The sequence below is a fragment of the Barbus barbus genome, assembly GCF_936440315.1.
Source record: "Barbus barbus genome assembly, chromosome: 35".
In the NCBI taxonomy this organism is placed as follows: Eukaryota; Metazoa; Chordata; class Actinopteri; order Cypriniformes; family Cyprinidae; genus Barbus; species Barbus barbus.
The window spans coordinates 2294269-2582626 of NC_136763.1; the positions used below are offsets into that span (position 1 = coordinate 2294269).

Consider the following 288358-nt stretch of genomic DNA (forward strand, 5'->3'; position numbering starts at 1 on the left):
GACCTAAGGAGACACACCTGGGATCAAATTAACAATTAACATGAGGGAGAAACTGGGTCACAGAACACATGGGGAGCAAAACACAACAAAAACAGATCCAAGATCCTGACAGTATGCACACACATACATGCATATAAAATAAATATAATATTTAAAAATGTTATTGAATAATATATTTAAAAAAATATACATCTAAATTTATAAATAAAACATATTTCAATTAAATGAAACAATACAATGCATTAAGTTGATCAAAAGTGACCGTAAAAACATCACTTCCTGTGCTGCCTGTCTCAGCTTCTTCACATAAATCTATACCGTCACATTTCTGCATCAGCTGTGTTCCTGTGAGCAATAAGTCAGATCCATGTGTTCATTTAGTCGGGTTTTACTCCCTATATCCGTCTGTGACTGAGGTCCAGCATTAACATTTTGGCCTTTTGTTGTTGGCTGCGGTGGGACTCTGCGGGTGGCTCACCCAGCCCGTGCCTGTCAGACCCCATTCATGTGAGCATGACTGAACCCGACTTAAACCCCTCCCAGCCACAAAAGAAACTGCAATACACCAGAGTTCAGTTGCACCATTTGGATTCAAATCTTCACGGTTTGTGATTGATCAGAATGGATTTGGTTTTCTCGCAGTGGGTTTTGCATTCATCACCAGGTCAGAGTCTTTCATTCTGGCCTCGCGGTTTAAGATAAACTGTTGTCCTTTTAATCATAGTGATTTGTCACACATGAGCTGCTGGACCTCGATGCAGATGCTGTGGAAGCTCCAGCGTTCCCAGCTCCGTCCAGCGTCCCGCAGCATTATTGCTGTTTTTTTAACCCCTTCACCCCCGTTACGGGCTCTTCGTTACCCTGATTAGTTCACAAGTTGTCAAGCACATCAGGAGGGTCCGGACTCGGAGAGACGCTGTTTAGAGATGAACACAGAATTCTGTTTCAGTGGGACTCAAATGCATTTTCACTCTTAATTCTACAAATGCATCATTTTAGATTTTGTGTTGGAAGTTTCTAGTTCATTCAATGAGAATGTTCAGAGCTACATAACAAACACTAACACTTTAAGGCCATGCACAGTGGGAATCTTTGAGCTTTTTGGTCATATAAAATGTATTTATTTTGTCCATGCACAATTAGTAGCTATAATATCACAATAATAGAGAAGTGTAATGAAATACATTTCAAAATTCATAACTAATTAGTGATGCCATTGCTTGTTTGTATACTTATTTTTGGACTATATTTGATCTTTTAACATCTACAGTATATAAAATTATATTTTTTTAAACATATTTTTATTTATTATTTAAAATGAAATATTTATATTTGAAGTTTAAATTAAACCCTGATTTTCTGCCCTTGTGTCTGTGTCTTTATAAACTTCACTGATGTAATTATTATAAATGTATGTAATGTTTAACAGTGTGTATTATATGAAAACACATATTGTAAAATGTAACTTGGAAGTTAATGTTTATGCAGCAGGTGTACTTAATGTGCAAATCTGATGCTTAAAAAAAAAATCCATCTTTACTTTAAATGACAAAGTAAAGCACTTTTATTGAGGATTTCTCAAAATTTGACAAATAGAAAATACCAGGCAATTAAATAAATAAAATGATGATATTTATAAATATTTAATGACTTTGGAGCATGAATAATTAATTTTTGATGATGTAGAGTTTGATGAGCATTTATGTTGGAGCAAATGGAAAAAAAATATTACTGAAGTTTTGTCACAAGTTGGTTCACTGGCTTCCTCGCTTGAATTAATTTATATTTATGGAGAAAATACACACAGATGCTTCTGAGAAAAGTTCACAAGATATTTAATGCTGACCTGAATGAGTGCAAATATTTACAATGTGTTTAAACATGTTTCCTTACTCAGAAATTCTTCATTTTAATATTTTTTATTTTTATTCATTTATTTCTAAGGGAAAAATAAAATAAAATTCAAATAAAATCACAAATAGCCACCTGCATGTTCAATTGATTTAAAACCAGATCTTTAACATCAGCAGTGTTGACGTGAATACTGAAGGTTTATCCTGAAAACTTGCTTCAGAAACTAAATCTATCCATAATATAACAGATTAGTGATGAAAGTTGGATGTTTGAAAATCACAGTTTGGTAAATTATAATTTACTGGTTATTTTACCATAATTTATACAAATAAAGAATCATAATTCAGAAAATTTGAATATTCCAATTAAATAAAATCAATTACCGCTTCATTATCCAAGTTGCATTTTTGATGAAAAAAATAAATAATATATATATATTTATATATTTAAAAATTCATGACAAAGTTGAATGGAATTATTTAAAATTATTTGTACCTTCTCGTGAGTTTGGTCATCAGCGGTCAGTCCAGCGTGGGTTAATTCTCAGCTAATAATGGCTCTTTTCAGTGTCTGTAGGTTTGAGGGGTTTCATATTTCGGAAACACACTTCATTCCCATCTGGCACAATCCCAGGACGGATATAGAGAACAGTATATAAAATATCATTAATGACGTGCTTTTGTGTGTGTTTGTGTGTTTCAGCCAGATATATTTAATTGTCTGAAGAGTTTGCTGCTCCTGTGAATAACAAATGAAAGATTACACACTTGGGAAGATGTTTTTCAACCTATGTTTAAGTTCTCACCGCTTACAGGGGGTAAGTTACACCTTTAAACCATTTGATGGACATATACAGTATGTTAGCTAGATTTGGTTTAAACAAACCATCAAAAAAGTGTTTAATTTGCTTTCCTGTAGCTCAAATAGTAGAGCATGGCGCTAGCAATGCCAAGATCATGGGTTCGATTCCCAGGGAAAGCAAGAGCTGATCAAATGTAAAAACTGTAACTTGAATGCAATGTGGATAAAAATTTAAAGCTTGAATGCTTTGGATAAAAGCGTCTGCTAAATGCATAAATGTAAATGTAATTTCTGCATGTAACACTTGAAGCCTTTATGTTTCATGCATTATAAAGCTATTCATTATACTGTATATTGTAATGCATTATATATATTCATAAATAATCATAACCTGTGTTAAACTGCCTCATTTGAAGGTTTGTTTGTCATGTGTTTTAAAACAATATACTTTTCAAAGGTGTAACAAAATATTAATAAGTAGTTATTCATGAGCTCAAACAGGACATTACATGCAGTGTTGTAATTAATTAATGTAATTGAATTACTTTCCCTTAAAAAAGTAAAGTAAGGGATTACTCTTAATTTACTCTTAAATTACTTCTAATGTAATTACAATAAATACTGTGCATAGAACAATTTTTATATAAAATAATAGTGGATTTAACATCAAAAGTTAAAATTTAATGTTAAAATATATGTTTTCAATGTAACCTTCTCCCTTTAAATACTTTAGTCAGTTCAAGAATAATGTATGCAATTTTATATGATTTATATGTCTGCTGTTGTATTATTCAATGGTTGATATGGAATTTAGAAAGCCATTAATGCAATACTTTTTAGAGGGAGTAATTAACAGTCTAATTACAATGTTGAAGATATAATTAGCTAGTAATTAATTACGTTTTATATTTTTAACACTGATTACAAGGCATAATTAATGCATTAGAAAAGACTTTTATAATGCATTATGTATAAATACTTTAAGTAAATAGTTACCAAATGTCCTTTTAATTCAGATTGGCATGGTTAGGTGCTGAATATATTGAATAAACTTCACTTTGTATAAGTGTCAATGAATGAAAACCAAAATAAAAATAGATAAATAAAAAAAAAAAAAAATGTAATTAAAAATACAACATGAAAAAAAATCTCATAAAACGCAAAGTACACTCATAAAATCTGTGTAAATAATCAGGGCACAATTTGAATGCATGATCTACTTGACATATCGTATGTGTTTAGCCTGGAAGGGTCTTATTTATTTTTTAAAAAGCATAAATGTAGTATATTTTTGCAAGAGTAATTGTTGGTGTTGTTTTCCTGAAGAACTGTGACCTGCGGTTGGGTAAAGGCTATAAATGAAGTGCTACCAAAATATCTCACACACTCATCAAAACCATGAGTTCTGTAAATCATGAGTGCTCAATCAATACTGAGTTCATAGTGTACTTCATAGCTGGACTGTTTAACCTGGAAGGGTCTGAAACTTCTTACAGAACTGTAACAGAGGAAGTGTTGGCGTGTGGAGGGAGTCGAGTAGTTCAGTTTCAGTGGATGGGTAACAGAGCATGGCCTGGACGTGTTGAAATTAAATAAACTGACATCCAGAAAGCCAAGATCTTGGTCCTTTTCACCCGAGTCTCCACACGTCATGCGTGAATGACACACAAAATGGCTTCTGCCAGCAATGGAGGTGCTCTCTAGTAAATGGCGTCTGTTTACGGTGCGGATTGTACTGTATACGTCACGTCATAATGCTGCATGGAGCTCTCTGGAAATATGTTTAATAATGTGAACGTTATGCCTCATTGCTTTGCCAAAAAAGAGAAATCGCTCAATTTTGCAAAAATAATTGCATGCTTTCAAGCTGAGGTAAAATTCTAATCATCTATGATGTTTTATATTGATGTTTTCCTCATTAAAACTTGACAGTTTTATTGTTTTGTAGTAACTTTTAGGGTTTTTTAATTTTTTTGCAAAGATATATTTTGCATGTTCCCTATGTTGTTTTCGTTGAAAAATTCTATGCACTTTTTTCAGCTGTAGTGGAAGGAAAAATCAATCTAGTCTGTAAATGTAAAATGTTTGATCTGCGTGTCATTCTATTGAAAACACAAGCCATTATACATAGGAATATAAATTATTATTGAAGCACCAATTTTTAAATAAGAGAATATTTTAGTGTTTTTTTAGCATCACATTTTTAATTCACTTTTATTTTACTTATTTTTTTATTTATTTTTTTGTCCAAATGCTGTTTTCAGTAGCAAATATATATACAGTATCTGCTAATGGTATCTTTGTGACAAACATTTTTAAATAAAACATACATTGTATAAGAGATAAACCCTGTAGCTCTATAACATTTTATCTGCATGTTGTTCCACTAAAAATAAAGTACATTTTACACACACATATTCTTTTTACTATAACATGCCATTTTGTCCTTGATTTGAAACAAATAGTTTTGAGTGTTGTATTTTCACTTTTCATTTATTGCATACAGTTTATTTAGAAATGTTCGTCTTTTATGTCAAATACTGTAAATGTAAGATTTTTACTATAGATTTTTTTTATAAATTTAATTATACTTACGGTTCCTAGTGAATCTTTTTTCTTTTGTCTTGCTTGTATTATACAGTGATGCCAATAAATGTGTTTTTGAAGTGAATAAACTGAGATAATCAAAGATGATGTGGATGTATTCTGTGAGACATGTGAATATCATCCCTGTCTTCGGTTCTGTAACGGGGCGAACGAGATGTGAGAAGTGCGGATCCAAGTGCAAGCTTTTATTCATAAACATAGTCAATAAACAGGCAGGGTCAAACAACGGCAAACAGGTATGGTACGGGACAGACACAGAGCAATCTTAGGGCTAGCGAGAGTCGACGATCAGCGAACAATATCCAACAGGGCAAGGCAGAGAGATAATCCAGGTATACGAGCAGTAGTCCAAGAGAGGTGCAAACAGAGTCCAAACGGCAAGGCAAAGGGTAAATCCAGGAAACACAGGCAAGAATCAAAACACTAGAAAAACACACAAGGCAAGACTATGACAAAAAAGTGGGTTCCGTATCGCAGCTAAAACTAGGAGAGTTATAAATGCAGAACAATACTGGAACTAAACATAAAAACACAGAATGGCTCGGTAAGGCAGCAAACACTAGGGGAGTGATAAACGCAATACAATACTCGGCAGACAGGAAGAGGAAGTCCATGGTTTATGTAGGGTGTGTGATCAGTGCAATCAGCTGTGTGTGTCGTCAGTGCAATGGATGATGGGAATTGTAGTCTGAGGTGGCGTGCAACAGTTAGTGTGGTGCAAGAGTCCATGTGGTGAGCGAGTGACCTCTGGTGGTGAGTTAACGGAAGTTCATAGACCAGATTCATGACAGGTTCATTCTGAGAGGAATATGAGTGAAACTTCACCTTATAGTGCATGATCATGATGTGTTTATTTCCACACTGCAATTATTCTGATGACCAATTATCATTAGTTCAGGTCTCTGTGTCACATTGTTGTAGATTTTTTTATCATTATGCTCATCTGACAGAGTTTAAGGCATTCGGCAGGTGTGTTGATCCCTAAACGACCCATAATTCCCTTTTCTGTGCTTAGAGGAAAGCGCTTTGCAAATTAAGAGCGGTTTTGTCTCCAGTGACCTGAAAATGATCCCTTAAGACCCTTCTTCTGTCAAAGGAGGGTCTTACCTTCACTTTATACCAAGAGTGACACTTTATACCTCACATCAAAGACCATCCTAGACTTCCTGTGATCAAATAATTATTTGAACTGGGTTGCAAATGACAAATGTGGCAGAATTGAAGATTTAGATGTTTCACAAAGACCCAATAAACGCATATAGGCCCAGATTTACATCTTTTTTTATTCTTTATCAAACATCTTTTCTTCAAGACGAAGCAAATGTTGTAGTTGAGCTGAATCTTGTGTTAAGTGTTACTGCATCGCTAAACTGTGGCTGTTCTAACGCGTTTTGTGCAACTTTGAGTTAAAACTGAGCGCACGCGGAGAATCTGACTGTTGTGTGTGGGGGGGGGGGGGTGAAATATTGAAATATGAGTTTAAAATATGTAGCAGCACAAAAAAATCTAATTAGTAAACTTATTTATTTATTTTAGAGTAGGTCTACTTTGATTCTCCATAAACGAACTGAATCTTGTAGCTTAAAAGAAAAGAAAAAAGTGCTGCATGCTATTTTTAATTTACAGTCCTATTTATGTATTTATATTACAGTGCTATTTTACGGTTTGTATTTGAAAATCAAGGCCATGTTGCATTTAAGACCTATATGCCTAAATGCATAAAACAGGGTTTTTCGTTGTTGTTGTTTCTGTGTGTGTGTGTGTGTGTGTGTGTGTGTGTGTGTGTGCGCATGTTTAAGTGGTTTATGAGGACACAAATTTGTATAATGACATGGGTATGACAGAGGTATTACAATATGAAGGTGGTTTATGAGGACACTGCCTATGTCCCCGTAATGCACAAAGTCTCCTGTGAGGGCTAAGTTTAGGTGTAGGGTTGGTGTAGGGCAATAGCACACACAGTTTGTTCAGAATAAAAACCATTACGCCTATGGAGAGTCCCCATAAACCACAAAAACCAACATGTGTGTGTGTGTGTGTGTGTGTGTGTGTGCGTAACGGCCGTCTTTTTTTTTTTTTTTAATCTGTTTGTGTATTTGTTGTTTTGAGGAGGTAAAACTAATGAATTAGCTAAGATGTTACGTCCTTTGATGGTCAGCTGTTTAATTTATTAGCCTGCTTATGCTTCAGATTAATGTAAAATAAATAAACACACACGGGCCTTGTTTGAATCTGAACAGTAAAAACTTAAAAAAACAACAACTCGTATTTGCTATTGGCGAAGCCTCATTTGGATATAAATCAGAAAATTCGTAAAACTTTTAATGATTCGATGTTTTATGACGTGGTAAAATTGATGAGTTAACATGTTTCTTCCTTTGGTCAGCTGTTATAGGTTATTAGCTTCTTAATGCCTCGGGTTAATGTAAAACAAATTAATGAATGGCCTAGTAAACTTAGTAAAAAGACAGAAATAAATGGTCGTATCGGTATCAAGATCACTGGAAAATTCGTAAAACTTTCAACAAATAAATGATTTAAATATATAAACCATTAAAATGACAGAAAAAGTTGTAGTAGGCGATCAAAACTTTAAGTAAATACATTTTTCATTATAATTATTTTTACTTATTGGCTACACACTAATTTATATAGCATATATAAAATATAAAGAAGTGTTAGTGGATGGCAAAATACGTACGAACCTATTACCTGTTAATTAAAATAAAGTATTTCCTGTTTTTAATAACAGACTGTTTCTAGAACTAGCAATGGCTTTATTTTTGGTCATGTATTATGTAATATTCGAGTCTCTATAGTAAATAAAGTGCAGGAATTGTTTTAGAAAGTAACAGAGCTGTGAATTGAGCATCTTTGTCCGTGAGTCCCTCCCTCTGAACGTCTGTCCGAGCACATTAATGTCGCTCCTGCTCCTCTGAAGGTGTCTTGAGTTTTTTAAACTTCATATTGTCTGTGCCTCACTGAGAGTTTCACTTCTGCTTGATCCGGGACACGTGGAGCTGAAGTTTCAGGAACATCTGGACAGTAAGTTTAGCATTATTTCTATTGGAAATGGGTCAGAATGACTCAGGTGAACCGATGTAGCTGAATATTTGGGTAAAGGCTCAGTTATATCTCAACTTTATTATTTTTATTATCATTATGGGCACGTGAAAACAACGCGTTAGTTTGTGAATATTGTGCTTTCGTCATTTGTCTGGATTGACTCGACGGCGCAATATAGCCTTTACGCAGATTATAATTGGTGGCACTTTAAAGAAATTATGAATATATTTGTATTATATATATATATATGCGTGTATGTGTGTGTGTGTGTGTGTGTGTGTGTGCATGAACTATATCAGTGACGCAATAAAAAATAATTATTATTGCATAATATTTTGTACGATTGAAATATCCATATTTAACTCTTTTAGCATGCATAACTTAAATGCATAGCATGCTGGTGAATGCATTGAGATTAATCTGCATGCGTGAAGCTAAATTCATTAAATCCCTCGAACTAGTGAGTCTTTGTTCACAAAAAGCGGATTTGTGTTGCATGCCTAGAAAGGACGCGTTTGCCTTCATACAGAAATATTCCAATACTTTATTTCTTTGTTCTGAACGGACGTTCAGGAATATACAAGAAAAAAGACAAACTAGTACAAATCTTCACATTAAAAGACTATGACAACTAAAGGTGCAGAACTATAAATCACATGTTGGTTAAAAGGGAAATAAACAGCTCTAGAAATCACATTTTCTGATTTGCACAGAGAGTTGAAATAATGGCTTCAGAATATCATAATAGCAAATGAATGTGCAGGGATGCTATATTTCAAAAAAAGCATTAATGATCTGTCTTTGGTGCTGAATCACCTCTACGCGTAAAAACTGTATCAAAATACTGTTATGTGTGTAAACAAAACCTCGTGTCGTCACAAAACAGCATTTTACGCGACAGTTATGTACATATATAAACTCATCTCACACAGAGTTCATTTAAACCAGTGCTTTAATTCAGTATCTTAGCTTTACTATAGTAAGTCATCACATGACCTCTCTGAACACAGGCCCACATTATCCGATAGGCAAATTCATAAAACATTGCATATAGATTTATATGTTACCATATTTCAGGTTTACACAGCTAATAATAATAGTAATAATAATAATGTTTAATTGTCAGAACGCACACCTGAGACGGTCCGAACGCTCAACCCTGATTTAAGATATTAAGGCACATTCACAGTTTGAGACATAAAAAAAGGAATTATAATAAAGGAATAATATGTGCCAAACATCTAATAATAACGGTATCCCACAGTAACAAGGGATAAAAAACATTTCGAATAAATACAAAAACATCATTCACAAAGAAATACTATAAATAATCATAAAAAAAAAAAAAGAAAGAAAAAAAAACACGCACGGTTATTGCCTTTGGCATAACATCACACTACATCTACAAAATGAACTTAAATAGACAAAAAAAATTAAATCCAGACGCACAGTCCTCAGACAAAAGGACAGCTTGCACATTTCATGGCGAGGTTTTCTAGGAATGTTTGGATGTTCCCATTGGAGAGGGCGCACAACGCTCAGTTTAGGAACGAATTGGGCGCGACGCGTTTGTGTTGAGACAGAAGTCCGCTAGAAAGTGGTGCTGTGAAGGACGGTAAGCTAGTTCTTAGGGAATCCGTCAGCAGCGGGGACGGAGAGCTGGAGATGCCGTATCCCGGCGCGCACGGGAGCGGCTGCGGCTGCTGCGCACCCGGTACGAAGTATCCATTGTGCCCTGAAAGTAATCCGGCGGCGGACGGCGGAGACACACCGTACCCGTTGATACTCCCGCTAGAGGCTCCCAGAATGGGGCGAGACATGTCCCCGTTCCCGAGCTGCTCCACGCCGGGGAATAACGATCCGTAAGCGTGTCCCTGGTTTAGAAATCCGTGCGTGGAGCCGTTATAGTGCGAATGGTGGAGTGGTAAAAACGGAGACAGCTGCCAATAAAGCGGGTTGCTCGGGCGTTCGCCAAGTCCGAGTCCGAGGGGTGCGAAGCGGAGGCCCCTTTTCATCACCAACTTGCCCCGCGAGGTCGCCGAGCGCCGGCGGAGCTTGCCGGTGGTCCCGCCGATGAATACATCATCGCTGGAGGGATCCAACATCCAGTAGTTCCCTTTCCCAGGATCGTCATAATGCCGCGGGACCTTCACGAAACACTTATTGAGGCTCAGATTGTGCCGAATGGAGTTCTGCCAACCCTGCTTGTGCTCCCGGTAATACGGGAAGTTCTTCGTGATGAACTCGTAGATGCTGTTGAGCGTGAGCCGCTTCTCGGGACTCTGTCTGATGGCCATCATGATGAGCGCGTTGTAGCTGAACGGAGGTTTGTCGAATTTCTTTCCCTTTTTAGGCGGCTGTTCCTCCGCGTCTCGCTGCGCGGAGTCCATCTCGGACGCTTCCGGGGGGTTGTCCAAGTCCGGTGCCACCGGGCTGCCGCTGCGCTTCGCGCCCTCATCGTCAAACTTCGATGGGAGTAACAAGCTCTTGATGCTGAACGATGTCGACTTCTGCACCATGGTCGGCTCACTCTGATCTCCCATGCCGGGCGATGGACAAACAAAAGCCGTGGTTGAAAACGCAGGTCAGGCGCGCAACTGAGGTGACGCTGCATGCATGATAGAACTTTCAAGACGGAGGACGCAACGCGACGCGAGAAATTGGTGATTAACCAGCGCTCGGTCTTACCAACTACCTCATTTCAGGGGAGGGAGGAGGAGCTCTTCTCTCGCTGGAAGCTGGACAGTACAGTCTCGGCTCACTCCATCATAATGCGCGGAGAGCCCCGTGCGCTCTGGAGTCTGGAGAGTCTCCTGTGCGTCACCGATCACGTAGCCTGAATAGGAGGGACGAAAATTGTGCACACATTACCTGAAACGCACTGAAATAAAGTTTAAATGATCCAGAACTAAAGCTTTCGTGATGTTGAATCAAAGTGGCATTCTCAAAGTGTCTTAATAATACATCGAAGGGATTCGGATTAGTTGTGTTTTAAATAATAGGGCCCTAAAGCGTGCATAATATCCTGTCTGATCCAAAACAGTGTTGTGTAGTACAACCAGTCCGGATCTATTGATTAGAAGGCTTTCCAAGAATAATAATGTGTAATATAATTCTGTGCGTAAAAGCGCGCAGGCTGAGCCAAGGGCGCCTCTAGTGTCAGAGCGGGTCACAAAGACACTGAGATCCTGTTAGAAGAGTGCAGACGTTATGTTGACACTTTGAAGATCATATTTATGTCGTTTTTAGTCATTGAAATATACTATAAAGCAGTGTGATTCCAGTGCGCTGCGTTCATTCGTCTCAAACAGCATGTTTGTGCGGTGGGAGGTGACCGGTGACCATCATAACAGTCTAGCCGCACTGTTGTTTACTTGTGTTTTGTATCAATCAGTTAGTATGAAATTTTGCTCAAATTGCATCAGAATAATCTTAATTATGCGTTTAATCTACAATAGCTTTTTTATTTTTAAATGACGCCTTTTGCATTCTGAATTTTTTTTTTTTTTCAATTCACACTTTATTTTTTTAGAATAAACGAATATCTTTGTTAAATATCATAAATATATTTGTTAAACAAATGCATGATTTCGGAAACAAGAAAAATATTTATTGTCGTGTTCTTGTTTGAAGGCTGTTCGCATCTGTTGCTGTGTTGTAGCATTGCCGACTGTGAAATGATTTGACTTTATAATGCATAAACTGTGTATTTTAGTGATGTACAGACCAATACGCCACTTTATTTTATATTATTAAAGAAACATCGAATGTGTATAAAACAAAAGGATAAAATAAATAATGAATCCTTTTTTAAGATATTGTGAAATGGCTAAAATATGCAAAGTAAAAGAATACAATTTTAAATGTATTTTTATTCAACAACAACAGTTTATGTTACAATAATTAATGCTTTTTTATGTGTACATACAATTGTATTTTCTAAATAATGAATATCATCACTACTGCGTCAGACGACAGTGTTCTCGCATTACCGTAACAATATTAAAATTAATGAATAATATACATTTGTTGAATTTATGAAAACTGTTTTGCAGCCCAAACAATAAATCATGTTGTGTTTTTGTATAAGTAGCTACTTACGGCCCACTTTTCAATTGACTTCTTAATAATCAAGCTTTAGCCTATCGAGTTATAAACAGCTATATATTCACGTAAATTAGTGTCTTGCTGTTTATAATAAATTATTATTATTATAAAAACGGCGGGTTGTTTCAGTAATATTGTTTTATAAAATTATAGTTTATTTTGATTCCCTCTGATATTTTCAACATAATTAAAGCATCATTATGAGCCTAAATGATTTCCAGCTATTTGTCGAGCTGTTTACAATTTATATTGTATTTTTCTATCTTTTTATTAATCAAACCCTTTCCTTTCCAATATACACAGAACATGCTAAGAAAAATAAAGACATGTTATGAGTAAGAAAACATAATAGTAGCTATACGAGCTTGTTTTCATTCTCCAGTCTCTTGGTCTGTTTTTCAAGCGCTTTTTACACCTTAAATCTAATCGTGTGTGTGTGTGTGTGTGTGTGTGTGTGTGTGTTATTTTTAACATTCAAGCAGCAGGAACATGTTTTGAAGAAGTATGACAGAAAATAAAAATGTAAGAACATTATTCAAAAAAATACAAAAAATAAATACATACAAGTACTGTAATGCAAGTGAACTTACTTTTTTTTTTTTATTTATTCATTATCATTTGAGGTCATAAATAGGTCAGTCTGCCAAAATGAGTAATTTGCAGTGACCCTTAATCGTTTCAGAGGGTTATGACCGAAATTGTTTACATACATGAAGAACCCCCCCAGACACAGACAAGCACACACACACACACACACACACACACACACACACTGTATGTACAGTACATTTGTCTACATCCATACAAGCGCTGCGTGGCTTGTAGCATGGCCTCAAGGCTTCTTTTGAAACTATTTGCCAAAACATTTAATACCAAACCTACAGCAAACACACACACACACACACACACACAGGAGCACATGAAAATGACGTGCAAGGTTCAATAAAAGGTCAGACTACACTTAAAGCATGGTGATGATGGGGTTTGTCTTCAGGGTGAAGGGCCTCTACGGGCCTGTCCTGGATTTGAGTCGTTTGGTGAACCAGCATCCACCAACAGGAGCTTCATGATGAAACGTGTACAAAAACACATGACATCTCTAACCTGAGACTGACCTTACGTTTAAACTGGCATGTGTATCTCTTTTTTTCTAAACCTTCCTCCTTATAAACACCAGACTGAACCTGCTACGTGAGAAATGTAAATTACGCTGCTAAAAGTGCATGTTCTGTATATAGGCACAAAATGTATGGCTTTTAAAATTTGAATTTAACATTCGTGAAGATTCAAAACCTTTGTGAATCTTTTGTTTTGAATCAATTATTCGGAATCAACCTGCCAAAATCCTGTGATTTCAGTAAATAAAGCATCGTAAGGTTTCAAATTTAGGTTGTTCGCACTGATCGGGTAAATGTCAATGTAATAAAAAAAGAAGACCAGAAGAAGTTTGCACAAAACAAATCCTATATTAGTAACAAAACATCGGCTGGGATACATTACACACGTGCTTGATGATGCCATAGAAGAACCTTGTGGTCTAAATGGTTCCATAAAGAACCTTTAACATCTGAAGAACCTTTCTGTTTCACACAGTGTTGGGGTAGTTACTCAAAGAATGTAATATATTACTCAACACTAGTAACTCCTTTCAAAATGAATATTTATTAGAATAGAATAGAATAAACTTTATTTATCCCCAATAATAATCAAACAAATTAAATAAAACAATTAAGAACATACATTAAAATACAGCAGTGTATATGTGTAAAATATAAAATATGTACAATGCAAAACACGATAAAGTGCTAATACTATAGGTACATTGTTCTTGGTAGAATTCAGCAGTTTTATCGAGGCAGGAACAAATGAAAGCTTCAGTCTATTAATTTTACTCAGTCTCTTTCCCGATGGCAGCGGCTGATATTCGCTGGAAGAGGATGTTCTGAATCAGTAAACACCTTCTATAAGGGTCAAAATAGACCTTTAATAAAATGTAAAAGTAAGTGAATAAATAAATAGTCATTAAATTGTATTATTTACAGTTACCTGTGGCTATTATTTTATTATTATTATTTAATTGTTTGACCAAAATGATTGGTATATGGACAATTTAGTAGTTGCTGGATATTGCTAGGGACACGTCATAGCATCCCTAAATTCTACACCGTTGAAGATTTAAGATTTGTTTGAATTGCAACATTCACATGACAATTTGCCTCAATTTGACTGGTTTAGTGAAACACAGACAGACCACAACAATGGCAGCAATAAACAAATACATAACGAGGCATAAATCTCCCTGTAAACACCAATGACACATAACAATAATGACAGAATCAACAGCAGTAGCCTGAATAAAGCTTGTAAACAATGATTGCTGCAGTGCATTCTGGGAATTCACAAACCCTCAACAATCAGCAACATTGTTCAATATGAAGCTCTTTGTTCAGACAAATCTGTGATCATTTGGGGGAATATTGTTTGTTCTAATTCACTTCTCTTTGTAACTTTGGATAAAAGCGTCTGCTAAATGACTAAAAGTAACTACGCTGAATTATTGAATGATCTTCTGCTGTACAACATTACATCTCTGTACTCATTTCATCTCTCTCTCTGTCTGTGTGTTGCTGTTCTCCCTAATATAACAGTTTGCAGTTGCTGTTGAGAACCAGGCAAATGCAGCTGATTTGTGTTTCACCATGTGACCAAAAGAGACAATCAGATCAACTGTGTTTGAGACTGTAGTTTGCAAGAGTAAAAATAATTGTAGCATTTTTTAACGTTTCTTACAAATCCACCGGCCAAGTTTCAAATTTAACAAATGCCTCTTTTAACACTGGGGGAGGGGGGGGGGGGGGTGCTTTACATGTTCTGGTTTAAATGAGACAAGAGATATCATCACTCATAAGTTCATGCATACTCAATAATTATGAGAGAATGAACAAAATGCTATTTCAAATAATTGAAAATAATACAGTTATTAAAACAATGACTGTTTCAAATAACCGTACCATCAAAAATACCGTAAAAATCTCGTACCGTAGGATTTTTCATTCATGTTAAATTCAAATGAAGTAGATAAATTCAAAGGCATCAAAACTCCAGACAGCATAAGAAAAATAATGGACATACAAAAATGTAGTTTTTGGTAACACTTTATTTTAAGGTGTCATAATACAAAGTTATTACCTAATTAAGTACTTAGTAGTAGCCGTTGTACTTACATGAAACAAAATGTACTTATCATGTAACTAAGTTATGTAACAGCCTGTACTTATAGTTTGTAACTATATATATGTAATAGACAGCTACTGTTACACATATGTTACAGACCGAGTCTGATACACAGCAACTTATGTAACCAAAAATTGTTACATGTGTTGCAGACTTTATACAACGTAATTCTAAATGTACACAGACATAGAGCTACTTAAAATAAAGTGTATCAAAATTGCACTTAAGTGTACTTCAAGTGTATCTATACTGTACATCTTATCCAGCTGCACCTTGGTTTGATTTAACCCACCAAAACACAGCTTAAATACATGTAATACCTTTCTAATTACATTCAAATGACAGAATATTACACAGCCATAAGCTACTTAAAATAAAGTGTATATTACTTAAGTGTACTAGTAGTGGTGTAACAGACTCGGTTTGTTACATATGTGTAACAGTAGCTGTCTATTACATCTATATAATTACAAACTGTAAGTACAGGCTGCTCCATACTTAGTTACATGATAAGTACATTGTGTTTCATGTAAGTACAACGGCTACTACTAAGTACTTAATTAGCTAATTACTCTGTATTTTGACAACTTAAAATAAAGTGTTACCTAGTTTTTATATCAAATATTCAAATCTGAGTTGTTTCTGTTTTTTCTTTCTTTCTTCCTTCTTAAATTTTTCTTAAAGTGGAGAGAATATTACTATGTTTACACCCTGGGCTAAGTCGTATACTACAGTCATATAGAGCTGTAGTTTATTGTTCTTTTAAACATTATATTTTCATGACATCATGAGTGCTTTGCTTTGATATTTCGTTATCTAACACAATGATATTTTAGTGTGAGTTAAGTGTCTAAATACTGTTGTTGGTGCAGCTGTATCTTATGTAAGAGCTAAACGTTGCTAAAATGAAACGGTCCTGATGGAGTTTGATGCTCAGCACCCCTCAATAAAACCCGGCGAGGCACTTTAGCAGCGGATTTCATAAAGCCTTTTAAATCACAGAGAGATTCAACCACAACAATTAGAGAGGCAAAACAACAAAACAGTCACAAACAATGATATAAATCCATTCATATCATCAGAATCATCACAGTTTATTTGCATTTGCTGTTATGAATGAGAAAGTGTTTTAATTTTTTTATTTGTGATTTAAGGACACAGAAAATTGTCCCTAGAATTTCACTAAATCTGATTATACCTCACTTTAAAAACATCCAAGGATGTCTATAGGTGGAAAAAGGATTCATTCATACAACAAATGTATATATATATATTTTTAAATTCTAAAAATGCAAAACATTTTCTTTAATGGTTTAGGACAGATTTTGATTTGTCTGTTGTTGTTGTTGTTATAATAATAAGCTTTATATGAAAACAATAGAATATATACACTGATTTAGACAGCTAAGTGTGTGTGTGTGTGTGTGTGTGTGTGTGTGTGTGTGTGTGTGTGTGTTGATGTGCCGTACTGTTGTCAGTCTGAGCTCTAGGATTATGGGTTTTCTCTGTTGGGCATTAGTGGCTCAGAACAAATCAACAAATGATGTGTGTGTGTGTGTGCGTGTGTGTGTGTGTGTGTGTGTGTGTGTGTGTGTGTGTGTGTGTGTGTGTGTGTGTCACAGTTACTCCTCAATCAGTCAGCACAGCTGTGATATTGACAATCCAAAGATGAGCACACTGTTGTGGAATCTGTAAACGTGCCTGTTTTGTGCTTGTTTTGGCCGTAGCTTACAGATCAAGATGGTTCTTTATGATTAGCAAAAGACCCTCGTCTCATCAAGAACTGTATGATCTGGTTTTGGATTGCTTTATGCATCTTTGCAGACTGAAAAAGTTATTAATGTTCTTCAGTGTTTTTGAGCTGAAATACAAGGTTCCCCTTTAACATCAGACCATCAATCTTCTTTTACATTTTTATTTCAGCATTTTTATACTTGTTATACTATACTTATATAAGAAACTGAAAGTCATAATTTAGAATTTTGTTTGACATTTTTTAAATGTAAAATCAGAGCATTTTTTAGTTATTTCCTGGTTTAAATGAGAAGAAGTGGAAATACCATGTAGCTCTAATAAAACTATACATAATATAATAGCCACCCTTATATTTATTGCAAAGCTTTTTTCTGACATTTAATTTTAGAATCAGTATATATATAAAAAAAACATTTCCATATAATGCTAAAACATTTTCAAAATTTATAATACTAAAACTTTTTATTTATTTCCTTGTTTAAATGAAAGGAAGAGGAAATATCAGAAATCTTTCTTGCTCTAAACATTTACATATCTTTAGCATGCCCACAAATACACTTATTTATCTTTATATTTATTGGATTGCTTTTTACTGACATTTTACTTTATTTTTAGATTTAGTATAAATAAAACATTCTGATTTAATGCTAAAAAAAACTCTCAAAGTATCAGTGTTGACCTTTGAGGCTGACATTTGTCAAATTAAATTAATTTTTCATAGTGTAAATGAAAATAAGAGGAAATATTAGCCATCTTTATTTGCTCTAATAAGACCATAGAAATAAGTTTACAAAAAAAATCAATAAGACCAAAAATCCTTATATTGCATTTATTTTTTACATTTAACTTGATGATTTTACTCTAGTACGTATTTCAGTAAATGTGGTTCAGTAAATGAAACATTTATTAATGCTAAAAACTCTCCAGCATCAATGTTGACCTTTGAGATTTTTAAAGGCACAGAAAGACTAATCCCATCTTTCTGTGATCATCAGACATGTTAAAACACTTTAAAAACATTTAACCTGTCGTGTGCCGGGTCTAAGGTCTCTGTCAAATCCAAATGTGATTTGTTTTTTTGAAAGGATTTGTCTTTAAAAGAAACCTAAACCCTTGTATGTAAATTACATCTCTAATAAAATGTTTGTGCATTCACAAATGGAAATGTTTTTGAACACACACTGTAACTCTCTAATCTCTGATGTTTCAATCATAAACATACTAGATTACAGAGAAAAACTGTGGCCGGGAATATTAAAATCTCATCAGAGGAAAACTGTGTTATCTGTGTGTGTTGGCACATTTCTGAAGCTCATTATGTGTGGTTAGTGTTGTTTTCTGCTCAGTTTTGTTTTTTTTAATTCAATCATTCTGGAAAGAGACAAAATAATTTGATGTTTTTACATACAAAAAGTATATTGGACTAATTGTTTATTCATATGGTTATTATTCATAATTCTTGCATTTATGTATAGTCATATATTATAATTGCTGCATCATTTTATTATAACCATTGCACTGTAGATCCAGTTTAGAAAACTCTGGTTTTATCCTCTAGAGGGCGCTAGTTAGCTTCTCAGGGATGTTTTTGTCTTTTTTTTTTATCTTTTATATTTCATACTTTTAAGGATTGGAGTCTAACATATAATAGAAACCCAATCCAAACAATCTCTATAAAAAATGTGTTAAAAACTCATCAGTGTGTAACCACAGCGACTGTAATTGGTCCGTTGTGTCAAGCGTTGAGAAAAGTAACACTGTTCACGTGACACCAGTCTGCGCTGTAACAGTGTTGGGTCGCGTCGCGTTTATTTATGATTATCTGTCATTTAAACGTCTCCTGGACTTCTCTTTTGGTCCTAACCCTTGTTATATTGTTTGCAATGTCTTCAGACGCCGGTGATAAATATGTTTCTGTAGATTTTGAGGTGTTCGGGAATGTTCAGGGTGCGTATTTGAAACTTGGTGACATTTCTGCACGCCACGCCTCCAAAAATAGACGCGTTTATTTATATTACAGCACCAAAAAGCTTTTACACCATTGTGCATTCTTATGTATTAACTTAGTATGTCAATTATTCTTATTATACAGACGAATAACATTTGAATGAACTGTTGCACTTATTCAGTTTGTCTTTTTTTCAGGTGTTTGCTTCAGAATGGTGAGAAATCTGTGGATAACTTGTTTTACAGAGCTTTTTGCTTCCATAACTAAGAAAGGAGGGCGGAACCTACTAACACTAGCAAAATTGTATTATTATGTAGACTTTTAGACATGTTATCATGGAAAAGCTATGTTTTTTTTAAGCTATCTGCTGTAAAAGGAGTGATTCCTATGCAATTGCAAGCACATAGCTACTTAAGTTTAGCCTAAGTAGCTGAAATCGGTTTGATATCGGAGTGCATTTTAGTAGATGGTTGCACTAGCATTGTAAAAGTGCCAGGTTTGATTCCTAGAGAATGCATGAACTGATCAAATGAAAGTTGCTTTTCTAAATGCATGCATGTAAATGTAACCACAAACCCCTATTTTCATCAGTCATAAGTCATGCATACATATATCTCTCTGAATCTCATTTTCATCTGTTTTACCGCAGTATACAGAGGCAGAGGCGAAGAAACTGGGCGTGACGGGCTGGGTGAAGAACACTAGGCAGGGCACTGTGGTGGGACAGGTGCAGGGACATCCTGAAAAAGTTCAAGAAATGTGAGTATGCATCTGTGTTTTAATTGCTTGTGCAATCACTTTTAAATTATTTATAGGTCTTTATTAGGATATCCAAATGTTTGCATACTGCTCTATTATGTAAAATGTGAACAGTATTTATTGCATGTAAAACCTAAATGAAATACATGAATTATTGTTAATTAAAACTAAAACAGTTGAAACTATTCTGTTAGATTTTTAAAACAAAATCTAAATCTAAATAAACTATATAATATATAAAGATAACTAAAATCTAAAAATAAATAAATAGAATCGAATAAACATTAAATAAATATATAATAAAATACACAAAATAGAAATATTAAATGAAAACTAAAACGAGAAATGTTACTTTGGCAAATAACTGAGATACTTTTAAGTTGAAGCGTTAAAATTACTGCCTGGAAATAAATAAATAACTTAAAACTGAACTAAAACTAAAGCTGAAATTAAATTAAATAAACAGACATTTTTAAATATTAATTAATAATAATAATATATATATATATATATATATATATATAAGCACAAAAAAAATTTCAGACTTTTATAATGTTTCCTGAAAATGTTGAACAAATGTGACCATTAAAGATAATCTTTTAAATTGTATTTTTTATATAAATGAAATATAAAATAAAATAATTTATTTCATTCCTTTCCATTGACATAAATAAATAGAAGTAGTAAATAGTAAATAAATAGAAGCCATCATAATACATATAAAAATAAATAACAAATATTAGAAATCTTAACATAATAAAAATAAAATAATTTATAAATATTTACATGAAAACTAATTAAAATGAGAAATGTTGCTTTGGCAAATAACTGATAGCCTACACGTTTAAGCTGAAGGACTAAAATTACAACCTGGAAATAAAAAATAAAATAAAACAATTAAAACTAATACAAAATAAATAGCAAATATTACATTTTTAATCTAATTTTAATTATAATATTAACTATTAATTTGGAAAAATAAAGATTTTATGACAAAAGCCTCCTGAAGAAGTTAAAGAAATGTGAGTAGGCAACTGTTTTTGAGGCTTCAATGGCTTTTTATTTCCATACCAGCTTTGATCCACTAGACCTGTCGCATGTGCAGCGTCTCTTGTAAGCAGCAGATGGCATCAGTGCTTCAGTGTTGGTGTCATGGAACAGTCTAGAAAGGCTGAACACGGTCACAGTGCGAGCGTGAACATGGAAACTCACAATTCCCTTTGAGAGCATTGTGCTGTGGCCTGTAATCAGATAACAGCAGGAGCTCCAGCCGAGCAGAGTAAAGCTCTGGTTGTGTTGCTGGTGTGTGTGTGTGTGTGTGTGTTTTTGTGACATATGAGGACACAAATTTGTATAATGACATATGACATGGGTATTACAAGAAGAAGGTGACTTATGAGGACCTGACACCATGTCCCCATATTTCAAAAGCTTATAAATCATACAGAATGAGATTTTTGAGAAAGTAAAAATGCCTGTAGTTTCCTGTGAGGGGTAGGTTTAGGTGTAGGGTTGGTGTAGGACGATAGAAAATACGGTTTGTACTGTATAAAACCATTACGCCTATGGGATGAACCCACAATTCACAAAAACAAACGTGTGTGAGTGTGTTTGTTTGTGTGTGTGCTGTCCCTTGGGTGGGGCGGGTCGAGGAGCGATGATGTCATGATGTCAGTCGGGCGGGGCGGCGCTCAGGGGCGAGGGCCGTATGACATCACAGTCTCAAATGTGAACCAGACATTCATTTGTGTGAGAGCTTATGTACTGTATTTCTGCAGCATGAATACTGTGTGCCGTATGCAGATCTTTAGTATGCATAACAAATACAAATGTTTGCATACTACTTTGTTATGTAGACTGTGCATAACAGTATGCTGTGGTAATCGTTAACAAACACTAAAAAGGTCAAAATGTTTTTGTTAACTGGAAGCTGGAATAAAGTATAAATATTACAAAAACTTGGCACCTAACTGAAATAAGTTTAACTGGAAACAAATGAAAACTAAAACTGAAATAAAATTAAATGAAAAACAAATAGTAATATAAAAATATATATTTTATATTTTTTACTTAAACTAATTTAATATTATATTTTATATTATTTTATTAATATTATCTCTTATTTGTACATTTTCATTTAATTTTTTTTTAAATAAAATTAAATTAAATAAAAACTAAAATTGAACTAAAACTAAAAACTGATATAAAAGTAAATTAAAACCAAATAGTAAAATAAGAAAAAAAAACTTAATAAAATTAAAATGAAAATTTAAAATATACAAATGAAAGCCAGTATTGATAAAAATAATTAATAATAAATATGAATACAAATATTAATGAATTATATTATATTAAAAGTTATTAACAAAATAGTAAAAAAAAATAATACAAATATTAGATGTAAAACTTAAAACATTACTTAAAATGCTGTTAAAGTTAAAATAAGTTTAAGTTAAATAATTACTAACTGGAAGTAGTGCCGTCAAGCGATTAATCGCAATTAATCGTATCCAAAATAAAAGTTTTTGTTTACATAATATATGTGTGTGTACTGTGTATATTTATTATGTATATATATATAAATGCACACACATTCATGTATATATTTCAGAAAAATATGTTATGTTTACATATTAAATAGATTTATGTATAATATAAATTATATTAATATATATATATGTAAATACATGTAAATATTTTAAAAATGTATACTGTATGTGTTTGTATTTATATATACATAATAAATATACACAGAACACAAACAAAAATGTATATTTTGGATGCGATTAATCGGGATTAATCGCTTAACAGCACTAACTGGAAGAAATCTAAAAATGAAAATAAAATGAAAATGGAACTGAATATTAGACTAATATTAAAATAAATATAAATTAATTGAAAACTAACTAATATTAAAAGATATTTAAATTAATTACATTTCAAGATATAAAACCTGATAAGTGCAAATGTGAAACTTGCCACAAACTAACCTTTTGATTTAGATTTTCCATAATTATATAGATTATTAGATCATTATAAGATTGAAGTCAATATCTAATGACATTCCTAAAACAATTTACTTTTGTATTGTGCCGTATTTAAAAAAGAATGTTCAATGAGAAAAACACTGGAAAGTACTTGATTTTATTGCATTGCATTTTTAAAGTAACAAAATCACTGCATGTGACAACTAGCCCCGGTCTCCTTTAACAGGTCAGTTTTTCATGTGAAGGTTATTATCTGTGGCTGCTGTCCTGTAAGACATTTTTAGCTGTAATTCTCTGGTGAAATCGTGTCCTATTTACTTACAGCCCAGAAACTCATGTAGCTGTACATGCGATTGCCTGGATACAGTGACGAAGAGCTCTTCCTCCTCTTCCTCATTCCAGCTGCTGAACACGAGATGCGAGTGAACACAAATGTGTTTGCTCATTAAATATTTAAACAGCGTTTGGCAGGCCTCCAGGCTCCGCCCCCTTTACTTGTTTTCCTTTCATTCCTTTCCATTGACATCTCTCAGTCTGTTTGCAGTGTAATTGTTTCGTTTGGCTCTCTGCAGTTGTTTGTTAGTCGTGGGCTTGGTTTGGTGAATCTCTGGGGTTGCGGGTGACGTTGATGAGACTGTAGATCCCAGAGGATCGTCCCCAGACGGCCTCCACCCTCCCGGACACTCCACCCGTGCTTGAATTACAGCTGGATGAGCTCTGAAGTCTGGAAATACTGCCAGAGAGCCTTTCAGCTCACACAGAATCACTTTATCCACTGTTGACAAGACGCCGTTGACAGCAGTCTCATCTGATGTGGCATAATTCATTTATTTTAGAGCATTTTGCAGCAGCATTTTTATAATTATTGTGGATTGCTTGCATCACTGTGACTATTGCTCATATTTAAAAACACATAATTCTAATACAATTATATAAATATAATTGTATTAGATTTTTTAGTTTTTATTCATTGATATTCTAACACAGTGGCAGTCACAGGTTGTGTTTTGATATCAAACTATCTTGGTGTTCCTGGTGCTGTACTAGAGCGAGTGAGAGCGTCCGGCAGATTGTTAGACGGAGGTTGGTGTAAATGGCAATCCATATGAGGAAGTTCCTTCCAATCACAGCGTATCAATGATATCTGACTTCCTCACCAGGGGCAGATGGGAAACTCCTTTCCTTCACAACACAATGAACACTACAAAGTGTTCAAGTGTTTATATATTGTGAATACAGCTGTGCGGTGTTATTTCAGAGAGAGTGAGAGTGTTTAAGAAGAGCGGATAAGTCACTCAGAGCGTGAGAATAATGGAAAGTTTACTGTCATCTGTGTTTAATGCAGTCTGTATCACCTATATGAAACACAGAAGAGGCCATGTTTTTCTTTCCGTTGTTTCCCTATGGATCGTACCTTCTGGGAGGGGACGTTATGTCAGGATTATGGACAGTTTTTGTTGTGTTTTTTGCTCTCCGTGTATTCCGTGACCCAGTTTCTCCCTTGTCTGATTAGTCTGATTATTAGTTGATTCCCCTAGTTTAGGTTAGTATATAATGTGTAGTCCTATGTTTCCTTGTCGGTTCTTAGATGTCTTCCTTGTGAGTCTACCCCCTGTTCCTTGCCTGTTGAGTCATTAAAGACTGTTATATTTTTTTCAAAGCCATTTTACTAGCAATTTGTGACGGCAAATGGTTTAAAAGCCATTTTTACTAGCAATTTTTGACTGAAAATAGTTTCAGAGGCATTTTTCAGTGTAGTTTCTCTACCATATAGTTCTCTCTAAACTAATCAAAGTGGGATTTGTGCTTTTAAAACGGTAACGTGACGCCTGTTCATGAGAAGTGTCTTTTCCTCTGTCAGGGTTGGATTTCCTCAGTATTGAGTGAACCGCACCCTGATAAAACTTGAAGCTTTCACGTCCAAAACAAACCTCTTGATTTTGCCGTAACGGCTGATAACCCCAGAATAACCTGGATCCGTCTGTAATCCGTCATTCCCAGCGCTCAAAACACAGTCCGTGCCAGTTTCTTTATCACGGGCCGTTCCTGCGCTGTTGCTGTAGAGATTGTGGCTGCTCTCTTTGACACGGGCTCCTCCTCTTCCTGGCAGGCCCATTATGAGCTGAATATTGGGCAACCATGCAGATGGTCTGAGCGCTCTCTCTCTTATCCAATATGAGATCAGCCCCTGCCGCGGCCCACAGGGAGAATAATGCATTTACAGCCTCTGAGGAAAACTGCATGTCTGTCCGGCTTCAGTCGGAGAGAGAGTGTGTGTGTGTGTGTGTGTGTGTGTGTGTGTGTTTGTGTGCCGCACCCTTGTTTTTGAAAAAGAGAAAGAAAATGGAGGTTGTTTGTCCTCCTGATGGAGTTTCTTTAGCATTTCATATGCTGTTCTTTCTTTTATGGCAGACAGAGTTTTCTTAAATTGAAAGAGGATGGAGATCCAAAATTGATATAAAAGTATGATAAAAGTATCTTAAATGTTTTTAATTTAAATTTTTAAATGCGTGCGTTCTTCCTTTCATGAAACTCTTGAACACCTTTTCACCTCTACATTTTGGATGGATGTTTTTAATTGGCTTCTGATGAAAATAATAAAAAAAAATAATTCTTTAGTTTTAGAAGATGTCATGTTTAAAGACTAATTTAAACGTCCATGTTTCTGACCTTGTGTGGTAATTTTGGTGGGTGAATATCATAATCACACATGTAAATGTAAGAAATGTAAAAAAGTTTCAAATACAAAAAAAAAAAAAACAAAGTGGAAAGATAGAAAACACTAAATAGACAACTTTTTACTGTTTAAAACTGCCCTGATTAGCATTTTTGTTAAAGTGAGTCTATTCCACTTAAATCTTGTATTGTTTAGTTTTTTTAATTAATGAATACATTTTTTTAAGTATTCATGGTATGCTAAAATTAAAATAACTTTTAAAAAAATTATATAGTTTATTAAAAAAAATTATAGTAATATACAAAACAATATAGTTTCCAATGCAACATTTCTCATTTAAGTTGATGTACTGATGTTTACACACATACTAAAAAACTAATAAAAATGGCAAAAACACACAACAAAACTACTAAAATTTTAACTGAAATTAAAATGCAAAAATAAAAACTAATTCAAAATATTAAACAAAAACGATAATATCTAAATGGTAAAACAACACTGTTTCCCTGTCTTACATTGTAAATGAGCAAAATGTGTAAGAAAAAATAGTATCCATTTGACGTTATATTTGATATTGCTGACCGTGTTTTGTCTGTCTGCGTGTGATCTACAGGAAGTACTGGCTCAGTAAAGTGGGCAGTCCCAGCTCTCGAATCGACCGCACTCAGTTCACCAATGAGAAACCAATCACTAAACTGGAGATTCATGGATTTGGCACTCGCTACAGAAACCCAGCCAGACCGATCGGCACCGGCAAACAACAAACACAGATACTGGGTAGATCGTTTACAAGAACACTTTATAAGAAAAACAAAACCTTTACCCCATAATTATAATGTTTTATTTATATTTATCAGCATAGGGTTGTTAATATGAATAATTTGTTTGATGCTATGTAACTTTCTCAAAGCAAAACACAAATTTAAGAGTTGTCAATACGATTTTATCTGATTCATCAATTCAAAGTCAACATGAAAGATAATAAAATATAAAGCATTGTATTGGATTTGTATCTTAGACTTTTTTATGTTTTTGAAAGAAGTCTTTTCTGCTCACCAAGGCTGCTTTTATTTGATGAAAAATACAGTAAAATCAGTAGTACTGTGAAATATTTTTACAATTTAAAATAAGTGTTTTCTGTGTGAATATATAAATGTAATTTATTTCTGTGATCAAAGCTGTATTTTCAGCATCATTACGCCAGTCTTCAGTGTCACATGATCTTCAGAAATCATTCTAATATGCTGATCCCTTATGATTATCAAAAAGAAATTAATAGTTTTATTCATCAAGCACACATTAGATTCTGAGTGTATCAAATCAAAAGTGACCGTAAAGACATTTATAATGTTACAAAAGATTTCTGTTTCAAATAAATGCTGTTCTTTTGCACCTCCTTTATATCAAAGAATTCTGAAAAATAAAATGTATCACGGTTTCCACAAAAATATTAGGTGTTTTGAATACTAATAATAATAATAATAATTGAGCAGCAAATATTAGAATGATTTCTGAAGGATCATGTGACACTGAAGACTAGAGTAATGATGCTGAAAATACAGTTTTGATCACATTTTAACAGATATTTACATAGAAAATAGTTATTTTGAATTGTAAAAATATTTCACAATTTTTGCTGTATTTTAGATCAAATAAATGCATGCTTTGTGAGCAGAAGAGACTTCTATATGTCCACAACTGCTATTTTGATATAATAAACCTCTATTAAACCACTGAACCCATTGTTTTATTGCAAATTATACATTTTAAGTGGTAATTCAATGAGTATGGCTGTAGTATGAATATTAGCATCCTCTGTGATCTACAGCATGATCCTCTTTCAGATGTTCACTTTACGCATAATCGACCAATCACAGCCTGTGTTACACTCATCACAGTTCTGTTTCCATGGAGAACCTGGCTGCCCTCACAGAGCCCTGTTAAGGTGGCGTCTGTATCAGACATCGGTGTGTTTCGCTTTTGTGCAACATCAGCGTCTGCGTCCATTAAACCTGCATTTGGAGTGATTGTTTAATAATAATGTCTTTAGAAATGAGCTCAAATCTCCCAGATTGTCCGTGTTGACCCAGAGACACACATACAGCGTCCCCAGGGTGTCCTTTTTCTCCCAGCATGCATCACTTCAGCAAATCTGCATGTGCTGGTTCGGGAGGCTGGAATCCTCTTAGCTGACAGTTGCAAGATTAGATCAGAGGCTTATCGAGGGTTAGTGTGTCTCTGAATAGATGGACGGCTTTCAGACTGAACTGGGAACAGTTTGCTGTGAGCAAGTCTGAGTCTTTGATATTTAAAGAGAGCAGGGGAAGTTGATCTGGAAGCAGTATAAAATCACAGTATCTATTAGATAAAGAGCCCAGATCTGGGCCTCTGATGGAATGTGACGCTCTCTTTGTTTGGGATCCTTCTGTTTCCCACAACCTAAATTAGAAACTCTTTCACACGGACTAACAAGACTTTGGAAACTTAAAGGAATAGTTCAGCTGAACATGAAAATTAGCTGACAATTTACTCACCCTCACGCTATCCAAGAAGTAGATGAGTTTGTTTCTTCATCCGATTTCTTCATCGTGTTTTTTTGTATTTGTCAACCTTTCTTATCAAAATGCTTGTTACGGATATGAAAACGCAGAAAATCGAACCTGATCCGAATTTTTTTATGACGGACGAAAGTTTCGGAGGCAGTGTGTAAATGTGATATTTTTTAACTTGTGAAAAATTCAGATTCAGTGTGCAATGACCTTTACTCAGCAATGGATGCTCTGCAGTGAATGGGTGCCGTCAGAATGAGAGTCCAAACAGCTGATAAAAACATCACAATAATCCACACCACTCCAGTCCATCAGTTAACATCTGGAGAAGACAAAAGCTGAAACAAATCCATCATTAAGATGTTTTTAACTTCAAACTGTTGCTTCTGTTCAAAATACAAGTCCATAATCCATAATAACGTTTCCTCCAGTGAAAAAAATCCATCTCTCTCTGTTGTCTCTCACATCAAAATCCAGCCATATATTTGTTTAGAGTTGTTTTGGCTTGTAAATTGTGTTTGATCTGTGCAGATTTCTCTCCTGATTCAGGAAGCGTTATTATGGATTATAGACTCGTATTTTAGTTAAAAACATCTTAATGATGGATGTGTTTCAGCTTTTGGCTTCTTAAGATGTTAACTGATGGACTGGAGTGGTGTGGATTATTGTGATGTTTTTATCAGCTGTTTGGACTCTCATTCTGACGGCACCCATTCACTGCAGAGCATCCATTGCTGAGACACTGATGCAATGCTATATTTCTCCAAACCTGATGAAGATACAAACTCATCTACATCTCAGATGGCCTGAGGGTGAGTAAAGTTTCTGCAAATTTTCATTATAAGTGACACTAAAAGTATCTGAATGTCATTGCTTTAGTTATTGAACCTTTAGTGGAGCGTTCGATTGTGATGGTCACTCAGTGCTCTAATGGACTCAGGGTTTGATTGATTGGATCAGGATTTCCTGATGGTCCTGGTCTGTAATCGTGTTTATCTGAGGTCTTTTAACATATTTCAAGTTAACCTGCTAAACGTTTAATCTGACTTTCCCTTTAACTTTAAGAAAATCCCCACATTGCTTCTGTGTTGTGTGTATGTTTACATGCATATAATATATATATATATATATATAAATATTCATTTAAGTCATGGATAAATGTGCCTGTGTTTTTGTTTCTATTTATGTCTCCATTTAATGAGTGTTTAACCACATTACATGTCAGATTGAAGCAGGGAGCCAATAACAGACAGGAAGCAGTGAACGAACACAGGAAACCGGTTTGTTTTCAGTTTTCCACTGACATTTATTTCTTGGAAAAATAGTGATTCTGGAACACACATGTTCTGACTTCAGGTCTAGTCATGCAAACATGGTCTTTCAAACAGATCTGCTTAATAGATGCTTTTTTTCTGCATAAGAAGATCTGTAATGATTTTTATTTCAAAGATTCAATAAGATTTTTTTTAAGAAATATATTTTACAAAGGATGCATTTAATTGATCCGAAGTGACAGTAAAGACATTTATAATGTTACAGTAGATTTCTATTTCAAATAAATTCTGTTCTTTTGAACTTTCTATTCATCTGTGAATCCTGAAAAATAAAATGTATCATGATTTCCGCAAAATATTGTGCAGCACAACTGTTTTCAACATTGATAATAATCAGAAATGTGTTTTGAGCAGTAAATCAGTATATTATTATGATTTCTGAAGATCATGTGACACTGAAGACTGCAGTAATGATGCTGAAAATACAGCTGCGCATCACAGAAATAAATTACAGTTTAACACATATTCACATAGAAATACGTTATTCTATATTGTAATAATATTTCATATTTTTTGCTGCATTTTTGATCAAATAAATGCAGCATTTTCGTTTTTGAGAAATATATGTTTTTTTAGAAAAATGTAATGCAACACTTCTAAACAAATATGACATGCAATGATACTTTTATGTTACCAAGAAGTTCACCACAGACTTTGTTTCTTAAATGAATGTCTTAGATAATTTCTATTGTGTTGTGCTGTTTTCATTATGCATTATTGTGTTTTATAGCAGCAGCTCTCTTGAGTGGGTGTCAGATTTCATATCGTCACTGTTGCATGGCAACCTTTAAAAACTCAAGCTTCACCAACAGCACTGAAGCCTCTTCATTCACTATTCAATGCAAAAGCAAATGTACCATTATGCAGAAATATGTTTGCCTCGAAAAAAGAAGGTTTGGGAGTCTTTCCAGTGAGTATTTGTTCAAATGTGCCCTGCTTTCCTCAATAATCTCATTACAGACCTTCAGTTTTGCATATTTAACTGTCTCTATCTTCTGTATCTGCAGTTCAAACACCTTCAGGATCTTTGATGAGACGTTGCCAGAGCGTCTCGATCCGGTCTGGATCTATCAGAAGCATAAAAATCCTGCTAGAGACCCGCGAGAGTCTGAGACCCGCAACGTCCCACATCCTCACAACGCCAGATTCATCAGGACTAATGTCAGATTCCTTAATGAGCCCATCGCTCACATGAAGACGAGACATACTGACACAGAACAGGTGCTAATGCTATTTATATAGGCATATTAATGGGAAATATTAAGATTAGGGGAGATCAGAGTCCAGTTATACCAATAAATTCACTTTATGTTTGCCATGTAACATAATATGTTTGAATGTAACATTTTCCTTTATGTAAGGTATTTTATTGAAGTTTTTAAATTGTATTATTATTTAAATTTAGCTAAAAAGACAATAATTATGGAGGACTAGGAGTGACCCTTTTATTCCTTCAATTTAACAATTAAAATGTAAAAATAATAAATAAATATACTAAAATGATAAATGGACAATTTTATATATATTTTAAACTGTTTAATTCATGATTTAAAATGTAGTTAAATAAAACAAATTAATAAATAACTTTTAAATTTAAAAAACAGTAGACAAATAATTATAGTGGCATATTTTAAATTGCTTTTCTTTGTAAAATGTACATTTAAACTGATGAAAATTTGTCTGTTTAAATTTAAAAATGATATATTAATTTATTGTTAATTTTATTTATCGACATTTAAAATGTGATTTAAATAATCATTGATTTATGTAAATTTATTACATTTAATAATAAATTAATTAAATTATTACTATAATTAGAATAACTACTTTTTATAAATGTATATATTTACATTTTTATTGTATTTTTGCATTAAATGTAAATTAGTTAATATAAAATGTATTATATATATAAATAAGTGCGATCAAACAATTAATCTCGATTAATCATAATCCAAAATAAACATTTTTGTTTACATAATATACATGTGTATACTGTGTATATTTATTAAGTATATATAAATACAAACACGTGCATATATATATATTTAAGAAAAATGTTATGTTTATATATTAAATATATTTACATATAAAAATATAAGAATATGACTATATAAATCTATAAATGTAAATATTTTCAAAATACATACTGTGTAAACAAAAACTTTTATTTTGGATGAGATTAATCGTTTGACAGCACTAATATAAATATATAATATATATAATATTAAAAAAAATAAAAGTTAATTTAGGTGTTAAACAATATCTTTTCATTTCCTGGGAAAACAATGGAAATGTTTTTGTTTAGTTTTTTTTTTTTTGCAATCAAGACTATATATAATTATACATAAATGGAAATTTTAATTTACAAATGTAATTAAGTAAAATGTAATCTACAGGAGATATCATTGGATCATTTATTGAACTAAGGTGACTTTACACTGTGTATACTGTACATACAGTTCTACAATAATTATCACATACATTTGGGTCATTTTGTGTCTTTTGCCAGTTCAGCTGGTGGTCAAACAGTCCTGAAGAAGATCGACCCGTGAAAGCGCCGTACAGTAAAGCCAGCACTGAGAGAAGTGATTTCCAGCCGGTCAGAGAACGAGACAGCAGCAGAGCCACAGCCACTGGAATCAGTGCGTTTGTGTGTTTGTTGGCTGATCTATATGATATGACATCAGTTTCTTTTATAATGAAACGTGGATTTTTAATTGTCTGCAGTTCCTGCTCTAAGCTCCCTTGATCAGAAAAACTCCAGGATTTTCAGAGATGAATGAGTGTTGAAGATTACATGATCAGCCCTCCTAAAGAAGGTGAGACTTTGTTTATTGTAAAAGAAAAAAAATCTAAAATCAACAGTCTGTCATCATTTACTTACTCTCATGCCGTTTCTGTCTGCTGTAAAACACCAAAGTAAAATGACTGAAGAATATCTCTTTTCCATACAATGAAAACCCACAATGACCAGTTCCAGAAACACTATTAAAGCACCACAAGTATCATAAAAATAATCCATAACCCATATGTGCTTAAATTATTGGATAGTGAGCAACATATTTTTACGGTTTATATGATATTAATCAATAAAAACTGCCAGTGTTGTTATTGTTAACTAAAAATAAAACTGTTAAAAATCTTTTTTGGTAATTGAAATAAATAACTTGTAAATATTATATTAAATCTTAATATAAAACTTTAACTAAAAATAAGTACTAAAACTACTAAACTTACTAAAAATAAATAAATAAACGGAAATTAATTAAAATAAATTAAGGCTAAATAGAAATATTGAAACATTAATACAATTACAAAATCACAATTACTTTTAAATTATATTAAACTATGCTTTCTATGATATTAACCAAGAAAAACATGCAAGTGTTGTTATTGGTAACTAAAGCTAAAACTATTAAAAATTATTTGAAATATAAATATAAAATATCAATATTAGAAGTAAAACTTTGACGGAAATGAGAAATGATGCCTTGGCAACTAACTAAAATAGTTAAAGTGTTAAAATTAAAAGTTGAAGTGCTAAAATTACTAAACGTACTACAATATATATATATATATAAAACTAAGACTGAAATAAAAATAAATAAAGGCTAAATAGAAATTTTAAAAAACTAATGCAATTAAATCGCAAAGAAAACTACTAAAACTTTGAAAATTAAAATGTTAAACTAAAATATAATAATAAAAGCTAATCCAAAATTTCAATATATATACATTATATATATATATATACTATAATAGTATATAAATAATACTAAAATAGTAATAACTCATATCTGAAAAGTGCAGATATGAATATATGAAAAACGCTTTTGTACATAATATCTAACTTTAGAGCCACAGGCATTAAACAGGATTGTTGGATTCTGTTCATCTTTTGTATTGTGCTGCACATTGTTTACTCATGTGGTCAGCTTTCCATGTCTTTTAGTTTTATTCATGTCTTCAGTAATGATAAACCTGAAAGCAAACACATGCACCTCATGCTGCTCCGGCTGATTGATCTATTCATTTTGTCAGATGTTGTAGATGCATAAATCAAGTTCCAAAACCCTTTTGAAAGTGACAGTACTGTTAAAGTTATTCACACATAGCTTTAGCCGTAGTGTTTTACAGCTAACATACTCTCGCAAATGAAGCTTCACTGATTTGTGAAATGACTTCATGCTGTAAAGGAACGAATCATTTCAGTGAACAGTCCGTCAGGACGCTGCATCTGCTAACTTTCACAGATCTACACACCCCTCTTTTCTCTCACTGCGAGTCTGAACTGACTCTTGGCTGGCCTTGAACTGTATGTGGAAGCGTTTGCTACAGCTGCGTTCCTTCCTCAACACAATCAAAAATACAAATGTGCTGAAAATGTGCTCACCCTCAGGCCATCATCATTCTTCATCAGATTTGGAGAAATATAGCATTGCATCAGTGTCTCAGCAATATATCCTCTGCAGTGAATGGGTGCCAAACAGCTGATAAAAACATCACAATAATCCACATCACTCCAGTCCATCAACAAATGCCTTGAAAAGCCAAAAGATGTATGTTTGTAAGAAACAAATCTTTCATTAAGAAGCTTTTAACTGCAAACTAGCTAAAATACAGTTCTATAATCCATAATAACGCTTCTTCCAGTGAAAAATGTGGTCTGGTCGGAATCAGGAGAGAAATCTGCCCAAATCAAGCACCATTTACAAGCCAAAACAGCTCTAAACAAATAGAAAATAACATCACAAGATGTTAACTGATGGACTGGAGAGGTGTGGATTACTTGTGGATTATTGTGATGTTTTTATCAGTTGTTTGGACTCTCATTCTGACGGCACCCATTCACTGCAGAGCATCCATTGCTGAGCAAGTGATGCAATGCTACATTTCTCCAAATCTGATGAAGAAACAACCTCATCTACATCTTGAATGGCCTGAGGGTGAGAATATATTCAGCACATTTTAATGTTTGGCTGAACAGGAGTTCTGATCTCATTGCCAGTCCAAACCCTAGTGAATGTGGTACTGCAGTTCTGTTTGGTGCACTATTGCTTTAAATCTTTTCCCCTGCTCTCTCTCTCTCTCTCTCTCTCTCTCTCTCTCTCTCTCTTTCTCTCTCTCTCTCAGCGTCGCAGAGGGTTCATGTGGAGAGATGGGAGGGGTCACAGAGGGGTGGCGTTTGCCCTCGGCAGGGACGGCAGACCTGTTGAACTGCTCTCAGCTGGCCTCGCATTCAGCTCAACAGATGTGAGAGCGAAAAGAGGCCCGTCCCAGCAGAGAGACCCCAGAGATCAGCGTTCCCAGAGACGGAGGGGAATCCCTTTCGTTCGGCTGGGACAGCGAACTGAACTCATAAGAACATGTCCAGATCATATTTCACCTTAAAATCAAAAGAACAAAATTTGTATAACGAAAGAAGATTATTTCCATGAAGCATGTATAGTCTACCCCAAATTCTCATTACAGTAATGGAAAAAATAATTGATACATGTTATTTGTAATAGTAGATATTATTGATATATTATATATAGAATACACAAACTGAGGGATGAGTCAGAATTATTGTCTGTCATAATCAGTTGAGCTTAACTTGTATGTTACTGTATGATCAGAAAGTTTCATATTTGCTCTTTTCAGAGTTATTTAGTGTTATTTATTACATACTAATAACTATTAGTATGTATTCATATTTTGAATTTTTCATATTTTATATTTTCAGTCTCCATTTAAATTTTAGTTAATTTTTTTTAAGTAATTTTGTTGTGATTTTATGATTTTATTTTTAGTTTTTTTTTTTTTTCTATTGAGATTTGGTTTATTTTATTTCATTTTTCGTAATTTTATTTAGTTTTTTCTCATTTTATTATTATTTATTTAATATTTCTATTAAACTTTGGATTATTTTATTTTAGTTTTAATAATTGTGTTGCGATTTTCTCATTTTATTAAATCCTATTATAGTATTAATATTTACCCCTTCCCTTTTATAGTTTTAATCAAGATTTGGCATATGATTGTCATATTAAAGTTAATATTAATATTTTAAATTAGGCTTTTATTTTTATATTTTCAGTTTCCGTTTAAATTTTTGTTTAATTTTTAGTAATTATATTGTGATTTTTTCATTTTATTTTATTTTGTTTATTATATTTAGTTTATTTTAGTTTTAGAGTTTTGTTGTGATTTTCTCATTTTATTAGTTTTTTATTTATATTGTCTTTATTTCATTTAAGTTTTAGTAATTTTGTTGTGATTTTCTCATTTTTTTATATATATATTTATATTTAGCTTTATTTTATTTCAGTTTTAGTTTGAGTAATTTTAGTAATTTCATCTTATTTTAGTTTAGATATTTCCCAAGACATTTCTCATTTTAATTTTAATTTAATTTAATTTAAAGTTAAGGTTAAGTTTTCCATCTAAGATTTATATTTAATTGACATATTATTTATAATTGTACACGTTATTTATATATGCATATGCTCCATGGTAGTTGCATTGCAGTAATTACAGAATAAAAGGAATTAATAGCAATTAATAGCAAAAAATCTGCCATGAAAATAATGTCACAAAGCAAACAATCTTGATGGTTCTACAAACAGTCTTAATTTTCTTTATGACAAAAATATAATTTATTTGTGCGGTGAAATATGACCCGGACAGCCATTAACTGAGGTGTGTGCTTGTATCCAGATGAACTGTCTCTGTTTTGGTACAAACACATTCTGCAGTGTCTCATGTGTCCCGTCTCACAGCTGCCGTTCCTTTAGGGTTGGATCATGTCGTTTGTATCTCCAGTTGTTGATACTGTAGCTAAATGTTCTGTTGAATAAAAAAAAAAATAATTTAAAGAATTAAAGTAGTATGAATCAATGAAATCTCATACATACATGCATATAATTCATAACCAGGACGACGTGAACGTAAAACAAGAAATGAAAACAGTTGCTGTGGATGAGCTTGTTGTCTTTGGACAGATGATTTCCAGACCCACCCAAGAGGAAGTCATTCCAGTTCTTTACGTATGAAAGGCCTTCTCTTTGAATTATGAATGTGGCTGAAGCCATGTGTATAACACTGCATGTTCTTCATCTGATTGGAGAAGAAACATGTGCTGATGTAAATACTCTGCATACTTACTGATCACTTTATGGACAGTACAGTTTATGCTTTACAAGGTTTATTATTTGATTCAGGAAGAACCTAAATAATAAAAACAATTGCTCACAGCATAGTTGACTTTATCTGATAGCCTGTGTACATTATACAGCTGCGTGGATGTTTTTACTGAAGCATGAGGTAACAAAGAAACATAACGTCTAGCACAATCTTGGTAGGTATTTTATCTGCCATAAAACATCGCGATAAACAACGTTATATGTAACGACATCAAAAGTAGGTCTACGTGCCAAAAGAAACGCGTAAGAGCGCAGTGGAACATGTTTCAGATTAACGCACCTGCTCTCATCGGATGTAAACATCTGTAACGCCATTTGACAACTATTTTTTTCCCGAGGAATACAGAGCATTTTTTTTTATTCAATTAATAGAAAACAGAATTAAACCGCATTTATTTGACAGCGCCAAAAAAAGCCGCTATCACGCTAAACTTATGTGAATCAGTGAGACGGTTCACTAAAAACATAGAATTGATTAACTAAAAAGAATCAAACTATTCCACGCTATGATGGAGGCACTTTCAAAACAAATAGAAAAGTTGGCATCTGAACGCAAGAAATGAATCAGTGAGTCGGTTCGTACAAACGAGCGACTCGATTCACTAAACGAATCAATCTTCTCCTCGCTACTATGACAAAGGCTTCGCTTTCTCGCTGTAGTAGGGCGAGCAGATTCCCCGCCCCTCGTCCCAGTGCAGCAGCTGACGGAGAGGGAGGCAGTGCGCATCGGTCACTCCCAGCGCAGTGTGTCCAGCCTCTCTCTCGCTCATTGCGCGCTGCGGACTCCAAAGGCGGTGAAGTTTATCACGTATTCTTTTATCGGTAAGTACAAACAAACCTTTTATTTTACCCTCAGTTGTTTTATTAAGAACATACAGGCTGAAATGCGCTCGCCTAGACCCGTTTGCCGCAATAATAACAGTGATTTTCTCATAAATACGTGGGTGGTGATGGAGTCCAAATCAGAGGAGTTTGCGTCAATGATATAAATCCAGGTGTATGTAAACGCTGATCCAGATTTAGAGTCCTTAATGCATTCAAATAATCATTATTAGTTAGTGTATGTTATATACAAACAAAGATTGAGGTTCGATGTGGTTATATGATAGTGGGGATCATAGCCGTGAGTTGTGGGATAACGGTACAGTAGAATATGGATGCAAACAGGCGTGGTCAGATCCTGAGGCTGGAGTTTTGCCTTATTCAAAGCGCAGACATGCATTTGCATAACCAGAGGTTACTGTAATCAGTAATCTCACTGTATGGACGTGATTTAGCAGTTTGTGATGCGGTAACTCATCATCTAATGGTATAAATGTGTAAATCTGGCGCGTTACTCTCAGTGACCTGAAATGGATGTTGATCCGGTGCCCATCATCTCACTGCGGTACTCCAAAGAGAAATCATCATTTCACACGTTACTGTTGCGCGACAGAACCGCTGCAGGTTACTAACATCCTTCAATCGGGTTTGTGTTTTCACACTTCAGGCGTCGCGTCGCGTCCGTTTGCGAATGTTAATCGGAGGCTATTCGTAACATTTCCAGCAGTTGTGGATTTAAATTGTGGTAATCGCTTGAGAGGTTGTTTAATAAGGACACAGAGAGTGTTTGTTTGTCATGCTGCAGCACTAATGCGGCCTTGCGTGCTTATTCTGGGCAAGTGCGCAAAAATCGCTCTAAATAAATAACGCACATTTGCGCGTTTACGCACTCGCCACATTAGCGCTTAATGGAAACCATGAGACTAGTGCATCAAAACAGTCGGACATGATGTCATGATAGCACGCATGTAACGCACCGCGAGTGTTTGTGATGTCATAAAGCCACGCGCATGACGCATAACACTGGAATGCAATACTGTGCAGCTGCTCTTTAATAGTATGCACAACGACAGCCAAAATGTTTAAATGCGTTGTTGCATGACCTCATTGCATTGCATGACTCAACAAGTGGCATCCAGTTGTCATTGCAAATATTAAAATGACTATTTTACACTGTAATCCAATTTCAATCTCTTCTTAGCATAAAGGTTGAGTCAAGAAAACGTTAAAAGGCACAGAAAATGGATAGTTAGGAATAGTGCATTCAATTGCGGCTCTATTTTGATGAGTTCTGACTTTCACATGCTGTTTGCATTTATGCATTTAGCTGATGCAATTTGTCAAAGAGCCCAACATTTTCAGCGGTTTTATTAGACAACTAGAAAAGGAAACAAGCTATAGAAATGCAGAGAAAAAAAAGTATTTTTAGTATAAAATGAAGTAGTATGATTTGCTATTGCAAACACAGCCTGAATGCCCTGCCGAGCGCCACGCAGTCCCCATAGTGATTCTGTCTCTCCCAGCAATGTTCACCAGAGATGGCGAGGAGTGCATTGTGTGTTCTGACAGCAGGATATTTCATTGGCTTAATGGTGGGAGGCGTGAGGGGATTTAGAGGTGCTAAAGAAGACCTGAAACTTGCAAATTCGCAGGAATTTAAAGCAGCTCCAGATGGTTTTGTTGGACACCCTGGAGTGACGCTGCTCACATATTACATTTGTTTTTACACTAGAGCCACACCTACTATACATTATGGCCACATTTAGTCTGGATTCACCTGGATATCAAATCTTGAGGACTTTCTGAACTGTTTTTATGCATATGCAAAAATTTAAAATAAAGGTTTCATGGGTGGTTTCAGAGTAATGTCATGGAAAAACCATTTTTGGTTCCCCAAAGAACCTTCCAGTAAAAGAGCCATTTTGAAAACCTTTTTCCACTGTAAAGAACCGTTTATGGTTCCAGGGATGTTAAAGATTATTCATGGAACCATCAATGCCAATAAAAACCATTATTTTTAAGAGTGTAGGCATATGCATTATTCTAGAAAGGCTTCCTCATAAAATGAGCATACTGTTTCTTTAAATGACCTTTTGTCTTTGGATGCATAGAATCATTGGTGTCAATGAGATCTGGTGTGAAACTATTTCTCACTGCAGTCTGAGAACTCATGAAGCATTCTTCGCATTGGTGTGAAATGGCCTTTCATTTGATGCTTCAGTCAGCACCATGTTGCTTTTTGCTCTTTGGAAGACAAATTTGTTTTTCATTTCTTCTCTAATTAATATTTACCCCTTCCCTTTTATAGTTTTAATCAAGATTTGGCATATGATTGAATCAGTTTTATTAGGAAAAGCTTTGGTTCTGGTTGGGCTCTTGGCAGGTTTTCCGAGTGTAGTGGCATTTAAGAGCTTGGCACAGAAAATGCACTCTGCATTCGTTTTTTTTTTTCTCTTGATGTATCAGCTTTATGCACAGACCTATTTGCTCAAGAAGACGTTTTAAGCTTGCTTTACAACTATAGCGTATATATGGCCTTAATCAAACTCTACACAAATGCAAGTGCTTTGGATCTTAATTTTATGCATTGCTTTTCTGAAATGTGTTCATAATGCAACACAAATATGCATCGCCTCAAGAAGCGTTGTTGTAGGCGTCTTCATCTGCAATCAGTTTTCTTGGCTACTTTTCTCTCAGCATGGCACAGCAACAGCTATTAGTTTAAAATAAATTGTTAAAATAGAACTGTTGACATGTTTATAGTTACCGACTTGATTTCTGGAGGTTTATACTGCCAGAACAATGCAAGAATGCATGTTAATGAATTCACCCAAAAAGGAACATTCACTGAATATATTCTCACCCTCAGGTCATACAACATGTAGATGAGTTAGTTTCTTCATCAGATTTGGAGAAATGTAGCATTGCATCACTTGCTCAGTAATGGATGCTCTGCAGTGAATGGGTGCCGTCAGAATGAGAGTCCAAAAAGCTGATAAAAACATCACAATAATTCACACCACTCCAGTCCATCAGTTAACATTTTAAGAAGCCAAAAGCTGTTTGTTTGTAAGAAACAAATCCATCATTAAGACATTTTTAACCGCAAACCTTTGGTTCCAGCTAAAATAGTGAAATAGTGGTCTGATCTGAATCAGAGAGAAATCTGCACAGATCAAGCAGCGTTTACAAGCCAAAACAGCCCCAAAACCGCTCTAAACAAATATGTGGCTGGATTTTGATGTGAGAGACAACAGGAGATGGACTTTTTATCACTGGAGGGAGTGTTATTATGGATTATGAACTCGTATTTTGGCTGAAAACAACTGATTAAAGTTAAAACATCTTAATGATGGATTTGTTTCAGCTTTTAGCTTCACAAGATGTTAACTGATGGACTGGAGTGGTGTGGATTATTGTGATGTTTTTATCAGCTGTTTGGACTCTCATTCTGACGGCACCCATTCACTGCAGAGCATCCATTGGTGAGCAAGGGATGCAAAGCTACATTTCTCCAAATCTGATGAAGAAACAAACTCATCTGCATCTTGGATGACCTGAGAGTTAGTGCATTTTCATAAAATATTCATTTCTGGCTGAACTATTCCTTTAACGTTTGCATGAATGTTAATGCTTCTGACCTATTTGAGTAATGTAACCTTGTTTTGCATGCCATGAAACTGGTTTAAATTGTTTCCAGCTTATTTTAGTTATAGTGCATTGAAGTTTGATTGTTTAGCATCAGTAGGATTCTTGCATTAATCAAAACCCAAGCTCTTTCCTGCACTTCAGTGAATCTCTTGATTCTCTTCAGCGCAGCCAAAATAAGCAGTAGAATTCACAGACTCTCCTGTCGATATTTCCATCATGTGAATGGCTTTCAGTGCGCCAGTCCAATAACAACATCATAGTTTCCCTCCGACACTTCCCAACAAAATGGAGCTTCCACTCAAGAGCAGCGAAGCGTGCAACGACACAATATCCCATGGCTTTTTTTTATAAAAGGATACCTGTTGTATGGTGAGGCTGAGTTCATGTCACAGCACAGACCGTGTTACAGTAGGACAGGTGGAGGGGGTTCAGAGTTTACCATCAGGGGCGTTCTGTGTGCTAAAGAGGGGAGGAGCACTCGAGGTTTGGAGGCTGTAAGTGACTGGGGACCAGCTGTCATGACGGTGGACAACAGGTGAGGGACACATGGTCCCTATGGGTGGCCCCTAGACAGAGAGTACTGTTTGTGTTAGGACTGGGTGATAAAGCTGGAAATTACCATTTTTCTTTAGAAATTAAATTCAGCCTTTTTTGAGACTATTTGATGTAGATTTTAGATTTTGTATTTGCTCTTTTTTTCTTTTCTTTTTTGCAATATAAAATCATAATGTTAAATGCAAAAAGTAAAACAGAAAAATAAACTTAATTAGAAATAATCAAAGCATGATTTTTCCATGCTGTTTATTTTTATTTTTTATTATTATTTTTACAAATCGGACATATGGAAAACATAAATTAGATATTTTTATTAAAAAAGCATTTTAAAATCATTGTAGAATTCCCTGTTCATTTTGTTTAAGCTAAATAATATATTGTAATTTTTTCATATGAACATATTTAAATGCATTTAAGCGATGATTTAAAACAACCAGTAAATCTAGTTTTTGAACCAGTTTGAACATGAATCAGACTTTTTAATGCTATGTAAAAATCATAACACACGAAAAGTTTGAATTTTCTTTTCTTTTTTTCATTCGAATAATCATAACTGATACAAAATAAATTCTAAATTTTAAATGCAAAAGTAAAACAGAAAAAAAAAGGAAATATTCAGTGCATGATTTCCCATGCTGTTTTTCACAAATTGAACACAAGGAAAATTTTAATTATATATTTTTATTAAAAAAGCACTTTAAAATTATTGTGGCATTCACCATGTTGATTCATTATAATAAATAATGTGTGTATATATAGTAACTTTCTCAATCTTTTTCAATGCAGGGCATGTTTTGACATTTTTAACGTCATCTTGAAATTGTAATAGCGACAGATCTTTTCTTTTATCGAAAATGTTGGGCGGGGACTTGCTTCTTTGCATCATTTGCTGATTGGATGTTGAGATGTAGGCGTGGCACTCAAAAATGAGGCGGGTCTAAATGCGAGCTTAAAGGGTGGTGTTTAAACTCACTAAATAATTGTAGAAGTCTCTCATTTCACCGGAAAATCCAGTTTGATTGAACATTGCGAGGCCAAATCGACAACATGCATATAGAAAACAGATAGGGTGAATTGTCATTTCATTCTGAACGAGCACATGCCTGAAACACCCCCTCCTTCGGGAACGGCTCACGTTTTCTCTGTGTTTCTACAGCTGCCGCTCCTCGGGCTGCCTGGAATTTAATTTACGCTCTTATTTTTGGGTCTGAGAGCATCTAACCCAATGGAGGCAGAGGAACTGAAAGCCATTTGTCTGCCCGGCTGCTTTGATATTAACTGCTTTGAGCCCCTTTGCGACCTCAAAGGAAGCAAAACTAATTGCAACGTCCAGTTGTGTCTTTGAGTCCGGGCTGAATGTTGCATTATTGCAGATTGAACATCATTTTCAGAAGTGTTTTGTAGTTTTGAACACACGCCCTGCAGAGTTTAACAAAGGCGTGTGTCAGAACATTCTGTACAGGCTTAGATCACATCTTTATTTGGGATCATTTCCGTAATATTCTGTTTAATGTTCAGATTTCGCTTGAACCAGATGTCCACGGCTCTAACAATTCAAACAAAGCAGTTGCATCAGATCAATGGAGCAAATAAAAGCCATTGGCTGAGGAACTGTTTCCTGTATGAGCGTATGTGTTGGTGTGGATCTCGGGCGATGGCTGATGTGCTTGGAGAAAACAGAGATTGAATTAGAGGAAATGAGGAAAGTCCTGAGGGACTGGGTGAGGTCTGCAGTGCTGGACGTCTCCTCTTTTCTCCTGCTTTCTGCTCCTCCTCTCCTCTCCTCTCCTGGTCATTTGATCCCTTCGCTCTCTGCATCTGAAGTGTGTCGGCTGATGTGTTGCAGGATCATGAGATGATTAGAGAAGTATGAAGCATCGCCATCTCAAAGCTTTTAGAAGCCATTAGAAGTAGCCTCTTGAAAGTACTTCTTCCCAGTGGAAAAATTTATTTTTTCATTAAGAATTATGTTTTAAATGTTTTATTTTATATTTACCATGTTATAGTACATTTATTTAAATTTTATGTTTTTTGCTGGCAAAGTAAAAGTATATACAATTAATTTTAATTGTATATATGGATTTTGGGAAAAATTTAACAAGAAAAATTTGAATTTGCTCGGAGACACAAAACAGTTCTGCTGTGGCTTTGATTGAACTATTTTCGTCAGCTAAATTGAGCAGAAACAGTCAATATTTTGTCTAAAATGTAAGTCACTTAATTTTAACTTCTTGTTTATTGAACTACTATTGAATAAACCACATTGCAATCGTGTTGAAACATTTTGTTCTTGCAGTGTTGTGTACCTAAATCATATATTATAAATGTATTTTCTTTCTTTTTTTACTACTGCAGTATGCATCTATAACCTCCTGTGTGTTCTGTTGCGCTCATTTTTAATTTTTTTTCTGCACGAGTCTCTCACACACACTCGCTCAGGCATCATGAGCCTCATCTGGCACGATATAGATACATTATCAGTTGCCGTAAGTGTGACGTCACAACAGACCGGCTCGGAATCGGCGCATCTCTAATACACAATACACACACGTAAACAAAAACTTTTATTTTAGATGCGATTAATCACGATTAATTGTTGCCGAGCACTAATTTTCAGGGAAAACAGAAACAAAAACAAAAAAAGTAATCTTCACTGAAATTTATATAATGATTTTTTTTTTTTTATTATTATTATGCACAACTCTATTTATTGGCTAAATATTGATAGTGGATAAAGTAAAACCAGCACCCTCTCATGGCAATTCTTAAGTATTTTACATTTTGGTGAATTGGTGGCGAATTTATACACTCTTAATTTTTCTCTAAAAATCATATGTCTCGTTGAATCAAATCATACAAATACATACAAAATTAGCAACTCGTAAAATAGTTTTCTTATGAGATTGGATTGGTGAAACTTACAATGTCTAATTTGTGCGTGAATCATTATTTTGATTCAGCAACACTGATGAATCAGTTCAAGAGTCGATTGGTTCATGAGTCAGCTGGTCTGAATTTGAATAATTCACAAATTAAAAACAACAAGAAATGGGCATTCAGAAGTTTAGTGATGAACCTTAATGCTTAGTTTTTCTCTAAAAACCATCTTTTCATACAAATCGAATCATACAAACAGTTATATTTATTCTGGCCAAGAATCATTCATTTGATTCGATGAAACTGTTGAATCAGTTCATGAGTCAATTGGTCTGAATTTGAATCCTTCAGCAATCAAAAACAAGAAGAGTCAACCAGAGTTGGTACCTTAATGAATGATGTTTGCAAACGCTAATTATCAAGCCCACTATGAAACACTATGTTTCCTGTAGACTCTCTGGCCGAAGCATGCACTGATTTGTCTGGCAGTTTCCAGCTGCACAGTTTAGGCCAGCGTCCAGTTATTGATCTGTCCGCTGTTTTTCCAAGATCCGTTCTCCCATCCGGCCTCACGTTCAAGCTCAAGGTTGAACAGCTGTGCCGTTGCGGGTCACGACCCGACCTGCACCTTAATCAAATCCCGATCCTGAGCCTGGAGCTCCTGAGGGATAAAGCGAGGCTGGAGAGAAGTACTGTGAGACTCCAGTACAGCGTGTCCCTGATTTAGCCAAGGCTGTGTTGTAATCCATATGGCATAGAGCTGTTGGTCAGGTTTGTGAAATAGGCTGGTCGATAGATGCCGATGGGAGTGTTTATATGCCAGGAACTCGCATATGTTTGTATGTTATCTTGAGTTGTCCTTGATGCTTTTAAATGCACTTTCAGCTCTTTGCCAAAGTGCCAAATGCAATTATTAATGCAGTTTAGCTTCTGAAAAGCTTGACAAGTTTACTTGATTCTAAAATACGTCATGTTGGATGCAGTATGCTGGTATCTTTGGGTTTTGCCATTATCAGTTTTGAGATATTAAGCACATACTTTAGGGAGATTTCATATAGTGATGCCATAGAAGAAACATTTTTGTTTCCCACGAGAACCTTTCAGTCATCAGTTCTGACAAGAAAGGTTTTTTTCTTAGTCTGAAGAACATAGTTCTTCATGGAACCGTCAATAAAAAACCTTTATTTTTAAGAGTGTAAAGAGACGCTAAAATTCAGTGGTTTATCAATATTTATTTACTATTAATGCAGAAGGCAATGTATGCCACATGTTTGTTAGACATTGAGAATGAATACACACAACCTGTTTGCTCACAAATAAACTCCACAGAGTAGCTATACCTTTTATTTTAGGGCCCATGGATCAGTTTTGTTTTTCTCTAAATTCATTGCTGTTCATTTGATTTTTTTCAGTATTCTGTGTTTTATGATTTAATACAAATTTACAAAATTGTTCTTGTTGATCTGAATGAAGTCTATAGAATGCAAAGCAATTATGCATTTTTCTAACTGCCTCCGTTTGGAGGTTTTCATCCTTCAAAATGAGGCGTGAAGGAACCGACAGCGCCGAGCATTAGACGGAGGCTTTCAAGGTCACGATGCTAATGTGTAATACAGATTCTCTCTCTCTCTCCCTTTCTCCACTGCTTTTCTCATCTTCTCTGCAGCTCAGCGTTTCAGTTGTATTTTCACAGCTGAGTATCGCAGCAGAATATGTTCGACCGTGAATGAGTTAGAAAAGGAAAAGGGGAAAGGGAAGTGGTGTGTGGCCAAGTACGGTGACCCATACTCAGAATTTGTGCTCTGCATTTAACCCATCCAAGTGTACACTCAGTAGTGAACACACACCCGGAGCAGTGGGCAGCCAATGCTGCAGCACCCGGGGAGCAGTTGGGGGTCCGGTGTCTTGCTCAAGGGTCTCACCTCAGTCGTGGTATTGAGGGTGGAGAGAGTGCTGGTTATTCACTCCCCCACCTACAATCCCTGAGACTCGAACCCATGACCTTCAGGTTACAATTACAGTTACAGGTGTTTATTCCAGCATGAATGATTCCTCAAATCATGTTCAGACACCTAGCGATGACCTAGCAACCAAAACTCCCTGGCAGCTTGCTAAAACTCTTGAGATGTGCTGTACTATATCTTCACATCTGTCTGAGTCGAGGGCCTGGAAAACATGAGGTCATCTGAAACACTGGACACTCACTGGCCGCGCTCCATTGATCTCATGCTTTTCCCATAGTCCCCGTGCATGACTGAAACAGGAAGTGCTAATGCGTGTGTGTCTCTGAATGCTGTTGATTAAAGTGTCCTGTACATTTCCATTACTGCTTGCACTGATTTTTAAAAAGAATCAGCAGGATAGTGAGTTACAGTTGTTGCATAATACATCATATTTTGGCCTAAATTAAAGATTTATGTATGAATTGCATGCATTTGGGTTAAACTTATTGTGACAGTCATACAATTATGCACCAAAAAAAAGAAAAATAATAATAATAATAATAAAAAAATAAAAATCATGGCATAGTTTATTATGAATTATTTCCATCCATTTGATTTTGTTTAAAACATATTTGCAAAATGCATTTACAAATGTTATATTATAATATGAAATTCTATTAATTGTACAAAATGTATAATGTTTGATATTGATAGTATTTTTTACAAAAAATAAAACATATTAGTTTAGTTAGCGATATAATAATAAAAAATATATATATATATATTTTAAATATTTTTCATAATTCGTCTATAAATATTAAACATTTTCAAAAAAGTGTAATGTTTTATATACCGTGTAATTCATATTTATATCTAAATATATAAATCACAAATTTACACCTAAATATTTTTTCCAGTGCACATTGTTGGACTGTGTCTTGTCTAGAGTTTCTGAAGGAATCTCAACAATGTCTGAATCTGAAGGGATTTTCTCATCAAACTGTCCTGTAGTTGAAGTGAATCTCTTGAGTCACGGCTGTGATCATTCACTATTGATTCTGAAGCCGGATCAGATGGCCGGGTCACGTTGTTCTAGAAATGCGAGAAACAAATCAATATGATTTAAAATCTTAATGTAATCTCAGAGTCATTGTGTCGTCAGATAGTTCCTCCTTACCTGAAAGTACTGCAGCATCATCATCATCATCATTCGTCAGCGCAGAAACTCTCTGTCTCTGGTTCTCATTTTACCGGTAAGTGTTTTATTGGCATGATCCAGTATGCATTCATTTTACTAAAGCATTGGCAGGTGTGCTGCGTACAATGAGAAACTAATAGAAAATAATAGAAAGCAACAATGGGATAAATGGGTAATATAAACACGTAAAATATCTATAAATCATTTGTTTGATATTTAATGTGATGATTATTGAATATAAATATAATAGTTTAGCTAGTAATGTAATAATTCTTTTAAATTTGTATTTGAAAAATATTTTATTATATTAAAAAAATATATTTCTATTATATATTTTTAGAATTTCTGGTAATATAAAAACAATATACTACTTTTGTAAATTTAGTGATGTAAAGAGTTTAAATAATATGTTTAAAATATGCTTAGTTTCCGTTTTCATAAACTGATTCAAACACATTAAATTGCATCTTCGTTCAAAAATTTTCACAATTAAATATTGCTCCTTATATAGAAAACTTTTTTTTAATTACTTTCATTAATAATCTAATCATATAAATGACAATAACAAATGTTTGATAATTAAGTTTTATGATTATTATTGTATAATATTGCTTTAATTTATATTAATTATAATAACAATATGTTAGTTATTTTTATTTATTTGTAAATATAGATTTACTTTTTTTTGTTTTATAATTTTCAAAAAAAAAAAGTTCAAACATTTTCTAAAATATTATAAATCCCAAAAATGTATATGGTATTTTATGATTATATTTTCCTAATATATACTTATATAAAATTAGGTTAGTTTTTATAGTTTAGTGATTTAATTCTTAATTTATATATATATATATATATATATAAAAACATGTTTATAATTCATTATATTTTTTTATAATTCAAAATACTATAAATTAGAAATGTGTTTGATATTTTATTAATAATACTGATATTTCATTTTATTATTAACATTTATATTATAATAGTTTCTGTAATGTATATTAATATCTTAATGTGTTAATTTATTTCTAAATGAATATATATTCATATATTTCAGATATATAAATTGGGAACACAGCTGTTGGGTTGAAACGATGGTTCGTGTCAGATTGATATGGAGCTATGGTTAAAAAGCTGAAATATTGCTGTATCACCAGCATATGAATATAACTCAGAGATCTATGTCTTTATGTTTAACGAAGCGCTTTGAGGCGTCAGAGCGAGTGGAAGCACTTTGGTATTTCATATAAACATCTGGCACTTCACTCTGACACTCTGACTGTAAATGTTTAGACGTTTGCTGTTAATGGTTGGTTCCAGTGAAGGTGGAGATCGTGCTCAGCTGCCCTCAGTGAAAGTCAGATTGGAAATGCATGTGTGAGTTTGGAAAAGCCAAGTTAATAGGAGTGTGCCGGGATTCAGTCGTCTGCTTTTAAAAGCATTTGCTTTGTCTTTACGAGTCTGGTCTGGAGATCAACTTTTGGAGATGCGCTGAAGGTTACAGTTGTTAAAAAGTGATTGAAATCTTTGCTTTGTTGACTTTTTTCCTATTAGAAAAACCAAGGTGGTCTAAAACACCAGTATTTTTCCATGTAGTTCTATATTGTATTTCTGTATATTACAGAAAATGTTAATGGAGGAAAATGCCTTTTGCCAACAGAATAGTGTAATATTTTACATCTCGATCAGTTAAAAGCTGATTTTGTCAGGGTTGTGGTTACAGTAGCATATGGATGAGCTCAGATATTGATTTGAAAGGCTACTAAAGGCACACTAAAGAGGTCTGTAGTGTGCCTGAAGAAGGTCTTTTTGTCAGTATCTGGTCTCTTGTATCTGGTTTATCTGAAGGTTCAGAGAGAGCTGGATATTTCCACACTCACAGGGTCAGACCTGAAGAGACTCAGGTCACAGTGCATTCCAGAGCTGGACTCTACATCAGTCTGTTTACAGAGTCTCAACAGATTTAACCCCACACTCAAGAGAAAGAAGGAAGTTCCTTATATTTGTACATTTTAATACTCACAAATTTGTATAGATCCAAAGCAAGCAAGCAATATAATCTAAAAAATAAAATGCATGCAAAAATATGTATGTGCTTATTTAAATAAATAAATAAATAATAATAATAAATAAAAAAAAAAAAAAAAAAATATATATATATATATATATATGAAGTAAATATTTATATTTCGTTTTTTTTTTTATGAATTTCTTGTGCAAAATAGAAGTGTGAAATATAATTTCTTTCTTTTAATTTAGGCATGAAATTTACCTTAATAAATTAATAAACTAAATGAAAAAAATGTAAGAATTTTATAATATAAAAATAGTAAAGTGTAAATTTAAATAACATTTCAGAAATGAAGATGAATGCATGTATTTCATTTCTTAAATGCTATTTTTATTTATTAAATGTCATCACAAATATATAATTTGTCAATACAATTATTAAATTATGCAAATAAACAAATATTTATATTTAAGTTTATTTGTGTTAATTTCTTATAATTTTCTTTTTATATATGTGCAAAATATAAATATATGTAACTATATATAAATTAATGCAAAGTATAATTTCTTTCTTTTAATTTTGGCATGAAAATTGCCTTAATAAAAAAATAAAATAAAACATTTTATAATATATAAAATAGTAAAGTTTAAATTCAAATAACATTTCAGAAATAAGGCCAAAATGTGCATATATTTAATTTCTTGAATGCTATTTTTATTTCTTAAATGTCAATGAAAATATATAATTTTTCAATAAAATGTATAAATGATGCAAATAAATAAATAAATATATTTAATTTGTTTAATGAATTTCTTATCATTTTATTTCTTTTGATATATGTCCAAAGTATATGCAAAAATGCACAAATAAATGCAATATATTTCTTTCTTTCAATTTTAGTCTTTGCTTAGTTTGGCCAAAGCATGTTCTCGAAGGGTTTTGTGAGATTTGCCCCATGCAGAAGCACAATTCATAGAGCTATTTTAGGTTTGCCGGGAAACCTTTGGTCTCTGGTTTAGATTGAAGTAACAACGAGCTCCTATTCTAGCTTGACATTCTGTCCAGCAGAGCGGCTCTCACTCAGACACTGTCCAGAGTCGATGGGCCTCAGGAAGTGATGTCATAATGGAGCTCATTCTCCGGCTGGAGGGACATTCAGAGCTGATGGCGTCTCCAGAGATCTGACAAAAGACAGACGAGCGTGTGGATCTCACTGTCCCTGTGTGTCCGACACACCCAAACACCCGCTGCTGCTCAATATGAGCCCAGTGAAAATAATACAATACTAATCAATCAATATACAGCACATAGTCACTAGGTGACATGCAGTAAGAGTATGAACGTGGAAATGTTCACCTTACAGGAATTTGACATCTATATATCTATTTTCTAAAATATATATATATTTATTTATTTATTTTTTCTTTGTTTTTTTATTATTTTTATTTATTTTTTTAATGAATTAATTAATTTATGTATTATATATGTATGTTTGTTTAATTTTTATTTATTTCCGTTTTAATTATTTATATTTTTAATTTAGTTATTTGAATTTATTTATTATTTTTATATTTTTATATTTATATTAATTAATGTATTTATTCAATTTTTATTAATTTTATTTATTCATTTATTTATTATTTTTCATTTATTTATTAAGTTTTTTCATTTAATTAAAGAATTTGAATTATGATGGAAATGTTTGAGTTCTTATTGAACATCTGAGCTCAGTTTGAGACATTTTTGACATCTCTTCTGGAGAAACATCTTGAGAAGCTTGAGATATTAGTTGTCTGTTTAGTCTCTTTATCCTCTTATAGGAACAGTTGTGCTTTTGCAGAGATCTCACTAGTGATTTGTGCTTCCTGTGAGAGTCCTGAGTGAACTCTTCCTGTGCTCGTTAGCGTCTGTCTCTGCTTAAATTGGCCGATTTGCTTATCTTATGGCCTGGATGGAGAGCGGGGGATTTCTTCACTTTCTCCTGATGCCTCACATCTGTTTGCCATATATCATGCTAGCTACATGCGTTTCACAGAGAACTAAACAATACGTAATAATAAGATCTTTTGGCCCGGTGCCTCTGTAAACTGAATTCTGGCAAAGCTGCGAGTGAATTTGTCCTGAAACTCAAGCAGGACCACATCTGATCTGCTGAGTGTTTGAATTAACATGATTTATGTTTTATTAGTTAAATGAACATTTATTTATGAGAGATGCATGTGAGATACAGTCTGCTTGTGAAAAAAACAACAAAAACAACTGGCTACCATCAAAATAAGAGAATTAAAACAACTTTCTTCATTCTAGTATTTCTAGTTTTCTTATGGTTAAAATTTGGTAAATTTATATACATTTAAATATTAATATTTCATTCATTCAATCATGCATTCTTTCACTTTATAGCAAATGTTGTTCTAGATAGAATATAAACTGTAACAACTTCAAAGTTACAATCTGTACATATTTATTGTAAATATTTATTATATATTTAAATTATATTGTCCGCATTTTAATAACATCAAAAACATAAATAAATAAAAAGTGTGTGTGATGGAAAAAATATATAATTCTTAAAAATAATTATATTCAAAAATATAAAAAAAGATCATATTAAATATCACTTTTCATTTTTATTACTTTTTATTTTTTGATATTACATAATATTAAAAATGTATAAAAAAAGTAAAAAAAATATATATATAATAATGACAATTTCATAACTGGAAAATAATTACAGTAAGTACAAAATAATTATTACAAAATCAGTTTTTAAAGATAATTTTCATGGCTATGTGGCAGATAGATAGATAGATAGATAGATAGATAGATAGATAGATAGATAGATAGATAGATAGATAGATAGATAGATAGATAGATAGATAGAAAAAAATTATATCTCTATAAATAAGAAACATACTTTTTATTTGTTTTTTAAAATAATATTAAAATAATTACAAAATACTTATTATAAAAATAATCTTCTAGAGAGATAATTATCATTGTTATAATAATAGATAGTTTTGCACTGATATAGTGCTGTGCATGCATATTTGAAAATGCTTCTTTTTAATGCAAACGTGCAAATAATAAATAAATAATAAATTCTTAGTAAATTGGTCAGATGTTCAGATTTACATTTCAGCTAAACCTTGCTAATGCAGCTCTAAAATCTTTCCTCTGAATGTTTAACTCTACACACAAACTCTAGATATGTTTTCCCAGAAGCGGTAAGAGTCTGGTCTAGCGTGTCAGTCATGGGAACTTACTAACCCTCTCCAAAGTGCCCAGCTTCCTCTTGATCTTCAGGGACGCGTCCTTATTTTCCTCCAGCTGGCCTCCATAGGGAAAGACAAGGCCTGTACTCCCGTAATCTCACAAGAATAATACTCACATTTATTTTTGTCTCATAAATCCTGAAAAATACCTGGTTTCTCCTCATGTGATCAGTGTGGGAACGTCTCTGTCTGGCAGAGCGATGGCATAACGCTACAAACACTTCAGGCTCAGGATTTAGTTGTGTCTTTTTTAGCAGTTGGTGAAAGCTTTAACATCTGTTGTATGCTCCTCGTGTTGACTTCACACATTCAGGTAATGGATTGAGGTTTTGCACGTGTGTGATGTGTTTCCTGACTGTCGAGGTGATGGGTTTGATCTGCCGCTGTGATCTTTCTGATGGCTTGTGTTCTTCATAATGCAATTATACACAGCTGAGCTTTGGTTTAATGCCACCTAAGTGCTGCTCTAAAGAGATGTTCATGACTCTATGCTTAAGTGGCACCAAAGTACTTCTTTACCAGTTTGAGTGTTTTTTTTTTGTTGTTGTTTCTTTTTAAAAAAGGACTATCAACCAGACTTACATTTTCTATTTGCTGTTTTAATTTTTTTTATTTAATTAATAATTTTTTTTTAATATATATTATAATTTAGGTTCGTCAAATACAAATATATATATAAAAAAATATAAAAAATAATATATATATATATATATATATATATATATATATATATATAAGTACTATTAAAATATAAAAAATAATTACAATGATTGAAAAAAAAATCAATTTTTAAAGCGATAACATTTTATTGCTATAATGCAAAATAATAACAAATTAAAAACATAAATAATCATTATCAAGTCTATCATGCCAGACTTACATTTCCCAATTGCTGTTTTTTTGTAATTTTATATAATTCAATAATTTAAACTTTTCAAATAAAAATATTAGTAATAAATATGTGCGTAAAATATATATATAATATTTATATGTAACTTTTAAAGTGATCCAAAATTATAATTATTAAAAAGATTATATATTTTAAAGAGATAAAACTTTCATTGCTATAAAGTAAATTAGTAAATAATAAAAATAAAAAAATGAATAAATAAATAAAACATTATGTATTTTTTATATAAATAAATAAATAAATAATTTATTATTCATATTTTAGAATGGTGGATAGATGGATAGATAGATGTTTCTATAAAATAGTTCTAATTGATATTAACTGCTGTGGTGTCAGAATTGGTGTGGAAACTGATCTAATGGAGTATGTTGTACAGTGTCACTGGTGTTAATATGAACTGATGAGGTTTTGGTGTCATAATAACCTGTTGTGTGGTTCTGGCTGCTGATCAGACCCAGTTTCTTCTGTTTGATAGCCAGAATCAGATACAGACCAGATGGAGCTTCACATTCGCTCTCGGCGCTTTCTGTTCAGCGTAGGCTGCGTTGTTACTTAGCAACCTTATAATCTACAGAAGAAGCATAGCCTCAGGATTTAACTACAGTATGATCACTGAGATGCTGCTAGTTTTATTTTTATATTCGTTTTTATTTTCTAATTTTATTTTAATTTGTTATAGTAATTTTATTAGTTTCATTGTGTTTTTTTTAAATATGTCCTAATATATAGTTTGTCATATTCAATAGTTTAATATATAGTAATAGATGTAATAGGTATAGTTTAAATATGTAAAAGATATAGTTAAATTTTTATATTTTTAAAACTAAAATTAGTTTTAGTTTTTTTATTTTTATACATCGTTAAATAAAAAAATGCCTTGTCAACTGCCAGAAATAAAATAGGTTTAAGTTTTTTATATATATATATATATATATTATTTCACGTAATATAATTTGTATTACTCTTTTTGGAAATGAATTTTATTTTAATTTGGATGTAAATAATGTCACAAATCCCCAAATAGTTAAGGTCCTAAATTTTATTTTTGTCACAAATCTGGTCTATGAACTTCCGTTCACTCACCACCAGGTCATTCGCTCACCACATTGACTCTTGCACTACACTAACTGTTGCACGTCACCCCCGGACTACAATTCCCATCATCCATTGCACTGACGACACACAGCTGATTGCACTGATCACACAGCTGATTCCCATCACACACCTTACTTAAACCTTGGACTCCCTCAATCAGATCGCAGAGTATCGTCTAGTGTGTATCACTCTTCTAGGGATAGCTACTCTACAGAGTCCACGTCGTTCTCATAGTCTTGCCTTGTCTGTTTTCTAGTGTTTTGATTCTTGCCCGTGGTTCCTGGATGTACCCTTTGCCTTGCCGTTAGGACTCTGTTTGCACCTCGCTTGGACTATTGCTCGTGTATCTGGATTATCTCTCTGCCTTGCTCTGTTGGCTAGTGTTTGCCGATCGTAGACCCACGCTTGCCCTAGGAATACTCTTTGTCTTGCCTGTGTTGTACCTTTTTGCCATTGCATGAACCTTGCTTGTTCTGTGACCACTTCCCTGAATAAAAACCTTGCAAATGGATCGCCTCTCATCTCGTCGGTTCCGTAACTATATATATTTTTTTTAATTCTATTTTAATGAAAATGTCACAATCCAAAAAACGTTTAAGGTCCTAAAAATGTATTTTGTTTTATTTTACAAACTGGATTTTATTTTACATGCAATCTCATTGATATTAATGCAAAATCATAATGAAAGAATACAGGATGTTTTTTAGACATTTATTTAGTGTATGTTTTGGAAAGGCATTCTGATCATCCGGTCAGTCAGGCATCTGAGCACACCCAGACTCTCACAGCTGACCGGTGCTACAGAAGCACAGATATTTCAGCTACACCAGCGCCAGGCTGCATGCCACACATAGCAGCATATCAGCCGTTTGATGAGCGTTCTGCTCCTGGCGCTTCTGCAGTGAGATGTGTGTGTGTGTGTGTGTTAGGGATGCAACAATACAGTTAGCCTATGGTTCAATACATACCTCGGTTTTTTAACCACGGTTTTCGGTTCCGTTCCAAAGGACTGGCACATCAGAGTGTTTTTTGCAACAAATTAACAAAAAAAATCCTGTAAACTTCTGTACACTGGAAAAAGCGTGGATTGTTTTGTCTTATTTCTTTTGAGGTATTTTTTCGGATTTTTACCCAAAACAGGATAGATTGGCCATTGAGCGCTATAAACACATGTAATGTGTTTCATTCATACTGGTAGCCAGAGGGTGCCCTCGCGCAGAATATCCACATATGCATCATGGAAGTAACAGAACTGATGACACTCCAGGAAAGCGCATGGTTTGCACAGTTAATGTACTACTGAAGCCGTTGCTCTAATTTATGCTGTCTAAACCACAGAAAAAAGTGTGTGTGTGTGGAGTGTGCATGCGTGGGCTGTATCAGGGTGGAGTGTGTGTGTGTGTGTGCGTGCGTGGGCTGTATTGGGGTGGAGGGCTTCAGCAGAATGCAGGATTCTTCCCACTCGTCCATCAGCGGGGCAGCGTAATGTCAGCGTAACCTAGGCAACGCAGATCTCAGTACTGTCCCACGCACTCGGGCCTGCATTCTGTGAGAGCAGCTCCTGTACAAATATCTCCATGGCAACCACACTTTCTGCCAAAATACCATAGTTACTATAATTATTACTGCTTTAGACGAAGAAAGCATCAGTGTTACTGTTGCTCATGCTAATGTTTTCCTCAGAACATGTACAAATCTGATTGTTATTCATGTCAAATCATCATAAATGAACATGGGGTCTTTTAATACACATTTTTCTGTTTCCCCCCTTCATTTTTCATGTTTCTTAAATGTGTAATAAGCTGTAAGAATAACAATTGTGTCAGATTGGCAGTATCATGGGAACCAGAGTTTCCTCCAAAATAACACATACTCATATTGTCAGGGTTGTGGGGAGAAGGGATGAGGCGAGGACTCAGTACTGCAGAGAATGGGCTTTATTAATAAAAAATAAACAAAACCAACCAAAACTACCCCGTAGGGGAAAAAAAGGACAGCTGGCAGGCTTGGCAAGGCAGGACAGGACAGGACAGGGCACGACAAGGCAAGGCAGGATCAGCACACGGGAAATTACGACGACGAACTGGCGCAGGACTGCAAACACAAGGAGATTATAAAGGGAGCAAATGAGGGTAATGAGGTAAACAGGTGGGGAAAATTAACCAATAATTAGGAAACAAGGTGGGTGGGGTCAAGACAATTGACATGAGCACATGGCACATAGAACCAAACAAGACAAGCCATGTGCTCACACAAAACAAAAACACAAGCACATGGCCAGCAAAACAAATCACTAGCCATGTGCAAGACAGGACACGAACACGCAGCTAACGAGGAGACTCATAAGCTGCATGTTCACAAAACATGACAAACATGAAAGCACAGATCAAAACAAAACAAGAAAAACACAAACAAAACACACACACAGACAGAGGACAGGGGAGCGCACGACCCGAGCAAACTCGAAATCGCACGCTCCCCAGCAAGAACAAACCTGGAGCGTGAGTGTCCGAACCCCGACACGTAAACCAGAACAGAGTCTGAACAAGACAGGAGTGCCGGGATCCGAACACCACGCCCCAACATGAAACAGAGCACGCAGACAAGAGAGTGCGCAGCTCGAGCACACTCGAAGCCACGCGCTCACCAGAAAACAAGACAAGAAGGGAGTGTCAGGGCTCCGTCACAAAACCATGAATAAACTAGACCGAAGTGACAGAACCCTGACACTACCCCTCCCCAAAGGGACGCCACCTGGCGTCCCTAAGGAGGACATCAAAAACAAGACAGAAACATGACAAAAGACAAGACTAGTACAAACCTGAGAACACAAGACAGACAGGGGTCAACACACAGAGACAAGGTAGGGTGGGAGGGGGGGAAGCCAAGCCAGTGCCAGAAACTAAGCCCAGGAAGTCTTTAGGATGGTCCAGGGTGGGACGGGAGGGTTGAGCCAGGGAGGCTCCAACAGTTCTGGAGTCCTGGCTGAGGGCCAGGGTGGAGCTGGAGGGACGGACCAGGGGGGCTCCAGCCTTTCAGGAGTCCTGGCTGCGGGCCAGGGTGGAGCAGGAGGGACGGACCAGGCGGGCTCCAGCAGTCCAGGAGTCCTGGCTGAGGGCCAGGGTGGAGCTGGAGGGACAGACCAGACGGGCTCCAGCAGTCCAGGAGTCCTGGCTGAGGGCCAGGGTGGAGCTGGAGGGACGGACCAGGCGGGCTCCAGCAGTCCAGGAGTCCTGGGTGAGGGCCAGGGAGGAGCTGGAGGGACGGACCAGACGGGCTCCAGCAGTCCAGGAGTCCTGGCTGGGGACCAGGGTGGAGCTGGAGGGACGGACCAGGCGGGCTCTTGCGCCTCTGGAACCCCGGCAGGAGGCCAGAGCAGGACCAGCAACTTGGCAGCCGACAAGGCCATCAGAGAAAGGAGCTTGGCCGGCGCTGGCAGGCCAAGGAGGTTGAGCGGAGCCGGCAGGGCAAGGAGCTTGAGTCTGGGCAGAGACTGCAGGGCAAGGGGCTTGGGCGGCACCGGCAGGGCAAGGGGCTTGAGTCTGGGCAGAGACTGCAGGGAAAGGAGCTTGGGCGGCGCCGGCAGGGCAAGGAGCTCGGGCGGCGCTGGCATCAGGGCAAGCCGCTCGGGTGGGGCCGGCAGGGCAAGAAGTTCTGGTGGGGCCGGCAGGGCAAGAAGCTTGGGTGGGGCCGGCAGGGCAAGGGGCTTGAGTCTGGGCAGAGACTGCAGGGCAAGGAGCTTGGGCGGCGCCGGCATCAGGGCAAGCCGCTCGGGTGGGGCCGGCAGGGCAAGCCGCTCGGGCGGGGCCGGCAGGGCAAGCCGCTCGGGCGGGGCCGGCAGGGCAAGCAGCTCGGGCGGGGCCGGCAGGGCAAGCAGCTCGGGCGGGGCCGGCAGGGCAAGCAGCTTGGGTGACTCAGAGATGGCCTCCTGGCCAGCAGAGGGCTCTGGAACGGCCTCCAGGCCTTGAAGGGTGGAAGAAGCCTTCCTCCTGTTCCTCCTCCTCCTCCTCCGTCTCTGAGAGTGGGGAACTGCTGCATCGCCGTCGGGCGATGCTGGGGGCTCTGCAGCTTCATCAGCCGCCGCTGGGGGCGCTGCAGCTCCGTCGGTCGCCCCTGGGGACGCTGCAGCTTCATCAGCCGCCACTGGGGAAGCTGCAGCTTCGTTGACCACCACCTGAGGTACACCAGCCTCCTTAGCTTGGGAACGGGCCAGGAACTCCACCCATTCCCAAAAAGTCAGGTGGTCCAGCCCCCTCATCCTCCACCAGTTGAGGGGCTCGTCAAGGGCACTGTTGAAAAGATCCTTGAGGGCCGGATCATTGAACCCCAACCCCTCTGCAGCACCACTGAACTCCAGGGCGAACCTCCTGACATCAGTGCCCTGTTGACGGAGGGAGCTCAGGGCCTTGAACTGGAGGATGCGTTGGTAGAGGGGGCTGGAGAGAGTGGAGGGTGGTGGATGGCGCAAGCCCTTCCTCCGCTGAGTCCTCATCTGGCTGGTTCGTTCTGTCAGGGTTGGGTGCAGGGATAGAGCGAGGACTCAAATGCAGGAGGAAAATCGGGCTTTATTAATTATAAAATAAAATAAATAAACAAACAAAAACTACCCCGTAGGGGAAAACACACTGGCAAGGCTTGGCAAGGCAGGACAGGACAGGACAGGGCACGACAAGGCAAGGCAGGATCAGCACACGGGAAATTACGACGACGAACTGGCGCAGGACTGCAAACACAAGGAGATTATAAAGGGAGCAAATGAGGAGGGTAATGAGGTAAACAGGTGGGGAAAATTAACCAATAATTAGGAAACAAGGTGGGTGGGGTCAAGACAATTGACATGAGCACATGGCACATAGAACCAAACAAGACAAGCCATGTGCTCACACAAAACAAAAACACAAGCACATGGCCAGCAAAACAAATCACTAGCCATGTGCAAGACAGGACACGAACACGCAGCTAACGAGGAGACTCATAAGCTGCATGTTCACAAAACATGACAAACATGAAAGCACAGATCAAAACAAAACAAGAGAAACACAAACAAAACACACACACACAGACAGAGGACAGGGGAGCGCACGACCCGAGCAAACTCGAAATCGCACGCTCCCCAGCAAGAACAAACCTGGAGCGTGAGTGTCCGAACCCCGACACGTAAACCAGAACAGAGTCTGAACAAGACAGGAGTGCCGGGATCCGAACACCACGCCCCAACATGAAACAGAGCACGCAGACAAGAGAGCGCGCAGCTCGAGCACACTCGAAGCCACGCGCTCACCAGAAAACAAGACAAGAAGGGAGTGTCAGGGCTCCGTCACAAAACCATGAATAAACTAGACCGAAGTGACAGAACCCTGACACATATACTCATCAATTATTTATTTTGATTAAGAAAGCACTACTTTTGCTATTGCTCTTACTAATATTTTCTGTAAAAATCTAAAATAGTGACAAGCAAAAGTCTAATTGTTAGTCATGTAACAAATGTGTTTTTTTTTATTTTGTTAATTTAATTTGAATGAAAATGTCACAGTCCAACATATGTAAAAATATCAATTTTTATTTTATTTTATAAAAATGTAAAAATCTAATTATTCATGTAAAATCATATATTACCATGGGATCTTTTTCAAACACACGTTTCTCATGTTTTCTCTACTGCTTAAAAAGCTGCAAAAATCATAATGTTTTAGATGGTAATATCATAATCTATTTCAAAGTACCATAGCATTCCCAGCTGATACCACAGTATTGTTTTTTACCAAGTACTGCAGTAAAATTGTGATACATTTGTATTTACCACTATTGTAATCAAAGAAAGGTACTAAAATGACAAACATTGTGGAAGCTTCTATGAGAGATTAATTTACAGTGAATCACATCTCAATGTGGTAAATATGGTATTTTGGTGGAAACTATTGACTTAGAACAACAAATGATGTGTTATCATGGCTTTATGGACATTTATGTTTATAATACAGTGGCAGAAACTGTGATAGTGTGAAAGCTGAAGTATTATTGTGAAAGAGTTTCCCTTCTCGTACAGTAAATAATGCATGTGGATTTAAAATATTCACATTCTGTGACATTCAGAGAGGACAAACTCACAGAACTGAGCTGTTATGAAACAGAGAAACACATTAACATGGTCCAGACAGCTTTATGTGACAATGAGAAAAAGCAGCATTGTGCCAGTTTGGTGGGTTTCCACACAATAAGGCTCTTTCACTCATTTGGAAACACTGAGGTTTCCAAGGACGCTGGCTGCCATGGAGATTCACACATCAACGTTTAGAAATGAAGCTCTGCTCATGTGAAGAAATCAAAGGAAACACGCCTGGCTCGCAGTTCAGCCCAAAATCAAAGAAAAATGATATTTTGCATTATTTATATTTTTTATATAAATTTTTATTTTTTGCATTGTGCATTATTTTTTTGTGCATTGCATTACTTTTGATCACAATTAATGATTTTATTCTGCAAATTATACATCATGGTAGAGTTTGTAGTACTCTATTTTCATTACTGTTATATAAATTGGAATGATATCACAATCCAAAAAAGGTTAAGGTCCTAAAATATGCATAAATGTATTTTATTTTATTCAAAATCCCCCCCAAAAAATAATGCAAAAAAAGTGTTCAGGTCCTAAAAATGTATGCAATATTATGCATTTTATATTATTTTTATTTTATTTTAATGGGAATGCCGCAATCCAATCAAAAAGGTTAAGGTTGTAAAATATTCAAAGATTATCAGATACTCGTGTTTTTATAGCTGCCATCTGAGTCACACAAGCTAAAGCCCTTCATGACATCTCTTCAGACATTCACCCTGCAGATCCGGTCTGTTGAAATCTCTATGCAACACACATTCATTAGTTTGAGGCCAGTCTTTGTTTTCGTGTGCCGCTGCCCCCTGCTGGAGGTCACATGCGTCGGCCTCCTGCAACCAACAGGCCTCAGTTTCTCAACGCATCTCAATCCGATGAGCAGCGCAAGCTTTTATGCGTCTCCCGTCATGATTCTTGGCTCGAGCCGGTCACTAAAACACAAAGCTGTCATATCGAAGCCCCGCTTATTCCTGAGAAGCATTTACATGAAACCCTCTGGCCCGAGTTGAAGTTTCCGGATTCATACTCGTTCATAATAGCTGCTTTACTGTGTTTCTCAGAGGGGTTTTGGTCGTTTCCACCTCATGGGGAGCGAGAGGGGGGCAAAAAACAAATGAAAGCGCAACAGAGGGCATTTGTGAAGGCCGCAGTGTTGATCCGCATCCCAGCGCTCATTTCCTGCAGATGATAGGGTGGGCGGAAACACTGACGGCTAAATGGAGCAGGAGAGAGCCGTAACTAATGAGTTCACTGCTGATCGTCACAATCGCTCTGATGGCATCCATTTCTGTTTTAACAAGCAATCGATCCGGGATGTGAATCTCAGGGCCGACTTCTTGAAAAGCTTTTAAAGCTTTTCTAAATATGTATACAAAACTCATCCGTTAATAGGCAAGAACAAGGTGTGTGACCTTGAACATGACATGGACCAGAAAAATGTCAAGGATTGATCTGGATCAAATTACACATCTAACAAAATCAATTTAAGCTTTAACCCTTACAACAATTTACTTTTCTAAAAAAAATATATAATAATAATCTATATTATATAGCATTATCTATAATTATTATTTTATAATAAATATTTTATAATTAATTATAATCAAAATAATTGTTGTAATTATAAAAATAATAATTATAGATAAAATAATTTGATCTATTTATTAATCACTAGATGAATGTTATTCTACTGATTATAAATTTTGGTTAGAATTGTTAGTTAGAATTGTATTATTTGAACTTAATATGCATATATATATATATATATATTTTTTTTTTTTTTAAGAAATTGACCTTTTATTCAGCAAGGATGCATTAAATTGATCAAAAAGTGACAGTAAATACAATGTTACAAAATATTTTTGTCAAATAAATAGTTATTTTTGAGCTTTCTATTCATCAAAATAATCCTGAAAACAATAATCATGGTTTCCACAAAAAAATATAAAGCAGCACAACTGTTTTCAACATTGATAATAATCAGAAATGTTTCTTAAGCAGTAAATCAGTATATTATAATGATTTCTGAAGATCATGTGACACTGAAGACTGCAGTAATGATGCTGAAAATACAGATTTGATCACAGAAATAAATTACATTTGAACAATTATTCACATAGAAAACTGTCATTTTGAATTGTAATAATATTTCACAATTGTAACTGTATTTTTGGTCAAATAAATGCAGCCTTGGTGAGCAGAAGAGGCTTTTATCAAAAACATAAAAAATCCAGTCGACTCCAAACTTCTTGAGAATAGGTCATGTGACATTACAACCAATCAGCTTTAGATGGAAGTAAAACAGTTATGCTTTTTAAAACGATTGCATCTGATCTCATTTAGCTCAGCAGATTGTGAAGATTGTTCAGCTGTGTAACATCGAAGCAGTCTGATATAAGATCCTCATGTTGTTTACCAGCTAATTGAATCTGTGGGGAGAAATAGACTGTGATGGTCTTTCAGAGGAAGAGAGGACCGCTGTGAAAACATCAGAAAGATAATGATTATGACTTGATAATGTTCTAAAACCTAGTAAAGCTGCCTTCGAAGGGAACATGTTAACTGAAATGGAGCTAACCTCGTAATAAAGCTGTGGAGATTACAGTGAAATGAATGAAAAGTGTCGATTGTGACATTAGATTTACAGTAGTTTGCGTAACATTTCTTTTCCAGCGGTTTGCAGCGTTGAGCGCTATAACCAATCACACGCGTTTATGTTGAGCTTATGAACACAATGACCAATCAGAGGCGTTCTATTCGTCACCACAGAAAAAAAATTCATTGTGCACACACACTCGCTTTGTTTCCATCCAAAGTTACGAATTAAACTTATGCGCAAAATTAAACTATCGCATAAAACATTTGCAAGTAAAGCACCGTTTCTATCCAGTGGGTTAAAGACAAAATCGCCACTTCCTGATTAACTTGCGCTAAATATCACAATGAATTTGCTGCAGTAGGAAAAGGCACTGTATATAATAATTTTTGTATACAATAAATTACGAGAGCGCTCAGACCAAACGCTGCCATGTTATATTATTTTCGGAGTCTGCTGTTTAGGAACGCAGTTCTGGGAGTTAATTATAATGAAGCACTTTAACGAGATTCGCTCAAGCATTTTAGAATGCTTATACTTTTTTAGAATTCATGCGCATCTTGGTATTTACATCCAGCGTTTTTTTGTTTTGTTTTTTATGCGATATCCCAAAATGTGCATAAAAATAGGTGGATAGAAACATACTGGATTCTGACTGAAACTCGTAAATTCTCTCATCATCATCAACGAAAAATGCAGAAAAGGTGTTAAATTCATTTTATGTAGAACGCTTTAGGGTTTTTTTTAGATCGCTAATAAGTCGCTAATCACATAAGTTTTGTTTTTCATGCTATATGGAAATAGCTAAATTCAAGTCTTGATTTATATCTAAGAAAATGATTCTTAGCTTGTTTTGTCTGAATATGCCATGGGTTTTCCCAACTAAAATTATGAATCAATATTAATAATCATTATTACAATATCAAGAGCTATAATCAACAATAATGATTTTGTCATGATATTGCAGCTTCACCCTTTAATGTGTTCCTGTGTTTTAATTTATAGGCTATTTACATTATGCATTTTTTGTGTAATTACATGTATATGAGCATAATGTGTAAATAACCATAAATGAGATATTAGATGCAGCTTCTGTTGCACTTTTGATGGCTTTTGTTGATGTTGAAAAAAACAAATTGTAACAGTATCTGCTTAAATGTAAGTATTTGACATAAAAACAACACATTTTAATGAGGTAATTATAAAAATGACCCTTAAAAAGTTAAAAATGCCCCGGAAATCAGTTCCAGGGGGCAAAATTGCCCCTTAATTTAAAAGTACATTTCTGACCCTGATTAGCACGTTTATTTTGTATGATCTGAAATGCTACCTGTATGGTTTTGGGCCAGATCTGATCTCTTTCTCTCTCAGTCCATCTCTGCTGTGCTTTAATGCAGTTTGTCCCAGCAGCCTCTGGGTCTGTGCCAGTGCCGCTGCTATAAAAAGCTCTGCAGACAAGACTAGCACGGCTCTGCGTACATGCTAGCGCTAGCTTTGACCTCAGCAGTATGGGTGGAAACAAACACACACGATGCTGACTCTCACATAAACGTGTGTTAGCGTTAGCCCGATCATAAAGCCTGGTCTTAGCTGTCACCTGGATCAGCTTTCAGACAAATATCCTGTTCAGATCCTCAGGATGATTTCAACCTTGAGTCATGTACCTACAAACCTTGACGTGGTACAATGATTTAGAAAGGGTGTCAAATTATATTTTAATAAATGTATTCACATGCTGGATATCATAGGTACTATGGTATTTTCCAAAAAAAGTATTAACATTATTTAAAATGTAAAAATTGCATAAATTTTCAATAAATAAACAAAAAAAGTTTACTAAAAAAGTATTAGATGACTTAAACACATTTTGCCTTGACGAGTTGAACTACTAAAACTGAAACTGAAATAAAAAGTGTTATAGAAATATTTGTTAAAAAAAATGACAAAACAAACTAAAACTACTAAAACAACAACAAACTACAGAAATAAAAAATAAATTAAAGCTAAACTAAAACTGATAATAAAATAAAAATTAATGCTGTACAGAAATTTTTTACAAAGCAAAAACTAAAAAATGACAAAAGCACATATTAAAACTAAAATAGAAATTAATACAAAATTAAAATTAAGCTATGAAGAAATATAAAAATGACAAAAATACATACTAAAACTGAAATAAAAAAATTATAAAAAATTAATTGAAGCTATACAGAAAACTAATAAAACATGCAAAAGCACATAACAAAATGAATAAAACTTAATCTAAAATTTAAAAATATTAAAATAAAAGTTAATACAAAATATTAAACATATAGATAATACTAAAATAACACTGAAAAATAATATAATGTTATTTATTTTAGAGTGGTAATGCCATTTTGTAATATACCATGTCACTGGATGATTAGCATATTTAAATTGTATTTAATTGAAAAACGTGGTATTGCAGCAGCATCATGTCAAGAAAAAAATATATATGCACATGGAAATGGTTTAATAATTATGTTCATATGATATACCATGATATGAAGTACTTTCATGGTGTGTTTTTCAACGCTATATCTTTATGCAAATTCCACCGTTCTTTTTGTAAGATGAACCTTTCATATCAGCGAGAAGTTGCAGAGACAGGTTGCGTGGGTTTTTCTGTTGTGCAAACACGTAGAGTCAGAGAGGACGGTGATGATGGGCCGCTGAGTCGATGCATCAGTGCACTTGGCCGAGGCTTTTACTGCAGAGGAAAGACGCTTGCCTGACTTAGAAAATCAATAAGATGTGTGCGTCTTGTGTTTGAGCCAGACAAAGCCATCCGTCCAGCTGACATATTGACATGAGAACGTCTCCAGTGGCTCCACCTGCCGTCTTTACCGTCTTTACTCCATATTTCTGCATTTACCCAAGTTAGTCACTCCTTACTTAATATAATGTGCATTTAGAAACTGATTGTAGTGTGAAATTTTAATGGTGTTCTTTTTATTTGGTGTAATTTTTATTTATTTATTTTGCAATATTTCTCCAAAAGTCTCACCTTGGCTGCATTTATTTGTTAATACATACAGTAAAAACTAAAATTGTGAAATATTTTTACAATTTAAAGTTATTTTATATTTGAGTATATGTTCGAATGCTATTTACTCCTGTGATGCAAAGCTGAGTTTTCTGTCATTACTCCAGTCTCACGTGATCCTGCAGAAATCCCCCATTATCACTGACTTATGTCTGACCTTTGACAGCACATATTTCCCACCAATATGGGATATTTTGCATGTGATACCATGGTAATATCATATTTCTTTTAAATAAATAACATTGTACCCAATCATTGTAATTCATAAGTACCATAGCATTACCATCTGATACCGTCATTAAACCGCATGAGCTATAGTGGAACGAAATGTCGTGTCTCGCAGGACCACGGTGCTACATACTAGTTAAACATAAGATAAACCTACAACAATGCAAGTATAAGAGAACAACAAAAAAGAGCATCTGACTATACATATACTATAACTACTATACCTAGTTGCCTAGACATACACAAACTGAGACTGTACAAGAACTTGTGCAAAAAGATAGAAATAAAAAGAAAAATTGTATATATATTTCGTACATTAAATTGTTGTGCAGATTAAAGATAGATTTTGTGGGAAGCAGCACATAGTGCAAACAGATTTGTAGTGTGACATATATCAGTGTGACATTGTTTTGAATCCAGATCTCTTTGTCCTTGCTTTCTGTGTCATCTCGGCTGTCGTTCTGCTGGAGTACTCACTCCGAAGCCGAATCTCTGAGCTCTTCAGAAGTTAAAAAGCCCATCCCAGCGGTGCTGTTATATTTAGCAGACCGCCACCAGCAGTTTCTGGGACACGGGTGTTACTCTCACGATGAAAATGCCCTGGAAACTCTGCGTTTGGTTGAGAAGCTCTCGTACCGTGAGGTTTTAGCACCGCGTCGCTCCTGCGCCGCTCAAAGATGGTTATGTGGGAGGTATTTGAAGAAAAACATCTCACAGGAGCACAACCGCACACTTGATTTTCTACAGCCGAAGCCTTATGGTAGCAATTAGAAAGAAAAACACCACCCCTCGTTTTCACACCGGAAGTTTTTTTGTGCATCATAACTTGCTGATCTTTTACATAATATTCATATATCGTTAATATTTAACCCAAAGTACCATGGTATTTTTTCCAAAAAACATGGTATTACCATCTTGAATATCTAATGTATATAATATAATATATAACACATATATATGCATATACATAGGTCTAATATGTATGTATGATATGCATTAAACTTATGCTAATGACAAAAGCACAATAAATTAATATTTTCAAAAAGCAAAAACATGCTTTATTATTTTGTACAACCGAATCCACAATAGATAGAAAGATAAATGTTGCATGCAGGAACGCCGCCCTGCATTTTCACACTGAAAAGCAATTCTTTTTAGTTTTGCATGGGTGTGTTTGCATATTTTGTGTATCATAACCTGCTGATTTTTTAGGACAAATCATGCACATGTGAAAGAAAGTATTGGCTGATGTGATCATGCTGAGATGCACTCATGCATTTGAGAACAGGCTGCTGATTTCAATTAGGAGCGCAGAGCTGAATGCAGTGAAGCGGGCAGGAGAAACTCTTGGCGGGGAAAAGTACGTTTTTGTAGTTCTGGCAGTAGCTTGACTGTCCTGTCACGGATATCAGTTATCTCACGGCTGAGGAACGCCACATGATTGTGCTTGTCTGTGGATCGTAGGACGTTACAGGGGCAGTTCTGGGGTCGTCCAACAGGTGGCAGCAGGTGCTTAAAGCACAAAGATAAAGCAGACTTGAGATTTTTTTCTTGATGGATGGATGGATGGATGGATGAATGAATGTTGAAGCAGCTGTCTTAAGATGGAGAGGGAGGATGGGTTGATGGGAAATAAGTGCTGTCTCTTTGCAAAGGTCAGCAGTGCAGAGCGAACAATTAAAGACTCGTTTAGACACTCTTTCCCAGATCGCCAGTGTGTTACACTGATAATGGGGAGAAAAACATTTATATATTTATTTTTTATTTAATTGTTTTATTATATATTTTTTTATTATATATATTTTTTTTACTTAAGTTCGATATTTATATTTACCTTCATGATACACTTCCCTGGTCTTATTGTGAACTTTATCAGAGCATGTTAATCCAAATTAATAATAAATAAATTAAAGAAACCAAATAAAAAAAAAATTGCAATTAGATAATTGTTGCCCTCTTTTATCTCTTACATATCTAAAGAAATATTATTTAGAAAAATATAGAAATATTACATATATTTATAGCGTATTTTATATATATTATTATAGTATTTGGTATAATTAAAACTTAAAAGGAGGCAATAGTTTCCTTTTTAACTATTATTTTGCTAAAAAAACAACAACATAACAATTTTTATATATAATGTGCTCATTTTTAACCATTTAATTTTGTGCAAAATGTGTTAAAATAATAGTTAAAATTAGCCTCCCTTTAATTTGTAAATATATATATATATATATATATAATTATTATTATTTCTTTATTTCAAGTTCAAGTTTATTTGTATAGCGCTTTTTTCAAAACAAATCGTTGCAAAGCAGCTCTACGGGAAATTAAGTTTCCATAATATATTTATATATTGCAGAACCTTGATATATTTAACTTATGGCAAAATTTGTTAATTCTGTATGTTGTCTGAGCGTTGGCATCCTCTGAGGTCCTCTGAGGGGTTGGCATTATCTTTTCTCAGGTGTTCGGTCATCTCAGATCATTTAAGGGTTGGATCCAGACTGAAGCTTCTGTAATTCCTAGTTACCACGGGATGTTAATCAACAGAGGAACAAATAGAGACATAATTAGCGTAGCTGCTGTTCCATCTAAGCAAAAATTATTTGTTCAACCCAAGCTAAAGAATAATAATAATGTACATTTGATCAGATATAACTGCAGTACAAGATTATAAGATGCATTATGTGAATGCTTGGCTAAAGAGATGTGTCTTCAATCTATATTTAAACAGAGAGAGTGTGTCTGAACCCCGAATGTTATCAGGAAGGCTATTCCAGAGTTTGGGAGCCAAATGTGAAAAAGCTCTACCTCCTTTAGTGGACTTTGCTATCCTAGGAACTACCAAAAGTCCAGAGTTTTGCGACCTTAGGGAGCGGGTTGGATTGTAGCGTGGTAGAAGACGAGTTAGATACGCAGGAGCTAAACCATTTAGGGCCTTATAGGCAAGTAATAATAATTTGTAAATGATACAGAACTTAATAGGTAGCCAGTGCAGAGACTGTAAAATTGGGGTAATTTGATCATATTTTCTTGACCTGGTAAGAACTCTAGCCGCTGCATTTTGGACTATCTGTAGCTTGTTTATTGAAGATGCAGGACAACCAGCTAGCAGTGCATTACAGTAGTCCAGTCTAGAGGTCATGAATGCATGAACTAGCTTTTCTGCATCAGAAACAGGTAGCATGCTTCGAAGCTTGGCAATGTTTCTAAGATGGAAGAATGCTGTTTTTGTAACATGGGAAATATGATTTTCAAAGGACAAGTTGCTGTCTAATATAACACCCAGATTTTTGACTTTAGAGGACGTAACAGTACATCCGTCTAGTTGCAAATTGTAATCCAAGAGATTCTGTGTACTGTTTTTTGGTCCAATAAGTAATATATCTGTCTTATCTGAATTTAATAGGAGGAAATTATTGGTCATCCAATCTTTTACACTTTTTACACAATCTATTAGCTTAGATAGTTGAGAAGTTTCATCTGGTCTTGTTGAGATATATAGCGGAGTATCATCAGCATAACAATGAAAACTAATCCCGTATTTTCTAATAATATTACCAAGAGGTAACATATATATTGAAAATAGCAGAGGACCTAGGACAGATCCTTGTGGTACTCCATACTTTACTGGTGATAATTGAGATGACTCCCCATTTAAATGAACAAAGTGGTAGCGATCGGACAGGTAGGATCTAAACCATCTTAAAGCCTGCCCTTGAATACCAGTATAGTTTTGTAATCGATCTATGAGTATATTATGGTCTATAGTGTCGAACGCAGCACTAAGATCAAGTAATACTAGCAATGAGATGCAGCCTTGATCTGAAGCAAGCAAGTCATTTGTAATTTTAACAAGTGCAGTTTCTGTACTATGGTGAGGCCTGAAACCTGACTGAAATTCTTCATAGAGATAATTTTTTTGCAAGAAGGAGCACAATTGAGCAGACACAAATTTTCTAAAATTTTAGACATAAACGGAAGATTTGAAATGGGTCTGTAATTTGCCAGTTCATTAGAATCTAGTTGTGGTTTCTTAATAAGAGGCTTAATAACCGCCAGCTTGAATGGTTTTGGGACGTGACCTAAAGATAACGATGAGTTAATAATATTGAGAAGCGGTTCTTCTGCTACAGGTAACAACTCTTTCAGTGGTTTAGTGGGCACAGGATCTAATAAACAAGTTGTTGATTTAGATGCTCTGATAAGTTTATTTAGCTCTTCCTGTCCTATAGTTGTAAAGCACTGCAGTTTTTCTTTGGGTGCGATGAATGAAGCTGAAATACTAGACGCAGTAGAATATACATTTGTTATTGTATTTCTGATGTTATCTATTTTATCAGTAAAGAAATTCATAAAGTCATTACTATTAAACTGTGAGGGAATATTTAGATCGGGTGGCGTCTGTTTATTTGTTAGTCTAGCCACTGTGCTAAATAAAAACCTTGGATTGTTTTGGTTATTATCTATGAGTTTGTGGATATGCTCTACCCTGGCAGCTTTTAGAGCCTGTCTATAGCTGGACATACTGTTTTTCCACGCAATTCTAAAAACTTCTAAGTTAGTTTTTCTCCATTTGCGCTCAAGATTGCGAGTTTCTTTCTTGAGAGAATGGGTATAACTGTTGTGCACAGTAGCCAGAGCAAGAGATAGGAGAGATTTATCTAACAGTGTAACATTAAGCAGAAGTAGTTCGAATGCGTTAAACCTCCTGTATCCTGTTTTCTGAGTAACATTGAGAATATCACTATATATTGTTGCAACACCGCCGCCACGACCAGTCTGACGGGGCTCATGTTTATAACAGTAGTTTGGTGTAGTAGACTCATTCAGACCAAAATATTCATTTGGTTTCAGCCAGGTTTCAGTCAGGCAGAGTACATCAAAATTATTATCTGTGATCATTTCATTTACAATAACTGCTTTGGGTGCGAGTGATCTAATGTTTAGGAGCCCAAGCTTTAAAAATAGTTTTTGTTCATTTATTTTGCGTTTTTCTGGTTTAATCACGATCAGATTTTTTCTAGATCCTGCATTAAATTTATATTTTGACCTCGCTATTCGCCTATTAGCCAAAAATAAACATAAATATAAAGTTTAAACTAGGGATGCACGATATTATCAGACTGATATCAGAATCAACCGATAATGACTTTAAATGTAAATATTGGCATCTGCCCGATATGAAAAATTATGCCGATGTGTCTTGCCGATAAGAGGAATAGGTTAATTGATGTGCTCAGGGTGTGCTAGTGATTAGATCACGTCAGCAGTGTGGCTCATTCTTGAAGCAGAATTTTGTCTGAATGATGATTAGATTCACTCTTTTTAGATTCACTCTTATATTTTCTAATCAATTTTAGCTTTGTCAAATTATGCTAACGTTACATAAAACATCGGCACTAGACAGAAACAGCAGACGGGCTGAGTGAGACTCAAGTTCACTCTCTGACAGCAGGTGGCGCTCATGGAACAGTGATACAGCATTTCCTTGGTTACCACTGTAAACACAGCAGCTCAATTTAATATGCATTATACAGAGACAAGATGAAACTGAAAACAGTCAGTTCCCCTCAGAAACACGTTCATATAAAATTCAATATTTGGATTTTTTCCCTATATTTCACGCATGGTGAACAGAGATCTTGTTCTGCCTTCTAGTGCTACAGTATTTTCTCCTTTTTGTGTCTGCATCCATTGTCTTTGGCCTCTGTTGACGGTCGTTTACAGATTAATTATAAAGATAACGTAATATTTCCACACGAATGACATTTGGGAAAATGATTGAAGTGCAGTTTGTGTGCAAGCACAGAACAGAAGATGCTCTAAAATGAAACAAAAAATGTCCGGTTGATCGGTGCATCTGTACTCCAGTGTAAAGTGTTAAAGTTACTTTGCAAGAGGGGTATTTTGACATACTTTTGTATGTATTTGCCCGTTCAGTGCTTTTTAATCGCTTGAATTTTAAATTAACATCGGCCTTTGGGCAGTCCTTATTGTCGAACCCTGATATATATAAATATATATATTCTTGCAATATTTTAACCACAAAAAAGAGGAACACTTGACTTGAGTATTTGGCTAATTTAGTCTAATTCCACGTTCAATTTAATCCCATTTCCTGCAGATTATCTTCCAATTTCAGTGCAGAAAATATGGTCTAAAAATAATTAAAGATTCATTGTAGGTTTAAGTAGTCGTCTCTGTAATGCTTCCTATCCATAATGACCTTTGTTCCCTCCGTCTCTTCCAGCAGGGCTTCAGAGGAAGCCGCCCATGAGGAAGTGTGTACGGTGAAAAGGCGAAAGGTCAGAGGTCAGGATGACGACAGTAGCCGCAGAATTCGACCACATGGACATCCAGCAGCAATACCCGGACAGTGTCAACAACCGCTGGGAGGATGAATGGGACAATGAGAACAGCTCGGCCCGATTATTCGAGCGCTCGCGCATCAAGGCTCTGGCAGGTGAGTAGACATCACAAAGTCCATCTCTGATGACGCTAGTTGATAAATCAGGTTTTAATGGATGCACATGACCTTCTTTTGGAGCTCGAAAGCTGTAGTTAAAAACAAAAAGAGGTAATTATTATCAGCAGAAGTGTATTGTTACTAGCTGTGTTTTTGGCTTTGAATAGCTGTAACTAGTGCTTGATAATATGACGCCCACTCGCACATGACATGCGGTGATTTGCTGTGTGGGAGAGCAGAAAGAACGTGGGCGTAAGTTCACACTTTCTCTGCTCCTTCTGAAGCTCCCACACCATTTCTGATTGACAGCGAACCCACAGACCAACTCAGGAGGCATACAGGAACTGAACACGTTATATGAAATCAATATGGAAATGGACGATGAGTGGAATTTTTAATGCAGTTCCTATAGATGCTGATGTAGGAAGAGTTTCTTAAATGAACAACATACCTGTGATGAAATAAATGCACCTTTTGTAGGGTGTTTGCACACTAGAGAAACGTGTTACGGAGAACTTGATGAATAGTAATGTATACGATCCATTTTGTGGGTGTTTTTGAGGCATTTCAACTTTTATTTTATATTTATTTAAAAAAAGTTTTTTTTTTTTTTTTTTACTTTTTTATATATATTTTTTTATTTTATTTCCCTGGTTTTATTGTGAATTTTTTATCAGAGGATCCAATTCCAGAATAAAATAATAAAAATAAATAAATGAATAAATATAAAAACATTAAATATATAATAATAATCTTTGTCATTTTAAAATGTGATAATTGTTTTCTCTGTATATATATATATATTTATTTATTTTTTACACATAATATATATGCACTGCCATTCAAAAAATTGTGGTTGGACTTTCTGAAAAGCCTCTTCTACTCACCAAGGCTGTATTTATTTGATCAAAAATATTGTAAAAATACTGTACAATTAGTAATATTGTGAAATAATATTACAGTTTAAAATAACTGTTTTCTATATGAATAAATTGTAAAGTGTAATTTATTTCTGTGATCAAAGCTGAATTTTCAGCATCATTACTGTAATCTTCAGTCACATGATCCTTCAGAATTCATTTTAATATGCTGATTGCTGCTCAAGAATAATTTCTGATTATTATCAGTGTTGGTTTTTTTTTGAGGAAACCATGCTAAATGTTATTTTTCATGATTCCTTGATTAGAATGTTGAAAAGAACATCATTTATTTGAAATAGAAATCCTTTGCAACATTCTAAATGTCTTTACTGACACTTTTGATCAATTTAATGCGTCCTTGCTGAATAAAAGTATTAATTTCTTTCATTTTGCCTTCCTCGGGAGGGGTTCGGGCTTTAATTAGGACATTTAGACCACAACCACCTCTCCATAATTCTCACCGTGGGGTTTCGCTGTATTTCTTTCTTCACATGATTTATTCCCTTAATATCTTGGATGACAGTAGCATATTTCCCTCTTCTGTTTTCCATCATGTTCTCCAAGCGTCATGCGTTTGAGTTGCTGTGTTTACAGAGATGTGATGTTGTTTATGAGCGCTTGCCGCTGCCGAGAAGAGCCGAGCATTAACGTGTGGCTGTTATTCTCTCATTTTAAACAGACCGACTTTAATGAACGAGCAGGCCTGTCCGCTCTCTGTGAGACTCACCCCGATACTTCAGGACTGAGGAAGATGGAACATAAAACAGAAATATAAAATCTCTTCCTTTCTCTCTTGTTGCCAAAAACCACAAACCGTTTCTGGAGTTGTAAAAAGCCCCCAGCATTCCAGTAAGCATCCTACGTTTCACGTGATTGTGTTTTCCTGCATTCCTGGGCAGCAGAGCATAAGCTGCCCTCGCTCTCCCTCTCATTCTGTATCATGGAAGCAGGATAACGCTCAAGAAAGAGATCCAAAACAAGTGTAAGGTGAAGAGAGTGATTATTAAATAAAATTATCTTCCTGTGTAGTATGCTAAAGTCACTAAATGTAACTAAAATAGGTTGATTTCCTCAATGTTTTGAAATGCTGTGACTCCTTCTCAATGCTATGACTCTGTCCATATCAAAGCATTGATCTAATCGTATGAACAAGTCTGATGCAGGCAACATTAGGTCAACCAATGATGTGATCTGTGGGCGGGGCTATCTGCCCATTCAACCAATGGCAGTGCATTCTGTTTATTGCTTTTAGTGTTGCATCAGTGCATTTTAGTATTATTTATATACTATTGTAGATTTTATTAATATTTTGAATTAGCTTTTTATTTTTATATTTTCAGCTTTCATATTAATTCTAGTTTTTTGCATTTTTAGTGGTTCTTTTATTAAAACATTAATGTTTAGGTTTCATTTATTTCATTTTTATATTTAGTTATAGTTATAGTTGAGCTAGTTTTTATTTATTTCCATTTAGTAATTTTATTGTTTCAACTTAAATTTATTACTTAAATTATTTATATTTTTATAAATATAAAAAATATATTTATAATTTATAAGAAAATTCTATAATTATTATTTATAATATTTATTATTTATACGTTTTTTTACCTAATATTTATGTTTTATTTTATTTCAGCTTTTTTTTTTTTTTAGGTTTAGTTAACATTAATTTTGCTCTGAAAACAATTTTTTTTGTTACCAAAACTACACTGAAAATAAAGTTTCGGTAATAAAATGAGTGTAATTGGGTAGTTTAACCTTGTTGTAGTTTATGTATCTAAATAGACATTGACACAATCAAAATGTTATCGAAGAAGTGTTAATTAAATGTCAATGTTTTCGGCCATCCAAAACTATGCAGCCGAAACTGAAAATGTTTATATTTTAGAGTTTCAATCAAACATTTTCTGTTGCTGAAATGTCAGTGCATTTCTTATTGCCACTAGAGATAGAAATTACACACTACACCGTTAAACTAGTCACATCTGTGCCATTTAATTTGAGATCAAGACTTTCAGGAGGAATTATTTAGATGGGGTTTGTTTAATAAAATAGTTTGGCAAGCATTATTTTGCACAATTTTTATTCTCATGTTTGCTTTGCTTCTGACTCGGCCAGTACCTACTGCAGCATTATTTTTCATTAGTAAGCAAAACTCATATTTTCCTCAGACGGTGTAGTTTACATTTACATTTAATTATTTAGCAGCAGAAAATCTCTTTGAATAGAATAAGAGTTGTGTTTGCTCTCGCGCTGCTCTTTGCTGTCTCATCAGACTGTCATTGGCTCAGATGGGAAGTCAGATATCACACCGGCACGATTCACTCCCAGAGGTCTGATAAGTCAGGAATCCCCCCGGCAGCAGTCGGCATACCACACTAATGTGGACCATGTGCTGGAGCATGAGAGGGGCCCGCGCTCCAACATACGGCCCTTCCCGACAGCCCACGGCCCCCGGGGCGCCAGATTGAGGCAAAACCACCCGTTTAATTGTGTTAGGAGAAGAAACCTAGTCTGTTCACGCCAAACACGAGCGTGTTGGGGAATTATCACAGATAGATTCTGATTCTTTGTTTCATCCGTTTGCTTTTTTGTGAAGGTTTGTGTCAAATCAATGACCTCTGCAGACATCTGCTATAGTCGTAAGATAGATAGATAGATAGATAGATAGATAGATAGATAGATAGATAGATAGATAGATAGATATAATGCACGTTTAAAAATCAAAACGAGGCGTGAGTGTTTTTACATCACTGTATTTCTGAAGGAAGACTGTCTTTATCAATGTCATTTTAATTTCGTCTTGCATGTTATATGCCTGATAAAGCAGCATTTGTAAGCTCAGGACTAGGGCTGGGCGATAAAACGATAACGATATGTATCGCGATAGACACGTGAACGATATCAATAAAAAATGTGTTCGATAAAACGTTCGATATTTTTTATTCTTCGTCGGAAGAAAACAAAGGCTGCGAAGCAAGTTTGGTTGCATTAACAAAGGCACTCGCTCTCTGGTAACCTAGCAACGTAGGGAGTGACACGCTAACAGCCAATCATGTAACAGTATCAACTGTTTGGTTGCGCCATATCGTTGTCTCGTGTCTAAGTGCGCACGCGCAAAAAAAAAAAAAAAAAAAAAGTGCGCACGCGCGGCTGAGAGTGCACGTCTGCAGCCAGACCCTATTGGTTGGTCTGCTGGATTCCTCTTCATAAGCAGAAAATGAGTGCCGCAGCGAGCGAGGAAATTGTAAATAAAAGAGAAAGTCAGCTCCCAGTATGGCAGTTTTTGGATATTATAAGTCTGACCGTAGTCAGACCAAATGTCGTCTGCAAATTATGCAAGACCGTCGTCCCCGCCAAGACTGGTAATACCACGAACTTGATGTACCACCTTAAAAAAAATATCAATAATTATCGATATCGACCGATATGAAACACTGATATCGTGATACAGTTTTCAGCCATATCGCCCAGCCCTACTCAGGACTGCTTTGTGTACAGCCGTTTCCGGGTAAACCTCTAGTTCTCCTGCTTTAAAGCGCCTCCTGCTGGCAGAGAATGAATTTGCATTTTCAAGAAGCCCGTCTGATTTAAGCAGCAAACATATTTTGCTTGTTATCAAAAATAATCTACTCCAGAATGCCTTAGCTGTTGTTATAGAGTCTATTTGGGAGTCTACTGGAAGTTAAGTTAGGGCCACAAAAGCGCGCATGCGCAGTAACGTTTGTTTATGTTGTTGCCGTTGAAACCGTCTATAGATAAAGTCGTGTATCTTTATTGTGTAACATATTGGGCTTCAGGTACAGAATTAATGCTGTCATCATGAATATTTCATTAAGGCCCTTCGGTTGCTTAGTTTCTCACACACACTCAGGGTTTTTTCAGTATTGCTTTGTGGGGCAGCGTGCTAGTATTCCACCAATGAAACGCGAGCATCTAAATTATTGACAGGTGTCGTGAAAAATAAATGAGCTGGATGTCGGTCTGCTCGAGTGACTGCTGCTCCGTCGAGCAAAACTCACTTCAGCCACGCTGCAATATCCTCCTCGTCCTTACGCATTAATTATGACTGTCTTCTCAGTTGTGTCTTTATTTAGGGTTCAGATACTTCTCCTAAAAACGTGGAGATCATTTGCTGAGTAAAGTTTGAGTTCATACTGCGACTTTTGAGTTCAGTCTTATTGGGATTTTTATTTTTAGAGATCACATTGCTTTTTGCCGCCAGACTGATAGCTCATATACTGAGCAAAATATCTGTATTTCCCAGAGCAGCAGAGAGCGGTTCATTCAATGTAATTGTAGGATGAAGTCTAAGGAATGTCCTGGGTTGCGTGTTTGTATGGTTGTTCATCTCATAATACAAAGGAAACACCCACAGACCCCCGTGTCCTTCCTCTTTCCTTCCTTCGCCGAGTTTGTCGGCCAGATGTCTGTGAAATCACCCCACTTTATGAACGCATTAGATCACTGTCATACTTAGAAACACTGTATCCAGACATTATCGGCTGTTAAATGGATTCGCTCTGCTGAAATCAGCACATTCAAGTTCGCTGTCAAATGAGAGCAGTTGTGTTGCGTTACAACAGGCTCCCACTGGAATTGTGGGATTGTGCAAGTACATGTTTATAAGATCACAGCGAAGCATCATGTGAAGTTTCGCAGAAAATTGTGCCTTCATTGACTTTCCAAAGAAGCGATTGTCTCAGTGCCAACAGAAACACGCACTTACATACATTTATCCCGCTATGAGTGAAAAACAACACATCTGAAATGCATTTGTGGGAACTGCATTCGTGCTGCTCACCCTTCATAGTCAGTTTGCACATAGTGCATGTATTCATGTAGAAATACTGGTACTGATTAGAAGAAAAAAAAACATATGATATGAATCCACTGGTGTAACAGCGTTCCTTTTATAGGTTTGATATGGATTAACAAGACTAGGCCTACTAGACTAGATCATTACAGAAGCTCTGTTTAATGCTGTTTGGTAAGGATAAGGATAAGGATTTGACCATTTTATCCATAAATCCATAAAAATTTAAACCGTATATAAAGATTTTGACTTAAATGACATACAGCACTGTAGCATTATGGTGACGTCTTTTGCAGGCAAGCATTACATTTAGATTTACGAAATTGTACAAATTTAGTTTTAAATATGCTTTTATCTTTAAATAAAATAATATATATATTTTTAAATAATTTTATCATTGTATAATTGCATTTTATAAATTTGAACAATTTATCTTTTTTTCTTTACTTTTTATTTCATTACCACATTTTCTTAAAAAAAAAAGTAAAAAAAAAAAAAATACAGTTTTACAAAGTTTTAAAACCTATTTATCATTATTCATCATATTGATGTAATAATATAATCTTATAAAAATATAATCTTATAACCTCTCTATATGCACACGCACACACATATGCTCTTATCTTTAACAATTATTTTTTTAAATAATTTTATACATTACATTTTGCACATTTATAAAAAATTATTAATTTCCCCCATTTTAACATCGCATTTACTTCAGAAAATGTAAATGGAATTATATACATATATATGCTTTATCTTTAAAATATTTTTTATCATTTTATTAATATTACATTTTATACATTTATTTAAAAATCTGTTTATTTTGACATCACATTTTCTTCAGAAAGTCACAAAAAACTTTTATTGGTAAAAAATTTATCAGTGGGAATTTTGCAGGCAAGCATCACATTTAAAAAAAAAAAAATCAGAAATTGTAAAATTTTTGTGTTACATACACTATGTATTTATTTATTTATTTATTTATATTATTATTTTTAAAAATATTTTTTTGTCATTGTATACCCAGGCCTTACTGGTGGATTCATTACATTTTATATATTTGTCAAATTTATAAATAATTTTTTCCCTGCATTTCAACATCACATTGTTTTCAGAAAGTGAAAAAAAAATGTTTTACCAATAAAAAGTATAATTTATAACATCAAAATTGTATATTTATATATTTAAATTTCCCTTTATTTTGTTGATTCTTTATGGCTACTCCTTCCTTCATGGCTCTAATTTCCCATCATTTGCTGATATGTTAATCCATTTATTTTGAGATTATTACGCTCCTCTGCAGAGAATGACTAAACGTCTTCCAGGAAGCGTCTCCTCCCTCGTCTCTTCGCAGCAGTGAGGGGAGGAGAGCCCAGATCTGTGGGCCGTTTATCACAGCGCGAGGGATGATTTCAGCTCAGATTCACTTGTGACAGAGAACAGAAGTGCAGACGGAGGTGAATTAAGAGCACTGATGGACACGTGGACGTCTTGTGACTTCACAATGACACCACTGACTGTGTTTCTGCACAAACAGCCCTCTCACTGCAGGCCCAGATCAACCAAACCAGCCTCAGGCCTCAATCCCACGCTAGACGCACTGAGGAAGAATTAAACATTTGTTTATTTTGGAAATGCAGGATCATGGGACACATTTGGTCACATTATAGCTCATCTCATGGTTCCTTGAGGATGCGGTCTTGTGTGTCTTGCTCTTAAAAGAAAGGAAACAAGACGCTACGTTCTTGGTTTTAGTCGGGTGTTAGAGGTGGTTGCTAGGGTGTTCTGGGTGGTTGCTAAGGTGTTCTAGTTGGTTGTTAGGGTGTGGTGGGTTGTTTCTTGGTGGTGAGCAGTAACAGTAGCCAATACATCTGAATATTGTAACAAAATATTTGTTACTATTGTTATTGTTAACTAGAACTAAGACTAAACTTTTTTTTTATTATTAATCTGAAATAAAATAGAATATATAAAAAAGATGAAAAAATTAAACTTGAAAAAAAAAACTAAACGTAAAATTATAAATGTTGCCTGAAATAAAATATGATTACGCTGAAGTACTAAAATGAATAAAAATCTAAATAAATGAAAGCTAAAAATATTTTAAGTTTAATATTTAAATATTTTTAAGCACAAAATTACTTAACTACTTCAGCTTCATTTAAGATTAAATTGAACTACTAAAATTGCTAAAACTATAACTGAAATAAAAATGTATGAAAGCTAAACACAAATATGAAAAAAACTAATATAAAATTGGCAGAAGCTCTTAAGTAAAATAGCTAAAATTAATAAACTGCAGAAGAAAGTGTATAATAAGTGCTTTTGATTTCTAGCAACAATTTACATTTATTACTAAAAGTAAAATAAAATAATAATAATAATTATATAAAAATTAAGAAAAAATGTCCATAGCATATAACCATGTTACGAAAACTAATTTTAAAAACATTTAAATTCTAATTAAATTTAAATTAAAATGCAGTGTGAAAGCCTGTTATTTATTTTTATTTTAAAATGTTAATAAACTAATTTTGTTGGAATCAGATCAGAATATAAACCCGAATATAAAAATTGCTGCAGTAAACAAGAACAAATGATTTAGTTTTGCCAGCAAAACTGTTGCTGACAGAAAACAAAACAGCATTTTATTGCTTGATTTACTGCATCTCATGCAGCGTTTCATATCTGCGCTGTACTCTCATAAAACACTCCTTAAATGCCTGTAAATATCCAGTGTGGCTTTTAATTCACCTTTGCGGGGCTTGAAGTAATCCTGCTTTTTATCATGTTTAAGACACGGAAAGATAAGCAGAAGGGGGCTGTTTGCTGTCAGGAAAGTTTGAGTTGGATCTGCTGGATGTTTACTACTCCTGACACAGCCGTGTGAGATTCCTGAGTGGGAATTAGCAGATATTTGTTTTGCAGCCGAGTGCAATTCAATAGCCAAACTCTGTGAAGTAGTTCAAAGTCTGCATTCATGGCAGAACGTCTCCTCACCTTGCAAACAGATGGACGGCAGGGGAAAACAAACAGGAGGAGGAGGGGAGAACAAATAAACTTTAGGGGTTGCAAACGGGATTTTAGGCAGGATGCATTTAGTCCGACATTCCAAGAAGGCCGTTCTACATTTCTTATGCAACTTTGCTTCTATTGCATGACCTAAAAAACAATGCATGGAAATGGGCCGACTTCCTGCTCAACCTCCACCCCCGATCTTCTCCGGAGACTTGGTTTGCTCCGTCTCCTCCTCTTCTTTCATTGTAATGAGGTGGTGACATCATCTGCGAACACACTGGCTGGGCCGCTGATGAAATTACAACCCCTTTGCCCTCCTCTTCTGCTCCGTTAAAGGTGTCTCGCAGAACCCTTCCATTGACTCCTGCAGATTCAGAGCGGGTCTCGAGCTAGAAGGCCTCCCCTCCCTTGTATGACAGGAGGAGGGGCGTCTGTGTGCTTGAGGTTGGGGGGAGACGCTGCTTTTGAATGGACAGAGTGGGAAGACGAACAATCAGAGAGACAGCAGCATGCTTGTCTCCTCTAAAACAGACCGGTTGAGAACATCAGGCTGGGACGAAAACCTTTGGCATTTTGGATAACTCCCATCGCGAGAAGGAGCTGTTGGTTTTCTTTCCCGCCGTCGTTCCTTCCCATTCCGTGGTTTCCTGGGAGGTTGCGAGGAATTTGGAAATAGTTTCCCTCTCGGTCAGGGATCATGGATTTGGAGTGGGCGTCCGGGGGCCCCGAGGGCTTCTACCAGGAGCCCAGCTTCCCCGTGCAAATGCCCTTCAACTACAACCAGCTCGAGGGGCGTTTCAAGCAGCTGCAAGGTAAGATGCGTCCGGAGGTGTGGATGCATTGTTCACAGCACCGTTAGGATGGAGATTCATAGGTTTCCTACAGCTCAGCAGCTGCGATTTGTGAGAAACACACGCTTACAAAAAAAGCTTTATTGGTGTCTATGGTTCCTTGAAGAACCTTTAACATCCATGAAATTTAAAGGATTCTTTGGGGAATCAAAACTGGTTCTACAAAAACCTTCCTTTGGAACACTTATTTTGGAAGCTTTTTCATCCATAGAAAAGCTTCTTTATAGTGGAAAAGGTGTTTGTACTGAGAAAAAATGGTTCCTACAGGGTTCTTTGGGAAACCAAAAATGGTTCTTCTATGAAAACCTCCTTTTGGAACGCTTATTTTGGAATCTTTAATGTTCATGGAATCTTTCCATTACATAAAGACTCTTTAGATTTATAAAATGTTTTTCAAACTAAGTATAAATTGTTCTTTGGGGAGCCAAAAAGAGTTCTTGTACAAAAACCTCCCTTTGGAACCCTTATTTTGGAACCTTTAATATCCGTGAAATCTTTCCATTTTTTTTTTTTTTTTAAATGTTTCTTTTAAGATCGGTTCACTGAAAGATACTTTTAGGAACCAAAAATGGTTCTATAGAATCACTATAAAACCCCCATTGGGAACCTTTATTTTAAAGAGTGTAGATGCCTAGAAAGCAGCTACAGAGTGTTTTGTGTTTTACTCTCGTCCATAATCCTCTCAATGGAATTGGGAGTTTTAAACTGGATTAGTGGAATGGATTTTAGACATTTCCCTCCAAAACAGTCAACTACATGCTTTTCATGCAAACGTTCTACCTTTACGCTTGGCTTCCCTTCCCCAAAATCACCCGGGAGTCAATAAGGGGGCAGCTCGCCCTGAATGGGCCGTCATAGACAACAATGGAAAACCCGGGAAGGTGGGAGTGGTTGTTTTGTTCTGCTGACTATGTGAGTGATAGTGGCATGTTTCTAAATGCTGCCGCTTCATATGCATTTAAAATGCGATTTCTAATGAGTGCAGCCATTTGAGTTTGCTTTTTAAAATAAGGTGCTTGTAGGGCTTTGTTGTTACTCATTGCTTAAATAGTTGGACAAAGCAGTTGCATTGTTCCATGCATGACGGTTATGGACCGTGCAACACATTACATTCACCAAACTGGTTTTACAGTCAAGAAATTGCGTTTTAGATCAGATCTGGTCGATTAATAGATGTGCGCTAGGCATTTGGCACTTCACACACTCAGCAATTTCACACGTTTACGCCATTGCTCTCGTTTGCTGTTACTGTAGTGCAGATGTTTCCCCAGAGCTCTGCTGTTGTGTTTGAGTGGTAGTTCAAGCATTTACATATCATGTCTCATAACCCAAGCATGCATTTCAAGAGTCACATGTGCATGATGAGATCGCACAAGAATGATTAATATGAAATAACTATTTAATGAGCAACTCTGATATCAGTTTATAACTAGTTGTTAATGAATCACAGCCCAGTTTGAGGTCAGTAATGCTGGGGAGATAGGATGAGAGAGATGGACTTCAACAGAAATTCACTTGCAGAAATTCAGCTTTTGTAACTTAGGAGTCTGTTTACATTACATTCATGCATTAAGCAGACACTTTTATCCCAAAAATTAGTTTGCGTGTGGCTAATTATTAACTTAGAGTGGCCCTGCCTTTCCTTTAGGTAGTTTAGTGACGAAACCTTACAGTGAAAATCTGTGATATGACGGATTTGAGTGATTCAGCTTCAGTGAGCTCAGGCTTGTAAATAACTTAATGTGGTCGCTTTGTGATAAACCGTATTGCCATCACCTCCCTTCGTATTTTAAATACTTTAAACTTTATCATGCGCACGGTAAAAAGACTGATTATTTTAGTCTTTCAACTTCAATATTTCACGTTTACACTGTATAAAGTCAGTTTCTTACTTCAGATTTTTCTGTCTTGTTTTTCATTACAAAATTGAAAAATTCTTAAATCAAAATACATTTACTTGTCTTTCTTTAGAAGAAAAATTTAAGATTTTAAGTCTGAAAAATACATCAAAATTAAAGGAATTTATGACTTAAAAAAATATCGGTCAATATGGTCTAAAAAATATCTTGCTTTCCCTTTGAATTAAGTAGATTTCATCTTGATTTAAGCGTGAACTAACTTCATTTTTATTAGTGCTGTCAAACGATTAATCGCGATTAATCGCATCCAAAGTAAAAGTTTTTTGTTATAATATATGTGTGTACTGTGTATATTTATTATGCATATATAAATACACACACATACAGTATATATTTAGAAAATATTTACATGTATTTACATGAACAAAATGTAATTAATATAATTCATATTATATATAAATATATTTAATCTATAAACAAAACATTTTTCTTAAATTTATACATGCATGTGTGTGTATTTAAATATACATCATAAATATACACAGTACACACATATATTATAACAAAAAACTTTTACTTTGGATGCGATTAATCATGATTAATCATTTCACAGCACAAATCTTTCAGAAAACAAGACTTAACATCTTCAGTCTTTTTGCATCTTAAGTAAACGTGTCTTGACTAAAGAGTGTTTAGATATTTGTGACAGAAATACTGCACTTTTTGCAGTGTAGATTGCATTTGCGTTCATACTGACATGTAGCATCTTGTTCCTCAGGTGAGATGGTTTGATATTAAATCAGAAGTTGCAAACATTCGGCCATGTTTTACGATGCATCTTAAAAACCAATGCTCACTGCACAAGAGCATTCTTCAAACCCCTAGATGCTAGAGATTTGCCAAGATAAATGACAGATTCTTGGATTTGTGCTTGTGCTATTGTGGATGGACTTCAATAGTCTAAACACATGATCCTGGCAGCGTCTGTTCCACAGATAGTTTAGTGACGGTAAGGGTGCGTCCAGCTGATCTTGGAGCTTTTTTGGCTCGGCGGACAGCACTGTAAGCTGTTTTGCTCATAGGCTTGCGTGCTGAATCAGATCTATTGTCCTGCGCGTGTCTTCCTGCCAAGCCGCCTGTCTCTCAGTCTGGATTTCTCAATGACCTTCTGTTGGGCTGTTGGCAGAGAAGCGGCCGGCGAAAGCGAGACGGAGGGAGACGCTGGGTTCTGAATGGCCCGGGTGGATCGGGTCCGTGTGAGTATGCGAGTCGTCGGATCTTGATTCACTCAATGGCCTGTCGATGACTGGAGGCTCTCAGAAGGGCTGTAAGCGTCACCACCCTCGGCGTGAGAGGAAGTGGATTCAAGAGCTCTGAAGCAATGAAGGACGCGTTGAGATGGCAACTCAGCTGGGCGCTAAAGATGCACAAAACCACCCAGAATCACAGTCTAGAGTCAACGTTCACTTAAATGTCATTGTGCATCACCCTAAAACATGAAATAGAAATAGAAATGTTTCACAAAGCGCATTTAATTAAATATCCTGTATTTTAGTATTATTTCTATACTATTCTAGTATTTATTTTGAATTAGCTATTTTTTTTATTTTTTATGGTTAAGTCATTTTATGTGCTTTTGTTTTATTATTATTTTTTAAATTATTAATGTTTCCCGTGTGATAATTATATTTTTATCTTATTTCAGCTTTATTTCAATTAATGAAAAAGATTATTAATAGTATCAGTTTTATTTAATATATATATATATATATATATATATATTTTAGTCCAAATTTTAGATTTTTAAGTGTATGTTTTTCAGATAATATTCATATTTTGTTTTATTTTATTGCAGCTTTATTTGAATCCATATAAATTATATATAGTTTTTCATTTATGTTTTATTTTATTTCAGCTTTATTTAGAGTAACTGGAAATGGTAAAACCGGTGCTTTTATGTCAACATGATTTTTTATTTAAATAATGTGAAATATTTCTTAGTAAAAAAAGAAAAGCTGATTTGGACTTGGCAATTGATTGGATAGTAAAAAATGTCTATATGGCACATGAATAAATATTAAGTGGCATCAATGACATCAGCTGTAAATTGCTGGGAAACTCTGGGAACAGTTGTTTTAAAAAACACTCAGTTATAAGCACAAATTCAGATGAAGTGTTTTGGTGGCGTTTGAGTGTCAGGACATCTGCAGTGATGCACTAGTGCACATCCTCGTATCTGTTTGGCATGTCACTTTGAAACTAAGGGTGGGGTTTAAACCAGTCAACCTGAAACAACAGGACAGTTTGAGTTCATGTTAGAAACTTACACCTGTGATCACTTCACAAATAACTGTCTTATTCCTCATTTGATTCTTTATCAATGGCTCTGTTCCAAAACCTAGCAAGCTTTATAGGCAGCTCCCTTCTAAGGCAGCATCCTAAACTGAATGTAAGCTTGTCATTGGCTAATTTGGAGTGATTTCTGGCCATGAGCAGTATCACGGATAGTGAATCTGGATTCTGTTCCCTCGTGAGACGCGATGTTCCTGCTGAAGCGTGGCATTGATCATTGTGTCTCTGTAACACTGGAGGAACTGTGAGTTTTCCTGGTTGCCACAACAGGAATGTCATCGCTTAAAATGTAATCCGCTACAATCAAGCCCCGCCCTACAATATTTGCCACTCAACATTCCGTTCACTCAAAAATACATCACAATATTATCCTTACGAGATCCCTGTTTTATGCCGCATGTGTTTTTCATCAACTGGCAACTTTCAACATCTTTATTATTTTTGCCCTCGGTTCAAATACTCAGACCCAGTGTTGTGGTTTTAAGCAGAAGTGTTGAAATTGTAGGTTTATTTTCGAGCCGCATGCTGAGGCCAGAGCTGAACGCGATACTGTGACCTCAGAGACCTGTCCACTCCGCAGCGCTCAGGAAGTCTTAGGAATTCCTTTCTGCTGACGCTCACGCCACAGGAAGCAGATAAATCAGACGGGAAGAGGAAGCCACCCATGGACTACCTCTCTTGGTCCTTCCAAGGCAGCGTTTCTCATTGGTGTTTTGTGTTTCAGGATGTCTTTTATCATCTGCTGCGGAGTAGAAAAGCTTTCATATGAAAAGCTGATCTCGCTTATCTCTGACCCCACATCTGACCTTCTCGCGTTTCCGTATTGAAATGTTTCACTCGTGTTGCGCAACGCTGAATCCCAGAGAACAGAAGTGATGGTAAGAGTGCTGTGCTCTGGACTTTTTCCATTTCATTGGAATTCACATTCAGACACTGCTGTACTCAATCCAAGTCATATTTTATAATAATTACTTTTGTGTGCTTTCAGGGTTGGATGAACATAGATGGGCGCTTTTTCTGACATGTAATTAAAAAATGGATATATACTACTGTTCAAAAGTTTAAAACTGATACATTTATTCAGCTAGGACATATTAAATTAAACAAATTGCTGATAATAATACAAAGGATTTCTAATTCAAATAAATGCGTTTTTTGTAACTTTTTCATCAAAGAATCCTGAATAAAAATGTATCACGGTTTTCACAAAAAAAAAAATTGTTTCTTGAGCAGCAAATCAGCATATTAGAATGATTTCTGAAGGATCACGTGACACTGAAGACTGGCGTAATGATGCTGAAAATACAGCTATGATCACAGGAATAAATTACATTTTAAAATATATTCACATAGGAAATGGTTATTTTAAATTGCAATAATATTTCAAATTTTTACTGTATTTTTGATCAAATAAATGCAGAAATGGTATGCAAAATACATTAAAATATCAAAAACATCAGTAGTGTGCATGTAAATTCCTCAAATCCATGCACTAAATGTGTGATTTTGCTAAAAAAATAAAAATCCTCTGCAAATACAGACAATGCTATCTGCGCGTTGCAGGACAGGGTGGGGTTTGTTTTGAGGTCAGCAAACAAAGATTTTGAGGATGCAGGAAATGCCAATAAATAAACCATGCCTGAACTCCCACAACCCTTCAGCTCTGATTTGCCAAATCAAGCATCAGTATTACTGTTCTAATCAATCTGAGCAGAATTTACAGGCTTTACATTGGACTTTTCAAACCCCCTAGATGAATATAATAGTGGGGTTTGCTCTTCAGAAATGGTAAAACTCTTAGTTTGTCAGCAGAACATCATCATCGCCAGATTGCAACCTACTTAAGAACATCTCAGTGATTTATTTTCTATTCAGTAACATGATGGTTTCCAATGTTCTCGTTATGGGAATGTACTGCTATGATCCTTATACTTATCCTATACCTTAACCTATCCTTATATATCCTTATATGCCGTCACAATGCTAGTGACTAATGTGACCTCGTGACCCGATCAGCCATCCAGACTGCAGTATTGATTTATCTGAACAGCTAAACCGCATGCAAATTCACTCTCAATGTCAGCTGTCATTCAGTTGACTTTGCCATTGCCCTCAAAATGTATTAAATCACATTTTACGGTTCATTTCTTAACTAAGGACAGTAGTACACACTGTTATCAGCAGCGTAGTATTAAACTGCCATTTATATTCAAGCTTGCAGGTATTTAAGAGGGCATAAACACTGCTAGATGAGCTACGGTTTATGAATTTATAAATACATTTATAATAAATGACAATGTTGAGAATCGCCATTTGAGAAATCTTTTAAAATTATATCACAGTAATGGGAGTAAAAATGTCTTTATCATGAAAATAATGTCAATGTGCAAAAATACTTAATGCTCATAAAAATGTATAAATTTTATTTAATTAAAATTAGTATTTTTTGTCATGCAGAATGGTTTTAGTTTTTTAATTAAAATAATGTATATTTGATTTGATTTTTGTTTTTCATTATTTTACATTATTTTCATAATAGTTAAGCACATTCATCCTAAAAAATCATTTGACTACTAATTTATTTAATTAAAACTTGTTTATTTTATATAAAATATATAGTATTATATAGCAAATTATATTCAAGCTACTAGGTATTTATAGCGCATAAATAGTATAAATTACAATAGTGATAATCCATAACAAAATTGATGATTGATTGATAAAAAATGATTTTATGAAAGCATATTCAGGACCTAGCATGTTTGAATTGTTTTCATTATTTTACATAATTTTTTTATAACAATTAACCTCAGTAAAAATGACAGTATTGAGAATTATTTAAAAATAAAAGCAATATAAAAGTAAGATGGTATACAGTAATAGGCACCTGCAAAAGGTTCTTAATTATCATGAAAATAATTTCACAGTCCAAAAATTTTAATGGTCCTAAAAATTTTCTTATTTACTAATTTTGTCATTTTATTATTTATTTTATCATTTTTAATATATACATTTTATTTTCAGCCCGGTATAATATGGCGATTTATACCGAAGCTACCCGGTCTTTAAGAGGGCATGAACAGTCTGGATACGTGAGATGAGCTGCGTTTGATGAGTTTATAACACGTCCATTAGTTTAAAACCAAATGTAGCCGCTCTGCTCAGTGTTTTGGACCGCAGGTCATGTTTACCCAACGCTACGTCCAGATGCTGCTGCATTCCTGGAGCCTTCCCCGCGGTTTCTGCCAGCCCGAGGGGAGGAACACTGCTGCCATTGTTTGCCCTACCCACAGTCCTCTGGGAGGATCCGCAGGCCGGCTAATATGTAGCGTTCGGTGACATTGGTTGCGATGATATCGGCTCACAATGCAGCCACAGTTCAGCAAAGGAGGGAGCTTGTAAAGTCAGACACAGGTCGTAACCAGGTCATGTGAAAGAGAAAGTACAGATCTTTTTAAGATACAGGTCTTGATTGTTTCTCCTAGACATTTGGACACTCAGTTGAAGATCTTGAGATGCTCAGATATTCAAATCAGACGATCAAACAAAGAAATTGCTATTTTTTTTCAATGAAAGTAATGTCAGTAATTTGTGAATAATTAAAAGGCATTTAGATTTAATTATTTTGTCATAATGCAAGCATTCTTAATGGTCCTAAAAAATTAATTAAAGAAAATAATTAAAAATGCATATTTGTTATACAAAATATTATTATTTTATTTTATATTAACATCAGAGTAATTATATAGCATTCATTTTTAAATGATTTATTATATTAAAATGCATTATCGTTATACAAAATATTTTTTTATTTTATTTGACTAATTTTGTCGCAGTGCAAACATTCCAAAAAATATATATAATTAATATAAAATATTTGTATTTTTCTTATGAGTTCTAAAAAAATAACACATTTTATTTTAATTATAATGCATTTCCAGTCTACAAAATATATTCAAATCAGATGTTCAAGCAGAGAAAGGAACAAAAGTGATCTGTTTTTCCTGCTGACTGTGTTGAAATATGTCCCTGTCCAGGAAAAACATGCATTCTGAAATGTTGTGGTTTGGATGGAGGTTATAAATGTGATCTGCATGTGTATCTGAACCCAGAGGAAAAGTGTGTTATTCAGAGTTTGATCTTTAACAGTTCAGAAGATTTAATGAATCGTTCAGGTATCTTTGTCTCAGATGTTTTTACAGATGCAAATGAATCACTAGTTGTCATCCAGAAAGAGTTTAGATCTCAGTTTGCTGTCTGTGAGAAACGATTAAGATATAAAGTAGATCTCATTTGAGGTCTTTCTTTGTTTAACATGTGGACCATATAGCAGAAGGAAGAAATCCCTCAGACGTCTGGTCTGCACTTTTCTGTGTTTATGTATAGGAATGTGTATGAAGCTTGAGAGTTCGATGTATGATTTGCTTTCATAGCTGTTCTGTCGCCTTTGGAAAAATCAATCATCAGCCCTGCACATGCTGTTCAAGTGTGTTTCTGATTGTCTGTAATGCACTCATACATATACACTCTCCGCATGAGCTTCAGAACATGGACTCAGTCCAGCATGACGATTCTCACATGAGAACGCGGCCTGGTCATATTTCACCCTCCGATCAGAAGAAAGGAATGAGAAATAATTCATAGATATAAATAAGAAATGTTTTGCATGAAGAAAATGAGGTATATTAGCACCCAACATGCTTTATGTTGTTTTCATCATTTTTAATTTAAGCACATTTACCCCGGTAAAAATCGCAGTATTGCCAATAATTCCTTTGAGAATGATTCAAAAATAAAAGCTCTAAAGTAATATTACATTTTTTTATCTGGGAGAGAAAAATTGCTTAATTGTCATTAAAAAATTAACATTAGAGTGCAAACATTCTTAATACTCCTAAAAAATGTTTTTATTTAATAAAAAAAAAATTCACTATACAAAATGTATTTTATTTTATTATTAATAATAATAATAATAAATAATAATAAAAAAATTAATTAAATATATATATATATATATATGTATAACAATTAATTTTCACCAGTAAAAATTACACTATTGAGAATTATTAAAAAATAAAAGCTCTAAAGTAATATTACATTTTTGTATCTGGGAGAGAAAAATTGCTTAATTGTCATTAAAAAATTTACATTAGAGTGCAAACATTCTTAATACTCCTAAAAAAAAAATTTATTTGATAAAAATGTATTTTATTTTATAATAATAATAAAAATGTATATATATATATATATATATGTATATATAATAATTAATTTTCACCAGTAAAAATTACACTATTGAGAATTATTAAAATACAAAAGCTCAAAATTAAAATTATATTACAGTATCAAGCAGCTGGGAGTGAGAAAGTTCTTAATTATCATGAATATAATTTCACAATGCAAATATTTTCAATCATCCTAAATAAAAAAAAAAAAAAAAAAACATTCTAATTTTATTTTCATTATACAAAATGTTTTTGTTTTGTTTTGTTTTGTTTTACAGCCTGACATGTTTTGCATTGTTTTTATTATTTTCATAAGGTAAGCACAGTCACCCTGGTAAAAATGACAATATTGTGAATCAAATTCATAATTATTCAAAAATAAAAGCTTGAAAGTAAAATGACATCACAGTAATCATCAGAGGGGGATGGAAAGTGCTTAATTATCATGAAAATAAAGTCACAGGGCACAAAAATCTTAATGGTCCTAAACAAATGATTAATTTCAATTAATTGAATCATCTTTTTTTAAATCAATTTCATTATACAATTTTTTTTTCTTTTGTTGTTTTTTTTTTATATTTATTTTATTTCATTTTATTGTCCTAAACAATTTATTAATTTCAATTAATTGAATCATCTTTTTAAATCAGTTTCATTATACATATTTCATTTAATTTTAGGGTCAGACGCAGGTCTTTAAACGGTCCCAGCTGAGGATGCGTTTGGCCTCTGTCCTGCTTGATGGGCAGATGTTGCTCTTCCTCTGTTTGTTGTGTTTGGGGTCAGGCTGTCACACACGACCTCTCCCTCCATTCTCTCTCGCCTCATTCTTGTCCTTCCTCCTCCTCCTCCCTCATATTCTGTCCAGCGGTCCGCTCTCAGACAGACCCTCGCTCATCCTGTCGTCTTTAGGGGTCGACCAGGATAAAACGCTGTCATCTCGCCACAACAATTGAATCGGATGCTTACGTCTGCGTGAAGACCAGGAATGCAATAACAGGAAAATTGGGAGGATTATAAATAAATAGCTGCATTTGAACTGCTCACCCGTGGGCGGGGCATAAATAAACACACCGCCGCCCCTTTGTCTAACTCAAATTGTTCGCTGCGCTTGATTGGTGGGGAAATCGTCTGCTCGCACATGGTTTAAAAGGCCAAACGAAGACTTGGCAGGGAGAAGGACTGGTTTTGGGGTTGCGACACGGTTGAATGTGTGGCTTCACACAGACCATTTTAAACTCTTTCATAGAAAAACAGTCATTAGTATTTGGGAAGGTTTTTTGGGGAAATGTTGCAATGTTTGTGGATCATTACAACAGCCTCATTTCTTTTTAAATATAAATATAGCACCTATACAGCACAACATAATTCAGCTGTGAGATCTGTGCAATCTGTTGGCAAACAATTTATGACTTTTATTATGGCAAATCATGATTCTGAGGATTTTATTTATTTATTTATTTTTGGTTACATTGATTGGTAACCATACATAACGTACAGCTGAATAACTATATTACTTGAAAAATGATTTAAAAAAATTATGAAAATCATGGAATATTATTATTATTTTTGCATGATTGATTTGAGAATAGTTTTATATAAATTATAATTTAAATTGTTTTTATATGAAATCCTTTGTAAAATCAAAATACATTTTAGATAAGTGTTCTTCTTATTATTTTAATATATTACAAATCTTATTTTATTTAAGTTTCTATCAAAATTATATTTTTATATTAAATAGTTTTGAATCAAAATTAATTCAAATGAATTTTAGAAAAGTGTATTATTATTATTATTATCATCCATCATTGTAGAAGTATTTAAAAATATTTTATTTAAATTGTTACTGAAATTCTATTTTGTTAGATAATTTTGTATTAAAGAACAAAATTTTAGATAATTTTATTGCTATTATAAAAGTATTAAAGTAGTATTTTATTTAAATTCTTATTAACTTTATTAAAATATTTTTTTTATTAAATAAATGGTTTTAGATAGGCCTATATTGAATTTATTATTATTCAAATGTTTTATTAAAATTTCGATAATTGTATTATTTTTATTATTATAAAAATAGTATTTATGATGCTATTAATTCACTTTTGATCATTGTTGTAGTTTATAATATTGCCATTGCTGCAGTTCACTCCAGGTCGTGTGTTAGGAGTGATTTTCCCACACTTAAGTGCACAGCGCTTAATTACCGTTATTAAGCGTGGTAGAAAGCATTGTTATTCTGAGTTAATTTGGGAGCGTTAAGCGTCTTTACTGTCGTCCTGCAGACGAGCGAGAGGCGGTGCAGAAGAAGACCTTCACTAAATGGGTGAACTCACACCTGGCGCGCGTGTCCTGTCGGATCACCGATCTCTACATGGACCTGCGGGACGGACGGATGCTCATCAAGCTGCTGGAGGTTCTGTCCGGAGAGAGACTGGTGAGTTTGACTGATGATGTCATCGGCAGGGGGCGGGGCTTAAACGACAGTTCCATATTAGGTCGTGTGTTATTATGCTGTCAGTCATCTGTTTGGTGTGACTTGTGCTGAGCCAAATCCGTCACTCAGATAACTGTGTCTGGTTTCACGATCCCAGTGGCTTTGCTTTCACTCAGGCAATTAAGCACGTGCGTCATCTAATTGCCTGAAACTGCTCTTTCCTGTCCAGCAAGCGCAGACTTTGGAGAAAATAGGCTGTTAAAACTCCAGCCTGAGGAGTGCATTATTCTTATCATCTGCTTACAGAAACACAGATGGAAACCGCGTGGAATCTGTGATCCGATCAAAACAAACAAACATAAAGATAATGAGTGAGAGCGTTTAGAAGAATGAAGCTGTCAAGAACATGTCCAGCTCATATTTCACAACAAAATACAAATACTAAATTAGATTTTGCATGAAGAAAAGTATGCCTTTTTAGAACCAATGCTGACAATGGCAAAAATCATAATGTAATTCTCCATTAAGTGAAAATAATGTTTGAATTCTATCATTTCAAATATTGTAATATAATTGAATTGTGAAAATGCTTATTTTTTTGCTCCCAGTTTTTAATTTTGGACACTATTATTGTCTCTTTGTCATTTACATATAGCAAAAAAAATATTATTTAAAGTATATAAATATCCAGTGTTGTTTTAGAATTATTTATATACTATTATATGAATATTTTGAATGCACTTTTGTTTTTATCTGTGTTTTAATTTTTATTTTAGTAATTTTTAGCAATTTATTAAATTTTTTTAAATTAAATTTATTCCTTTTTTTAATTTAACTAACATGTATTAATTTTTGTTTTTATTAATTTTAATACTTCGACTTATTTAATTTAGTTACCAAGGCAACATTTCTAATTTTCATTAGTTTTTAATCTAATATTTATATTTTATTTCAGCTTTGTTTGAGAATCTAATGAGAGATTATTTGCTTATATTTTTTTAAATATTAAAAAGTGTTTAAATAAGTCCTTTTGGACCCAGGTTTGTATGAAATACATACAATTATTGACAATTAGGTGTCAAAAGTACTTTTAGTAAAATATCTATGAAGTTATATTAGTGTCAGAAAACCTTTGTAAAATATATTTAGCCTTTTCCCAATATTTGACTCAATTTTGTTTGATAAATATGAATATGTACGCCTATTGACAAACAGTTGCAGCATGAAAAATTATTCTGAAAGTAAACGTTTATGTAAATAAAATGTATTTAGTTGAAAACAAGTAATATTTATGCTTTTTTGATGTTTTTTGTTAGAAGTAAATATGCAGGTTTATAAATTTGGTCTGTTTTTGAGCAAACATGAGTTTTGGGATTAATTCTGGTATTTCTCAAATTATAGCTTCTTATAAATTTAATACAATGCTGTATTCTAAAAAAATAATTCTCATAAATATTGAAAAAATATATAAATATTTTGCATCAGTGTAGTTCAGATATAATGTGAAATTTCAAAGAATTTCTCTGCTTTTTTAATGAATAAATAAGGGATAAGAATGATAATAACATGGTAACATTCAAAACTTTGACAATTTTACATATTCAGAAGTTGCTGATCAGATACAATATGGTTTTAATTGAAAAGAAATGTTGTTATGACTTTAATAAAACGATTCCTACCCTAAAGTAGTTACAGATTTTGAATGCATTGTGAAGGTTGATTAATGTTTACTAGATCATTAACAACAGCCTCCGCACATGACTCTACAGGAAATCTGAAATATCAGGACTGAGTGTGTGTGTGTGTGTGTGTGTGTGTGTGTGTGTGAAGGAGCCATGTGTAAGCGCAGTGTTTAAGTTCACACATGCTTTCACTATCTCTCAAGGTTCATGATAAGATAACTCGTCAGTGTGCCAACAGAGGAAACGCCTTCCTTTGAAATGTCCTGCCTTCTTCACCAAGGCCACGAGTCACATCCTAAACTGAGACGTTTCAGTGATCTATCATTCCTGCTTCCTCTGTCTTTTCCTGAAGCCGAGCTCTTACACTGACACAGTACGCTCTCGGCCGAAGACACTGAAACTCAGCACTGTTCTGGCGAGCAGTCGAAGTGGAGCTTGTGTTTCAAACCCTGTCAAGTGGCCCGTCTAGATTGGTTTACACAAGCGTATCGGGCAAGTCCAGAGGAAGAAACCTTTACCCAGAATGCATTGATACCAGCAGTGAATGTGATCTGTGTTTGTGCTCCATTTCACTTACTATAGCAACCATTTTTAATGAAGAAACACGCTCATAAATGTCCTTCAAGTGTCAGTACTTCCCCTTTATCTGTTTAATCAAACCATAATTCATGGCCGACAGTGAATCTGACTCCAGCAGAGCGGCTGTCCATGGGCTTGAATGGCTGTTTTGTCAGGACTTGTCTTCACAGATACAGCAAGTTCAAGCATCCAAACAAAACACTTATTCAGCGCAAACATATGCTCGATAACGAACAAAAGAGCCATAAGCTTTACATAAAGCATGTTAGCAGCACCTTTTTTAGTTCAGTCAATTGATTTGTTGTTTTTTTTAGGTTATGTTAATATTATGATATAATACAATTTCAGTTTAGTGTACAGACATTTGTCTCATACAAAAAAAAAAAACTGAATTGTATATAGATTTTAAATATATATTATAATTAGACAAGTTTATTTAAAAAAAAATATATATATATATTAAACGATTTTATAAAAAATATAGCATTTTACAATTTTACATATTTTACTAAAATGTGTGTGTGTGTGTGTGTATAAATTACAATTAGACATTGTTAGTTATTTAAAAAATATAATTATATATATTTATTTATTAAATACAAATTGCGTAAAATATTACGTATAAAGCATTTTATAAAAATGTATTTAATAAATTATATATATTATAATTACTTAATTATAATTAGAGAATTTTATGTACACATATAATTAGAAAATGCAATTGATTAAATAAATATTGTGTAAAATGCAAATTGTGTAAATATGCATTGTGTTGTGCAAAATATTAAATTAAAAAAATTCTTTATATTATATTACCGGTATAATAATATATTATAGAATTTCTTTTTCTAAATAATTTATATATAAATTCTAAAAAATATAGTTTCTATACATAGATAGATAGATAGATAGATAGACAGACAGACAGACAGACAGACAGACAGACAGACAGACAGACAGATAGATAGATAGATATAATAAATTATAATAATTATATTATAAATCCAAATTTAGAGTAGTAAAAATTTTGCTTATTAATTCTTTGTCACACTTTTCTGCTGTTTCAAGGGTTTTGTCTGGATATTGAGTAAGGCTTTGTCCTCAGCGAACAGAAATGATTGTAATTTGGATTTTATCAGACGCCTCTGAGTCTGGGCTTTCATCTGTGATCTGATCGTGTGATTGGCTAATAGAACAATCACTCTTGCGTTTACAGAAATGAAAGGCAGAGCAGCTTTACAGATGCAGCTGCTCAATAGAAAACTGCTGATGTCATGCCTTGCACTGCAGTCTCTGCTGTGTGCGTGTGTGTGTGTGTGTGTGTGTGTGTGTGTGTGTGTGTGTGTGTGGTCCTCTTACCTGCTCTGGAGGAATGTACCACCTCCACGTCTCAGAGGGAGGATGGATATCCGCCCCTCGTTGTGCCCCGCTGCCCTGCAGCTCATTAGTGAAATGCTGTCACTTCACCTAAAGCGCGTCCGCTGAGGATCAGCTGCTGATTGAGCCGTCTCTCTAAGCATGATGGGATAGCCAATCCTCCAGAGACACGGGCCGCTCGACCCCTGCTCTCAAGTTCATCCATTTTATCACACAGCAGCTTCCTCCAGATTATAAATAATGTATTGTATGTATATTTAGAAATAAAAAATATTGTGAAAAGTTATGTATGTATAAAACAATTTATTATCAAATAGTTAGGTTAGGGTCAGCGATATTTTTATGTTATTTCCATTACTCAAGATTTGGACTCATTGCGGTTTATTTCTGAGGAGAACTGTCTTCAGAAAAGTTTTGATGGCATTTTCTTTTCCTCTTACCTCTGTAAAATACATACAGTATTAAATGAGTGTTTATAAGCTGTGTACAGCAGTGGAAAAGCTATATTGCTGTTGCTGTTCTATAAGCGCCACCTGCTGTCAGAAAGTGAATTTGTCTTTTCATCAGAATCAGAAAGAGCTTTATTGTCAAGTGTGTTTACACACACACACACACACACACACACACACACACACACACACAAACACACACACACACACACACAATGAATTTGTCGTGGTGTCAGGAGCTTCAGTACAGAAAGTACAGACATAGTGCAAACATACATATAATTAAGGTAATAAAACACTAATAATAAAGTAATAATCAAATATTTATTCAGCTTGTCTGATGTTTTAGTTTCATGCCGTTGCTTCATGTTGCAGATATTTTTGTTTGTTTAAGGTTAATTTGACCAGTAACAGAGCAAAATCAACTTTAAAGGTGCAGGTGATTGTCTTCAGAAACATTTTTTGTTATTCTGGTTGAAAGTCTCTTCACATCCTGATAGCAATCATTAAGTGAAGTGGTCTAAATGTATTTATCTGTATTTATATATTATGTGGAAGGTGTTGGACCAAGAAATGTTCGGCCAATCAAAATTCTTGGTCCGAGCGTTTTAATTGGCTTTCCTACCTGCCTGTCAACATATGTATTTTCATACCTCTGCGCAACCTGTTCGCGCAGACAGGATTCGTCATCAGCGCGTTCACGCACGCTATGCAGACAGCTAGAATAGCAGGCAAACATTGACATGCTCCCTACACAGTGTTCATTGCTCCCTACTCCCTGAGCAGGGAAAATCCGTTGAAGTTTACTTCGCTGCGCAGCGTCTTCACACACAGATGAAACTTCCTAGAGAAGTGTGAAGTGTGACATAATATACCTCTGTAAATAAATACTATTTAAATTCATGCCTCGCACACTTAAATGCCCTTTGTATGGTACGCTCGCTTTGATCTGGAATCATGGCGGAATATCTGGCGATGTCCACTTCGCAGGGCACTTATGACTTACGGTCGAACAGAACAACCGTCGGACGTGATAAGATATGAAATGTGCGGGGAGGGCACGAGGACTGTAATTGGAAACTGCTGATGTAGCCTATTGTAGTAATTTAATGTTGTCTCTGGTATTCTGCTCTTTGAGAGTATGTGCGTTCAGGGGGCGTGGCTTTGGACGGCGATTGCTGGGAGGGTGGGACATTCGCTTTCAGTGCTATCAGGCTAAAGTTAGCATTTTCCGAGATCTCCTATTGCACCTTTAATAAATGAAAATAAATAAATAAATAGGCAACGAGTATGAGAATCGGCCCATTTTAATTAAAACAAATCTCCAATTGGATTTGGTCACGAAAAATCTTGATCAGTGCATCCTTTGTGCATAGATCTGTAGAACAAGTGGGTTACATAACAATATTTTAAAATTAAGATAAATAAAAAAAAAATACTTGAAAAGAAAACAGGATGACTTTGAATAGCATAGTTGTGTTAGGATGAGCTGAGCAAGTCTGCACATGTAATTCATGGTCTGAGAGTGACTTCCTACTTAAACAGGAAGTAATGGATACCAAAGAAAGTTATAAATGTATGTATGTGAGAGGACCAGAATGAATTATGGCTTGTACGGCCCCTCATATGTTATATATATATATATATATATATTCAATGCAATTTTCTAAATATTTTATATATTTGTTTTGTTTCTTTAAATAGAAAATACATTACAACACTTTTTTCCCTACTCACTATAGTACGCTACTGGTAGATGTTTTATTTAAATATGTATGTTTTTCAATTAATTCAAATTTATGATTCATTTTAATATATTTTGTAAGATTAATTTTAATACACACTGATATACATTTATTAATGTACATTTTTATTTAGTTAGTTATTTTTATAATTATTATTACTATTATAAATAATTTTGTTACAATATTTTTCTGTAAAGTCTCTAAAATATCCATCCATCCATCCGTATATATATGTAAAAAAAAATCCCCAACTCACTATAGTACTGTACTGTTTTATGTTTTATTTATGTTTACATATTTGTTAATTTAACATATATTTTAATACACATTAATATAGATTTTTTTTAAAACACTAATATTTTTTGTTGTATTCTTATTATTATTCTTATTGCTACTACAGTTTTTCTGTTGTGAATTTTACAAAATAGAAAAAAAATTATTTTTCTAAATATTATAATACTGTATACCATATGCAGTGTTAGAGCAGCTTTCTCCAGACACACCTCAGTTCAGAGTCTCCTCATAAACATCACCTGAAGCACTGCGCTGTTTTACAACCCGGTTACTCATTTACCCATTTCTACATGACCTAAAAACATAAGAGCTCCAGGAAACTTCATGCATATCCCTGCGTGCAAAGTTTTAAAGAGTTTTGAAGAACTGTGGTCACTCTGGTCTTCTTCACTCGGCCTTAATGTAAAAAATAGGACGTTCTCTCCTGAGGTGTTTAATATATCATATCATTTGACATGTAGCTTTTCCTGTGAGACCTTCTTTCCTTCCCAAATGTGTCAGAAAGAAAAATAGCCGCTGAACCTGTCTGCAGGAGCGACGGGAACAAAAGCCACTGCATCATTAACTCAGTCTGACGGGTCGAGTTACTCCTTTCTGCATGCAATGAATATCCCTGTTAACCCTTAGCGCGCTCAGATACAGATGCATTATGAAATGAGCATGCATGCTTGTTATAAAGCAGTATAATCCATGCACACATGTTCTGATCTCTACGCAGCCCAAGCCGACCAAGGGCCGCATGCGAATCCACTGCCTGGAGAACGTGGACAAGGCCCTGCAGTTCCTCAAGGAGCAGCGCGTGCATCTGGAGAACATGGGGTCACATGACATCGTGGACGGAAACCACCGACTCACGCTCGGACTCATCTGGACCATCATCCTCCGCTTCCAGGTACAGCATCTTCTGGATGCTACAGACCCACAAATGTGATCATAAGCATGCGAGGGATGTCCAGCCTAAAATTTCAAAGGCAGCTGCATATTTTCATGTATAAAGACAGTTTATACTGTGAAAAATTGATATTGTAAATACATATAAAATATTATTTGGAAATGTTTCTTTTACTTTATAACACATTTTCCCCTCTATTAACTGTACTAGTGCACTCTAGGATGTTATTTATTTTTTATTTCATTTTTTAAAATTAATTTGAATTACATTTTTATTAATTAGAAAATAGAAAATAATGTAAATATTTGCTTTCTATTACTTTACAATTGAACACTTTTTCCTACTCAATATAATGCTGTACTGAAAGTAAAAAGTGAAAGTACTGTATTATTCATTTATATTTATGTTTATTTAAACCAACTTTTAATTTTTTAATCAACATATTATTCTTTTGAAAATATTTTATTCATATTACTTTGCATTCTTAGTACTGTACTGGTAGATATATTATTTTTATATTTATATATGTATTTGTTTAAATTATTTTATTTGTATTTTTTTATTATAACAAATATTCAGTGTACTGTGTTTATTTATTATGAATATATAAATACACACACATACAGTATATATTTTGAAAATATTTACATGTATATATTTATATTCATATAATTTGTATTATATATAAATATATTTAAAATATAAACAAAACATATTTTTCTTAAATATTTACATGCATGTGTGTGTATTTATATATACATAATAAATATACACAGTACACACACATTATGTAAACAAAAACTTTTATTTTGGATGCGATTAATCATGTGACAGCAGTAATTATAACACTTTCATACTCACTATAGTACTGTACTGTTATATTTTTTATGCATATATGTATTTATTTTAATCCATTTTTATTCTTTTTTTTCTATAATTGTTTTTCCTACTCACTGCAGTACTGTACTGTTAGATGTATTATTTATTTACATATATTTATTTAAGACAAATTTGAATTAATTTATTTTAAAAAATGTTTAATCCTGTTATTATTGTTGTTGTTTGAAAACCTCTGCCCTAATAGCATCACATTATGGTCAAAGAAATGCACAAAAAGTCCATTATGTTGTGTTCTGGTGTGTGTAACAGATCCAAGACATCAGCGTAGAGACAGAAGACAATAAAGAGAAACGCTCAGCCAAGGACGCGCTGCTTCTGTGGTGCCAGATGAAGACCGCAGGGTGGGTGGACGTCCAGAATAAAAACACAAACGTGCTCCAGTCCTTGATGTCTGACAGCTCTGGTTTGTGTTTCACAGCTATCCCAACGTCAACATCCACAACTTCACCACCAGCTGGCGCGATGGAATGGCTTTCAACGCCCTCATCCACAAACACAGGTAACAGCTCCACTGCACCTGCATCAAAAGCTCTGCTTTGTAAACTTCATATCCCTCATTCCTAATGCCTGCAATATTACCAGGCCAGACCTGATTGATTTCGACAAACTGAAGAAGTCCAACGCTCACTACAACCTGCAGAACGCCTTCAACCTGGCGGAGCAGCACCTGGGGCTCACCAAACTCCTGGACCCAGAAGGTAAGAGCCGTCCTGCTCTCACAGCTTCTGCATCACCGTACCTCCTCATGAAATATGATAACTCGCTGTCTTTTCTGCAGATATCAGCGTAGACCATCCCGATGAGAAGTCTGTCATCACTTATGTCGTCACATACTACCATTATTTCTCCAAGATGAAGGCGCTGAAGGTGGAGGGCAAACGTATCGGAAAGGTCTGAGTCTGCAAAACACCTGCATGACTAGAAAGTTCTGTGTTTTCTATGAAAGAGCGTTTTAGAGACTGATTATTTCAGTCTTGTGAGTGCTATTTATTTATCACTTATGTAAGATTGTAAGTTTAAATGAAAATTCAAATATTACTATTAAAATAAAATAAATCATTATTAAATAACAAAAAAAAAATACATCAATGAGTAAATTAATTCCTATTTAAATGTAACTTAGTAATGGAGTCATCTAAATATTTACATAATTTCAATTGGTCTTCTGAATTTAATCTGTTTATTGACGTCTTATTTCAGTCTTATGTGTCCTTATTTATTTATTTATTTATCAGTTTTGTAAGAAACGCATGTTTAAATATTCCTATTCCTAAATAAATAAATAAATTGTATTTAATTAAATTAATACATTTAATTTTAAATAAAAATTAAAACAAATAAATTAATTCCTATCTGATATGTAACTATTAGAAATGGCCTCATCTTAATATTTACATACTGGAATTGCAATTGGTCTTAAATCTTAAAATATTAAACCTGTTTATGCATGCAATTTTTGATCAGTTTTGTAAGAAATGTAGGATTGTAAGTTCAAATATTACTATTAAAATTAAATAATTTTTAAATGACACATTAAATATATATACATATTTTTTAAATAAATAAAAATGCATCAATAAGTAAATTAATTAATTATTATTTGAAATGTTAATATTTCTTAATATTTATTTACTTAATTGTAATTTTTTTCTACCTTAGATTTCTTTATTGACTGATAATTTCAGTCTTGCATGTGCTAGATATTATTATTTTAATAGGAATATTTTATTTATTTAACCAAACATTATTTTTTTTATTTTAAATATTCCTATAAAATATTAATTCATTATGAATGTTAATTATAAATAAATCTTCTCTCTTACATCTGTTGGTTTAGTCTTGGTTGCATATTTTTAACCACTTTTATACCATGTTATGTGGTGATTCTTGTGCACCGTCAATAGAAGATGCAGTAAAATATCAGTAAATGACTCTGATGTGGCACAAATGACTTAAAGCTTGATCTTTAACTGCTGTTTAGCTGCCTTGCAACTTGTGTTTCCTTCAGCAAATGCAAACCTAAATCTGTTGGTCTTCACTAGGTGCTCGACAACGCCATCGAGACCGAGAAGATGATCGAGAAATATGAATCTCTGGCGTCTGATCTGCTGGAGTGGATTGAGCAAACCATCATCATCCTCAACAACCGCAAGTTTGCAAACTCTCTGGTTGGAGTCCAGCAGCAGCTTCAGGCCTTCAACACTTACCGGACAGTAGAGAAACCGCCCAAGTGAGTGTCTGCCGGAAACACACAACACATTACAATACACCTGAAATCAACTCAATTACACTTTCAACTCTTTCTCCACAGATTCACTGAGAAGGGCAACCTGGAAGTGCTTCTGTTCACTATCCAGAGCAAGATGAGGGCCAATAACCAGAAAGTGTACATGCCACGAGAGGGCAAACTCATCTCAGACATCAACAAGGTGACAATTACCTTGTTTTCTCCACCGTAGATTTTCATTTCGGAGCTGCACGTGGTGTTTTCTGTGTTGTGTAGGATTGATTATTTATCCACTTACAAATAAATGTGCTTCCTTTGACGTATATTGCAAGGGCACTATGCTACAACCACAGTATTTACTGTAATAAATAATTACGCTCTTTTATATGTATACATTTACTTCATTAATTCATGTTTACTTACATTTGATTATTTATTGTAAATTTAGCTACAAGTTGTGTTTGAACTGGCTTGGATTCATTATTTATTTACATACAAATAAATACCATGGTATTACCTTGGTATTTTGCTTATTTTGGTGTGTTTTTTGAGAGAGTAAAAATATGGTACAATCACATTTTTGGATTAAAACGGTTTATTTCCTTTTTATAACTTAATTATTATTTTTATTGATATGTTATTATTTATTATAAATGTATTGATTAGACTAGCTGTGGTACAAGCACAGTATTGTAGCATCAGTTTTTCCAGGTATTATCTAGTGTTGTCAGTGAAATGTGTTGGATGTGAAGCTGAAGCTGAAGCTGTGGTGTGGTGTGGTGTTGTGGCAGGCGTGGGAGCGTCTGGAGAAGGCTGAGCACGAGCGTGAGCTGGCGCTGAGGACCGAGCTCATTCGACAGGAGAAGCTGGAGCAGCTCGCCAGACGCTTCGACCGCAAGGCCGCCATGAGAGAGACCTGGCTGAGCGAGAACCAGCGCCTCGTTTCCCAGGTTCATTTCACTGCTTTAGCCGTATAAACAAACACACATGTGCTGCATTGTGTAACACATCTCAGCCATGGGTTTATGCTCTTTTCTGACCCCTGGTGGTCAAAGATTCAAACGACACAAAACACATTTTCTTCTGCACTATTTATATTTTATACTTTCTCAGTTCCTTTACAATATATTTTAAAAACAGTTTATTCATATTTTTATATTTATTATGAAATATGAATTTATTATTGTTATTTGTTCATTATTCTTTTTATTAAACCAAACCTCTAAATTAGTATTTTTCATAAATTTGCCACACACATCTATCTATCTATCTATCGATCTATCGATCTATCGATCTATCGATCTATCTATCGTTCTATCGTTCTATCTATCGTTCTATCTATCGTTCTATCTATCCATCCATCCATCCATAATTTTTTCTTATTTATATTTTTTTAGTGATGACAAAATTAGATGAGCGTGTTTTTGTACTAGTAATAGAATTTTTCAAAAATAAATATTATTTTAAATAATATTTAAATAATAAATATTCAATATTAAAAATATTCGAGACATTTTCCATCTCTGAAAATCTCATAAAATTCAATGAATTCACACACACATAAAAAAAAAACAAATATACAGAAATGAATTGCAGGTCAAACCTAGTAACATTCCCATTTCTTTTCTGCAGGACAATTTCGGATTCGACCTCCAGGCGGTCGAGGCAGCTACCAAAAAACACGAAGCCATCGAGACGGACATCGCGGCGTACGAGGAGCGCGTGCTGGCGGTGGTGGCTGTGGCCAGAGAGCTGGAGACGGAGAACTACCACGACATCAAGCGCATCACCGCGCGCAAAGACAACGTGCTGCGTCTGTGGGAGTATCTGCTGGAGCTGCTCAAAGCACGCAGACAGCGGCTGGAGATGAACTTCGGCCTGCAGCGCGTCTTCCAGGAGATGCTCTACATCATGGACTGGATGGACGAGATGAAGGTGAGCGAGGAAGACGAGGATGGAGGAAGGAGAGGGAGGACAAAGGTTTAGATGAAAGCCAGAGAGATGCAGTGCTCATAGAGAAATTAACTTTAAAAATAGATTCTAGCAATAGAAGTAGGTAAAATAAATTCAGCTACATTTCATTTTATTTAGTTTATCTTGACATACTAAAATAACTAAAGCTGAAATAAAAATGAACAAAAACTATATAGACATATAAAAAATTACAAAAACACAACACAATTACTAAAATTTGAACTAAAAATTACAATGAAAATATAAGAATACAAAACTAATTCAAAATATGAATAAATACTATGAGTATCTCAATTATACAAAAATAACACCAACAAACTCTCAAATTTATATGACCTATTAAAATCCCAGTAGACCCATATTACTGAAGCATTAACCCATTTTATTGCATATTTTGTGATGTTTAGAATATAACACGATGGTTAAGCTTTTTCATGTCACATTTATTAATTTAGCAGATGTTTTTAACTTGACAATCAATGTATCATTAGAGCCGACAGAATTTGCGGCAGTATAAACTAGATGAATAGATTAGCTTCGAAGCAAAGTGAATGCTGATCTAAACGATGTAGTTGTAAGTTTGATGTCGTGATATGGTCTCCTGTCCTCCACAGATGCTGCTGCTGTCTCAGGATTACGGGAAGCATTTGCTGGGAGTGGAGGATCTGCTGCAGAAGCACGCTCTGGTGGAGGCCGACATCGGCATACAGGCCGACCGCGTCAAAGCCGTCAACGCCAACGCACAGAGGTTTGCCGTGGATGATGAGGGTAAGAAGAGCTCCTTAGTCTTTATTGCTTCAGAAACTGACTCTAGTTATTTCTGGATAAAGAATCCATTCTTTCAGAATGACAGTGAAAATATAAAGTAAGGAGACCAGGTTCAGTCTATTAGAGTAGAATCAAACTAGTTCCTGATTCAGTTTTAGAGGTGTTTTTATTCAGAGCAAGCGTGCAGAGCTGGTCCAGGTTGGGTTTTGCGAGGTTCCCACGTTCAGGAAGAACCTGGAAATAACAGGGAGTTTTAAAACTCTGATTTGCCGGCCAGGAAAAGTCAAGGAAATGTAATAAATTTTAACAGTCGTGGAAAAGTCATAAACATTTTTAAAGTGAATATAAATTTCTCTGGTTCTGCTATAAATGAAGTCCAAACCTCATTTGAACTGCAGGACATGTTTTTATTTGTGTGCACACATATATAAAATATAATTGTTTAAATGTATGTGTTACAAGACTTGTACCTGACATCAGTTTGATTTTAGTATACTATTATAGCATTTATCAGTATTTCAAATTAGCTTTTATTTTTTATATTTATTTATTTAGTTTGTTTATATTTTAATATTATTATGAATTACTATGTTATTACATATACATTTATATTAATATTTATACTATTTTGCCTTTGTTATTATTATTTTTTTTCAATTTAGCTTTAATTTATTTGATTTTACTACTTCAACATAATTTTATTTTATTTCAGTTAGTTAATGTCTAATTTTCATTCAGTTTTCATATTTAATATTTATATTTTATTTAAGCTGTATTTCAATTAACAAAAACTATTTTAGTAGTATTAGTTAACAATAAAGACACTGCCTTACATCCCATACAGAAATGATTTTTTATTCATTATATTGTGTCATAACCATATATTGTTACGGGGCTGACGAGACGTGAGACGTGCGGATCCATGTGCAAAGCTTTATTAAGAAACATGGTCAGAAACAGGCAGGGTCAGACATCGGCAAACAGGTATGGCAAGGGCAAGACAGAGCAATCCGTGGAGCAAGCGTGGGTCAACGATCGGCGAACAGTATCCAAAGGGGCAAGGCAGAGAGATAATCCAGAGACGAGAGCAATAATCCAAACGGGGAGCAAACAGAGTCCAAACGGCAAGGCGAAGGGTTAATCCAGGAAACACGGGCAGGGTCAGACACGGCAGGAAAACAAGGCAAGACTAGGACTAGAATTATGGCTCTGTAGAGTTGCTATCGCTAGAAGAGTGATAAACGCTAACAATACTCGGCCCTGAGCAAGAGCAAGTCCCAGGCTTATATGGTGTGTGGTGGTGATTGTGAAATGAGCATCAGGTGTGTGATGTGTGAATGGTGACAGCTGTGATCTGTGCAATGCATTGTGGGAAATGGAGTCCAGTGTGTTGTGAGTGAAAGTCAATATGGTGAGCGGGTGACCTCTGGTGGTGGTTAACCGGGAGAGCATGGACCAGATTCGTGACATATATGCTAACAATGTATTTTTTTTTCTTTTGTATATGTGATTTTATTAAAGCAACATATTATTTTGTTTTAATAAAGGCACATACAGTATATAAATAAAAGACATATGATTTGTATTTAATATCAACATGTCCAAAAATGCATTACAGTACACATACATAAACGTACATATTTGTATGGACTAGATATACAGGTGCTGGTCATAAAATTAGAATATCATGAAAAAGTTTATTTATTTCAGTAATACCATTCAAAAAGTGAAACTTGTATATTAGATTCATTCATTACACACAGACTGATATATTTCAAATGTTTATTTCCTTTAATTTTGATGATTATAACTGACAACTAATGAAAGTCCCAAATTCAGTATCTCAGAAAATTAGAATATCAATTAAGACCAATGCAAAAAAAAATATTTTTAGAAATGTTGGCCAACTGAAAAGTATGAACATGAAAAGTATGAGCATGTACAGCACTCAATATTTAGTTGGGGCTCCTTTGGCCTGGATTACTGCAGCAATGCGGCGTGGCATGGAGTCGATCAGTCTGTGGCACTGCTCAGGTGTTATGAGAGCCCATGTTGCTCTGATAGTGGCCTTCAGCTCTTCTGAATTGTTGGGTCTGGCGTATTGCATCTTCCTCTTCACAATACGCCATAGGTTTTCTATGGGGTTAAGGTCAGGCGAGTTTGCTGGCCAATCAAGAACAGGGAGACCATGGTCCTTAAACCAGGTACTGGTAGCTTTGGCAGTGTGTGCAGGTGCCAAGTCCTGTTGGAAAATTAAATCTGCATCTCCATAAAGTTGGTCAGCAGCAGGAAGCATGAAGTGCTCTAAAACTTCCTGGTAGACGGCTGCGTTGACCTTGGACCTCAGAAAACACAATGGACCAACACCAGCAGATGACATGGCACCCCAAACCATCAATGACTGTGGAAACTTTACACTGGACCTCAAGCAACGTGGATTCTGTGCCTCTCCTCTCTTCCTCCAGACTCTGGGACCTTGATTTCCAAAGGAAATGCAAAATTTACTTTCATCAGAGAACATAACTTTGGACCACTCAGCAGCAGTCCAGTCCTTTTTGTCTTTAGCCCAGGCAAGACGCTTCTGACGCTGTCTCTTGTTCAAGAGTGGCTTGACACAAGGAATGCGACAGCTGAAACCCATGTCTTGCATACGTCTGTGCGTGGTGGTTCTTGAAGCACTGACTCCAGCTGCAGTCCAATCTTTGTGAATCTCCCCCACATTTTTGAATGGGTTTTGTTTCACAATCCTCTCCAGGGTGCGGTTATCCTTATTGCTTGTACACTTTTTTTCTACCACATCTTGTCCTTCCCTTCGCCTCTCTATTAATGTGCTTGGACACAGAACTCTGTGAACAGCCAGCCTCTTTAGCAATGACCTTTTGTGTCTTGCCCTCCTTGTGCAAGATGTCAATGGTCGTCTTTTGGACAACTGTCAAGTCAGCAGTCTTCCCCATGATTGTGTAGCCTACAGAACTAGCCTGAGAGACCATTTAAAGGCTTTTGCAGGTGTTTTGAGTTAATTAGCTGATTAGAGTGTGGCACCAGGGGTCTTCAATATTGAACATTTTCACAATATTCAAATTTTCTGAGATACTGAATTTAGGACTTTCATTAGTTGTCAGTTATAATCATCAAAATTAAAGGAAATAAACATTTGAAATATATCAGTCTGTGTGTAATGAATGAATCTAATATACAAGTTTCACTTTTTGAATGGTATTACTGAAATAAATCAACTTTTTCATGATATTCTAATTTTATGACCAGCACCTGTATATGCTAATATAATAACTTTCATACATGTTTTTACTTCATATGGCAATATATTTAATGTATGGAAATGTAGTATATATATTAGTATATGAGATGAAATCATCCCCATCGAACTTAAAAAATAATAAAATAATTTTACTCACAATCACTAGAGTAGCCATGGAAATGTACTGGTCAAAAAGGGCAATCCTTTTTCAAACAGCATATGGAATTGTTATTCAACAAAGTCACTTTACATAATAATAGTGAGCCAGCTTGTGAAGAATAAAAACTTCAGGTCAAGAGTGGCTAAAAGTGTCTTTAACCAACTGTCCTCTCCATCTGTTATCCTTCTCTCTCAACAAAACCCGGTGTAGAAACAATTTTTACCCAGAAATTTCACAAAGAAACAGCATTAAATTGTGAAATTCTAGAAAGCCTGAAAGAGTATTTTCATGCAACATACTCCAGTGTTCTGTTTTATTCACAAGTTCAAAAAAGGTATTTTTACAGTTTATTTATCTATTTTTTCTTGTAGGTCTGGGCGATAAATCGATAACGATAATTATTCCTATATAATTTTTAAACGATAAAATGATATGAAGAGTTAGATAAATGCTCGATAATGTTTATATGCCAAAAGCGGAACGAAACAGCATTAACGATGCCACATGGATCATTTATCTGCTCGGATCAAAGTTTAACAGCTCCCTAGAGCAGACGAGTCTCGGTCTCGCGACACTAAACAGCGCTGTGAGATCCAGTGTGAAGTGCTTGAATTCAGCGAACAACACAAATGACTCAGTGATTTTAAACAGCCAGATGAAAAAGTGCTGACAGACAGCAGAAACACTGCACAACGAGACAGTCAGAAGGTTTTTCTATCTACAAATCACCATCATTTACCATGGATTTACTTTAGAAACACTAACTGCACCATGGTATTGCGGCATAAATGTGGGATATTCATGTTGAATTTTATTATTAATTTAGACATGCACTAAAGGAGTAATGGAATAATAATTACTTTTTTATGATTAAGCTATAGCACGTGTGCATTTATACTAAATGTCTTCAGAATACTGTTTTTTTTATACAAATACCTAAAAACCATAGTTAAATAGTTAAATTTTTACTATGGTATTGAGGTACTATGTGTGGTTTTAACTGTGATTATCATCATTTAAATGTATTCTACTATGGAAGACCAATGACCAATAAATAATAATCAGTCGGAATAATTAAATTTCACCTTATAAAAATGAGGTTGCTACAATTTTTTGACAATGACCAAAAATTTGCATCTGCATGCTGGCTCAAGCTTCTACTACTATCAAATGTGCATTTCTAAGAGAGAAAAAAAGTTATATTATTATTAATATTATCAGGCAACACTAACCTGCTTCTTGATATGAAACAATATCAGTCATTATGCAGAAACAAAATTTTCTATTAAGATATTTATTTTGTTAAGGAAAATTAAGTCTACTTTCACCTTGGAGCAAAAATCTGGCTTTAAACTTGAAAGAAATAAAGATTTGACATTTATTGTGATAATTATCAATATTGACTGATATGAAAAAAATGATGGTGATAATTTTTTTTTTGGCCATATCGCCCAGCCCTAGTTTCTTGCTTCTTTAATCGTTTCTATCTTCTCCCCATCTGATACAGGCTACAAACCCTGTGACCCTCAGGTCATCCGTGACCGCGTGGCCCACATGGAGTTCTGCTATCAAGAGCTGACCCAGCTGGCAGCCGAGCGCCGCGCCCGTCTGGAAGAGTCCCGCCGCCTGTGGAAGTTCTTCTGGGAGATGGCAGAGGAGGAGGGCTGGATTCGCGAGAAAGAGCAGATCCTTTCCTCGGACGACTGCGGTAAGGATCTGACGGGCGCCGTGCGTCTGCTGAGTCAACACCGCGCTCTGGAAGACGAAATGAGCGGCCGCGCCGGTCACCTCCAGCACACGGTGCGCGAAGGTCAAGCCATGGCCGACGCTGGGCACTTCGGCGAAGATAAGATTCGCGAACGCATCGCCGACGTTCAAGCGCAATGGGCCGCTCTGGAACAGCTGGCTGCAGTGAGGAAAAAACGATTGGAAGAGGCTTGCAACCTTCACCAGTTCCAAGTTGACGCGGACGACGTCGACACCTGGACTTTGGACGCGCTTCGAATCGTCTCCACCGCTGACGTCGGCCACGATGAATTCTCCACTCAAGCTTTGGTGAAGAAACACAAAGATGCCTCAGCCGAGGTTGCTAGTTATCGCTCGGTCATCGACGCTCTTCACGAACAGGCCCAGTCCTTGCCTCCCGAACAGGTGCAGGCGGCCAACATCAACGAGCGGCTGGCGGGCATCGAGGAGCGCTATAAGGAGGTCTCGGAGCTCACCAGGCTGAGGAAACAGGCCCTGCAGGACGCCTTGGCGCTCTATAAGATGTTCAGCGAGGCAAACGCATGTGAGCTCTGGATCGACGAGAAGGAGCTGTGGCTCAACAGCATGGAGATCCCAGAGAAACTGGAGGACCTGGAGGTCATTCAGCACAGGTGAGAGGTCAAGTCTGTATTTTTGTGGTCACACTTATCATCCCAATTAGCATAGTTGAGATTTGTGGCTTGCAAATTTCACAAATTTTGCAGGTGTGTTTTGAGCCATTCATTTGCGTAATTTTTAAATGTTTGATGTTGGCTTGAGAAAACCTAGCCAGACAGTTTCGAGGTAGTTTTAAATTTTAAGTATCTTTAAAAACAGTTTTAATTTTGAGGTAGTTTTAGAAGCTTGAAGCAGTTTTCAGTTTGATATAGATTAAAAATGTTACATTTTGAAGCAGTTTTAAGTTTGGAGCCGTTTTTAAAAGTTCAAGGTTTGAGTTTTACGTATGAAGTATTTTATAAAGCTTGAATTGACGTTCGCAAAGAGCTTGATTGACAGGCGTTCTGACCAATCATAACGATGAATCGGCCATCTTGCCTGACAAACAAATCAAGCAGGAGAGTAGTTTAACTTCGGTGGACTTAAACTTAAAAAAAATTGTGTATTGAAGTCTTTCCTCAGTTGAAATAAAATACCTTCTGATGTTCATTCATGTTTATTCCGTGCTTTAAGTAAATATGAAAAGACGATCGTTTCATGTGCCGCTTGAACTGAGGAGCTACAGCGATCTGTCAAGACACATTAAAGAGCCACAAAACGGTATTTATTGTTTGAATTTCTAGATAAATGACCAAATTTGAAAGCTGAGACCTTGTTTCATACCAGAAGTAACCTGCTCTGTCTTGTCTGTCAGTGTGTTGTCAGTTTCCACTTTGCTTTGCGATGTATTTTTCACTGCTTGAGAACGTGATGTGTAGTGCGAGAGAGACCTGGCTTGTCGGATATAACAACAGTAACTAAGGAGGGCGGGTTTTTGCGAAGGGTCAATTTTGAAGCAGTTTTAAATTTGAAGTATTTAAAAAAAATACTTTTAAAGCAGTTTGAAGTATTTTAAAGTCTGAAATAGTTTTAAAAGGTTACATTTTGAAAAGGTTTCAAGTTTGAAGCAGTTTATAAAACTTGAAATTTGAATTAGTTTTTAAAAATTCAAGGTTTAAAGGTGTTTTAAGTTTGACGTAGTTTTAAAAGTTTAAAGCCGTTTTAAATTTGAAGTATTTGTAAAAACTTTAATTTTAATGCAGTTTTAAATTTGAATTAGTTTCAAAGTTTGAAGGTGTTTGACAGTTTTAAGTTTATAGCTGTTTTGAATTTTAAAGCAGTTTTAAGTTTAAAGTAGTTTTAAAACCTTGAAGTAATTTTAAGTTTGATTTAGCTTAAGAAGCTGGAAGTTTGAAGCTGTTTTAAGTTTAAAGGAGGCTATTTTTAAATTTGAAGTATATTTAAAAAATTCGAGATTTGAAGGCATTGATTGACAGTTTTAAAAGTGTAAAGCTGTTTTGAATTTTAAGTATTTTTTAAAACTTCGATTTAAAGCAGTTTTTTTATTAAAAGTAGTTTTGAAACAGTTTTAAGTTTTGTGCATTTTGAACCAATTTTACATTTGAAGTAGCTTAAAAATTACATATTGAAACAGTTTTAAGTTTGAATCAGTTTTAAAAATCAAGGTTTGAAGGAGTTTTAAGTTTTGAATTTGAAGCCGTTTTAAAAGTTTGAAGCAGTTTTGAGTTTGAAAGTTTAAATTTATGCATTCTGAACCAATTTTAAGTTTGAAATAGCTTAAAAAGTTTTGAAGCAGTTTTTAGTTTAAAGCATTTTTAAGTTTGTGGTAGTTTAGAAAGCGTTAAAAGGTAGTTTCAAAAGTGTGAAGCAGTTTTAAGTTTAATGTAGGAAGTTTACAAGGAATTTGACAAGTTTGAAGTTTTTAATTCCATGCAGCCACTAGGGCAGATAAACAGATTGCTGTCCGGTTGCTAGGCTGTTCTGTGTGGTTGCTAGGCTGTTGCTGTGGTGTTCTGGGTTCTTGCAAGGATGTTGCAAGAATATTATTAGGGTGTCCTGTGTTGCTGTTAGAAGGTTTCTATATGGTTTCTAGGGTGAAGTCTGAAGGTTTGAGACGAGTTTGGTGGATGTAGCTAAAAAGCTCTAGGAATATTTGTCTAAGAAAAAAATAATGACTAATAAGGTTAAGTAGAACTTTGGCTTTCTCAAGCCAACATATTTAGCAGCGTTTACAGCCACAGCTGTTAATGCTGAGTCCCGCCGCTGGAGAACAGCAGTGCAAACGTCTGAATGTTCTCTGTGGTCGATAACAGATTGAACTCACTCTGGTGTGGCTCCATTTGTCAAGGACAAATTATTGTAAAACATGATTCTTCAGGACTGCTGTTCTTGATGATTGTGTGATTAAAAATGTTTTTATTACCCTCCAGGTTTGAGAGTCTGGAGCCTGAAATGAATAACCAGGCCTCACGCGTAGCCGTTGTCAATCAGATCGCCAGGCAGCTCATACACAACGGACATCCGAGCGAGAAAGACATCAAAGCCCAACAAGACAAACTCAACACCAGGCAAGTCATAGCATTCTATGCTGGTGACAAATGTATTTTTGTGTTCTGTGTAGAAAGTACAAACACCTGCTGAAAGTACTAGCATAGCTGGTCACCAGAACATGTTGCTGGATACTGGTAGGGCTGCACGATTTGGTGGAAAAATCTCATTGTGATTTGTATGATAAAAATTATGGTTGTGATTTAAAATGCTAAAATTGGCAAAAATGTCTATATATAATGGGTTTGTGTGTGCGTGTGTGTGTGTGTATATATGTATGTATACTGTATATATATATATATATTTATATGTATATATAGAGAGAGAGAGAGTTTAAGAAAAATAATATAGTAATATTATTTTATTTTTAAATATTTTTTATTTTCATCCAACTTTCTGATAATTGCACTAAGCCAGTTTACTAAATAAAAATATTAAACAAATATAGTTCACTGTAAAATTAAAAAATAGAGTATTAAAGAGAAATAATAGTAATTTTATTTTAAATTACAATACAGATTTTTGTTGTTGTTGTTTTGTGTGTTTTTTTTTGGGGGGGGGGGGGGGGGGGGGGGGGTCTTAATTTCTTTATTTTCAGTCCACCTGTTCATTTTGATAATTGCACCAAGCCATATTGCGATTTTGGTATAATAAATACAAATTTAAATTATAAATATTACTATTGTAATATTTCACTGTTATAAAAATTATTTTATTTTTGAATATTTTTGACTGTCTTTATTTATTTTCAAACCATATTTTTGATAATATCACTGAGATATTGTAATTAGTTTTTTTTTTTTAAATAAATAAAAATAATTATATAAATAAAAACAAAATAAGAAATACTACTATTGTAATAAATATTGAATAAAAAATAAAGTATTTAAGAAAAATATAATAATAATAATAATAATAATTTTAAATGTCAATACTAATACTTTTTGGCAGTCTTCATTTCTTCATTTTCCCAAAAAAATTTATGAAAAAAAAAAGAAAAAGCACTAAGCCATATTGCGATTTCCATTTTATTTCAATTATTCATGCAGCCCTACATATTGGTTCGCCCACTGGGCTTCTTATATAAAATATATTCCAATCAAAAAGTACTCTCAAAATATAATTATTTTTTCAGTTGTCTGTGTTTTCTGGAAGTTGACTCAATAACCTTAGGATTACTAGCTCCTTTCTCTACTCATTGAACACAATTTAACTAGCTTAACCATCTGAGATTTCCTTGGTCAAGCTGGTCAGCTTCCTTCAACTAGCACTTAACCAGCCTGGTCCAGCTGTAGGTAAGTAACACGTGTTAAACTGCAACCTGATGCTCATCTGCAGGTGGAGTCAGTTCCGTGACCTGGTGGACCAGAAGAAAGAGTCCCTCCACTCGGCTTTGGGCGTGCAGAACTACCACCTGGACTGTAACGAGACCAAATCCTGGATCCGTGAGAAGACCAAAGTCATTGAGTCCACCCAGGAGCTGGGCAACGACCTGACGGGTGTAATGGCCCTCCAGCGCAAGCTCACCGGCATGGAGCGCGATCTGGCCGCCATCGAAGCCAAACTGGGCGACCTCCGCGGTGAGGCGGAGCGCTTGGCCGGCGAACACCCCGACCAGGCCAAAGCCATTACGGGACGGCTGGCCGAGATCACTGCCGTTTGGGAGGAGATGAAGGAAACCCTACGGAATCGTGAGGCATCTCTTGGGGAAGCCAGCAAGCTGCAGCAGTTCCTCCGAGAGCTGGACGATTTCCAGTCCTGGCTTTCCCGCACGCAGACGGCCATCGCGTCTGAGGACATGCCCAACACGCTGGCCGAGGCCGAGAAGCTTCTGGCCCAACATGAAGGAATCAAGAACGAGATCAACAACTACGAAGAGGACTACCAGAAGATGAGGGACATGGGCGAGATGGTGACGCAGGGGCAAACGGACGCTCAGTACATGTTCCTGAGACAGAGGCTCCAGGCTCTGGATACTGGATGGAACGAGCTTCATAAGATGTGGGAGAACCGGCAGAACCTTCTATCGCAGTCTCATGCCTATCAGATCTTCCTCAGAGACACCAAACAAGCCGAGGCCTTCCTCAACAACCAGGTGAGTTGGTTGAACACCAGTATACTCTTGAAAATAAAGGGTTTTTTAATGACATTGATGGTTCCATGAAAAACCTTTAACATCCAAGATTCTAAGGTTCTTTAGATTATTAATATGTTCTTCACACTAAGAAAAAAAAAAAAGGTTCTTTTCAGAACGGTTCTATGGGAAACCCCAAAATGGTTCTTCTATGCCATGGCATCACTGCAAACAAAATAAGAAATTTTACTTTTGAAATTAAAATTTTAAATAGTTTTAAATGACAATAATAATAATAATAATTATTATTATTATTATTATTAGTCATTTTAAATTTTAATTATAATTATAATTTTAATTCATTTTTCATTTTAATTATAATTGCACTAAGCCATATTGCGAAATCTTTTACTAAATAAACTTTCAAAAAGTTTACTAAATAAAAATATTAAACAAAATAAGAAATTTTACTATTGTAATATTTTTCAATAAACTGAGGGTTTTTAAAAAAACGTTTTCTAACAGTAAAATAAAAAATTAAGTAATTGAGAAAAATAGTAATAAAAATAATTTTATTTTAAATTACAATACTAATATTTTTCCCTATTTTTTGTTAAACAAAATTAGACATTTTATTATGGTAAAATTTCACTGTAAAATAAAAAAAATCAAGTATATAATCATCATCATCATTTTATTTTAAATTAAAATAATACAAATATTTTTCACACTAAGAAAAAATGGTTCTTTTAAGAACTGTTCACTGAAGTTCTTTGAGGAACCAAATATGGTTCTCTCATGGCTCTTTCATATGAAATCCTTTTGGACCCTTTATTTTTTAGAGTTGAAACATCCTGTTTGAGCTTCATCTGAGTGATTTATTCTCTATCTTTCTGTAGGAGTATGTTCTGGCTCATACCGAGATGCCCACCACCCTTGAAGGAGCAGAAGCTGCCATTAAGAAACAGGAGGACTTCATGACCACCATGGACGCCAATGAGGACAAGATCAACGGAGTGGTGGAGGCTGGAAGGAGACTGGCCAGTGACGGAAACATCAATGCTGACCGCATCCAGGAGAGAGCAGCCTCCATCGATGACCGGTAACAAAACACATGCAATTAAACAAGTCAAACTCAATAGATAAAAACAGATAAAAGAGTCGGAATGACCTTCAAGCTTTAACCTGCAGGCACAAGAAGAACCGTGAGGCGGCCGTGGAGCTGCTCATGAGGCTGAAGGACAACAGAGACCTGCAGAAGTTCCTGCAGGACTGCCAGGAGGTGAGCTGACCCTGGTGCTATTATAGTTTGTATTCATATTTTGAACAAGTGTTTATTTTTTTTTGTTTTTAGTTATTTTAGTACATCAAGTGAAACTAAATTAAAATGAGAAATGTTGCTGAAAACTACCTGAAACTTAAAAAAAAAATTTTTTTTCAAGTATCGAAAATGTATTTGTATAGTTTCAGTTTCAGCTTAAAAATGAGGCAGCTCCAATAGAAACACATCTTAACCTGATGTTTTGTGTCCTCTGCTCAGCTGTCCCTGTGGATCAATGAGAAGATGTTGACAGCACAGGACATGTCCTACGATGAAGCTCGCAACCTGCACAGCAAATGGCTCAAACACCAGGCCTTCATGGCCGAACTGCAGTCCAACAAAGAATGGCTGGACAAAATCGAGAAGGTCAGTTATCAGTGCATTTAATTTAATAGCATTCAATTTACATCTTAAATTATACTCCTTTTGTTTTGTGCAATAGTACCAGTTTGAAATCAAATAAGTAAATAAGTGTTATACTGGACAGAATCCATAATCCTGCCTTGAAAACATCATGCATTCAGTAATTCCTTAAAGTATCATGTGTTATAGCATTAATATTTAGACAATATTCCTCATAAGGCACAATTTAATCAGAAAGAGAATTGCATTGTTGTTTTGTGAGATATTGATTATACTTGACTTAATATGTCAGTGTGCATCTCAAGCAAATATATCTTGATATATAATAAAATAAACCGTTCTAGATAAAAACATCTGCTAAATGCATGAATGTAAATGTAATTTGGTTCCAGTGAATGTAATGTAATCTCTGTGTGTGTGCAGGAAGGGAAGCTGCTGGTCTCGGAGAAGCCGGAGACAGAAGCCGAGGTGAAGGAGAAGCTGGCAGCGCTGCAGAAGATGTGGACCGAGCTGGAAACCACAACTCAGACTAAAGCCCAGTGTCTGTTTGACGCCAACAAGGCCGAGCTCTTCACGCAGAGCTGCGCCGATCTGGACAAATGGCTGGTGGGTCTGGAGGGTCAGATCCAATCGGACGACTACGGCAAAGATCTGACCAGCGTCAACATCTTGCTCAAGAAACAACAGGTTTGAGATGATCAGAGCTGACGGCTGTGCTCATGCTCTGAAGGACGAGACTAACTCTTCTCCTTTGTGTCCAGATGCTGGAGAAGCAGGTGGATGTGCGTCAGAGGGAGGTGGAGGAGCTTCAGTCTCAAGCTCATGTGTTGAGGCAGGAGGGAAAGGACACGGATGAGGTGGATGGACGCCGGCAGGTGGTGGAGCTGAAGTTTAAGGAGCTGCTGGAGCCGTTGCAGAAACGGAAAGACTTCCTCATGGCCTCTCGTGAGATTCATCAGTTTAACCGCGACATGGAGGATGAGATTGTAGGTTTGGGTTTATATATGCGTGTGAAAGTTGAGCTGTTCATGTGTTTAACTTCTTGTTTCTCCTCAGCTCTGGGTTGAGGAGCGGATGCCTCTCGCTACGTCAACAGACCATGGCCACAATTTACAGACTGTTCAGCTGCTTATCAAGAAGAACCAGGTAATGTATTATGGGTTCATTATTTTTTTTAATTACTATATGTAACCCTGGAGCACAAAAGCAGTCATAAGTAGCACAGGTATATTTACAGCAATAGCTAACAATACACTGTATGGGTCAAAATGATCAATTTTTCTTTTATGCCAAAAATCAATAGGATATTAAGTAAAGATCATGCTCTATGAAGATATTTTGTAAATTTCCTACCATAAATATATAAAAACTTCATTTTTGTAATATGCATTGCTAAGAACTTCATTTGGACAACTTTAAAGGCAATTTTCTCAATATTTTGATATTTTTGCACCCTCAGATTCCAGATTTTCAAATAGTTGTATCTCATTTTCAGAAAATTGACCCTTATGACTGGGTTTGTGCTCTAGGGTCACATTTAAAAACAAACGCAAACTAAAGATGTTTTGGATCAGAGATGAATTCAGACTGACCAGAAAAACGACGTAAAAGGGCTGGTTTGGGTTATATATTTTTATTTGTACATTACTGTTCAAAAGTTTGGGGTCAGTAAGATTTTTTATGTATAACTGAAATGAAAAATATATATATCATTATTTTTTTTCATTTCAGTTAGTAACATTTCTAATTTTATTTAACTTGATGACCTAAAATAACTCAAAACTGAAATCAAAATTAATAAAAAACTACTAAAAACAACATCAAAATTACTAAAACTTTAACTAAAATTAGAATGGAAATGTAAAATATACAGATAAAAACTGATTCAAAATGTTAATAAAAACAATAATAGTATCTCAATTATATTAAAATAACACTGATAATGAATAAAAGATTTAGATTTTAGAAATGCTGTTTTTTCCCCCACAAAAATATTAAGCAGCACAACTGTTTTCAACAATAATAATAATCAGAAATGTTTCTTAAGCAGTAAATCAGTATATTAGAATGATTTCTGAAGCGCATGTGACACTGAAGACTGGAGTAATGATGCTGAAAATACAGCTTTAATCACAAGAATAAATTACAGTTTACAATATATTCAAATACAAAGCAGTTATTTTAATTTCTAATAATATTTCACAACATTAACAAACAAATGCAGCCTTGGTGAACATAAAAGCTTTTTTCAAAAACATTGCAAATCTTACCGACCCCAAACATAAAGTGTTGTCAAGACAATTTGTGCTGCTTTTGTACATTTTATTGAATTAGGTGCACACTTATTCTTTCATCCACAGACATTACAGAAGGAGATCCAGGGCCATCAGCCGCGCTGTGACGACATCTTCGAGCGCAGCCAGAGCATCCTGAAGGCCGACGGTCCCAATGTAGAGGCCATCCAAGCCCGTCTGTCCGACCTGCAGCAGCTCTGGAGCCTGATCATCCAGGAGACGGAGAAACGGCACGCCAGGCTCGAGGAGGCCCATAAGGCCCAGCAGTACTACTTCGACGCAGCTGAAGCCGAAGCCTGGATGAGCGAGCAGGAGCTCTACATGATGTCTGAAGAGAAGGCCAAGGTCTGTGATGTTCCCATGAATGAAATCTGTAAATGACAGAGTAGTGGTTTCTATAGATATCATTAAAGTTAATGTGCATTGAGATGGTTTTCATTGTGTGTATTTAAGGCAAGACACAACAGCCAAGACTGTTTTTTTTATGCATTGGTCAGTTTTGAGATTTTAATATATTTTGCTTCTATAAATGTGTCTTATTTCAGACTAGTGAAAAGAAAACATGCAAAATACACATTTAAGTGTTAATTTTACTGTACTCCTATCTATTGTGTTTGTAGATTTCAATTGCAATAGATATTTACTCAGCAGCACTTACATACAGCAAACTTAGCCGTTTTATTCCTGTCTATATTCGGAAGGTTTTTACTGAAGAGTTTGTTCATTCACACTGATTGAAATAACATTTTATTTCTAAAAACATGATTGAAAATGTATTTTATTCTTTCTTGTTGACAGTATTTCCTGATTTATAGAGTGATTAAAAAAGAGATCACTTAACAAAACTGAAGCCAGAACCTGGCTTTACTCGGGGTTCAGATTTTGCTTCTGTAAAAGTATGCAAATTAGTGTATATTTATACATAATGTCTGATTTTGCATATTTAAACAACATTTCAGAAAATCTGTAATCCAAAGTTCAACATCTTCATGTATTATGATTAATTAACTGGAGGAATATAGTGATATCTGTCCTGTTTAAACCAAAATGATGTTCACATTAGCAGTTAAATATTGACGTGCTGCTTTTCTGAAATGTCGCCCTTGTTGTTCTCAGGATGAGCAGAGTTCAGTGGCCATGCTGAAGAAGCACCAGATCCTGGAGCAAGCGGTGGAGGACTATGCTGAAACCGTGCACCAGCTGTCCAAGACCAGCAGAGGCCTGGTGGCCGCCAACCACCCCGAGAGGTACAGAACACAGTTACACACTTAATCTGAATCTGAATCTGAATCTGGGTCTCATTTTGACACTCAATCTGATATTAACTTTAAAACTAAAAATCTAACATTGACTTTGTTTTCTAAACATATTTCTAAATATGAATCTGATTTTGACTCTAAAACTGACTTTGGCTTTGATTCTAAATCTGATTTAGATTTTCTGCTTTTTAGACTCTAAAACCGACGTCTCTGACACTGATTTAAATTATTTTGAAATTGATTCTGAACCTGAAGATGGTTCTGAAAATTTTAATCTGATTCTGATTTTCACTCTAAAACTAAATTTGACTTTTTAATTTTGATTGTAAATCTGAATCTAAATCTGCCTTTGACTGTAATGCTAATTTGAATCTACTGGATTTTAATCTGAAACCTATTTGATTCTGGCTCTGGATCTGAATCTGATTTTGACTCTAAAACTAACTTTGACTTTTTAATTTTTTTTTTATTTTGATTGTAAATCTGAATCTAAATCTTCTTATGACTATAATGCTTGAATCTACTAGATTTAAATCTTAATCATATTGATTCTGGCTCTGAAACTTTTATTTCTAAATCTGGATTTGAATCTGATTTTGACTCTAAAACTAACTTTGACTTTCATTTTTGAATCTAAATCTGCTTTTCACTGTAATTCTGAAACTGACTTTGGTTCTAAATCTGGATTTTAATCTGATTTTGGCCCTAAAACTAACTTTGACTTTCATTTTTGAATCTAAATCTGCTTTTGACTGTAATTCTGAAACTGACTTTGGTTCTAAATCTGGATTTGAATCTTAATTTGATTTGATTCTGTCTCTGAAACTGAGTTTGACTTTGATTCTTAACCTAAATCTGATTTGATTCTAAATCTGGATTTGAATATTTATCGAATTTGGATTCTAAAACTAACCTTGATTCTAATCTGATTTCGACTCTGACTCAAAAACTGACCTTGACTTTGATTCTTAATCTGGATTCAAATCTAATATGATTCTGACCTGGATTCTAAATATGGATTTGAACTTTAAACTGATTTAGCTCTGGCTCAGAAACTGACTTTGATTCTGAACCTAGATCTGAATCTCATTTTGATTCTAACTTTGATGTGGATTTTAAATTGAACTGAATTAGATGTGCACTCTAATATTCGTATTTCAAATCAGATCTTGTTCTTTGCACCTCTGGCCTGATTAACATCTTATGCTGAACATCTCCGAATGTGATCTTGAAATCCAGCCTGACTTCTGATGTGTCTGTACTGTAGTGAGAGGATCGGCATGCGTCAGTCACAGGTGGATAAGCTGTACGCCGGACTGAAGGACCTATCAGAGGAGAGGAGAGGCAAACTGGAGGAGCGCTTCCGCCTCTTCCAGCTCAACCGGGAGGTGGACGATCTGGAGCAGTGGATCGCCGAGAGAGAGGTGGTGGCTGGATCTCACGAGCTCGGACAAGACTACGAACACGTCACTGTGAGTGCGAAAAACGAATTCTAACACTCTCATAATGTCAAAATTTTCATTTCAGTGTTAAGATCCTTACATACAGAGTCTGACATTTTTGAATGAGTTTTTTCTGGGGTTCTTCTCTTATTTGACATCGTTTCCTATCAAAATGCTTGCTACGGATGCGAAAACGCTGAAAAACTAACCTGATCCGAATTTTTTTTTATGACGGATGAAAGTTTCGGAGGCAGTGTGTAAACGTGATTGACACAACGTGAGGTCGTATTTATTTTTTAATCTGCAAAAATGTCTAAAATAATATCTTTTTAATTCTTTCAGTATTAATGTATTTGCTTAAAATGTTATTTTAAAAAAAATCTGAATATTAATTAAATTAATTTGTCATAAATAATTTATAGTAATACATATCTATTAAAAATATATTCTAATAAAATTAATATATAAAAAAATATTTGAACAATAATGCAATGTTACAATATATATATATATATATATATATTTTAAATAAAAAAGCAGTATTTCAATTTTTTAGTATATAGCTAAAATTTTGTCTGATATGCAAGTATTGAAACTCAGTCCCAAATAACTCAAACCAATTAATTTACTCAGGCCTAACTGATTAATTTATGGAGGAAATGTTTAATGAGCAGATCAGATTTATTGTATTCCCCCCACCAGAAATTAAATTACGTTTTTATTATTGATAAATAATATAAATAGTTGTCACTCTGACAAACATATTCAGTCTGATTATTAAGACAATTATATTTAATAATAAATATACAAAATAATTATTCTGAAAATGTAATTATAAATTTATTTAAAAAATGCAAAAAAATATGCTAATATAATATAATGATCAAAAATCAGTTTGTGTGAACATTACTTAACCTAATTAATATTCATGACCAGTAGTGCAGCATGTAAATGAGGGTATATATTTTGTAAATATTCAAATTTGATCATATAATAAATACATGTTCCTCTCGCGCAGATGTTGCAGGAGCGTTTCCGTGAATTCGCTCGTGACACAGGAAACATCGGTCAGGAGCGCGTGGACGGTGTGAACCGCATGGCGGACGAGCTCATAAACGCTGGGCACACTGACGCTGCGACTGTGGCCGAGTGGAAGGACGGTCTAAACGAGGCCTGGGCCGATCTGCTGGAGCTCATCGACACACGCACGCAGATCCTCGCCGCATCCTACGAGCTGCACAAGTTCTACCACGACGCCAAGGAGATTCTGGGACGCATCCTGGACAAACATAAGAAGCTTCCAGAAGAGCTGGGCCGAGACCAGAACACGGTGGAAACCTTGCAGAGGATGCACACCACGTTTGAACACGACATTCAAGCTCTAGGGACACAGGTGCGTCGCTCAGATCCAGAAGCACACAGATACTAACACTCTAAAGTCCTTTAGATAGACTGAATAACATAAAATATATATATATATATATATATATATATATATATATATATATATGTGTGTGTCTGTGTCAAAAATTATTTTTATATTAATGTTATAAAATATAATATTGTTTAACATCTTATATCTCAATATTTATGTATGGTTTAAAAATCTATTTTTTTTGTTTCATTTCAGAATATAGATCAAATTATTTTGTCACTGTTCAGGAAACAAGTACAATTATTTAAGAACAAAAAATGTCTGTATAATAAATACATATATAAATCAGAATATAAATTTGTTGTAAAATACAAATATATTTAATATATATATATATATATATATATATATATGAAAAAATAATGCTGATATATTTAAATATACCATATATAGTTTAGAATAATAAAGATTTGTAATGTATTTTATTCTCACCAAGGCTGCATTTATTTGATCAACTATATGCTGAAAATAAATTAAATGTTAAAATATATTATAATATATTTGAATAGTAATAATATTTTGCAATCTTACTGTTGTTAATATATTTTTTTACTTTCAAAAACATAAAAACTAAATTACTCAGATAAATATAAAATTCTATAAAATTTCAGAATTGATAGATATTTATATAAATATTTAGTTTTATATATATATATATATATATATATATATATATATCAATTTAATTAATGTGATGTTTAAAAAAAATACAACATAACCTTAAAAGTAATAAAATATAAATATAATAATTAAAATTAATATTTAAATAATATAATATTTTTAATAAAAAATAATAATGGTTCTGTTTTATAAATGAAATAGATTTATATAATATATACTTTATATTTAAATGTAATTTAAAAATTGTCTACAATTAATAGCACAAAAACATCTGATTGGTCAAGAAGTAGGAAATGCTCTCCTCAGTAAAGTTCTTTCTCAAATGACACCATATGGATTTGTCCCGCAGCTTTCGTCTGTGCCTCATTAACCTCTGAAGGTGAACATCCTATGTAACGAGACTAATATTGCACAACAAAGAAGTAAATGAATCGGTTTTATTGGCTAAATGCACTGTCCAAGACTCTTCACTTAATTCATGGATCTTAAAATTTGATGTCTCTGGAATTCTCACAATTTGTCTTGCGCTAAATGAGTGCTCTAAGCATCAAATGCTGTGTATTCAGCCTCTCACTGAAGTGCGGTTGTCTGCATGCGGAGGTGTTTCACTCACCGCTGCCCTCTGCTGCTGTGCTCAGGTCAGACAGCTGCAGGACGACGCCGTGCGCCTGCAGTCAGCCTATGCTGGAGACAAAGCGGACGACATCCAGCGGCGTGAGGGCGAGGTGCTGGAGGCCTGGAGGAGTCTGCTGGAGGCCTGCGAGGGCCGAAGGGCCCGACTGCTGGACACTGGAGACAAGTTCCGCTTCTTCAGTATGGTGCGTGACCTCATGCTCTGGATGGAGGATGTCATCCGCCTCATCGAGACGCAGGAGAAGCCCAGGTGTGTGATTCTGACCTGCCTATTCTCTAGGTAGGAGACAGTATTGCTGGAACTGTACCTGCACTTTAGTTAAATGTGACAGCCGCATTTTTGCAATGTAAATGGCTCTTAATGAGACCAAATAAATAGTTGTAATTTCTTTTTTCACTACTAAAATATCAAAAGTTGTATTTCATTGTTAGAGTGATATTGCTAAAATTATGTCTCAGTCTTTAACATCCTTTTTTCATCTCTTTGATGTCTTAAAATAGGATTTTTCAAAATGCATTTAGTATGTAGAGTCAACTTTATATTGTCATTGTGCAGAATAAAAAATGAGGTACAAAATTCGATATAATAATAATAATGCATATATTTGAAAATATAAAATGAATATATTCAACAAATTATGTAAAAAATAATGCAAAAACAGTACTACAAAAAGCATTTTTTAAAAAGTAAAACAAAAACTGTTTTTCAATGTTAGGTGACACTTTGATTGATGTTTTTTAAATTCAAATTTTCAGTTTTTTTACTGTTCAAATTATTAAAAATAATTACCGTGTTTCAGTTTTAATCTCAATTCAATTTTAGATTTAGTTTAATAATTAGGACTGGGTGATATTAACGTTTTCACCTTTTTGACACTGATTTATATCTCAATATTTATGTAATATTTATGCAGTGAAGTAAAGGGATTTTTTTAAAAAGATATATAATTAAAAAAATAAATAATTATTTTTATATTTATTTTTAAATATATATTACATTAGGAGTCAACATTGTGCAGAATACAATATTATTTAAATATAAAATAAATCTAGAAATGTATATAAAATGCATGGATCGCGGAACGAACCAAAAGTAGGGGGGCCTGCCGGGGGGGGGGGGCCTGCCGGGGGGGGAGGGTTACATACATAGTTCATAAACATACTTAACATATAACACAATAGGCTATAAACAGTACTAATGGTATTAGTTAGATCATATGTTAGTCTATGTATTTGTACGCCATGATTCTCCCACGATTCTGAAAACAAACATTAGACAACCAAACAATGTAATTTACTTGAGTTTCCGACTAAATGTTTTATTTAATGTTATAAATGAGTCTATGTATAAATGTCATGAATGAATCTATTTAAAAATATGTATTAAATTAAATAATTAATTAGGCTAGCCTATGTAAAAAAAACATGTTTTTGAACGAATCTCTTGAATGATTCAGGCATCAAATACATTTAACACTGTCACTGTTTGCCACCTACTGGCATAATTTAACATAATCTTTTTTTTTATTTAAGCGTATCATTAGTTTCAAAGGTTAATTAGGCTACTCGTTTTGATCGCAGCTGCCGCAACATCAGAGTCTATATCCGGATTCAAAACTTTCATCCCAATACTTTCGTTATTATTTAATATTTGCAACACAGAAATGCTGTGTAAGTAGACTGTTTGTGAAGCTGTTTCAAACATAAAGCATATGATGAGCTGCTCTCTCTGGATCAGCGGCTGCGTGAAAGCAGGTTTAAATACTCTGATGTGATTTCAAAGGTTTAATTAACATAGCTGAATCATCATTTAGGAATGAGGTCGTGTGTGTCGAGATCACGATCTTTTAATGAATAAACGTGCGTACATATGAGCCTAGGTTTTATTGTAGCCCATGCCATATTTGTACCAGACCTCTTTTCCTGACCCATGATAAAATGTTAAATGTTTTAGATGTTCCAGATCAGTCTGAAGATGTTAATCTGCTCTCTATCTGATGTTCCTCAGGGACGTGTCGTCTGTGGAGCTTCTCATGAACAACCACCAGGGAATCAAGGCTGAAATCGATGCCCGTAACGACAGTTTCACGGCCTGCATCGAGCTGGGCAAATCTCTCCTGGCACGGAAACACTATGCATCAGAGGAGGTGAGATGAGTCAAGAGGATTTAGATTAGAAGAACCATCTTTAGATGTCTTGTTCCAGTCCTTCATGTCTGTTTACCTCTCCCACAGATCAAAGAGAAGTTGTTGCAGTTGACAGACAAGAGGAAAGATATGATTGACAAGTGGGAGGACAGATGGGAGTGGCTTAGACTGAGTGAGTATGATGGGAAATGGCTCCAAAACACTCGTGTTATCAACCATTAGAAAGTAGTTTTCTCAGCTTTATAAAGATTAGTATAAAAACTATATAAATATAATAAAATAATACATTAATTAAATACTTAATTAAATTACCACAACATTTTGTATTATTTTAAATAAATAATAATACTTATTATTTATTATTATTTTTAATTCATTAAAACTTAAATTAATATTAAGTCAATACATTTATATAAAAAAAATGTTGGTTGTGTATGTATATATATACACATGTATGTATGTGTGTGTGTGTGAACATTATATTTATATGTTGTATTGTTCAAATGTATTATATTAGTATAAAATGTAAATAAATGTAATGTATTCTGATAATTAAAAAAGAATATAAATGTATCTAATTTATTAATATATGTTATATATTTATATTAATTTGTAAAAGTAAAAGTGAGATCTCAGAATGACCTGACGTATATCAGTCTACCACTGAACCAGAATATGATCTCATACAGTGTGACTCTTGAGTTGTAAACCATTATGAAGCAGTTTTGCCGGCTGGTTATTTCTTATCGTGTTTTGAGGCTGCTCTCTATTTGACATCTTGGTACTGAGAGCGTCTCCTCCCATGATGCTTAGCAGCTCTTATTTCTGAACTTATAATAGGAAGTGTGTAGAAGGATGTGGGCAGCTTGTGCTTTAAATCATTGACACTGACTTCCTCTTTCACCGTGCCCGTGTGTGTGCAGTTCTGGAAGTGCACCAGTTTTCGCGGGACGCCGGCGTGGCTGAGGCGTGGTTGCTGGGACAGGAGCCGTATCTGTCCAGCAGAGAGTTGGGGCAGAGTGTGGACGAGGTAGAGAAGCTGATCAAACGCCACGAAGCGTTCGAGAAATCAGCCGCAACTTGGGAGGAGCGTTTCTCAGCGCTGGAGCGACTGACTACGGTGAGAGAGTGAGAGTGAGGGTGGGGGTGGGGGGGGGTCTCTGTGTGTGTGTGTGTGTGTGTGAGAGAGAGAGAGTGTGTGTGTGTGAGGGGGGGGGGGGGAGAAGAAGAGAGGGTGTGTGTGTGTGTGAGAGAGAGAGAGAGAGAGAGAGAGGGTATGTGTGTGTGTGTGTGTGTGAGAGAGAGAGAGAGAGAGAGGGTGTGTGTGTGAGAGGGGGGGGGGGGGAGAAGAAGAGAGGGTGTGTGTGTGTGTGAGAGAGAGAGAGAGAGAGAGAGAGGGTATGTGTGTGTGTGTGTGTGTGTGTGTGTGTAGGATGTCACCATGACTATTCTGTATGGTGTATTCTGCAGTTGGAGTTATTGGAAGTGAGAAGACAGCAAGAGGAGGAAGAGAGGAGGAGGAAACCGCCCACACCGGAGCCGGTCCAGGCACAGGACGCAGAAACACAGCAGAGGTGAACACAGAACACACACACACACACACACACACACACACACACAGCACAGAGCTACTGATGTTCATATAAAACACAGCACATGTCAGACAGATGCTGTTCTACACTATCAGGTAATGTGTTTTAGGACACACTCAGTACAGTTTCATTTTCTGATGTTATAATATATGCATATATTAGTATATGAAATATATCATTTTAGTGAAATATATCACTAATTATTAAATGTATTAAAAATTAATATAAAAGAAAATGTATTTATATAAATAGTATGTTTATATATTAATATATGAAGTGCTAAAATAATTTCATGAAATAATTTTTAATATGCATAGATGTAATATTTCATATACAATGAATGTAACTATATTTTAATAATATAATATACTTATATTAGTGCATTAAGTGTTATTTTAGTAAAAAAAAAAAATACAATAGGTGCATATTAAAATTAGTATTAATAGAAATAATATGTTTGTATTAAAATATTACATGCATTATATTAAATATATTTAATAAATAATATTGCATATAAATAAAATGTATTTAATAAATAATAGTAAAAATGACATTAAATGAAATACATTTAATATATTAAGATTAGTTAAAAACGAATATAAAAATAAAATGTATTAATATAAATAATTAAGATGAAAGTAATACTATTAAATACATTTATATTAATATAACAAGTGTATTGTTTTAGTAAGAAAATAATTTCACTAAATACATACATACATATATATATATAATGTTGAGTGTAAAATTATTGTATATATTTCAGTGAATCTTTGCTCAGATATTTTATAAATAAACCAGAATAGTTTTGTCTCCGTTCAGTGTTGATTTACAGAGAGCAGGGTTGCTGATGTAATAAAGATATACATAATACAACATAATGACAGCAAGTGAGATTTACACAAACTAGTGGACATTAAATAGAACACTTTCTACACAATTTATTAAAATGATGCATTGTTCAAAGGCAGCACTGTCAGTAAATCTGTAGCTAAAGTAATTGTGCATATATGACGTTTTGTCTGTCTGTGTGTGTGTGTGTGTGTTTGTTCACAGAGAAGGAGAGCAGATTGCCCAGAACGGACTGCCATCAGACCAGGACTCTCCACGGGTTAGTTACCGCTCCTGTACCTACCCACAATACACTAGCAGTCAGCAGACACCACGAACTACCGGTCAGGGACACTGAGAGTTCCCATAATGCTCTCTGATGATCACACACCTCTGCATCAGCTGACGGGACGCAGACGGGTTTGTCAGCTGTTTATTAACACAGGTTATCAGTGGACTTTATGAAGGCTAATGACAATGTATCTCAATATCTTCAGTGTGGTTTGTGGACATGATGTGCCTTAAAAAGATATAAACAGATAAATGAGTAATGATGATGAAATCTTCTGGTTCAGTACTAGTTTAATCGTTAGAATTAAGCAAAAAACCCAGTAATGCTCAATTTGAAATATGGAGCAGTTAAAATGAGTGTTATTTAATGTGTAAAGTGTCGAATTGTCTTGTTGAGGTGGAACTAATTAACTTCCGATTATACATTAGAAAAACAGGAACATATACAATGCAAAAATTCATGTTCTTCCTCTGTTCATTTGTCATGTTTTCCAGTACAAATATCTGAACATCCTTAAGAAGCAAAACGACTTAAGATGAGAAGTATTGTTTTGATGAAAATTAAGTGGCTCTATGATTAAAAACAAGAAAATGTCTAACATTGGGGTCAGAAAATTGTTTCCTTTTAAATTAAGATCATTTTTTCTGACCTCACTGGCAGATTTTCCCCCTTGTTTTAAGCAAAAAGTCACAAAATTTGAATAACATTTTCAGAAAACAACACTAAAAAGAAAATAAATACTTATATAATTTTTGTAAATTAATTAAACACATTTTATGTATTAAGATTAGTATAAAATTAATATAAATAATTTGTATATATTATTAATATTAATTACAATTTTATACTAATATAAAAATACATATCATTTGTTAATATTATAATACACTTACATGACTATATTACATGTATTACATTATTAATTATTATTTTTTTTTTAAGATTAGTTATAAACTAATATACACTAATATTTTATATTTTAATATATATTATATAAAAATGATGTATATTTTTGGTTGTTTTAAGCATAAAGTCACTACAGTTTGGTCAGTTTTTCAGAAAACAAGACTTAATATCTTGTCATTTTGCTTCTCAAGTAAATGTGTTTTGATTTTATTGATATCCTGTAAAACAAGAGCATGATTTTATGCAGTGTAATTCCTGCCGGTGATGAAACGGTGCTTTATGATAGCTCTAGACTTCCATTATAAGTGCATTACTGTAAGCACTGTTATTACTGTAAAAGCGAAGCGTGCTTCCTCATCTGGATATTAATGGACAGTATGTGTGATGTGAGTCATAATGAACCGAAAGCATTGCTCAAAGACAGTAGTTTTGATATTTAAACCGGTGCAAATGATCTGCCATGTTTTTGATAGTTTGGTTTTGCTTTCGTTTGTTGTGTTTGCGATGTGAGCTTGTGAAGCTCAAACCTGTTGTTCTGTGTTGAGAGTCCAGAAAAGTCCAATAGAGTAGGGTGTGTGTGTTGGTTTGAGGTGATTTACCATAAAGTAATCTGAAAAGATGAGTGTTGTCATGTACTTCCAGTATCTCTGTTTTCCGTGTGGACAGACGTTCTTCAGTTGACTAACAATAAATGACCTGACTCTTTCTCCACAGTGTGTATGTTGGATAAGTGTGTTGTCTGTAACCTCCTGTGATGTGATTCTCGCTGCTTCTGTCTGTTTAAATGCATCTCAGCCAGACTTCCCTGGCTCCGTATGAGAGTTATAAGGTTTTTAAGCACAGATTTTAGTAAGGCTGGACTAAAGAGGTTGTGTTTGAGTTCCTGAGAGCTGTTTTAGCGGAGCAGGACGCCGTCAGACGGGTTTTGCGGTACAGTAACACACCTGGAGTGTTTTCTGTGTGCTGTTGCTTTAAGCATGATGTTTTTCAATCAGTGAACGAGTGAAGACATCTGCCCTGTTTCCTGACCTGCTGTAGATCCATAGAGTTTTCCATCTCGCATCATCTTTTTACCTTTAAAGTCAACATGAAATGCTTATTAATTTACAATATTATATGACATTAATAACACTATCCAATGTCATCACATGCAAAAGAGGAAATTATTGATAAAAGAAGGACATGCAGTGATAAATTATTAACAGTGTGTTTAACCTGTTTGAATGTGTTTGTCTTGTTTTTCAGAACAAATATCTAAACCTTCTTAAATTAAGATATATTTACTGAAGATATTAAATCTTGAAAAAAATATCAAAATGTATTTTATTTTTATATTAGTTTGTAACTAATCTTAATATATTAAGTATATTTAATTGACTATTTTTGAAAATATTACAGTAATATAAGTGTATTATCATATTAATAAATATGTATTTTGTTAGTTTAATACTAATCTAAATATATCAAAATATATTTAATAAAATTATCTTTTAGTAAATTATATACTTAATACATTTTTTACAAATATTTTCTGAACAATTTACCCAAATTTTGTGACTTTGTTTAAAACAAGAATAAATATTAATAAACGATATGTTTTTTACAAATCTAAATAATTGATAATAATAAAAAATATTTTAATAAGTTATTTTCAGTAAAATAATATTTTTATATTTTATGAAACATTTATCAAAATTTTGTGACTTCATGCTTAAATTAAGTCAAAAATATCTACTAATAGGAAAAATCTACTTAATTTAAAGGAAAGCAAGCTTATTTTTCTTACTTCATTTGTAGATATGTATTCTTGTTTTAAGCTTAAACTCATTTTGATCAATTTTTCAGACTTAAAATGTATATAAAAAGTTATTTAAAAAAACGCAAGTAATTTTTCTTCTGAAGTAAAGGTATGTTGATTTAAGAAAACAAGACAAAAAATACTATGCAAAAAAAAGAAAGATTTTTTTGCAGTGTAAATAGATTCAGTATTGAGTTCATGTTGACTTTATTCGTTTAATCACTATTTCACTTGATTTGAATGAGAATCTCATCTCTGAATCAGCCAGTGTTGGTGTTTGTGAAAGGATTGGCTCAGAGTTCCTCCCGTGTGACTGACTTTGAGTGGTGGTGTGTTTGGTAACTGATGGTGGTGTGTTGGCAGGATGGGGTGGACGGAGAGATGAACGGAGTGCCGGAGAGGAGCTCGAAGGAGCCGAGTCCCATCCCGTCCCCGAGCGCAGACAGACGGGGCAAAGGCAGTCAGTCGGCCACACTGCCGGTGAAGGGTCAGGAGATGCCGTCTGCGCAGCTGGAGGGACTCCTGCACCGCAAACACGAGTGGGAGGGACACAACAAGAAAGCCTCCAGCAGGTATGAGGAACACATTAAAATGTAGATTCATTACTTAAAATAAACATTACATATAATAAGAAAAAATATTTACAAAATTATTTCAGCTTCCCATTTTCATTTAGTTTGCTTTATGCACCAAAATTATGAAATAAAATTGAATAAAAACTAGATCATAAAAACAACAAAATTACCAAAACTTTCAAATCAAATTGAAAGCAGAAAATGAAAATGGAAAAAAAAAAAATAATTAAGAATTGAAAAAATAACGAACACTGAAAATTCTATGAAATAAGTATTTGACACATTTAAATGGCTTTATATTGTGTTTTTATATGGCTTAAGAAAAATTTGCTCTCATAAAGATGCTTTAAAAAATTAATTACACTGTAAAAAAGGATTTTTATTTTTATTAAAAATTTAAAAGATTACTGGTGTCGGTTTTCCAAGAAAATACTACTTAAAAACTACTACAAAGTTATTGTTTATAAATACACAACAGAATTATTAAAACTTCAACTCAAAATAAAATAAAAATGGAAAATACTAAATTAAATATATATATATATATATATATATATATATATATACACACACACACACACACACACATACATACATATATATATATATATATATATATATATATATATATATACATACATACATTCGAAATATTTAAAAAACCCTAAAATATTACTACTAAAACCATAAAAAAATTTTTGAAATAAAATAAGAAAAACTACATAAATATGTAAAAAAAAAAACACACAAACACAACAAAATGCCTAAACTTAACCTGATTAAACTTAAAATGTTAAAAACAAAATCAAATAAAATAAGAAATTAATACTTTAATCATCATGGATGGATTAAATTGATCAAAAGTTACAGTGAAAATATTTGTTACAAAAGATTTCTATTTCAAATAAATGCAGTTTTTTATGTTCTTTTGAACTTTCTATTTATCTGTGAATCCTGAAAAATAAAATGTATCACGGTTTCCACAAAAAAATATCAGTGAGACATGCATTATCATTCATGCTATTTATTTAAAACCGTATATTATGGTGTATACATGCTTAAAGTTACAAGCCAATAGGTTTACCTCACTCACTAAAGCAGAGTTTTTACTTATTGGCATTGGTGTTTAGTTTGAACCTTGCTGATAATACTTTCTCTGAACATCTGGAAGGAAGTGCTTCTCATCTGGACACAAGTTTGAGCGAGTCTTTGGTGTGTTTGGCTCTGAAATCAAGCAGCAAATCAAGATCACGTCGCATGAATCTGCGTTTTTAAAACAGTTCGTCTGAGAAAATTCCATGGTAGAGATCTCATTGAATTTATGCAGGAGCATCTGGATTGGTTTCATCCTCATTAAAATGACACCGATCCTGATGTGCTCATGAGTGTGTGTTGTATGTCTCCTCAGATCCTGGCATAACGTGTACTGCGTCATCAACAACCACGAGATGGGCTTCTATAAAGACAACAAGAGCGCGGCGCAGGGCATCCCGTACCACAGCGAGATCCCCATCAGCCTGAAGGACGCTGCCTGCGAGGTGGCCGTCGACTACAAGAAGAAGAAGCACGTCTTCAAGCTCAGGTGAGCAGCAGATCCCAGCTGCAGTGACGTGATTGCTGTTTAATGAGGTTCTTCTGCTGTGACTGAAGCTGCTGTTTCTCCTCACAGAGTTACTGATGGAAACGAGTATCTCTTCCAAGCCAAAGATGACGTAAGTCTGCTTTATCATCTTATATTACACCATAAGCAAACATTTGGAGGTCATGGGTCACCTTTGCTCATGTTGTTTAGCGGGGCATGAGAAGCTTTGAAACCTTCATATGAGAAAACAGACTAAAAAAGAATCCATTAGCTTTACATTACAAATATAATTCATCTGCACTTTGCAGCAACTGATCTTAGATAGATTGACAGACAGACAGAAATTATAAATTGTGCTTTGTTTTAAATTGTGGATTATTTACTGCTAATTTTTTTTTTATTATTATTTGCAACAGTCATAATTGTTCAGCTAAATATTGTTAACTAGAACTATTAAGAATCATTTTTGGTGATTGAAATAAATCTGCAATAATATTAAATAAAATATTAAACAGAAAACTAACTACCATTAAATTTAAGATGAAGTACTAAAATTAATAAAACTAAAACTGAAGTTACTGATGGTAATGAAAACAAAATAAAGCAATATAAAATAACTAATAAAATGGCAAAGTTACATTATAAAATTGCTGAAAGTTAAACTAAATAAATATAATTAATTAAAAAGAACTATAAAAGTATATAGAAATATTTGTTTAAAAATGTCAAAACCGCATTACTAAAAGATAAACTGAAATCAATTAAAAAGGTGAACTGAACTAAAATTACTGAACATTAAACTAAAATAATGTAAACATAAAAAGCAATTCAAAATATTGCAAAACAATAGTATAAGTTTTGCTATTATGCTCCAAACTCAATTCAATTGAAGTATTTGACAAAAACTGTTTTATATGGCTTGAGGAAAAATTACTCGATAAAGATGATCCAGAAAATCAGAAAAAAAAAAATGAAGTTGTAAATAAAACAAATTTTACTATAGTATCTTTTACAAGAAAATATCCATTTCAGTTTTTCTACATCAAAACATCACGTTTAATTTAATGTTACTTGCCATTTCTTTGTTATTATTTGAGAAATTACGAGCCATTTTTGAGTGAAAACGGTTTTTACACACTTTTTTTTTCCAGTGTAAATGGGGTGAATATTAATAAGTAAATTCCTGATGCCCAAGAACCATCTTGGGTTCCAAAAAGAACCTTCTAGTAAATAATTCTCAAAATAACCTTCTTTTTGTGTGTGTGTGTGAAGGACATTTTAATAATGCATAAAAGAAACATTTGTGGAATGGAAAGGTTCTATGAATGTTAAATGTTCTTTATGGAACCATCAATGCCAATAAAGAACCTTTATTTTTAAGAGTGTATGTCTTGCACAGATGCATTTTTTTTTTCTTAGTGTGAAGAACATTTTAATAATCTATAAAAGAAACATTTGTGACCCTGGACCACAAAACCAATCATAAGGGTATTTTTTTTTTTAAATTGAGATTTATACATCATCAATAAATAATCTTTCCATTGATGTATGGTTTGTTAGGATAGGACAATATTTCGCCGAGATGCAAAAAAATAAAAATATTGAGAAAATCGCCTTTAAAGTTCTTAGCTATGCATATTACAAAAATGAAGTTTTGATATATTTAAGGTAGGAAATTGACAAAATATCTTCATGGAATATAATCTTTACTTAATATCCTAATGATTTTTGGCATAAAAGAGAAATGGATCGTTTTGAGCCATACAGTGTAATGTTGGCTATTGCTACAAATATATCCCAGCGACTTCAGACTGGTTTTGTGCTCCAGGGACACATTTGTGGAATGGAAAGGTTCTATGAGCGTTAAATGTTCTTTATGGATCCATCAGTCAGAGTGTATGTCGTGCACAGATGTATTGGTTAGTTTCTGAATACGCCTGCTGAACTGTGTGGTGTTTGCAGGAGGAGATGAACACATGGATCCAGGCCATTCAGAACGCGGGCAGCGGCTCGTCGTCCTCCGAGAAATCGGAGATCACGCCCAGCAACCAGAGCACACCGGCCTCCAGCCGCGCTCACACGCTCCCGGCCACCGTCACCCTGACGAGCGAATCCAGCCCCGGCAAGCGCGAGAAAGACAAGGAGAAGGACAAGGAGAAGCGCTTCAGCCTCTTCAGCAAGAAGAAGCAGTAGACGTCCGAAACGCTCGGCTCATTCCCTCGATTCTTTTACGACTTTAAGTTTGTGTCCGCCCACCTCCTCCAGTGATATCCCAGCATGCAAAGCTCATAAAGATGCCACACTCTGTGCCTGAAAGCCCACCAATTGGGTCCAAAGTTGTACAAAAAACGCAAGAGTGTGTCGCGATTGGGGAACGTTTTTTTTACGCTCTTACGTTTCTATCGTGGTTGATTTTGAATTCCGACTATTGCTATCTCTCGTTTTTTGTAACTGTGCGCCATTGAGGGGTCTGGATATTTAAAACATTTCCTCAATTTTTATGAGGCTGTCTCGGAGTCTCTCTTCGTTGACAGTGATGCTTCGAAACGATTCCATTGAACCGATACAATTCCACGTTAACGTCAGATTCGCCTTTTAACGACTATAAGCTGATCAACTAATATTAACATTGGCTTGAAGGCATGGTAGGCTTGTGATCAAGGTGGGTCGTACCAAACGCTTTCACGAGCTGTAAGAATGTTTGCTATATAGCTACAGAGAACTAGTAACCCGAATCATTTGACGTCATGCTTTTTTTTCGTTCGTTTATGGTTTTATCATAATATATGTTTCAAATAATTCTAGTACAAAAGAGTATAAAATTAGATGTATTATAAACACTTTAAAGCATCAATGTTAAGTGAACAGTGCAACATTTACTGGTAAAAGGTAATGTTACAACAGCTAAAAAAGTACAAAAAGAACAAAAAAAAAGAAAATGTATGAATACGGTTACTTGCTTGTGGGCTATAGCACTGAGCATTCTCTGTTTTCTCTTTGTTTTCTCGTTTGAGCTTCATCCCGCTCTCCTGCTCTTTGATACATGCGCATCCCCTCCGTCACTGTATCTATTGTAATGAGATTTTCATCTACTGCACAATCAAAAGCATCATAATAGGAATGAAATCCTGGCGATGTCGGGCGTCCCGAGCGCTATAGATCCTCCGGCCCGACGCTCAGATGTATGAAACTGCACCTGTAGACTTTAACCTCCCTGCCCTGTTAAATATGTGCGATGTCATTAAATGCTTTTAAACATTACACTCGTGTCATTCTGTGTCTGTTTATGTAGCTAGTGACTATTCAGCAAGGATGCATCAAAGTGACAGTAAAGACATTTATAGTGTTACACAAGTTTTCTGTTTTAAATAAATGCTGTTCTATTAAACTCTCAAAGAATCCTGAAAAACAAGTTTACGCAAAAATACGAAGCTGCACAACTGTTTAATAATCAGAAATCAGCATATTAGAGTGATTTCTGAAGGATCATGTGACACTAAAGACTGGAGTAATGATGCAGAAAATTCAGTTTTAATCACAGAAATAAATTGCATTTTAAAATATATTCTAATAAAAAAACAGCTATTTGAAATTGTAATAATATTTAATTATAATATTTGACAAGATTACTGATTTTCTATATTTTTAAGCAAATAAATAGACACTTGACAGAAAAAAATGGACAGATTTTATTTTTATTTTTTTTACCAGTCCCAAACTTTTAAATGGTAATGCAGTACTTTCAATAATAATCTGTACATATTACTGTTCAAAGTTTTAGGATCTGTAAGTTGTTTATTCATCAAGGACACATTAAATTGATCAAAAGTGACAGTCAAGACATTGATGTACTTAGAAAAGATTTTCAATCGCAATTCAAATAAATTCTGTTTTAAAATGTATTTTTGTAATAATATTGCTATTTTACTGTATTTTAAAATGAATGATGAAATTTCAAATTGCAATAATATTTCAAAATATTACAATTTTTTACTGTATTTCTAAACAAATGAATGCAGTCAAAAACATACAAAAATCTTACTGACCCCAAACTTTTGAACGATAGTGCAACACGTTTCATGTTTGTTAACCTGAACATATTGCTGTTCAAAATGCCCCCCTCCCCCCACCTTTATTCAGGAAGTATGCATTAAATTGAGAAAAATGACTAAGAATAAAGACATTTAAAATGTTACAAAAATATTAAAATTTCAAATAAATGCTGTTCTTCTGAACGTTCTATTCATCAAAGAATGGTGAAAAACTAAATGTATCACAGTTTCCAAAAAAAGATTGAACATTGATACATTTGTTCGATTTACTCCGTTTAATCTCACTGCTGTCTAGGAGAAACATTTAGGATATTAAAGAGATCTTGCCGTTGCTGTGAAGCTTTTAGGGGTGACACCTCATAAGTTGTAAAGTGACACACACACACCATCTGTGATCTCCATATGTCTGTGATTATTTCATGAGGTTTGAACCTGCTGGTTCAGAAGCACAACATCACACACACCTTCACGCCAGAACACTCACAATCAGCACGACTTCCTGTCATGTGACTTAAGCTGAGTCTAAAAGAGCATCTCACATACCTGCAGGGAAAGATCTGTTCAATATCTTGAATTATCCAGGGAAGGAGACTCATTAAGTCTCAGAGCCAAGTTTTCCTGGGCTGCATTTGTTGATGGTTAGTCCTCCAGTAATCAGATTACAGTGTAATTAAATCACATAAAGCGGGGTTTAAACAGGTTTTACCTAGACTCACCCCAAACCAAGAGACTGATATCATGAGCTACAATCAGTGCAACAACCTGACATTTTACACTAAACACGGTTTATTCATCTATTTGAGACTGTCAGTCTAGATTACACAAGCATGTGATTATAGCCAATTACATAATCACCTATAATTGAAACGACACGGACATCATAGATCCTAAATCACTAATTTTCACATCTCCCAACCTTCAAAATGGAGTTTATGTCTACTTAAGTAGACAATACATGTTGGTTTAGAGCTAGTAGGAAACACAAATTAATTGCTATATATTTTCTTTCAAGTAACTACTCAAACAATCCAAAGAAAACATACTTAAAACAGAAAGAAAAGCCATTTTCAACATTAAAAAAAAATATTGTCTGATTGATACTAGCCTATTATAATTGAGTCCATAAGCTTTTTGTGAAATTTGGATGAATTCATGAATCTGTTGTTTGATCTCTTTTATATTTAAGGACAGAACTAAAGTTTCCAAAGTCACTTGTTATGATTTTCAAGTGTGTAGAATTTAGCAGGAACGCTATGAGATGTCCCTAACACTACTATGTCTGTTGTCTGCAGATATGCCCCCACCAGTGCCAGAATCAAACCTACTCCATTGTTCATGTGTTAAGATCGCGACAGATGCTCTGAGCTCTTTAGTCACGTGAATGCGTCTTAAGCAGCATCAGTGGGCTCGGGATTTCCTTCCGCTGGGGGATGCCCTTCCCTGCGTCCTCTCCGTGTCCACTCACACCTTTAGCCTCTAGACTAGCACGCTTACATATTAATGCATTGCTATGGACATTTATCTTTCGAAATCCAATCGGAATCAAGCAGGAATCCTTTAAAACACTTATGCTTGTTTTTCATATGATCTTAAATTCTTCGTGATTTTATATTTGAACTGTCAATGCACTAAGAATCATTATTATTTTATTAATTTATATATATATATTTATCATTTTTATTTAACATAATTAAAACTTATTATCAGTATTAAAAGTATTATTATAAACAATTTTAAAAAATAACGAAATAACTATATAAAATAAATTTCAATTAATTTAATATAAAAATAAAAAGGATTTAATAATTATAAAAATGTGATTATATAAATAAATATATAAATTAATTTTATAAATAAAATTAATGCAATAAAATAATTTAAATATATATAATGCATTTAAAAATATTAACTTTTTTACTTTTAACAATTATTATTACCTTTTTTTAAAGTTTTTAATGTTGTGTAAATTATTATAAAAAAAATACCATTAGAAATACAATAGCGTTCCTTTTAGCGCTGCTTTTAGCTGTTCCTAATATCTTCATACATGTTGTGTAAAAAAAAAAATAATACAAAATGAATGTGTTGAAATAATATAATATAATATAAAATAATATAGCAAAACCTTATTGGTTGCTCTCAGACGGATACGGTAAGAATGTTCTTGGCTGAAGACCCGTATGTTCAGCACATTGGATAGCGCATGCTGAGCGCTCATGGGATTTGATGTCATTTATCGCGCGGCTGAGCGTCACTAGAGACCGTATAGAACTACAAGTCCCATGATTCCGTGCGCGGCGCCGATTTCTCCGTTGGTCAGCATCATCGGAAACGGGCCACAAGGCGTCGTAGTAACCAAGCCGAATGGCTTGCTAGAAACCAGAAATCATATTCTCCAAAATATTACGCCAATAACTGAACTCAAAGCGCCTTTACTCCCTCAACGCTGCGCTGAGTTCGCGGTGGAGGGATTAATCCACCTAAACCAGCTCCGTTTAAGAATGAGGATATTCGCCCCTCAGACCCGGTTGCTGATGGTTCGGTGATCCGGATCACGAGAGGAATGGAGGAGTTTGCTTGAGGATCAGCGGGAATTGAAGATCTCCAGGCGAGAGTTGAAGAGCATGAAGAGGTTTTTGGGGAAGGTCTGATCATCGGTGCGATGCAGGGCGGTCGAGAATCGTCTGACGGCTGAAATCCTGGAGGTTTTCTGAAATCCCGGAGGCAAACACGCCGTTTAGAGAAGATTAATAGCACGATGGTTTGGAGGCTAGTCTCCTTGGTGAAGACCTGAAGTCTCTGCAGCCCTTTAAAGACGTCCAGACCTCAGTGTGCTGAAGGTGTCCAGCGTGTTGTAGATGCATTTGGATCAAGATCAGCTGCTAGAGTTGTTTTGAAGGGTAATGCACAGATCTAGCATGCTTTTTAAAGGCTTTTATACTCTGGAAACTCATGCAATGGCTGGTAGGTGTGACCAAGTATTCCATGATGAACATTTGTAATCACTCTTGACTGCATTCCCTTTAATCTGGACCCAAATTTCATAATTTTCCCATCATTTTAGCCTGATTTCTTCATGCCACCCAGTGGGATCTTCAGACCCCCTTCCCTGTACAGGTGACCCAGCTTGTGTTCCAGTTATGATGCATGCATGAACTTCAGGAGGGCGTTGAATGGTGGCAGTGCCGTAGGGTTGGTGTTGCCTAGTGGTTAAAGATCTGAACCGGTGTCCAAAAGGCTGTAGGTTCCAACCCTACAAGAGGTGACCCATCACCATTGTGTCTTCGACCCCCAAAGAACGTCCACTAAATGACACTTTTGTGAAAGGTAGACCATTGCAGATCCTGAGAGCATGGCAGATAAGACGGCTCCCCGCTGTCAGCTGAGGCTGGAGTGGATTCATGGATACAGAGGACATCAGTGCAGGAATAACCTGTACTACACCGCCGGGAAGGAGATCGTGTATTTCGTGGCTGGAGTCGGAGTGGTTTACAACACCAGAGAACACACACAGAAGTTTTACTTGGGACACAACGACGACATTATTAGGTATGAGCATGCTCTTTATAACAGTATGCATTATGAAAATATAAAAAACTTGCAATGACTTTACCATGCAGGACTATGGTAATACCATTGCATTCTTTTAAATGCATGCTAAATTAAGCACTGGTATGTATCAAAGTACCATGATAAAACCGTAGTAATGTCATGGCATTTTTGGAGTACCTTGATATCACATTTTTTGGACACGTACTATGGCAATACCATGTTTTCTTGGACATGTACTATGATGATACCATGTTTTTTGTACTTTTACCATGGAAATGCCATTGTATTCTTTGAAATGCTACAAGATATGATGTAAATACCATGGTAGATTAACATGTACATTTTTATTACCATTGTATGTGACAAAGTACAATGATAATACCATGTTTTTTAAAAATGTACCATGCTAATGTCATTATATTTCTTTAAAAACCATTGATATTGCAATTTTTTAGACACTTACTATGGCGATACCATGTTTTTTGGATGTTTACCATGGTAATGCCGTTGTATTCTTTTAAATACCACAAGGTATGATGCAAATAATATGGTAATCATTCGTTACCATGATAATACCATGCTTTTTAATATATACCATGTTAATGGCATGGTATTTCTTGGAGTACCATGCTATTGCAATTTTTTTGGGGGCAAGTGCTATGGCAAAAGCCTGTTTTTCTGGACTTGTGCCTTGTTGATAACATGTTTTTTGGATATATAGATATATATACCATTGGTAATGCAATTTTACTGTTTTAAAATTCACAAATTATATGATATGATATAAATACCACGGTAAATTAACGTGACAATCATCATATCACAATTTTTTGGACAAATACTATGGGAAAACCATTGGTGATACCGTGTTTTTTGGACATTTACCATTGTAAAGTCATTGTATTTTTTATACGGCATGAACTTTCATGCATATACCATGGTAAATTAATATAATAATAAACATAATTAATAAGAATACCATGATAATACCATATTTGAATATGTACTCTAGAAATGTCATGGTATTTCATGGATTATATAGAGTTTTTTCACATTTACCATGGAAATGTCATGTTTTTCTGGATATGTACCACAGCAAATATGTGTTATTTTGTACATTTACTGTAGTATTGCCATGGTATTTTTTTTTTAAATGGAGTACCATGTGACTACCATGTTACTTGTTAATCATTGGTGGTATATACCATAATACTCTCATACTCGAGTGTGTTTATAGGTTGTTTGTGTGCCTGTGTGTAGTGTTGACAGTAGTTGTTCCTCTCTGATAAAGAGGTTTGTATCTGAGACACCTGATGCTATCTGAACGCTGGCATGCCTCTTCATACACATTTATCAGACCGTCGTCTCCCGGATGGATCAATGCATTACAGCTTTACGATGGCATGCGGCTCTCGAACAGGCGAGGGGTCAGGACTCGCTCATGAACTGATTATATCAGTGAGCAGCAGCAGGATTTTGGAGGGAAATAGAGTTGATATGCAGAGATGGCAGCAGCATGACCCTAATGGAGGGCAGCGCTTCTGTAAAAAGCCTTTTCTTGTTCAGCAAAGCTATGCGATTTTTCTCCTGAAGGGAGAGATGGGCCGATACGGTGAGGAAGTGACCACGATTTGTCCTCACACTCGCCTCCAGGTGACTCGTGTAAAAGAGGACGCTTGTGTTTCTAAAAATATTTAACTTAAAATAATAAACTTAATGTGATGCATATTTGTTAGTAAAATCAAGCAGGTCAGATTTATTTAATACACTGTAAAAATTATTTTTCAAATTCAGACAAAACCAATATTATTGGAGTACGTTTTGCAAGAAAATACTATTTTTTATACTTTAGGATTTCATCTTAAATTCTATGTGCTCCTTGCAATTTCTTTGTAATTGATTGTAAAATTTACAAGTAATTTCTGAGTGAAAATGGTTTCTACACCCAATTTTTTACTAATAAATAAAAGTTTTAAATAAATAAAAATGTATTTAATTAGTTTATATGTTTATCATCAATAAATATTTTTTTTCAATCTCTTATATTTTAATAACTGCAAAAATGTAATTGTTTTCACAACGAACAGATTCATGCGGATTCTAAGCAATTTGAATAGATGCATTTTGAAAATAATTTTATGATTGAAGTAATCTTTTTTCATTCATTTATTTATTTGCTTCACATTAAGTTTATTAGTTTGTATTAAATGCATAAAGATGCATACAATTAATAATAAACTCATGTTTTTCATTTTAGTGTATTTATTTATTTATTTGCATCACAATAAGTTTATAGTTTGTTTCTATTAAATGCATGCAGATGCATATAATTAATTAAACTATGCTGCTTGTTTATTTTTTTATTTATTTGCATCACATTAAGTTTATTAGTTTGTATTAAATGCATAAAAATGCATACAATTAATACTAAACTATGCCGTGTTTTTAATTTTAGTGTATTTATTTATTTGCATCACATTAAGTTTAAAGTTTGTTTCTACTAAATGCATGCAGATGCATATAATTAATTATAAACTATGTTATGTTTGTTTATTTATTTGCATCACAAGTTTATCAATTTGGTTATATTAAATGCAATAAACTGTAGATAAATCCTAAATTTAGGCTTAAATATTTTATTTGAGTGAGGGTGAAAAATGTATTTTGTATTGAACATAGACTGAAAAATAATTAAAATGCTGGTTTATAGTTTGTATCTTGGATTTTAGTCATGTTTGCGTGAACATTTATTTTATGGAGTGTGTTGTGACAGAAAGCCAAGCAGATTTAGTGATATTTAGTCCCGTTTTTACATTTTCCCAACTGTCCAATCCACACAACGCCGGCTCTGTTTGCTCCCGAGGGTGGGATGCTATTCTTGTCATCTGATTCCATTCACAGCAATTATCATCTTGCCCAGATCCTCAACAACCTGATCACTCGGATACAACTATCATGTTTGTTTGCAATGAAGTTTAATTGGTTATGGTTAGAGCGCAGGTTACATTCTGTGAGTAAACAGTCACAGGATATGTGCTGAATTATGGGATGCTGGTGTCTTGTTTTAGGCTGAGCCTGCAATTGATAGATTTGGTAATTAGTGTTAATTGTCTCAAATGTCCCGTCACCTCTTTTAGCAGGTCTCTCTGTAATGTGCACCTATAAACGGAAACCACAGGACAGCGTTTGTGTTATTGCAGTAATTGTGTGTGTTTTGTTTATGGAAACTTGACATTCAGGGTTGTTGGCTTTTGCAGATTGCATTATATTAGGAACACACACACACACACACACACACACACACATTGGTCATGGTTGGCGTAGACTGACGAGTGAGTATATTAACCCAGTTCATCTCGCTGCCTGAGGGGGAACTTTGCTATTAAAAGTCATATTAAAAGTACTATGCAGAAACACATGATGCCAGTGGCGCTGAGGTATAAAATGTGCTTTTACTGCAGTCGAGATCCAAATCCAATAACCTTCCAGTGTCATTTTGGGCTACATTAGAACAGCCTTGTGTTTTACTCAACAATTATTCAAGGTGTTTTAAGTCAGTCATCACTAATACTAGAGGTCACGTGTCTTGTGAAGGAGAGGTGTGCTGTTATTAAATATTACATGATTATTTATGCAAGAAGTTGTCCTGGTGAACAATAAAGCAAATGATTTCTACATACCAGAATAATCATAGAGATGTGGAGGTGATCTAGTTTGTTTAACAGGTATGTAGTCTTAATATATATATATATATATATATATTTGGTGATTGCATCATTTCAGCATTGCAAAAAAACAAGCTTCTTACTCAATATTTTTGATCAAAATTCACTTAATCAAAATTAAGTGATTTTATGCTTATAACAAGAAAAAATACCTGCTTAATTAATAACTGAGATATTTTTTCTTGCTTCAAACATAGTCACTTAATTTTAATAAATTGTTCAGAATACAAGAATAGATATCTTTTTAGCATTTTGCTTTTCGCTAAAATGCATTTTGATTCAAGATTGCATTTGTCATCACAAAAATGTAAACTGTATTGTCACACAGGTCTATATATAAAGTTGGATTTATATGATATTTTATTATGATGTTATATGTGGTCTGATTTTATTTAAAAGTTTTGCAAAATATAATTATATTATCGTCCAGCTCTTTATATAAATTTGCATATATAAGTTTATTTAACTCAATCCGCATACATATATTATACTCATATAAAGCAGTCTTGATTGTTTATATCATCACAGAATGTAACTATTATATCTGCTAAATACAGTATTAAGATATTATAAACATTAACATCATAATATTCAGCAAAGCTGATTTGAAATGTATTTTTATGCTAATTAAGAACATTTCCCTCCAAATTGTAATTCCTGTAATACTTACTTACTTTACTTTACTTTTGTCATTTAGCAGACGCTTTTGTCCAAAGCGACTTACAAATAAGAAAAAGTAACTAAAACTAAAAAGTTACAACTCTATAAATACTATCTACCCACATAATATTGCACGTGAAACTTTTTTTTCAAGTTTTGCTGTAATTTTCATGATTCTCAGCGGCGATTGTCATTCAGTTCTGTAATTTTAGCATCATCAACATTATACATTTTTTTTTCAAAGTTGTAAATGAAACTTAATGATTATTGGAAAATTAAAAAATATTGAAAAAAATATTGGCGTATGTTTTACATGAAAATATAAATGGTTTTTTTCAGTGAAACAGAATTGCAAAAAATAACTTTTCCCAAAAACCTAGGGTTAGTGTCACCCACTCATCTCAAAACACTTAATTTTTTAATGCAAAATAAACATTAACATCATGATTTCCTGTAAAGCTGCTTTAAAGGGAAAAGGAAGTGGTGTGTGGTAGAGGGCTGCATTGGGATTGGGACCCGCGGGACCCAACGCAAATCTCGCGGGAGCGGGCGGTTTGAACTTAGCTGCGGGCGGGAATGGGCGGCTAAAAAAATACACTGCGGGATCGGGAGGTAGCCTAGCGACATGATGTCATTGTCAACAAATGATGTTGAAAAGAACCTCAAACGTGGTATTTACAGCACAAAATCTAAACAAGGCAAGTCTGACATTTGGAGAAATTTCTCAATAGTTTGCGATAAAGATGGAAAGGAACTGGAATTCGTTCAATGTGACAAATGCACAAAAGTACTAATCTACAGTGGGCACAAATCCGGCACGTCTGGGTTGAGGCGACACACCTGCTCTGTTCTCCCCGGTCAAAGTAAACTGTTTTTTTTTTTTTTTTCCTGCGGGACGGGAGAAGACACAAAATCAATGCATCTCTATTATCGTGCGGGAATAAATTCTCAGAGTTTTGCGGGTGCGGGCGGGAGTGGACATACATATTGCGGGAGCGGGTGGGAGTGTAACACACACGTTGCGGGAGCGGGCGGTAATGGTCAGAAATTCGGCGGGCGCGGGCGGGAGCGGGATGAAGAAAACAGTCCCGCGCAGGGCTCTAGTGTGTGGCCAAGTATGGTGACCCATACTTGGAATTAGTGCTCTGCATTTAACCCATCCAAGTGTACACACTTATTCCAACGGTTGACCAGCAATTTTTTTGCTGCTGTGAGAGCAGCTAACAGTAAAGATCTTTGTTGGACGGACAAGGTGAAGTCCCAAAAGTCATTCATGAAAAAATGGCGAGGAGTCAAACTTATCTCAGTACCCAACAAATATGATAGGTCCTGTGAGAGCTGAGTCCAAAAAGGTGAGAGAGAGAGGGGCACTCCCCCCAAAAAATGCAAAAACGTGCCTAAAACTCCTTGAGAACAGAGATTACACTTAGGAGAAGACAGATTCATATAAAAATGTTTCATTGGAGTCAAGTAAACCCTATGCAGCAATTTCCAATGAATCATTTGGTGATTTAGGGTTTTTAGAAGAGGTTACAATGGGACCAAACCGAGATTTACACTGCCGAAGCGGAACTCCCGAAAAAACAAGATGCATCAATTTATACGGATAAACAATAGATTCCTCAATTACTCTCCAAGACACAGAAGCGTCAGGATCAAACCAAACTGATAAAGGATGGAGGGAAAAGGCTTGAGCATACAGTCTTAAATTAGGGAAAGAAAGACCTCCATGTAATCTACATCGTTGTAAAGTAGTCAGTTTAATACGAGTCAAGTCAGCTTTATTTATATAGCGCTTTTAACAATACAGATTGTGTCAAAGCACTTAACAGTATCAAACTGGAGGATAGAGTGTCAGTAATGTATAATAATAAGATTAAACACTCAATTTTCAGTTAAAGGCATTTCATTATTGAGTGATGTCATTGTCTAGCTCAGTTTAGTTTAAATAGTATCTGCGAAATCAAATTGACAATAATCGCTAGATAATCGCTAGAAATCAAGTGTCCCCACGAGGACGTTTCCCATCCCATATATACCGTGAAACACATGCATCTCGTTTATTCCAGTAGCCAACCGGTGGAGCGAGAGGAATCATGGAAGAAAAGAAATTGATATTAATGCTTGTTTAGAATGAAATAATGCATCATTTTACACCGTGTTGAGGATTTGTTGGCTTTATTTTAGGATTCATAGACCTTTGGGTACACTATGTTATGAATGTGTTATAAAATGACCGGTTTATAGTTGTCCAAATGCAAATGTCCAACAGTTTTTTGATAATTATTGACCTAGAGAGTCTAGAGAATAGTACTGCACTGATTTTATTGATTTTGAGTTAAAAACTGAGGGCTAGTTCACAAAAGTAGTTTTTTTTTTAAATAAATCTCAAATACTTGAACAGTTTGATTGACAGAAGTTATCCTAGAGGCAAAGTTGTTCAGAATGAGGTGATCTATCATATGATATGAAGATATAGTGTATAAATGAATATTATGAACATTTTGCAATTTGAGGTCATTTACTATAGAAATACTGTGTTTTTGAGGCCTTTTTAATTGTTATAGCGCCACCTGTGCTCCATGAAACTATGCATGCTTGTTAAGAGTCATCTGACACATGTTTTCACCAAGTTTCGTAAAGTTTTGAGTTTTCGTTTAGGTTTTATAGGCATTTGGGTACATGTAGCCACGCCCATTTTCTAAAAAGTAGGTTTTTAACATATTTGTGAATAATTAATGAACAATTTGATTGACAGCAATGGTTCTTGAGACAAAGTTGCTCATCATGAGGAGATCTATCAAATGATATGCATATTGTGTGAATATGTAAAACACCATGTGATTACAGAGCCAAAAAACTCGTTAGCGCCAACTAGTGGTCGATTTCTTTCAAAATGCTTACAGACCTTTAGGGCCATGAGTCGAACATGTCCACCGAGTTTCGTTCCGATCGACCTCCGTTAACCTTGTCAAATAGGTGCTTAAATTTGTTTGGCCAATGGCAGCCATGCTTTTTGAGACACGCAAATGTCCTCATTGAGTTTTGTGCCACTTCGGACAAAGGCACTGCATGCTAAATTTTCAAGTTGATCGGACCAACAGTTACCCAGTTATCGTTTTTTCAATCTTATAGCGCCATCACATGGCATATCAGCGCAATGTTTTAAAATTTGACCAAAGTTTGTGCTCATACATATGTTTACCGAGTTTGGTGAAGATATCTCATTTCGTTCACGATTTCTAGCCTTTTTTGGAAAATTGTTCCGCGACTTTTAAATGTTTTGGGGCCCCATTGCGAAAGTGAGAAATTTCAAAGTTTTTTCGATAATTATTGATAATCACTGTCCAGAGAATATTTCTGCAGTGGTTTGTTTCCGATTGGGTTGAAAAACCTAGGACTAGTTCGCAAAAGTAGGTTTTGAATATTTAAATAACACTTCGATTGATGGCATTGACCCTAGAGACAAAGTTGTTCAGAATGAGGAGATCTATCATATATGATATGAATACTAGTGTATGGGAGAATATATGAACTTTTTTTTTACAATTTAAGTTCATGTTAGGGTTGGGCGATATGGAAAAAATATCATATCACCTTTTTTTTTTTAAATATCACGATTTTATCACGATTCCTTGTCATGTTGGTTTTACTATTTTGGTTTTACAAGTTGTCTGAGCATTACAGCCAAACTAGAAAGACAAAGCCTTTCAAGATAACAAAAAAAAAAAATACATGGCAGATATTTAGGCCAAAGTGGGCGAAGATAAAAATCTTTGTCATTATTTTATCTTTCTTATTAAAAAATAAGAACAAAGATACACATTACAAATAATGCTTAATGATGGATTTATTTCTTATAAACACAAAGCATTTGTCTTCACAAGATGTTAACTGATGGACTGGAGTGGTGTGGATTATTGTGATGTTTTTATCAGCTGTTTTGACTCTCATTCTGACGGCACCCATTCACTGCAGAGCATCCATTGGTGAGCAAGTGATGCAAATCTGATGAAAAAACAAACTCAACACTATCTTGGATGTCGTGAGGGTGAGCACATCAGCAAATTTTCATTTTTGAGTGAACTGTTCAATGCATTAGACTAGTATTTTTAGTCCAGAATCATATCAGAAACCTTCGGCTGGTTGCAGCCTGCAGGTCTTAGGCAGCTGGAATTATTTCAGGCTTTTCCAAATGCGCTCTGTCACGACAGCGGTCAGACGTCCCACTTCACTGCACAAAGACTTCAGCACATCTGCGGAGGAACACACACACACACACACTCGCTCGCGCTCTTTCTGGCATGGTTATCATCCGCTCTTCATTTTCCTGTTCAGCTTCCTCCCTGTAGGCCTACAGTCACTGGTGTTCATTTGACTGCAGATCTTTCCCAGAATCCCTCAGCTGTTCACTGACACAAACATGAGTAAACACCCATGGGCGTCCCAACACACATGTACTGGTGGAGTGAAACTCATGGAAACGTGTCTGGGAAAGTCAAAGATTGTATTGTGCATAATGAAAATCATTTTGCATTGAGATATTATTTTTATGGTAATCAAGCACAAAGTCTAATTCCTGTAATGCATGTGAAACTTTAATTGTGATTCTCAGTGGTGACTGTCAGTCGATTCTTTTACAGTGTGTCATTTCAGCATCAACACTATAAAACATGACTTTTGTAAATTGTAAATAAAACTTAAAAATTAGTGGAATTAAAAAAAAACCTAAATAAATAAATATACATATATACAGATATATTGTTTGTTTTATCAAAAATACATATTTTAGTTTCAAATATAATCTCAAGTTTTTGTGTTGTATCATGTTTGTGTTTTGTTGGATTCATCTCTCTGACTCTCTGTATCGGCTCCATTCAAGCCAAGACCTTGCTGCCAAAGTGTTCAGTATTAGATTTTGCTCAAATATCTGATGTTTTTATGAGTGTGTGCACACACAAACACACACACACACACACACACATGCTCTTTTATCTGTTTTGTGAAGGGCCTTGATTCGATCAGTGAAAGAGTTGCAGCTGCGCTGCTTTCAGAGCCGCTATCAGTGATGTCAAAGTCACTCTGTCTTCAGGGTCACTGTTTCATCTTTCTCTCATTTTGCCGTGTTTTACTCTCCCTGCTCTTTCATCGCTCAGGACGCTTAATGGAGCTCTCAGTTATGATATATTTAAGCAGCAACTTTGTCTTTTGAGTTATTGCCTGCAAAACTTGTCACCTTGATGCTATATGGCATTTTCTTTTTGGTTGCATGTGGTTTGATACTGTTGCTAAGGTGATCTGAGTATTCAAGGTGTTTTGTGGTTATTATGTCTGTTAGATGGTGTTGGATGAGTGAAGTTTGATGCATCAAATGATACATACAGATGGTTTGATGAGAAGAGTTCATATTGAGATCACTATGATCGCAGACTTTGGTATCTTGAGCAAATTTGAGCACTGTTTGAGAATGGGTTTATTGTTCGCTAAAACTAACAATAAACAGAAGGTATGTCTTACAACTAAATGAAATGTTGAGATAGTAGATTACTTCAACTAAAACTGAAAAAAAGAACATAAAATTACAGAAACGAAAATTAAAATATACAAATAAAACCTAATTCAAAATATTAATAAATATTATAAATAGCATGAATAAATAATATCATTTTTTATATAATGTAAAAATATAGTAAAATAAATAATACTAAACAATTATGTAATTAGATACATAAAAAGCTCATTTAAAATATGAATAAATACTACAATAGTATATAAATAATACTAAATTAACACTGATTTTTGTCAAACGATTTTACTTCCCTAATGTGATACATTTCAAAGTAAAAACAGGATATTACTAAAAAAATTCTATGTATTAAGAATTGATTGGATTGTAAAAAGGTGGTTTTGATGCATTTAATGTGTACAAAGTAAACAGGTCAGCATTCATTTCATTTTGGCTTTAAGCAACAATCTACATTTGCTCTTCAGTTAATGTCATTTCTGTCTAGGAGAAACAATTAAGATATTAAAGCGATCTCATTAGTGATTTTTCCTTCCTGCGGGTTGGTACTTGCACATATGTGCTAACACACACACACACACACACACACACACACGCACACATCTGCAGCTCATAACCGCATTGGCACACGGCACAGCTGCTGGCTTGGGTTTCACGCCAGTGGACATGGAGAGACTTTGATCGTCCTGCAAGCTCTCTCACACACACACACACACACACACACACACACACACACACACACACACACACACACACACACTCACTCACTCACTCACTCACTCACTCGCTCGCACGCACGCACACACACACACACACACACACACACACACACACACACACACACACACACACACACACACACACACACACACACACACACACACACACACACACACACACACACGTACTCTGAGGGCGTTTAGCCCTACTTAATCTGCCTTTAATCTGCGTTTGAGAGGAAACTCCTGCTGGTCCTGATGGCAGGCAATGATGGTGTTCATATCAGAGCTCTCTTACAGTAAATCACTGTGACGCTGCTAGAATGATGCCATTACCATGCATTGCATTTAATAAAGCAATAAACTGCCATAAACTATTGAAATTAGCCTGAAAGAAAATAAAATATTAATATCAGATGAAAAACAAACTACATTAAAAAAAATGACGTATAGAAACTATATAGAAGTCATGCTCGGTAATTGAAATAAAGCTGAAATAAAATATAAATATTAGATGAAATCTAAATGGAAAAAAAAGGCAAATAGAAACTTTGCCTTGACAACTATGAAATAAATAAGAGTAAGCTGATGTTCTAAAATTGCTCAAAATAAAATAAAAATAAAAACTTGTAGAAGTAATTTTTGTTTAATGATATTAAGATGAAATAAAATTAAATATAAATATTAAATGAAAAACATACTAAATTTAAAAAAAAAAGTTAGAAATGCTGCCTTGGCAACTAAATAAAATAAGTTGTAAAATAAGTTGAAACTAAACGAAACAAGCTTAAGTTTAGGTATTAAAATAACTAAAAATGTAAAATAAATAATTTTTATATAGAATTTTATAGAATTTTTTAAAAATGTTTCAAAATGACAAGAGCACAAAAAATGACATTAAATTACATAAATCTAAAATTGAAAAGAAAACTGAAAATATAAAAATAAAACAATTCAAAATATGAATAAATACTATAATAGTATAACTAATACTAAACTGAATCAGAGTGCTTTGGAAATAGCATGCATATTATGTCTCTGCTGTTGTCCATGGACAGTATGTTGTACAGTAGGCCCGTCCCAAACAAATCTCTCAACACAGGAACTACGTTAGCGTTTATGATCTTTCAGCATTGGCTTGTGATTATTCTGGTTGGTTTTGGTTTTGAGTTTGTTTTGCACCTGCTGCATCAGGAGCTTCGGCTCTCGCCGGCCGTCACCATGAGCTGTTGCCATGGAGAGAGTCGGTTCGTCTGTGACATCATCTTCCTGTCGGAAAGTCAGTCGTCTCATATGTGCTGACCCTGCTGTGCTTTCCTCAGCCGCGCGTCTCTCCCACACTTGGCTTCATTTTAGTGTTAAGTCGCATAATCAGATTTCTGTGTTCATGTATAGCTCTGGATTCAAATGAGATTCATCCATCCAGTCTCAGTATCAGACTTCTGTCTGTCATTTTATTTTGCCAAATACTGTGTGTATTTTTTGGCCCATAAATTTAAATAAATAAATAATGTATATATAAAAAAATATACAGTTGAGGTCAAAACTTTACATACACCTTTCAGAATCTGCAAAATGTTAATTATTTTACCAAAATAAGAGGGATCATATGAAATGCATGCTTTTGTTTATTTAGTACTGACCTTATTAAGATATTTCACATAAAGGATGTTTACATATACTCCACTAGAGAAAATAATAAAATAATAAAAATGACCCTGTTTAAAAGTGTGCACTTGATTCTTAATACTGTGTTGTTACCTGAATGATCCACAGCTGTGGTTTTTTGTTTAGTGATAGTTGTTCATGAGTCCCTTGTTTGTCTTGAACAGTTAAACTGCCTGCTGTTCTTCAGAAATGTCCTTCAGGTCCCACAAATTGTTTGGTTTTGCAGCATTTTTGTGTATTTGAACCCTTTCCAACAATGACTGTATGATTTTGAGATCCATCTTTCCACACCGAGGACAACTGAGGGACTCAAATGCAACTATTACAGAAGATTCAAACACTCACTGATGCTCCAGAAGGAAAAACCATGCATTTAGAGCTAGGGGGTGAAAACTTCTGAACAGAATGGAGATGCGTACATTTTTCATATTTTTGCCTAAATATCATATTTTTTTCATTTAGTACTGCCCTTCAGAGGCTACAGAATATAGTTACATGTTTCCCAGAAGACAAAATAAATTAAATTTACCCTGATCTTCAAATTTAAAAAGTTTCAGTATATTTAATGTGTACAATGAAATATACTGCTGTATGTTTGATGTTGTGGGCCTATATTTCTGCTGGAGGTCCTGGACATCTTGTTTAGACACATGACATCATGGATTCTATCAAATACCAACAGATAAAAAAATCAACAAGTGACTGACTCTGTTAGAAATCTTATAATGGGCCGTGTTTGGATCTTCCAACCAGACAATAATCCAAACACAAACTTCAAAAACAACACAAAAATGGGTCACTGAGCACAAAACCAAGCTTCTGCTGGCCATTCCAGTCCTCTGACCTGAACCCTGTAGAAAATGAGTGAGGTGAACTGAAGAGAAGAAGCTGTGAATCTGAAGGATCTGGAGTGATTCTGGATGAAGGAATGGTCTCTGATCTCTTGTCAGGTGTTCTCTAACCTCATCAGGCATTATAGGAGAAAACTCAGAGCTGTTAAACTGGCAAATGGAGGTTTCAAAAAGTATTGAACAAAAGGGTGGCGTTAATTGTGGCCAATGTGTATTAAAGAAAAACATTTATTTCAGAATGATAAAAAGTTTCAGAAAAATAGAGTTAAGCCATACTTTTCCTGCATGCAAACAGAAATTTGGTCAATTTGGGTGGAAAGAGAAGGCCTGCTAGATATGTAAATTTGAATGTTATCAGCATAAAAATTACAGCTAAAGCCATGACGCTGTAGAATCTGACCCAGTGGTAAAATATAAATGATAAACCGCAAAGGCCCAAGAACGGGACCCTGGGGGACGCCTTGTTTCAGGGGGGCAGAAGGAGATCTGAAATCCTGAACAGAGATGTAGAAGAGATCCAGGAAAGAGCAGTATCAGATATACCCACAGCCTAGAGACAAGAAATAAGCAAATTATGAGAGATGGTATCAAAGGCAGAGCTGAGTTCAAGTAGCAGAAGTAAAAATAGTGAGCCAGTGTCGCAAGAAAGAAATAAATCGTTCGCTACCTTTACAAGGGCAGTACTATGTAGTGGATGGAAGCCAGATTGAAATCTTTTTATATATTTATGATATATTAACAAAATGATAAAGATATTTTAATTTGCTAACAAGTAACTCAAATTAAGCTCTTTAATGTCTTTCAAGATTTCAGTTATCTTTTTTCTTCTTTTATTTGTTTTTCTTCTTTTTTCTGTGTGTCTTTCTGTCAGTGTATCTCACGGCGCGTGTCTCTTCTGTTCTCAGTCTAGCGCTGCATCCGGATAAGATCCAGGTGGCCACGGGTCAGGTTGGGAAGGATCCGTATATCTGCGTGTGGGACTCGTACGCACTGACCACCGTGTCCATCCTCAGAGACGTTCACACGCACGGTGTGGCCTGTCTGGCCTTCGACGCCGATGGCCAGGTGAGTCACATGACTTACTGCACACAGCTCTCTGCAATACTTAATTCTGATTGGCTGCATTCTCAAATACATAAGCAATAAACGTATTAATATGAACATATGTTTGTAATATTTAGGCGTGTAACAATACATGGCTTGATGCACAATACTGATCTCATCATACAAAGCTCTCATTATACTTAAAAAAATAATAATTTTAAATGCTACTTTTTTATTATTACGTCTAAGTCATATGATAAACGGTGAACAAAATAAGATACAGAATATGAATATTCACGATTCTGCTTAGTTAAAAATATTATTATGTTAGAAACATGCTTGCTCTCTGTCCCTGACTACATACATTAAAAATATATATTTTCATCAAATAATATATTTTAAAATGTATTAATAATAATTACCATGGAAGCTCAAATGTGTAATTTTCTTGTCTTTTTTACCATATTTGATGCACTGTTTATATGCATCAATCATTGTTTTTATGTGAACAAACACCTAAACGAAATCTGTCTAAACTTTCATTTTTGGGTGCACTATCCATGATACATTTTATTTTTGGATAAAAGCATCTGCCAAAAGAATAAATGTACGTATTTTTGTATTGCGATAATATTTTGATATTATATATAGTTACACCACTAATATTTAGTCAGTAGTTATTTTGTATCATTGAGATACTATTATATTTTTTTAATTAATGTTTTGAATCAGTTTTTATCTTTATTTTAATTAAAGTTTTAGCAATTTTCTCGTGTTTCTATAATTTTTAGTAGTTATTAATATATATTTATATAGTTTTTTTTTTTTTTAGGTTGAGTTCTTTTAATACCTCAGGTTAAACTAAATTAAAATAAGAAATTCTGCTTTGTCAGCTAGCTGAAATAATATTTTTTTGGGAGGGTATTTTATTTTAACTTAATGTTTTTTTGTTTTGTTTTTAAGTAACAAAACATTTTTTTCCTTTTTTTAAAAGTTTTAAAAGTTCCCTATAATAAGCAGTATTGTTATTAAAATCAGATTTCCTTCATCTGTTTGCAAATGCTCTCATCTAACAGCTTATTTTCTCTTGTGTTTTTGAACGTTCAGCGTTTAGCGTCTGTGGGACTTGATGCCAAAAACACGGTGTGCGTGTGGGACTGGAAAAAGGGGCGTGTCTTAGCCACCGCCACGGGACATTCTGATAGGGTAAGAACAGAACTCACTGTTCCTCATTACCAACAGTTAATTACATCAAAACTGCACAGTCCAGCATTTCATTCATAAGGCCAGAAAGATTGTGACTCCAGTGCATGAAGTGAAAAACACACAACGTGCCTGTTCGGTCCACACATGGTAGGACTGTTTCCATAGCAACAGATGCTACACCTCAGTGATGTGAATGAATAACCGTTAAGAGCGTTATGAATAAGTTATTGTGTTGTGCTACAGTACAGAGGAGCATTTCAATGCACGAACTGACAGACAGAGTGTTTCACACACACACACACACACACACACACACTCAGTGTGAAGGGAGTCTGAGGGCTCAGCAGAGATGACAGAGCAGCTTAGTGAAGAACCACAGACACCAGAAGACTCCCTAAGGTGCCATTAAAACCCTGCAGCTCTTCCTGTCTTTCTCTCTGCTGTTCCAGCTCAACAGCTTCACTGCTGGGACTGCCGATGGAATATAAAGCAATTTAGAGTTTATATCTTTTGCATTTTATATTCATGCATTTGGCAGAAGCTTTTATCTGAAGCGTTGTAAACTGCATTCATGGTATATGATTGATCACTTCATGCATTCCCTGGAAATCGAACCCGTTGCTAGCGGCATGATCTACTGTTTGAGCAACAAGAAGGCTTCATGAAGTGTTTATTTGCAGATAATGCATGCAAATAATGAAGAAATCACATTGTTTAAAGAAAAATGGATAGTTTAAAATTAAAAAGAAAGAAGAAAAATGATGTGGATTAAGATGCTTAATGCATTGTTCTTTTTATAAATTGCTGAATTTTTAGCTAATTAGCAAGCATGACCATAATTACACAGCCCTGGATCTTGAAAAAATTATTATTTGCAAAAAATAGCAGAAGAAAAACTCATTTTTATTTCAGCTGGTGATGTAATAATATAACAAAAACCTAAATAAAATCAATAAAAACCATATAGAGATATGAAAAAAAACGTATAAAAATAATAAAGCACGTTATTCAAATGAAAGTGGAAAATATATTTTAAAAAAATTAATTCTAAATGCTAATTCATATTCAAAATATTAATAAAAATACTAGTATCCCAATTATACTAAATATAACACTGATGATTTGCCTAATTTGATGATGCTAAGTACAAAAATAACAATAAATACTTTCCAACATGCAGTTTTTTCCTAATTTTAGGATATTTTAGGATAAAGTATATATGTATGTATCTGCCTTAATGCATTTATTTATTAATTTTTTTTTTTATTGATTTTAAACAGAATAAATAACAAAAGCATCATATTTAATGTGTGTCGTGTCTGAGCAAAGCAGCCACAATTTTTGGAATCAGCGCCTCAAAATTAGTAAGAAACAAGTATTGGATTTTATTCAGCAAGTATTTGCATGATTTCCATTATCTTTTGCACTGTGCATAATTTTAGAGACTTCTGCTTAATTCAGTGTAATCAGTTTTGGTGTTATGGAAGATGTTGTGGAAGAGTTGACATGTTTATTCCACCTGTTTGTGCTGCGTTTCAGATCTTTGATATTTCCTGGGACCCGTTTCTGCCGCACAGACTGGTGAGCTGTGGAGTCAAGCACATTAAAGTGAGTCAAACCCCTGAGACAAAGTTCATTCAAACCCGCTCTCGGAAACAAATAAATGAGGCATCAGCGGAAAACATGCCGTAATTTATTCCTCCTTTCCTTTCTTGTTTTCATCTTTACTGCAAATGCAATGTTTTTTCATAGACTTCAAAAAATGCATTAACATACTGAACAACTGAGACAGAAGAATATCATTTAAAGCCAAAAATCTAATTCTGTCTGATTTAGTCAACCTGTATGACTTCAAATCAAATCAAATCACTTTTATTGTCACATCACCACAGCACGTGTGCCTTCGTGAGTGAAATTCTTGAGAGCGTGCTCCAGACACTGCAGAAACAATTTACATATAGACAATTTACATATAAACAATTTACATATAGACATTACCATACATACGTACAGACTTATACAGATGACAATGTGTAATATACACATACATATACTCAGTACACATAGTGTACTATTAGACAGACATACAGTTACGATACACATTATACACAGTATGTAGTACACATTCTACGTTATATGCACACAGTAATATGCGAAGATGCAGCAGATTATATATAAACCGGGTGTGCAATGTCATGGATGTGCATTGGATGGTATCCAGTGCTGGCAAAAAGATTGTTGTATTAGTGCAGTAGTGTACTGGTAGTCCAGTTTGAACTGTATTGGAATTAAAGTGCAGTGCGTGGTATATTGTAAAGTGGGAGTGTGCTGTAGGGTGTATTAGTTTTTACTGTTCATTAGCCTGATAGCCTGAGGAAAAAAGCTATCCCTCAGTCGGCTAGTGCGGGATCGGATGCTGCGGAGACGTCTTCCTGAGGGCAGCAGAGAGAGCAGTCTGTGGGACGGGTGGCTGGAGTCATTGATGATCCTCCGGGCTTTCTTTATACACCGCCTGGTGTAGATGTCCTGGAGGGAGGGAAGCTCACCTCCAACAATGTGACGGGCAGTTCGCACGACCCTTTGCAGAGCTTTGCGGTTGCCAGCAGTGCTGTTTCCAAACCAGGCGGTGATGCAGCCTGTCAGGATGCTCTCCACAGTGCAGGTGTAGAATGATCTGAGGATGCTGGGGCTCATTCCAAACTTCCTCAGCCGTCTCAGGAAGAAGAGGCGTTGGTGTGTCTTCTTCAGCACTGCATCTGTATGAGCGGACCATGTGAGATCCTCAGTGATGTGAACACCGAGGAATTTGAAGCTGTTTACTCGCTCCACAGGTGTCATGTCGATGGTGATGGGTGTGTGTTCTCTGCTCTGTCTCCTGAAATCCACCACCAGCTCCTTGGTCTTGTCGATGTTGAGTGAGAGGTGGTTCTCTTGACACCACTTAGTCAGGGTTCTCACCTCCTCTCTGTAGGCCGTCTCATCGTTGTCAGTGATCAGGCCTATCACCGTTGTGTCGTCAGCAAACTTGACGATGACGTTGGAGCTGTGTGTTGCTGTACAGTCGTGTGTGTACAGGGAGTACAGGAGTGGGCTGAGGACGCAGCCCTGAGGAGCACCAGTGTTGAGGGTCAGCGGGGATGAAGTGTTGTTGCCCATTCTGACCACCTGACATCTGCCTGTCAGGAAGTCCAGGATCCAGCTGCACAGAGATCCGTTTAGTCCCAGAGTCTGGAGCTTCTCAACCAGTGTGGCAGGCACTATGGTATTGAATGCTGAGCTGTAGTCCACAAACAGCATTCTCACATAGGTGTTCTTATTTTCCAGGTGGGAGAGAGCAGTGTGCAGGGTGAAGGCAATAGCGTCGTCTGTGGAACGGTTTCTGCGATATGCGAATTGTAGGGGATCCAGTGAGTCAGGCAGCACAGAGCAGATGTAGTCTCTGATGAGTTTCTCAAAGCATTTGCTGAAGATGGGTGTCAGAGCAATGGGCCTCCAGTCATTCAAGCATGTGATTTTATTTTTCTTTGGTATGGGCACAATGGTGGATTTTTTGAAGCATGCGGGAACCACAGACAGAGAGAGGGAAAGGTTAAAAATGTCTGTGAAAACCCCGGCCAGTTGGAATGCGCATGCTCGGAGCACACGGCCTGGGATGCCATCGGGACCCACAGCCTTGCGGATGTTCACCCGTCGGAAGGATCGGGTTACATCTGCGACAGAAAAGGAAAGTGCGCTCGCCTCTTCTGCTACAGCCGCGGGAGCGCGCTCTGTGTGGGCGGTGTTGTGAGCCTCGAAACGAGCATAAAAGTGATTAAGTTCGTCCGGTACAGAGGCGGCAATGTTCACAGTAGCTGGTTTATTCCCTCTGAAATCTGTGATGTTATTGATACCCTGCCACATGCTTCTTGCGTTGTTGGTTTTGAATTGTTCTTCAACTTTGTTTTTATATTGTCGTTTGGCAGCTTTGATTGATTTCCTGAGATCATAACTGGCTTGTTTGTGATCGTCAGAGTTTCCGGATTTAAAGGCAGATGTCCGCGCTGACAAGGCTGCTCGAACATCGCTGTTAATCCACGGTTTTTGGTTGGGGTAGATGCGGATTGTTTTTGTCGGTACTACATCCTCTACACACTTCCTGATGAAACACGTTACAGTATCTGAGTACGCCTCTATGTCGTCATCAGACGCTGCCCGGAACATGTCCCAGTCCACGTGATCAAAACAGTCCTGTAGTATAGCGTCTGATTGGTCCGACCAGCATTGAATTGTCCTGAGGGCGGGTGCTTCTCGTTTCAGTTTCTGCCTATAAGCAGGCAGGAGCAGAACGGAAGTGTGGTCCGATTTGCCGAAAGGTGGGCGGGGGAGCGATTTGTAGGCGTCCCGGAATGGAGAGTAGCAGTGATCAAGTACACGATCACCACGCGTGTTGATGGTGATGTGTTGGAAGTATTTTGGAGCTATTGTTCTGAAGTTGGCTTTGTTGAAGTCCCCCGTAACAATAAACGCTGCATCTGGGTACGCGGTTTCCTGCTCACTTATATTCCCGTACAGTTCCTTGAGTGCCTGGTCTGTGTTGGCTTGAGGGGGAATGTAAACAGCTGTGATTATGATCGCTGTAAATTCCCTCGGTAGCCAGAATGGTCGACACAGAAGCATATGAAATTCCAGATCAGGGGAGCAGGAGGATTTAATAGAGTGTAGGTTCCGTTCATCACACCACGAGTTGTTGATAAATAAACAGACGCCCCCACCTCTGCTTTTCCCTGTGAGCTCTTTCGTTCTGTCCGAGCGGTGCACGGAGAACCCCGTAAGCTCGATGGCTGAGTCTGGAACCACTGCAGACATCCAGGTTTCTGTGAGGCAAATAATGCAGCAGTCCCTTGTTTCCCGTTGGTATGAGATGCGTGCCCGCAGTTCACAGAGTTTGTTGTCCAGTGACTGAACGTTAGCCAGCAAAATAGTTGGGAGAGGAGGTCGGAGGGGACGGCGACTTTCTATTTAGTAAAAGAGAATGCACAGATGTCAAGCTCTAAAAATAAAGTTATGCATGCACAATATTTTAAGATTTAAAACTGAAATTAATTAAATTATGAGTTGATTTTCTCTTTCGTCTCGTAGTTTTGGGCATTATGTGGAAATGCACTGACGCCAAAACGAGGGATTTTTGGAAAGACGGGGGACCTGCAAACCATCCTCTGCTTGGCAACAGCGAAAGATGAAGTGACGTATTCTGGAGCTCTTAATGGAGACATTTACGTGTGGAAGGGACTCAACCTGACGAGAACGATACAGGCGGCGCACGGAGTGAGTGAAGCTCATCACACTTCCTACACCATCACTCCCACCACATACACATCAACTGTGCGCTATAGCATCTCCATTAAATCCCCACTGAAGTTACAATGCAATGCATGCCATTTATGATCAGATATTCAATGCATTGGCCATTTGTGTCATGCATCTGTGACATTAGTGAATATAGCATGTGGTGACGTGTGACCTGTTGCACTTGCGTTTACGTATGCGTAAAGTCTTGTTGTTCTGCAGGCAGGGATCTTCAGCATGCATTCATGTGAAGAAGGCTTCGCCACCGGTGGGCGGGATGGATGTGTGAGGCTGTGGGATGTGGATTTCAAACCCATCACCAAGATTGACCTCAGGGAGGCAGAACAGGGTTATAAAGGTAAAACATTACAGCAGGCTTTAAAGGGAACAGGATTTTTCTTGCCGTTTTGAAATAGTTTAACGTACTATGTGACATGCTCATTCACAACACATCTTTTACTTCATGAACGCAATTCACATTTACACGTCAAATAACTATTTCTAATCTGACCAAATGTGAATTGCCGGACATCGGAGACCATAGCGTGAATCTTTTTTTAGATTGCTTTTTTTATATATATGATGCTTTTTTAAAGATTATTATTTTGTGTAACAAAATATGTTGACATGCTTTAATGTTCAAAAAACATTTTTTAAGTACTGTACATTATTGCAGTTCCTCTATGCCCCGCCTCTCTCAAACGTGTCGTTTTCTACAAAGCCCCTCCTTCTGACAAGCGCAGTCTGCTCTGATTGGCCAACTGACCCAGTGCATCGTGATTGGCCGAACACCGCAAGTACTCATCGGAAATGTAACGCCCCTTTCCATAACTGTGAGCTTCATCTTTCAAAATAAATGTAAAGACAGTTAATAATGTCCTTAGTTTTACCATCAATTCAAGCCCTAAAGGGGAACAGAGTTGCGTGACAGACACAGTGATGAAGCTTGTATGTGTTTATTCACACAAGCCACGGTTAAGACAGCTGACTCCACTGTGATGTGACCCTCTCTCTCTCTCTCTCTCTCTCTAACACACACACGGCGCGCAAAACTCCGCATTTGAACTAATAACAAAACATACTTACAGTCGCTGATTCAGAAATGCAGATTGTCATAGCAAAGTCAGAATTACCTCCTCTCCTAGGTTCACGAAACGGTCGTCCATAAAATGCGTTTCTGTTCTGTTGTAAGTAATCGTAATGATTCCTAATTGCATCTACTTCCGGAAGGTCAATTAAAGTGCTTGCGTTTGCATAGAAACACACAGCATCTCCCTGACATCAACACTACTGCAGTTACTGAGCCGTGGACGAGTCTTAACTTTGATAAAGAATATCTCTTTGGTTTTGAGACTTTAGTTACAAAGAGAAAGGAAAACTTGAAATCGCATCACATGACCCCTTTAAACAGTACAAAACATCAAACCATTAAGACAGAACAGTTATAAAAACTAGTTATGGTTTAATTAAATTTTAATAATCAAAAAGCATGTCTAATCATTTGAATTCATGAAACTTTAACAATTTAGTAATCCGTTAAATTTTTAACAATAATAGTGACTGTGTTACAAAAATGTAATTCTGCGTTGTCTGTTTTAATTGTTCTGGATTCTGTTTTATGACTTAATAAAAATTGCTGATAATCAAATGAATTACTTCAATAAAAACGTACATAATAAAACTTTTCAAATGTAATGAAATGTGACCTAACAGAGAAATGTTCGAACCCTAACAGGTTTACGAGTTAAATTAAAACGCTGACTAAAGATTGTATTATTGCTATTAGTTAATTTCTCTTTTGGCGGGTTGTAGTGAAGACCTCTGAGATCTTGTGTGTATCTGAAGATCAAGTGTACATTTCAATTTATTGATTTGAATTTTGCCAAATTCCATGACATTCCGTGTTATACAGTAAATTCCATTTTTGTGACTGGATTCAGTGATTTTGTTAGTGTAAATACTACTAATAGTAGTGTATATACTGTATAATAAGAATAATAGGGCTCTATGTAATGAACCACAAAAGCTTGCATTACATCTATTTCAAACACAATACCAGATCAATAAAACAGAAAGGAAGAGCTCCTTATGGAGGTACAGCAAACTCCGTATATAAGGGATTGTGTCACCATGGCAACACGGCCTGCGCTTATATCACACGAGTGACGGTGTTTTCAGCAGACGTTAGTCTTGTAGCAATGAAGCTGTCAGCGCTTTCACAGCAGAAGACTGTCAGATAATGGGCTGGAATAACAGACGATCAGATCAGATCTGGTCAGACTGAAACAGAAATCTCAGCAGATTTAACAAACCTCGCCAAATGCTTCCTTCTGGAAAGAAAAACCAGATAATATCTCAATTGTTCATGCCAGATTTTTCTTCTTCTGAAGTCTCCTGCTTCTCAGACGTCTCTCCTGAGAAATTCACCCCAGTAATCTCACGTTTCCCCCTCAACAGTGTCTCAGGCTGCTCAGATTTGCCAAAGACTGTACGAGTCAGAGATCTCAATATGAACTCATTTCTCATCAGATGATCCCAGCTGCTCTTTTATAGCTCTGTACTCTTACTGGATGAAGACTATTGACTCATTTGGGTCAGAGAAGTCCATCAAACTGGGTTTGTTTATTTGACATTTTGCTGATCTGTCCAATTTAACACGTTTTTGACTTTTTCTGCTTTAAAGGTTGATTTTCGGGGCTTTACAGTTAGTTAATGAGCCAATGACATTCTGTCCTGCTGAAAACACCAGCTTATGACAACTGACGAGTGTGAAGCTTTTATTTTACACAGCTATTTTTTCTGATTATATTAATTGTTCAATACAATAATGTGTTTGTCTTGTAAAATAACTTTTGGTTTGGAGTTACTGGTTTAATTCCTGTATGTGGATTTTTTTTTTAACATCGATTGCAATTTTTTTTCTGCTTTTGTCTTTTTAATGAATATATTTGGAATATTTTGTATATTTATCTTCCATTTGTATATCTATTTCAAGTTTTTGTACTTTACAGTATTTCAGTTCTAATTTAATTGTTTACTTTTCATCTAGTATTTATATTTATATATTTAATTTCATATTTATCTAATATTTATAGATTTATATTTAATGCTCAAATTATTTTATTTCAGCTTAATTTCAGTGAGCGTTTTTAATAAGCATGGCTTTATATATTTATGTTTTTCATATTTATATTTGATCTATTTCCCAGTTATTTCTTTATTTCAGTTTCTGTGGTTTCCGTTTTAGAAAATGATAGCAGCACTGCTATATATAATTGGGTTGATGCAGAAAATGCTTCAGTTAAAACACATTAAAAATTTGAAAACAAATGTTAATTGAAAGTTATTCATAGAATAATCTATTTAAAAAATATATATTACATTTGAAAACTTTCAAATGCAGCCCACCGGGTCCAGATTAAATAGTTTCCAACAACTTCTGCTGGTTTTTACAAACTGAGGGACACATTTATGGTAATCTTAACCGGTTTTAAATCTTTAAACTAGTTAAGATGCCTGGACACCAGCATTCCCATGGACCTTAGTTAAAGCAGATGTCATATCATTTGCTAAAAATCCCAGTATTTGCTGGTAACCAGGGATGCTTGGATCTTGTTGTGGACTTTAATTTGATGAACCTGAATGACTCTTTTTCTCCAGGCCTGTCCATCCGCAGCGTGTGTTGGAGGGCTGACAGGATCCTGGCAGGAACTCAAGACAGCGAGATCTTCGAGGTGATGGTGAGAGACCGAGATAAACCGCTGCTGATCATGCAGGGTCATTCAGAGGGGGAGCTCTGGGCCCTCGACCTGCATCCCAAACAACCCCTGGCCGTCACAGGCAGCGATGATCGATCCGTACGGTCAGTCCACTCCTGCTATTGGATTTCAGTTCATGCCACATCAGTTCACACAGTAGAGCAAGACAGGTGGAAATGAGATCATGCTTTTGGTTTTTCAGAATATTTAAACTAGGGCTGGACGATAAACGTTATTGTTTTGAGATTGCGATAAAATGTATGTCCATAACGATGATGAGCTCTGAACATTTGAATCTCAAACACACATGATGCTCGCAGTGTTTTCAGCGGCTGCGTCTCAATATATGAGACATGAATACATGAACTTCATCTCCGGAGCGGCTTTACAAAGTTTCATTTGAGAAAAAATCTGAAATATATTCACAACAAACCGTCAAAATAAAGTCTGGTTTAACATGAAGAAATTATGACAAAATATAGTACCATTCTGTACTAAAATGCCGTTCTTAAAATAATAATCATAATATTTTTATTTTAATCATCATGTAGTATTTTAAATTAGATTTTTATTTTAATAAATCATAATATTTTTTATTTATCATACAACCAATATATGTTTTAATTTATACAATTCTGTTGTTCCGCATCTTATTTGACAAAAAATTAATTAATATGCAATATTTAGTTAAAACTACGGTCAAATACACCCTGGAACTGAAACTAAATCTTCACGACAAATCGTCAAAATAAAAGCCTGGTTTAATTTAAAGGATTACTTCTCAAAGTAATAATAAAAATATTTGTATTTTTAAGGAATATGATACAACCAAGACATTTTTTTTATTCATATTTGCATTTTAGTTCACTAAAAAAAAAATGGTCTTGATCAAAATTATTTGTTGTATTTTCATTTTATTACATTTGGAAAAACATTTAGTTTTTATTAATGGATTTTATTAGACACAATTTGTCATTATATATTTGCATTAAATTATAATCTATAAATATAGAAGAAAATGGAATACAAAGAATTTAGGGGGAAATTAAATGGATTTATTGGCCTAGATTAAAGTTCATTCTCAAGCTCTAACAAACATGTGGACTGCATTTCCTTCCCCATTAATAGTAAATGAATATTGTGATAAATATCAATATTGTATAAAATGTTTTTGTAATATTTTTAGCTATATTACCCAGTCCTAGCTTAAACATGCAATACAGACATAAATATGGACACATTTGAATTTTCCTCAAACATGCTTGTTTAGACTGTGGAGTTTGTCCGAACACACGTTGATCGCTCGCTGTAACATGGAAGAGGCGGTTCGCAGCGTTTCCTTCAACAACGACGGTTCCCAGCTGGCTCTCGGCATGAAGGACGGCTCCTTCACTGTTCTTCGTGTCAGGTAATTGAAGTTGGATCTCCTACATGTCATTAATTCAGCTTCATTATTCACAAAATAAGAGCTTGTCTGGTTTTTGAAGGGACATGACGGAGGTGGTCCACATCAAGGACAGGAAGGAGGTCATTCACGAGCTCAAGTTCTCACCCGATGGCTCTTATTTGGCCGTGGGCTCCAACGATGGGTTTGTGGACATCTACGCTGTGGCCCAACGCTATAAGAAAGTGGGAGAGTGCAGTAAGTCCACCTGCTTCATAACGCACCTGGACTGGTCCGTGGACAGCCGCTTTCTGCAGACCAACGATGGAGCTGGAGAGCGATTCTTCTACAGGATGCCAAGTAAGAATAATCATTCATTTATTTAATCATTGGAAAGTCATGAAAATTATTGACACCTTACGATGTGTATAAATTTCAAGCTGCATTTTCTTTCAAAAATTGTGCAATTTTTATTATGGAACTTGAAAACCTGTTTGGAAACAGTCGATATCTATGCATTTTTTCATGAAGTCATAAAAATTTCAGAAGTCGGTATTTAAATATTTATTCAAATATGCATTGTATAAATTACTAGGGTTTTCACAGTCATGCAAAACGGTTTCAGAGCTGAAAAAGTCATAAACCTATTTTAGTGAAGCTGGATGATAAAATATTAAATTCCAGTTAGTTATGGGTCATGAAAACCTGTTTGAAAGCAATCAGTATTTATGCTTTTTTATTGTTATTAGGGTTTTTACAGTCATGAAAAGTGATTTTAAAATTGTGATTTCCATCAAAAGCCTTCTCAAAAACAGGTGCTTGTGAAAATAGTCTGGGAAAATTCATTCATAATTCATGTGAAAGTCATGAAATTAAAATTTCAAAAGTTACACTGGGTATTTATGCAAATATTTATAATCTTTTTAAATGACAGAATTATTCATTTGTAACAATTAAAAATTAATAAAACTTTTTAAAGTTAAAATAAAAAAATTAAAAAAATTAAAGAATTCACAGTCATGAAAGACAATTTTAAAATTGTTATTTCCAGACCTGGAAAAGTCATGAAAAACCTTCTTAAAAGTGGCGCTGGTGAAATAAATAAATTTAAAAAAATCTTGGAATTTCATTAATAATATACAAAAATTTATGAAAGTCATGAAAATCTTCATGAAAATTAATGAAACTTTATTATTAATTTAAATGTTTAAGTCATTATACCTTGTTAAAGTATTAAACATTTAAAATTTAAAATTTCTTCAAATATTTGAGCATTTTCTTAAATTGCTCTGGATTTCTCAGTTATGAAAAATGGTTATTTCCAGACATGGAAAAGTCATGAAAAACCTTCTCAAAGGTGGTTGCTGGTGAAAAGTCTCGAAAATGTTTTAATAATTCATGGAAAGTCTTGAAAATTAATAACACTTTACAATTCATTTAAATTTCAAAAGTCAGTATACACTGTTAAAGTTTTAAATATTTATGTATTTAATATTTATGCAAATATGTTTGCATTTCCTTAAATTAGTCATGACAAACGTTCTTTTTTTTTTTTTTTTCCAGACCTGAAAAAGTGGTTGCTGGTCAAAAAAAGGTCTTGAAAATTAATTAATAATTAATGCAAAGCCATGAAAATTAAAAACACTCAATAGACATTTTTCAAGTTTTAAATATTTCAGAGCTTGAAGTCACTCTTTGTGAGTGTTTCTGTAGAGGAAATTTCTCTTGCAAGCAAGTTAGCAATATTACATGAGTTCAAATTCAAGTTTTAAAATATTTTTGACTTTTAAAAAGTCTATTTATTAATTTCAGGAATTCACAACAAAGATATTCTATGTGATTTTTAAAAAAAAATCTTTGTCCAGCAATCAACAATGCTGCAAAGGTCATGAAACCCTGGATTACATACTGCACTAAAAGGTATTTTATGAGTCATATCATGCTTATAATTTTCCTAACTTGTTCTGTCTATAGCTGGTAAATTCCTGCCGAAGGAGGAAGCCAAAGGAATCCATTGGATGACGTGGACCTGCGTTCTCGGACCGGAGGTCAACGGAATCTGGCCTAAATATTCCAACGTGAACGACATCAATTCTGTGGATGCAAACTACAGCAGTGCAGTGCTGGTGACGGGCGACGACTTCGGCCTCGTCAAACTCTTACGATTCCCTTGTCTTAAAAAAGGTCAGCTCGGTGATCCAGATATCTGTGTGACCCGTGCTGAATAAACTAGTGTGCACTAACAAATGCCATTCTTTCAGCTGCCAAATTCAAGAAATACATCGGCCACTCTGCCCATGTGACCAATGTGCGTTGGTCACATGACCTGCAGTGGGTTCTGAGCACGGGCGGAGCCGATCACTCCGTCTTCCAGTGGAGGTTTCTGCCGGAGGGAGTCATGAATGGAGTTCTGGAGCCGCTGCTGCAAGGTGAGTAGCATTTAGTGTAGTTTATTATGGGACATGAGAACCTGTTCGGAAACAATTTGGCATTTATGCATTATTCAAAATACTAGGTTTTTGCAATCACGAAGCATATGGAAAGGTCAGGGAATTGTAAAATTGTGATTTTCAGACCTGGAAAAGTTATCAAAAAAAATCTAATAAAAAGGTGTTGGAAATTCATTAATAGTCAATGGTGAAGTCATTTTAAAGGTCAGTATTTATGCAAATATTTTATGCATTTTTTTAAGTTAAAAAATCTTGTATTCACAGGCACAAAAAAATCTTAACATTTGAAAATTAAGAATTTAAAAAAAAAATTTGCAGTGTAAAATAAAATAATTATTAGGCCTAAGATATTATTATATTATATTATTTTCTATTTCACAGGATAATTGTAATTTGCAACAATAAAGTTTATGATTGTTAAAACGATTAATAATAATAAATAGTCATATACAAATAATACATAATATAATAAATACTTAGTATAAATAATGTAAAATAATAATAATTAAATCTATACATACTGATACATGCATAAATAATTTTTTCAGATATTTTATGTTTATGTGCAAGTCATATGATCACAAACCAGCATTAACCAATCATGAACATGTGAATTAAATTATTTAAATATGAACTTAAAATCTCAGGGGTACTGTAAGTCAATATTTTACATCTAAAGGATTCGGCTGACAAAAATGTTTGGGAACCCCTGAATAAAAATGAGTATAGTGTTTTATTTTTACATTTATAATAAATGATAAAGCGATATTCTGACAGTGTTTTCTCCTTCACAGAGAGCTACGCTGACTCTAACAGCGGCGATTCTGACTCCGACTTCTCCGACGTTCCCGAGCTGGACTCAGACATCGAACAGGAAGCCCAGATGAACTACGAGCGTCAGGCAAGAGACACTTTAAACCCCAACAAAACCCAAGTTCCCAAACTGAGACGGTCTTATGTCGAGTGTTTTATGTAACAGTCATGCTCGGCTGCTTTCTTCCTGTTCCTCTCGTTATTTTCACAGCTGATTGGCCGGTTGCTGTTGCCTTTTATGCTTCTTCTGAGTCTCTGAATGTGTCGCGAGTGGCTTTCTCCCTGTAACTCTTCTCCCAAACACCCCTCAGGTGTATAAGGAAGATCTTCCTCAGCTCCAGAAGAAACTGGCTGGATCTCTGAAGAGGCAGAAAGTGCCGGATGAGGGGCTGCGCCTGCAGTTCGTCCACGGGTGAATTCACTGCAAACGTTATTACGTGTTTGTTATGAACTAAGTGTGTGTACAAATCTTTTACCCTCTCTTGGGTTATATAAAAATGTATAATATTTATATGATATTATATGATTTTATATTTACAGAATGAATCCATTCATTATAAAGTATACATGTACAATTATAAGATATATTCATGTTATATGTATAATTTATATTTATATGTATATGTGTAATTATATATGAAGACTTATTAGGCTCCTACGAAAATATCACTGGACATTTTTGAAAATAAACTTTTTTTGCCATTAAAGTGAAATTACTGAACCTAAGCAGGAGCCAAAAGTACTAGTCAAATGCATCTGATGCTAATTATATATATATATATATATAAACCCCCATCTTAGAAAACCAGCTGAGAAACTTTTAAGATTCAAATTAAAAGAGATAAAATTAATGTTAAATTGGAATTTTTCTATGAACTTTTATGTATTTCATTTTTTAATCATTGAATTATAATGTGTATTCTGACAAAATCTTCAAATTTTTATTTTTAAATATATATAACCTTAATGAAAACCATGTGAGAAAGTTGAGTTTTGTTCAAGTTAATGTTAAATTAGATTTTTCTTTATGTATTTCAGAGCTCTATCATTTTTTACATTTCCAGAGCTGATGGCTGATTGATTGGTGCAGTGGTTGTTGACTGGCGTGTGTCTGTGTCTCAGGTACAGGGGCTGTGACTGCAGGAATAATCTGTTCTACACTCAGGCCGGAGAGGTGGTGTATCATGTGGCGGCTGTGGCGGTGGTGTATAACAGACAGCAGCACACGCAGCGCTTTTACCTCGGTCATGACGACGATATCCTGGGCCTCACTGTGCATCCGCTCAAAGATTACGTGGCCACTGGTCAGGTGAGAGGTTTACGAAACAAGACTCAAACTGTTGTCCACAAATAAGATTTCAAACCAGATCAGATTTCATAGGGTTTTTCCCCAAACGGATTTCTATCAAATATGCCTAACAGTTGGATTTGAGCTGTCAGTATGCACAGCCTTATTTCAGATCATATTGCCTTTAGCTGGTGATAATTTTATGTGTGTATTTCCAGCCAGCTGTTATCTGTAAGGCATGGTTATAAATGTGCAGTGCATGATGTTGAACTGGTGTGTTTGTGTGTGTCAGGTGGGTCGAGATCCGGCCGTCCATGTGTGGGACATCCAGACGCTCAAGTGTTTGTCTCTGCTGAAGGGTCAACATCAGCGCGGGGTTTGTGCTCTGGAGTTCACAGGTCAGACCATGACATACAATTTACATGGAAACCTGTAATAAAATGAATCTCTTTTAACGTTTATTTATTTAATCCTACTATAGGATATATTAACAAATATATAAAAAAAACTGATTTTATTTTAATTATTTTTAAGGACACGTTTCTCATTTTCATTTATCTCAATGCACCAAAATAAAAAATAAAAATTATCAAAACTATATAGACATTAAAGAATTTTAACGAATAAAAAATAAAAAAAACTACTGAAAAAAAGTAAAAAAACAAAAAAAAACGCACAGAATTTCTAAACTTTAAAATTAAAATATAAAAATAAACACTAATTCAAAATATTAATTATAAATAATATTTACTATAATATTATAACCGGGTAAAATGTATATATAACTTAATAATGTAGAATGTATATATAACAATAAATGATTAAAAAAATATTATATTTTAATTAGTTGCCAAAGACGCATTTCTTATTTTCCTTTAACTCATTGTAATAAATAAATAAATAAAACTAAAATAAAAATTAATGTATCTAAAACTAATAAAAAAGACAAAAATGCACAACAAAATTTATAAACTTTAAAATTAAAATTAAAGCAGAAAATAGAAAAATTAATTCAAAATATTAATATTAAAATAATAGTATCTCAATGATACTAAAATAACACTGCATTTTACATGAAGTCAGCTGAGAAACGTGAGATTTGACTTAAAAGTAATGTTACTTTTTTTTCCCATAAACTATATATATTTTCAGGGTTTACTCAATTTCATTCAATATTCTGACAACATTACCGGGTTTCAAGCAAAGTAAACCAATGCATCTCCATTAATGTTTCCAGAATCTTATTTTTATACAATGTGCAATTGCTTAAATATGTTTTTAAACATTTCTGTATCACATTCTGTTATTTCACTTTCTCAAATCTAGCGGATGGCAAGAGTTTAGTGTCAGTGGGAATCGACGAAGATCATTCCATAGTCATCTGGGACTGGAAAAAAGGCGAAAAACTGGCCAAATCCAGGTAAAACCAAACCTTTATAACGGTAAAGAGTATGTGCAGCGATCTGAATCGCTCAGGAAAGACATCTGTCTCTCTCTTTACCGTAGAGGACATAAAGATAAGATCTTTGTGGTGAAAGGAAACCCGTTCCGCATGGACAAACTGCTGACGGTGGGAATGAAACACATCAAGTTCTGGCTGCATACAGGTGAGATTCATTAGTTAATACTGTGAATACTAAGAGTCTTGCATCCTAAATCACAGCAGTAGCACTTGTTTTCAGCGCAGGATGTTTGTTATATGAGCAGACAGTGTTTTTACTGAAATATGTGAAGCATAAGCTCTTGCCCATCTCTCTCACGAGAACATGACTGTGAGGAGAATCTGCCACATCATATCGAACCATCATAAGCTGATGTGACTCTTTCGTCAACTTTACCATCAGCATGCCGTATTTGACCAATTAAATGTGTGAAAGAGCTTTAAAAAGAGCTCAGCAGGTCAAAACCAAATGCTCCAATAACCAAATTACTCTCTGTGAACTAAAGCTTTGGTTGCTTTTTTCTCTGGATAAATTCAAATGGATTTGCTTGATGTTTATTTCTCACTCCAGGAGGCGGTTTAACATTTAAAAGAGGCATTTTTGGGAATCTCGGTAGGCAGGAGACAATGATGTCCGCCTGCTACGGACGCTCCGAGGATCTGGTGTTTTCTGGGGCGACGACGGGTGACGTGTACATCTGGAAAGACACAACGCTCATGAAGAGCATCAAAGCTCACGACGGGCCCGTGTTTGCCATGTGCTCTCTGGATAAGGTGAGCTGATTTTGCCATAGGTGCATGGTATCCTGCATAGAACTATAGATAAACAGTAGGTAAAATGCATTTCTTAGCTGTTAATGGTGTGTTATGACCTGAAGGGTTTTGTGACGGGGGGTAAAGATGGAGTTGTTGAGCTGTGGGACGACATGTTTGAGAGATGTCTGAAGACGTACGCCATCAAGAGGGCGGCGCTCTCGCCTTCATCTAAGGGTAATTATAAATCCTCAAAACAGACCTTTTTTAAAATGAGATAAATGTACTATATTTTGTTTCAATAATATTTATTAGTTAATATTTTGTATTGTGAGGGAATTTCATGGTACTCAACATTATTTACCTCCAAAAAATAAACTATTTATTTCTATATAATAATGATAATATGTTAATATCAATATTAGAAAAAAAAAGATGATTTGTAATTATTGCAAATTTTTTTTTAATGAAATTAATGTGCTATAGTTTTTTAGTAATACATTATTTAACATTTTGTATTGTGAGGGAATTTCATGGTATATTTACCTCAAAAAAAAATATTTCAATATTAATAATATGTAAACATAAATATCTGAAAAAAACAATTAATATTATTTTTAATGAAAGCAGTGTTTTTTGTACTGAAATGAATGTACGATATTTTCATTTTTATTATTTAATATTTTGTATTAATGGTACAAGACATCTCTAAAACATCTTATTTCTATTAAAAATAATACAATACAAATATTAATAAAATAATACATATTATTGTCAATTAATACAGTGTTTATGTTAAGTTAATGCAGTGTTTAATTTTGTTTAGTGAAATGAAAGTACTGTATTTTGTTTTGGTAATATTTATTATTTAATATTTTGTATTTTGAGGGGATTTCATAGTACTACAAATTTTACACTATCTGTTTCTATATAAAAATGCAAATATTAGAAAACCATTCATAATTTCAATAAATACAGTGTTTGTTAAATTAATACACCGTTTAACATTTGTTATGAAATGAATGTACTATATTCTGTTTTAATGATATTTATGATTTAATATTTTGTATTATCATGAGATTTCAATATTTACCTCTAAATTATATGTTATTTCTATATAAAATGATACAAATATTAGAAAAATCATTCCTATTATTTTTGATGAATACAGTGTTTATGTTAAATTAATACAGGATTTAACTTTGAAATAAATGCACTATATGTTTCAATAATATAATTTTTTTTTGTTTTAGGGATTTTGTGGTACTCAACGATATTTACCTCTAAATAATACTAATAATAATAATAATTACCTAAAAATAATGCAAATATTAGAAAAATTATGCATATTATTTTCAATTAATACAGGCAGATTGGTACCATCTGTTAGGAGATTTGGATATATATTCAGACAATATCATGGCAGATTTGTAGTTTGTACCCCAAAAATTACTCTGTATTTCCTATGCAGTTTCTATGGTGGTCATTTTTGTCAAAGGTCACCAGGTTTCTTACCATTATGATGTAGTAAAAATGACAAAACTTTGAAATGACCACAGACCTACAGAGGGTTACGTTTATATAATAAAAGCTATTGTTGTTTAGGATTGCTGTTAGAGGACAACCCATCCATCAGAGCGATCACTCTGGGACACGGACACATTCTGGTCGGCACCAAAAACGGAGAGGTCCTGGAGATCGACAAGAGCGGCCCCATGACTTTACTCGTACAGGTGCGTGTCGCGCTCAAATATACAGCTGCTAATCCAGATGCAGAATAACAAGATCAAACCAGAAGGAATGCACGAGTCACTAAACTCAACGATCCAATTCACGATTCGAACAAAATAATTATACAGTAAATGAGAAGGTGTTCTTATATCAGGCTATTATTGCACGTTTCTATATCAAATTTAAATATAACAAAACTAAAATGAAATTTTAAAACAAACCCCAAATCAAATAAATAAGTTACACAAATCTCTTAATATAAACAAGCTAAGGCTTTGTCTGTGCTCTTTCCATTTAAAAGTAGAGGCAACCACTGCATTTTAATCATGATCCAAACAAACATGCAGCATGAGAAGTTTTTAATCTAAATTAGACTGTATAATTTCGAAATTTGAAGCAAAAACTGAATGGTCTGATTTTAGTTTTGTGAAACTATACTACATAAAACATATCTGAACGAAACAGCAGACGAGCTGAATGAGACACAGACTCACTCTCTGCCAGCAGGTGCGCTTATGAATAGCAATGATATAGGGCCCTAAGCGCATGGTCCTCAAATCTGGCCCACGAGATCCGCTTTCCTGCAGAGTTTAGCTCTAACCCTGAACAAACACACTTGAGCATGCTAATCAATGTCTTCAAGATGATTAAAAAAATATATATATTTTGCACATTCCCTTGCACATTTCTACCTCCGGAGGCCGTTAAGGTCATTGGCCATATATAAACATATGTTACTTACATACCTCTCTTTATAATGCACCTTCTGTTTATATTTCCTTGCAACCTAAGTTGTATGTACAGTCATTTGCACTGAGCTAGTCTCTCCCCATCTACCTCATAACTTGCACTATGTCATAAAAACTGAATGTATATACACATTTTTATATCTATTTATATACTTTGTTATGTGCACTTCTGGTTAGATGCTAACTGCATTTCATTGGCTCTGTACTTGTACTCTGCACAGTGACAATAAAGTTGAATCTAATCTAATTAGAAAATCACAGGTAGGTGAGTTTGATCAGGGTTGAAGCTAAACTCTGCAGCAGATTGGCCCTCCGGGGAAAGATCTGAGGAACCCTGGTCTAAAGCGCACAGCGCATGTGCACACAGGGCATGTCCGGATCCACTTTTGCTAGTTTAATGACGGGAAAAACGGTTGGCGCGCCCAGCGCATGATCCAAAAGGGTTGTCCCTATTCTATTATTGAGTAATGGGTGTGTTTTGGGCATAATGTGCAATAAACCAATCAGAGTCTCATTCCCTTTAAGAGCCAGTTGCGCTCACGCCATGGTGGATTCGCTATTTACACAGCGGACTTTGCAAGAGCAAAGACTGAACGTGTCTCCAGAGTGGAAACGGAGCTGCTCGTGTTTTAAATATCCTGTGCATAGCAGTTCATCTTTATATCATGAGATTTTGGCCAAATTAATCAAACAAGAAAAACTGAGCGCCCATATAGCTACAAGAAACTTTATAGCCTGTAAGTGTAAATTGATGAAAACGTGATGCGATTAATTTACTGCCTCAGATGCGTTCTAATGACGGACAAAACACTAGGGATGCACCGGAATGAAAATCTTGTCCGAAGCCAAAAAAAATTAAACACTGGGCCGAAGGCCAAATACCAAACACGTTTTTTTGCAGTTCTTCCCCATGTAGGCCTATTTTGCCATTTATTACAGGCTTTCCTGTAGCTCAAATAGTAGAGCATGGCGCTAGCAACGCCAAGGTCATGGGTTCGATTCCCAGGGAAAGCAAGAGCTGATAAAATGTAAAAACTGTAACTTGAATGCAATGTAAGTCGCTTTGGATAAAGGCGTCTGCTAAATGCATAAATGTAAATGTATTATTAAATTAAATAGCCAAAATGTGCTGTTCCAATCCTTACTGTTTTGTCCTGCTTTTCAAATAAAAAAAATCAATTACAAAACAACAATTTAAAAATATTTACTTAACACTGAACATTTTTAAACTTTCTATCAGACAAAGCACGATTTAACTTAAATTTAATAAGTTACTGAATTAATATTTTTTGGCCATTTTTGTGACCCCCTTCTTGAATCAGGCATGTATTTTTTACTGTACAAATAAATACAGAAGATAATTATTTTAAAACATTAGAATATATTACAGATCCCAATTTGAATGTGTGAATGTTATAATAAATGTATAGAGCTGTTGTAGGGTAATTATTATTATCCTTTTTATTGTCTTATTTTTTTATTTTATTGTACAGAACAACAGTAAAATTACAATACTATCATTTATAAATGTTTATAGAGTTGTTGCTTTTTCTTAGATTTTATTTTGGCAGAAACCTGCAGGAAGATCTTAGTGCTTCTTTTTGTTGACAACAGCATGCAGATATTTAAATGATTCTCATTATGAATTTGGGAAGATGTTTGTTATTTTTGTCCTTAAAAATAATTATAAAAATGTTACTGAGGAAATGACAGTGTTTTAGCATAGATGTTTCTCTTTGAACCCTGGCACCGCGAGCTCGTGCAGCGCTGTTTGAACACATGCGATCCATGCGTGTATTAAAAAACATCACATTCTGCAGTTTATTTACTAATCGTTTGATGCCATTTCATGATTGCAATCATCATACAGTAACCAGCAACAACCACCTCTTCCTCTTCTCATCAGAGACATGAGATGCAGTAAACAGTCTCTGTCGGTGCTTATAATGATTTTGGCTCGCGGTTCACCGTTACATCCCTACAAACCAGATTAGATGGTCAGGCTGAAGTGTGTGTTTGATGTGTTTTAGGGTCATATGGAGGGGGAAGTCTGGGGCCTCGCTGCTCATCCGCTGCTGCCCATCTGTGCCACTGTGAGTGACGACAAAACGCTGCGCATCTGGGAGCTTTCAGCCAACCATCGTATGGTGGCCGTCCGGAAACTTAAGAAAGGTTTGTGATTCGCTTACCTCCTGCCACATTTGGAAGATCTCAAATTCAGTATCACAAGCAGTTTTGGTGTATGTGTGTGTTTGTAGGTGGTCGATGCTGTGCCTTCTCGCCAGACGGAAAAGCCTTAGCGGTGGGTCTAAACGACGGCAGCTTCCTGGTGGTGAATGCAGACACGCTGGAGGACATGGTGACCTTCCACCACAGGAAGGAGATCATCTCTGACATCAGGTTCTCTCAAGGTAACCATCTGGCATGGGCGGCAGCAGTTTTAGATATTAAAATAGGCTGATAATACATATGTTATTTAAAATACAAATTCCCATTAGAAATATGTGTTTAGATATAGTTCTAAACATCATGTATTACAGTAAACCTGGGACGTGTTTCATTATGCAATGCTAATAAGACCTCATGTAGTTTTGTAGCTCCAGAGCTGAATTTATCTCGTAAGCTTTGACCCACAAATGTGCTCAACTGCTAAGTTAGACATTTTTATCCAATGCTAAATAGATTATTCCACAAAAAAATGATTTTGGGTGTTAAAATCGAAGAGATGAAAACATTAATTGCTGTCAGAGATGCTTTCTAATAGTCTGTCAACAATATATAATACGTAAACTTGATAATAATATTATGTGGAGATATATGTAAAAGATCATTTCATTCATACACCCACACACATATAAGACCAAATGATCTTTTGCAGAGTAATTTCATAGTCAAAATTAATTGGTATATCATGTAATTATTATTATTATTTTTTTTATATTTATAAGCCCAAATATTTTAAATACACACGTATAAATGATAATAATAAAGTCTTACTTATGTTTGTAAATACCTGTAATTAAATAGATTTGTATATATATTTTGTACATTTATTATCATTTATATAATATGTGACCCTGGACCACAAAACCAGTCATAAGTGTACATTTTTCAAAATTGAGATTTCTGCATAATCTGAAAGCTGGATAAATAATCTTTCCATTGATGTATGGTTTGTTATGATCGGACAATATTTGGCTGAGATACAACTATTTGAAAATCTGGAATCTGAGGGAGCAAAAAAATCTAAATATTGAGAAAATCTCCTTTAAAGTTGTTCAAATGAAGTTCTTAGCAATGCATATTACTAATCAAAAATGAAGTTTTGATATATTTACAGTAGGAAATTTACTAAATATCTTCACGGAACATGATGTTTACTTAATATCCTAATGATTTTTGGCATAAAATAAAAATCTATTATTTTGACCTATACATTATATTTTTGGCTATTGCTACAAATATACCCCAGCGACTTAAGACTGGTTTTGTGGTCCAGGGTCACATATATATATTAAATAATATATATGTGTGTGTGTTTGTATTTTAGTAAAATAAATAAACAAATAAATATTAAATATATTTTATTATGTAAAACGTTCATAAATCATGTAATATATATTTTTCACTGTTTTTTTTTTCTTGAAGATGCTGGAAAATACCTCGCCGTGGCCTCCCACGACTCATTTGTGGACATTTATAACGTTCTGACCAGTAAGCGGGTGGGGATCTGTAAAGGAGCGTCCAGCTGTATCACACATGTGGACTGGGACGTCCGCGGTAATCCAGACATACACAAAACACAAATATATATTCAAGCAATAATATGCACGTTAATGTCTCTCTGCATGTGATGAATTAATCCTTGAATGAAATACAGTTAAAATACAGCTGAAGGGAAATTATTTGACAATTACATAATTATAATAATCATTTGGCCAGCTGTAGCTTGAATAATTTTTTATTAGGAAACAGCATCTTTTTTAGACCTACAGTTAAAGACTTTGTATATTATTAATGTATTTTTGGCAGTATAATAAAAGGGTAATTTTGCTTTAAGAGCATTAGAACAGCACCTGCAGAAATCCATCATTAGCAAATAAAAAAAACTAATGCATAAAGACATTTAATCAAACATGTTTTGTGTATTGATGCAGGAAAACTGCTTCAAGTCAACACTGGTGCCAAAGAGCAGCTATTTTTTGAAGCTCCACGTGGAAGACGACAAACTATCAGCAGTTTAGAGGTAAAAAAAAAACTACACACAGCCATATATATCACCAACTCTAGCGTCATCACCGTGTAACTGTGTGTTTGTGTGTGCTCAGTTTGAGAAGATGGAATGGGCCACGTGGACGTCAGTGCTGGGCCCCACCTGCGAGGGCATCTGGCCGACGCTCAGCTTCGTCAACGCCTCTTCACTTACCAAAGACAAGAAGCTGCTGGCCACCGGAGACGACTTCGGCTTCGTCAAGCTCTTCAGCTTCCCCTGCAAGGTCTGACAGCAGCAACACCACATCATATATTCACTTACACTACTGTTCAAACGTTTTCAATGCTTCAGAAAGACGTCTCATGTTCTCCAAGGCTGCATTCATTTGATCAAAAATACTGTAAAAGCTGTAATATTGGGAAATATCATTACAATTCAAAATAGTTGTTTTCTATGTGAATCTATTGTAAAATTAATTTATCTGAATTTTCAGCATCATTACTCCAGTCTTCAGTGTCACACGATCCTTCAGAAATCATATAATATACTCACTTGCTGCTTTTCTTATTATTATCATCAATGTTGAAAACTGCTTCATATTTTTGTAAAATCTGTTATACTTTTTCTTGAATTTTTTGATGAATAGAAACTTCAAAAGAACAGCATTTCTTATTATAGTTTCATTATATTTTATTTATCAATTAGTATATTTCTTTATAATAAATGATCATTTTTTTCCTTCAAAAGTGACAATACCAATTAATGCATCCTTGCTGAATGAAAATATAATTTTCTTAAAAAAAATAAATAAATAAATGTAATGCTATTGTACAAGTCTTATATAAAACCAGAGGTTTATGCATTAAGTAGAATGTCCTTGACGCTTTAATTTGATGCAGGGTCAGTTTGCCAAGTTTAAAAAGTATGTGGCTCACAGTGGCAATGTGACGAACGTACGATGGTCCAATGACGACGCGATGTTGCTGTCAGTGGGCGGAGCTGACACCGCCCTCATGATCTGGGCGAGAGAGGGGATTGGTCCACGCGAGAGCAAAGCTGTGGACAGCGAGGAATCAGACGACGACGCTGAAGAGGATGGAGGTAATGTTTTTGTTTGTGATTACATTTAAATTAGAAATTTAGTTAAATGTACAATATGCAAAATAGCAATTTTATTTAACTACCGTTTGTGTGTTTAGGGTACGACAGTGACGTTGCTCGGGAAAAGAACATGGATTACACAACGAAGATCTACGCCGTCAGTATAAGACAAATGACAGGCGTGAAACCGCACCAACAACAGAAGGAGATCCTAGTGGATGAACGGTAATAAAACACAACGCTGCAAAAGACATTTTTCCTTTGTAGTAGTTTTTTCTTTTAATTTTTTAAGTTTCTTTTAAGAGTTTAAAAACATAAGATATTATTTGTTTTACTAGTTGTCTGAGAAATATATCAAAATGAAGTGTTCATGATTAAAACAAGAAAATGATCTGCCAAATGCGATCAAAATAAACATTTAAAAAATGTATAAATAAAAAAAATTAAGCAATGAAAAAAAAAATATATTTTTGTTTGAATTTCTGCCTCACTGGCAGATATTTGTTCTTGTTTTCATCAAAAACTCACTTCATTTTGATATATTTATCAGAAAATGTTTTTTAATCTTAGTATTTTTGTCTCGTTTTCCATTAGAAATATTGAAATATTAAATCAAGATCAAATTACTTGACTTATATACAAAGTCTTGTTTCTGAAAAATGTATCAAAATGAAATTAGTTTATGCTAAAAATAGAAAAAGTGAGGTCAGAAAAATAATCTTGTTTTCCCTTTGAATTAAGTTGATTCTGCTAGACAATTGTTCTTGTTTTAAGCAAAAACTCACTTCATTTTGAATTTTTCAGAAAACTAGACTTAATATCCCAGGTCATTTTGCATCTTAAGTAAATATATCTTGATTTGAGAATGTTTAGATATTTGTAATGGAAAACAAGACTAAAATACTGAGAAATAAACTCATTTTTTAAAAGGTCATTATTGGTTTCCTGCAGGCCTCCAGTGAGTCGAGCTGCACCGTTACCTGACAAACTGGTGAAGAACAACATCACAAAGAAGAAGAAGATCGTGGAGGTCAGTCGGTCATGAGCTCATGAAGAGTCAGTATTGTCCTCATTACTGTGTGTGTGTGTGTGTCTGCAGGAGCTGTCTCTGGATCACGTGTTTGGCTACAGGGGCTTTGATTGTCGAAACAACCTTCACTACCTCAATGATGGAGCAGACATCATCTTCCACACGGCCGCCGCTGCTGTTATTCAGAACCTCTCTGCTGGTACAGTCCTGATTCAGCTTCACTGCTGACCTCTGACCTCTGGCTTAGTGTCTCAGCATGTGGCAGATGTGCAGCAAAAACACAACTAGGTGTTTTAAAGACTTTGAAATAGTACAGTTTGACTTTATGCATCAGCTGAGTTTGTGGGCGTGTCTTCTGAGACTAATCTGCTTCCAGATCAGACATGAGGTGCTGCTGACCTCTACAGGCTGCAGAGGAAAATTCCCTAAACATGTTAAATGAACTAAACCAGCTTTAGTTACAAAAGATTTTTTTAAATGTGTACTAAATTATATTATACTCAAAAGTACAATTATACATATTTTTTTTCTGAAATTCAGCTAAAAATAACTACAGTATTTATTTGAAAATTATTATTAAAATGTGCACATTATTTTATTTTCAAAGTAGTTTTTTAACAGAAATTAATTATGTACTACAGTATGATTTTTTTGTTTAAAGTTTAAGTATAATTAAAATATACACTACCATTCAAAAGGTTAAAAAGTTTTTAAAAATTAAAACTTTTATTAAGCAAGGATGCATTAAATTGATCAAAAGTGACAGTAAAGACATTTATAATGTTGCAAAATATTTCTATTTCAAATAAATGCTGTTCTTTTGAACTTTCTATTCATCAAAGTACCTGAAAAATAAAAATGTATCACTGTTTTCACAAAAATATGAAGCAGCACAACTGATTTCAACATTGATAATAACCATAAATATTTCTTGAGCAGTAAATCAGCATATTAGAATGATTTCAGAAGTGACTCTGAAGACTGGAGTAATGATGCTGAAAATACAGTTTTGATCACAGAAATAAATTACATTTTACAACATATTCACATAGAAAACAGCTATTTTAAATTGTAATAATATTTCACATTATAACAGATTTTACTGTATTTTTAATCAAATAAATACAGCCTTTGTGAGCAGATGAGGCTTCTTTTAAAAATCTTACTTTTACTGATCCATAACTTGAAGCAGTGAATGAGATAAAGTATATTTTCTGCTGTGTACTAAAATAATATAGCAGTGTGACAATTTTTTAAAAGTACATGTAGTCTTTCTATTAATGTGAGCTCATAAGAGCTGCATGCATGCTGTTTAAGACGGACTGGAGAGTTAAAGCAGCTGTAGATGAAGGTGTTTGTGATTTGCAGGAACTCAGAGCTTTTATCTGGAGCACACGGATGACATCCTCTGTCTGACTGTCAATCAACATCCCAAATTTCTCAACATCATCGCCACCGGTCAGATCGGTGAGTGTGCTAATGAACAAACTGGCCTAATGCAAATCGGTGTAATATTCACCATCTGAGTCATTTTCATTTGCTCACGTTGACTTTTGCGTTGCTTCTTTCAGCTGCACTGCTTGGTTTTGTGTTAATAACAAGCCTGCTTGTGATTTGTGCGAATAATTAGAATCTTTCTGCTTTGGCTTCTCTCATTTTTGTTCATCACTGTCTCATCCTCTCACCCAACACACCACCACACAGGCGACATCACCGATCTGCCAGGTAGGACAGCAGAACCTCCTGCCATCTGACTTCAGTTTGTCTCACTGACCTTCTGTGCTTGACTCCAGAAATCCAGGACAGATTTTTTGGGGCTCCAAACTAGAACTAAAGCATGCATTTATTCTCCAAAACAATAATCCAGGTTCAATGCGAGTCAAACACTTAGATGTGAATTTAGATTCAGTTTTGCCATGTTAACATGACACTTTCCATTATTCTGTAATACTTTATGCATGGTAAACCAGTTAATATGGTACTATATGATGTGCACACAGATTTATCCATTTACAAGAATAAACTAAATAGGAATAACTTGCGTAATAAAATATGTAAAGATAATATTAATGCAGTTACTGCAATAATTAAGTAAATAATCTTCACATAATAAATGTATAATATATTTTAATATGAAATTAATAATAATAATAACAAACTAAAATAATGCAGTTTAAATAACCATCAAAGAATCTGACTTCTGAAGTAATGGTGCTTAAAATTCAGCTTGGATCACAGGAATAAATGACATTTTACAATATATTCACATAGAAAACAGCTGTTTTATATTGTAAAGAATATTTCACAATATTACTGCTTTTGCTTTATTTTTAATCAGAAGAGGCTTCTTTTATGAACATTTAAAAAAAAATCATTCTAAACTTTTATGAATAACTTTAAAAGAATAAGAATAATAAACTAAAATATTACATCTTTGAACAGAATAATTAATATAAATACTTGAACAAAAGTTCAAACTTCAAATTTCTGCTTTTAAACCATTATCTGAATTTATGTATTAATTTATTTATTCATTTTTCTTGTATGAATGAATCCATGCATTTATCTGTATTTAGTGCATTTAATTGTGCATTTATTTATCTAGCTATTTATGCTTTTATGCATTTATCTATGCATTGATTGTTGCATTTAGTGTAAATTTGTTTACTCAAAATTTAATTTAAAATCCTCATTGTTTTTGCGCCAGAAAAATACATTTGGTTCATACATTATTTGGTTCATCCAGCATGTCATAGATATGATCTCGTAATATGCATTAAACTCTAAATATTTCTTTAGTGAATCAATCTTTAATCTCACATTTGATGGAATAACATCTGTCTGAGGTTCATGAGGGTATGGAAGTTGGATGCCACAGATTTCAGATTAAAATCATATGCTCTATATCAATAAATCCTCTCATTTCCCTCGTGTTTTATGTCCCGGTTTCAGTAAAGACCACCGCTGTAAAGAATACATTCTCATGTTTGCATGAAGCATCATGCAGCAGATTGGCTTGATTTTCTGTCTTGATCTCAGAGACATGATGCCTCGTTCCCTCCCTCAGTGCTAGAATACATATCTAATATTGACATGCACTTGTTTGCTCTGTCATGTTGAATACCTTGAGGACTGTCATTATGAACTCATAATAGCCATCCCAAACTCATTCTGCTGCTTTATTAACAGTGTTGGGGAGTGTCTAACTAAAAGTAGTGACACTAACTATATTTTTCCTACATTACATCGTACAACTACATTGTTTTCAAATTAGAGTAACTTCTCCAGCAACAGGCTATTTTTTTCAAGCCATACTAGTGTCGCGTGATGAAAATGTAATTAAATGCTGCTTTTTAGCACAATGTTTTCAACTCATTTATTTATTTATACGGTTATTTATTTGCATTTATTTATTCATTTTATGCATGTAGTGCATTTATGAATTTATACATTTACTGCATTTATTTTTGCATTTTTATATAGCTTTTTTATTTGCAGTTGTTTATATGTATTATTAATGCATTTATGTATTTATTTATTCAATTATACATATATCCTTGTTTTTAAATAAAATTGCATTTATTTTGCAATTATTTATATTTATTTATTTATGCATTTATGCATTTTTCTACACGTTTAGTGCATTTATTTTTGCATTGATTTATAGTTATTTAAATGCGGTTTTTATGGTTTTACGTGTTTATGAATTTATTCATTTATTTATTTGTGCTTGTATGCATTTATTCATGCATTTGCCTATGCATTTAGTGCATTTATTTTTACATGTATTTATGCAGTTATTTATATGCCTTTATGTATGCATTTTATGCTTGTATGCATTTATTCATGCATTTACAATATTTATGCATTGATCTATGCATTTAGTGAATTTATTTTTGCATTTATTATTATGCATTTATCTATGCATTTTGTTGTGTAAATTTGTCTGTTCAAAAAAATTCATAAAAAATAGAAAAATACAGCTCTGCTTAAGTAATAAGTTGTATAATCCCCCTTTAAATAGCATAGTTAACTGCTTCTTGTTAGTAGCTTGTAGTTGTACTACTACTTTTTCTAAATGCATCTTTACTGCAGTGCAAATACTGTAATCCAGTTTCATAGTAGCTTCCCAACACTGTTTATTAATACACCTAATGTTGATTTTATTGGTCTTGTGCTGAAAGGAGCAGTTTTGGATCTGTCCTTCAGCTGAGAGTAATGTGATGTCTGTCTGTGTCTGTGTGTGTCTGTAGGCCTGGCGCCGTCTATTCACGTGTGGGACGCCATGAGCAAACAGACGCTGTCAGTGCTGCGCTGCTCTCATGCCAAAGGCATCGGATACGTCAACTTCAGCGCCACAGGAAAACTGCTGCTGTCTGTGGGAGTGGATCCGGAGCACACCATCACTGTGTGGAGATGGCAGGAAGGTGTGTGAAAACCAGTGGTATTGAACTAAATATATACTTAAAGTAGCCCTGCATCTGGAAAAAAAGGCCTAACGTTAGCTAATTTGATGATGCTCAAAATTTTTTAAATATCAATAAAACTTTCCATCTCGTGCAGTTTGTTCACAAAATAAGGATTATTTTTTCAAAAGACATGTATGTGTGTATTAGCTTTAATGCACTACTGCATCTCAAGATGGCGCTGCGCATGGCAGCCATTGCGCTTGGCTCTCCAGTTGTTTTAGTGTTTTTGTTAGTTTTTCCTGTTTTATGTTTGTCAAACACGATCAGTTTCACCAGGGAAGAACTGCTGAACATTCGGCAGAACACACCACAAAATCTCCAACCGGTTTTCGATTATTCGGATGTTTTGCTGAACACACTAGTCGGCGGAGCTGAGGCACTGTTCAGACGCTTCAGGACACACAGACGGGGGAAGCGAGCCGGCGCGCTCGTAAAGCTCAGACAGCGTGGATTTCGAATGCCGTTGCCTAGCATCCATCTGGCAAATCTCCGCTCTCTACCCAACAAAACGGACAAAATTCTTCTGCTTTCCCGGTTAAACAAGGACTTTTCAAACTCTGCTGCTCTGTGTTTCACAGAAACCTGGCTGAACGGCGCCATTCCAGACAGCACGTTACATCTGCCTAATTTCCTGCGGGGAAATTGCGCTGTGGCGGGACATGCTTCTACATCAGTGTTAATTTTGGCAGGCATTTTTGATTTAGTCAGTCTTTATCTTGAGACGAAAATGCTTAATAGTCTTAGTCACATTTTAGTCATTGGCTGCCATGCAAACGCACCTTATCCAATGACAGAGACGCACATTTTGAAAGACAAGGCAGTTAACTTAGCCTATAGGATGTATTTTGAATGTCCGGTAGTCCTCAAATAACATTTTAGTCCCGTCTCGTCTTGTTAACGAAGATGTGGCATAAATTTTGTCATAGTTTTTATCATCAGATATTAGTTTTAGCTCATCAACGTCTCGTCTTAGTCACAGAAAAAAGGTTCGTTGACAAATATTTTTCGTCGTCGTCTTCGTCAACGAAATTAACACTGTTCTGCATCAAATGAAAGGTGGTGTACAGAGGTAAGAGTGTTAAAGAACATGTGCTGTTCAGATCTAGAAACGCTTTATCAACTGTAAACCTTTCTACTCGCCGCGGGAGTTCTGCTCGTTCATTCTCGTGAGTGTCTACATTCCACCTCCAGCGCACGTGAGCACCGCTTTACAGAAACTCGCTGATCAGATCACAGACACAGAACAACAACACCCGGACTCTGTTTTAATTATTCTCGGGGACTTTAATAAAGCAAATCTCTCCCTTGAACTGCCAAAATACAGAGAGCATGTTACATGTCCCACCACAGACAGTAATATACTGGATCACTGTTATACAGCAATGAAGGACGCATATCACTCTGTTCCACGGGTATCTTTGGGGCACTCTGATCACTGTTTGGTTCATCTTATTCCGACCTACAGGCAGAAACTTAAATCTGCTAAACCTGTATTAAGGACTGTAAAGAGATGGACTAATGAGACAGAGCGGGTTTTACAAGCCTGTTTCTCTCTCACTGATTGGAGTGTTTTTGAAGCTGCTGCAAACGATCTGGACGAGCTCACAGAGACTGTAACATCTTATATCAGTTTCTGTGAGGATATGTGCATTCCTACCAGGACTCATCTAACTTATAACAACGACAAACCATGGTTCACTGCAAAACTCAGACACATCCGTCAGGCCAAAGAAGATGCTTACAGGAATGGGGATAAAGTCTTGTATAAACAGGCCAAACACACACTGGAAAAGGAGATCAGAGTGGCAGAGGAATTATTCCGATAAGCTAAGGATCCAATTCTCTTCCAGTGATTCTGCTTCAGTGTGGAAAGGTATGAAAGACATCACCAATTACAAGACACCATCCCCCAGCACTGTGGAGAATCAACAACTGGCAGACGATCTGAATGAGTTCTACTGCAGGTTTGAAAAACACCATTCACACCTCCTGCAACCCCCCTCTCCCCCACACCTGCACTGCAGATAAGTGAAGATGACGTGCGCCAGGTCTTCAAAAAGAACAAGAGAAGGAAGGCACCAAGCCCAGACGGTGTGACACCAGCCTGTCTGAAATCCTGTGCTGATCAGCTGGCCCCCATCTTCACACAGATCTTCAATAGATCACTGGAGCTGTGTGAAGTCCCCTCATGCTTCAAACACTCCACCATCATCCCCGTCCCAAAGAAACCCCAAATTACTGGACATAATGACTACAGACCTATGGCTCAAACTCTTTATAAAATAAAACATAAAAAAAAAAAGAAATTCTACACAAAAAAAATAATAATTATTGAATAGCAATTAAATTTACCTTTTTTATTCCATGGTGGAAATAAGCTTCCATAGTCAAAAGAACAAATGTTATGAAATGCACATCTTATTTTATGAGAGACTGATGTGTTCGAGCAAAACAGACACTGTTTCTGGAATCAGTAAGAAACAGGGATTGGAATTTGTTCAGCATATTCAGCCGCTGTTATTACTGCTTTCATCATGTGATCTCAGGCTCTAGGGTTTGCAGTAAGGGCGGTCACATCGACCGGATCTTCGTGGTGGAGTTCAGGCCCGACTCGGACACTCAGTTTGTGTCGGTGGGAATCAAGCACATCAAGTTCTGGACACTGGTGGGAGGCTCTCTGCTCTATAAGAAAGGAGTGATCGGAGCGGTGGAGGACGGACGCTTGCAGACCATGCTCTCTGTAGCGTTTGGAGCTGTGAGTCTTTCTCATCTATGATTTTGTCTAGAATGGATATACAGTGCACCGATTACAGGAACCGCTCCCATGCTGCAGTCTGGGGTTAATTGTGTTGCTCAAAGCACAATGGTGACCGATTAGATGCGTAGAATTATTTTTTCTTTATTAAAGAATTATTGTAGATACTATATTATTTTAGCATCATTGAGATTGAGACCATTACAGTTTTTATTGAATATTTTGAAGTAGTTTTTATCTTTTATATTTTAATTTGAAGTCAAATTGATTTAAATTTGTATTAAAGTTTAGTCTTTTAGTCTTTCATATATTTAATCTATAGTAATATATATATATATATATATATATATATATTTATCAGAAATAGTAATATAGTATATAATAAAATATATATAGGCTATAATTGAGCTTAATAATGATACTATTATCTTTTTTACACCGAAAATTGAGTTTGTTTCATAATTGATAAATTTGACAAATTTAACACTGTTATTTTCTTGTTTTATAAAAAAATCATGTAAATCACTATATATAACCCTAACCCTAACTAAAATAAAAAAAGTATAAGACCACTGTATATCAAGTCTCATACTTATCTGCATATGAAATGATTTTCTTTTTTTCTTCTTCTTTTTTTTTATTATAAGCATCATTTTGACATGTCCATGCAATCAATAAACATAAGAAAAACTAAAAACCATCATTATCAGGCATGGCAATATGCTTTTGTCCAAGAATACACACAACATCTTTTGTAAAAATTCCCAACCTTGTTTATTTTTGTATTAAGTTCAAGTTTCAAATTCAAGTTTATTTGTATAGCGCTTTTTACTATACAAATCGTTGCAAAGCAGCTCTACAGGAAATTAAGTTTCCACAATATATTTATATATTGCAGAACCTTAATATATTTAACTTATGGCAAAATTTGTTAATTCTGTATGTTGTCTGAGCGTTGGCATCCTCTGAGGTCCTCTGAGGGGTTGGCATCATCTTTTCTCAGGTGTTCGGTCATCTCAGATCATTTAAGGGTTGGATCCAGACTGAAGCTTCTGTAGTTCCTAGTTACCACGGGATGTTAATCAACAGAGAAACAAATAGAGACATAATTAGCGTAGCTGCTGTTCCATCTAAGCAAAAATTATTTGTTCAACCCAAGCTAAAGAATAATAATAATGCACATTTGATCAGATATAACTGCAGTACAAGATTATAAGATGCATTATGTGAAAGCTTGGTATTATAGTATATAAGAAATGATTTTCTCATGTGTTTTGTCTGGCAGAATAACCTGACGTTCACGGGAGCCATAAACGGTGATGTGTATGTGTGGCGGGAGCATTTCCTGGTGCGTGTGGTGGCTAAAGCTCATACAGGACCAGTGTTCACCATGTACACCACGCTCAGAGACGGACTCATCGTGACCGGAGGCAAAGAGAGACCGTGAGTTCACAACATATGCTGATATATCAGTTTCATATGGTTTCTCATAGAAGCATTTTCAATAATATTGTTTTGACCGTAAAGACTAAAATTCTTACACCTTCAAAAGTTTGGAGTCTGTAAGGTTTTTTAATGTTTTTGAAAGATATCTGTTCTGCTCACCATGGCTGCATTTAGTTGATTATAAATACAGTAAAAATTTTGAAATATTATTACTATTTATAATAGATGTTTTCTATATTAATATCTTTTAAACTGTAATTGATTGCTGTGATCAAAGCTGAATTTTCAGCATCATTACTGATTATCTTTAGAAATCGTGCTGAGTTGCTGCTCAAGAAACATTTATTATTGTCATCAGTGTTGAATTTATTTTATATTGAATTGAATTGAAAGTTCAAAAGAACAGCATTTATTTGAAATATAATTTTTTTTGCTGCTCAAGAGACATTTTTTTGTTGTTGTGGGAGCCATGATTTTTATTTTTTTATTAAATTTATTTTATTCTATATTTTATTTTATTTTATTTTTATTTTGATAAATAGAAAGTTCAAAAGACCAGCATTTATATGAAATAGAAATATTTAGTAACATTAAAGAATTGATTTCTGTAAAAAACGCAAAACATAAGCATGATGTCATTGCTTCATTAATGTGTATATTATGTATGTGCAGGACTAAAGAGGGCGGCGCTGTGAAACTGTGGGATCAGGAAATGAAGAGATGCAGAGCGTTTCAGCTGGAGACGGGGCTTCCTGTCGAGACGGTCAGATCTGTGTGCCGAGGAAAGGTCAGTTCATGCTTCATAAGCACTGATTTCAAGTGGAAGTTTAGTAGAGAGACAGTAGTAAGATGTCTGTTTATTGGATGGCAGGGAAAGATCTTGGTGGGAACGAAGGATGGTGAGATCATCGAGGTTGGAGAAAAGAACGCCGCCTCCAACACCATGATAAACGGACACACACAGGGACGCATCTGGGGTCTGGCCACACACCCCTCCAAAGACGTCTTCATTTCCGCCAGCGATGATGGAACCATCCGCATCTGGGACCTGGCCGATAAGGTGAGGGATTGTGGGTAGTGGAGTGAGAAGAGGAGATTTTACTGTACCGCTCAAGAGTTTACGGTCATGATAAAATGAGTATTTCTATTCAGCAAGGAAACATATAAGTGACAGTAAAGACATTTGTAATGTTGCAAAAGATTTTCAAATAAATGCTGCTCTTTTAAACTTTTTGTTCATCAAAGAATCCTGAAAAATAAAATGTATTACAGTTTCCACAAAAATATGAGTCAGCACAATTGATTTCAACATTGGTTATAATCAGAAACATTTCTTGAGCAGCAGTTCAGCAGCGGCAGCTCTTAAAGTCACAGCAGCCAAATAACCTAATATCCCAGCTGCTGTGATGTCTGTTAATCATACAAAAGAAAAAAGAGAAAATCAATAACTTTTATAGCTTCAAGGATAAGGATTCATCTATATTTACATTTGAATTTAGTGTTTGATAACTCAATTTCTGTATGTTTCCTACTTGCTGAAGGGCACAGGTAAATATGACATTTATTATAATGGGAAGATTGTTTTAAGTTCTCATAAATTATAAGTTATTTTTTAAAGTCTAATAAATGTTAAAATTGAGAGCTCTCAATTATACTGTAATGTTGAATGGCTAGTCAATGGTTAAATATTAGGAAAAAAAGAACAATTTCCTAGAGACATCAGTAGTATTGGTATCAGTGGTACTCGCCTTCAGACATAAAAAAAATTCCATTAAACAACTATTAAAAATATACCTTCCCTATCTTTGTTGTTTCTACGTTAATTTGAAGATTGAATATGAAATTATTGCAATAAAATAGTATATTTGTGACCATGGACCACAAAACCAGTCTTAAGTGTAAATTTTTCAAAATTGAGATGTATACATAATCTGAAAGCTGGATAAATAAGTTTTCCATTGATGTATGGTTTGTTAGGATCGGACAATATTTGGCTGAGATACAACTATTTGAAAATCTGGAATCTGAGGGAGCAAAAAAATCTAAATATTGAGAAAATCGCCTTTAAAGTTGTTCAAATGAAGTTCTTAGCAATGCATATTACTAATCAAAAATGAAGTTTTGATATATTTACTGTAGGAAATTTACAAAATATGTTCATGGAACATGATCTTTACTTAATATCCTAATGATTTTTGGCATAAAAGAAAAATGGATAATTTTGACCCATACAATGTATTTTTGGCTATTGCTACAAATATACCCCAGCGACTTAAGACTGGTTTTGTGGTCCAGGGTCACATTTAATAACTTAGATGGGATTAATTATGATTAATTTGAAAATAAATGTGTGATTAGTTCATTTTTAATCGATTGAAAGCACTATTAAAAACATAGAAGTCTGTTGTTATGAAAAATGCACTAAAATACCAATTTCAAATTGTATATGAAATATATCTTTTCCAAAATATGTTTTACTCTAAAACTGCAAAGCGTAAATCTAAACAAGTTGTGTTCCAAATCTGAGGTTGATATAAAAAAAAAAAAAAAGAGTTTTCAATAAGATTTTTTTGTGTGTGCAGTACCACAATGAAATTCGTTTCCCATTCGTCTATTTTATTTTTTTTTTTAATTCAGGACCTTTTAACCTGTTCAAAGCATGATTGATTGATTGATTGTTTTCACTTAAGTGCCAAAACCTTCACCCAGTTTTGTAACATTCCTTAGTAAAAAAAAAAAACTCAATTTCAGATTAAAAATGACCGAAGAGCACCAGAGGGTTAATAATTTTTGTCTTCCAGAAACTCCTGAACAAAGTCAGTCTGGGTCATCCGGCGAAGTGCACGGCGTACAGTCCTAACGGTGAGATGGTGTCCATCGGGATGGAGAACGGAGAGTTCATCGTGCTGCTGGTGAATTCACTGACCGTATGGGGCAAGAAGAGAGACCGCAGCGTGGCCATCCAGGACATACGGTCAGAAGAGACACTGCATGACAAATACACAACAAAACACATGATCATAAAATCATACGATCTCAAGCGGTGTTTCTCACGCAGGTTCAGCTCTGATAACCGGCTGCTGGCCGTCGGCTCGGTGGAGTGCGCTGTGGATTTCTACGATCTGACTCTGGGGCCGTCTCTCAACCGGATCGGCTACTGCAAAGATATTCCTGGATTTGTGATCCAGCTGGACTTCTCTGCTGACAGCAAATACATCGAGGTACAAATCTTACAGAAAACATGTTGAGGACTAAATAATTAGAAATAGATTATTTTGATAACATACACAGCTGAGATGTATTGCGACAAAATATTTCTTAATGCACACAAATTAAGTTTTTGTGCATGCACATTTTGCACAAATAAAGGGTGTTGCATGGAGTTCGAGTCAACAAAAATATTTTGTTTAAAAACATCGGCTTAATAATTATTATCTAAAACGCATGTGAATTTTAAACCGTTTTGTGACACTGGAGATTTAGTTTCCTGTACAGGTCAATAGAACAAATAAAAAACAAACATATAGACATTCACTTGGTGCCTTAAAACAGGTCAAGTCACCTTTATTTATATGGCACTTCATAAAATACAGATTTTTTTCAAATCAGATTCACAATAATAAAACAGTAAACCAACAGCATTAATGTGGAAAAAAATAAATAAATCGAATATATATTTTAAATATCAAAATACATTTATGTAATGTATTTACTACCATTGTTTTTTGGCCCCTTTTTCTCTGTTTTTGAACAAATATTAAAAAAAAATCTAAGATATTTCTTTAAATAATTACAAAATATATATTTTGCCCTTCATCTATTTAAACTTGAAAAAATGTATTTGCGTCACATTTGAAGAAAAACTTGATTTGTTGAACTTTGTCTCTGTCTTATTTGTAGCCAAATATATTTTTTTCAACATTCCTGTTTCTCTACTATAAACGCTTTAATTTCACATTTTTAATGCTTGATAGAAAATCTAGTTTGATCTCTATTAGGCTATTCCATTCACATTTGCATTAAGCTTAAATGTCGTATACTGTAAGATTGGAAATGTATTTTCTTGCCCCCTGAAACACTTTATGAAATATATTTTGGTATATGAAGGTTGAAACTAAATATAATTTTCATTAAAAAATATTTAATTAAGCTTCTCTGTTTACAATAATGTATTATATATATATATATATGCAATAATATATCTAAATAAATTCTAAAACGAGTTCAATTTATCTATAAGCAGCATTACAGAAGACAATAGTGTTCAGTTCAGCTTAGTTCAGTTGATTCAGTTCAGATTGCATCTTGCAGTAATTGTGATGTAGTGTGAATGTAGTCTGTGTAAGTAACACTGATATGATTTAAACTTTGTGTGCAGGTCTCTACCGGTTCATATAAGCGTCAGGTTCATGAGGTTCCCAGCGGGAAGATGGTCACAGAACAAGCCCTGATTGACCGGATCACCTGGGCGACCTGGACCAGGTGAGGAATCAGATCTGTGCAGTAAACAGTCCTCAGAAGTGACGTCAGTGTCCTGTAGTAAAGCTCTTCCTCCTGTACAGTGTTCTGGGTGACGAGGTTCTGGGCATCTGGCCGCGTAACGCAGAGAAGGCAGACGTGAACTGCGCCTGTGTTTCTCACGCCGGGCTCAACGTGGTCACCGGAGATGATTTTGGACTCGTGAAGCTCTTCGACTTCCCCTGCTCCGAAAAATTTGTGAGTCAACCTTGACTGAAGTCAAATTTATTTCTATAGCGTTTTTCACATTACCCATTTTTTTCATCTTCATGCTTTGTAGTCACATTTAGCAAAGTCGACCAGTTGCATTTCGAACAAAATAAAAAAATCAGACCGTAGAGATTAGCTATATACGTAATGTAAGTCACTTTGCTTGAGTATACTGTATGTATGCCGATAAACTTGGATATAGCATATATTCAAACTCATGTGAACACGAATATGAAATTACTGTTACATTTTACGTAAGGTTTTAGTTAATGCAATAATATGAACTAACAATCAGCAATGCATCTATTTCAGCATTTATAGTCTTTGTTAATTTTATATATATAAATAACACTTAGTAACCCTTATTATTAACCCATTATAATTAACATTTATTATAACTAACCATATTTAAATTTAAAATTAACCCTTATTATTAACATTAACCGTTATCTTATTAATATAAAACTATACTAACATTTAATTTTTTAAACTTTATTATTAACCATATTAATCCTTTATTTTTAATCATATTAGCGCTTTAATATTACATCTTATTATCAACTATAATAACTCTTTATTATTAACCCTTATTATTTTTAATCATATTAACCCTTTTATTATTAAACCTTATTGTTAGCATGTTAACATATTACCCCTTTATTATTAGCCATTATTATTCTTAACAATATTGATCCTTTATTATTAACCCTTTATTATCAAACCGTAGTATTATTAATCAAAATTAACCCTTTATTATTAACCTTTATTATAATTAACCATATTAACCATTTATTATCAAACCGTAGTATTATTAATCAAAATTAACCCTTTATTATTAACCTTTATTATAATTAACCATATTAACCCTTTATTATCAAACCGTAGTATTATTAATCAAAATTAACCCTTTATTATTAACCTTTATTATAATTAACCATATTAACCATTTATTATCAAACCGTAGTATTATTAATCAAAATTAACCCTTTATTATTAACCTTTATTATAATTAACCATATTAACCCTTTATTATCAAACCGTAGTATTATTAATCAAAATTAACCCTTTATTATTAACCTTTATTATAATTAACCATATTAACCATTTATTATCAAACCGTAGTATTATTAATCAAAATTAACCCTTTATTATTAACCTTTATTATAATTAACCATATTAACCATTTATTATCAAACCGTAGTATTATTAATCAAAATTAACCCTTTATTATTAACCTTTATTATAATTAACCATATTAACCCTTTATTATCAAACCGTAGTATTATTAATCAAAATTAACCCTTTATTATTAACCCTTATTATAATTAACCATATTAACCATTTATTATCAAACCGTAGTATTATTAATCAAAATTAACCCTTTATTATTAACCCTTATTATAATTAACCATATCAACCCTTTATTATCAAACCGTAGTATTATTAATCAAAATTAACCCTTTATTATTAACCTTTATTATAATTAACCATATTAACCATTTATTATCAAACCGTAGTATTATTAATCAAAATTAACCCTTTATTATTAACCTTTATTATAATTAACCATATTAACCCTTTATTATCAAACCGTAGTATTATTAATCAAAATTAACCCTTTATTATTAACCTTTATTATAATTAACCATATTAACCATTTATTATCAAACCGTAGTATTATTAATCAAAATTAACCCTTTATTATTAACCCTTATTATAATTAACCATATCAACCCTTTATTATCAAACCGTAGTATTATTAATCAAAATTAACCCTTTATTATTAACCTTTATTATAATTAACCATATCAACCATTTATTATCAAACCGTAGTATTATTAATCAAAATTAACCCTTTATTATTAACCTTTATTATAATTAACCATATTAACCCTTTATTATCAAACCGTAGTATTATTAATCAAAATTAACCCTTTATTATTAACCTTTATTATAATTAACCATATTAACCCTTTATTATCAAACCGTAGTATTATTAATCAAAATTAACCCTTTATTATTAACCTTTATTATAATTAACCATATCAACCCTTTATTATCAAACCGTAGTATTATTAATCAAAATTAACCCTTTATTATTAACCCTTATTATAATTAACCATATTAACCATTTATTATCAAACCGTAGTATTATTAATCAAAATTAACCCTTTATTATTAACCCTTATTATAATTAACCATATTAACCATTTATGATCAAACCGTAGTATTATTAATCAAAATTAACCCTTTATTATTAACCCTTATTATTATTATTATTATTATTAACTATGTTAACCTTTTATTATTAACCCTTATTATCAACAATATTAATAATTTATTACTAACGCTCATTGATAATTTTAATTAACCACATTAACCCTTTATTGTTGAACCTTAGTATTTTTTAACCATATTCACCCTTTATTGACCCTTATTCATATTATCCACATTAATCCTTTATTATTAACCCTTATTATAATTAATTAACCACATTAACCCTTATTTTAGCCTTTATTGTTATTAACCATAATAACCCTTAATTAATAAACTTTATTGTAATTAACCATATTAACCCTTTATTATTAACCATGTTAATCTTTTATTATTAACACTTACAATTAACCTCTATTTTAGCCATATTAATCCTTTATTAACCCTTATTATAATTAACCGTATTAACCCTTTATTATAATCAACCATATTAACCCTATATTAAAGAACTAATATTATATAAACATATTACACCTTAAGCCTGAAATGATTTATTTTAGAGCATTTGATATTTTTACTGATGTTTGCATTTCTTCACAGGCCAAACACAAGCGTTACTTCGGCCACTCTGCCCACGTGACCAACATCCGTTTCTCTTACGATGACAAATATGTGATAAGTGTAGGAGGCAACGACTGTAGGTGAGCTGACATCCATTCATCTGTCTATCAGTCTGTCAGTATGTGACTGTTATTAATGCATCTCCTCTGTCTCTCAGTGTGTTTGTGTGGAGATGCATCTGATCCGCCTCCACACAGCTGGGAATCTCTCCTCCAAACATCAAGCCGGAGAGATTCCCGCCCGATACCTCCAGCGTCCGGATGCTGCACTTCTGTTATGCTGCGTTTTACCCTTCTAGACCAGATGGATCCTAGGTGAGCCTGAGTTGGAAGAGGGTTTTTTAACCATTCTGTGAAGTGCAATGTTTACGCTCACGTACTTTTACAAAAAAAAAAAAAGATACACTCATAAATCATGCCAATATTTCAGAAATAAATGTATTTTTTGTTCGGATTCTGAAGTGCCTTGGAGACACAGTTTGCTGATCTTTGCCCCGAAATGTTCATATGATGCATATATGGTGCTAAATGTCCACTAGAGCTTTTTAAATTCTTTTAAAAATCATGCATTATGCAATTTCTTTTTTTTTTCCTTTATCTTCTTTTTAACATTTTGTACATAAATGTCAAATATATCCACTCACTAAATGCTCTTCCTGTTAAAAATATCAAAATATCCAAATACATGGGACTCAGGAGAAATTAAGTACTGTAATGTGTAGATGTTATATTTGACCTGTGCTATTTTTGTTCAAATATTTATTTTTATGTACGTACTTATGTATGACGTATGCAAATTAGTCGGTCGGTCTGTGGGCGTATATGAAAATTGAAAATGCAAAAAACTCGCTGTCCAAATATTAAAGTTATATGACATGTAGGTAGTAGCGTTTGTCTGTTGCGACGTGTGTAGCCAATGATGTGACAGCAGCTGTTTATCGTGTTATATCTGTCATTGGTATGTTCGTGTTTTTGTAATTTGTCTGATCAGAGGTCAGTCTAATTGAAAGCTATATAATAATGCATGAATCGAATCTGTGTGGTTGTTGCTCATGAATGAATACTGTTGTTTTATAATTAAAGAGAATTATGTGCTCACATGTCAAAGTGTGTTTTTCCACCATCGTTCACCAGATGATGGCAGTGTGTATAAACTTTGTTTCTCAAAACAATATTTGTAGCACTATTCAACTAAGCTGTGGAAATTGTTATTGGATACAGTATTTAATAACAAGTAACATAAGAATTAGTTTCACTAATAAATATCCCCATATTACTTGATTAATCACAGTGTATTAAGACAATTGTTTTGTATTATGAAATTAATACATTATATATTTATAAAGCTAAATAAATTAAGTAAATACTTCCCCCCACACATACAAAATAAATGCTATGAATAAATTAATATCATAAGGGGATTAGGATAAAAAGCTTCACTAGTAGATTTAGCCATAATGATTAATTGCAGTATATTAAGGCAATTGTTTTGTTGTTGTTGTTTATGTATATATTTGCATAAACAACATTTCATAAAATGTTAAATTACATATACACATATATATATATATATATACATGTACATATACATTTCTAATTAATCCTATTAAGCCTTGAATTGTTTTAGATCATTTCTTCACAGGCCAAACACAAGTATTACATATTTGTCAATTGTTTTGCAGTACAAGTTTTCTGAAATGCATATAAATGTTATCCAATAATTTGCATAAATTATTAATATATTAGGGTTAAATGATTTTGGATCACACCATAAATTGGAAAACACTAAAAAAATGTAATTAAATTGAATGAAAGTTTTCGTATGCATTGTTTTGCCTCATATGTATAAATATATATATATATATATATAATTTTTTTTTTTTTTTTTTTTTTTTTTCAAGAATCGAATATTATATAAATCAGACGAATGTTTTTTTTGTTTTTTTTGCATGCAGTGTTTTACCTCAAAAAATAAATAAAACACTTCACACACTTGCACACTTACACAACACAGTTCATCATGTCACTCTATTTCAGGCAGGCTTTACTTGCATAACTGTGGTGAATTGTACTGGATACTATAGTAAAATCACTTCTGCAGTATCAGGTGTGTACAGTATAGAAAGCATGATTAATGCGGGTTTTGAATTGGTTCCAAAACATTCCACTCGTGTTTTTGTGCCACACAAGCAGTTTCACAATCATTCTTCAGACAACAGGAATCTCAACATGACACCTGCCGGGATTCGGTTGTTTTTGTCTTTTGAGAGTAGATCATGAATTTAACATCAAGAATATTTGTCCTCAAAACGTGTCTGGATACAAAAAAAAAAAAAATTGCATTATAAAGTACCCCTAACCCAATAAATGTACTTTGTAAACATGTACTTAGTCAATACATTTAAGTAATTAATTAATTACTCCCATCATAAAATAACCCTATCCTAATTAAATGAATAAATCCCCTATAAAGCAAATCTAGTAAATAAATCCCCCAATAAACTTATTAAATAAAATGTATAAATACATATAAACTCCCCCCAATAAAATAATATACTAAATTTAAAAATAAAAACAATAAAATAATATATAAAATAAATAAATCCCTCTCCAATAAATATATACTGTAAACAAATGAATGAAATAAATGTACTCATTAAATCCACCCAATAAAATAAATTCATTAGATAAATACATAAATACCCCCCCCCCATAAATTAATTGACTAATTGATTCCCCCTAATAAAATAAAAGTAGTAAATAAAATAAAACAAATGTACTAAATATATAAACAAATACATGTACTGAATAAATCCCTCTAAATAAATACATAAATGAATCTTCCAAATAAAATACATTTTCTAAACAAATAAATTCCCAATAAAATAAATTTATGTATCCCCCATAAAAATAAATTAACTAAATAAATAAACAAACCACCTTCCACTCAATAAAATAAATGTAGTAAGTAAATAAATAAACAAATAAAATAAAGTTCCCAATAAAACCAATGCTCTAGATCCTGCAGCATCTGAATGCAGACGATTGCTCTGATGAATCACAGACACATCTGTATAAAACACTCTGGGTCACATCAGGTGTTTCTGGCTCGTTAGGTCTCGTGGCTTAGAAATGTCCCACTGAACGATGCGTTTGAGACGCAGCTCATGCATAAGTGCTGCTACATTAATGTTTCACAGACTTAAATAACACATCCAGCTCAGGCTTGAGCTAATGCAACTCATGCTGTATGATGTGTGAAATTAATGGCCCATTTAACAGCGTGTGTGTGTGTGTGTGTGTGTGTGTGCATGTGTGTGCGTGCGTGTGTGTGTGTGTATGAGAGAGAGACAGAGAGAACAAAGTGTGTTACGCAGCGAGAGCAAAGGGAAAGCTATAAGGCATGTTTAGTTTTTTAAGTCAGTGTCTTTACTGATAACAGTAGCACTGAAAGACTTCATATTTTCAGGTCGAACGTTGCAAAGGTTTTTCCAGAATTTTCCAGAATTTCCAGAATTCCAAAACAGGTGTTATTATAGATAACTAAAGCTGCAACCGTTTAATAATAAAATAATAATAATGATAATGATAATAATAATACATCTAATTTTTGAAAATTTAAGTGATAAAATAACTAAAACTAAAACTAAATTGTAAAAATAAAATAAACTAATAAAAATGTTAAAAAATCTATAAAATTACTAAAACTTTAACTTGATTTATCACATTTAGTTTAACTTTATTTGCTAAAATAAACAAAAAAAAAAAAAAATAAATAAATAAATAAAAGTTAAATAAAAAAAATACAAAACCACAAAAATTAGTGAAACTTTAACTAAAATTAATTAAAATTGAAAATGTAAAAAGTAGAATAATTAAAAAATGTGAAAAAATATAAAAAAATAAAAATGCCCAAAACATAAAATTACTGAAACTTTAACTTTATTTTGCACACCAAGGTAAATATTTAGTTTCCACCTGATTTGCTAAAATAATTAAAAAGAAATGTAAAACATGAAAAACAAATTTAAAATCAAACAAATCATTTAAAATATTTAAAAAACAAAATGTATAAAAATGACATAAAAACTTTAATTAAAATTAAATATAAGATAAGATAATGGATGGGGATGGATGGGTTTAGGGATCAGGGGGTGGAGATGGGTAGATAATATAAGATATATAAGATATGTATATAAATAATTCAAAATAGTCTATAAATGATACTAAAATAAGACTAATCCAGGTTTTCTCTTTTGTTGTACGTATAGGGGTAAAACTGTTCTTTCATTCTCAGCTTTTGTTTTAGTTGTTCAGCAGGCAGTAAAGCTTTAGCGTGCTGCATTCTGAAGTGGGTTCTGACGTACATTGAGTTCATTCTATTTATATGGATGTGAAATGAGTCTAAAACATATTTGTTATTCTCGCCTGGTTGCTGCGGATCATCCTGGGATGTGGTTCTCATGTTCTGAGCTCTGCTATCAATGTAGCTTAAAGGCGCTTTAATTAAACTGGAGCACAAAGTATGGTGACATCTGGCCTGAAATCTAACGCAACATTCGCTGCGTTTACTGGCAATTAGTTTCCAACATACAGCAGGGTCTCTGTGTCCTTAAGCCACCATTAAATGAGATCAAACACACACACACACACTCTTACACACACACACGACAAACAGAAGAGCGGCCCAAATGCCCGCGTCTCATTTTCTGAATAAATAAAGCCATAAGGCTGATGAAAATGTGTAAATGCATTCAATGCAGAGTTCATTTTCATCTCAGCACTTTAAACTACCACAGAGTGCTACTGAGATCAATATGCTAATTATTAAATACACATACCACTATTTTTTGTAGTTTTGTTTTAGTATCATTTACATATTAAAGTTATTTTTTTTATTAGATTTTATTATATTGTATTTTATTTTGGTTAAGGTTTATTTTATTCCAAGTAATGAAAATGTTTTAGTTTACTATGATAAGCCTTGATATATATATCATGGTCATTTTTCTTAGTTTCTTTAATGTATATAAAGTTTGTATTTATTTTTATTTATTAGGTTTAGTTTCTTTAATTTTATTAATTTTCATCCTCATCGTTAAACTAAACAATCATGAGAAATACTGCCTTAGCAACAAGATGAAATAAAATAAAATAAATAAGCTTAGGTCTTTTAATATTTTATTTTATTTCAGTTAATGTTTATTCTATTTCAAGTAACAAGGTTCATATATATATATATATATATATATATACACAGTGTTAGGGAAAGTTACTTTTATATATATATATATATATATACACACACACATTTTATGAGCTACATTGTATGCAATTATCAGAAAATTTAGTCATATTCTTATTTATTTTTCATAAGTTATGTTTATAGCGCTCAATAATGATCAATCTGTCCTGTTTTGGGTGAAAACAGGAAAAATAATTATTTTTGCAAAAGAAATTTGAAGTAGACATACGATAATCCATGTTTTTCTGCAGTGTTCAGGGGTTTACAGGAGGTTTTGTTGTTGTTGTTATAGTTAACTTGCTTTAATCACAGTTTAAAACCCTCTGAGGTGCCAAGCCATCAGAACAGAACTGAACAGAACCCGAAAAATGTGGTTAAAAAAACGAGATATGTATTGATCCGTGGCCTAACTATGTGTGTGTGTGTGTGTGTGTGTATAATAACAACAACAAAAAACATATTTATTCATTTAATTAGTAAATCTATTTTTATTTTATTTAGCATAAGTGAAGTTCAGAACAAAAAATAAATTATGAAAAAAAGAGTATGCATTGATCTTTTTAATGTAATTGCAATATTGTGAAATGATTGTCACGATTACGTCACAGCGCTAGCTGGAGGCAAAACAAAGCCAAAACTGGAGGCGGCCAATTCAAACCAGCGCAGATTCTGCTACATAAGGAGCTTAAAATATCATCTTGTTGTGATGTTGGGTGCCAGAATCGATGTTGTAGAGGCTCCAATTTGAAATTTTAAGGCATACCTGATGCCACTCCAGACAAAAAAACAACGACAGCTGTGGTGAAACGAGATAAAACGAGCGGACTGGAAACGATCGTCAAAAATGCTCGCGTTTGCAGCACACACTTTTTATCAGAAAAGGTCTTTTGTTGTTATGGGCGCATCTAAAGATTTCTTATGCATCTCACTATGTCATGTATGAAATAATGTCTGTGTGCATGTGTGTAAATCAACAAACTGATGATTTATATGCTTAATCATATGTAATTGTATATATATTGTTGTGATTAATTGTGGCCTGGAATAATAATGTAGCTGTAAAAATAGTTGCCTGCTGAAATTGAAATATACATACATCTTCATGACTAGATAGACACTGTGAGTTTGTCTTAACTATACACTCAACCAAAGGGAATCCTGTCAAATTGTCCATGCTTTGAGTAAAAGGCCAATCTGGTTTTGTCCATTAAAGTTGACCTTTTCAAATAACAATCACGGTCCTGGACAGTGCATCTATACCTTACATATGCAGGTAAAATCAGAATTTCTCCAGTTATTATTAAAAAACAAGCTAAACAGACTTCATAGCTAGCGTTAGTGAAGCAGTTAGTGGAATCTTTCTGCCTCCACCTAAGCTCCGCCCACTGAAAAACCTCACAATGTTTATTAACAAAAAAAGGGTCTATAGCCCTCAAAATTACTTGACAAAGTTTCTGTTGATTAATTCCCTTTAGACAGTAACCTCACATACTGTACATGCCCTGAGGGACTGAAGAGTGAGGAATGGCTCTCTGAACGTCCCGCCCTCCTTTTACCCAAAATCCCAGTAGCCCCTCACTGCAGAACAAAGATCCAGGGGGCGGGGTTGGATCCACATCTAGGGGGTGGAGATGGGTAGGGTTAGGGGTGGGGATGGATGGGTTTAGGGATCAGGGGGTGGAGATGGGTAGGTTCAGGTATATGTAAGGTGGGAGGAGATGGATCTAGATCCATCCACACCCCCTGGATCTTGTGTTCTGCAGTGAGGACCATCTCTAAAATCCTGTTCAGCAGAAGATGTCTGGCTTTACTGGAGACGAGGTGTGTCATCACGAAACCTCACACAAACACACACAGAGCGAGTTTCCTACAGTAAGGTTACGTGACGCACACTGAAGAAACGAGTTCAGGACAAAACATTCAGAAACTCTTGAGCAGTTTCTTTCTCGCCATTGTTACTTTTGTTGCAGCGTAAATGTGTTCAAAATTTAGACATTAGAAATGAAAAGATAAGAATGTTTGCCTGATGGTTCTAGTAAACACACATTATTATTGTACAGCAGCAATAATTATACTCTGATAAATGTATTATTTTTTTACTATTATTTTGAATTTTCCATTTTAATTTTAGTTGCTTTTTTTGTTATTTTGTAATGCTTTTGTGTCATTTTTATCAGATATTAGATATGTCTAAATAATTTTTAAATTAAATTTATTTTAGTTTTAGTAATTTTAGTAATCAAGTTAATCTAAATGAAAAGAAATGTTGCTTTGGCAACTAGCTGTAATAAAATATTTACATTTTTAATATTCTATTCAGTTAATTAAGAATACAATATTTTTGCCAAATAGTTCACACATTATAATATAACAATATATTATATTGATTGATAATTGTATTTTTTTCAGCATCTTGATGAACTTGGATATTTTTATAGCATCAAGATACTATTATTTTCTGTTTCATTTCAATTTTAAATGAAAATTTTAGTAATTTTGCTGTGTGTTTTTTTTATTTATTTATTAATAGTTTTTTTTTTTTTTTTTAAATCTGTTTTAGTTTTAGTTATTTTAATAGATCAAGTTACACTAACCCAAAATGTTCCTTTGGCTACTAGCTGAAATAAAATGTTGAAGTTTTTATGAATTAATTTAAGTTAACTAAAAATATAAAACTGAAAGAAAAAAAATATATATATATATTATTTATTTATTTTTGCCTAATGGTTCTAGTAAACACATTTGTTCTTTTTCCCCCTTTTTTCATTTTCTGTTTCAATTTTAATTTTAGTTAAATTTTTAGCAAATTTGTTGTGTGCTTTCGTAATTTTTCTTAGTCGTTGTTTTTTAATGTCTAAATAATTTTCATTACTTTTATTTCAATTTTAGTTTAGTTATTTAGTAATCAAGTTAAATTGCACAAAAAGTAATGTTGTTTTGGCAACTAGCTGAAATAAAAAATATTAAATTACAGTTAGCTAAAAATATAATCATTCTGACACATATCATATTCTTTGATAAACATATTTTTTTGTTGTCTGAACTGCAACACGATAAGCTTGTGTATCTGAAATGAAAGACATTGTGAGAAGGTTACGAGCGGTAACAGATATCTGGTGTTTCTGTAACTGACTGAAGGAACGTATCCTGGCCTGCAGCTAAAACGGCAGCCAATGCAATTATAGGGAGTATTTATATAAGAGCTGTTTGCTCAGGTGAATCTGAATTAGATCCAGATATTTGAGCTCAGTTCTGCTTTGTGGTTTTAATGTTTGCAGGTGAGATTTCAACGACATCATTTCACAATTCACTATTCATGACTTGCACATTGTATAAACTTCTACTGTAGTAATACAAGAGTTGGTTTGCAAACCTTGAATGGCACGTCTTGACGCTTCATATTTGATTGTACGTGAATACAAAAGAGATTTAAGAACTGCAGCAAAAGGAAGATTTCCAGCCAAATTATTTAAATTGTCTTCAATGGAAAAAATAAATAAATAAATTTGGAATGACATAAGGATGAATTAACAAAGGCAGAATTTTTATAAAAATTCTGATTATTTTTTATTTAATTTTATTGTTTTGTTTATTAATTTTAAATATTGAATTATTTTAATTTTATGTTTCCATTTAAATTTTTGTTCAATCTTTATGTATTTTGTTGTGCGTTTCTGTTTTTTTTCTAGTTTTTACTCATTTTATTTCCAGTTTAGTTTGGGTTGTTTTAGCATTTTGGCAAATAGCTGAAATAAAATTTCAAATTTTTAATGCAGTTAACAAAACTTACCGTAACCCAACACTATGTTCTAATAACGTTTTTTAATATTCCCATTTAGTTATGAAAATGTTATTTCTGAATGTTCTCTGAAACTTTTTTTTTCTTGGATACATTCAAATGATAAGGAACATTCCATTTTAGAATTTTGCAAACATTTTGGCAATGTTACTTTTGAATGTTCTCTGAACATTCTGAAGCATGTACAGTTGTAAAATGTCAAAAATGTTCTATGAACATCCAATGAAAACGTTGAAGAAATGTTCCATAACATTGTCGTACAAACACTTTGAGAACATTAGAAAACAAGAGTGCTGAACTAACATTCTATTAACGTTACTGGAAGAAATTGTGTTCAGAATTTTGAGGACCTTTCCTTGTCAGAATGTTCCTTGTTACCTGCACAGGTGTTCTGAGGGGTTTCTAAATGCACTGAAAAAATGATACTTATTTTTTTTAAGGTAAGTGGTTGCAAACTATTTATTTTAGCTACATTTAAATAAACAAATGATGTTCAAAATTAGTCTGCTAAATTAGTTTATTTAAATGTAGTTAAAATACATTGATTGCAACCACTTATGAAAAAATAAAATGGTAAATTCAATGAATATTTTTTTTTCTCACTGGTTCAAGTCCTGCACCTTGAAGTCTTTGGTTTTCTGGTTTAGATATGGCTCAGCTCCACTTCCGATGTACATCTGTGAGGTTTTTCCTCCCAAGACAAAAAGCATAAGACAAATGCATCAATTTTAACCATCATGTGATGCAGTGTCTTATTTAAATGGGATAAAGCCCATGTGCTTGTGTGTAGTGACTCTGCTGATGTCAGATGGTCAGTATGTTCTCAATCATGGCCAGCATCTGTTGAGGAGGTTAAAAACACTCCGATTAAGACGAGCTGATTTGATGAAGGTTACGCTGATTGTTCAGATTCTTCCTTCTATAATCCTCACATCATCAACTCGTGTGATGCTCTGGAAAGCAAGAAAAATGATGGAAATGCAAAGGTTAAAAAGGGAAAAATGGGTTTAAAAGACACAGCAAATTGTTCAGCACGTGTTACAGAGACAAAGAAAGTGAGTCATGTTTACTCTCATCTTTGCAGAGTTTTATGTAAATGGAATTTAATGTAATCTCAACCGCAGGACTGCTCTTCTGCTTCCCTTCCACCAGGAAATTATTGTTTTGCTACAGAAATGCTGATCATCAGCACTAATTACTCATACGCTCTAATGTACCTTTGTATCTACAGTACATTCATCAGGGTCTCTGATTTTTATTTTTTTAATCTCTAAAGAAATGTTTACAGACAAAAAAAAAAGTTCTTGATAAGAAGCATGTTCTATGCTTTATGAGTGAACACTCTGTGTACATAATCATATACATTAGATTTAATTACATTACAAATACATATACATTAGGTTTAATAATTTAGCAGCCACTTTTATGCAAAGTGACTTAATACCACAAATGATTGCATTAAGCGTAATGCACAGGCATAGAAAAGCTAGAACAGAATTAAAAATTAAGAAATGTAGAGAAAAAGGAATTATTATTATTATTATTAGCATTGTTAAATCAATTCAGAAATGTTGAGAAAACGGAATTATTATTATTTGCTAAATTAAATGCATTTAGAATAGTTAGGAAAGTAGAATACGTATTATCTGCATTATTATTTTTCATGCCATGCTGATGTTTTCTTAACCGCAAGAAATAAATCATTCGGTCCAAAACTATTTAAACTTCTAAAAACATTTCACTTGCAAATGAGTTGTTTCTTGACACGCCTCCTGGCTCTGCCTCAACGCTGGTTGGTCGCGCCGGTCCTCATTAGCATGCGGTGGGCGTGTCCGCAGCGTGTCCGTCAAATGAATGAGTAGAGCGCTTCAGTCGCGCATCGGGCAGCGAGCGAGAACTCAGCCGCTCACCGGCGCTCAGAATGCGGCTGCTACTGTAAACTCATCCCGCTCCCGTTCCCTGTGACGCCAACACTGAACGGGAAACATGTGGAACACTAAAAGAGGAACCTGCCTGCACAGCAAAGGAGAGTTATGGGTAAGTTTCTTACACTCATGAAAACTGCATTTATCATGACAGCGACATCTCTGAACAGTTAATAATCGATAACTCTTTATAATATCTTTAAATAATCCAAAATTATTATCAACCAAATTACATTCCAAAAGTATTTGGAAGGATTGCATAGGTAAATAATTTTGGATCATATTGTTTTATGTTAAAAACAAATGATTCAAGGATATTCAATTATTTATAAAGCATGTGTGAGCATATAGTGTTATGATTTCGTTTGCAGGTTTATTGCAGTCCCTTGTACAGTGATAATCATATTTTCTGTCAAAATTGTGGTACCACCACTCTCCTCCAAATACATAGAGAGAGAGATAAACTATATGTTGAAGCTATGACAGAAATTATGGTTATCTTGGTAAATAATTGGGTAAATATGTTGTCATATCAGTAAGGGTGGATGTAGATTTAGTCCAACCATCTTCCCAGCACACGCATACAATAATGTTAAACCCAACTGCTCTTGATGTGCTTAATGAATCATTTATATGCAAAAGATATATGCAGTAAATATATTGTATACATTGCTCCCTTGGCCATTTTCATATATACTTGCCATTGCATTTTAAAATTATGATGCTTTTTACTTATACTTCTGTTGCTTATTATAGTTTTTCTATTTCAGGGTTTGTTCATCATCCTCTTGTACACCAGTCCCCCCTCCTGCTCATCAAATTTCAGTCACCTCATCTATAAGATAAAAGAAGGATTACCTAAAGGGATACGCATAGGGGCTATCGGTGCAGACTTAAAATTGGATCTTTCTGTCAATCCTGCTCGTTCATTCAATCTGGAGCTAAAGACGGCCAACCAGCAGTACGTGAATCTGAATAACACGACGGGGGAGCTGTTCACATCTGCTGTGGAGATTGACAGAGAGGCTCTGTGCGTGGAGTCCCACGAGGGCCAGGGCTGTGCAATCTTTCTGGACGTGCTAATCCTTCCTCAACAGTACTTTCAGCTGGTTAAGGTTAAAATTATTATTGAGGATGTGAATGACAACCATCCGCATTTCCCTGTTGATGAAATCAGGGTGTCTGTGCCGGAGAACGCACCTGTTAACGCAAGGTTTGCGGTGGAGCAATCCGCAGTGGATCCTGACATCGGGATTCATAGTGTTCAAACATACTGGCTTGTTAATGACTATGGAGTTTTCACATTAGACGTAGAGGAGAACGAAGGCGGCGAACTGACGCCCTTTCTCATCATTACCGAGTCTCTTGATAGGGAGACACAAGCTGAGTATGTGACTGACATTATAGCTGAGGATGGTGGCTCTCCGCCGCTTCTAGGCACTGCGACTTTGAGGATTATCATCACAGATGTCAACGACAACTGCCCCAAGTTTACAGAGTCGCTAGTGAACGTTACTCTTTACGGAAATGCTACTAAGGGCATACAACTGGCTCGTCTACAAGCCTACGATCCAGACGAGGGAGCCAATGCTTTGATCAAGTATACCTTCAGCGAACGGGTCACCCAGGAAAGCAAAAACCTGTTTCATTTGGATACAAACACTGGGGTTCTTAAACTAGCAGGAAAGATTGACAACAACACCGGAAAACTCTACAAACTAATCGTGCTGGCCAATGGGCCGACTTGTATTCCAGAAGTTGCAACGGTTACCGTTCACATCATCAAACAGCTCTCCGGGCCTCCGGCGGTTATCCCACGTTACATTGCTTCAGAGAAGGACGGTGTTGTGAGTTTAAGTGAATCAGAGCCACCGTTTTCACCCATTGCTTTTTTTACCATCCAAAACACCGAGCCACAACAGAAGATAGAGTGTCTTCTTGAAGGTGCAGGTCCGTTTAGGCTTGTACCGTATGAGCGGTTTAAAAACGAGTACCTGCTTGAGACCACCGAACTGTTGGATTATGAGCAGCAACAGGATTATGAAATGGTTGTTGTGGTTCGTAACTCTAATGGATTAGTAGTTAACACCATAGTGAAGATCCACGTGTTGGACGTTAACGACAACGCTCCAGTTTTCAAGCAATCTTTCATTGACATCACAGTGGAGGAGAACAACCCACCAAATACATTCCTCGCTCAGCTTCAGGCCACCGATGCAGACAGTGAAAGCAGAGGTGAGGTATATTACCTACTCGGTGCCGACGCTCCCACCATTTTTGGCTTGGATAGGTCAACCGGGGTACTAACGGTATCCACTTCCCTTGATCGAGAGGAAAAGGAGACGTACCGTTTCATGGTGCGAGCCGTAGACCGTGGCACACCGAGAAAGGAGTCAATCGCCACTGTGATTATCAACGTTCAGGATCGGAATGACAACAGTCCAAGGTTCATCAACAAGGACTTCACCTTCTTTGTGCCGGAGAACTTTCCAGGTTTTGGGGAAATTGGCGTTCTTACTGTCACAGACGCGGATGCTGGGGAGAACGGCTGGGTGGCGTTGTCCATCCTTAATGGGAGCGACATCTTCGTGATTGACACCGGACGAGGAGCGTTGCGAGCCAAGACCTCTCTGGACCGGGAGCAACAGGGAACGTATTACGTATGGATCGAGGCAATTGATGGAGGTGAACCTGCTCTTTCTTGCATCACAATGGTGACTGTTCTCCTCCTGGATGTCAACGATAACCCTCCAACTGTTCTTTTCCCCCAGTCCAACCAGTCGTACATGTTGGTACTTCCCAACACGCTTCCGGGAACGTCCATAACAGAGGTCTACGCTGTGGACCGGGACACAGGAATGAACGCTGTTATTGCGTACAGCATCATCAAGAGAACAGATGGAGAGCCAGGCTCATTTGACATCGACCCCTACACGGGAAACATCACCTTGAGGAAAGCCTTGAGCAATCGAGGCCTCTACAGTTTGTGGGTCAAAGTCAGAGACCATGGTCAACCAGAACTCTACTCTACCGTACTGGTCAACCTGTTTGTGAATGAGACAGTCAGCAATGAGACCTTCATTCAGAGTTTGTTGCCCAGAAGTGTAGATATTGACCATGGTGAGCTTCCTCCTGACAAGGAAGGGAGGAAGGGAGAACAAGTGCCAAACATGTGTGGCGAGTACCAAGTGTTACTGCTTGCATTGACGGCTATCTGCTTGGGATTGTTTCTGACCGTTGTGTCTTTGGTGACGTACATTTGCTGCAAGAAAAGAAAACCGAAAAAGAAGAGATTAGACATTGAGATTCCTTTAAAACTCAACCATGAAATGGTGGACAAGAACCCAATGGAGATTTCCAACATCTGACACTGCAACTGCTCGTACTGCCCAAATTAATCTGTTTACAGTGTGTTTTGTGCATCTTAATATCTCTTAAGTATGTGATTTGAAAATACGATGTATATATTGTGCATACAGTATGTTTTATAACTATGATGAAATCTACAAATGTATATATATAGACAAGATCGCTGTGAAATATGAAGATTTTGCTATTTGCATTTGCTGCCCAACATGCTTTTAATGTAATTTATCTTACAATGGTGCCCTCGGCAGTGTGTTGTGTCAAATTGTCAAACCTCTTTATATGCCTGTCTCTGAAGCCCAATGCACTTCTCTACAGAAACATTGTTCCCCCCATGGAAAGCTGTTCGCTTTCAGATGTAATACTCCTTATGTTTGTCATCACCCTTCTGAAAATGAAGTCCAAAAGAGATGAGAAATCAATGCCACATTGATTCCTCAACTGTTTCTCTGTTATTAACAGGTGTTGTTGGACATTGTGTGTTTTCTGTAGGATACTAGGCTGGTGTGCAATGTCCTAATGAGTTTCTTGAACCTCAGAATGTCTTGGTTCCTCCAAATGGTTTCTGTTTGTGATGACTTTTGTGCACTCAGCTCAAAAACTTCCTTCAAAGCAGCTAAGGCTACATTTCTCTGATCTCATTTCTGTGTAAGCAACGAATTCATGAACATTAAAGTGCTTTATTTTCTTATTAATAGCTTGGATATGATTTTCTTTCATGTATTATAGACTAAACCGGTATTAGATGTGGACACGACTCAGCAGTTGTGCTGCAGCAGTCGTTGCTCAAAAAGTTAATCTACTAAAGCATTTAGTAGATTAATTAAATCATAAGCAGAATTCAAAAACCATCTCAGTGGTTGATTTGACTGTCTATATGTCGTTTATACAGTAAATTGAAGTGCTTTTTTCTTGGAATGTGTTTGTATACAAAGTATTGCCGTTTTCTTTGGAAAAGATATCATGCAAAGGGTTATCAGGAAAATGGGTTATCAGTCCTATCGAAGACCAAATCGCAAAGTTATTTACATTGAAAAACGGCATTCAGTGAATCAAGATGAAGATATAGTAGTGTGCTGCTGGTGCCAAAAACATTGAATGAGATCTTGTGTGATTATATTCTACTGAAAAACTTTCGTATATGTGTATCAGCACAGGAAAGTTGAAGCCAAACAACGTCAATTTCACCATAATCATATTCTTTTCAAGCAGCTAGCATTAGGCAAACTATTTGGAGAGCCTTTTGATTGTGGTGTGGTTGGCATCTCATTCTGCTCTTTTTAATCTACCTCTTTGTGTTGGACCAATAAGATGGCTTCTCCAGTGTCCTGACCCAATACAGAGGTCAGATCGGGAGTGTGTGTTTAGCTTGTCATCGCTTGTGGAACACCATTCAGCTCTCTAAAACAGACAAGCATGGCATGGCCACTCGCCACTTCTATTATTCCAAAAACCAGTTCAGTTTCATTTTTCCCTTTCTCTCTCTGGAACTCTCTGAAACGCTCACAATGGAAAGCAGTCATTTAAAACCACAAGAAGCTGGAGGACAGATAATGTATCGAGGCTTTGCAGTGCACAGGTTGCGAGTAGGGCTTGTCACCTGGGGTCAGGTTCACCGCTTAAGCTGCTTACTTCACCAGCAACGTGTTCACAAACCAACAGGAGACTGAAATCCACCAGCACACATCTAAGAACATTTTCATCTGTGGGTCAAGATCAAACTTCAGATTAAAGAAAAAAAAATTATGTTGCACATTATTAAATTCTTAAAAACTGGTGGTGTTAGCAATGCTAAGGTCGTGGGTTCCATTCCCAGGGATATTTATATAATATATTCCCCAAATATAGTGTAGTTTGCTTTAGATAAAAACATTTGGCAAATGCATAAAAGCATTACTTTAGCATGCTAAACAAACCCAAGAGAGCCTTGACATTGCCAGTGATTAAAAGTGACCAGAAATCATTTATTTTTAATGAGTTAAACTGAATAAAGAGTGTGTGCAGTGTTGGCATAAAGTTAAACTCTTCTCAACAAGTTCAAGTTCAAGTTTATTTGTATAGCGCTTTTTACTATACAAATCGTGGCAAAGCAGCTCTACAGGAAATTAAGTTTCCACAATATATGTATATATTGCAGAACCTTAATATATTTATTTTATGGCAAAATTTGGTAATTCTGTATGTTATCTGAGCGTTGGCATCCTCTGAGGTCCTCTGAGGGGTTGGCATTATCTTTTCTCAGGTGTTCGGTCATCTCAGATCATTTAAGGGTTGGATCCAGACTGAAGCTTCTGTAATTCCTAGTTACCACGGGATGTTAATCAAATAGAGAAACAAATAGAGACATAATTAGCGTAGCTGCTGTTCCATCTAAGCAAAAATGATTTGTTCAACCCAAGCTAAAGAATAATAATAATGTACATTTGATCAGATATAACTGCAGTACAAGATTATAAGATGCATTATGTGAATGCTTGGCTAAAGAGTGTGTCTGAACCCCGAATGTTATCAGGAAGGCTATTCCAGAGTTTGGGAGCCAAATGTGAAAAAGCTCTACCTCCTTTAGTGGACTTTGCTATCCTAGGTACTACCAAAAGTCCAGAGTTTTGCGACCTTAGGGAGCGGGTTGGATTGTAGCGTGGTAGAAGACGAGTTAGGTACGCAGGTGCTAAACCATTTAGGGCCTTATAGGCAAGTAATAATATTTTGTAAATGATACGGAACTGAATAGGTAGCCAGTGCAGAGACTGTAAAATTGGGGTAATATGATCATATTTTCTTGACCTGGTAAGAACTCTAGCCGCTGCATTTTGGACTATCTGTAGCTTGTTTATTGAAGATGCAGGACAAGCAGCTAGCAGTGCATTACAATAGTCCAGTCTAGAGGTCATGAATGCATGAACTAGCTTTTCTGCATCAGAAACAGGTAGCATGTTTCGAAGCTTGGCAATGTTTCTAAGATGGAAGAATGCTGTTTTTGTAACATGGGAAATATGATTTTCAAAGGACAAGTTGCTGTCTAATATAACACCCAGATTTTTGACTTTAGAGGACGTAACAGTGCATCCATCTAGTTGCAAATCGTAATCCAAGAGATTCTGTGTACTGTTTTTTGGTCCAATAAGTTATATCTCTGTCTTATCTGAATTTAATAGGAGGAAATTATTGGTCATCCAGTCTTTTACATTCTACATTGTTGCATCACCAGTGGAATTTGAAGTTGACTTTCTGACAAGTTATTCAAGTTCAACATCAACTTCACAATGCAATGTTTTGATGAGCGGCATGAGTTCAAAGTCACATAAACAGTATATAATAAGCAGTCAAAATAGCTTCTTTGATTATCAAAGGAACATTCAAGTTCGGTCAAAATATGCCACTCGCAGTATAGACATACACATATTGGCTGAACTGTTTCAGAAGTCATATCACATGAGCTCCACAGTCTCCACTCCCATTTCCTGACATGACAAAATGAAAATGACAAAAAGAAATTAATAAAAAAAAAAAAAGCATTAACTTTGAAGTAATTCCAGATTTATATCAAGAAAATGTGAGTGATGCTTGTGCAAAACTCAACACCATAATGCAAGGGTGTTGCTATGCAGTTATTAGGCTATTGTTATGTGGTTACTTACTGGCCCAATTCCATTTACATTCATGCTTTTAAAAATGCAAAGTGACTTTTTCAGTTCTTGTTTTCTCTGGGAATTTAACTCATGACCTTATTGAAGGTAGTGCCATTAACTACTGTTTTATCTACAGGAAAGCCCCAATGATATTTACAGTACATTTATGTAATTTGGCAGATGGTTTTATCCAAAGCAACTTACATTGCATTCAATGTATACATACAAGTCTTGCTTTCCCTTGACCTTCTACTGTTTGAGTTACAGGAAAGCCCCAATTACATTTACACTTTTTGGCATTTAACACTGCATTCACATTTACATTTCATCACGAAAGCCCCCAATACTTTTACATTTATGCTTTTAACGCTTTTATCCAAAGCAACTTACATTTTATATAAATTATACATTTGATCAGTTCATCTATTGCCTGGGGATCAAACCCATGACCTTGGCATTGCTTTGAGCTACATGAAAGCCCCAATCACTTTTACATTTATGCTTTTAACACTTTTAAACGAAGTAACTTACATTGAACTTACAAAGAAACTTTGCATTCAAGGTGTTTCCCTGGGAAACGAACCCACAACCTTGCTTTTAATAGCGCCATGCTCTGCTGTTTGGGCTATAGGAAAACCCCAATTAAATTTACAATAATGTATTTATAAGATGCTTTCATGCAAAGGGTATTCATTTGATCAATTAATGCATTGCTTGGAAATCAAACTCATTACCTTGGCATTGCTAATGGCATGATCTAATGTTTGAACTACAGAAACGCAAATCAATTAAAGTCTGAAGACATGGTTCAGGTCTCAGATTTCTTTGCCCATTTTACGGCCTATCAGGTGAAGTTGATTGTTAAGAAAAATAACAGCACTGCATAAAGCTTCGGGATTTTATGTCTGTTGCTTAAACTAAAAACTATGCTGCATGCACTGATTCAATAAACACATCTACATACATTAAAATGAAACAGACATCACATTCCTGTGGAGCAGTTTGCACAAAAATATCTATAGTAGAAGAATGTCATACTGCAGAAGTCCACTATAGAATATGCCTTAAACATAGAGTATTATGCAAGAACAAAATAAGAGTGCAGTGCTGTTTGTTATTCAATACGTCCACTATGATGAGGTTTGATCGGGTCACATTTAATCTGAGCTTTCCTCTGTGTTGATTACTCATGTCACTCTATAAGTATGTGTGTATGTTTTCACTCCTCTAGTATACCATCGGCTTTCCTCTCCGCTTTCCCACCTGGCCAGACGGTTATGTGCCTCTCGTGGCCCCAGACGGCCCTCCGCATTTGCTCAATGGCAACCAACACAAACAGAACATTAGCCTGGAGACGTACGGCCTGATTGCGCTCGTTGTGGTGATGGAGGACCTCTGAGAGACCCACAACAAACAGCCTCTGATTAATAAAATACACTTTATTCCCTTTCTGCTGCAGCTCTCCATCTGATTGCTGCTTGGAGTGAAATGTGCAGCTACCAAAAAGAGCTGTTCAAATTTAATTAAGGCTCTTTTGTCCGTTGGGCTTATAATGTTTAAAGTACAGCAGCTATCATTTTTCTTTGTGTTGAGTTTGCATGCAATATCATTTTCTCCAATCTTGGCAGTGTAAGCGCTTCTCGAAAACCTGACCAGCATGTTTCTGAAGTGGTTGGTGGCCTTTCGCAACTCTTGACACTGTTTACCATTCCAAATAATATGATAGCTATCTACTTTGCAGACAGAGATGCTTCAAAATGACTCACTGCCTCTGAATCATGCGCACAGCCGCGGATTTACCTTTCAGATTATGAGGTGCGACAATGCGGTTGAATCCAAACCAGAGTCAAATGTGTCTGCAAAGCAGTACATGGAAATGAGAGATGGTTACACTACAGTCACAAGTTTGGAAAGTGCATTTTCATTCTGACTGTTAAATAACAAATGCAATTTTAAAATTTCATTTGCTACCATTCAAAAGTTTAATGCTCACCAGGGCTGAATTTTTTAAATAAAAAATACAGTAAAAAGTGTAAAAAATTTGAAATATTATTATAAATTAACATTACTTTCTTCTATGCTTATATATGTTAAAATGTCATTTATTCCTGCAATGCAAAGCTGTATTTCAGCATCATTTCTCCAGTCTTCAGTGTCACATGATCCTTCAGAAATCATAATAATATACTGATTTACTGCTCAAGAAACATTTCTGATTATCATCAATGTTGAAAACAGTTTGGTTGATTCATAGTTTTGTGGAAATCATGATGCATAGTATTTTTAGGATTCTTTGATGAATAGAAAGCTCAAAAGAACAACATTTGCATAAAATTTAAAACAGCATTTAAAATAAAAATCTTTCGTAAAATTATAATGTCTTTACTGTCACTTTTGATCAATTAAGTGCATCATTGCCAGATAAAAGTAAAATGTCTTTAAAATATTACTGACCACAAAATTTTGTCCAGTATGCATAGATATGAAAAATAAATCACCTTTTTGTTCATTTACAGGCGGTTCATGCCTTACATAAAATACTGAGACAGTATGATGGTAGCATAATCAGATGCCACCATTTGTACCTAAGTGCCTTCAAGTGTTTTTGATAATCAGATGGAAACACATAGTGTAAAGTTCAAAGAATACCACTATATTGGCAAGTATGTTTTCCTAAGTGATCTGACAAAGCATTTAGATTAAAACTCATAACATAGCGTTTTCCTGTACACATGGGGGTAAAATATCTTATTTTCCTAATCTAAGTTAGGATGAAACTGTTTTAATTCTTCGCTGGTAAGTGTGTGTCTCATATCTGATTGTAAATTTGCAGTGTTGTTGATAATCTACTCTTTTGCACTGGTGAATTACGTTAAAGAAAACCAGGAACATTAAGAAAGTCATTCTTTTACATATTTAAACATCTGCATTTCCCTCTAGCTCATTACTGTCAGTTTGCTTAAACTAACATCTGAAAGCTCTAGTGAAGGTGCAAACACAGGAAATGACATCAGCCTGACCTCAAAACTCACCCAATCCTCTGATCTCTCCACAAACATGATGTCCGGTCTGCTTTTCTTGGCTCTGTTGAGGGAACTACAAACATTTTTGTTATTATTTCATTACATTTCTTCTGCTAATATTTTTGTAGAACAGACATATGATGTGTCTTTTACCAACATTAATTTGAAGTTTCGTTGTGGTCATGTCCTGTTATGTGAAAGGAATAGTTCAACCAGAACATTTGCTGAAAATGTGCTCACCCTCAGGCCATCCAAGATGTAGATGAGTTTGTTTCTTCATCAGATTTGGAGAAATGTAGCATTGCATCCCTTGCTCAGCAATGGATGCTCTGCAGTGAATGGGTGCCGTCAGAATGAGAGTCCATCACAATAATCCACAAGTAATCCACACCACTCCAGTCCATTAATTTACATCTTGAGAAGACAAAAGCTACGTTTGTTTTTGTAAAGAAATAAATCCACCAAGACGTTTTTAACTTCAAACCTTTGCTTCCGGCTAAAATACTATTTTCCTTAATAACGCTTCCTCCAGTGCAAAAGTCCATCTTCTGTTGTCTCTCACATCAAAATTCATACACATATTTGTTTAGAGCTGTTTTGGCTTGTAAACGGTGCTTGATCTGTACAGATTTCTCTCCTGATTCAGACACAATGATTTTTCCTAGAGGAAGTGTTATTATGGATTATGGACAGGCACCGTTTTCTGGAAGAAGCAGTTTATAGTTAAAAACATCTTAATGATGGATTTATTTTTTTCAAACACACAGCTTTTGTCCTCTCCAGATGTTAACTGATGGACTGAAGTGGTCTGGATTACTTGTGGATTATTGTGATGTTTTTATCAGCTGTTTGGACTCTCATTCTGACGGCACCCATTCACTGCAGTATACCACAAGTGATGGAATGGAACATTTCTCCAAATCTGATGACGAAACAAACTCATCTACATCTTGGATGACCTGAAGGTGAGGACATATTCAGCAAATTCTCATCTTTGGCTGAACTACTTCTTTAAGAACAGCACAGCAGATCCTGTACCGTGTGTGTGAGCGTTTGACAGCGTGCCATTCTCTTCCTTTGGAAAGTGCTGGATCTGAAATTACGTTCAATTATTAATCGCGTAGACAGCAAGTAATTACTATCAGTCATGGGCTGATCCCGTTTCCAGATTGGCCTTATAGTTCCTCCTATGCTTTGAATTCAAACAAACGCAGCCACACAATGCCTCTCAGTCTCGGGTTTCAGAGTCACGGACTGCGCTGCCGTCCCCCGCCGGGGCGTTATGACACCGGATCCACCTTCATCTTCTCACTCCTGTCTCCGCACTTCAATAATGCATTCAGATATTATTCTCCTCCCCAAAATCTCGGCCTTTGATCTAATAGGTCTTTCAGACCTGTGATGCAATAGAAAATAATCCAATCCAAGCCTTTTGATCCTCGTCCGGATTATGTTGCTGATTTCTTTCCCGTTTCCCACTCCGTCTCTCTCAATATCTCTCACTGCCTCTGTATATGTGAAGATGATGGGCTAATTCAGTGTCTGTGAATGCTTTGTGGCTTCGTTTTAAGACATAATGGCTGCTGTCAGGGCAGGAACGGGGCCAGAAGCTCCAGCTGCTTGTTCTCTTGTGGACTATTCATTTGTTTAGTTTGTTTAGTTAGTCATATCAAACTTTGTAACCTATTGACTACTGGTTATTGTCTGTTATTGTAAGAGAACTGAATAGATGTAATCAGCGTTTGTAAAGCTGATGGGATGTTTTGTTTCTGTTGGCCATATTCACAAACTGCAGATAAATATAAAGTATTTTATGCACATCAGTACTGGAAAGTAACTATTTTAATGTACTAAATAAATTTTATTATGGAATCTGGTTTCCGCCACAGGTTACTAAAAAATAATTATTCTGTGTTTGTATCATGTAATTCTGTCTTTTTTCCTCACGATTCTGAGTTTGTATCTCACAATTCTGACTTTTTCTCACGATTCTGAGTTTGTATCGCACAAATCTACGTTTTTCTTGCGATTCTGAGTTCTCACAATTCTGACTTTTTTCTTATAGTTATGAGTTCTCACAATTCTGACTTTTTTCTCGTGATTTTGAGTTTGTATCTCACGATTCTGACTTTTTCTCACGATACTGAGTTTGTATCTCACGATTCTGACTTTTTCTCACGATACTGAGTTTGTATCTCACAATTCTGACTTTTTCTCACGATACTGAGTTTGTATCTCACAATTCTGACTTTTTTCTCGTGATTCTGAGTTTGTATCTCACAATTCTGACTTTTTTCTTATAATTGAGTTCTCACAATTCTGACTTTTTTCTTGTGATTCTGAGTTTGTATTGCACAATTCTGACTTTTTTCTTATAATTGTGAGTTCTCACAATTCTGACTTTTTTCTCATGATTCTGAGTTTGTATCGCACAATTCTGACTTTTTTCTTATAATTGTGAGTTCTCACAATTCTGACTTTTTTCTCATGATTCTGAGTTTGTATCGCACAATTCTGACTTTTTCTCATGATTCTGAGTTTGTATCCCACAATTCTGACTTTTTCTCACGATTCTGAGTTTGTATCTCACGATTCTGACTTTTTCTCACGATACTGAGTTTGTATCTCACAATTCTGACTTTTTTCTCGTGATTCTGAGTTTGTATCTCACAATTCTGACTTTTTTCTTGTGATTCTGAGTTTGTATCTCACAATTCTGACTTTTTTCTTATAATTGAGTTCTCACAATTCTGACTTTTTTCTTGTGATTCTGAGTTTGTATTGCACAATTCTGACTTTTTTCTTATAATTGTGAGTTCTCACAATTCTGACTTTTTTCTCATGATTCTGAGTTTGTATCGCACAATTCTGACTTTTTTCTTATAATTGTGAGTTCTCACAATTCTGACTTTTTTCTCATGATTCTGAGTTTGTATCGCACAATTCTGACTTTTTCTCATGATTCTGAGTTTGTATCCCACAATTCTGACTTTTTCTCACGATTCTGAGTTTGTATCTCACAATTCTGACTTTTTCTCACGATTCTGAATTTGTAATTTTTCTCATGATACTGAGTTTGTATCTCACAATTCTGACTTTTTCTCACGATTCTGAATTTGTAATTTTTCTCATGATTCTGAGTTTGTATCTCACAATTCTGACTTTTTCTCACGATTCTGAATTTGTAATTTTTCTCATGATTCTGAGTTTGTATCTCACGATTCTGACTTTTTCACACGATTCTGACTTTTTCTCACGATTCTGAGTTTGAATCTCACGATTGAGTTTGTATCGCACAATTCTGAATTTTTTCGTGAAATTACAAGTTCTGATTCTCAGCGATTCTGAGTTTGTATCTCACAATTCAAATTTTTTCTTGTGATTCTGAGTTATCTCACAATTCTTACTTTTTTCTTATAGTTATGAGTTCTCACAATTCTGACTTTTTTCTTATAGTTATGAGTTCTCATAATTCTGTCTTTTTTCTCACGATTCTGAGTTTGTATCGCACAATTCTGACTTTTTTCTCGTCATTCTGAGTTTGTATCGCACAATTCTGACTTTTTTCTCACGATTCTGAGTTATCTCACAAATCTGACTTTTTTCTTATAGTTATGAGTTCTCACAATTCTGACTTTTTTCTCACGATTCTGAATTTGTATCGCACAATTCTGACTTTTTTCTCACGATTCTGAGTTATCTCACAATTCTGACTTTTTTCTTATAGTTATGAGTTCTCAAATTTCTGACTTTTTTTCTCACGATTCTGAGTTTGTATCTCACAATTCTGACTTTTCTTATAGTGATGAGTTCTCACAATTCGGACTTTTTTCTCACGATTCTGAGTTTGTATCGCACAATTCTGACTTTTTTCTCACGATTCTGAGTTATCTCACAATTCTGACTTTTTTCTTATAGTTATGAGTTCTCACAATTCTGACTTTTTTCTCACGATTCTGAATTTGTATCGCACAATTCTGACTTTTTTCTCACGATTCTGAGTTATCTCACAATTCTGACTTTTTTCTTATAGTTATGAGTTAGTAAAAAAAAAAAAAAGTCGTGACGTATTGTCAAGTATGGTGACCCATACTCGAAATTGGTGCTCTGCGTTTAACCCATCCAAGTGCACACACACAGCAGTGAGTAGTGAACAAATCCACACACACACACACACACACCGTGAACACACACCCGGAGCAGTGGGCAGCCATGCTGCAGCGCCCGGGGAGCAATTGGGGGTTCGGTGCCTTGCTCAAGGGCACCTCAGTCGTGGTATTGAGGGTGGAGAGAGCGCTGGACATTCCCTCCCCCCACCTACAATTCCTGCCGGCCGGGGGCTCGAACTCGCAACCTTTCGATTACTAGTCCGACTCTCTAACCATTAGGCCACGACTTCCCCTCATAATTCTCATAATTCTGTCTTTTTTCTCACGATTCTGAGTTTGTATCGCACAATTCTACCTATTTCCTTGTGATTCTGAGTTTGTATTGCACAATTCTGACTTTTTTCTCACAATTCTGAGTTTGTATCTCAGGATTCTGAATTTGTATCGCACAATTCTGACTTTTTTCTCACGATTCTGAGTTATCTCACACTTCTGACTTTTTTCTTATAATTGAGTTCTCACAATTCTGACTTTTTTCTTGTGATTCTGAGTTTGTATCGCACAATTCTGACTTTTTTCTTATAATTGTGAGTTCTCACAATTCTGACTTTTTTCTCATGATTCTGAGTTTGTATCGCACAATTCTGACTTTTTCTCACGATTCTGAGTTTGTATCTCACAATTCTGACTTTTTCTCACGATTCTGAATTTGTAATTTTTCTCATGATACTGAGTTTGTATCTCACAATTCTGACTTTTTCTCACGATTCTGAATTTGTAATTTTTCTTATGATTCTGAGTTTGTATCTCACAATTCTGACTTTTTCTCACGATTCTGAATTTGTAATTTTTCTCATGAGTCTGAGTTTGTATCTCACAATTCTGACTTTTTCTCACGATTCTGAATTTGTAATTTTTCTCATGATTCTGAGTTTGTATCTCACGATTCTGACTTTTTCACACGATTCTGACTTTTTCTCACGATTCTGAGTTTGTATCTCACGATTGAGTTTGTATCGCACAATTCTGAATTTTTTCGTGAAATTACAAGTTCTGATTCTCAGCGATTCTGAGTTTGTATCTCACAATTCAAATTTTTTCTTGTGATTCTGAGTTATCTCACAATTCTTACTTTTTTCTTATAGTTATGAGTTCTCACAATTCTGACTTTTTTCTTATAGTTATGAGTTCTCATAATTCTGTCTTTTTTCTCACGATTCTGAGTTTGTATCGCACAATTCTGACTTTTTTCTCGTGATTCTGAGTTTGTATCGCACAATTCTGACTTTTTTCTCACGATTCTGATTTATCTCACAATTCTGACTTTTTTCTTATAGTTATGAGTTCTCACAATTCTGACTTTTTTCTCACGATTCTGAATTTGTATCGCACAATTCTGACTTTTTTCTCACGATTCTGAGTTATCTCACAATTCTGACTTTTTTCTTATAGTTATGAGTTCTCACAATTCTGACTTTTTTTCTCACGATTCTGAGTTTGTATCTCACAATTCTGACTTTTCTTATAGTGATGAGTTCTCACAATTCTGACTTTTTTCTCACGATTCTGAGTTTGTATCTCACAATTCTGACTTTTTCTCACGATTCTGAATTTGTAATTTTTCTTATGATTCTGAGTTTGTATCTCACAATTCTGACTTTTTCTCACAATTCTGAATTTGTAATTTTTCTCATGATTCTAAGTTTGTATCTCACAATTCTGACTTTTTCTCACGATTCTGAATTTGTCATTTTTCTCATGATTCTGAGTTTGTATCTCACGATTCTGACTTTTTCACACGATTCTGACTTTTTCTCACGATTCTGAGTTTGTATCTCACGATTGAGTTTGTATCGCACAATTCTGAATTTTTTCGTGAAATTACAAGTTCTGATTCTCAGCGATTCTGAGTTTGTATCTCACAATTCAAATTTTTTCTTGTGATTCTGAGTTATCTCACAATTCTTACTTTTTTCTTATAGTTATGAGTTCTCACAATTCTGACTTTTTTCTTATAGTTATGAGTTCTCATAATTCTGTCTTTTTTCTCACGATTCTGAGTTTGTATCGCACAATTCTGACTTTTTTCTCGTGATTCTGAGTTTGTATCGCACAATTCTGACTTTTTTCTCACGATTCTGATTTATCTCACAATTCTGACTTTTTTCTTATAGTTATGAGTTCTCACAATTCTGACTTTTTTCTCACGATTCTGAATTTGTATCGCACAATTCTGACTTTTTTCTCACGATTCTGAGTTATCTCACAATTCTGACTTTTTTCTTATAGTTATGAGTTCTCACAATTCTGACTTTTTTTCTCACGATTCTGAGTTTGTATCTCACAATTCTGACTTTTCTTATAGTGATGAGTTCTCACAATTCGGACTTTTTTCTCACGATTCTGAGTTTGTATCTCACAATTCTGACTTTTTCTCACGATTCTGAATTTGTAATTTTTCTTATGATTCTGAGTTTGTATCTCACAATTCTGACTTTTTCTCACAATTCTGAATTTGTAATTTTTCTCATGATTCTGAGTTTTTATCTCACAATTCTGACTTTTTCTCACGATTCTGAATTTGTAATTTTTCTCATGATTCTGAGTTTGTATCTCACGATTCTGACTTTTTCACACGATTCTGACTTTTTCTCACGATTCTGAGTTTGTATCTCACGATTGAGTTTGTATCGCACAATTCTGAATTTTTTCGTGAAATTACAAGTTCTGATTCTCAGCGATTCTGAGTTTGTATCTCACAATTCAAATTTTTTCTTGTGATTCTGAGTTATCTCACAATTCTTACTTTTTTCTTATAGTTATGAGTTCTCACAATTCTGACTTTTTTCTTATAGTTATGAGTTCTCATAATTCTGTCTTTTTTCTCACGAGTCTGAGTTTGTATCGCACAATTCTGACTTTTTTCTCGTGATTCTGAGTTTGTATCGCACAATTCTGACTTTTTTCTCACGATTCTGATTTATCTCACAATTCTGACTTTTTTCTTATAGTTATGAGTTCTCACAATTCTGACTTTTTTCTCACAATTCTGACTTTTTTCTCACGATTCTGAATTTGTATCGCACAATTCTGACTTTTTTCTCACGATTCTGAGTTATCTCACAATTCTGACTTTTTTCTTATAGTTATGAGTTCTCACAATTCTGACTTTTTTTCTCACGATTCTGAGTTTGTATCTCACAATTCTGACTTTTCTTATAGTGATGAGTTCTCACAATTCTGACTTTTTTCTCACGATTCTGAGTTTGTATCGCACAATTCTGACTTTTTTCTCACGATTCTGAGTTATCTCACAATTCTGACTTTTTTCTTATAGTTATGAGTTCTCACAATTCTGACTTTTTTCTCACGATTCTGAGTTTGTATCGCACAATTCTGACTTTTTTCTCGTGATTCTGAGTTTGTATCGCACAATTCTGACTTTTTTCTCACGATTCTGATTTATCTCACAATTCTGACTTTTTTCTTATAGTTATGAGTTCTCACAATTCTGACTTTTTTCTCACGATTCTGAATTTGTATCGCACAATTCTGACTTTTTTCTCACGATTCTGAGTTATCTCACAATTCTGACTTTTTTCTTATAGTTATGAGTTCTCACAATTCTGACTTTTTTTCTCACGATTCTGAGTTTGTATCTCACAATTCTGACTTTTCTTATAGTGATGAGTTCTCACAATTCGGACTTTTTTCTCACGATTCTGAGTTTGTATCTCACAATTCTGACTTTTTCTCACGATTCTGAATTTGTAATTTTTCTTATGATTCTGAGTTTGTATCTCACAATTCTGACTTTTTCTCACAATTCTGAATTTGTAATTTTTCTCATGATTCTGAGTTTGTATCTCACAATTCTGACTTTTTCTCACGATTCTGAATTTGTAATTTTTCTCATGATTCTGAGTTTGTATCTCACGATTCTGACTTTTTCACACGATTCTGAGTTTGTATCTCACGATTGAGTTTGTATCGCACAATTCTGAATTTTTTCGTGAAATTACAAGTTCTGATTCTCAGCGATTCTGAGTTTGTATCTCACAATTCAAATTTTTTCTTGTGATTCTGAGTTATCTCACAATTCTTACTTTTTTCTTATAGTTATGAGTTCTCACAATTCTGACTTTTTTCTTATAGTTATGAGTTCTCATAATTCTGTCTTTTTTCTCACGAGTCTGAGTTTGTATCGCACAATTCTGACTTTTTTCTCGTGATTCTGAGTTTGTATCGCACAATTCTGACTTTTTTCTCACGATTCTGATTTATCTCACAATTCTGACTTTTTTCTTATAGTTATGAGTTCTCACAATTCTGACTTTTTTCTCACGATTCTGAATTTGTATCTCACAATTCTGACTTTTCTTATAGTGATGAGTTCTCACAATTCTGACTTTTTTCTCACAATTCTGACTTTTTTCTCACGATTCTGAATTTGTATCGCACAATTCTGACTTTTTTCTTACGATTCTGAGTTATCTCACAATTCTGACTTTTTTCTTATAGTTATGAGTTCTCACAAATCTGACTTTTTTTCTCACGATTCTGAGTTTGTATCTCACAATTCTGACTTTTCTTATAGTGATGAGTTCTCACAATTCTGACTTTTTTCTCACGATTCTGAGTTTGTATCGCACAATTCTGACTTTTCTTATAGTGATGAGTTCTCACAATTCTGACTTTTTTCTCACGATTCTGAGTTTGTATCGCACAATTCAGACTTTTTTCTCACGATTCTGAGTTATCTCACAATTCTGACTTTTTTCTTATAGTTATGAGTTCTCACAATTCTGACTTTTTTCTCGTGATTCTGAGTTTGTATCGCACAATTCTGACTTTTTTCTCACGATTCTGAGTTATCTCACAATTCTGACTTTTTTCTTATAGTGATGAGTTCTCACAATTCTGACTTTTTTCTCGTGATTCTGAGTTTGTTTGCACAATTCTGACTTTTTCTCTCGATACTGAGTTTGTATCTCACGATTCTGACTTTTTCTCACGATACTGAGTTTGTATCTCACAATTCTGACTTTTTTCTCGTGATTCTGAGTTTGTATCTCACAATTCTGACTTTTTTCTTATAATTGTGAGATCTCACAATTCTGACTTTTTTCTCATGATTCTGAGTTTGTATCTCACAATTCTGACTTTTTTCTTATAGTTATGAGTTCTCACAATTCTGACTTTTTTCTCACGATTCTGAATTTGTATCGCACAATTCTGACTTTTTTCTCACGATTCTGAGTTATCTCACAATTCTGACTTTTTTCTTATAGTTATGAGTTCTCACAATTCTGACTTTTTTTCTCACGATTCTGAGTTTGTATCTCACAATTCTGACTTTTCTTATAGTGATGAGTTCTCACAATTCTGACTTTTTTCTCACGATTCTGAGTTTGTATCTCACAATTCTGACTTTTTCTCACGATTCTGAATTTGTAATTTTTCTTATGATTCTGAGTTTGTATCTCACAATTCTGACTTTTTCTCACAATTCTGAATTTGTAATTTTTCTCATGATTCTGAGTTTGTATCTCACAATTCTGACTTTTTCTCACGATTCTGAATTTGTAATTTTTCTCATGATTCTGAGTTTGTATCTCACGATTCTGACTTTTTCACACGATTCTGAGTTTGTATCTCACGATTGAGTTTGTATCGCACAATTCTGAATTTTTTCGTGAAATTACAAGTTCTGATTCTCAGCGATTCTGAGTTTGTATCTCACAATTAAAAATTTTTCTTGTGATTCTGAGTTATCTCACAATTCTTACTTTTTTCTTATAGTTATGAGTTCTCACAATTCTGACTTTTTTCTTATAGTTATGAGTTCTCATAATTCTGTCTTTTTTCTCACGAGTCTGAGTTTGTATCGCACAATTCTGACTTTTTTCTCGTGATTCTGAGTTTGTATCGCACAATTCTGACTTTTTTCTCACGATTCTGATTTATCTCACAATTCTGACTTTTTTCTTATAGTTATGAGTTCTCACAATTCTGACTTTTTTTCTCACGATTCTGAATTTGTATCTCACAATTCTGACTTTTCTTATAGTGATGAGTTCTCACAATTCTGACTTTTTTCTCACAATTCTGACTTTTTTCTCACGATTCTGAATTTGTATCGCACAATTCTGACTTTTTTCTCACGATTCTGAGTTATCTCACAATTCTGACTTTTTTCTTATAGTTATGAGTTCTCACAAATCTGACTTTTTTTCTCACGATTCTGAGTTTGTATCTCACAATTCTGACTTTTCTTATAGTGATGAGTTCTCACAATTCTGACTTTTTTCTCACGATTCTGAGTTTGTATCGCACAATTCTGACTTTTCTTATAGTGATGAGTTCTCACAATTCTGACTTTTTTCTCAAGATTCTGAGTTTGTATCGCACAATTCTGACTTTTTTCTCACGATTCTGAGTTATCTCACAATTCTGACTTTTTTCTTATAGTTATGAGTTCTCACAATTCTGACTTTTTTCTCGTGATTCTGAGTTTGTATCGCACAATTCTGACTTTTTTCTCACGATTCTGAGTTATCTCACAATTCTGACTTTTTTCTTATAGTGATGAGTTCTCACAATTCTGAGTTTGTATCGCACAATTCTGACTTTTTTCTCGTGATTCTGAGTTTGTTTGCACAATTCTGACTTTTTCTCACGATACTGAGTTTGTATCTCACGATTCTGACTTTTTCTCACGATACTGAGTTTGTATCTCACAATTCTGACTTTTTTCTCGTGATTCTGAGTTTGTATCTCACAATTCTGACTTTTTTCTTATAATTGTGAGATCTCACAATTCTGACTTTTTCTCATGATTCTGAGTTTGTATCGCACAATTCTGACTTTTTCTCGTGATTCTGAGTTTGTATCTCACAATTCTGACTTTTTCTCACGATTCTGAATTTGTAATTTTTCTCATGATTCTGAGTTTGTATCTCACGATTCTGACTTTTTCACACGATTCTGACATTTTCTCACGATTCTGAGTTTGTATCTCACGATTGAGTTAGTATCTCACAATTCAAATTTTTTCTCACGATTCTGAGTTATCTCACAATTCTTACTTTTTTCTTATAGTTATGAGTTCTCATAATTCTGTCTTTTTTCTCACGATTCTGAGTTTGTATCGCACAATTCTACCTATTTCCTTGTGATTCTGAGTTTGTATTGCACAATTCTGACTTTTTTCTCACGATTCTGAGTTTGTATCTCACGATTCTGAATTTGTATCGCACAATTCTGACTTTTTTCTCACGATTCTGAGTTATCTCACAATTCTGACTTTTTTCTTATAGTTATGAGTTCTCACAATTCTGACTTTTTTCTTATAGTTATGAGTTCTCACAATTCTGACTTTTTTCTCACGATTCTGAATTTGTATCGCACAATTCTGACTTTTTTCTCAAGATTCTGAGTTATCTCACAATTCTGACTTTTTTCTTATAGTTATGAGTTCTCAAATTTCTGACTTTTTTTCTCACGATTCTGAGTTTGTATCTCACAATTCTGACTTTTCTTATAGTGATGAGTTCTCACAATTCGGACTTTTTTCTCACGATTCTGAGTTTGTATCGCACAATTCTGACTTTTTTCTCACGATTCTGAGTTATCTCACAATTCTGACTTTTTTCTTATAGTTATGAGTTCTCACAATTCTGACTTTTTTCTCACGATTCTGAATTTGTATCGCACAATTCTGACTTTTTTCTCACGATTCTGAGTTATCTCACAATTCTGACTTTTTTCTTATAGTTATGAGTTCTCATAATTCTGTCTTTTTTCTCACGATTCTGAGTTTGTATCGCACAATTCTACCTATTTCCTTGTGATTCTGAGTTTGTATTGCACAATTCTGACTTTTTTCTCACAATTCTGAGTTTGTATCTCAGGATTCTGAATTTGTATCGCACAATTCTGACTTTTTTCTCACGATTCTGAGTTATCTCACACTTCTGACTTTTTTCTTATAATTGAGTTCTCACAATTCTGACTTTTTTCTTGTGATTCTGAGTTTGTATCGCACAATTCTGACTTTTTTCTTATAATTGTGAGTTCTCACAATTCTGACTTTTTTCTCATGATTCTGAGTTTGTATCGCACAATTCTGACTTTTTCTCACGATTCTGAGTTTGTATCTCACAATTCTGACTTTTTCTCACGATTCTGAATTTGTAATTTTTCTCATGATACTGAGTTTGTATCTCACAATTCTGACTTTTTCTCACGATTCTGAATTTGTAATTTTTCTTATGATTCTGAGTTTGTATCTCACAATTCTGACTTTTTCTCACGATTCTGAATTTGTAATTTTTCTCATGAGTCTGAGTTTGTATCTCACAATTCTGACTTTTTCTCACGATTCTGAATTTGTAATTTTTCTCATGATTCTGAGTTTGTATCTCACGATTCTGACTTTTTCACACGATTCTGACTTTTTCTCACGATTCTGAGTTTGTATCTCACGATTGAGTTTGTATCGCACAATTCTGAATTTTTTCGTGAAATTACAAGTTCTGATTCTCAGCGATTCTGAGTTTGTATCTCACAATTCAAATTTTTTCTTGTGATTCTGAGTTATCTCACAATTCTTACTTTTTTCTTATAGTTATGAGTTCTCACAATTCTGACTTTTTTCTTATAGTTATGAGTTCTCATAATTCTGTCTTTTTTCTCACGATTCTGAGTTTGTATCGCACAATTCTGACTTTTTTCTCGTGATTCTGAGTTTGTATCGCACAATTCTGACTTTTTTCTCACGATTCTGATTTATCTCACAATTCTGACTTTTTTCTTATAGTTATGAGTTCTCACAATTCTGACTTTTTTCTCACGATTCTGAATTTGTATCGCACAATTCTGACTTTTTTCTCACGATTCTGAGTTATCTCACAATTCTGACTTTTTTCTTATAGTTATGAGTTCTCACAATTCTGACTTTTTTTCTCACGATTCTGAGTTTGTATCTCACAATTCTGACTTTTCTTATAGTGATGAGTTCTCACAATTCTGACTTTTTTCTCACGATTCTGAGTTTGTATCTCACAATTCTGACTTTTTCTCACGATTCTGAATTTGTAATTTTTCTTATGATTCTGAGTTTGTATCTCACAATTCTGACTTTTTCTCACAATTCTGAATTTGTAATTTTTCTCATGATTCTAAGTTTGTATCTCACAATTCTGACTTTTTCTCACGATTCTGAATTTGTCATTTTTCTCATGATTCTGAGTTTGTATCTCACGATTCTGACTTTTTCACACGATTCTGACTTTTTCTCACGATTCTGAGTTTGTATCTCACGATTGAGTTTGTATCGCACAATTCTGAATTTTTTCGTGAAATTACAAGTTCTGATTCTCAGCGATTCTGAGTTTGTATCTCACAATTCAAATTTTTTCTTGTGATTCTGAGTTATCTCACAATTCTTACTTTTTTCTTATAGTTATGAGTTCTCACAATTCTGACTTTTTTCTTATAGTTATGAGTTCTCATAATTCTGTCTTTTTTCTCACGATTCTGAGTTTGTATCGCACAATTCTGACTTTTTTCTCGTGATTCTGAGTTTGTATCGCACAATTCTGACTTTTTTCTCACGATTCTGATTTATCTCACAATTCTGACTTTTTTCTTATAGTTATGAGTTCTCACAATTCTGACTTTTTTCTCACGATTCTGAATTTGTATCGCACAATTCTGACTTTTTTCTCACGATTCTGAGTTATCTCACAATTCTGACTTTTTTCTTATAGTTATGAGTTCTCACAATTCTGACTTTTTTTCTCACGATTCTGAGTTTGTATCTCACAATTCTGACTTTTCTTATAGTGATGAGTTCTCACAATTCGGACTTTTTTCTCACGATTCTGAGTTTGTATCTCACAATTCTGACTTTTTCTCACGATTCTGAATTTGTAATTTTTCTTATGATTCTGAGTTTGTATCTCACAATTCTGACTTTTTCTCACAATTCTGAATTTGTAATTTTTCTCATGATTCTGAGTTTTTATCTCACAATTCTGACTTTTTCTCACGATTCTGAATTTGTAATTTTTCTCATGATTCTGAGTTTGTATCTCACGATTCTGACTTTTTCACACGATTCTGACTTTTTCTCACGATTCTGAGTTTGTATCTCACGATTGAGTTTGTATCGCACAATTCTGAATTTTTTCGTGAAATTACAAGTTCTGATTCTCAGCGATTCTGAGTTTGTATCTCACAATTCAAATTTTTTCTTGTGATTCTGAGTTATCTCACAATTCTTACTTTTTTCTTATAGTTATGAGTTCTCACAATTCTGACTTTTTTCTTATAGTTATGAGTTCTCATAATTCTGTCTTTTTTCTCACGAGTCTGAGTTTGTATCGCACAATTCTGACTTTTTTCTCGTGATTCTGAGTTTGTATCGCACAATTCTGACTTTTTTCTCACGATTCTGATTTATCTCACAATTCTGACTTTTTTCTTATAGTTATGAGTTCTCACAATTCTGACTTTTTTCTCACAATTCTGACTTTTTTCTCACGATTCTGAATTTGTATCGCACAATTCTGACTTTTTTCTCACGATTCTGAGTTATCTCACAATTCTGACTTTTTTCTTATAGTTATGAGTTCTCACAATTCTGACTTTTTTTCTCACAATTCTGACTTTTCTTATAGTGATGAGTTCTCACAATTCTGACTTTTTTCTCACGATTCTGAGTTTGTATCGCACAATTCTGACTTTTTTCTCACGATTCTGAGTTATCTCACAATTCTGACTTTTTTCTTATAGTTATGAGTTCTCACAATTCTGACTTTTTTCTCACGATTCTGAGTTTGTATCGCACAATTCTGACTTTTTTCTCGTGATTCTGAGTTTGTATCGCACAATTCTGACTTTTTTCTCACGATTCTGATTTATCTCACAATTCTGACTTTTTTCTTATAGTTATGAGTTCTCACAATTCTGACTTTTTTCTCACGATTCTGAATTTGTATCGCACAATTCTGACCTTTTTCTCACGATTCTGAGTTATCTCACAATTCTGACTTTTTTCTTATAGTTATGAGTTCTCACAATTCTGACTTTTTTTCTCACGATTCTGAGTTTGTATCTCACAATTCTGACTTTTCTTATAGTGATGAGTTCTCACAATTCGGACTTTTTTCTCACGATTCTGAGTTTGTATCTCACAATTCTGACTTTTTCTCACGATTCTGAATTTGTAATTTTTCTTATGATTCTGAGTTTGTATCTCACAATTCTGACTTTTTCTCACAATTCTGAATTTGTAATTTTTCTCATGATTCTGAGTTTGTATCTCACAATTCTGACTTTTTCTCACGATTCTGAGTTATCTCACAATTCTGACTTTTTTCTTATAGTTATGAGTTCTCACAATTCTGACTTTTTTTCTCACGATTCTGAGTTTGTATCTCACAATTCTGACTTTTCTTATAGTGATGAGTTCTCACAATTCTGACTTTTTTCTCACGATTCTGAGTTTGTATCGCACAATTCTGACTTTTTTCTCACGATTCTGAGTTATCTCACAATTCTGACTTTTTTCTTATAGTTATGAGTTCTCACAATTCTGACTTTTTTCTCACGATTCTGAGTTTGTATCGCACAATTCTGACTTTTTTCTCGTGATTCTGAGTTTGTATCGCACAATTCTGACTTTTTTCTCACGATTCTGATTTATCTCACAATTCTGACTTTTTTCTTATAGTTATGAGTTCTCACAATTCTGACTTTTTTCTCACGATTCTGAATTTGTATCGCACAATTCTGACTTTTTTCTCACGATTCTGAGTTATCTCACAATTCTGACTTTTTTCTTATAGTTATGAGTTCTCACAATTCTGACTTTTTTTCTCACGATTCTGAGTTTGTATCTCACAATTCTGACTTTTCTTATAGTGATGAGTTCTCACAATTCGGACTTTTTTCTCACGATTCTGAGTTTGTATCTCACAATTCTGACTTTTTCTCACGATTCTGAATTTGTAATTTTTCTTATGATTCTGAGTTTGTATCTCACAATTCTGACTTTTTCTCACAATTCTGAATTTGTAATTTTTCTCATGATTCTGAGTTTGTATCTCACAATTCTGACTTTTTCTCACGATTCTGAATTTGTAATTTTTCTCATGATTCTGAGTTTGTATCTCACGATTCTGACTTTTTCACACGATTCTGAGTTTGTATCTCACGATTGAGTTTGTATCGCACAATTCTGAATTTTTTCGTGAAATTACAAGTTCTGATTCTCAGCGATTCTGAGTTTGTATCTCACAATTAAAAAATTTTCTTGTGATTCTGAGTTATCTCACAATTCTTACTTTTTTCTTATAGTTATGAGTTCTCACAATTCTGACTTTTTTCTTATAGTTATGAGTTCTCATAATTCTGTCTTTTTTCTCACGAGTCTGAGTTTGTATCGCACAATTCTGACTTTTTTCTCGTGATTCTGAGTTTGTATCGCACAATTCTGACTTTTTTCTCACGATTCTGATTTATCTCACAATTCTGACTTTTTTCTTATAGTTATGAGTTCTCACAATTCTGACTTTTTTCTCACGATTCTGAATTTGTATCTCACAATTCTGACTTTTTTCTTATAGTGATGAGTTCTCACAATTCTGACTTTTTTCTCACAATTCTGACTTTTTTCTCACGATTCTGAATTTGTATCGCACAATTCTGACTTTTTTCTCACGATTCTGAGTTATCTCACAATTCTGACTTTTTTCTTATAGTTATGAGTTCTCACAAATCTGACTTTTTTTCTCACGATTCTGAGTTTGTATCTCACAATTCTGACTTTTCTTATAGTGATGAGTTCTCACAATTCTGACTTTTTTCTCACGATTCTGAGTTTGTATCGCACAATTCTGACTTTTCTTATAGTGATGAGTTCTCACAATTCTGACTTTTTTCTTATAGTTATGAGTTCTCACAATTCTGACTTTTTTCTCGTGATTCTGAGTTTGTATCGCACAATTCTGACTTTTTTCTCACGATTCTGAGTTATCTCACAATTCTGACTTTTTTCTTATAGTGATGAGTTCTCACAATTCTGAGTTTGTATCGCACAATTCTGACTTTTTTCTCGTGATTCTGAGTTTGTTTGCACAATTCTGACTTTTTCTCACGATACTGAGTTTGTATCTCACGATTCTGACTTTTTCTCACGATACTGAGTTTGTATCTCACAATTCTGACTTTTTTCTCGTGATTCTGAGTTTGTATCTCACAATTCTGACTTTTTTCTTATAATTGTGAGATCTCACAATTCTGAATTTTTTCTCATGATTCTGAGTTTGTATCTCACAATTCTGACTTTTTTCTTATAGTTATGAGTTCTCACAATTCTGACTTTTTTCTCACGATTCTGAATTTGTATCGCACAATTCTGACTTTTTTCTCACGATTCTGAGTTATCTCACAATTCTGACTTTTTTCTTATAGTTATGAGTTCTCACAATTCTGACTTTTTTTCTCACGATTCTGAGTTTGTATCTCACAATTCTGACTTTTCTTATAGTGATGAGTTCTCACAATTCGGACTTTTTTCTCACGATTCTGAGTTTGTATCTCACAATTCTGACTTTTTCTCACGATTCTGAATTTGTAATTTTTCTTATGATTCTGAGTTTGTATCTCACAATTCTGACTTTTTCTCACAATTCTGAATTTGTAATTTTTCTCATGATTCTGAGTTTGTATCTCACAATTCTGAATTTTTCTCACGATTCTGAATTTGTAATTTTTCTCATGATTCTGAGTTTGTATCTCACGATTCTGACTTTTTCACACGATTCTGAGTTTGTATCTCACGATTGAGTTTGTATCGCACAATTCTGAATTTTTTCGTGAAATTACAAGTTCTGATTCTCAGCGATTCTGAGTTTGTATCTCACAATTAAAAAATTTTCTTGTGATTCTGAGTTATCTCACAATTCTTACTTTTTTCTTATAGTTATGAGTTCTCACAATTCTGACTTTTTTATAGTTATGAGTTCTCATAATTCTGTCTTTTTTCTCACGAGTCTGAGTTTGTATCGCACAATTCTGACTTTTTTCTCGTGATTCTGAGTTTGTATCGCACAATTCTGACTTTTTTCTCACGATTCTGATTTATCTCACAATTCTGACTTTTTTCTTATAGTTATGAGTTCTCACAATTCTGACTTTTTTCTCACGATTCTGAATTTGTATCTCACAATTCTGACTTTTCTTATAGTGATGAGTTCTCACAATTCTGACTTTTTTCTCACAATTCTGACTTTTTTCTCACGATTCTGAATTTGTATCGCACAATTCTGACTTTTTTCTCACGATTCTGAGTTATCTCACAATTCTGACTTTTTTCTTATAGTTATGAGTTCTCACAAATCTGACTTTTTTTCTCACGATTCTGAGTTTGTATCTCACAATTCTGACTTTTCTTATAGTGATGAGTTCTCACAATTCTGACTTTTTTCTCACGATTCTGAGTTTGTATCGCACAATTCTGACTTTTCTTATAGTGATGAGTTCTCACAATTCTGACTTTTTTCTCACGATTCTGAGTTTGTATCGCACAATTCTGACTTTTTTCTCACGATTCTGAGTTATCTCACAATTCTGACTTTTTTCTTATAGTTATGAGTTCTCACAATTCTGACTTTTTTCTCGTGATTCTGAGTTTGTATCGCACAATTCTGACTTTTTTCTCACGATTCTGAGTTATCTCACAATTCTGACTTTTTTCTTATAGTGATGAGTTCTCACAATTCTGAGTTTGTATCGCACAATTCTGACTTTTTTCTCGTGATTCTGAGTTTGTTTGCACAATTCTGACTTTTTCTCACGATACTGAGTTTGTATCTCACGATTCTGACTTTTTCTCACGATACTGAGTTTGTATCTCACAATTCTGACTTTTTTCTCGTGATTCTGAGTTTGTATCTCACAATTCTGACTTTTTTCTTATAATTGTGAGATCTCACAATTCTGACTTTTTTCTCATGATTCTGAGTTTGTATCGCACAATTCTGACTTTTTCTCGTGATTCTGAGTTTGTATCTCACAATTCTGACTTTTTCTCACGATTCTGAATTTGTAATTTTTCTCATGATTCTGAGTTTGTATCTCACGATTCTGACTTTTTCACACGATTCTGACATTTTCTCACGATTCTGAGTTTGTATCTCACGATTGAGTTAGTATCTCACAATTCAAATTTTTTCTCACGATTCTGAGTTATCTCACAATTCTTACTTTTTTCTTATAGTTATGAGTTCTCATAATTCTGTCTTTTTTCTCACGATTCTGAGTTTGTATCGCACAATTCTACCTATTTCCTTGTGATTCTGAGTTTGTATTGCACAATTCTGACTTTTTTCTCACGATTCTGAGTTTGTATCTCACGATTCTGAATTTGTATCGCACAATTCTGACTTTTTTCTCACGATTCTGAGTTATCTCACAATTCTGACTTTTTTCTTATAGTTATGAGTTCTCACAATTCTGACTTTTTTTCTCACGATTCTGAGTTTGTATCTCACAATTCTGACTTTTTTCTTATAGTGATGAGTTCTCACAATTCTGACTTTTTTCTCACGATTCTGAGTTTGTATCGCACAATTCTGACTTTTTTCTCACGATTCTGAGCTATCTCACAATTCTGACATTTTTCTTATAGTTATGAGTTCTCACAATTCTGACTTTTTTCTCACAATTCTGAGTTTGTATCGCAAAATTCTGACTTTTTTCTCGTGATTCTGAGTTTGTATCGCACAATTCTGACTTTTTTCTTATAGTTATGAGTTCTCACAATTCAAATTTGTTCTTGTGATTCTGAGTTTGTTCGCACAATTCAGACTTTTTTCTTATAATTATGAGTTCTCACAATTCTGACTTTTTTCTCACGATTCTGAATTTGTATCGCACAATTCTGACTTTTTTCTCACGATTCTGAGTTATCTCACAATTCTGACTTTTTTCTTATAGTTATGAGTTTTCACAATTCTGACTTTTTTTCTCACGATTCTGAGTTTGTATCTCACAATTCTGACTTTTTTCTTATAGTTATGAGTTCTCATAATTCTGTCTTTTTTCTCACGATTCTGAGTTTGTATCGCACAATTCTACCTATTTCCTTGTGATTCTGAGTTTGTATTGCACAATTCTGACTTTTTTCTCACGATTCTGAGTTTGTATCTCAGGATTCTGAATTTGTATCGCACAATTCTGACTTTTTTCTCACGATTCTGAGTTATCTCACAATTCTGACTTTTTTCTCACGATTCTGAGTTTGTATCTCACAATTCTGACTTTTTTCTTATAGTGATGAGTTCTCACAATTCTGACTTTTTTCTCACGATTCTGAGTTTGTATCGCACAATTCTGAATTTGTATCGCACAATTCTGACTTTTTTCTTATAGTTATGAGTTCTCACAATTCTGACTTTTTTCTCACGATTCTGAGTTTGTATCTCACAATTCTGACTTTTTTCTTATAGTTATGAGTTCTCACAATTCTGACTTTTTTCTCACAATTCTGAGTTTGTATCGCAAAATTCTGACTTTTTTCTCGTGATTCTGAGTTTGTATCACACAATTCTGACTTTTTTCTCGTGATTCTGAGTTATCTCACAATTCTGACATTTTTCTTATAGTTATGAGTTCTCACAATTCTGACTTTTTTCTCACGATTCTGAGTTATCTCACAATTCTGACTTTTTTCTTATAGTTATGAGTTCTCAAAATTCTGACTTTTTTTCTCACGATTCTGAGTTTGTATCTCACAATTCTGACTTTTTTCTTATAGTGATGAGTTCTCATAATTCTGTCTTTTTTCTCACGATTCTGAGTTTGTATCGCACAATTCTACCTATTTCCTTGTGATTCTGAGTTTGTATTGCACAATTCTGACTTTTTTCTCACGATTCTGAGTTTGTATCTCAGGATTCTGAATTTGTATCGCACAATTCTGACTTTTTTCTCACGATTCTGAGTTATCTCACAATTCTGACTTTTTTCTTATAGTTATGAGTTCTCACAATTCCGACTTTTTTCTCACGATTCTGAGTTTGTATCTCACAATTCTGACTTTTTTCTTATAGTGATGAGTTCTCACAATTCTGACTTTTTTCTCACGATTCTGAGTTTGTATCGCACAATTCTGAATTTGTATCTCACAATTCTGACTTTTTTCTTATAGTTATGAGTTCTCACAATTCTGACTTTTTTCTCACAATTCTGAGTTTGTATCGCAAAATTCTGACTTTTTTCTCGTGATTCTGAGTTTGTATCACACAATTCTGACTTTTTTCTCGTGATTCTGAGTTATCTCACAATTCTGACATTTTTCTTATAGTTATGAGTTCTCACAATTCTGACTTTTTTCTCACGATTCTGAGTTTGTATCTCACAATTCTGACTTTTTTCTTATAGTGATGAGTTCTCACAATTCGGAATTTTTTCTTATAGTTATGAGTTCTCAAAATTCTGACTTTTTTCTCACGATTCTGAGTTTGTATCTCACAATTCTGACTTTTTTCTTATAGTGATGAGTTCTCACAATTCAGACTTTTTTCTCACGATTCTGAGTTTGTATCGCACAATTCTGACTTTTTTCTCACGATTCTGAGTTATCTCACAATTCTGACTTTTTTCTTATAGTTATGAGTTCGCACAATTCTGACTTTTTTCTCACGATTCTGAGTTATCTCACAATTCTGACTTTTTTCTTATAGTTATGAGTTCTCAAAATTCTGACTTTTTTTCTCACGATTCTGAGTTTGTATCTCACAATTCTGACTTTTTTCTTATAGTGATGAGTTCTCATAATTCTGTCTTTTTTCTCACGATTCTGAGTTTGTATCGCACAATTCTACCTATTTCCTTGTGATTCTGAGTTTGTATTGCACAATTCTGACTTTTTTCTCACGATTCTGAGTTTGTATCTCAGGATTCTGAATTTGTATCGCACAATTCTGACTTTTTTCTCACGATTCTGAGTTATCTCACAATTCTGACTTTTTTCTTATAGTTATGAGTTCTCACAATTCCGACTTTTTTCTCACGATTCTGAGTTTGTATCTCACAATTCTGACTTTTTTCTTATAGTGATGAGTTCTCACAATTCTGACTTTTTTCTCACGATTCTGAGTTTGTATCGCACAATTCTGAATTTGTATCTCACAATTCTGACTTTTTTCTTATAGTTATGAGTTCTCACAATTCTGACTTTTTTCTCACAATTCTGAGTTTGTATCGCAAAATTCTGACTTTTTTCTCGTGATTCTGAGTTTGTATCACACAATTCTGACTTTTTTCTCGTGATTCTGAGTTATCTCACAATTCTGACATTTTTCTTATAGTTATGAGTTCTCACAATTCTGACTTTTTTCTCACGATTCTGAGTTTGTATCTCACAATTCTGACTTTTTTCTTATAGTGATGAGTTCTCACAATTCGGAATTTTTTCTTATAGTTATGAGTTCTCAAAATTCTGACTTTTTTCTCACGATTCTGAGTTTGTATCTCACAATTCTGACTTTTTTCTTATAGTGATGAGTTCTCACAATTCAGACTTTTTTCTCACGATTCTGAGTTTGTATCGCACAATTCTGACTTTTTTCTCACGATTCTGAGTTATCTCACAATTCTGACTTTTTTCTTATAGTTATGAGTTCGCACAATTCTGACTTTTTTCTCACGATTCTGAGTTATCTCACAATTCTGACTTTTTTCTCACGATTATGAGTTTGTATCGCACAATTCTGACTTTTTTCTCACGATTCTGAGTTATCTCACAATTCTGACTTTTTTCTTATAGTTATGAGTTCTCACAATTCTGACTTTTTTCTCGTGATTCTGAGTTTGTATCGCACAATTCTGACTTTTTTCTCATGATTCTGAGTTTGTATCGCAAAATTCTGACTTTTTTCTCACGATTCTGAGTTTGTATCGCAAAATTCTGACTTTTTTCTCGTGATTCTGAGTTTGTATCACACAATTCTGACTTTTTTCTCGTGATTCTGAGTTATCTCACAATTCTGACATTTTTCTTATAGTTATGAGTTCTCACAATTCTGACTTTTTTTCTCACGATTCTGAGTTTGTATCGCAAAATTCTGACTTTTTCTCACGATTCTGAGTTTGTATCGCACAATTTTACCTATTTTCTAGTGATTCTGAGTTTGTATTGCACAATTCTGACTTTTTTCTGACGATTCTGAGTTTGTATCTCATGATTCTGAGTTTGTATCTCACAATTCTGACTTTTTTCTTATAGTTATGAGTTCTCACAATTCTGACTTTTTTCTCACGATTCTGAGTTTGTATCGCACAATTTTACCTATTTTCTAGTGATTCTCAGTTTGTATCGCACAATTCTGACTTTTTCTCACGATTCTGAGTTTGTATCGCTCAATTTTATCTATTTTCTAGTGATTCTGAGTTTGTATTGCACAATTCTGACTTTTTTCTCATGATTCTGAGTTTGTATCTCACGATTCTGAGTTTGTATTGCACAATTCTGACTTTTTCTCACAATTCTGAGAATCTCACAATTCTGACTTTTTCTCACGATTCTGAGTTTGTATTTTTCCTCACGATTCTCAGTTTGCATCGCACAATTCTGCCTTTTTTTCTCACGATTCTGAGTTTACATCTCACGATTCTGAGTTTGTATCGCACAATTCTGACTTTTTTCTTATTGTTACGAGTTCTCACAATTCTGACTCTTTTCTTATAGTTATTAGTTCTCACAATTCTGACTTTTTTCTCACGATTCTGAGTTTGTATCGCACAATTTTGACTTTTTCTCACAATTCTGACTTTTTCTCACACTTCGGAATTTTTTCTCGTGATTCTGAGTATGTATTTTTTCTCACGATTCTCAGTTTGCATCGCACAATTCTGACTTTTTTCTCACGATTCTGAGTTTGTATCGCACAATTCTGACTTTTTTCTTATAGTTATGAGTACTCACAATTTTGACTTTTTTCTCACGATTCTGAGTTTGTATCTCATGATTCTGAGTTTGTATCGCACAATTCTGACTTTTTTCTTATAGTTATGAGTACTCACAATTCTGACTTTTTCTCACAATTCTGAATTTGTATCTGACAATTCTGACTTTTTCTCACGATTCTGAGTTTATATCTCACGATATGAACTGTTTTCAAAACTGTGTAATCTTTCCTGCTACTAGTAATGCCCTGCCCACTCTCTCATAGCATAAAAACCAATTCAGTCCCAATGCAGCATTTCACATCTTTCTCTGTCTGGCGAAACATTTAGTTAAACGCTTCTGTATTTAACTTTCTATAGTCTTATTAGTGGTATTTGGTGTCAATTTAGGTTAAGTTTGAATTCTGTCACCCTAATTAAGTACTTATGTCAGATAAATACTACCCCGATGACGGGGGGGTAATTTTATTAAAAATAAAATTGTATCTAATAGCTACATATTTAATAGTTACAAGACTTTTAAAAAAATACTTTAGCTTAAATCACCCCCCCCCAAATAAACATCACTGTTGCCATGACAACAGACTGCCAATGAGAGAAAGTAACAAAGTAACAATATAATATGACTTGTAACTCTTTATGAGTAATGCAGTATTATAACAAAATGTTTCACTGTATCATCACCTTATCGATTAGCTTCAAAACTGATTGTTTTATCAACAACAATCTATAACTAGCACATATGCAAATATTTACCAGCATCAAAAGAGTTTCTGCATCCCATCAACCTCTCTGCTTTGCAGAGTGTTCATAGCTTCTCATTTACATAGTAATGATGTTTTGTGGATTTCAGATCCATTATTCACTGTTTCCTAATGTTTTATTTTTCTCTGAATCTCTCTAAAGACGCACATAAATTCTCACAGGAGAGAAAATGTCTGGTGTTTAATACGACTGACTGCCATAAAAAGCCATAAAAACCACAATCAACGTCCTGACAGCATAGTGCATATTGGTGAAATGTCTCTGGATTTTAATGAAGGCAGCTATAGTATCGCCATTACCTTAGTTAGTCAACAGGCAGATGATTGTGCTGGAAAAGACCCCCCTTTTTTGTCTTAAAGAAAGTAAACCCGCTGCTTTGACCTATTTCTGTACCTCATTGTTCATATGACGCTTGGGTTCTGGCCTTCACTCAACACAGTGCTGTCATTGTTGCTCCTGTTGCTGGAGTAAGTCTAGAATTTTAGATATTATATAAAAGTATATTATTGTTATTATGTATATTATTATTATTAATAAGATGTAATTATATATCATTTAAAAAATATAAACAAAGATGATAAAAATTAAAGTGTGTGTGTGTGTGTGTGTATATATATATATATATATATATACACTCACCGGCCACTTCATTAGGTACACCTGTTCAATTGCTTGGTAACACAAATTGCTAATCAGCCAATCACATGGCAACAACTCAATGCATTTAGGCATCTAGATGTGGTGAAGACGACTTGCTGAAGTTCAAACCGAGCATCAGAATGAGGAAGAAAGGGGATTTAAGTGACTTTGAACGTGGAATGGTTGTTGGTGCCAGGCGGGCTAGTCTGAGTATTTCAAAAACTGCTGATCTACTGGGATTTTCACACACAATCATCTCTAGGGTTTACAGAGAATGGTCCGAAAAAGAGAAAATATCCAGTGAGCAGCAGTTGTGTGACGAAAATGCCTTGTTGATGTCAGCGGTCAGAGGAGAATGGGCAGACTGGTTAGAGATGATAGAAAGGCAACAGTAACTCAAATAACCACTCGTTACAACCAAGGTATGCAGAATACCATCTCTGAACGCACAACACGCCGAACCCTGAAGCAGATGGGCTACAGCAGCAGAAGACCACACCGGGTGCCGCTCCTGTCAGCTAAGACCAGGAAACAGAGGCTACAATTCACACAGGCTCAGCAAAATTGGACAATAGAAGATTGGAGAAACCTTGCCTGGTCTGATGAGTCTCGATTTCTGCTGCGACATTCAGATGGTAGGGTCAAAATTTGGCGTAAAGAACATGAAAGCATGGATCTATCCTGCCTTGTCTCAACGGTTCAGGCTGCTGGTGGTGGTGTAATAGTGTGGGGGATATTTTCTTGGCACACTTTGGGCACCAATTGAGCATTGTTTAAACGCCACAGCCTATCTGAGTATTGTTGCTGACCATGTCCATCCCTTTATGACTAGAGTGCACCCATCTTCTGATGGCTACTTCCAGCAGGATAATGCACCATGTCACAAAGCTCAAATCATCTCAGACTGGTTACTTGAACATGACAATGAGTTCACTTTACTCAAATGGCCTCCACAGTCACCAGATCTCAATCCAATAGAGCACCTTTGGGATGTGGTGGAACGGGAGATTCGCATCATGGATGTGCAGCAACTGCGTGATGCTATCATGTCAATATGGACCAAAATCTCTGAGGAATGTTTCCAACACCTTGTTGAATCTATGCCACGAAGAATTAAGGCAGTTCTGAAGGCAAAAGGGGATCCAACCCGGTACTAGCAAGGTGTACCTAATAAAGTGGCCAGTGAGTGAGTGTGTATATATATATATATATATATATATATATATATATATATATATATATATATATATATGGTTTCAGAAGTAAAAATAATAAAATAAAAAAAAAATATAAATAATATAAAATATAAAATATATTACTATATAATCAAAAATATACATACAACAATTGCAAATGCATGCATGCATATCATAAAAGTATTATAAATTATATATATACACACACAATACATAAATATAATATGTCAAATAATAGTTTTTCCTGCCTTTTTTATAATTTAAATGAAATGATTTCTTGTGTATAAATAAATACTGCATCTGTGAACTACTGCTGATTACCACAGCAACTGATTAAACATAAACCTCAAGTTGGAGAAATCAATCAAAAATCACATTTACAGTAAAGCACTTACAGTGACGGGTGAGACATTACATTTCAAAAGCTCAGTCTCATACAACACTTTTTCAGCTATTGATGTTTTGCTCCAAAGTCATTAATCCATCTAAACCAGCAGTCCTAAAGCTAAAAAGACAAAATGGCACGCTCGTACAGAAGAATGAGTTCACATGAGCTGCACACTTCTGTAGATTTCCATTACTGTAAACACAACTTCAGAGTCTAAATGAGCATGTGTGTTAATGGACTAGCGGCTGCAGATACGTTACATAAAGATTAATTTGTTTTGAACCGGAACATTATTTTAACCCTTCAGCGGTGTCTCTGCATCTGTTGTGTGTGTCTGTATGAGAGCTTATACTGAACACAATCAGCGGCTAATGTACTGTAGATGTGAAGCTATAGCTGCGTTTAAATACAGATTATACACTCTGAATGTCAGATTAAGATTAACAGTGCATTTCTGACGCTATTGAAGCATGGAAATAAGATATTAGTGGGTCAGCAAGAGGCTCAATGCATCTAATATGAGTTGCATGCATTTTTTGAATTCATACAGTATCATAAAAGCTCATAATAAGCCTAAAATTGCCGTGAAACAACATTCAGAACCATTTTTACGAACTAAACAGAATATCTGATAGATAGACTCACCTTTTGGCTCAAACAAAAAACAAATAGATGTTTTTCACTTATTTAATTGGGACAAAAGTAGGGATTTTAACATTTAAATGATAGACTCCACTTACCAAAAACAATGTTCAATCAAAAGATGAAAATGTGTGATCTGTTTCATCTTTAGTATAGAATATTAAAAATGAACTTCATACTTCAAATACAGTGTGATGATCACTGAACTACTGAATGCATTTATAAAGGGCATAATTCCGAAACCAAGTCGTGCAGTTTTAAAAGTATTCTTCATTTTTCTCTTTGTGTTATGATTACATATTCACTTTTTTCCTTGTTTTTGGCTGCGCAGACATGACGAGGTAATAATGTATGAATGCAGGGCTTGAAAGCAGGTGCTGGAAGATGCTTTTCTGCTGATCAGTGATCAGGATTCACATGTTACACATCACAGAGAATGTGCTGACGGATCGCTTTAGAGGGTATGAAATTCTCACCCATAAACATGCAAACATGCATTTGTTTTCAACACACAAAAAAGCGAATGTGGAAAACTGATTTTTACAATTTGCTATTGTTTTTTATTTACATTTAAAAAAATATATATAATAAAGTATAATAATATAATTAAAATGTATTATTATTATTATAAAATTATTAAAATTGAATGATATATCATTAAAAATATAAATGAAAATAATTGAAAATATAAATATTCTAAAATTATAAAAAATATTACTTTTACTACTACTTAAAATTAAAAATATTAATTATAAATATTTAATATTAATACATAAATAATAATTAATGATAAAAATCTAAATACTAATATATATATATATATATATATATATATAAAATTGTAATTATTTAGCTATTTTAATACTATTTTAAAAAAATATATAATTTAAAAAATGTATAATTTAATACTGTTATTTAAAATATTGTTTTATAAATTTTTCTGCTATTTAAATGTATATAGAAATAATATATACTTTACATATTTTTTTTTATTTACATTTTAATTTATTAGTGTGTTACTTATTTTCTAAGGCTTCAAAAGCATTACTAAATAGTTTTGTGTGCAATTTGTCATATGAAATACCTCCTAATGTGCTAATGGCTGTAACTTTATTTTGTTTATTTTTTTCCTTTCTATGTTTACTATTGAAATGTTGTTGTTGTATGCATTGTATGGCTGTAACTCTTTCACCAGTGACCCATTAACAGGAAGCACGTTTAGAAAAATAAACTGTATGGCGGTGCATGCTTGTGGTTAAAAAAAAATACAAATAAATAAAAACTCGTCCTCCTTTGGCAGGAGAATCATGATGCGCTTTCATAAACTTCCATTTTCATATTTGTGAGCTGAACTCATGCATCTATGAATGCGCTAATTGACAAGAGTTCATGTCTAAAATGCAGCAGCAGTGCCAAGATTCATCCGCCGCTTGACAGAGAACTAAGAATCTGTGTTATGTGAATTTTGCTCATTTGCGTTTCATGTTTCAGCGTTTGGTAACATCTAAAAGGCCGTGTTGATGCAGGAAAGAGGAAGTTCAGAGCAGCCTAAATGAGATTCCCATAAACAGCTCTGGTTTTAATTAAATAAATCTCCGCTGGCGTTCTGACAGAAGCTTCACATCTACTGGAAAGCCTCCACCAGCGTCTTCCTTTTACTCTATTAACATTCCTGATGAAAGTTTGATGTAGTACAGAGGCACAAATGCTCCTCGTGGCCAACTCTCATTGCATTCTGTCCCCTTCCATCCCGGCCGCTCTATCTGCGAGTCTCATTCAATTAGGCTTTTACGCAAAAAGGGAAGCCAGATATTCTCTCAAAGGCTGGAAGACAATTTGCTTCTTGCAAAATGGATGGACGAGCCAATTTTGATTTAATATCCACCATCAATGACCTCCTCGTTTCAGCCAACGTGTTGCTCCCTCAGCAACTCATGCGTATTACACACAAAACTGGACAATTCTTCCTGGTTGTACTCAATGCCTGTAGGTAAAGACAAACTGGTTTAGTTTATCAGCCGAGAAATATGCTAATACTGGAAATATTTCATTCAGAAATTTCTAGTAAATTTCACAAAGAAATCAAATAAATTCAGATCTATAGACACTTGTACACAATTGCTTTTTTACTGGATAATTATTATATTTTACTTATTTTAGTATCACTGGGACACTATTATAGTTATATTAATATTTTTATATTTTCCATTTTTTTTTTTATTTTAAAGTTTTAATATTTTTGCTAAAATGCTGTAATTTGTGTTTTTGTCATTTTTACTTTTTTATTTTAGTATGTCAAGTTAAATGAAATTAAAATGAGAAATCATTGAACATTTTTTAATCAGTTTTACATTTTTATGGCAATATTTTTTATAATTTTCTTTATTTAATTTTTAGTTAAAGTTTTGCTAATTTTGCTGTTTTTGTAATTTTTAGTTGTTTTAGATTTTTATTACAGTTTTAGTTTTAGTTATTTTATCATTAAATTACATTTAAATGAAATTAAATACTCTATTATAGTTTTTATTATTATTATTATGAATGAGTTTTGCTTTTTAAATTTTCCATTTAAATTTTTATTTCAATTAAAGTTTTAGTAATTTAGTTTTTTTTTTTTGTCATTTTTAGTATTTTTAAATATGTCTATATAGTTGTATAATTTTATTTTAGTTACTTTAGTAGTTAAATTAAACGTTAAATTAAAGTGAGAAATGTTCAGACAAAGAGCGCAGGACATTCACTCCCCCCACCTACAATCCCTGCCGGCCCGAGACTCGAACCCACAACCTTTGGATTACGAGTCCGACTCTCTAACCATTAGGCCACGACTTCCCCATATATATATATATATATGTGTATTTTTTTTTTGTCTCTGCATTTAACCCATCCTAAGTGAACATACACCTGGAGCAGTTATACTCAAAAAGTTATACTCAAATAATTAATCTTTAGCATGCACTTTGTGGATGTGAAGGTACATTAGATCAATTGAAGAACTCATGAATAATTTGAAAATATTCCTGAATGTTCAGGAGTAAATGGTTGGTTTGCTCTGGAGACAAAGAGAAACGCTGCCCTATCTGTTCAGCTGAACTGAGTTTAGTATAAAACTGACCTCATGCTTTTTATTCATCTAAAGTAGCGAGTCAGATCTATAACTAATAGCTCGTTATGTGAAAGCACTTTCTCTTTTGGAGTTCTAAGAGCATTTGATATGAGGGATGATTAAAAATGCATAACATATAGTGCTGGTCAGTTATCAGACTGCATAAAACACAAGACTTGAATTTACATTAGCAGAGAACATCGACTGCATCGGAAGTGAATTTCATCTGTGCACGCTAATGAAAATTCAAGTCTGTTTTTTCCCACCTCACGTTTGTGATGAATTGAAGATTTTATTTAATCCTCATTTTGTGTTCTGATTGTTTTGATGCTGAGAGGATTTTATCCCCCAAATTGGATAATGTTTGTACTTTTTGGGAGTTTTAAACAAAAAATTCAGACTTTTTCTTGATATTCTGAGTTTATATCTCACAATACAGACTATGTCTCTTGCAACGCTGAGAAAAAAAGTCAAAATTGTAAGATATAAACTCAGAATTATGATTTTTGTCACATTCTGTGTTTATATCCTGAGTCAATTCTGAGTTATCACATCTTAAGTTTATAATGCAATTTGGGGGTTTTATCTCAATTCTGAGTTTATATTACAGTTCTGAGTTTTATCTCAATTCTGTTTATATCTCACAATAAATGATCAGTGTATTTTGCAATTCTGAGTTTATATTTCACAATTCTGAGTTTTTATTAGATATTTATAGATTTATTTTATTTAATTTTAAACTGACTGATCAAATGCCTCATTTATCTGAACTCATGCACCTCAGTTTTTGAGTGAACATTGCCAAAGTTATTCATAAATAATGCTTTATCACTCAAACACGGAGGTACATCAGCTCAATGAGGCCAACGATCAATCACTTCTTAAAAAACAAAAAACAACAAAATCTACTGAAAGAAGACGTGCTGATAATACAGCATAAAATACATTTTTAAAAAGGCCAGTCATTTTTGACCAAGACCACCAAATTGGATTATATTTTCATTGCAGCACAAGGGTATGTTATGTATGTTTGGGATTTCATTTTTTTTAATCACCCACATTCATTCTAATTATTGTTATTATGTATTCTTAAAGCCCATTTCCTGTTTGCCCTGCATGAGCAACTCATTCAACATGTTAGTATTAGTTTGTCTTCATGCCGCTCTTGATTGCATGTCACCGGCTCTGATGTAAGAAGGTTTTGTGACTAAACACTTGTTCTAATAGCACCTTTTCCATCAGTGCTCGGGTTTCGATTGTTTTCAGATCAGTGGCGTGGCCTTACTGGCTGGTCACCGTGGCGACAGTGAGGCAGTGGAGCTGAAGGCTGTATTATGAGGGAACAGGAGCATTAGGAGCTCAGGATGGAGAGAGGCTCGAGTCCATCACGTTTGACAGCAGCATTCTGCTCTTATAACGGCGAGTGACGTTAGCAGCGACGGGCTGTCAAGTCCTCCACAGCTCTGTGGGAAAATCACGCTAAGCACTCGAGTTGAGTGGTGGAAAACAGCAGACGTTCCTGATTGACACGAGGTTTCAGGGCTAAGTCCTGGTTTTGTAAGAACACAAAGTACTGTAATTTGAGTCAAACAGGGGCCTTAAATGCGCCATATATCTCAAACAGTTTACCAAGTCAAGCTTCAATGAGTTGCTCAAAATTAGATTTTTAGCACTAAATATTAAACTTCAGTGTAAAACTGGTGCAACCATTTGTGCTACAAATCAGTAATATATAAATAATGTAATACAATGGGTTAACTAATCAACCACCCAGAACACGTAAACCACGCAACGGTTTTCATTTGATTAAAAATCATATTTTAAAGACAACAGAATTAATGAAATTACATATTAAGATGTACTTATATGTAATTTCAACTTATATTTTGCATTTATTATAAATTTAAACTATAATACATTTGAAATCAATAGCATTTAGGCTTTCAAATAGATTAGATTTAATTCACACTTAAGTGTAGTCTTTTAAAGTATATTATTTGCGTAAAAAGCACACTTTATAAAGTATGTGCAGTAAAGTGCAGTTCTTTCAAAGTCGGTGATATTACACTTTTTTTGCACTTTTCTTTTCTCGCACAGAGCAGGTCTAAATGAGACAGGCCTTGTACGGTCACTGTGACTTCAGATCGCATTAGTGACGCGCGGCGTGACCGGACTCCTCGTTAATATCAGCCACTGAGGCATTTCGGCCAGCTGTCAGGACGAGAGCGAGCGCCGTGATCCCGAATCTCAGAGGGAAGCGTCTGATTGGCTGGAGATAAAGAGCAGAAACGCACCATCACCCCTCTTATGGGCTCCTGTGTGGCCACTTCACACACAAAACCTGGAAAAGCCTTAAAAGGAGACAAACAGCTCCTGCTGTCCAGCCTTTATAGTGTGATTTATCATCACTTACTGGACGCTAGTGGAGAAACTGAAAGAGCTTGTCTAATTTAGTAAAACTTCTCATTGTAAAGCGTAGGCATGATGATTGTTTTTCAGTATAGGGTGAATTGAGGTAAATTTAGGTAAATTGATGCAGTTTACCTGAACTTACCCGACTTGTTAAGATCCACAGTGGCATCAAAAAGTACACTGAAAAAAAAAAAGGTTAAAATATTTTTACTCAAAAAATTTGAGAAACAATTATAAAATAATGGTAAGTAAAACACTGAGTTAAATGTATTTGGACACTTAAATCAACATGAAATTTTGAGGTAGAAAAAACTCACGTAAGCTTTGATTTATTTATTTTAAATGAAACAAATATATATATTACATTGTATTTGGACACTTAAATCAACATGAAATTTTGAAGCAGAAAAAGAAATGCTATTTTCTTGTAGAATGTATTAAACAGTTTTATTTACTTCAAATACAAAAAATAAATAATAGAATTTTCTTAAACCTTGCTTTATTTCGTTTAACTTCAAAACCAAAATCAACATGACATTTTGAAGTACAAAAAATAAGATTGTATTTTCTTGTAAAATTTGCACTAATATTGTTTTCAAAATATTTTACAGTGTATTTAGACACTTAAAGGGATAGTTCACCCAAAAAATGAAAATACTGTCATTAATGACTCATCCTCATGCCTTTCCAAGCCTGTAAGACACAAATTTATCATCAAAAATATATTTTTGATGATTTTTTTTTTCAAATTCAAACAAACAAACAAACAGAGTAACATAAAATAAAATAATATATTTTCTTGTAAACTTAACCCTAAAAATGTTTTATTTACTTCAATATTTACAATATTTGCTTTACAATATTTTGGACAACAAAATTTTTACTTTATTGTAAAATTTACCTTAATCTTTGTTTTATTTAGTTTAACTTCAAAAAATATTTTTTACAGTGTATTTTACAGTATATTTAGATCATTTAAACAATTATAGTGTATTAGGACACTTAAATCAATATTAAATTTACTTACGTTTTACTTAAGTTTTCTTGTAAACTAAAATAATATATTATATTACTTCAATTAAAAAAAATAGTGCATTTGGACTCTTAAATGAACAAAAGTTTGAAGTACAAAAAATTGATCCGCATGTTCTTGTAAAATGTACAAAAATATTTTATTTACTATAATTAATTTTTTTTTTTACTGTGTATTTGAACAAGTAAACATGTCTGAATGTCACTGCACACTGTAAAAAATTTAAGGTGTAAATTAAAAAGATTATTGGAATGCAAAAAATACTCTTTCAAAATTTCAAATTTAATTCAACGTTACTTCCCGTTTCTTTGTTATTATTTGTGAAATTTACTACATGATTTTACTGAATTTCTGAGTTAATTTCTACTCCAAATGTTTTCAGTGCATCAGATTAAATATCCGAGTGTGTGATTTCTGTAATGCAGAATCCCTGCAAACAGTTTGGAGAACAATGTTTCACTTGCATAAACGGATTCACTGTGTACAAAAACAGATATTATGTGAGATGTGATGTAATGTTATGTGAACATTACGGCTGAAAAGAGCAAGTCTCCCTCCACCCATCCTCACCACATTCTACAGAGGCACCACTGAGAGTGTGCTGACCAGCTGCATCACTGTCTGGTACGGGAACTGCAGTGCTGCTGACCGCAAGACCCTCCAGCGGACAGTGAACACAGCTGCAAAGATCATCGGTGCCCCTCTCCCCTCCATCCTGGACCTCTTCCTTACACGATGCTCCAGCAAAACCAACAGCATCGTGAAGGACTCCACCCATCCCTCCCACAGTCTCTTCCAGCTCCTACCATCAGGAAGACGGTACCGGAGCATCAGAGCCCGCTCCGTCAGACTGCTCAACAGCTTTTTCCCCTGGGCTGTGAGAGCCCTGAACTCAAACCACCCCGCCCCCCTCTGAAACCTCTACCTCCTGAAACACAGGTTTATAGTGTGTTTTTACTTCATTGTTGTATGTCTGTATTTATGTAGCACCGTGGTCCTGCGAGGCACGACATTTTGTTCCAGTGTATGTCCAGATGTGGCAGAATGACAATAAAGCTCAAATTGAACTTGATGTGATATTACATAACTTGCATTCAGCATGAACGCATGAGAACACAAGAAAAGCTCATGACCTACGGGTCACAGAAATAATCACAAGATTACGACTCTGTTCTCTCTCTCTGAAGACTGCGTCCCAAAACACTGCAGACTAAACCCACAGAGGAAAAAAATTGAATTCTCCACCCGCAGCGCTGATAAACCTACATCAGATCCATGCAGATGACTGAAAAAGCACAGTTAAGTTCCTGGAAATGAAAAACTAATCCTTAAAGAGATCACACTGAGACCATACAGATACACAAACACGGATGCAATAAAAGCCACGAGTGCAGATGCTTTTTTTCTTTTTCTTTGTATGTGTGCTAATGGATCTGTTCTATGAGTCTGAACACTGTGAATAATTAGGTTTTTTTCTTTTGCAATTAATCTCTGCAACTAAGACTTTCAGAATTGCGAGATATGAACTCAGAATTATGTTAAAAAGTCACAATTACCTATTTTATTTTTTATTTCACGGCGAAAACAATCTTGATTCTAGCAATTCTGACTTTTTTCTTGCAGTTCTGACTTCTGACAAAAAAAAGTCAGAATTGCGAGATATAAAGAGATACACTCCTGAACAAAATCTTAAGACCAGGAGGAAACATTACAAGTATTTGCATTGCATGCTGGTGGATCGTAACCAGGTTGTAAGTACTGCTTCAAAATGCCAAAAGAAGAAACAGGAAAAAGAGACAAAAAATAGAGAATAGGCAATTTATTGAACAATGCATTTAAACTCAAACAGGCTGTTCATCAGCTGATCAAAAGTTTAAGACCATAGGCTTAAAAAGTTCAAATCTGCGCCAAAATATGGCTTCCATGTCAGGCGGTCAAGCTGTCATGACCTCCTGATGGCAAAGGCAAAAGGGCTTTCTGTCTTTGTGGAGCTGCTCACGCAACACGCCATCGCTGCAGAGGTTGGACGCAGTAAGACTTGTCATTTTACATTTCTTAAAAGATCCTAAAGAAGAATAAAGAAAAAGTAATTTTGAGAAATTATGAGATAAAAAGTCGCAATTATCTATTTTATTTTTTTATTCCATGGCGGAAACTAACTTGAATTTGTTACGATTCTGACTGTTTTTCTCAGAATTGAGAGTTTGTCTTGTGATTATGACCTTTTTCTCACAGCTTTGACAAGCTTTTGCTCAATATAAACTCAGTATTTTGAGAAATAAACTCTTAATCAATATATAAAGTTGTAATTGCGAAACAACAAAATTGTGAGATAAGAAGTCCCAATTACCTCCATTTTATTTTTATTACATTTTTTCATCATCTTCATCTTGCAGTCCTGAGAAAATAATTCAAAATTGCAACACTTAATTAAAATGTAAAATTTTTAAAGACTTAAAATGCAGTTTACTTGGATTAAACTATTGCGAAAAGGTATATTTTAGTTACAAATCAAATACTAACGTAACAAACCAAAATAAATCAAGCTTTCATATTAAATAATGCACAGAAGTTTGTTCCAAGTTACAAAGAAAGACATATAACCATGTTATTTTAGATTTTGGCAAGGCTTTCCGTTCTGTTCTTCATGTTGGATTCAATCCAGCAGTCTGGCTGGTTCAGCAAGACATTTCATCGTTTTTAGACACTTTGTAATGTTTCACACGGAGATAGTAGCTATGGATCCTTGATGATAATCTGTGACTTTGGAATGTATTTGTATGAGTTTTCTAATGAAATATTATTCACAAGCCACCTGTTTACGATGAATGATGATGATAATTATAGGGCTGAACTCAAGATATGTTATAACATGTATGTTTCTCTCTCTATAGATTTTTAACCTGTTCATATGAGTAATTAACGTTAGATATCTCGATATAAACTCTAAAATTTCTCATCAAATGATCTGAGCTGATCTTCACATTCAATTTATTGCTGGATGATGACTACTGATTAATTTCCATTTTTATTAATGCATTTGAGACCAAGTTGTATAAAAAAAATGACAATTCAAAATAGCTGTTTTCTATGTAAATATATTTTAAAATGTAATTTATTTCTGTGATCAAAGCTGTATTTTCAGCATCATTACTCCAGTCTTCAGTGTCACATGATCCTTCAGAAATCAAAATAATATGTGACCCTGGACCACAAAACCAGTCATAAGGGTACATTTTTCAAAATTGAGATTTATACATCATCTGAAAGCTGAATAAATAAGTTATGATCGGACAATATTTGGCCGAGATACAACTATTTGAAAATCTGGAATCTGAGGGTGCAAAAAAATCTAAATATTGAGAAAATCACCTTTAAAGTTGTTCAAATTAAGTTCTTAGCAATGCATATTACTAATCAAAAATGAAGTTTTGATATATTTACATTAGGAAATTTACAAAATATCTTCATCGAACATGATCTTTACTTAATGTTCAAATTATTTTTGGCATAAAAGAAAAATCAATCATTTTGACCCATATAATGTATTTTTGGCTATGGCTACATAGCCATACATGGCTATGGCTACATAGCCATACATAGCCTACATTTTGTGGTCCAGGGTCACATATGCTGATTTTTGTTGACAAAAAGTTTTATTCAGCAAGGATGCATAAAACTGATCAAAAGTGACAGTAAAGACATTAATAATTCGATTTCGATTTCAAATAATTGCTGTTCTTTGGAATTTTATATTCAACAGATTCCCAGAAAATAATGTTTCCACAAAAAAATATTCAGCAGCACAACTGTTTTCAACATTGATAATAATCAGAAATGTTTCTTGATCAGTAAATCAGCATATTAGAATGATTTCTGAAGGATCATGTCACACTGAAGACAAGAGTAATTCAGCTTTGATCACATAAATTACATTTTACTATATATTACAATTGAAAGCTCTCATTTGGAATTGTAAAAATATTTCAAGATTTTTACCGTATTTTTGATCAAATAAATGAAGCCTTGATAAGCATAAGAGACTTTCAGATGCATTAAAAAATCTTAATTATTCCTTTTTTTTTTTTTTGGACAGGTAGTGACAGGCATATCAATCATATAGTCACCTCATCTCAAGCAGTTAAACCAACAGGCAAATAAAATCACAGCCAGCACTCGTGAGCTGTGACACGTGTTCAAGCGGTTAAATCTGACCAACAACCACATGACCAGCAGCCTGTTTTGACTGTGGCCTTCCTTTGATACCTGCGTCATTGTTACATTTCAAAGACACATCGTTAGAGCTCGTGTTCCATTTAGCAGCAACATATTTACACTCACATCCTCTCTAGTGTGCAGGACACCTTACAAATCACATGCGCTGTGACATGTTTGCACTCTGCTGGGATTTACAGCTGTGGCAGATGAAAGAGCGTTTACAAGTTCTGGCTCTGAAATGTGATCACAGGAGACATGTTTGTTGTAAAATAGCCGATATATCCACCTGTGACTGCACATCAGCTGAATTCTATGTTAATGAGCCAAGACTACATAGTGTATATCTAGATTAGAAGGCAATACTAGTGTACTTCTTACTGCCCACCCCTGTGTACTTATGAGTAGTATGCATAAATGCTATATAACATTTCATCTATTTTACATCAGGAACTAATACTTCTACGGTATTTATTAATCAGTTTTTCACATGCATTTGGATAAGTGCATATATGCACTTCTGTCTGTTGCATTCAAAGTATAATTTATCAGTTCATGCATTCCCTGGAAATCAAGCCCATGACTTGGATGTCACCCTAAGGCCATCTAAGATGTTTGTTTCATCATAGGAACAGATTTGTAGAAATATAGCATTGCATCAGTGTCTCAGCAATGGATGCTCTGCAATGAATGGGTGCCGTCAGAATGAGAGTCCAAACAGCTGAAATAAACATCACAATAATTCACACCACTCCAGTCCATCGGTCTTGAGAAGCCAAAAACTGCATGTTTATAAGAAACAAATCCATCAAAGCGTTTTTAACTTCAAATGGTTGCTTTCGATTAAAACACGAGTCCATAATCCATTAGGCACTTCCTCCAGTAAAAACGTCATTCTCCGTTTGTCTCTCACATCAAAATCCAGCCATATATTTGTTTAGAGCTGTTTTGGCTTGTAAACAGTGCTTGATCTGCACAGATTTCTTTCCTGATTCAGACCAGACCACTTTTTTTTCTTTCTTTCTTTTTTTTATCGGAGGAAGCATTATTATGGATTATAGATTTGTATATTAGCTGGAAGCAACTCTTTGAAGTTAAAAACTAACTGATAGATTTGTTTCTTAGAAACACACGGCTTTTGTCTTCAAGATGTTAACTGATGGACTGGAATGGTGTGGATTATTGTGATGTTTTTATCAGCTGTTTGGACTCTCATTCTGACGGCACCCATTCACTGCAGATGATCCATTTCTGAGCAAGTGATTTCTCCAAATCTGATGAAGAAACAAACTCATCTACATCTTGGATGACCTGAGGGTGAGTGCATTATCAGCAGATTTTAATTTTTTTTTGCAGTAGAGCCAAATAAGTAGTATGATAATAATCTACATTACTTCACAGATGAAGTGCAATCATAATGCTGTAGCTTTTATTTTATACAATCAATAAACCTCTTCAAGTTAGCTACGCAACCAGACTAGAGCACCGCGGTGGTGTCAGTACAGCTGTTTACACACCGTGAGCATGTGAGCTGGTCATTATAGTCACAGTCTCCATGCGAGCGATGAACATTTCCAGCCTCCTGCTCATTATTGTCCACAGTAACAGGTGGTTCTGATTAAGATCGGCACACAGTCACACACTGACGCAGAGCTTATCACTCACTGCACAAATAGCTTGTCAAAAACACCAACTTTACGCTTTAAAAGGCGTTTAACCTCAGCCTGACCCGTCGGTACAGTCAGGTTTAATGGTTAAACATTCGCTGAGATCTATACATCATTCTAACGTTATTTAGGCACAATAACTTATTACAGTATAAAAACAAATCTCAACAGATGATGCTGAATTTACAGTATATGTTGTGAAAATACCAAAATATGAAAAAGTTTTATGGATAGGTTCAAAAGTTTTATATATAAATATACACAAGATATTGTTCAAATTTTATACAATTATTCTATTCTGCTTTATTTAAAACATGCTTTCTTTATTAAAAAACAGAAATATTATAAAATATTATTACAATTAAAGATAATTATTTCTATTTGAATATATTGTAAAATGTAGTTTATTCCTGTGATGCGAAGCTGAACTTTTCAGCATCATTACTCCAGACTTCAAGGTATTAAGAGTAAACCTCTGTTGTGCACTAAGTTGGGGAAAAAAAAGAAAATGTGTGTGTGTGTGTGGGGGGGGGGGGGGTAATTTTCTTTTGATTAAAAGAAACCGAATTTCTGAAGAAAAAAACAAATTCGTAGGACCCTATTTTTTAAGTTCTTTTTTAATTAATTTAATAAATAAGACATGCTACTGATTACTAATTAAATTAAACAATTAAAATTTGTGCTGTCAAATGATTAAGCACATCCAAAATAAAGGTTTTTGTTTAATGTTTGTGTTCTGTGTATATTTATTATGTATGTATAAATACACACACATACAGTATATATTTTTAAAATATTTACATGTATTTATTGTTAGGGAAGCAGACTTCACACAAAGGATTAATACAAAGTAGGGATGTTTATTGACAGCAGAGCAATTCAACGGATGATGAGACGGTGAGTATGGAATGCAGATATACTTCGGATGAAGAGATGAGTGGATAACTTGACTGACTTGTCTTGACAGGAACTTGTGGACGAAGATAGGACCACACACCTCACTGTTCGAAGACAGCTTTCTTGACTGGAGAACCAGGAACCAGGAGACGGACAAACACAACGCTTGGAGAGATCACAAGAGGTAAGTACACAGGCAGGTAGGTAACAGGTAAGTCGCTGAGATAGCATACAGGAGTCCACTTCATAGAAATGAGAACGGACGTTTGAGTGCAGTGAGGTGTGTGACTTTATGGTGAGGGGTGATGAGTTTCAGATTGTGTACAGGTGTGCTTCATTAGAATTTCCGGTGATGGTGTTCGCTGTGATTGGCTAGTTTGGGAGCCTGGTCGATCTGTGACATTAACCCCCTCTCTCGACGTTGTGGTGGTCTACCTCTTCCTCTGGGGGCTGGTCGATCTGGGTGAGTGGAGTTGAATTCCTCAAGTAGCGTAGGGTCCAAGATGTCATCTCTGGGGACCCATGACCTCTCCTCTGGACCATAATCCTCCCAGTCGACGAGATACTCCAAGCGACCACCAAGGCACCGGGAGTCCAGGCTCTCCTTTACCTTATAAATGGCTCCGTCCTCCAGTATCAGCGGGAGAGGGGGTTCTTCACTCGGACCAGGCTCTGTGAAGGGAGAGACAGGAGAGTGATAAGGTTTCAGGAATGACACGTGAAAGGTGGAATGGATTCTGTATTGTGGTGGTAATTGTAGTTGGAAAGTGACCGGGTTGATTTGTCTCAGGATGGTGAAGGGGCCAACATATCTGGGACTGAGCTTTTTGCAGGGCAGGCGCATTCGGATGTCTCTTGTTGACAGCCAGACCTTCTGTCCCGGTTGATACTGTGGGGCTTCGGACCTACGAAGGTCTGCTGTCATCTTGCACCTTAGAACTGCACGTTGAAGTTGATGGTGAGCATCGTCCCAGACCCTCTCGCTCTCTCGGAACCAGTAGTCGACCGCAGGTACTTCCGACGGTTCCCCCGACCAGGGGAATAGTGGTGGCTGGTAACAGAGTACGCACTGGAAGGGAGTCCAGTAGAAGCTTGTCGTAGGGAATTTTGGGCGTACTTGGCCCAGCCAATGAACTGGTTCCAGGAGTCCTGGTGGCTATGGCAGAATGTTTGTAGGAAGCGACCAATCTCCTGGATCTTCCTCTTCCTTACCATCAGGCAGGTCGGTGATGAAATCTACCCCTAGGTGTGACCATGGACGGTTGGGAACGGGCAGCGGGAGGAGTTTGCCTGTTATAAATGGCGAGGGCTTTTGGAAACGGCGCATTCCGCGCAGCCCAGAACGAACCTTCTCACATCCCTGGCCATGTTGGGCCACCAGTATCGATCCTTCAGCAGCGAGAGGGTGCTGTTGGCCCCTGGGTGGCTAGTGCCCAGAGAATTGTGAACGGAGCGGATGGTAGAAGTGTGTTGTGTTCTAGGAACGTATTGTACACCAGGTGGGCAGCCCGGCGGAGTGGCTGTGGAGGCATTGGCCGGAGTATCTGGCTCAGGATTCCACTGAATGGGACAGGCAATGATTCTTTCTGGAATGATAGGCTCTGGTTCTTCATCGTTTTCCTCAGGAGCATGGATACGGGATAAGGCGTCGGCCTTTACATTTTTGGGCCCTGGGCGATACGTGATAGAGAAATTGAACCGGGTAAAAAATAATGCCCAGCGGGCCTGGCGGGGATTGAGCCATTTGGCATCTCTGTAAAGGGGTGTTGTGCACCTTCCAGCCAATGCCTCCATTCTTCGAGGGCTAGCTTGATTGCCAGAAGTTCCCGATTTCTCTCCGCCGGGCTGAGTTTCTTGGAAAAGAAGGCACATGGATGGAGTTTGGCTGGAGTCCCCTGCTGCTGAGAGAGAACTGCTCCTACCCCTGAAGTGGAGGCGTCAACCTCTACAATAAAGGGTCTTTGGGGATCTGGATGCACAAGGATTGGAGCATGGGTGAAGGCTTCCTTCAACTTCTCAAAGGCTTCTTTGGCAGCTGGTGTCCAGGACAGAGACTTAGGCCTATTGCGTAGAAGGTTGGTAAGGGGACTGTTTATGGCACTGTAACCTTGGATGAATCTTCTATAGAAATGAGGGTCTGTGGTGGCCTAATGGATAGAGAGTTGGACTTGTAACCTGAAGGTTGTGGGTTTGAGTCTCAGGTCCGGCAGGGATTGTAGGTGGGGGAGTGATTAACCAACACTCTCTCCACCCTCAATACCACGACTGAGGTGAGACCCTTGAGCAAGGCACCGAACCCCCAACTGCTCCCCAGGCGCCGCAGCATTGGCTGCCCACTGCTCCCGGTGTATGTTCACTACTGTGTGTACACTTGGATGGGTTAAATGCAGAGCACAAATTCCGAGTATGGGTCACTATATTTGGCCACACACCACTTCCCCCTAAATATGATCATAGATTTATGTTGGTTGTTCTCTTTGGAATGGAAAAATTTATATTTTATTTGTAAACATCATACTTTTTTCTCTTATTTTAGTTAGTCATAAAACTAGAGAGCTAAGCCAATAGTAGTACTGACAGCGTCGCGTAAACATGACTGGAGATGCAAAAAGGGGAGGAACAGACAAACCGATTCAATTGAGTGAGTCATTTACGCTGGAACTGCTCCAATTGATTCAAACTCATGACTTCGATCATTCAGTTCAAGCACTTCACTAGCAAAAACCAGATCAAAAGAGCCATTCATTTTCGAATTCCGATATCGCTTGTAATGATTTTAAAAAGCACGTATAGTGATGGGTGAAACTTCAGAGTGTAGATTGCAAATCTTTTGATTCAGATCGGAACTGGAGAGTAGGTTCGGGAGTCATTTCGCGAATTGAATGATTCTCGATCTGCACCCCGTGCCCTGACGTCACGATTAGAAATGATGATTCACGATCTGCGTCGCGAAGTTCCATCTGAATAATGATTCGTGAATCATAATTTTTAACGGAGTGTCTATTTACACTAAGTGCAAATAGCCCATCTTGTTGGCAAAGGCTATTTACACTAACTCCGCCCACTAACATGTGATTGAAACTAGATAAACATCAGTTTCAGTGGCGTAGATGGTAAGGCGCATGCTTTTTGACGCGAGCGACCCGAGTTCGAGCCCACCTTTTGCCAAACATTTTTTTCTCCCTTTTCAAATCTCATATCGCATCAGAAAGGCATTTATTTTCAATAAAAATGAAGGAAATAATCAAAAAGTTTAAAATAAAGTATCGGGTAGGTGTAGGGAGGGCTTTATTGTCCCAATAAGGTGGCATCCATTTAATAAATTTGAATTAAAATTATAATTTACACTCAGTATGTTATTATTGCGTACTGTTTTATAATGTACTACAATACTGAGGTGCAGATAATTGCCACTATTTGCAATAAGTAGTATAAATAGCACAAAATCTTGCTATTTTAACATAGTGTAAATAGAATCTATAGCTATTTGCACTTAGTGTAAATAGCATATCGTTAAAAAATACTGCTATTTACACTGAGTGTAAATAGCATCTATTGCTATTTGCACTTAGTGTAAATAGAATCCATCGCTATTTGCACTTAGTGTAAATAGCATCTGTCACTAAAAAATATGCTATTTGCACTTAGTGTAAATAGCGTCTATCGCTATTTACACTTAGTGTAAATAGCCGCTGCCAATTTTTAATCGTGATTTCGGGCACGGATCACTAGTCATTTGATTCAGATCATTACTTTGGAGCTCGTATCGCTAATTGTTTTTCTCTTTTTTTTTTATTTTTATTAATATTATAAAACAATACAAAACATCAAACCAGTAAGACAGTACAGTTATAAAAATTTAAACATTACATAGAGATATATGTATATATGCTGTTTTTTTTTTTTTTTTTTTAAAAAAGCCACATCTCATCTCTCTAGCATCACTGATCTGAATTCATGATGGTTCTTTAGTGTCTTTCTTGTACATGACAGTAGTTTCCAGTTAAACTGAGAGGATCACAACAAAGCGCATTGGCAAAACTGCAGATAGCGTCAAGTAGAAATGCTTTGATCGCCCAAAAGCATGTGTACAAGATTGCTAGATAGCCGGAAAATATCTACAGCTACATGAGAGACACAGTCGTGCAACAACATATCAGCATTTCCTATACTCCCATAAACTACCATAGCAGTACCTACAGTACTATGGTAAAATCATCTGAAACAATCACTAGATTTGACATTTCAAATCTGCAATTAAAATGCAAATTCAATGTCAAGTGATGATAAATGACAGGCCAAAAATCATTATAGGATATCCAAGTCAGTCTTAATACTCGTCCCATGTTCAACAGCAGGAAGCTTGTCCTCAAGATCTTGTTTTGTGAAAACAATCCTACAGCCAATCGAAACTCAAAGACGCTCGACAATCTGATGGGAAATTTCCTCAATGTACCGAAATGTCAATCATCTTTAAAGTTGCAAACGATTTTTTACTCATTTGGTGCATGAAATGATTTCACAGGTGTCAGGCACAAACTCTGCGTCTGCTTTGCGCTCATCTGAATTCAACACAAGTTTCTTGTGCGGTTCGTTCATTATGCATGAAGATGATAAATTACAGACCTTGGACTAAATCAGAGGCAACAGCGCCGCTAATTACCTTTGTTTGAAAAGAAAATCACACCGCCAAATTAGCCTGGTGTGTTTATATTCATAATAAGTTCATTTAAGACATAGACTCTGTCTGTGTGTCGATTTTACAGCACTAGAAAGAAAATACTGTGAAAATAACGCGAGAGAGAAGTTAGTCTGAACCAGTCGACCTGAATCATGTAAATAAATAAATGGAAGAAATGAAGACTGAATTACAAATGAAAACAGGAGTTTCATACTCTGTTCTATGTTGGTTCAATGTGTCATTTGGCCCAAAAATTTGTTTCAAAACCTAGTGACAAAATCCAAAACATACTTTTAATAGATATCAGAATATTGCTAATCTAATGAAGCAATGCATTTAAAGGAATAGTTCACCTAAAACTGAAAATCTGCTGATAATGCACTCACCCTCAGGTCATCCAAGATGTAGATGAGTTTGTTTCTTCATCAGATTTGGAGAAATGTAGCATTGCATCCCTTGCTCAGCAATGGATGCTCTGCAGTGAATGGGTGCCGTCAGAATGAGAGTCCAAACAGCTGATAAAAACATCACAATAATCCACAAGTAATCCACAACACTACAGTTTAATGTTACAAAATTGTTCTATTCATCATAGAATCCTGAAAAATAAAATGTATCAGTTTCCACAAAACTTTTCAACATTAATAATATTCAGAAATGTTTCTTGAGTAGCAAATCAGCATATTAGAATGACTTCTGAAGGATCATGTGACACTGAAGACTAGAGTAATGATGCTGAAAATACAGATTTGATAGAAAATAGCATAGAAAACAGCTATTCTACATTGTAATACTATTTCACAATTTTACTGTATTTTTTGATCCTATAAATGCAGACTCAACAACATCTGACGAACTTTTAAATGTTAGTGTATATACACAGATCATTTCATTTTCATTGGAATATCACCCAAATTTTATATAATTAGTTATACAGAAATCAAATCAGCTTTGGTGAATTTTTTTTCTTCACTCCTGTTTAACCCCTTTATGGCAACTTATGTCATTTACCACCCTGCCACTTTGGTCTTGAGGTGAGAAAAATTATTCTGATTATTGTAATTTCATTGGCAATTTTTATTCAACTACAATGATAATGCAGAAATGTCTCTGAGCAGAACTGACTCACAACACAACCATCTTCATACATGCCATCATCTCTCATTAGTCATGTGTGAAATTAACTGTCAAAGTTTTGCCTTTAACTTCTGAAACGCCTCATGTTCACATGTGAATTTGAAGCCAGCATCAAACAAACGGCATCATGCAGACAGCTTCACCAACAGAAAAGAAGCAGAACGTTATATGATGGTAATCATCAAATACCATGGTATATGAACAGACCAGGATACCAAACAAGACATGTTCCTGAATCAATATCCTTATTGATCTTTGAGACAGTGTTATGAGAATGAGAGAATGAATAAGAATGAGAGTGAGCTTTATTGGCCAGGTATGTTTACACTTATCGAGGAATTTGTTATAGCAACAGCGACAGGACAGGACAGGACACAGGTAATAAAAAGAATAATATACAAATAGACAAAATAGTGTACAAAATAGCAAAAACACCATATAATATAGACAATATATAACATATAATTTTGCACAATATATAAAATATATATTATTTTAGCATTATTGATATTATTACAGTTTTTGGTAATATTTTGAATTATTTGAATTTTATTCTTTCTGTCTTCACTTTATTTATTTTTTTAGTTTTAATCATTTTAATTATTTAATTAGTAATTGTTATTTTTTTACATTTTAATAGCCCCCCCCCCCCCCCCCCCCATTTTTATTAGTAAAAAAAAATATGTCACAGCTTTCATTCATTTTTATTATTTGGTTTAGTTTATATAATTTTAGTTATTTTAGTATGTAAAGTTAAACTGAATGGAAATGGAGAAGTTGCTTTGCGGGCACATCGTCCGCGACAACGATCATCGTGTCAGGACCGCTTCCCACGTATCGACGAGGACACGAAAGGTTCAGTAGACTTGTTGCTTTAAAACGAATGGTTATTGTCAGGGTGTAAAGAACAGAAACTGCTCTTTGTTAATAATTGGAATATTTTCTGGGAGCGTCCTAGGCTTTTCCGTGCTGATGGCCTGCACCCCAGCAGAGTCGGAGCGGAACTCCTGTCGGACAACATCTCCAGGACGCTACGCTCCATCTGACTAGTAAGCCAATTCTCAAAAAACTGCTATGATGACTTTTGTTCTACCCACTTAAAAGATAGAAGTACTTGCATTGTCCAATCTATACAGACTGTGTCTGTTCCCCGAATAGCGAGGTCAAAATCTAAATTTAATGCAGAATCTAGAAAAAATCTGATCGTGATTAAACCAGAAAAACGCAAAATAAATGAACAAAAACTATTTTTAAAGCTTGGGCTCCTAAATATTAGATCACTCACACCCAAAGCAGTTATTGTAAATGAAATGATCACAGATAATCATTTTGATGTACTCTGCCTGACTGAAACCTGGCTGAAACCAAATGAATATTTTGGTCTAAATGAGTCTGCTCCACCAAGCTACTGTTATAAACATGAGCCCCGTCAGACTGGTCGTGGCGGCGGTGTTGCAACAATATATAGTGATATTCTCAATGTTACTCAGAAAACAGGATACAGGAGGTTTAACTCATTCGAAATACTTCTGCTTAATGTTACACTGTTAGATATGCAAAAGAAATCTCTCCTATCTCTTGCTTTGGCTACTGTGTATAGACCGCCAGGGCCATATACAGATTTTCTAAAAGAATTTGCAGATTTCCTCTCAGATCTATTAGTTAATGTTGATAAACTGCTAATTGTCGGAGATTTTAACATTCACGTTGATAATACAAATGATGCGTTAGGATTTGCGATTACTGACCTAATAAACTCTTTTGGCGTGAAGCAAAACGTCACCGGGCCCACTCATCGTTTTAATCATACGCTAGATTTAATTATATCGCATGGAATTGATCTTACCGATATAGATATCGTACCTCAAAGTGATGATGTTACTGATCATTTCCTTGTATCGTGCATGCTGCATATTACTGATATTAATTATATGGCTCCGCGTTATCGTCCGGGCAGAACTATTGTTCCAGCCACCAAAGACAGATTCACAAATAACCTGCCTAATTTATCTCAACTGCTCTGTGTACCCATAAATACACATGAACTAGACGAAATGACTAGCAACATGGGCACTATCTTCTCTAATACATTAGAAGCTGTTGCCCCCCTCAAAGGTTAGAGAAAAACGTACTGTGCCATGGTACAACAGTTATACCCATTCCCTCAAGAAAGAAACTCGTAATCTTGAGCGCAAATGGAGAAAAACTTAGTTTTTAGAATTGCGTGGAAAAACAGTATGTCCAGCTATAGACAGGCTCTAAAATACGATCTCAAATACGATCAGTTTTACCAGGGATGACCTGCTGAACATTCGGCAGAACACACCACAAAATCTTTTACCGGATTTTGATTTTTTGGACGTTTTGATGGACATTGTAGTTGGAGGAGCCGTAGCTCTGGTCAAACGCTACAGGAGGCGCAGGCGGCGTGGAAAGAGAGCTGGAGCGCTCGTGAAGCTTCATCAGCGCGGATTTCGAACAGTGTTGCCTAGCATCCATCTGGCGAATCTCCGCTCTCTACCCAACAAAACGGATGAACTCCTTCTGCTCTCCTGGACAAACAAGGATTTTTCTAACTCTGCTGCTCTGTGTTTCACGGAAACCTGGCTGAATGGCGACATACCGAACAGCGTGCTACATCTGCCTAATTATCAGCTGATCAGAGCAGATCGGGACACAGAATCAACGGGGAAATCGTGCGGCAGCAGGATGTGCTTTTACATCAATGAGAGGTGGTGTACAGATGTAACTGTATTAAAGAAGATGTGCTGTTCAGCTCTAGAAACGCTCTTCATTAACTGCAAGCCGTTCTATTCGCCGCGGGAGTTCTGCTCGTTCATTCTCGTGAGTGTTTACATTCCACCGCAAGCGCACGTGAGCACAGCTTTACAGAAACTCGCTGATCTGATCACAGAGAGTGAACAACAACACCCGGACTCTGTTTTAATCATTCTCGGGGACTTTAATAAAGCAAATCTCTCCCGTGAACTGCCAAAATACAGACAGCACATCACGTGTCCCACCAGAGACAGTAATATATTGGATCACTGTTACACAACAATAAAGGACGCATATCACGCTGTTCCACGAGCAGCTTTAGGACTCTCTGATCACTGTTTGGTTCATCTTATTCCGTCCTACAGGCAGAAACTTAAGTCTGCAAAGCCTGTATTAAGATCTGTTAAAAGATGGACTAATGAAACAGAGCGGGATTTACAACCATGTTTCTCTCTCACTGATTGGACTGTTTTTGAAGCTGCTGCCACCGATCTGGACGAGCTCACAGAGACTGTAACATCTTATATCAGTTTCTGTGAGGATATGTGCATTCCTAACAGGACTCATCTAATCTACAACAATGACAAACCATGGTTCACTGCAAAACTCAGACAACTCCGTCAGGCCAAAGAAGATGCTTACAGAAAGGGGGATAAAGTCTTGTACAAACAGGCCAAATACACACTGGAAAAGGAGATCAGCGTGGCAGAGGAATTATTCTGACAAGCTCAGGAAAAAATTTTCTTCCAGTGATCCTGCTTCAGTGTGGAAAGGTATGAAGGATATCACCAGTTACAAGTCACCATCCCCCAGCACTCAACACCTGGCAGCCGACTTGAACGAGTTCTATTGTCGTTTTGAAAGATCACCCCACACCCGCCCTGAACACCTCTCCACACAACCATTCACACCTCCAGCAACCCCTCTCTCCCCCACACCTACGATTAAAATCAGCGAAGAAGATGTGTGCCAGGTCTTCAGGAAGAACAAAAGAAGGAAAGCACCAGGCCCAGACGGTGTGTCACCAGCCTGCCTAAAAACCTGTGCTGATCAGCTGGCCCCCATCTTCACACAGATCTTCAACAGATCACTGGAGCTGTGTGAAGTCCCCTCATGCTACAAACGCTCCACCATCATCCCCGTCCCAAAGAAACCCCAAATTACTGGACTTAATAACTACAGACCTGTGGCCCTAACGTCTGTAGCCATGAAATCATTTGAAAGACTGGTTTTGGCTCATCTGAAGGACATCACTGGACCCTTACTGGACCCCTTGCAGTTTGCCTACAGAGCAAACAGGTCTGTGGATGATGCAGTCAACATGGGACTGCACTTCATCCTGCAGCATCTGGACAGACCAGGGACTTATGTGAGGATCCTGTTTGTGGACTTCAGCTCCGCTTTTAACACCATCATCACGGAAACCCTTCAAAATAAACTAACCCAGCTCTTCGTCCCCACCTCCATCTGTCAGTGGATCAACAGCTTCCTGACAGACAGACAGCAGCTAGTAAAGCTTGGTAAATTCACATTCAGCACTCATACCATCAGCACTGGAGCTCCTCAGGGCTGCGTTCTCTCCCCACTGCTCTTCTCCCTCTACATCAACGACTGCACCTCTAAAGACCCCTCTGTCAAGCTCCTGAAGTTTGCAGATGACACCACACTGATTGGCCTCATCCAGGATGGTGACGAGTCTGCTTACAGACAGGAGATTAAGGAGCTGGCTGTCTAGTACAGTCTTAACAACCTGGAGCATAACACACTCAAAACTATGGAGATGATAGTGGACTTCAGGAGAAACCCCCCTGCTCTCCCCCCACTCACCATCATGAAAAGCACTGTGACTGCAGTGGAGTCATTCAGATTCCTGTGCACCACCATCTCTCAGGACCTGAAGTGGGATATTCACATTTCAGCTTCATTCATCGCACCCAAAGAAAAACTGCAGTGCTTTACAACTATAGGACAGGAAGAGCTAAATAAACTTATCAGAGCATCTAAATCAACAACTTGTTTATTAGATCCTGTGCCCACTAAACCACTGAAAGAGCTGTTACCTGTAGCAGAAGAACCGCTTCTCAATATTATTAACTCATCGTTATCTTTAGGTCAAGTCCCAAAACCATTCAAGCTGGCGGTTATTAAGCCTCTTTTTAAGAAACCACAACTAGATTGTAATGAACTGGCAAATTACAGACTCATTTCAAATCTTCCGTTTATGTCTAAAATTTTAGAAAAAGTTGTGTCTGCTCAATTGTGCTCCTTCTTGCAAAAAAATTATCTCTATGAAGAATTTCAGTCAGGTTTCAGGCCTCACCATAGTACAGAAACTGCACTTGTTAAAATTACAAATGACTTGCTTCTTGCTTCAGACCAAGGCTGCATCTCATTGCTAGTATTACTTGATCTTAGTGCTGCGTTCACTATAGACCATGACATACTCATAGATCGATTACAAAACTATACTGGTATTAACATCTGAACAGCCATGAAAACAGAAGTTACAAAGTAACTCTATTAACCTTCGCAGAAATGCACACAATCTATTTTGAAATTTCCAGATTTTTTTCAGCTAAACTGACATGCTCGTGTACATCTATAAATCAGAGGAGTCAAGCATCAAGGAGTTTCTGCCGATCTTTCCTCTGTCTGTCTCGTTTGAAGTCTAACCCTCCGTCTAACTGCTGGAGATTCACTTCAAACTGACAAGCAAACAAACCACTATGCATGACTGGAATGACTGCTCGCAAACAACAAGAGCAGCCTATGGAAAGAGCAAAACAAACAGGTTTTTACATGTTCTGAAGAATATTTAATGTTTGCACATGCAAATCATGCCAGTAAGTCACATGCACTGAGGATACATAATGTAGTTATATAATAAAAATGCCATTATGAATATCGTTGGCTCTTTGATGAATTGCTTTTGTTTAGTGTCTGCTAAATGCATGAGTGAACATAAATTATACCAATGCTGAAAGACTATGACTTTAACCCTCTGGTGCTGTTCAGTCATTTTTGATAGAAAAATTCTGTTCTTTTTTTAATTTTTTTTTTTATTGGAATGGCACAAAACTTGTTAAAGGTTTTGGCACTTGTTACATGAACACAAATATCATGAACATGATCCAAAAAGATGAAATGGTCCTGAAAAAAAGCGTCACACTTTTACTGTATAGGTCAAAAATAATATAGCATATTTTATATAGTGGACACATTTGGTATTGCGCCCAAACAAAATCCTACAAATCTTGCTCATTTTTTGATATCAACCTCAAATTCAGAACACAACTTTTCTAGGAAAATATATATTTCATATAAAATTTGAAAACAGCATTTTTGTGATTTTTATTTGTTTTAAATTTAATTTTTTTTTTCATGTAATTGTTTTGTAAAATCTTGAATTTCACAAAACAAACTTAAGTCTGTGCTCCAAAGCATTCAAGATTTATGACAGTTTAAGTTGTAAATTTCATTCTCAGGTCTATGCACATAAAGTGGTTGACAGGTGATAAATGGATCATAACTATTCCATAAATACAATTTAGTACCCTAAAATCCCCTAAAAATATATGAAGTAAAAAACATTATTGAACTTAAATATAGTACATTCATTTCATTGAAATAAAGAAAAAAAAGTCATATTTTGACCGCCAAACAAGCAGCACTAGAGGGTTAATACTTAGGTGTTCGAGGTTTGATCACACATCAAAAATATTAAGCAATAGTAATAGTGATGCTTCCAAATGTCTTTAATATTATTAAATGCTTCTATGCAACTTCCTCATTCCAAGCGTTCTTCTGCAGAACAATTTATCCATTAAAACAGACAAATGTAACAAAATCTGCAAAGTATGCATGATGTTCTGGCATGGTATCAACATTTAATGCCTCTTCCTTCAAGTTTGACGAATCACCCCCTTCTTTGGCTGAATTAGCCTCATGCATGATCATGCACACACACACACACACATGCATGTCAGACACACGTAAAGATGCATAGAGCATCAGGGTGGCTGCAGATTACCCACTACTATGGCAGGTAGACGGGGCCAAAAGTTTTTAACTCTTTCCCCACCAGGAAAAAAATAGCCGGCCACTGCCAGCATTTTTGCTGATTTTCACAAAAATTTCATGGCCCCCAGAATATATGACTATCTAAACATGCAATGCATAAAACATAAAAATCAGACTCTCTACTTTCAAACAAAAAAAAAACAGTTTTATTCTAGCTTCAAGCATTGTTTTTTATCAACACTTTAATGTAGGTAGGTTTAATAAAAAAGCAAATTTTTGAGCAAAAAGCTGTGGAAATCAAATTTTTATCAAATACTACATATAAATCATATTCAGTAATATTATCAAAGCAAAGATGCAGTAGATGGCTTCCATCAGTACTCCAAAAGCTTGCACAGGCCACTTTCTGGATCCACATTTCACTCTGTAACATTAGGCAGTTTTCATTTATATGTGGTTAGTGTTGATCATTGCATTATTTTTCATATGCATATGCTTACATGTGAGATTGCTCGTTTCTGCGTATTCCTGGTCTGTGATTTTGATCGGCACTTTCTAGACTCATTTAGGAGATGCATAATAGTGCCCCCTAGCATATAACAGTGAAAACACGGAAACGTGGAAAATTCTGTGTTTGGCAGGGAAGCGCTGTCTCATAACAGAAAATGTCCTGTTCGGCATGGAAAGAGTTAAATGGAACGTGTGAAATTTGACAGTGTAAATGCACTGTTTGTCCACCTTAAGGTGACAACACGTAATGGTATTGTACACTGGTATGCACATATGCAAACATCAGGCGTTATAACGGTTCATGAGGGATGATGCATTGGTAAATTGTGTGATATGTCAGTCTTATGTCATTATTTGTCATGTTTCCTTTTTTTTTTTTAGTTGTTTAGTTCAACATTCTATCTCAGGCAGAAAAGTCTTATTTTTACGTTGTAACATTAATTAATTTCCTCTAGAACCGTAGATATGTGAGATAAAGGAATGCCTTTAAGTGATAAATCTACTTTATTTTTATATTACAACAGATTACACATTTGAACATGCAGAAAGTGTGCACGTTAAGAAACATGTTCAAATTCATTGTCTTAACATGATAAAACTGTGTGTTTTTACACATACTAAAGAAACACGGTGAAAACTTGACTAGAATGTGCTTGTCTACACATATAAAAGTAGCGTGTTCAAAATCGCTATGTTAACGCAGACGAACAGACATGGTCAAATTTCACACATTCTGTTTAAAGGTCACATATTGTACACCTTTCTGGATATATATTTGCGGTATAAGTACCAAAAACCATCTCAATATATTTTTACAGCTCCTCTCTCAGGAGCTCTGCTAAGAACAGATCGATTTTGGCCTGTCTAATTAATATTTATGAGCCTCTCTTCTGATTGGCCTGTTGTCTTCTGAGTGACGTACGGCCAGGCCAACCACAGGTCATGTAGGGCCGACATCACAATGACATCACAGCGCTAGCTGGAGGCAAAACAAAAGGGAAAACTGGAGGCGGCCCATTCAAAACAAGCAGATTCGGCTACATATGGAGCTTGAAATATCATCTTGTTGTGATGTTGGGTGCCAGAATCGACGTAATACAGCCTCAAATTAGAAATTTGATCGCATACCTGTTGCCACTGCCAGACAAAAAACTGACGACAGCGGTGGTTAAACGCGATAAAATGAGCGGACTGGACAGAAACGATCGCAGCGCACGCTTCTTATCAGAAAAGGTTCAAATAAGTCTTGTCTTTTGTTGTTATGGGCGCGTCTGAAGATTTCTTGCATCTCACGACTATGTCGTGTATGAAATAATGTCTGTGTAAAACAACAAACTGACAATTTATATATAATCATTTGTAATTGTATATAATGTTACATTGTTGTGATTAATTGTGGCTGGATTAATATTGTAGCTGTAATTGAATGTATTTACATCTTCATCATGACTAGATAGACACGGTGAGTTTGTCTGTACTATATGTTAGATGTGAGTCACTCAACTGGAGGTAACAATCCTGTCAGATCGTCCATTCTTTGAGTGAACTTGTAACGTTACAACTTAACCTTTTCGACATGTTTCGTGTAGTTGTTGCTCATGGACGTGATGTTGTCTGGGGGTTTGACAAAAGGAGGGTGGGACGATGAGCGGTGCTCGGGTGGTGACTGAGTAGTTTGGACGTCACTGTTTTACGGAAGTCACAACGCCTCATGAAAAAGCACAGCTACTTTATGCAGGCTGTGTGCATTTTACTGTGGACTGAGTGTTTTGAAACTTGTATGGTAGTTATATAGCCCCTAGACCTCAGTTATCATGAAAAAAGCCAGGACATTTCCATTTTGACAATATGGGACCTTTAAGGACTTTTGGCCCTATCTGCCTTCCATACACTACAAACATGTTTATCTTAGGTGAACAAGCCTCATGTATCCTCATCCCGGATGGCTTCATTTACACATCACAGGCCGTTCCTCATCCTTCATCTGTATCTGACCCTGGAACAGTCACGCCACTCGTTTATCTCCATACAAAAGCAGTTAATGAGGACTGCATTTCAGGGACAGAAAAAGTTATTCTACAGTGACCTCGAAAACCACGCAAGGACTTTCCTCTAAAAAATATGAAAAAAGTACTGAGGAATTGGTTAAAGGTGAAGTGTGTGATGTTAAAACACTTTAATCTTTACTTCTCGTTTGATGAGAAAGTCTGACCAGCCTGACAAAGCAACTCTGGCTCAAGCAATCCTGTGGTTTATCTGAAAAATAATTCTGTTTGGTGATGTTAGTTGCACATACATTACACACTTCACCTTTAACGCATGGGTACTGCGCAAAAATATTACTAAATTAAAAAAAACTAGCCAAAAATACAGTAAGTTTTTACATTTAATCAAACTTTAGTTAAAAAAAAAAAAAAGATTTTTAGTTGAAAATCTGGGTCATCTTTTGTGTTTTGTGACCCTAGTTGTTTTCCATGCAATATGCAAAAAAAAAAAAAAAAAAAAAACAGAGACAGAGAGAGAGAGAAAACCTCTATGGTAGCTTGCCAGAAAAATAAAATAAAATAAAGATAATATTTAAAGTAACAAATAAAATATTTATTAGCACAAAAAAATTCATTTAACATTTAATAACACTTTTTTTTAAATAAACTTTAAATTTAGTTTAACTAAAACTTAGGCATCTACAGTATAAAATACTACTAAATATGACAAAAACTCATTTTGTAAAATTTTAAAGCGAAAATGAAAAAAAAAAATTATTTGACATTTTTTTTTACTGTGAAACTGTAGATGAAGAAACAGTGAATTCTCCCTGGACTATTCAGAACACGGTCTTTAATTTTCAGTAGACTTTGAGTCTTTGAATTTCATGTTTTCTTGTCTTCAATATTTAGTTTTTGACGAGCTACAATTAAAAAAGGTCTGATTTTTTTCAAAGTGTTGATTTCACGCGAATTGCATGGAAACCAATGAGGGTCAATAACATCATTGATGTAATCAAAATCTGCACAGCCTTTCCAACACATCTGTGTCCAAACTCTGTGTGCACATTCAAGACCCTAAATGAAAAACAGTCACAACATTCACACAGTTTAAAAATCAACAACACAAGAAGCCAAATGTTTCTCAATGCTGAATCTACTATAATGAAACCTGTTGCTTGAAATGACTGAACTTCATCAGCAAGCTGTTGACAGACTGAATGTCCATTAGAGTCGAGTTTCATGATAAAATGCCGTCAAAGACTGAGTTGAGTGAAGAATGAGACTTTAACAAAGACAAACGATCATCGCATTGTATACTTACATTACATATCACTGCGGCAAAAGTGAAGCAATGAGTGGAAGTGTAAATAAGTGTTTATCCTGAAAGTGTAAATGTAAATTTCCATCAACATGCAATAGAGTGAGTGTACAAGCATTCAGTTAGAATAACACCCAAATTTATTTTAGTAATGAAGCACATCATTAATTCAGAAGCTTGGCAGCACATGTGGTTTCAACACACCTTGGATTCTGCAAATGCCATTTTTAATCCAATGTCATTGTTGTGGGTCGATGTGCAAAACTGGTTTTCCTGGATCTCGCCAACATTCCTCGTCCACCGGACAACATGTAAATCCTGCGTTAGCAGAGAAACAACAACATGAGCGTTTCTGGCAAGGCAAACCACCATCTGCCAAAATACTGACTTTCCTTCATCTCAAACCAGATCCTTAAATAATTCTCACATACCGACACAGAATCACATTACTAAAGCATAAGCCTGCAGATCCATACTTTCGATTTTCAGAATAAAATATGAATCACTTTGCAGGTCATTCTGGCCAAAAACTACATCAAGAGAAGGTTTACGCTTAACTGTCGATAAGCGCTAACTCAAGTAGCCTTGTAAACTCGTACAACTGCAGGTCAAGATGTTCAGAAGGTCAGAAGATCTTGTCGGGTCATCAAGGTTTGACAAAAACAGACGCCCGACCTGCAGATCATTAACCTTCCTCATCTCGTTTTTCACAAATTGACAAGAGATAACATGGTATTACTGTGTAACCTAATTTTTGAAGAGTTGACTTTGCCCTAAAATGATCAATCTTACAACATGAAAATAAAATATACAAATTAAAATGAAACTAAAATTAATACTTTTTTAAAAGTACCATTAAGCTTTTGTTCATTAAGACATTTTGTGAACACATCTTATTACAGCAGTGCATAATAATAATAAGAATAAATAAATGACATATTTCACATTTTATCACTATAACATGCACAGAATTTCATTGTTTTAGTTTAGTTTGTAATTCAAATTAGTTTTGTAATTGTTATTTCTAATAATTTTTGATCTGCATAAAGCCAGTACAACAATTACTATCATGTTTAATAAATAAATAAATAATAAAAAAAGATAAATACATAAATAAAATAACACAAACACCTATTTTTGGGACCATTATATTTTCTTTATGCATTATGACATTATTTTGTTTATATTTTTCCATCAAATTCTTATCAATGCAATGCAAAATAATACAAAGAAAAAACACTTTAAAAAAAAAAAAAAAAAAGTTACAATTTCATTACTACAATATGCATTTTTTTTTTTTGGTTTAAGAACGCAAAATAAGTAAATATAAACAAACAATAAACATAAATAAAAATTACATTAAATTACTGGCATACATTTTTACTTTTTTTTTTATTAACAATGCCAGTACAACAAATACTATTATATTTAATAAATATAATCAATATTTTTTTCCTGCAATAAGAATGTGTTTAATTGTAAAGAAAAAAAGTAAAGTTTTAATGCTCCCAAAACCAACCTTGATTTTCATTTTTATATCTTTTTATACAACTTTTACAGCATATGCAACAAATTCTTCCCAAGTTTCTTCCAAACTTTTTTTTGTAGAGATCTTAATTCACACTTAACCACTAAAAATGGCTGCAGATTAGAATCTGCTACATTAATTTCATTCAAAGGACCACAGTGAAGCAAGCATTCTGGCACTTTCTTCAGCTCGCTAAATTAACGCATTAGGAGCCACAATGGAGGTGTAAAAGTCTTCGTGGGAGGCCGCTGGTTGAGGTGAATTAGGAAAGCGATATCCCACCATAAACCGCTGGAACGGCCCCTCCTCTGTCTGCATCTATACATCTCCGCTCAACTGGAACAAACTCTCCCAGCGCCTCACAAACTCAACCTGAGACTCACAAATCTATTGTGTCTGTGTCCTTTGCACTTACGTCTGCCCTGACTGCCTCCTGTCCCACAATGCTCCTCTGTTCTGGGGCCGTCCCGCGAGAACCGCACAGAAAGGACGCTGAAGCCTATATCACAAGGTTCATATAACACTGTGACCGAAGCTCAGGGTCTCCAGAAAGAGCAAAGTGGAGAAAGAGGTTTCCTCACTCATTCCTCTTTCTGTTCATGCCGCTTATCGGGTTCCAGACTGGAGCTATGAAAGAGAAAACCCCATGAGAACAACGCTGGGAAAAAAAGAAAGAAGTGTTAGGTTAAAAGAGGAGAGGAAAATCACTAGAGAAACAATGTTACTGACCAGATGTTGCTCGTTCTTAGTTCAGGAGAGGTTTAAATGAAGCACCAACCTTGTTTCAGAAGCTGCTTCATCTTCAACAAACTAATCAAATAGAATAAAATATAATCAAAAATTATAACGTATTCAAAAATGGAGCTTATTTTTTTTTTAAATAATAATAAATAACATTTAGTATGTTTTCCCCTCAAATCCTCTCTGCTGCAACACAATAATAGAAAAATAAATTAATAAATTAATAAATATTCATGACTGCAATATGCATGATTTTTCAAGTTTTTTTTTTTTTGTAATTACAATTATTCGCAAAAATATATTTTTTTATAATTTCTCCCTACTGCAATGCAATGCAATGCTAAACGAATAAATGAATGTTTTTAAATGTGTTTTAATGCACATTGCATTTGATTTTAATTTTGGAATTACGGAATTTTGTAATTCTGCCATGCAATGTACATTTTTCAGTATAAAGCCATTAATACTAAATACTAATAATCAAAAGATGTTGCATGTTTAAATAAAACTTTAAAACAAACTTGTCTCAAATGTTTTTTTGTTTTTCCTGAAATGCCCTGGAAAAAAAAAAGAAAAGAAAAAAAGAACAATAACTGAAAAAAAAAGACAGAACTTGATGAGAAATATTTATAGTGAGATCTGGACACAGTATAATGAGTGTTGATGTTGAGATGTAGAGGAGAATGAGTCTGGAGAAACTGCACGTACCTCATGAGTTATTATCATAGTCATAGTATGTAGATAAAACGCCTCCTGAGACACGATATTATTTTTACATAAAGCTGCAGAGATTATCATGATTGAACGTTCAAATGATGGCGTTTAACACAAAATCCAAAACCTACATTGATAATCAGAGGGAAATGAAGGTCAGGCTGTTCAGATTATTACACTGCGAAAATGATGGTTTTTTGAAGTTGTATATAACACAAGGATTACTAGTATGTTTTACGAGTACATATTACAAAATAACACTACTCCAGTCTGTTCATTTCAAAACTTTGTTTAATTTAATGTTCTTTGGTGTTTATTTGAATTATTTGTGACATACTAGCAATTATTTAGCAAATGTCTATAATGTTTTCCTCTTGCGTGGTCTTTTGTGCTCAGAATGCAAGAAGAACTAAAATCATTCACAATCCAACCACTCCATTAGACCTCAGAACTGAGCTTTATAAACAAATCTTCATTCATGTCTTATAAAGATTCAAGTTCAGTGAGTTTGAACTGATTTGCTGGTAAATTGGGTCACTGTCACCGCATGAATCGCACTGATTTCACAGCCTTCAATACAGTCTAATGTCCACCACTGCTCTATATATTATCCATACATAGGTTTGATGAGGAGAAGGAGAGCTCGGTCAATCGGTTTAAACTCTTGACTGATGGCGCCGTGACTAAACTGTAATCCCATTAACAAACTGATGTTTTAATGCTTTTGAGGAGCTGGGTCTGAGAATAAGTGAGAACCAGTAGCCTACTTAAAGTCTGACAGTCGGCCGAACAGCTCGCTCAGATTTAACCAGCTACACCGCTTATTACACGCAGACATGTTCGGCTGAATTAGGGCTCCTGTACTTTGACTTTTCACATCATTAAAATAGGTTCTCTCTTTCCAGTGCTTTAAGTTACTCGAGCGCAGAGTCGCTCCTCCTGAGAGCCCCGGCGTGCAGAAATTCATAGGATTTGTGTCAGTGGCTCATTAGCTAGAGTAATACTTTCACAGTTTAATATCTGCCAGCCTCAGCGGTGACCAGAAACATCACCGTTCAACTGAAAGTCCAAACTGAAAAAAAAAACAAGTGTTTCTGAAATAGTTTACACCGATGGAAATGTTGATTTTACTACATTTCAGAGCAGTTCTTTAGCTTTTATTTCACACTAAATCATTTAGAATTGAAAATGGATAGCGCTGATGGATGTCTCTTCTGCTCGCCAAGCTTGAAATTATTTGATCAAAAATACAGTAAAAATAGAAATATTGTGAAATATCTTTATGATTACAAATAACCATTTTCTATTTAAAAAAAAAAGTAATTTCTGTGATCAAATCTGAATTTCCAGCATCATTACTCCAGTCTTCAGTGACACACGATCCTTCCGAAATCATTCTAATATGCTGCTCAAGAAACATTTCTGATTATTATCAATGTTAAACTGTTGTGCTGCTTAATGTCATTGTGGAAACTGTGAAATTTAATTTTTCAGGATTCTTTGATGAACTGAAAGTTCAAAAGAATAGAATTTATTACAAATCAATAGGTCATTGCACACACAGTCCGAAATTTTTGCATGCCTTTTTCCGTATTCCCCATCATTTCCTATCAAAATGCATGCTGTGGATGCGAAAACGCAGAATTTTTTTTTGACGGACGAAGGTTTCGGAGGCAGTGTGCAAACGTGATTGACACAACATGGTCGTATTTATTTTTTAAAGTGCAAAAATTTTGGACGAAAATTTCGGACTCATTGTGCAATGACATTTAATATTCTGTAACATAATATGTCTTTACAGTCACTTTTGATCAATTTAATGTATCCTTTGTTACGTCTGGGGACGTAGTTCTCTTTCTCGCTCTTAGGTGACTCTGTCCTAATTGGACGTGAAAGACGCACCTGCTGATTCGTCCCTGGGAAATCCAGCGTCTTTTGAAATAGAGGGACGTTGGAAGTTGAAGGCAGAGCGAGAGAGAGTTGTCGGCATTATTGCGTGTTGTGAATTGACCTTCGTGGTGACAGTACTGATCTTTCTTTTTTTGTGTTGATAAGTGAGTAGTGTGTACCTTGATCTGTTTAGACCTTTGTTATATTACTGTCCTGTGGTTTCAACTTTTTAGTTAATCTGACTTTCTTTGGTTTAGTAGGCTGGCGAGTGTGTCGCTATTCTTTTTGTATGTTATTGTAAATATTGTGTTTTCTCACTATGAAGGCCGTAGGGATTGGGTGCCGTTTTTCTTTATTGTAAATAACGTTTTCTCCTGTTTTGCTTTAGATAGGGAGTCAGGGAAGAATTCTGTCATTTATTTATATCTTTTCTTATATAGGTTATTTAGACTCCCTGGGTAATAGTTAGTGTTATGTTTTTGTTTGTTGTTTTGGCTTTGCCCCGTCCCGAAGAGATGACCCTTTTCACTGTGTTACCACAACTGAGACTTTAAAAAAATTTACCAGTACAATGTAACCGCATGTTTCCGATTTCTTTATGTTGTCTTCCCTGACCCTAGACCAGGGTCGTAACATAAATTGGGAGCTCGTCCTATTCGTGCATATTTAGTGAAAATTCATTTGAATGTCTTTCCTTGATTTGAACAAAGCCGACACTACTCTTTTTGTAGCTACATGTCTGGTAAGTCACATCTTCTGGTTTTGTTTGTTTGTTTTCTTTTTGTGGTGTACGAAAATCTAGTGAGTGCTAGTATAATGGAATTTGATTTACTTGCCTTCACGCTAGCTCCAAACACGGAACAGTTCAAGCGTTGTAGAAAAGACGAGTTATTTAAAATCCCTGAGTTTTTTTAAATTGATGTGCCATGGAAAGCTTCTAAAAAAGAAGTTAGAACTGTGTTGCACAGAGAACTGGTTCAGCAACAGATTTTACCGGAAGAATCGGGAATAGCTGGGGCAGAGGGTGGAGCCGCTATGCCGGTAGAGGCCGACGAGAAGCCCTCCTCTGTTTTGCGTTCTCCCGTTCGTCCAGGCGAACCGTCTTTTGTGCCGCACAGTACACCATATCCATACATGTCGGGTGTCGATCCAATGCTTGCTGTTAAATTGAAGGAATTAGAGATGGAGGTTAAGCGGGAGGAGAGAGAGACAAAAAGGCTTCGATTGAGGGAGTTGGAGGGAGAGAGACGATTTCTCGATCTTCATGGCCGGCCATTGTCGGCTATGGAGTCGCCGGGATGTGCTCCTTCTATGTCTTTCGCTCGGCTGCCCTCAGGTCCTGCGCCTGTTTCTTCTAATCATCCTCCTATTCCTGATGGGAATGTGTTTCCCGTATTTGACATAAGCAAGCATATTAATTTGGTACCTTCTTTTAGAGAAATGGAGGTGGACTCCTATTTCACGGCTTTTGAACGTGTGGCCGCTGCGTTGCAATGGCCTAAAGAGATGTGGGCTCTGCTATTGCAGTGTAAATTGGTTGGAAAAGCCCAAGAAGTTTGTTCGGCATTGCCGGTGGAAGAGAGTCTTGACTATGACGTGATTAAAACAACTGTTCTACGTGCTTACGAGCTGGTTCCTGAAGCGTATAGACAGAAATTTAGAGCCCATTTGAAAACAGACAAACAAACCTTTGTGGAGTTTGCGAGAGAAAAAAAAAAACTTTGTTTGATAAATGGTGTGCAGCAAGTAAAGTCTCTAGCTTTGAAGATCTGAAAGCCTTAATTCTGGTAGAAGATTTTAAAAGGTGTGTTTCGGAAACTCTGGTGGTTCACCTAAATGAACGGAAGGTGACGTCGCTTTCTGCTGCCGCCGTTTTGGCTGATGAATTTGTCTTAACTCATCGTACTGTTTTCTCTCCTATGGTGAAGTCTGATAGGTTCGCTGTCCAGGTGCTGAAGTGCAGCTAAAAGGTAGAGAGTGGGGTTCTAAGTTCAATCGGGGTGGGACCTATGGGGGAGGGAGAGCAGCGAAAATGCGAGCAGATGAAGGACGGGTATGTTTTTACTGTCTAAGTCCTGGTCACTTGATTGCCGATTGTGAAGCCTGGAAAAAAAAAGAATGTGGCAGCCAAGGCTAAGAGTGAGGGATTTGTGCATTCTTTTCCTTCTGTCTCTCCTCCGGCGGGTTATGAACCATTTTTGTTCAATGGTTATGTCGCAATTAATGCTGATAATGAAACTAAGCAAGTTACTTTGCTTCGTGACACTGGTGCTGCCCAATCCATAGTATTTGATACTATGTTAG

The 288358-nt window shown here is 34.9% G+C and overlaps 5 protein-coding genes across 11 annotated transcripts; 4 read left to right on the forward strand and 1 right to left on the reverse strand.

The window, feature by feature from the left end:
* Positions 1–557: 557 nt before the first annotated feature.
* acyp2 (acylphosphatase 2, muscle type) lies at positions 558–27525 on the forward strand (the record flags this gene model as incomplete). 3 transcript variants are annotated; one of them, XM_079394196.1, is made up of 4 exons in its annotated part: positions 558–664; positions 2557–2671; positions 20022–20131; positions 26409–27525. In XM_079394196.1, 3 exons carry the CDS (start codon positions 2606–2608, stop codon positions 26623–26625), a joined length of 393 nt encoding a protein of 130 aa, XP_079250322.1. In that variant the 3' UTR covers positions 26626–27525. The 3 variants fall into 3 exon arrangements, with proteins under 3 accessions (XP_079250322.1, XP_079250323.1, XP_079250324.1); XM_079394198.1 differs by lacking the exons at positions 558–664; positions 2557–2671 and adding exons at positions 19239–19371; positions 19570–19586; XM_079394197.1 differs by lacking the exon at positions 558–664 and having other exon boundaries at positions 2429–2671.
* Positions 8860–11097, reverse strand: LOC306855457 (forkhead box protein G1-like). The gene has a single exon (XM_079394194.1). It carries the CDS (start codon positions 10869–10871, stop codon positions 9867–9869), a length of 1005 nt encoding a protein of 334 aa, XP_079250320.1. The 5' UTR covers positions 10872–11097; the 3' UTR covers positions 8860–9866.
* Positions 27526–37553: 10028 nt separating the features above from the next.
* On the forward strand, positions 37554–140706 carry LOC306854858 (spectrin beta chain, non-erythrocytic 1-like). Of its 5 annotated transcripts, none has more exons than XM_079393117.1 (36): positions 37554–37684; positions 73465–73677; positions 95010–95161; positions 102006–102179; positions 103329–103420; positions 103498–103578; positions 103662–103777; positions 103858–103970; positions 105122–105309; positions 105391–105508; positions 106098–106256; positions 106939–107241; positions 107895–108048; positions 112975–113845; positions 116162–116299; positions 117618–118374; positions 119253–119455; positions 119545–119635; positions 119894–120040; positions 120461–120724; positions 120799–121023; positions 121094–121183; positions 122398–122676; positions 123448–123578; positions 124858–125062; positions 126051–126425; positions 127727–127971; positions 129730–129868; positions 129956–130040; positions 130792–130988; positions 131339–131442; positions 132517–132571; positions 135651–135859; positions 137271–137444; positions 137532–137574; positions 139407–140706. In XM_079393117.1, the coding sequence occupies exons 2-36, from the start codon at positions 73533–73535 to the stop codon at positions 139635–139637; spliced, it is 7053 nt and encodes a 2350-aa protein (XP_079249243.1). In that variant the 5' UTR covers positions 37554–37684; positions 73465–73532; the 3' UTR covers positions 139638–140706. The 5 variants fall into 5 exon arrangements, with proteins under 5 accessions (XP_079249243.1, XP_079249241.1, XP_079249242.1 ...); XM_079393115.1 differs by having other exon boundaries at positions 127727–128001; positions 139407–140705; XM_079393116.1 differs by having other exon boundaries at positions 73468–73677; positions 127727–128001; positions 139407–140705.
* A 3992-nt stretch (positions 140707–144698) lies between these two features.
* On the forward strand, positions 144699–203812 carry LOC306854959 (echinoderm microtubule-associated protein-like 6). The gene is made up of 41 exons (XM_079393280.1): positions 144699–145045; positions 159101–159260; positions 160347–160445; positions 161985–162053; positions 165564–165749; positions 165993–166128; positions 169431–169632; positions 170799–170936; positions 171016–171272; positions 172887–173096; positions 173174–173341; positions 174157–174263; positions 174487–174587; positions 175298–175484; positions 175756–175861; positions 176790–176883; positions 176970–177070; positions 177476–177678; positions 177783–177894; positions 179263–179390; positions 182168–182309; positions 182396–182548; positions 183786–183917; positions 184295–184383; positions 184466–184633; positions 185250–185451; positions 185550–185676; positions 186403–186481; positions 186551–186680; positions 187850–187948; positions 190735–190908; positions 193497–193705; positions 194991–195148; positions 195824–195938; positions 196023–196211; positions 197953–198125; positions 198210–198372; positions 199530–199633; positions 199714–199867; positions 202694–202794; positions 202872–203812. Exons 1-41 carry the CDS (start codon positions 144849–144851, stop codon positions 202894–202896), a joined length of 5847 nt encoding a protein of 1948 aa, XP_079249406.1. The 5' UTR covers positions 144699–144848; the 3' UTR covers positions 202897–203812.
* A 9815-nt stretch (positions 203813–213627) lies between these two features.
* Positions 213628–217738, forward strand: LOC306854733 (protocadherin-20-like). Its single transcript, XM_079392975.1, has 2 exons — positions 213628–213794; positions 214453–217738. Exons 1-2 carry the CDS (start codon positions 213744–213746, stop codon positions 217048–217050), a joined length of 2649 nt encoding a protein of 882 aa, XP_079249101.1. The 5' UTR covers positions 213628–213743; the 3' UTR covers positions 217051–217738.
* Positions 217739–288358: the final 70620 nt, after the last annotated feature.

Excerpts from the sequence above, each read along its gene's own strand:
- LOC306854733 (XM_079392975.1), top strand. The coding sequence starts at position 213,744 with ATGTGGAACACTAAAAGAGGAACCTGCCTGCACAGCAAAGGAGAGTTA. Across the intron at positions 213,795-214,452 it reads ACAGCAAAGGAGAGTTATGG|GGTTTGTTCATCATCCTCTT; the intron begins GTAAGTTTCTTA and ends TTTCTATTTCAG.
- LOC306855457 (XM_079394194.1), bottom strand. The coding sequence starts at position 10,871 with ATGGGAGATCAGAGTGAGCCGACCATGGTGCAGAAGTCGACATCGTTC.
- LOC306854858 (XM_079393115.1), top strand. The coding sequence starts at position 73,533 with ATGACGACAGTAGCCGCAGAATTCGACCACATGGACATCCAGCAGCAA. Across the intron at positions 73,678-95,009 it reads GCGCATCAAGGCTCTGGCAG|ACGAGCGAGAGGCGGTGCAG; the intron begins GTGAGTAGACAT and ends GTCGTCCTGCAG. Across the intron at positions 106,257-106,938 it reads ACCAGCGCCTCGTTTCCCAG|GACAATTTCGGATTCGACCT; the intron begins GTTCATTTCACT and ends TCTTTTCTGCAG.
- LOC306854959 (XM_079393280.1), top strand. The coding sequence starts at position 144,849 with ATGGCAGATAAGACGGCTCCCCGCTGTCAGCTGAGGCTGGAGTGGATT. Across the intron at positions 169,633-170,798 it reads AGCGATGATCGATCCGTACG|ACTGTGGAGTTTGTCCGAAC; the intron begins GTCAGTCCACTC and ends ATGCTTGTTTAG. Across the intron at positions 183,918-184,294 it reads TGTGGACTGGGACGTCCGCG|GAAAACTGCTTCAAGTCAAC; the intron begins GTAATCCAGACA and ends GTATTGATGCAG.